Source organism: Artemia franciscana, chromosome 15, assembly GCF_032884065.1.
Source record: "Artemia franciscana chromosome 15, ASM3288406v1, whole genome shotgun sequence".
Classification (NCBI taxonomy): Eukaryota; Metazoa; Arthropoda; class Branchiopoda; order Anostraca; family Artemiidae; genus Artemia; species Artemia franciscana.
Window position 1 is genome coordinate 2,507,941 of NC_088877.1, and position 288,358 is coordinate 2,796,298.

The following is a 288,358-nucleotide window of genomic DNA, read 5'->3' on the forward strand; positions in this document are numbered from 1 at the left end:
GCCTTCCGTATTATATCAGTATTCCGTGCCTTTCTTTGAATTGCTTATTTCATATTTTATGCTATTTTACTTATTTGATTGTTCGTTTTTACTTTGTTGCTCGTTTGGTTTCCTTTTTTCTCTCTTTTTTCCTTCGTCTTATTCAAAACTTTGTATTTTTGTAAATCTTTGTCATGACCTTATATTGTGCGATAAATTTTAGATTTTTACGAATTAATGGTTTATTTTTATTCGTAAACGTCGTTGCTATGACAAGTGTTAGTGCAGAAAGTGGTTTCTTTTTCTTCTTGTGCTTTCATTTAGTTTTTTTTTTTTGTGATTCTTCCTGTACTTCGTCTTATCATGTTATGTGAATGACGAGTGTTCAATAAATAAATAAATAATTATTTTATGATAGAAAATTAAAAGCATACATTTTAAAATTTAGGAAGAAAAAGTACCCTCCCCCCTATCGCTATAGACGACAGGCATACACGCGTGCACCTTGTGCATTAGCGCTATCTAGGAATAAATACAATAGATGGCAATTTGTAACATAATATTTTCTGTTTACTTTTTTTAAATGAGCACGTTTTGCCAATCTTTAACAAAGAACACTGATATTATGAATATCCATTGAAACTGGCTGAGTCATAACATTGTCTATTTATTTCGGAGGTAGTGCAAGTGAGTAAAATATGTAGCCCAGCTTTTACGATGTTTCCAGGATGCCACTTTTAGCTTTATATTTGGGAGTTGTCGATATTTTCTAGACTAGGGTAGTTATGTGTTGAAATCAAGATATAGGCCTAGGCTGGGCTAGAATCTAATTTGTGAGCTTAGTAGTTTTTGGTAATTTTGTACAAAAACTCCCCATGATGGTAAGTATGAGGCAACAGTATAGAGCTAGCTTAGGATCAGTGGCATAATTTTGTCAAATTCCAGGGGGTAGGGGACAAAGCTTGAGGCAAATTTTCTGTAATCAAGTGAAAATGGCAATGAAAACTGAAAAATGGGCTGTATAGTATCATAATGATAAAAATATACTAGAGAAAACTGACCCGTCTTGGCAGATGTTTGAGTTATACAGGGTTATCTTAGTTTTGACAAATTTTTAACAAACTAAATTTCAGCGGGGTATAGGGCAAACTGGGGTCTGGGAGGGACAGTTAGCCCCCTGCCCCATTGCAAACTACCCCATTGCTTAAGGCTTCCTGCAAATTTAGACATATGACAAAAAAGGCCAAAAAGAAAGTGAATGCATTGTTTGGTGTTTTTTCTAGGCTATGCTAGGCTATTTTCAAATTCAATAATCACTTCTTAGACAATTTCAGTTTTGAGCCCTTAATAGGGCCTCAATGAGTATGATGGTTGAAATTTGCCTTGCTTATAGGCTATATAAATGATTAGGCTAGGGCTTTTAAACAAGACTAAAACAATGGTCAATGTTGATATTACCTGAACAATTGTTTTGGGTCATGAAACTTTTGTAATAGCTACATTTTGACTTTTGGAACATCTGTTCTCTCTTGCAAAACTCACCCTTATGGAGTTATTATATATTTATACATTAAAATCCTAGTTAATTGACTACTTGCTATCTCAGAAAGGGTTTAGGTTAGGAAAATGAAACTTTCAGGGATGAATCTACAGAGTAAAGTATTTCCTGGGAAGGTATTTTGAAGCAACTACCTCCACTCCTTCTCCCTCTAGAGGTCCTTGAAATTTGCCTACATGACAGGTCTTATTACCTATTGAAATTTTGACAAAACAACATTTTACCTTAATTTTCAGTTACTAGTTGCTTTTTCTCTGCCTTTAGTACTGAAAAATGCAATTCCTGTTATTTTAGCAGAATTATGAGCCATAATTTTTCAGTAACTTTCTAAACAGTGGAAGCAAATAAATTATTAAGTTTGAATATGTTAAATTTATATGGAAATAGTTTGATTCTTTAACCAAGGTTGTGCTCGATTTGGAATCTGTGATCCCAGGAACAGTAAGGAAGCATAGTTTTCAATTCTTCTCATATAATTTGTGTTGAAGAATAGATTTATTTAACTGGAGTTGCCTTATAATATTGTTACTAATTTATGCTCTTTGCTTGGAAGCAAAACAGCGTCATCTATAATAATTCTTAATAGCGGATTCTAGAGTGCGTTCATATTATTAAATTTTACTAATAAGCGAGCAGAAGAGGGGAGTTTCTTGTCGCAAGGGCCGTTGTACCTGCCGGGAGTGTGACTCCCTTAAACTGCGGGGATCAGGTAGCAAGAAACTACGCTTCCCTCGCTTATTAGCTTAAATAGCTCTGTATTACGTCGTAGTTTATTGAACTGGCTCCTCCCCTCGGACTTTGATTTTGCATTACGGATTGTGACGTGGCTGTTGCGATGGGGAGTAATGAGAAATTGGTTTGGAATGCGTTACTGAATTATGCTTTCCGTGCGATAAAAGCTGGTAATCGCTCGGAGGATATAGCGAAAAAAGCAGTCGAGTTTTTCTCAGAGGAAGCAATTGCAATGGCGAAGGAGTTATTGTGGCCCCTAGCAGGAATTACCACACGTGTTACTGCGCGATCGAAGAACACCGATGATATCCTGGACATATTAAAAGTATTTCGGGTTTGTGAAGATAAAAATATCTCGTTGCCGCGGTTTGTGATTTTCGAACCTGATGAAGTTCCGATAATCCCGGGAGAAGTGACGGCTACCCTAACCCGGAAAGTAAACGAATTGTGTGCTAAGTTCGATAGTTACGTGGATTCTAATCCCTCTCCTTCTGTCTCTGCTATGCCTGCGGCAGAAACCAACACGATCATGTCGAAACTGTCATATGCGGTTGTTTTGAAGAATCCCCCGAAAGATCTTTCGAACCCTAGCGCTCGGAAATCCTATTTGGACAGAGTATGTGGTGATACTAGTTCGAACATTGTGGAGCTGAAACCTAGGAAATCTGAATGGAGAGTAGTCTTGAACAACAAGAATGCTGCCGAGTCCCTGGCTGAGGCAGTGGGTAAAAGTGACTCAACTATAAGTGTTAAAGTAAAAACTCCCGCTTTCTTCGGAATAATCCGCCACGTTCCCACTGAAACTTCAGATGACGAACTGCGCTCAGTTGTACCGAACTGTGTTAAGGCCGTACAAATTGGTAGTACTCGGTCATTCAAATTACAGTTTGAAAGCAAAGCTCATCTCTTTAACGCAATGAACTCTCCGCCCATTTTTGGTTACGAGCGACTACCCATTACAGAATTTAAATTCTTACCGATGCAGTGCTACAACTGTCAGTCCTACGGACATGCAGCAAAATCTTGTGTAGATCCCCCGAAATGTTCAAAGTGCGGTGGAGATCATTCCAGCTCTCGGGACAATCCATGCCAAAATGCCCCCAAATGCGCTCTGTGTGGTTCTTCTCGACACCCGTGCTACAGCTTCCAATGTCCAGTAGCTCAGAAGCTAATTTCTAAACAATGATCGGTGATTCTATACGGGTTGTTTCATGGAACTTAAATGGTGGAGTGGTTGATAAAATGCCACTGTTAGAAGGATTGTTATGTTATAACGATGTACTCTGTGTGCAGGAACACTTCCTCTCGAATCAAGCCGTTAGTCTGCTTGAGCTAAACGATGGCGTCAAAGTATTTGCTACTCCTGCAAAGTCATCGGGCAGGGGAAGGCCGTCCGGTGGAATCGCCATTCTTGTTAGCAGCAGGTTAAATCCCATTCTGTATAAATCTTCAGACTTTTTTGTTGCTGTTAAGGTGCACAAAACTGTTATCCACTCTGTGTACATGCCAACAGACTACAGAGACAGTAAATCAGAAAAAAAATTTAGTGAAGCCTGCAGTAAGCTATCGAGTTCGGTGGGCAGCTGTTCTAGCCAGGGCCTTGAATGTATAGTCGCTGGTGACGTGAACTGTGACTTGACTGATGAGTCTAACGCTCGAGCACAGATCCTCCTATCTTCCTGTGACGGTCTTCGTCTTGCTAACAATGATCTGTGTTTTACTTATATCCATAACTCAGGCTCGACTTCATCTCTCGACTTCATGTTAAGTTCCATCCAATCTCCAGCTTGCGGCAATTCGCACGTAGATCTGAGCGTAAGCGCGTCTGATCACTTTCCAATTATAAACACTTTTCGAGTAATTCCTGCCTCTCCTAACCCCCCAACTAATGAAAAGAAGTGGAAAATCAAAACTAATTGGAGTAAAATTGACCTGGCTACTTATCATTACGTATTGGATGAGATTCTCACAAAGATTAAAGTGCCGTTCCAATTACTACAGCAGAGTGTATGTATTCAAGATGAAGAGAAACAGCTGCTACTAAACATCTACTGTAGTGAAATATCTCACGCACTGTTATCTGCCGAGGCCGCTGCGGTCCCCATTCGTAAAGTCCGAGTGGGAACGGAAATTCCAAAGTGGTCCGAAAACCCTGCTCTAAGTGAAGCATGTGGTCGTGCAAAATTTTGGCTTAGGCTCTGGAACGAGTGTGGTCGTCCGAAATCAGGTGTTGTAAATGAAGTTCGGCTGTTCAGCAAACGCAGATTTGCCAAGATTTTGTCTAAGCATAAATGTGAAGTGATCGATCAACATAGTCAATTGATAAGTAATGACCCAAATGCTGTGTGGAGATTTCTTAAACGTAATGGTGATCAGAATAGTGTTGAACCTGTGATCTCTGAGCAAGATTGGGTGTCCCACTTTACTTCTGAGTTCTCTCCACCCGAACAAGATCTTGAAGATAAATATGAAGTCGAACTTGATAAGTTCATGGAATTGCCTAGTTCTGGTGTTGGCTACATAGTAACTGTTCCTAATCTGATTCGTGCAATTTCAAAATTAAAAAAGAAACAATCGAAAGGTGTCGACAAGTTGTGTGGGTTGCATCTTGTACATGGTACTGCTGGTCTCCTGAGTCATTTAGAGCTTCTATTCCAAATTATCTTTAATTCTGGTCTCGTTCCCGACGTTTTTGGTACTGGAGTAATTACACCTATTTTGAAAAAAGGGAAAAATCCGTCTGAATGCGTATCTTACCGCCCTATAACTGTTTCGCCGGTTTTATGTAAGCTTATGGAATTGCTAGTTATAGATCATATTGCTTTTCAATGTTCTACCCCCGATAATCAGTTCGGATTTAAAAAAGGTGTTGGTCGCGAGCACGTCCATTATATTCTTGCTAATATATTAATAGAAGCTGATGAACTGAATGAATCCCTTATTCTAGCGAGTCACGATGTTAGACGTGCTTTTGATTCTGGGATACATCCCCAGTTATTAGTGTCTGCTCATAAACGTGGTGTGGACCGATCGGTTATTTTGCCTTTTCGGGATATGTATAAGAAGCTTCGAGTCCAAGTTAAAGTCCCGTCTCCTAACGGGCCGATTGTATTACCAAATGCTATTCCGGTTAGAAAGGGCATTAGGCAGGGTGCAATTTCGTCACCCCGGTTGTATAATAATAGTGTTCTCGAGGCCCAAAAGTTAGTGCAAATGAGCTGCATTTTCCGAGGTTTGGATGTAACATTACTTAATTACGCAGATGATATTTTTAATTTAAGTAGATGTTTGTCTCGTATTGAAGAAAATTTTCAGATTCTAGATGATGCTTATAGAGAGATAGGCCTATCTTTTAATGCAAGTAAAAGCGAGATTGTTGCTTTCAATAGGAGAAATGCAGATTGTATAGATCTTGCTGTCAAATTTGGTGCTCAAGAGGTTCCACTGTCTGACTCCATAATGTACTTAGGAATGCCTATAGGTCATAACATGGCATCTACACGTGCTCGCCAAATAAGTAATTTCGCAGAAAAGGCACGTAAGGCTTACGGGGCGCTATCTTCAACTAAAGCGAAATATAATCGACAAATTCGAGCTAGGCTATATAATGCACTGGTGATCCCACACTTTCTGGCTTTATCACCGTTTTGGCATATATTTAGTGTTAGTGATAAAAGAAACCTTCGATCACTTTTTTACAAATATGCAAAGTTTCTTTTAAATACCCCACCGTGGGTTAAAAATTCCAAGATGTCTGCAAGGTTCGGTATCACAGATCCGATTGCTGCTGTGACGAAACGTCGTTCTGAATTTTTGGGGTCGCTTGGGCCTAGTAGTCTGGCAATTGCAATTCGTCCTTAGTGAGTTTTTGTAATAATGTTTTTATTTATTGGCGGTGTATCGTAACGTTTGTTTTTGTTTGTGCAGTTAAGTGTTTGTTTTTTTTTTTGTTTTTTTTTTCTTTTCTTCTTTGTACTCCATTCGTGCCATTTGTGGTTTTGTATCGAGTGGGTGAATAAAATTATCTATCTATCTATCTATATCAATATATTTTTTTCAAAATTTAGGAAATGTATTTGTGTATCTTTAAAACCTTATAAAATGAAATTGAGCAATGTTATGAAGCTGAAAACAATTTTGTTGTATTTCAGTTAAGCAGAAGATCTGCTTCTGCAGATCTTCAAAAAACACATATTTTTAAAGGTCATCAAAGGTCAAGGTCCTCTAGAGGGAGAAGGAGTGGAGGTAGTTGCTTCAAAATACCTTCCCAGGACATACTCTAATCTGTAGACTCATCCCTGAAAGTTTCTTTTTCCTAACCTAAACCCTTTCTGAGATAGCAAGAAGTCAATTAACTAGAATTTTACCAAAATTAAAATAGCCTAGAGTTTAACATTCTGGTTTATGTTGCTGCTTCTATTCATCACTAATATGCCATAGTGACCTTACCTTGTCCAAAATAAAAGTGTGCTGTCTGATGAAAATCTTTTGTGATAATTTATTGTCTCGGGTTGCAGTAAAAAGATCTCAAATAACATATTGTGCTTTGATTAAAGGCTTTAGAGAAACAATTGCTCTGTAAAAGTCATAAAACTATAGTATCTTAATTTAAGATGGTAATTTCTTTAAACTCTAAATGTTTTAGCTCTGTGTCCAAGGTCATTTCCCATTAGGGAATCCCCAGTAAAGCACAATTAAAATAAAATCAAGCTTACAATAAAATATGACCATTGAAACTAAATTCAAAAAATTAAAGCAGTCCCAGAATTATTACTTCAATAGAGTTCATCCAGGACTGAAGATACAACTACAAAAAATAAGGCAATTTGTTCAGTTAAATACAAATTAAGAGCATGCTTTCAATGCTATTCTTGCTTTCTTAGCAGCTGACCTAAGAGAGCTTTTTCTGTTACATGTTCATTAGAATTGGCTATTGGTTTTGTGATGTGGTTTTTTTAATTGCTTTTATTAAACTTGCATATAAAGTGGTGATGAGTACTCCCCCAAATCCCTATTTAAAGTAATATTATGAAATAAGTTAAGTTTATTTTTTATTGCCTCATGAACAACTTGTTTAATACCCAAATCTAATGAGGGTATTATGGTATTAAGTCTGCTAATGAGGTATTACAAGGTAAATTTAATGAGGTATTAAATCAAATCTGCTAATGAGGGAAGTGTTTTCAGAGTATTGTAGGGCAGAGTTTTAATGGTTGCATTTTATTGTAGGTCTAATTTTATTTTAATTGTGCTTTACTGAGGATAGCCTTTGCACATAAGGCTATAATATTCATTTAAGGTTAAAAAAATATTGCTGTCTAAGATTTAATCCCCATGGTTTTACTTGCTATTTTTAATGATGGAAAGGCAGTGTGGCCTTTGTTGTCATTCTGCAAAAGTTTTTTTTTTAAATATGCAACAGGAGTAAAACATTTACATAGTGCTTACTTACCAATTCTGGCCAATTACCAATTACATCTGTCAAGTATTTTATTGATACCCAATACTTTGTTGGCATCAACCATCTCTACTTGGGACTGACACGTTCCCAGAGGTATTTCAGACCAATGATTGCCATAAAGGCATACCATCATGCTAATAGTTTGTGTGAAAAAAGGTCAACCACAAATTTAATATAATTAGAATGCAAGAAATAGCAAAGAAAAATACATGAGATGTATTCTAATGTTTTCAAAGTTTTTTTTTCCTGGAAAAATGTATCAGTCTGTCAAATCACTTGAACTGGTCTGTTGATTGCTTTGATTGTTTGTTTTGAATGCACATCAGATTTATTTTGGTACCTCTTAAAGTGATTAAAAGCTTGTCTGTCAATGATTAGAAAGTGTTGTTGGTTTTTTTCAAACCAATAGAAGAAAAACTGGTACCTGTCTATTATATGAAACACCCCTGAGAAATGAAAGTTGGTGACAATAAAATATGATGAAAATAGAATACTTTATTAGCATTATTGTGGAGGTCATTTGTGAATTATTAGATTGGGAGCTTTGGTGTCAGCTGACCATCTCAAAGACAAAGAAAAGTTCTAAGATTTAATCCTCATGGTTTTACTTGTTGTCTTTAATGATGGAAAGGCAGTGTGGCCTTTGTTGTCGTTCAACAAAAGTTTTTTTAAATATGCTACAGGAGTAGAACAATTTACATAGTACTTATTTGCCAATTACCAATTACTTCTGCCAGGTATTGCATTGATACCCAATACTTGTTGGCCTCAACCATCTCTACTAGGGGCTGACAAGTTCCCAGAGATATTTCAGAGCAATTATTGCCAAAAAGGCATACCAAAATGCTAATGGTTTGCGTGGAAAAAGGTTAACCACATTTATATGCTTGTAATTTAATATAATTGTAATACAAGAAATAGCAAAGAAAAATAGATAAGATGTATCTTAATATTTTCAAAGTTTTTTTTTCCTGGAAAATGTATCAGTGTGCCAAATCACTTGAACTGTTCTGTTGATTGCTTTGATTGTTTGATGAGTGTATGGTTATGTTTTGAATGCACATCAGATTTATTTTGGTACCTCTTAAAGTGATTAAAAGCTTGTCTGTCAATGATAAGAAAGTGTTGTTTGTTTTTTTCAAACCAATAGAAGAAAAACTGGTACCTGTCTATTATATGAAACACCCTCAAGAAATGAAAGTTGGTGACAATAAAATATGATGAAAATAAAATACTTTATTCACATTATTGTGAAAGTCATTTGTGAATTATTAGATTGGGAGCTTTGGTGTCAGCTCACCATCTCAAACACAAAGAAAAGTTCTAAGATTTAATCCCCATAGTTTTAATTGTTGTTTTTAATGATAGAAAGGCAGTGTGGCCTTTGTTGTCATTCAACAAAAGTTTTTTTTAAATATGTCACTGGAGTAAAACAATTAACATAGTACTTATTTACCAGTTCTGGCCAATTACCAATTACTTCTGCCTAGTATTGCATTGATACCCAATACTTTGTTGGCATCAACTTTTTCAGCCCAATTATTGCCATAAAGGCATCCCAACATGCTAATGGTTTGTATGAAAAAAAAAGTCTACCACAGTTAGGTGCTTGTAATTTAATATTGTTTTAATACAAGAAATAGCAAAGAAAAATAGATAAGATGTATTCTAATGTTTTCAAAGTTTTGTTTTCCTAGAAAATCTATCAGTCTGCCAAATCACTTGAGCTGGTCTGTTGATTGATCAGATTTATTTTGATGCCTCTTAAAGTGATTAAAAGCTTGTCCTGTCAAATATTAGAAAGTTTTGTTGTTTTTTAAGCCAATAGAAGAAAACTGGTACTTGTCTATTATATGAAACACCCTCTAGAAGTGAAGTTTGGTGACAATAAAATATGATGAAAATAGAAAACTTTAATAGCAAAACTGTGAAGGTCATTTTGTGAATTATTGAATTGGGAGCTTTGGCATCAGCTGACCATCTCAAAGCCAAAGAAAAGTTCATTATAAATGCGATTCTTAACCTAGTTCTTTATATTAACATGATTCTTGAGGATACTGGTTAGTTTGCTTTAAGTAGTGATAGAATATAGTGCCTCTCCATGGATGTTAAAATCAAGATTTGGGATTGGCCAAGGGCCAAAGAACAGGCAGTTATATTTTTCCAGGATAAGGGGCTGTTGCCAAAAACACTGCATCAATGGACACACTGTACTCTTACAAGAAGCAACATTTTTAGAAGCTTAACACTGTGTTCTGGGAGCATATTTCCAAGTTGTAGTTTTCACAATCTTGCTAATAAAGTATTCTATTTTCATCATGATTTGTTTTTTTCATTAGCATTAACCAAACCTCAATTCTCAAGTGTGTTCTATATAATAGACAAGTACCAGAAAACTTTCCAAAAAAGATGTTTCTCAAAGAAGAGTAAAAAGAGAGTTTTATCAAGCTTAAACTTAACATTATCAGAAATAAATTCCTATAATAGATTACTATTAACAGAATACATGACACTCAAAACAAACAGAAATAATGTATATATATATAATATGTATATAATATTATATATATATATATATATATATATATATATATATATATATATATATATATATATATATATATATATATATATATATATATATATATATATATATATATATATATTTAGTGTATATTAGTATTTGGCATATATATACCTTTTAGTGAGTAAAAATTAAATTGAACATAGAGGCCAAACTCAAAATAAACACAAGTTACTACAAACAGTAGTTTGGCTACTGCCCCTCCCCTAACCATAAAAGGCTATTGTGTTATTTTCGTTTTATTGAAAACTATATGTGTCTGTAACAGTGCTTGGAAGAAAAAATTAATAGAAATAATTTGATATTTAATTATATTAATTGTGAAAGCTCACCAAGTCAAGATTTTATTTTGCTGTAATTTTTGTTTTTATTTTTCAATGTTGCAAATATATTAAAAATATTTGTTGTGATTTTTTTTAGTAAAGTGCAAATGATGCAATAGGCATTTAGTCTTTTACAGTTAGGGGAGAGAGAAGGGGGTATTGCCAAATTCTTGTTTGTAATGATTTTTGTTAGTTTTCAGTTTAACTTGAATACAGTTAGGGATTCAATGTAACTTTTACTTTTAAGATTTATTTATTCATTTACTTTTCTACCTCTTATCTGTATATTTGCTATGATTGTCATTTAATGTTTCTGGTCGTTTGATGTTGAAAAAAATACTTTTTGGTATTTTCTTTGAAAAATGGATTTTTTGTAATTTATATTCAGAAGTTGGAAAACGAAGCAAAAATACTCCACCCTCCCTACATTTAGAAAAATACACTTCCCCCACATTTCCTTGAATTGATGCCGCTGCTGACCAAATAAATCATAACTATTCCTTCATTATGGTTGTTTTTGTCTAAGAATACCTTGTAGCCTATAGTTTCATTATAATTTCATTGAATAAGTGGTATCTGAACTAATTGTACAAATATTTCACTAAATATATTTATTTGAACTTGTCTCTGGACACAAGCTCTTTACCTCTCCTTGGTACTATGATCTGGTTTAGAATAGCTTGCTTGTGTACTGCATAGCCTGGGGATCATACTCTAACTATTGGTAACTAGACGGTTTTCAGTCTGTTCTGACACATACTATACAGGTCACAAAAGACAAATATAGGATAAGCTAAGTTATTAGTTTGGTATAAGGTTCAAACAATTAAACATGGCTAGGTGTTACATTCTAGAATGCATGAATAAACTTAAGAAAGGTGTAAAGTTCAAATTTTTACCATTAAATATGATAATTCTGCTATGATAAAACTTGTGTAGCCAATAATATTAGCTTTTCCAGGTTTTTTCTTATTCCTTCTTCATGTCATATCAAGTGCTATGATATTCAAGAAGATTCTATCCCTGACTGGAATCAGGCAAGCATATATGGAAGGGACACATGTTACAACCACCAGCCCCAAAAAATCATGATTTTGTTAATATTCCCATGTATTACAATAGATTTTCAAAAATACTCCTTATATCTCTTGTATTTTACCTGTATAGTAATGTTTTTATTGTCCCCTTCCCCTTTCAAATTCTGTTTTAACATGTAGCCTATTTCTCTGTCCAAATAATTTCCTTATAAGGAAAAGAAAGATTCTGAGCAAGGTGAACCAAGGCACTTAATTAAGTTTATCTAGGGGAACGAACAGGACTTCAACAGTACTTTTATTGGAAGTCTGGAAAACATATTGAAGTTTTATTCTCCTAAGTTTTAAATGAAGGCTCTATTTTCATACACCCTAAACCTCATTTGCATATTCCAGCCAGCACCTCATTTACATATATTTGGTAGGGCATGATTAACATATATTCAACCTTCACTGAATAAGAGGAATGACAAGTTAAGTAAACTGGTTTATTCGAATTGAAATGGTCTAGTAGAATCAGCTTAATTAGAGGAATGACTGCTTAAGTATAGAATCAAGCGTCTTGAAAACTATTGCTTAGTATTGGGGTAAAAAGTACATCATAAAAGAGCACAAATTCTTGTTACAAAATACAAAATACTTATTACAAAACCAAAATGATTCTTACTGCACAAAAATACATCCTAAGAAATTACAAATTCTTATTACAAAAAAAAAATACTCATTGCAAAACAAAAAATTTTTACAAAACAAAAATACATCCTAAAAAATCACAAACTTGCACCATAATTTCTTAAATGGTGAAGAATTTTTAATAAGTTGGAATGCATTTTAATCGTGTGTTTTCTTATTTCTGAAATCTAAAACCCAAGTTTCTTGAATGCTGAAATATTTTTAATAAAAAAGATGTATTTTAACCAAATGCATTGCTTTTACACGAAAACTAAACCCCAAGTTTTTAAAATGATCAAATGTTAATAAAATTATATTTATTTTAACCATATGCATCCTTATTTGTCAAAGCTAAAAACCAAGTTTTGTAAATGATTAAATATTATTAGTAAATCACACGCATTTTAAATTTCGAGATGTATTCTTCTTTTAATAAAACTAAACCCTAAAGTTTCTCCAATGATCAAATATATTTAATAAAACCAAATGTATTTTAAACGTGTTTGGTCATATTTCCGAACACTAAAGCCCAATTTTTTTAAATGCTCAAATATCTTTAATAAATAAGACTTATTTTAACTATGTGCCTTCTTTTTATGAAAACTAAAAATCCAAGTTTCTTAATTGATCGTATATTATTAATAAAATCAGATTTATTTTAACTGCGTGCGCTCTTTTTTTCTAAACCAAAGTATCTTAAATAATCAAATATTAGTAATAAATCAGGTGCATTTTGAATGTGTTTATTTTCATTTATGAAATTTTAAGCCCAAGTTTCTTTAATGCTCAAAGATTTTTAATAAAATGAGGAAAGTAAAACAGTTCAAAATTGGGATGAAACCTTTTTATTGACAGTGAACAGATATAAAATTTAACTGGATATTTCGAACACATATACAGTGTTCGTCATCATGTTTTACTGCTGATGATGAACACTGTATATGTGTTCGAAATATCCAGTTAAATTTTATATCTGTTCACTGTCAATAAAAAGGTTTCATCCCTATTTTGAACTGTTTTACTTTCGTCATGGAAAGGCAGTGTGGTCTTCGAAGTTACCTAATAAAATGAGATATGTTTTCAGTGTATGCGTTCTGTTTTTAATAAACGTAAACCCCAAGTTTCTCAAATGATAAAATATTATTAATATAACCAGATGTATTTTAACCATATGTATTCTTATTTCTGAAGTCAATACCCAGGCTTCTTAGATGCTCAAATATCTTTAATAAAATAAGATATATTTTAGCAGTGTCTTCTTTTTATGAAAACAAAGAAATCCAAGTTTCTTAAATTATCATATTTCATATTTTATTAGTAAAATCAGAGGTATGTTAACCGTTTGTGTTTTTATTTCATAAAAATAAACCCCTAGTTTCTTAAATGCTCAAATATCTATATATATAAAAATAAGTTGTCTGTCTGTGTGTCTGTCTGTGGATCAGGTGACGTCATGTTTCTGTGTTGACTGACGTCATGAAATTAGTTGTCGTCATTTTTGCTTTGACGGTGACGTCATTCAAGATATTTAAGACATATGTTCACGTAGAAATCTATTAATGTTTAAGTTTACAATGACTGATGAACTTACCATGGCAAAAGCCGATGAAGATGCTCAAAGAGTCTATGCCAAAAAACTTGCTGCTGATAGAGAAAGTCAGAAAAGAAAGCATGCCGAGGAATCAAAAGAACAGCAAGGAAACAGGCTTGAGGCTGATAGAGAAAGAAAGAACAGAAAGCGTGCCGAGGAATCAAAAGAATAGCAAGGAAACAGGCTTGAGGCTGATAGAGAAAGAAAGAACAGAAAGCGTGCCGAGGAATCAAAAGAACAGCAAGGAAACAGGCTTGAGGCTGATAGAGAAAAAAATAACAGAAAGCGTGCCGAGGAACTACCAGAGCAACGCGGAAGCAGACTTGCTGCTAAAAGAGAAAGTGAAAAAAGAAGGTGTACCGAGGAATTACAAGAACAGCAAGAAATCATTCTTGCTGCTGATAGAGAAAGTAAGAAAAGAAAGCGTGCCGAGGAATCACAAGAACAGCAAGAAATCAGGCTTGCTGCTGATAGAGAAAGTCAGAAAAGAAAGCGTGCCGAGGAATCAAGAGAACAGCAAGGAAACAGGCTTGAGGCTGATAGAGAAAGAAAGAACAGAAAGCGTGCCGAGGAATCAAAAGAACAGCAAGGAAACAGGCTTGAGGCTGATAGAGAAAGAAAGAACAGAAAGCGTGCCGAGGAATCAAAAGAACAGCAAGGAAACAGGCTTGAGGCTGATAGAGAAAAAAAGAACAGAAAGCGTGCCGAGGAACTACCAGAGCAACGCGGAAGCAGACTTGCTGCTAAAAGAGAAAGTGAAAAAAGAAGGCGTACCGAGGAATTACAAGAACAGCAAGAAATCATTCTTGCTGCTGATAGAGAAAGTAAGAAAAGAAAGCGTGCCGAGGAATCACAAGAACAGCAAGAAATCAGGCTTGCTGCTGATAGAGAAAGTAAGAAAAGAAAGCGTGCCGAGGAATCAGAGCAACCTGAAAGTTATCGCCTGGCATTCAGGTACAACCCAGTCGATGATTATAGCTTGAGTAGATGTGTTCAAATCGGGACAATGTCTAAAATTTGTCCCTATTGCAAGGCCTTGAAATTCAATGGTGAAACAATGGGAATGTGTTGCGCCTCAGGAAAAGTTAAACTTCCTCTATTGGCTGCACCACCAGAGCCATTGAAGACGAATGAATGCTTGCCTGAAAAATTCTAATTTATGGGCACACGTAAAAATATTAAAATTAACTACAAATATGCGTGTCCGATTGCAAAACGATGACTCTGGTCAAACATTTTCAGATCAATTGCTGACAATTGGAAACGGAAAGCTCCCAGTAGACTCAATTTCAGGACGTATACAACTACCTGCTGATTTCTGTAATTTAGTGACGTCCAAAAATGAATTGATTGAAAAAGTATTTCCGAATATTCTAAAAAATTATAAAAATAATAAATGGCTAAGTGAAAGAGCGATTCTCGCACCCAAAAATATAGACGTCCACGAAATCAACAATATTGTTTTGACCAAGATTCGAGACCAGGCAGTCCAATCTTGACAGGGCCTTTTGAGGGTGAGGCTGTTCTTATTCCTCGCATTCCCATGATTCCAACGGATCTGCCTTTTCAATTTAAAAGATTGCAATTCCCAATTCGATTAGCATTTGCAATCACCATTAACAAAGCTCAAGGTCAATCATTAGAAAAATGTGGTATAGATCTTAATACTGATTGTTTTTCCCATGGACAATTGTACGTTGCATGTTCGAGGGTCGGTAAACCTGACAATCTATTTATATGCAGCGACAATTGGACAGCGAAGAATGTTGTATATTCGCAAGTTTTACGCAGTTAATTTGTATTGTATCTATCTATCTATCTATCTCCTGCAGACGAAATGAATGCTTGCCTTAAAAATTCTAATTTATGGGCACACGTAAAAATATTAAAATTAACTACAAATATGCGTGTCCGATTGCAAAACGATGACTCTGGTCAAACAGTAGACTCAATTTCAGGACGTATACAACTACCTGCTGATTTCTGTAATTTAGTGACGTCCAAAAATGAATTGATTGAAAAAGTATTTCCGAATATTCTAAAAAATTATAAAAATAATAAATGGCTAAGTGAAAGACCGATTCTCGCACCCAAAAATATAGACGTCCACGAAATCAACAATATTGTTTTGACCAAGATTCGAGACCAGGCAGTCCTTTACAAGTCAGTCGACACAGTTTTGGAACCAAATGAAGCGGTTAATTATCCATCTGAATTTTTAAATTCCATAGATCCTTCAGGGTTTCCACCACACGTGCTACAACTAAAAATAGGCATACCAATAATACTTTTAAGAAATATCAACCCACCAAAGCTTTGCAATGGCACGCGACTTGCCGTAAAAAAAACAATGGAAAACCTAATAGAGGCCACAATCTTGACAGGGCCATATGAGGGTGAGGCTGTTCTTATTCCTCGCATTCCCATCATTCCAACGGATCTGCTTTTTCAATTTAAAAGATTGCAATTCCCAATTCGATTAGTATTTGCAATCACCATTAACAAAGCTCAAGGTCAATCATTAGAAAAATGTGGTATAGATCTTAATACTGATTGTTTTTCCCATGGACAATTGTACGTTGCATGTTCGAGGGTCGGTAAACCTGACAATGTATTTATATGCAGCGACAATTGGACAGCAAAGAATGTTGTATATTCGCAAGTTTTACGCAGTTAATTTGTATTGTATCTATCTATCTATCTATCTATATAAAAACGAGTTGTGTGGATGCATGTTTGTTTGTTTGTAAAAAGAGCGTTTGCATATGACGTCATTATTAGTACATACGGCTTTGTATATGCACAGACAATGGGAAAGCCAAGAATGTTGTTTATTCGCAATTTTTACGTAGTTTGAAACACATATATAAATCTATCTATATTCACAGGTGGGACACAGGGACACAACTACAATGGCGCATAACTAATATGGCGCGTAACGACTTACGCGCACGGGGGGGCTTGGGGGGGCGCGAAGCGCCCCACCAACTAGGTGTTATAAAACAACTAGGATATAACAACTAGAAATAAGAAACAGCTAGTTTCTTATAAAACAAGCTGTTTTTTAACCGTTTGCTTTTCTTTTCATGAAAACTAAACCCCATGTTTCTCAAGTGATTTTATAATATTAATTAAAATCAAATGTGTTTTATCCATGTTTATTCTTATTTCTGAAAAGTAAAACGCAAGTTTCTTAAATACTCAAACATTTTTAATAAAATAAGAAGTTTTCTAAAGATGGGCATTCCTTTTTTGTTAAAACTAAAACCATAGTTTCTTAAATGATCAAGTATTATTATTAAAGTCAGATGTATTTTAACCGTGTGTTGTTTTATTTTTGAAATTTAAAACCCAAGTTTCTCGAATGATCAAATATTGTTAATAAAATAAGATGTATTTTAAAACTAAAACGCAAGTTTCTTAAATGCTCAAATATATTTAATAAAATAAGTTGTGTTTTGACCATGTGCATTCTTTTTATAATAACTAAAACTGAAGTTTCTTAAGTGATAAAATATTATTAATACGATCACATATATTTTTTTACGCGTATGTTTATATTTCTGAAAAACTAAGCCCCAAGTTATCCCTTTTCATTAAAATTAAACATCAAGTTTTTTAAGAAATCAAATATCAATAATAAATTTGATTTAGTTTAACCATGAGGGTTTTTATTACTGAAAACTGAACCCTAAGTTTCTTTGGAACTTTGCCAGTTAACATTAAGAACTGAATTATGTAATCCTCTGTTTGGCATAACTGTTATTTACAATACATCTTATTTTATTGAAAATATCTGAGCATTTGAGAAACTTGGGCTTTGGTTTTCAGAAATAAGAACACTCACATTTAAAATAAATCAGATAAATTAATAATACTGATCATTTAAGAAACTTGGGTTTTAGTTTTGATAAATAAGGACGCATATGATTAAAATACATGTGATATTATTAATAATACTTGATCATTAGAGAAATTTGGGGTTTAGTTTCCATGTAAAAGCAATGCACACAGTTAAAATACATCTTTTTCATTAAAAATATCTCAGCATTTAAGAAACTTGGGTTTTAGATTTCAGAAATAAGAAAACACAATAAAAATACATCTGATTTTATTAAAAATATCTGATCATTTACAAAACTTGGTTTTTAATTTGTGATTGTTTAGGATGTATTTTTGCTTTTTAGGAATTAATTTTGTTTTGCAATAGGTATTTTTTGTTTCATAATAAGTATTTGTAATTCCTTTGGATTTATTTTTGTTTTGTAAGAATTATTTTTTGTTTTTTAGGAAGTGTTTTATATTTTGTAAGAAGAATTTGTGATCTTTTAAGTTGTATTTTTTACTCCAATACTAACCGATTCTTTTCAAAAGACTCCATTCTATTATTTCCCCCATATTAGCTGTTGTATCATTGCTTAAATTATATACGCCTTCGTTAATTTCAAGTTTAAGAATACCCTAATTCTAAGCAATCCTTTTAAAAAGGTTTTATTGTATCAGTTCCCTCATAGGGCTATCATCACTTAAAATATATATGACTTTATTAATTCTGGCTTTATGCATTCCCCAATACTTTCCAGAAAGCTTCATTCTATCAATTCAACCGTACTAGCTGTGGTATCATCGCTTAAAATATATACGACTCTATTAATTTCGAGTTTATGTATACCCTAACACTAAGCAATCCTTTTCACAAGGTTTAATTGCATCATTTCCCTATTATGGTTGTTGTATCATTGCTTAAAATGTATACGATTTTATTTAATTTGACCTTTGCATATCCCTGATAATAAGCAATACTTTTCAAAAGGCTTTATTCTGTCATTTCCATCACAGGGCTGTCATACCATCGCTTAAAATATGTACGACTTTATTAATTTTGACTTTTTGCATACCCCAATACCAGACAATACTTATTCAAAGGGCATTATTTTATCATTTCCCACATAGAGCTGCCGTCGCATCACTTAAAATATAAACGACCTTAATAATTTTGACTTTATGCATACCCCAGTACTAAGCAATACTTTTAAATGACTTTATTATATCATTTCCATAGGGCTGTCCTATCATTGCTCAAAATGTATACTACTATTAATTTCGAAGTTATAAATAATCTAATACTGAACAGTTTTACTGTCTAAGAGGATCCTCAGGGAGTAGAGAGCATCTATGAATGAGCGCACATTGAATTTCAAGCTTTTTGTTGCTGACGGGTTGCGTCGAGTTGGTGGGAGTGCTCAAAAGTTTTGTGGTACTGAAGATTTGATAAGCCGTGCTTTGTCAGCCGCACTGACAGCCTCGTCAGCGCGGCAGAGCTATCAAAATTATCTGGAACGGAAGAAAGAGTTGAGAAAAAACGGTGAAAAAGAACAGCACAAGTCGGGAAAAGAAGAACAGCAAAAGCAGCAGCTAATTGTTGAAATGTCTTCGGACAAAGAAATGAAAAAAATTCTTGAGGAGACTTTAAAAGAGAAAAAGGAAGCATTCAGGACCAAGGAAAAAGCAACTGATCAGATGCTTCAAGAAGCAAAGAATCGACTGAAGAAAGGAATTCAGAAGAACAATATGGTAGAAATCCAGCTTGCACAGGCAACGTTAGATGGATCATTAGCACTCCGCAATGAGCAAAAAAATTCTGCAGATCTCGAAAAAACGCAGACGGCAATCCAGAAGAAGCAACTGCTCATAATTATTCTTTTGAAACAGTAAAAAAAGTGAGAAATGTGTTTCAACCAGTTTCAGTTTTTTTTTTACTTCTATATTTTTTACATATATATCTGAAGTAAAAATACAGAATCAAAATTAAAGATGGAAAGAAAGATTGAAAGGTGTTGTGGAAGGACAAATGTGCTCTAAAACCCTTCTGGGATGTGACGAAATTCCAGGTGATCCTTTTTTATGGCACTTGGTATTAACCAAGTGTCATATAGCAATCGCAAATTCTGTTAGTCTGTCGGTTTGTCGGTCCCGGTTTAGCTACTTTAGGCACTTCCAGGTAAGCTAGGACAATGAAATTTGGCAGGCGTATCAGGGACCGGGCCAGATTAAATTAGAAATAGTCGTTTTCCCGACTTGAGCATCTGGGGGGAGTGGGGGCCCGTTTAATTTGGAAAAAATGAAGTATATTTAAGTTACAAATGGTTGATCAGATCTTAATGAAATTTGATGTTTAGAAGGATATCGTGTCTCAGAGCTGTTATTTTAAATCCCGACCAAATCTGGTGACATTGGGGGGAGAGTTGGGAGGGGGAAACCTAACATCCATTTTTTGGCACAAAAATTCCTTCATGAGGTATACCAGTTTGAAAGATTCAAGGGGTTGGCAACTTCAGTAGTGAGGTACACACTGAAACGAAATCTAGGCCGATACAAATTGTGAGACATATAGAGGACCTGTAAGCAACAGTCGGCTGTTAGGTAATAATTACCTTCGGCAATGAGGGGTTAGCAACTTTTGCTAGTTGGTGTATCTATTATTTGTTTTCAGTGTATTTGATGGTAAACCAATTTGGTTCCAGTGGTAAGACATATTGGGGACTTGTCAGTAATAATCTGCTGTTAGGCTACAGTCAACTTCTGCGATGTGGGGTTTGCAACTATGCTAGTTCTTGTACACCTTTATTTGTTTCCAGTGAACTTGATCCCTATCATGGGAGAGGGACTTATAAGTTAGAATCGCTTCACTTCGGGCGAGAAACGGCTGTTAGCTCATAATCATCTTCTGCAATGAGGAGTTTGCCACTTTTGCTAGTTGGTGTACCTATTATTTTTTTCCGGTGTATTTGATGGTTAAACCAATTTGGTTCCAGTGGTAAGACATGTAGGGGACTTGTAAGTAATAATCGGCTGTTGGGCTACAATCATCTTCAGCGATGAGGGGTTTGCAACTTTAGCTAGTTGGTGTACCCATTTATTTATTTCCGGTGAACTTGATGTCTATCACGGGAGAGGGACTTGTAAGTAAGAATCTGTTCACTTTGGGCTAGAAATTTGTGAAAATTGGTGCACATTGTGTTCGATCTCTTTAAATCTGACAGAATTAAGTATTTACGCAACGGGTACAAACGATAACGTGAAACAATGAGGTAGTTTCGTAATAATTAGTGTCACCTATGGTATTTTGATCCTGAAAAGTTACGGATAGCTTTATAATACCAACTAGATTATATAAGATGTTGTTCCAAGTTTTCATCGGTCACGATGTCTGCGATTGAAAAGGATAAAGTTCATCTGGCTGCAAAGTCAATTTAGTCCCTTCTTTGGATATTATTTTGTAGCTGTTGTTTTTTCAACGCTGAGGAATATCCTTTGGTCATGTGATAACTGATTGCATTCTTCTTTGAACATACCGTTTTAAAAACTTCGATCGGCTAACAACTTTATCATTTAACCGATAGTGAAGAAACAAGCACAAACGAGAATGTAAAACAATAAGATAGTTCCGTAGCTTTATAATATCAACTAGATTATATAAGATATTGTTCCGAGTTTTCAACTGTCACGATGTCTACGATTGAAAAGGATAAAGTTCAACTGGCTGCAAAGTCAATTTAGTCCCTTCTTTCGATACTATTTTGTTGTTGTTTTTTTTTCAACGCTGATGAATAGCCTTTGATCATGTGATTACTGATCAATAGCGAAACAAAACCGAAGTGTTGCTCTCGCAACACTTTAGTCGGCGAAGCCGGACAAAGGTTGCCGCAACACTTCATGTTGCCCGGGCAACGTAGGTCTAATTCGTTTTAGGTTTTGGCAGGCTACTAGGTGCGGTAGGAAATCATAAGCTTTGCCAAAGTCGATGGCAGATAGGTCGACAAAACAGCCTTGCTTTTCAAGGCATTTCAGGACCTGATCGTAAATTCCGACTAGGTATATAGACGTCCCAGATTTTGGGAGTCCGCCATATTAGTATTTGTCTGTAGCCTGTCTTACTTGCCCTAGTAGCCGCCGCAAGATGAACGATTCTGTCACTTTTGCTAGGCATGGCGTTAGTCATCGCACGATTTGGGTGGGTTCACTTTAAGAATTGCATGGATGTGGGCCTTTTTCCACGATCTAGGGAAGGTCCCACATGCAAAGCACTCGTTTATTAGAGCCGAGAGTTGTGGGGCTGGGAAGAAAGCAAATTCACGTATGAGCTTTGCAGGGATTTGGTATGGGAAAGGAAAGACTTTTGCCTTTACCTTCCTGATTTCACTATACACCCCAAACCCACTGAGCGCTACTGTGCCTTCGTTGGGGCAATCATCAAGAGGCGAGGCTTTCTCCTGGGGGTAATGGCTGAAAAAGTGGTACAAATTGGACTAGCATCAATTATTAAATTCTTTGATCAGGCTACTGTATGAAAAGACATTAAATTCCGGAAATAGCAAAAGACAGGTAACTATTAAAATATTTGTATTTATTTTAACAAGGGATCACAACAATTCAAAAACATAAAAAAATAAGACCAAAAGTTTGAAGCTTAGTTTAAATCATTGTTAGAAATTGGTTTTCCATTAATAATTAAATATCTTTGAAATGTACTGTATGAAGACATAAAATTGCGTAAAGAGCAAAAAGCTGGTAATTACAAAAATATTTGTATATGTTTCAACAAGGGATTACAACTCAAATACCTTAAATAAGAAAACCGAAAGTTTGAAGCTTAATAGATGGCGTTGTTAGCAATCGGACATGCTTTAATAATCGAATTAGATATTGAAAAATATCAAATATTTAGTACGAAAAGACAGCAAATTGTCTGTGGTTAGAAGACAAGCGACAATGAGAGTCTATATAAAGTTGCCTACCGCGTGCCAAGTGCTGGGGCCCGACGGCTAGTAATTGCAAAAATATTCTTATATATTTTAACAAGGGATTACATCAGTAGGCCTATGTTCCTATACAAGTAACCATGATATTTTAAGCTTTTTGTCATAGAACAGTGGGAGCACTTTTGAAAAGAAATATTTACGACGAAAAATATCAGTTGATATATCCGTTAAATATCATTTGATATATCCGTTAAATATAGACTAAACTGAATAAAAATAGTAAAGTTAAGGCTCTGCATCCTAGTCGTGTTTAAATAACTAAATACAAATTAAAATTAACTAAAATCTTTTGATAAAATCGAGGAGTTTCACATCCTAAGTTTTGTCTCAGTTTTTGTTTTAACAACTCAGGTAGTGGAATGGGGTGTGTCCTATGTGTTACTGTGTTCCAAGATCTAAAAAACAGGATATTCTGATTATAGTAATCAGGATATTTGTAGCTTCCTTATCATTTGCCAGTGATAGCAGGACTAAAACTATAAATACCAATTAAAACTTCATTGAATACCAATTGTAAACTATTAAAGCCAGTATTTTTTTTTACTAATTCCAATAGGAGAATTTGGGGTGTTCCTGTCTGATGCGTAATATTTTAAGTTTTCTAAGATTAGATTCTGAATCTAGTAATTTTGGTATTTTACCTTTTAAGATTACTTATCATTGATAGTGGGAGCATTGTTCACGATGCCAAGGACAACAGTAACAAGAAGGAGACAAGGTGCTGGTATTAACCATTCAACAATTATATTATCTTCTCCAGAGTCGCAGAACGGAACAGTTCGAAACCGATCTGTAACTCGTTCGAGGACTCGACAGGCAAATCCCTCAACCCTTCGACAGACAGCTCTCACAAGGACACGACAGACAAGTCTATCAGATTCCCCTAATGATAACCTGCACCAAGCCGTTTTTCGTCCAAGGACTCGAAATTCTGTCCGAAGGCAACGTGTATCTCGTACTGATTCAAGTTCGAGAAGGCCTCATGCCAGAACGGTCAGGCCCGAATCAGCTGTGCCATTGGTAAACATAGACAAGTGAGTAAATCCTTATTTACACTTGCTATCTTTACTTCCTATTATCTGCTTTCTTTCTTTACTATTATTTATTTATTTAATTACTATTATTATTTACTATTATTTCTTTGCTATTCTTTGCTATCTGTTTTCTTTCTTTACTATCAGGCCCAGGCTGTTGACTTATTATGTAAATATTTCAGATTGTGCTAACTGAAATAACTGCTGGTTGAAATTCGTTGAAGTAAGGATGCTAGGGCTATTTTAAAAAGTTCTTAAAAAACATTTTTAGTTTTTATTCTCACATTTTAATGTAAGTTTATATATATATATATATATATATATATATATATATATATATATATATATATATATATATATATATATATATATATATATATATATATATATATATATATATATTTCTCGTATTGTGCGTATGAAGACGGTCCTTCGACATGGGCCTAAATATCCACAGATTAGATTTCCACTGTCTTGAAAAGATTTTCCCTATTGTTTCTACTTTGTTTGTTTGTTAAATAACTGCTAATTTAACACTGAACCTGCTAATTTAAATAACCAATCAAAACTGGTGCAAACAAAGCCAAATAAATGGCCTATGTTTTATGAAATATGTAAAACACGAAAAATGCGACTGGAATTTGAAAGTTACAGTGCCCTTTTTAAAGTCAAAAGGGATTGGAGGGCAACCAAACCCCCCCCTTAAGTCCATTAGTTCCGCAAATACATCTAACTGAAATTCTGGAGTACCCATCTTGTTGAGTAAATGGTTTTTGATCATGCATATTTAAATGAAAAAAGTTCTTATGGCTCCAAGCCCTGGACTCCATAATGACACTAAAAATTCCGTTTTCGGTGTCGTACGACATTTCATGGCGGTGTTGTTATGCTAAGTGAAGCATGTATCCCCTCTGTGCCATCATAGGACCTATGATATTCCAGTGATCTGTTAGTGCTGTAAAAATACAAAAAGAAATACCTATCATCGTTTCAAGCTTTTTTTTTATTTCCGAAAAATTGTTTTCACCATCAACTTTTAATACTAAGGCTAACATAAATAACAATTGTTACTTCCAGCACAATTTTAAAGGAAGAATATTTTTAGCTGGACAATTTTTCTTCATGTACTGAAAAAACGCGTTTTGTTTCTCTTACTAAGGGCGCTGGGGAGGAACTGTATACCTGGTAGGTTTTCTGATTAAGAAGATCTAATGGTACCCCTTTTAAGGTTCCTCCCAATTCAAAATTGTTATAAAAAAAATATCATTTTCGGTGTCATAGGTATTTTACAAAGGTGCTGAAGTATCTGAAATCTCGTTAATGTCGACATTCACCCTTGAATCTTCGAAATTCCTTTTTCTCTGCTTCTGTTCAATTAGCTTTGCGAATCACCCTTTTCAGTCTTATGCCACCTATGACTGTAATTAATAAAAAAAAACAAGTTTTTTTAACGGAAAGTAAGGAGCGACATTGAAATTTAAAACGAACAGAAATTACTTCGTGTGTGAAAGGGGCTGCTTCCTGATCAACGCCCCGCTCTTTACGTTAAGGCTTGACTCTTCTCTTAACTTTGCTTTTTAAAACAGTAAAAAACTTTAGCGTAAAGAGCGAAATTTGCATATTTTTTTTGGCTAAATGGCTTTCTCATAGTTTTGATCGAATGATTTTGAGAAAAAAAGGAGGGGGGAGGAGGCCTAGTTGCCCTACGGTTTTTCGGTTACTTAGAAAGGCAACTAGAAATTTCAGTTTTTAATTTAATTTATTTTTAATTTGATTTATTTATTTTTAATTTAATTATTAATTCATTTTATTAATTAATTTAATTTTAATTTAATTTTTAATTTTAGGCAACTAGAAGTTTAGATTAGGTTAAATTTGGTTCTAAATATCATAAATGGGTTAAAAACCTAACTTAAGCTAACTAAGCCAACCTACCCTCGTCTAACCAAATCTAATCTAACCTAATGTGTAATCTGACTTAATCCAGGGAGAAAAAAAAAGAGTATTTCGGACATTCACCACTGAATGTCGACATTAACCAATTTGTGGACATTCACCATAACATTATATAATATATATATATATATATATATATATATATATATATATATATATATATATATATATATATATATATATATATATATATATATATATATTATATAACAGCTTTTAAAAGAGTTACAACTCTTTAAAATATTAGTGGGAGAAGAAAAAAAGAGACTCGTAAGCTTATACACAGGCTAAATTAGCATTTTCTCTTGCTAATGGATGTTCGACCATGGTGTTTCCAAGGAAGCAATTTCGATTTTGATCTGATGCCATCCGTGACGGGTTTCCAGCTCTTTTTTTAAACCCCCAGAACTGTATTTTGGCAATAAACCGAAATAATGGTGAACAGAAATAATAGTTACCATTCACTATTAACGGCAAATTTTTCAGTACGAGGCAGTTTTTTTTTAAGATTCGTTTTTAAACTTTTGGGTACTATGAGACTAAATGCTTGCCTAAGCATTAAGGGGAATCTACTCCATTTTCATCTAATGCTATTTTTCTATCTTAAACAATGCTCAATCTTTCTCAGGAATTAGTAATTTTTAGTGAGAAATTCCACCTTTATACCCCTAAACATGTCTAAAAATATGTGCCTTCAAAAATACTATTGGTAATAAAAAAAAGTAAACTGTCACGTATACTCTAATGTCTAAAAACTTCTATTTCAAGATGATAGAAATAAATGAAAACATGATATAGTTTGATAGGTATATAGGTAGATAGGTATATTTGATATAGGTATATAGTTTAAAACAGCTTAGCTATCTAAATTAAAGATGCAAACCGGATTTTATTTATGTCATCCGATTTATTCAAAAACTTGCGTTTTATTTTTTTTTCGAAAACGGCCTCTGTTGAATCACAAACTTCATTTTTGATCTGAATACAGGTTATAAAACCAATAATGATCAGGGGGTTTAATAATTTTTATGTGTATTTTTAAACAAGATATTGACTTTTTCACTACATAAGAAAGTGTTACATGTCTCCTTTGTTTTTTCAATGACTATGTCCAATTGTGTCGATATCCTTTATCTATAATGAAAAGGGAAATCACCATGGCAACAGCAACCCTACTCATCCACACAATCACACAGGTCAAACAGCATAGCCATACACAATCAACCATAAAGAATAATCCATGGACAGGCACTCGTGTCGTCAGTAAGTATAATTCGTCATTTACCAAACATTAAAAACAGTAAAAAAAGACAAATAATTCAGAGGCAACAACCCAACACAAGGGCTCATCAGGAGAATACACACTTGCCTATAGGGTTTCGGCACTTTAAATTCTTTACCCAGGTAAGTGGCGTGCCTACGATAAATTCTGGTATCCCCGTGCTAGGTATCACCCCCAAAATATATGCCTATGAAAAAACAAATGTCGAACAACCAAGTAACACCAAAACAAGCTTATCATACCTTGGTTCTGCCCCTCGTATATTTATGTTACGAATTCACAATCTATATTAATGCTAAACAATTATTAAAATTTTTCACTATATCGAATTATTCTCTATTGATGTAAATGTGACTTAGATAAAAATCAAGGAAATGAATGCAAAATAAGACCATTTGAAAATACAATATATGCAAAATCCTCCGGAAATCCACGGTCAAAAATCAGGGGTACGCCAAACTCAGTAACAAAGAAAATCAAAATCAACCAAAGATTTCGCTAAGTATTTCAAGATAATTCTTATCTTGTGCGTATTTTTCCCACCAAATTTCATCTCGATCCCTCCACTCTAAGTGTTTTCCAAGATTTTAGGTTTTCTAGCTAATCAAAATTAGCTAATCAAGCTAATCATCAGTCAAACATGGTGTTCCACAGGGTGCAATCTAGAGTCTTGCATTTCAATATTATCATTAGTGATGGCTGCGCCACAAAATATATGTTTTGAACTCTGACTGAACTCTGCGCTCCCTTCATGGAAATTTTCTTCCCCCATGACAAATTCCTCGATGGAAAGTTCCCCCTACATAGCTCCCTCTTTTCAACCCCTTCCCCGACCGAAAAATCCTTTTTTTAAAAAAAGGATTAAGACTCTTAAAAAATTAAGAGTACCTTCCCCAGGTCATTCCACAATCTGCTGATGATTCAAGTTGCCATTTACATTGTGTCCTAGATATTGAAAGAGGAAAGAGAGCTCTCTCTCTCTCTCTCTCTCTCTCTCTCTCTCTCTCTCTCTCTCTCTCTCTCTCTCTCTCTCTCTCTCTCTCTCTCGCTAAATCAAAAATGTTGCGCCTCCAGTTCAAATAAAGATGTAAAAGTATATTTAGGAATGGGAGGTTGGTAAGCAGTGTACAATCCATTAAAATCCGAGTTCCTTGTGGCAATTCATAAATTCCCAAGGATTCGACCTGAAAGATAATTCCAGGTTTCCCCCGAAAACTTCAATTTTCTGGTTCTACTTGTTATAATGAAAACTAAATTTTTTAAATTGCCAAGTTAATTTATTTGCAGAAAAACCTCTTGAATCAATTTTTGGCTTAAAATTTTACATCTATTTTTAAAATCAATATAATTACTACAAATCCTTGCATATCTAAGTATATGCAAACAGGCTGGTTCTATTTGATATGCGGAAGTCTAATGGGGTTTGTTTTATTACGGCTTGACTTGGTTGCTTCGTTGAAGGCTTTAGAGAAATATAAAGATGCTAATCATGGTAGAGATTTAATAGAAGGGAGCCGACGTTTAACCCCCTTTCCCACCGCTGCCTGGTCTCCAATCACTTATGACTCTTACAAAAGGACTAGGACTCTCAGTTTTCGATATAAGAAGCACCCTTCAAAGTTTCTACGACCATTAGGTTGAGGAAGAGGTAGTCCTCCTATATGAAATACTCGTTTTGGGGTTAAATGTTACTCGGGGCTGTTTGGGGTTGATGTTTTTTTTTATAAAGACAGCGTAGAATAGAAATATTCCCAGAAATAAAGAGGGATTCAATTTCTATTTTTTGATGTGTTTTTTAAAAGTTTGTTCCCCCCCTCCCCATGGAAAAGCAACTCCCCCGAAAATTCCTGGTTACGGCCCTGAGGATTATACATCAATCTCTACCTCCATAATCTCCTCGTCTCTCCCTTACTACTAATTCGGTATCAAACAGTTCGTGATGTCAATGAGGAGCGACTCAGCTACAATAGTAACCAAAACTCTAAAAAACGGAATTTTGATATCAATAGACACATCAAAAGAATTGTCCTATCATAATTATCATACTGATTCCAAATATATAAAATTTACCAAGAATTTATCATTAATCATAATTCATAACATTTATTTTTAGCGTTACCCATCAAAGTTAAGAGCCTTGGATAATCTACGTGATTTTCGAAAAAGAGGGTAATAATCTCCTAAAGGTAAAGGAATTTAATGAAAATCCAACCATCAGATTTAGCTTACGACAGAATCCTACTGTAGAAGTTTTAAATGCTTATATAGCAAAATGTAAAATTTTGCTTTTTTTGCCTAAAGAAAGATAACGGATGCGTGTTTATTTATTTATTTATTTTTTTCAGAGTTCGTATCGAAATAATGGTCATAGATCGGTAGAGAGTGAATTTGAACGGAAATTAAAAATTTTAGTGCCCTTTTTAAGTAACCTGAAAAATTGGGGGGAGGGGGGGGCAACTAACCCCCCTTGGGGGCTATTTGCTAGGAAAATGGCCATGTGAGCCCTAGCTTATCCATTTTTTCGCCCAAGTTGCCCAATCAAAATTTTTAGATCATCATTATTTTATTCAGCATAGTTGAACAATGTCTTTATTTTTAACATGCCCCCCTCCCTCTCTCACAGCCCATGGGGAGAGGCTTGTAAATTATGAAATTTACCCATTTTTTATGTATAGAATTTGTAATAGGAAAGTATACATACTTTTTTGGGGGGAGGGGGGAATTTTGTGCATGTGGTGGGTTTCTGTGGGGAGGTAAATTTTTGGGGGCTAGCTTTCAAGGTCAAATCTTAAAGTGGACATATTTGACTCTACAAAATTCTCTTTATTTGTCTAACTTTCTCTTTGCCAACTCACTTTTGCATGTGAATATTTTTTCAGGGAATTTGTCCGGGGGCTATTTTCAACACATTTCGGTTTTCAGAAAAAAATTCCATGGATGGGGGGATTTCTGGAGCGATCGGGAAAACGAATAGAAATTAGATTCTCTTTCAAATGAAATTTTCACGCTAAATCGTCAGCAAGAAATTTTAAGAGGAGAAAGAGGGTTTATTTTACATGCTAGTAAATTTTCACGGAGTTTCTGGTGAAGGGAGGTAATCTTTTGTGGAGAATAAGCCAGATTTACCAGCACTCTTTGAGAAACGAATTGAATTTAAAAAACTATTCAGAAATTAAATTAAATAAAAAAAAAAACAAGTTTTTTAAACTGCAAATAAGGAGCGACATTAAAACTTAAAACGAACAGAAATTATTCCTTATATAAAAGGGGTTGACCCCTCCTCAGTGCCTGGCTCTTTACGCTAAGTTTGACTTTCTCTCAACTCTTCTTTTTGAGTAGATTTTTTCTACTCTACTTTTTAGTAAAGTTTGGACTTTACTCGCCGGAAAAATGATTCCGGTGAGTATTTTTTTTTATGAGAAGGCATTTGACACGATTTATCACGAAATATTGTTGTTTAAATTAAGCCATGGCGGGATACGAGGACCAGCGCACGATTTTATCGCATCTTACCTAACAGGTCGATCCCAAGTAACAACTATCAATAAAACAGTTTCGGTTCCATGCTTATTGCCCAATATTGGTGTTCCTCAGGGTTCAATTCTGGGACTACTGCTCTTCCTAATATACATAAATAACCTTCCATCAGCAACAGCCTGAATGTCCTTTTCGCCAATGATACCGGACCAACACTTGCAGGGAAATCGGAAGATGATGTCAAAGAGAAGCTGCAAATCGCGCTTTCCCAGCTGATTGTATGGCTAAAGGCTAATCTTTTGTCATTGAATGCCGCCAAAACGAAATTCATCATTTATAGAAGACTATAAGTATAAGTATAAGCCTCAAGTATAAGTGATCAGGCTACAGATATTCGAATTCAAAGGGTAACTTCACTCCGGCATCTTGGTATAACTATTGATGAAAATATATCTTATAAAGAACATTGTAATAGATCACGCGTTAAAATCGCCCAAGGAGTTGGTATAATGAGGAGGCTTCAGCATTTTTTCTCCTACGAAGTTCTACGACTCATTTATCTTGCCTTGGTGCATTCCCATCTTACGTATTGTCTCCTGATTTATTTGGCAACATTCAAATATCATATAAAGCCGATATAGAATCTTCAAAACCGGGCTCTTCGAATTTTGCAAAGATATTTACCGTCGCCTTCTTCCTATCCAAATAAATCTAAAACTGAAACTATATATTTATTAACTAATATTTTGCCTGTTTCAGAATTATTCACTCTTCATTCTTTTTTATTCAAGGTAAAATATGACCGCTCAGAACTGCCTTCGTACTTTCCTACGAGAATTTTTTTCCCTGAGCAACCTGACCATGTTTATGAAACCCGAAATAAATGGAGAATGCAGCACCTGAAATTAACCACTGAGAGATCACGGTTCTCGCCATATTTCTCGATCATGGGTTCATGGCATCTTTATCTACCATATATTGACTACAGTAAATCTCTCCCAAATATAAAAAAGCAACTTCATTCTAGCCGTATAAATAAATTCAAGAATCAGTGATAAAAAAAAATCTTAAAGTGAATAGTTGTTTGTTTGATGTTGATAAGGTGGGCTCATTTTTTTTCCAAATAAGTTGCCGGTCATCGGTCACCCTCGCTTGCACACTGTTTTTGTTTTGTTTTTCGGATTGATATTTGCCGAGTGTCGGTTGTTTTGTGGGTGGGTTCCCGTCTAGTGGTGAGTCATGGATTTATTTTATGCATTTGTTTTTGTTTCTTTTTTTTGTCAAATAGGTGTGCTATATTGTTATAACGGGTCTTTGTCAATCGACCTTGTGTCTCCGGCTTGACCTTTTTTTATATTGTGTGTGCTGTACAGAAGTTTAAATAAAAATCTTGAATCTTGAAAATCTTTTTATTTGTGTTTTTTTCTCAGTATTATTGGTTTAAAAGCTATGCGATTGTTATAATTGTAGCCGGCTAGTGTTAGTAGACTTTGTGTCTACTGATTGGCTCATTCTTGTCAAGATAGTTATAATTCTTGTTTGTAATAAATTAAGCTAATCCCTTGTAGCAGATGACAATGAAGACATAATTTCTTGGTCCTAGATTTTGTATCAAAGATATTCACTTATCTCGTGTTACAAAATGGAAAATAGGCTCCAAGTTAAATAGAAATGTTTGATTGAAAATAACACCTTGACCAACAACTAAATGTTTTCGTATGCAAAGTAAAAATATCGCGTACAATTTTCAGAGCAATTTCTAAAATACCAAAATCTCCGTTTAAAAGCTGTGTTTGTGCCTGTGGTGTCTTGATGTGCGGGTCTCTGAGTGTTTTAGTTGTCGGTAAAATGTGGCCGAAGATGTGTCTGTTGCAATCGTTGGCTTCTTTTATTCTAGTTTTAATCCCACAATGCTACTACAATTGTGATTGTAGCGCAAAATTGGGAATAGTATTATATGGTTTCTAATTTTTGTTTCGTCTTTATAGTGACAATGATGAAGAAGAATCTTTACTGACTGACATGACCAATCAACATTCTTCTGAAAACGAAGTAATTGACCTGACTTGTGAAAGTGATATTGTTATGTTAGATGAAGATTTTCCAGTTGTAATCCAAGAAAACCCCATTGAAAATGTACATCGTCACAACTGGCGAGCCCAAACATCTCGTGCCAGCAGACGTGCCCCATCCATGCTTGACATTCAAGTCGATGTAGATCTACCACGTGCACGCACTCAAGGCCAGCGTACTGTCAATGTTACCATTGATTTAGACAGAAGTGATTACTTCCCTCATAGTCCATCTGAGCCTCCCCCAAGTCCTGATTCTGATCTAGGCATCAGTAGTGAAGCTCAAGGCTCGTCTGAAGCTACAGTGCAATGTGGGATTTGTTTTGACACACTGGGTCAAATGAAGACTGCAGATAAAAAAGTTATGTCAACATTTTGTGGTCATTTATTTTGTGGCCCTTGTCTATCAAGTGCTATCAAGAATGCGAGAGTCTGTCCTCAGTGTAGAAAGACACTAACATTGAACAAGATTCATCAAATATTCATTTAAGCGTTAAGAGCTGATGTTGTGAAATATTTAGAAAATGACCTCCAAAAACAAGGAAAGCCAAGATTTTGGGCTCAATCTATACATGCTATTGATGAATTTCCATTAAAATTTCCCAGGAACAATTGTCAGCTATTTAAATTCCCTTTTGCCTCATGAATGGGTGTGGACCAAAACTTTGGCTATCCAATAATATAGATTATAAATATTTGCTTGAACGTATTTTTAACAACGTTTAATGTCCACTTCCTACTAAAATTTATCTACAAAATATTAGTTTTAAAACGAGCTATTCACATAATTTGACAATCAAGCCATACTGTTTTGCCCCTAAGGACACATTACTAGAATATATTGGACCGTTCTTATAATATATAAATATCTTTATCAAAGCATTAGTTTTCATCAAATGCCTTTTGGTGCCACGGAGGTACGCAGTGTTACATAGGGCAGAGGAACGGTTACATTTTATGAATTCACCAACCATTGTTTTGATATGCCAGGCAAAAAGTTCGTGTTAGATTTTTAAATAAACTAGACATTTAACAGTAAAAGTGATATAAATGCTTACCTGGCAACTATTTTTTTTATGGAAAGGAGGTTACAAGCATGTGTAGATTAAAACAATACACTAAGGGTAGTTATAAAAATGGATTTAACGGAAATTTATTTCAAGGTTTATTTCAACAAAAATAAACTTTTTGATAAGTTTTTAATTTATTAGACAAATTTATTTAGAATATTAAAGTAAATATCAGAACTTGTATAACGAAGTATTCTGGAAAAGTTTAACTCTTGAGCAGACATAAAGGAAACAATGCTACTGTAATCCTGTCTGTCCCTGCCTCTTGGAACTCTTCCCAAGAACCCTCTATTCCTGAAAAACTAGGACTTAAAATATGTTTAGCGTAGACCCCCCCCCTCTCTCCTTTGGACGATATTGTAATCCCCATCACGAAGGTGTCATTTGTGTGGATCCGTGGCTATAATGATTTTGTTAAACATGAAAATTCAAAAGATGTATATAAAGTTAGACATAGTAATTGTAAATTATTTTAATTAATCTATACAGTTATTTCGTGTTTTTACTTTATAACTGGCAAGACCAGACGAAAGTGTTCATTTTTTAAACATATTGTGTAGCCAATTTTTATTGGCACGATATGTTCAGGTGTATTAGAATCCAAGATCTTTGTTTACTAATTTAAGAAAATATTTTGCTCTTTATTTTATTTGTCCTACTTGGTTCAACCTTTTTTATCTGGTAATAAATAAAATATCATTTCAAAAATATTGAAGATTGTTGTCATTATAGATGAATTTCCAACAGCTGTTTAATGTCTGAAATTGTTGAGAGTTTCTAAAAATGTCTCAGGATTCGCTCAACTAAATCTGAATTTGCTATAACTGCTTGATATCTAAATTGTTATGGGTATTTTCCTTAATAAGTTAAACGCTTAGACGTGTTATTTAATGACTAATACATTTTATTTGGAAGGTGTAATCAATAGCTATATGCAGAATATCTCATTAACGGCAACAACTCTATAGTTAGTGAATGAACTATTCCCTTGTCTGGTCCCTTTTTGTAAATGGACGAGGAATATGTTAAATTGGTGGTTTATTTGAATTAAGTTTCTCTTTTTGTTAATATTGATTAGTCGTTCGGGGTTCGGTGGTTCTTCATTGGGTATCTCGATTAGAAATTTAATTCGTCTTAAGCTTTTCGCCAGTGTTTCATCAGAAGCTACTTCGTAAATTGTCCTGAAAAAACCTTTCAAAAAAAAAAAAATAATGCATAATACCGCTCTCTTAGCATTTAAAATTCGTTTATGCTCTTAACTTCTTTTAAAATGTCGTATTTTTAATAGAAGACGGCAGTGCTACTGTACTTTTGAACTTAGTATCAAAAGTTGCATTAACAACGGTATTCAAGTAAAAAAAATATCAAAGTTTGTTCTTTATCCAAAACTTAAAAATATTGTTACACAATAATTGTGAGCGATAAAAATCTTTATTTAATTTTGAATCTAGTTGAAAACGCTCTATTACAATCACGTATTTCAGATCCTGACTGAAAAATATATTTATTTTTAGTCTCTGTTAGATAACAGTGATAGTGCATAATGCTTTGACAATAACACAAGATAACTCAATGTTACCACTTCTAGTGCATCTTATTGGTCGAAATATGCATTATCGTATTTTCATGCAAAGTTTAAGATAAGTGCTCTGAAGCTTTTGCGTTTTTTTAAACTTTTGGAACATGCATACCTGCAAACACATGAACAAGACAGATACATATTTGTAGACGCAGACAGGATTTCGTGGATATTTTATGTTTGTCGAAATCTAAAGCTCCTTCATTTATGTTGTTTATCTATACTACTGCTTATTTCTGGCTTTAAAAAGTTATTTTAACTATTTTTTCTTTCCTTTTTTTTTTAAATAGAGGAAACAAAGAACGCTTACCATAATAGAAGGTCGAACAATTTTTGTGTTTTGTTTTTAATAGTTCTTTTTGTATTATTTCTTGTTTAGACGAATATAGTTTGATGTGTTGAAGGAAATAAAGTTACTTTTTTTTACCATTTTGTGATTGTAAAGAAAACTTCCAACCTAGTTCTTATTCCAGGGGTTGCGCACATTCCATATACCCCGGGAATAGCAGATACCTGCGCCGTGTATGCTGAGAAGTTTACCGTGCATGGAGAAACAAGATGCGACCCAAGATATAAACTAGGGGTTGAGAGTAGGGGTGGGAGGTAGTTTTGAGTAGGGTGTTAGCTTTTGAAATTGCATATAATCAATTGTAATTCTTCATTGTTTAGAAGCCATTCCATAAAAAAAAACTTTCACTGGTAGTCCCAGTGCCTTAGCTATTTTTTAAGAACTTGGGCTGTGAGGTTGTATTTGTGAAAATTTGAAAGAACGACTCTCGCCTATTTTTGTACCAATCAAGTTTTTGTCACAACTTGTTGGACAGAAAAATTAGGTGAAAATTATATTTTTTTAAAAAAAGGCAAGTTTTGAGGTGGCTCAACACTTTGGGGGCTGAAAAATACAACAGATAAGAAGATTCCTAGAGCTATGTGCCTCTCAAAATTTATCCATTTATTCACCGCTTTATTTAAGAGATCACTTATTATTCGGGATACATCTCAGACTCGCTTTTTACTCCTCTGTGATCTTTCCGTTTTTTTTTTGCTTTTTGTATTATTATTGAAAAAAAGCCGGAGTATTCCAGCTGAGTAATGTGAAGGATATCACAGACATACTCAAAATGGGTCAGGCGGCAATATAAAACACGATAGAGACGTTAAGATGACTGTTCTCCCTCGTCTACCGGCGGGTACATAAAAGATGTTCAATGAAGGTTGAGGATAAAAAAAACGCAATAAAACAGTTGAACTCACTCGACTTCAACTCTCCTCTTTCCCTACCCTCCCCCTCCCCCCAAAAAATCCAATGAGACACGTACAAGTCTTGTGTATCTAAGAGGGTCTGGAGATAGGTCAAGTTCAGGAAACGGAATTGCTGATATTTTCTGTAGAAGCTAAGGAACAGCTAGAATTGGCTGTTTAATGTAACCTGTCAATTTCTGTTTGACTCATATTTTGGCGACAGTGCAGTGTTCGATTAATTTTATCTTCTATTTCCAAAAAATTGTGACATCTTGCCTACATTTTGTTGGCTTTTAAGAAAAAAGGTCCGTTGTTTTTAGTTTCGACATAGAAACTAAATTCTAGTAGCAAATTCAAAATGGAAGGTGAATTGATAGATGTTGTTTAAAAATAGTGATAATTGTTCATGCTTATAAATGGTAAAAAAACACATTAGAAAAATTAATTAACTGAAAAAAGATGACATGTTATTAATTCAGTGTTAAATGAAAAACTTCTTTGATTTGTCAAGTTCAGTCGTCATTAGAATGAACCAAGTCAAAAATTAAAAGTATAAAATGTCGACACGGCAGATGCGTTCTATCCCTGGACTACTATAGTCAACTTTAAACGTTTTCCAATCCGTAATCACAGATAATCTGATTGTTTTACCCTTAAACTCTAGTTAGCTTTTTGTAATTCCTGTCACAGTAGAGTCAGAACATAGTCATAAGGATATTGGGAATCTCTTATGTGGTTTTTAGAATTTTTGACATTTAGTCTAGCTATCGACACCGAAGAAGTTTATATTATTTTCTTTGTTGACAGAAACGATAAGCCGAACACCATATTTGGAAAATCTCAGCAAACATAGCTAACATCGAACGAAGCTTATGTAACTGATGCAACGTGAAACATTTGACAAGTCTTTTGTACACCCACAAATTTTATTAGACTAACGTGACAGAAATTATTATTTAGTGTGTTACCAAAAAAGGATCACAAACAAATTGATAAAACAGACACTGACAGGTTTTAATATTTTTTTATTTTCGAATTAGATTTTAATAGCTAAATAGTACTCACACAAACGGTCCTGGAAAAATATAATTGCCTGTTCTTTGATCCTTGGCTAACCACAAATCTTGATTTGAACATGCATGATGAGCCACTATATTCTATCTCTAGTCAAAGCAACTAACCGGTGTTCTAAAAAATCACGTTAATAATGACCTAGGTCAAGAATCGCGTTAATAATGAACTTTTCTTTGTCTTTGAGACCGTCAGCCGACGCCTAAGCTCCCAATTAAATAATTCACAAATGACCTTCAAAATTTTGTTAATAAAGAATTCTATTTTCATCATGTTTTATTGTCACCAAACTTCACTTCTCGGGTGTGTTTTATATAATAGACAAGTACCGAAGACTTTTTCAAGATTGATTTGATCATTAAAGTAAAGGAAGAAGAAGAATCAAGAAGATTCCCAAAAGATTTCAGACTCTCGAAGTGCATGAACGAACTATTAAAAGAGAACAAATTTAAGTTCAAAGTTTTTGCTGGTCAAAGGAAAATGGTTATTTTTGTGAAAAATAAGATGGTAACTCCGAAAATTCTTAAGCAAAGTCAAATGCATGGTTTGGCAATAGAAGGCAAGAGAAACGGTGAGACAGTAAGAGGGATAATAAAAGGAGCACCCCTTGAAATTTCAGAGGATGATATTTTAGATAGTTTAGGTAGCCCAATAACAATAATTGGGATCAAAAGGCAAAAAAGATTTAAAAGAGAGACTACAAAAATGGAAGACAGTCTAGCAATATTGCTAATATTTGAAAACAATTTCCATCCTTCAGTGGTCTGGATGGGGGGGGGGCGGATTGTACATGAATACAAGAGGTGTGTCATAAGCGCCAAAGATAAAGACTTGTAAAGAAATATTGCCCAGCAAAAGAAGAAATTTGCCTACGATGTGCTGGAAAGCATTCAGCTGGGCTATGTCAAATGAAGAATAACAATCTACAAAATAAAACATCATTATACAAATGCATCAGTTGTCATGGTAACCCTCCATCTACTTCAATGTAATGTAGTGTCAGACAAAGGAATTCCGAGATTCTAAAAATTGCAGAAATACATCAAATGAGTTTTAGAAGAGCTTAAATAGTTTATAGGTCATATGCTGAGGTGACTAACAAACAAAGAACAAGCAAAAATTAACGTGTATCGTGAGTGATACTATAAACAAGATTGTGATTGGTCTAGTGTTGTGATTGGTCTAGTGTGTGTTATATAAACAAGATTGGGATTGGTCTAGTGTTATCACCAGAAATTTTAAGCATAGTAAACTTGCCCATCAGAGAAAAATTAGATAAACTCTGTAATTTTATTGAAAGTTTGGGAATCAGACAAATGAATAGCAGCCTCATTTTGCATAAGTGTGTAAATAAATTACTGTTAAATCAAACAAAAAATTATGTCTTGGAATGCAAGATCATTGGTTAAAGTGAATAACGATCAAGCACTAGACTATTGATTATTAGACTAGACTAGACTAGATTATTGAGACTAATATTGACGTGATTTGCATTCAAGAGATTTATTTGAACCATATATAAATCCATTATTCATTATTATTCATCATTATACATAATGGTGATATTATGGAGTTTGAATGAAGAGAGCGGTGGATTGATTATTGGAATTAATAAGGAAATCATTTATATCCCAATGTATTTGTCAATACAGGAAGGTTAACAAATGGAGGTTGTTGGATGCAAACTACATCTTAAAAATAAACTGAATCTGAATACATTCAGTATTTATATACCAGACGGTAACTTGTTTTTAAGTGATTGCGGTCTAGAAAAAATTATATAAACAATACCTGATGGGGAGAAACTGTTGATTATAGGAGATTTAAATGCACGCAATGGTTTTTGGTGTGGATGCGGAAATGATAAGAGAAATGAGAGAACAATCTTCGAATTTTTAATGAAAATCTCAGATATCTGCCTGCTTACTCCAAAGGATATACTAACTAAAATCAATAGCAGAACAGTACGATCAGTGAGCATAGACTTTGCAATGACGTCAACTTCATTAGAATGAAATGTATAAATAACAAGTGACCAGGAATCCACCCTATATAGTGATATTTTTCCCATTTTGGTAGATATTTCTCAAGATAATAATATATGCAAAAATTATGAAGGACCTAGAAAAGTTAATTTAAAGAAGATTAATTGGGAAACTTTTAAGAATGATTTAAAAGAAACAGATGTTCAGTCACAAGTGAACTGGTGTGAAGACGTCAATGGAAAAATAGAGGCATTTCAAAATTTGCACTCGGAAATAGCACAAGAACTGGCTCCAAAAAGTGAAAGAGTTCCTATTCACCGTAAACTGAGTGTTTGGTGGAACAATGAATGTACAGTTGTAAAAAAAACAGTTATTAGAGGCAAGAAGAAGGTACAAGCAGTTCCCAAACCCTTAGGATTCTCTAATGTGTCAAAGAATATATGCAGCCTTTAGGCGCCAAACATTGGAAGCAAAGAAAATTTCGTATCGAAAATTTCTGGAGAAGTTGGATTTTCGACAACCTGCAAGTAGAGTCTATAAAATAGTGAAAAAATTGGTTACAGGGAAGAAAGAAGATAACGGTAACCCATTCTTGATAGTTAATGAAGAGGAGTTAGAGGAAGAACAAGAGAAGGCGAATAAAGCAGTAGATTTTGTACAGTCAGTGATTGGAAGACCAGACGATTTTAATGATGGCGAACAATTTACATTTGCTAAGGTAATAAGACTCTAAAATAGAAAATGGTATAGATTATAATAGATATTTTACAGAAGAGGAGTACATGAAAGTGATTCTAAAGTTACCATTAACAGCACTAGGCTTAGACATGATTTACCCACAGTATATCAAACACTTAGGTGACAAATGAATAAAACCATTGTAAGAAATTATTAACAAAGCCTGGGAAGACGTAAAATTTCAAAAATATGGAAGGACGGGGTAGTGACTTGGATTCTTAAACAAGGCAAAGATGATTAAAAATTGAAAATTTAAGAATGATTACTCTACTGTGTTAGGAAAAATCCATGAAAAAATGGTTAAGAAGAGGCTTACCCGGAAAGTGGGAAAACAAACACTTTAGAAGATGTTCAATGGGGGTTTAGAAAGAACAGATCAGCTATAGAAGTATTACAAATGTTTGTAAATGACGCGGAATTTTACATAAAATACATGAGAGCAAAATTGGAATATGGAGGAATAAGTTATATGGCAGCATCTAAGTCTTTCTTAGAGGAGCTATTCAATACAGTGTTTTAAGAATAGCTTGTAGAATAAGAAAGACAGCTCCACGGAGCTTTCTCGAATCAGAAAGTGAAATTGAGAAGCTAGGTAGCAAAGAGACATACCAACATTAAAGTCTTTACCCAAGACATGGATGGCTGACCAGTCAAATCTAATTAAATCATGAATGCTAAAAGAGGGAAGGTTGTGGTGTTCGAGGAAAAAAAATTTGGTATTTTGAGGGCAAAGGAGATAATGGAAGAGTCGCAAACGGATTGTCAGTTGACATCAATGTTGAGAGTGCCCAATAGGTTCATAGCCCTTCAGTGGGATTCCATTCAAACAGTTCGTGGTAACAAACTGTAGTAAGGAGCGACCCGGCTCAATAGTAAACGAAACCCTAAAAAACGGAATTTTGATGCTAAAATATACATCAAAAGAATCAAATTTTTATGCTGATTTTAAACATATAAGTTTCATCAAATTTAGTCTTTGTCATCAAAAGTTACGAGCCTGAGAAAATTTGCCTTATTTTGGAGAATAGGGGGAAACACCCCCTAAAAGTCGTAGAAACTTAACGAAAATCACACCATCGCTTTCGGCGTATCAGAGAACCTTATAGCAAAAATTTCAAGCTCCTATCTACAAAAATGTGGAATTTCGTATTTTTGCCAGAAGACAAATCACGGGTGCGTGTTTATTTGTTTTTTTTCCCCCAGGGGTCATCGTATCGACCAAGTGGTCCTAGAATTTCGCAAGAGGGCTCATTATAACGGAAATGAAAAGTTCTAGTGCCCTTTTTAAGAGACCAAAAAATTTGGAGGGCACCTAGACCCCTCCCACGCGCATTTTTCTCCAAAGTCAACGGATCAAAATTCTGAGATAGCCATTTTGTTCCGCATAGTCAAAAACCATAAGAACTATGTCTTTGGGAATGACTTACTCCCCCACAGTCCCTGGGGGAGGGGCTGAAAGTTACAAACTTCGACCAGTGTTTACATATAATAATGGTTATTGGGAAGTGTAGAGACGTTTTCAGGGGATTTTTTTGGGGTTTTGGGGGTGGGGTAGAGGGGAGGGGGTTATGTGGAAGGATCTTTCCTTGGAGAAATATGTCATGGGGGGACAGAAATTCAATAAAAGGGCGCAGAATTTTCTAAAATTACTATAAAAAACAATGAAAAAATAAACATGGAAAAGTTTTTTCAATTGAAAGTAAGGAGTAGCATTGAAACTTAAAACGAACAGAGATTATTACGCATATGAGGGGTGCTAAAAATACTTTAGCATAAAGAGCGAGGTATTTAGGAGGAGATAAAAACCTCGCTCTTTATGCTATAGTATTTTTAGTTTAACTATTTATTTCTTTCGCCTTTCTGATTCAGGGGTCATTCTTAAAGAACTGCGACAAAACTTACAATTTAGTGTAAAGAGTGAGGTATTAACGAGGGTACAAACCCACTCATATACATAACAAAAATCTAAGAATATAAAAGTTTGTTACGTAAGTTAATTATTAAGTTACGTATATTTTTTACTAATAAAAACATTCGTTAAAATTTAAAATTTCTAGTTGCCTTTTTATGTAACCAAAAAATTGCAGGGCAACTAGGCCTCCTTCCCCACCCCTTATTTCTCAAAATTGTCTGATCAAAACTAAAAGAAAGTCATTTAGCCAAAAAAGGAATTAATAGACAAATTTCATTTTAAAAATTTATGTGTGGAGAGCCAAAATTAAACATGCGTTAATTCAAAAACGTTCAGTAATTAAATAAAAAAAACTAGTTTTTTAACCGAAAGTAAGGAGCGACATTCAAACTTAAAACGAACAGAAATTACTCCGTATATGAAATGGGTTGTCCCCTCCACAATCCCTCGCTCTTTAGGCTAAAGTTTGACTCTTTGCCACAATTCTGCTTTTTAAAACAATTAAAAGCTTTAGCGTAAAGAGCGAGGGATTGCGGAGGGGACACCCCATTTCATATACGGAGTAATTTCTGTTCGTTTTAAGTTTGAATGTCGCTCCTTACTTTCGGTTAAAAAACTATTTTTTTTATTTATTCCATACCAGGGCAATACTGAATTTGAAAAGTGGAATAATATAGATTACCATCAATCATTCAAGATGACAAAAAGATAGAATATATTGACACTGTGGATATCTTCACATATGAATCCAAATTGGACAATAAGGTGGGGGTCACTTTTATAATTCCCTCCAAGATTATAGTTAAAATGGTTAAATTAGGTGATATAACTGTAGAGTTTTAAGCAGAAGTAGTTGCTATAACCAAAGCAGTGAGATGCGTATTAGATTCTGCATTTACAAGTGAAAAATATAGAATCTGTTTGGATTGAAAAAGTTGTTTGGAAGCAATCAAGGATATTTATTTAGAAAATAAAGTAGCTCCCAATGCAAATTTTTTTCGATGAAGAATTACATAAATTACTGGAAAAGGGACTAAACATCACATTGGATTGGGTAACGGGACATGCAAACATTAGTGGAAATGAAATGGCAGACACTGCTGCAACACAAGCATCCATAGAAGACGGGCGAACATATGTAAGTATTGATAAAAAAAAGCTGAGAATAAGACATCTGAGGACAATCGTGCGTTCTCCACAAATATGTTAGTTATACAAGAGAAAGAAAGGCGATTTGAAAAGAAAATATATGGAGCGCTAAGTAATCCTGAAGCTAGGGTGATATTCAGACTAAGGTTTTCTCATTATGACATTTAGAGCCTGTTTTTATAATGAAGATCCGAGATGTTCATTCTGTGGAAATGAGGAAACGGTAGAACATCTATTATTTGAATGTGCGGGAATAGGAGGTAGGAGGGAGGATATTAGACAATTTATCAAAGTAAAAAGAATTCGACTGAGTAGTGACATACTAATGCGGCGTTTTATTTAGTCTTGTTTAAGTCCTGTTTCCTTAATAGCGTTTTTTTTACGTATTTAGTAAGCTCAAAGCCGATTTATTTGCGATATCCCGTAAGGGACCTTACTGTTATCCGTAACTAGATCCCGAAAATCGAAACTTGTTCGTCCGGGTAGTTTCACCCCTTGTTTCATAAAAATGGCATAAGAAAATATTTACCTGGTGGATGTATTTTTCCAGATATGTGTACGGCACTGTTTTTCTATGCCTACTGTAAGGTATGCCCTTGGCTCTAGCAAATTACAGTACGTTGTGTCTTTTTGAATTAAAAAAAAAGCCAGTTTTCACTTTTAACATTCCCAGATGGGTAAATGTATGACAGTTCATGTTATTGACTTACCAATAAAGTGAATATACCACTTAATGCCTTTTTTATGCTCTTTACGAATATAACAATCGCTTCTATTGCAAATTCAAATTTAAGCACTTTTTGGCCTAACCTAAAAAAGCTAGTAACCCTCAAGAAGCATTCGCAGACTTTGAAAACTTTTGCCAGTTAGTTGCCTAACTCTTTTCCAGCGTTTTATTTGTCAAAGGAAACGAAACAAAACGAAGGCTCAAATAAAACGGAATTATGCGAAACAAGAATGCGAAACGGTAGCCCAAACTAAACCTATCTTGTCTCAAATAAAACGCGGCTTAAGTGGAGTGGTTGTGCTCAGTGTTTCCACTATGGGGATTTCCCCCCTAAAATGGGGATTTTTTAAGTCTTTTAGGGGCGAGAGTTTTTTTTTTAGGGATTTGGGGATTTTCTAGGGATTTTTCCTCTCCCATGGACTTTTAGGGAAATTTTTGGGGGTTTTCCTTTAATTTGTTCATCATCATCATCTTCTTGTTCAGAGAAGCAGGATAATTCGATTTAGGATCTGTTCCCTTGGGAATTGAACTTGGAATCATAGAGAAGAACTTCTTCAGTTGCTTAAAAAATTTTAACACCACACAGATTTTGAGATGTACAGGAGTCCTAAGTAACAAACTAGCAACAAAGAACTGTTTGAAACAGTTCCATGCTGATGTGGGCTTCAAACAATAATTTCAGCTTGGACTGTTCTCGATTAATGAAGTCATATGGTTTGTCATATTTGGGTTGTTTCTTCATAAGATTATTTGGTAGACAGCATATCATTTTTTACAGGTCAGATAAATAAAATTATAATATATTTTGATAGTTTTATAGGGTACGTAGTTGTTCTTACTGTAGTAAATTTTTTTGACAAGCATTGCATGTACAATTCTTTTTCTCCACAGTACTTGTATGATGTTTACGATTTTTGTGTAAAATAAAAAAAAACTTGAACTCGAACTTGTAGCCAGCTTTATAAGTACTGACGTGAATAATAGAGGTAGGCTATAACTATTCGAACACATCTCTTACCGTTTCATTGCCCTAGTTTTTAACAGACAAACATACTGACAGCCATTTTTTTTAAAACAATGACACATGTAGGAATAAATGGATTGTGTGTTTTTGGCAAGCCTACGTACCCAGGGGAAAATCATGAACCTTCATACTATAATTGGTAAATTTTTTGTTGTTCATTTTTTTGACTTACAAATAAAGTGAACATACCACTCGATGTCTTTTTTTATGTTCTTTACAAATATAACAATCACTTCTGTCGTAAATTCAAATTTAAGCACAATTTGAGCTCTTGAAACCAAAATATTTCTAGTTTTGGTGTATAAACAAAGCTTAAAATATTGGTCTCAGCATTAAACTTCCTGCAGAAGGACTATGTGGAATCAACTAGTGCTTTAGAAATCGATGTGAACAATCGGAAGTTTTAACTTCCCCTTGAAAGCGTTTACTTGGGTCCAAACGGACCAGATTCCCTCTGTACGTCAAGGTCAGATACCGTCGTCCCCCCTGATTCAATCGAAGTAGTTCTCAAAGCTGCACAGGCGTTCCATATCAAATCAGTAGCCCAGATACAGAAAAGGTTCCATTTCGAAGACGACATTTACAAATATGCTGAAATGGTTGACCCAGTGTCAGCTCAATCACTTCAGCCTGCCTCTCAGCTACGTTTTGTTAGGAAGTATGGGTGGATCCCATGGGACAGAACCAAAACCGAGCAGGAGTGGAGGAGGCAGAGCCTCATCGATATTGAAAACGTCGAAACAATGGATGCCGTGACCTGCTGGTGTTTGGTATTGGTGAAAAAAAAAATGCTACCGGAACAGAATGTGTATCCTAACCTGAAACCGGCAGTATTATTTATTTCCACTGTTCCATTTTCAAATGTCAATGTCGAGAGGTTTTTCAGTGCTGTAAAAGTAGTAAAAACTGACCGTCAGAATAAATTGAAAACATAAACTTTGCGGGGGATTCTAAAATCAAAATATGGAATGAAAAGGGCTCAAGAAAGTGTGAAATGTGAAGATGATTTGTTACTTCACCACAAAAGAACGGTGAAAGCTTCAGCCACCATACAAAAAATGTTGAAGACACATCAGGGGAAGATAAGGTCTGATTACGTTTTACAAGTTACGATTGAACAGTATTAAACATCTTGTACTGTAATCTACATTACAGTATTACATTTTCTTTTCTATTTGCTAATTATTATTTGAAGTATATTTGAAGCTATTTGTATTTAGCTAATGATTAAAAAGCACTTTAAACGGCATGACAAGACATTCTATTATGGTAGTGATAGCTAGACTTCAATCTAAGAAGCCAAAATATGTTACCTTTCAATGGTACGGGTAAAATGAGATAGGGAGAAGCGGTTCAGGGAGTAATTAGAAAATGGGAGATTTTTAGGGATTTTTGAACTGAAGATGGGGATTTCTAGGGATTTTTCAGCTCTTTATTAGGGATTTAAAAAATGAGAAAGTGGAAACACTGGTTGTGCTGTGGTTTTAAATAGTGACTGTGCTGATAGACTATGCAAGTTTTTAAAGGATATTAATCGGATAAACCTGTCATAAACCGAGCGGTATAGTGATTATAGCTTAAGAAGCCTCCTGAATCCTTGCAGGAGGACAGGAGAAACCATCTATTTCAATTCGAAAAAAAAAAATAAATACAGGTGAATATTTTATGGCTAGCCTCTTTTAAAGACTTATAGGTAGATAAATAAAATGGTATCTTTAGAATCCATATTTTATTTGAGGAATAGGTATAGGCTGTGTTTAAATGTTTTGGTTGCTTTTTGGGCATGGCTCCCCCCTGGTTGTATCAGGCATAGCCCTGATAATATACTGCATTGATGTGTTGAATCACATGTATGATGAGGTCATTTTTTTTATGTAAGCTTAAAATTGGGGCTGTTGAGAAGGAAATAGCCTATGCTAGGAAAACGATTTTTATTCACAATATGAAGAATAAGCCTAATTGTAGTTAACACACTTGATTTTACCCTCAACACCCCTGCAAATATATAGCCCATACTATGTGTTTCCTCTACACTTTGCCATGAAGCACTCTAGTTTCAACAAGCATAACTATAAATTGAAGCAATTAGGGCAAGACTTTGAGTAGGCTACAGAAAACAGTTTATACATTATAATATACAAAATAAGCCTAGGCCTAATTGTAGTTAATACATTTGACTCTACCCTTGGCACCCACTAATGTGCAAATATATAGCCCAACTTATGTGTTTCCTCTACACCTTGTCATGAACCACTCTTGTTTCAACCAGTGTACCTGTAAATTGAAGTAATTAGGATAAGGTTGTGAGTAGGCTACTTGGTCAGTGCCTATTCTTGGCCAGATGTTTTGATTAAAAATTGTGTTTCCTATATAAGCCTATAGAAAGCAGGCTCCTAATCTTGGACATTAGGTGTATAGGATTAGAAAGTTATAACTGGCTAATGATTAGGACTAGACCAGTTCAGATCAGCTGACTATAATCTTGGAAAACATCTGGCCCTTCAAAATTTCAATTTAGACAAACGTTTGCTCTACACTCTAGTTTATATAAACACAATTATTCTGTTTCACATCATTTGTCTTAGATTAAGTCCATCCAAGGTTGACTGTGTCTGTCATTTAGATATGTTGTTCAAAGTTTCCTAAGATTAGGCATAAGCTTTAAATGTGAAGCCAAGATTATGTTTCACTATAGATCAGTATATTTGAAATTGTATAGTATATTTGAAAGTGTTGTGTATGGTAAAAATATTCAAGCTATACTTATTAAAAAGATTTTGGCATATCCAATGAAGAAACAACCCTATTTCTAGGTGGTATTACATAAAAAAACAAGTTTTTTTAAAATGAAAGTAAAGAGCAACATTAAAAGTTAAAACAAACAGAAATTACTCCATATATGAAAGGGGCATTTCTTCCTCAAAGCCCTGCTCTGTACACTAAAGTTTGACTCTTTCTCTTAGCTCTACTTTTTAAACAAGGAAAAAACTTTTGCGCAAAGAGCAGGGCATTGAGGAAGAAAAGCCCCTTTCATATATGGAGTAATTTCTGTTTGTTTTAAGTTTTAATGTTGGTTCTTACTTTCATTTAAAAAAACTTGTTTTTTTATTTAATTTCTGGACGTTTTTTAATTCATTCATGTTTTGATCTTGGCTCTCCACACATAAATAATTAAAACAAAATTTGCATATTAATTTTCTTTTTGGCTAAATAGCTTTTTCATAGTTTTAATCAGAAGATTTTGAGAAAAAAGGAGAGAGGGAGGAAGCCTAGCTGCCCTCTAATTTTTTGATTACTTAAAAAGGCAACTAGAACTTTTAATTGTTTTACAAACATTTTCATTAGTAAAAAATTTATGTAATTTATGAATTAACTTACATAACAAACTTCTATATTCATATATTTTTATTGCGTATATGAGGGAGTTCACCCATTGTCAATACCTCGCTCTTTACACTAAAGCTTAAATTCTGTCTCAATTCCTTAAGAATGACCCTTGAATCACAAAGGCCATAGAATAAATAGTTGAAATTACTAAAAATACTTTTGTGTAAAGAGCAAGGTATTACAAGGGGGTAAACCCTTTATATGCTCAATAATTTCTCCTCGTTTTAAGTTTTAATGCTGCTCCTCACTTTCAGTAGAAAAAACTTCTCATATTTATTTTTTCCTTGTTTTTTAAATAATGCAAAAATCCTGCACCCCCTTCATTGAAAGTCTCTTCCCCCATGAGAAGTTTTTCCATGGAAAGATCCTCCCATGTAACCTCCCCCCCTCACATCTTCCTCCCAAACCAAAAAAATCCCCCTGAAAACGTCCTTACACTTCCCAGTAACCATTACTATATGTAAACACAGGTCAAAGTTTGTAACTTGCAACCCGCCCAGGGAGACTCCAGGGTAGTAAGTTGTCCCCAAAGACATAGTTATTAGGTGTTTTGACTATGGTGAATAAAATGGCTATCTCAGAATTTTGATCCAGTGACTTTTGGGAAAAAATGAGCTTGGGAGGGGGCCTAGGTGCCCTCCAATTTTTTTGGTCACTTAAAAAGGGCACTAGAACTTTTAATTTCCGTTAGAATGAGCCCTCCCACCACATTTTAGGACGACTGGGTTTATACGATCACCCCTGGAAAAAAAAACAACAAAAAAACAGATAAACAAACATCCATGATTTGTCTTCTGGCAAAAAATTTGAAATTCTACATTTTTGTAGATAGGAGCTTGAAACTTCTACAATAAGGTTCTCTGATACGCTGAATCTGATGGTGTGATTTTCGTTAAGATTGTATGACTTTTAGGGGGTGTTTTTCCCTATTTTCTAAAATGAGGCAAATTTTCTCAGGCTCGTAACTTTTGATAGGTCAGACTAATCTTGATGAAAGTTATATATTTGAAATCAGCATTAAAATGCGATTTTTTTTTATGTAGCTATTGGTATCAAAATTCCATTTTTTAGAGTTTTGGTTACTATTGAGCCAGGTCGCTCCTTACTACAGTTTGTTACCACAAACTGTTTGATAACAATATTTTTCAGTATATTATAAACCCTCCAACTATCATTTATAATTGTTTTGTAGGGATAGATCAAATCTTTTAATACATCAAGAAATGTCTCTTCTAATCACCCAAGCACAGGAACAATAAAATAATTTGGTTTCCTGCTGTATGCCCCTCAAATAAAAAAAATGAGTAATAAAAACAAATAATTAAAAATAAGTATATTCTGGAAAAGGCTGTGTGCCTGGAAATGATACATGAGGTAGATGGGAAGACAAAGAAAAACCAGCAAATTGGTTTTATAATGACTAAAATGTAAAGTAAAAATTAGATAATAGCAATAAGGAAATATACCACCAGGATCCCTCAGCAAGGTTACCAATTGTACAAAAACTACAAACAAGTCTATGACTAAAATTATTAATTGACAGGTTACCAATTGTACAAAAACTACAAACAAGTCTATGACTAAAATTATTAATTGACAGTCCAAAGGTACCCATCAGCATAATAGTTCTGGCAACAAGCCTTTGGTAAATAGTTGAAGAATTTGAACCCAGAGTAGCCAATGGTATGTTTCAATATGTTTGTTTGCCAGCAGAAACGTCCTTTGTTTAAATATTGTCATATTTTATTTAACAGATGGGTTTTGAGCATTAAAGTTGTAGATGCTATGAAAATACTTCATGAGGGACTGCATAGCCTACAGGTGTAGATTGGGCCAGTTATCAAAGCCTTGTGGATTGAACTCTCACACCTATGACTAATTTTTAAGCATTCTCCTTTTATTTAAAATACTCTTTGCATAACATTGAATCAGGTAGTTATGAATCTATCATAACAATGAATTAATAAAAAAAAAAAAAAAAAAATTGTTGTATATCTAAATTGAAAGGGTAGAATTGACAAATAAAACCATTCTGTTGTCATATCTATTTTGTTCATTTTTCTGCAGCTCCATTTTTCGAAGCTATATTCTGTCACTATATCTTCACTCAATGAGTCTCAACTTGTACTTGTCCAAAAGTCAAACTTCAATTTCAGATTGTTTTGCAAATAATGCCAGGAAATCCACCTCTCCTCTATGTGAAAAATTGTTGCCTGAAAATCTCTTCTGCACAAATGATATCCCCTGCTTAACTCCCCCCAGGAGAATCCTCCACGGTGAACCCCTCCTCACTGAAAATTCTTGGACAACTCTTTTTGGAAAATTCTCCTACTTTCACCTGATTTTTACTTAATTTATGACTGGTTTTCGAATCATACTGGGACCCCTCCCCCTATATGCAAGTTTTCCAAGGAACCCCCCCCCCCCCTTAAAAAAGTTTTCATATATTTCTGAAAATTTTTAATTTTTTTAATTTTCAATTTTCTTCCAATTGTGTTGCAGAGCAACACTACTGCTTTCGTATTTTTTTTTTTTTTTTTTTTTTTTCACCGTGATCAGCGACCTGTAGCTCCGAAGTGGTAAGAGTTAAAAATTTGAGATTTTTCAGAGGGAAGGGAAACGTGAAACAGAGTAAAAAAGTTCCAGAGAAGTTCCTAAAATTTCTAACAGTTTTCCATAAAAAAAAAAAACGTTTTTTTCTTAGAAACTCTGCGTTCGATGTTTGGCGTCAAGTTAAGACGACCCTAGCTTCGGAAATAAACTTGTTAGAAATAAAGTTATGCTGAACTCATGTAGAACTTTCATTTGTCTCTTCGAGAACTGGAGCACAAAATTCCGTAGCTCTTACAGATTTCCCGGAAATAATTCCGGAAAAGTCCATCTCGTTCCGATTTTTTTTGGAATTTTCTCAAATTTTCGATTTTGATGTTTCTTATATTTTTATCGAGTAGTGCTATGAAAAGTATGCAAGAAGAAGTGAAGTGTTCTATATACCAAGTTGCTTCGTTCTCTAAGAAATAATTTCCGAAGTTTCGACGTTCTAGAGGTAACTTCTGTTCTGGACCAGCTAGAATTTTTTTTTCCAACGCGGTTCGACAGGTCTCGATCTCCTAACAACTGAAGCTTACAATAGTTTCTCCGAAATAAAATTCGTTCTTTGGGTTTTTCTATTTGGAAGTTTGGTCATGCCCTTGGGGCAATTTAAATTTTTTGGTGAATTTGGTTTGTTTTATATTTTCCTAGCTTAGACCATCAAAAGTTAAGCAGAAAACTATAAGACGTTATTTCCGTATCTCTTTCAGATTTCCCGGAAATAATTCCCGAAATGTGCGTCTCGAAACATAATACTTCGAATTGGCGTCAAGTTAAGACAGCCCTAGTTTCGGAAGTAAACGTTTTAGAGATAAAATAATTATGAACTCATATAGAACTTTTATGGATGTTTTTGAGAACTGAAGCATGAAATTCCGTAGCTCTTACAGATTTCCCGGAAATAATTCCGGAAAAGTCAATCTCGTTCTGATTTTTTGAAATTTTCTTAAATTTTCGATTTTGATGTCTATTTTATTTTTATCTAGTAGTGCTATGAAAGTTATGCAAGAAGAAGTAAAGTGTTCTTTATACCAAGTTGCTTTGTTCTCTTAGAAATAATTTCCAAAGTTTCAACGTTCTAGAGGTAACTTTGGTTCTGGGCCAGCTAGAATTTTTTTTCCAACGCGGTTCGACAGATCTCGATCCCATAAGACTGGAACTTGTTCTCGTTTATTTCTGGACCAGCTAAACATTTTACCAAACTCAGTTTAGTAGGAGCTCGAAATAAAACCATATCAAAGATGCTTCAAGATAACAATCGAAGCCGCATTAGAAAAATGTCCTCTGAAGGACATAATGGAGACTGTTGCTCTGCAACTGTGTCCTGTAGGGCACAGTTGCACGTGTTGCTCCGCAACTGTGCCCTAAGGAACAGGGCACAGTTGCTGCAACACTTCCCGTTGCACAGGCAACGGAGGTCTAGTTTTCATTGGTTTTGTCATAATAAAATTTACTACTACTACTACTACTACTACTACTGAAGCTTAGGTATTATGTTATATAAATACTAGCAAGAGGAACTAATTACAGTGCCAATTCAACTAAGGCCAAGACAGCTGAACATTTGCAGAATATCACACACTCATCCTCCAAATGGCCCATTTCAAAGGGTTACTTTTGAGAGAATCTAATAATACTCCAAAATTTCATTTCAAATTAGAGAGGTTCCATATCCATTTCAAGGTTAGAAGGTTCCACATCCAACAACTAATGGAAAAAAAGTATAAACACATAAAAAATTTGTGTATATTCATTTGTGTTACATTTTTAAGGGTCTGAAAAAGATTTCACAGGGGGAGGTAAACCACCTAAGCCTCACCTCTGGATGCGGACTTACTTGTATTAAATAAAAAAGCAAGTTTTTTTTTAACTGCAAGTAAGGAGCGACATTAAAACTTGAAACGGACGGAAATTACTCCGTATATGAAAGGGGTTGTCCCCCTCTGCAATGCCTCACACTTCACGCTAAATTTTGATTCTTTGTCACAACTCTACTTTTCAAAACAATAAAAAAAAATTTAGCATAAAGTTGGCATGTGTCTGCTCTCAGTCTTCAATATCGCATTTTTCTTCAACTGATAACTAAAGAGAAACTTACTATTTAATAAAGGCACTTAGGTAATTTTCAAAGCATTAGACTTGCGATAAACAATAGACCAGGGGCGGATCCAGGATTTTCTTTAGGGGGAGGGGGCGCATAATAGGTTGCTTGGATAAACTTGAAAAAAAAGAAATGCCTGCAATTTAAAAGGAACCTCGACACCTATGCATCGTAAGTAGGTAGTGGAAATAGTCGTAAATTTAATCCAAAACCTGGAGAGGGTTAAAGTTCTAATAAATGTGTTGAAATTGAAATGATATAAAATATTGATACAAAAAATAGTAAGTTATAAAAACCATCCCGCCATAAAAGAAAAATAAAAAGCTGTTCACCATCTATAAAAAAATTATATTTAATATTTTCTGCATAATTTTTTACCTTTACACTTCTGACCACTATAGCAAATGTGTCAATCTTTTTATTGTCAAAAAATAAAATGATCTTGAACCATCTTTTGGGGTCATGCACTCTTTGTAATCAAACAGTTCGTGGTAACAAACTGTAGTAAGGAGCAACCTGGCTCAGTAGTAACCCAAAGTCTAAAAAACGGAGTTTTGATGCCAGTAGTTACATCAAAAGAATTGCCCTTTAATAATGATTTTAAATTTGTAAATTTCATCAAGTTTAGTCAAACCCATCAAAAGTTACGAGCCTGAGAAAATTTGTCTTATTTTAGAAAATAGGGGAAACATCCCCTGAAGTTCATAGAGTACTAACGAAAATCACACCAACATATTCAGCATATCAGAGAACCCCACTGTATAGGTTTCAAGCTCCTATAAAAAAAATGTGGAATTCTTATTTTTTGCCGGAAGACAAATCATGGATGCGTGTTTATTTTATTTTTTTCAGGGGTGATCGTATCGACCCAGTTGTCCTAGAATGTCGCAAGAAGGCTCATTCTGACAGAAATTGAAAGTTTTAGTGCCCTTTTTAAGTGACCAAAAAAAAATGGGAGGGCACCTAGTCCCCCTCCCACGCACCTTTTTTTCCCCACAGTCACAAGACCGAAACTTTGAGATAGCCATTCTGTTCAGCTTAGTCGAAAACATAATAAATATGTCTTTGTGGATGACTTACCCCCCCAGTCCCAGGGGGGGGGTCTGCAAGTTACAAACTTTGACCATTGTTTACATACAGCAAGTGTTAATTATAAAGTGTAGAGACGTTTTCAGGGGGACTTTTTTGCATTGGGGGGGGGGGCACGGGGAGGAGGTTACGTGGGAGGATCTTTCCATGGAGGAATTTTTCATGATTCATTTTTTCATTGGTTTAGGAGCATTATTGCCTACGTCGTGACCTAGGCAATAATGGGAAAAAATAATGAGGAAAAGAGGGAAGAGAATTTCCATGAAGGGGGCACAGGATTTTCTAGCATTATTCAAAAGAAAAAAACAATGAGAAAATAAACAATTTTTTTCAGCTGGAAGTAATGAGCAGCATTAAAACTTAAAAGGAACATAAAATATTACATATATAAGGGGGTTCGTCTCCTCCACAATGACTTGCTCTTTACGCTAAGGTATTTAGTAATTTCAACTATTTATTCTAAGGCCTTTGTGATTCAGGGGTCATTCTTAAAGATTTGGGACAAAATTCAAGCTTTAGTGTAAAGAACAAAGTATTGACGAGGGGGTGAACCCCCTCATATACGTAATAAAAATACACAAATATAGAAATTCGTTATGTAAGTTAATTCGTAAGATACGTATGTTTATTATTATCAAAAACGTTTGTAAAAAAAAAAAAAAATCTAGCTGCATTTTTAAGCAACCAAAAATTGGAGGGCAACTAGGCCTCCTTGCCCACCCTTTTTTTTATCAAAATCGTCTGTTCAAATCTATGAGAAAGCCATTTAGCCAAAAACAAAATAATATGTAAATTTCGTTTTAATTATGCATGTGCGGTGAGCCAAAATCCAAACATGCATTTATTAAAAAACGTTCAGAAATTAAATATGTAAAAAAACAAGTTTTTTAGACTGCAAGTAAGGAGCGACATTAAAACTTAAAACGAACAGAAATTATTCCGTATATAAAAGGGATTGCCCCTCCTCAACGCCTCGCTCTTTACGCTAAAGTGTTTTATTGTTTTAAAAAGTAGAGCTGAGAGAAAGAGTCAAACTTTAGCGTAAAGAACCAGGCGCTGAGGAAGGGTCAACCACTTTTATATACGGAATAATATCTATTCATTTTAAGTTTTAATGTCGTTTCTTACTTGCAGTTTAAAAACTTTTTTTTTCTTTTTTTTTATTTAATTATTTGTATAGGTCAAATCGTTTAGCATGTTGTCTAACTTTGTAATGTAGCTTAGTAACTATGGTAGTAACGAAGAGTAGGAAATGAGGATAAAGATACAACTTGTATATTCGTAAAAGATGCATTAACCATCAAATACTAGTTCTTTTAGGAATGTAACAAGAAAAACAGAATGTTTTCCTTGTTATAATGTAACAGATAGAAATACATAGAAAACATTTAAAACGAGGATTTTAAGTATGGGCAATAAAGCACTAACTAATCACTGTTTCTTTTTGCTTTTGTGTATATCCATTTGTGTATATGCTTTTGTGTATATCCTAAGGCCATATTCAGGTATTAGGCATTATTAAGGCTATACTCAAACATCTTAATGACAAATTCTTGCTTAACTTCATTCAGAAACTGTGTATTATGCCTAGGTACAACCATAGACTTTTTCAAGATGTTTACTGATTTTTGTGGTTTGTATTTTTTGGTGTACTCATATTTTTTAATGTATAGTTAGTTTATAATATCAATAACGAAAAACAGCATATTTTGGATCTAGCATACCGCAATGGTGTGCAATATGTTTACAGACGACCACATTAGAAACTGCATTATGAATGGAAACTTCATTCTAATTTACATTAAAATCATATTCTTGTCAATATTATTTACATTCAAAGTGCAAATAGTCACTAATGACCTATTAATAGATTCGTTTTAGCCTTTGAAACTGAATCAGCTTCTGCACAAATAGTTGTACTAACAGATATTTGTTATCTGTTACAGATAACACACAGACTACAGACTACTGTACAACACTGTAGGGACTACAGTCTACAGGCTGTAGTCTGTGCACTACTGGTTCAGGGCAACATTTTCACCCTTTTGCACACCCTCATCACTCCCAAAACAAAAAAAAATCCTCAAGCCTTTCCCTCCCAAAGGTTGGACCTGTGTGTGCCTACGCAAATATACCGACCGTTTTCTGGGGGAGGGCTAATTTGTCTTTTTTTGAATTTTAAATTGAAGAAACCCCATCTAAAACCATTTGCTTCGATTTTATTTTAATCACTGTCTTCAGTGGTTCAACATAACTTCTTGTTTCTTGTTTGATAGGTATAACCATACTATGCCTAGGTATAACCATAGACTTTTTCAAGATGTTTACTGATTTTTGTGGTTTGTATTCTTTGTTGTACTCATTTTTTTCATGTATAGTTAGTTTATAATATTAATAATGAAAGAACAGCATATTTTGGATCTAGTATACCATAATGGTGTGCAAAATGTTTACATAAAAATTTCCATGTACATAAAAATTAGTTTTATTTTTATTTATTGAAATGGTTAAACATGAGTTCTTTGTTTTATTAAAGTACAATTTTAGTTTAAAGAAGTTGCCAACACCCCAATCAAACAATGGACTTCCCTGATGACGAAGATATTCTTGCCGAAGAACAATTCATGCAAGAATACAACAACTTTCCTGATGATATTCCTTTTGAGGGTAACTTGGATTTTATTTTTTGTCTTAATATGGTCATTGTACTATTAGATATTACACCTTGCTGCCTTTGATGTACCAAGAAATCTAGGGAGACAAAAAGGTGGTTGTTTAATACTGCTTATTTTCAAAAGCAAAAGGAGGGGAAGGGGAAGATAGAGGAAGAAGGGGAGGGGATAGACAATTCATATAACACTGCTCTGAATGGCTGATAACAAAATGTGGGAAAATACAGATTTACGATTTAATAAAGACTATTCTAATAGGACATCTAGTGGTAAATATTCTGATATTGAAGGATTTTTCTCAAATATAACTGATAGCTTTAGCTGTTTCTTGGGTTTAGAAATGAGGTTCATTGTATTGCTTGCCAGTTTCTCCTGAAAAACTTTGTTATTACAATATTAATAAATAAGGCTGTTACCTTAATTTAAAAAAAACGAATGCTTTTAGGGAAATTAAAGAGTGACATTTTCTATTAAAACAAGTAGACATTACCTTTGTATGAAGGGGGTTGCTGCTCCATCAACTCAGTGATCTTCATGCTAAAGTTTGACTGCTGTTTTACTGCATATAGACATTATTAAGTCTCTCCTGAAGTGTTAAAAAAAGAAGTCAAACTGTAATGTAAAGCACAAGAGGGTTGAGAATTTGAACTGATAAATGCACTTTGGAGGCCTCAGTCACTTCACGTTGTGCTAATAGTGTGATAATTCATTTTTTTGAAGTGAGACGTGTATTAGTGAAGATCAGTAACACGATATTTGAAGAAGAAGTACCTTACGATTTTAGAAAAAAATTTAATAAAACTTTAAAGGGTAACAATGGTAATTATAAAGGCATGTTTTTATTATTTTTCTGGAAGCAAGCTACTTAGTACGATTATACTTATTAAACTTTGAGATGCTGCAAAGAAAAGTTTCAAGAGAAGTGGTTTTGGGAAGAGGAGAGGACCAAATTTTAACTCTTAAATTAATAATAGGGGAGTGCCTAAGTCATCAGACTCCTATAGTCCTCAGTTTTATGTATTATGAGCAAGCATTTCATTCAGCTGATCGATGACCTTTAGCAAAGGTCCTATTTTTGCATGATATACCAGATAAATACATTCAAGTGGCTAGTGCTATGTACGAGAAAAATATTGCTGCGGTTAAGGTAGGAAAAGAAGTTAGTAGCTGGTTTCATATTGAATCAGGAGTTAAAAAGGGTTGCGTTCTATTCTCATTTATATGGATCATTTTGATGGACTTAGCCAGGAGAAACGCGACGAAGGTCGTTCGTTACGCTGACGATTTGAGCATAAGTATTAGCAAAATAAATGTATTGCTTGAGGTTTTAAGAGTTCAGGGTTCAAGAATAGTTTTGAAAATTACTGTTAGAAGAGTAAGTCGCTAAGACTAGGAGTATGTGAGTGTGAAGAGGTGATCTCGGGTAATGAGAAGGTCGATCGAACGGACATCTTCACTGACCTGAGTTGTAATACTTGTAAAGACGGTGGATGCATGTACACATTGAAAGTACAATAGCCCAGACACAGGGTGTTTTTTTCACAGTTGACAAAAACTTGGAAGAATATGAGAACTGATGTTATGATATTGGAAGTTACAGTGATGATAGAGGCCACATATGGTCGGAAACACGGGCGCTCCGAAAGATTGTCTGACAGGACGTATTTCAAACAGTAAGCTGTTCGAAAAAATGGTTCTATCTCGCTTTTTTTGGCTGTAATAGAGAATTGCTGAGGTGGCTAGGAAAAGTTCTGCTGGTCAAGTATGCTAGACTTAATGTCATCCTTTTCGGCCAACCATCTAGGGCCAAACAAAAAGCAGGTTGCCCCTGAATAGGGTAAGAAAGGGGCGTAAAGAAAGATTTAAGGGAAATTGGAACGGATTGGGATGGTGTAAAGAAGAAGGCTTTGAATAAATTTGAATGAAAAAGGACCGTACGTAGCTGTGTTGGCCTTAAACAGCTTGGTGCTGCAGTGAATTGTCCGGCCTTGGACAGCTTGGTGCTGCAGTGAATTGTCCGGCCTTGGACAGCTTGGTGCTGCAGTGAATTGTCCGGCCTTGGACAGCTTGGTGCTGCAGTGAATTGTCCGGCCTTAGACAGCTTGGTTCTGCAGTGAATTGTCAGTAGCAGTAGTAATATTCTTATCGCCTTTCTTATAACAGGGGTTAATTGAAGTTTTCCTAAAATCGCTTGGTACTTCCCCTTCCCCTTTTGCTTGGTACTAATAACTGTAGTACTACTACCCATATTACTTCTTTCGCTTCTACTTTTACTAATACTACTGCTACAACTTAATTAGTCAAATTAATTTATCTCTAATTTGTTTATTCTGTACATTGTTTCAACGTTGGTCGTTTTTTTTTACTTTTTGTCTCTTTATGTATTCCATTTTTTCTTGTTTGTGGGTTCTGATAAATTACAGTCATAAAAATTGCTGTTAATTGGTACCTGATCATTTTTTTTGTATGATCATTATTTTTATAATTATTGTGTAATTGTTGTAATAACTTTTACAGTTATAAGCTATTTGCTGTTATTATTAATTATTGTCAATTAGAATTAGCTGTAATTGTAAAAAAGAATTATTTGTGTTGTTTAGCAGTGCATAATCTAGAATTTTAAATTCGTTTGGGAGTTCCATTGGCCATGTATTTTGTTGCTTACTTTTTTGTAAAAAAAGGAAAAAAAGAAGAAAAATGAATTCAGAAAACCAAACTGTATAAAACAGACTTCTAGCTATAATTGACAACTTGCAATCTACACGAGTCTGTCATATTATGGTTCTGTTGAAATAGTAAACATAATATTAAGCCACTTTATTGTAGATAAGCTTCTAAGCATTGAGGAAACTATAAAATGAGGTTTTGCTGAACTAGTAAACTTTATTGGAATAGTATCTAATATAATATCGAACATGATATCCTACATATTAACTTAATATCGATTTAATGAACTGATAAAACCTAATAATGAGATATTTTTTGCTGTAGATGAGCCTCCAAGCCTGGAGGATTTTACCAAGTAAATAACCTGAGGTTTTGCTGAACTAGTAAACCTTGTCAAAATATAATCAAACATAATGTCGAACATTAATCATGCTTATTAACTGATAGAACTTGATATTGAGATACTTTTTTAATTTAAATGGACCTCCAAGCCTGGAGGATATTGCCAAGCTAATAAAGTGAGATCCTGATGAACTAGTAAACCTTGTGGATATAATATCTAAAATAGTATCAAACATGATATCATTCTTATTAATGTAATATCGATCTAGTGGACTGATAAAACTTAATATCGAGGTATATTTTATTGTAGATGCGCCTCCAAGACTGGAGGACGTTACTAAGCAAAAAAGTGGCGTTTTGCTGAACTAGTAATCTTTATTGGAACAGTATATAATATAATATCGAACATGACATCATACTTATTAACGTAATATCGATGTAGTGAACTGATAAAACTTAATATCGAGGTATATTTTATTGTAGATGCGCCTCCAAGACTGGAGGACGTTACTAAGCAAAAAAGTGGCGTTTTGCTGAACTAGTAATCTTTATTGGAACAGTATATAATATAATATCGAACATGACATCATACTTATTAACGTAATATCGATGTAGTGAACTGATAAAACTTAATATCGAGGTATATTTTATTGTAGATGCGCCTCCAAGACTGGAGGACGTTACTAAGCAAAAAAGTGGCGTTTTGCTGAACTAGTAATCTTTATTGGAACAGTATATAATATAATATCGAACATGACATACTTATTAACGTAACATCGATGTAGTGAACTGATAAAACTTAATATCAAGATATTATTTTTACTTTAGATGAGCTTTCAAGCATGGAGGATATTATGAGGCTTTGCTGAACTAATAAATAAAATAAATAAATAAATTAATAAATAATAAATAAATAAATAAATAAAATGAGGCTTTGCTGAACTAATAAACCTTAGCCAATAGCATTTAATATAGAACCTGATATCACGCCTATTAATTGATAAAACTTAATACTCGAGGTATTTATTTTATCGTATATGGACCCCCAAGCCTAGAGGATATTACCAAGCTACTAAATTTTATTTTGCTGAACTAGCAAACCTAATCTAGTAATATCTAAATAATATATCACAAAAAATTGAACGTAATATTTAACCTATTCATGTAATATCGAATTAGTGAATTGATAAAACTTACCATCAAGGCATTTTTTATTGTAGATTAGCCTCTGTCTCTTGAAAATATTATCAAGCCCATAAAAGGAGGTTTTGCTGAACTAGTAAACCTAATATATTAAAACGTAACGTCGAAATAGTATCTGTCATAATATCGTGGCATAATATATAACCTATTTATGTAATATCGAACTAATGAATTGATAAACTTATTATCGAGGTATTTGTTCTTTTAGATGAGCTTCCAAGCCTGGGGCATATAATGAATCCCACAAAATAAGGTTTTGATTGACTAGTAAAGCTAACCTAGTAAAACGTAATATTGAAACCGTATCTTGCATAAAATGGAACGTAATATTCAATTTATTCACGTAATACCTGATTGGTGAACAGATAAAACTTACTATTGAGGTATTTTTTATTGCAGATGAGCCTCTATGTCTGCAAGATATTATCAAGCCCATAAAATGATGTTTTGCGGAACTAGTAAAACGTGATATCGAAATAGCATCTAACCCATTAAACTAACATCGAACTATTAAACTGAAAAAATTTAAGACCGAGTTTTTTTTTATTTTAGATGAGCCTCCGAGCCTGGAGGATATAATCAAGCCCATAAAAAAGTTGACTGAAAGACAGGTCCAGAATGTCCCTGAAAAAGCCAAAGAAACCGAAAGATTGTCACGGAAACGCCTACAGGATGATCTCTTTGGTGACTTAGATGGCTTGGAGGACAGTATACTTGAGGAAGTAATAGAAAACTATTCAGGTAAATGTGAAACAGTTCCGAAATCAGTTGTTGTTTTACATTAGTTTGTTATTATTTTTTTTAGGATTTTTTTTTGTGTGGAAATTCTGGAATATATAATTTCTGAATAGAATAATTATAAATTGTAGAAAGCGTGCTGCAATCTAGAAAGAAATTTTCTCGAAAAAGAAGATGAAATGATTGTTCTTGCTTATGTGTCTACACTAACAAGATATTTATTCCTATGGCAATTTTTGAAAACACATAATTTAATGCACGACAATCCGAACTCTTTGGGTTCGGATTGTCAGAAATCGCTACAAATAATAACTATCCTATTTTTGGGATGCAGGGTTTTAACCATTACACCCCTTTCACCCCCCTCCCTTCACCTACACACAGTAAAAAAGCATATATGTGTTCAACCTACTCAAATTTACTTGATAACTAGGAAGAAACATCTTTTAAGGGAAGGGATCTAATCTTACTAGGATGGAAACATTTTCTTTTCACCTTGGTTTAAAAGAGCAATTTTCTAACTTTAAATTTCAATCATTCAGTGAGCCTTTCAGAAGCCAATCAGATGTTATCCTCTTTCTTACCAAGCCTACTGTTCCACTTATCCTTCAGAGTGTTCTTTTTCAGGCAAAAATGTTTTGATTCTAACGAATGTTAACTTTTTGCAAACATTTTTTTTTCACATAAAATTTTCGGTCTGGCTAAAATGGGCTAAATTTTCAGTTCCCTTATTCCAGTGGTTTAATTCCCTTTTCCCTATTTGCAGGTATCGTTATTTAAAAAATGAAACAGTTGATCAAAGTGCTTCAAACACCATAAAACTCACTATCAGCCAAGAGTCTATCTGACTATACTGGCACAAAGAGCTCAGAACTCAATGTTTATCTTCTTATATTTCAACTCCTAGAATCAAAAGATTTACTGAACGAAATCTGAGCAGATTCAATATAAATAAGAAGCAACCAATTCAGTAGCTCTGTTCAATCCTACAGAGTGAATCAAAAGGGAAAGGGCTGAATAGTCTCGACTGAAAAGCCCTTGTTTGCTGAAACAGAAGAAGAAGAATATTGGAAAATTTACTGATTGTTTTAGGTACCTGTTCGATTTATTGTATTTAAACAGTAACCTGTACGAAAAATATGGTTCCATCACGATTTCTAAGGCTATAATGATAGAAAGGCTGAGATGGCTAGGGCAAGTTTTGCGGATGAAGGATGACAGACTGCCAAAGATTGTCTTTTTTAACCATCCATCTAGGGCCGAACAAAAAGCTGGTCATCCTCCAGGTGAGAAGAGGTCGTAAGAAAGGATTTCAAGGAAATTGAAGCTTCTTCGGACGATGCAAAGAGGGGAACCTTGAATAGATCTGGATAGAGTAGGCGCATGCGTAGCTGTATTGACCTTAGACGGCTTGGTGCCTCAGTGAGTTGTTATTAGTTGTAGTAACAATGTAAATTAATCGGTTAATAAGCCAGTTATTTATCAATTAATAATTAATTAATGAGTTGTCAAATGGTTGCACGTGCTGGAGTGTGAAGTGCATTTGAGCGTCCATTATCTGACTAATCTGGCTAGCCCAAGCATCCTTGGATAACCTGCAAGAGATAAAAACAGATGTGTAGCTGGCCATGTGCCTGCTGAAACGCTGATGATAGAAACGCTTCTGAAACGCTGAAAATAGACATATAACAACACCGGTCACGTGTACTCCAATGTAAACATACGAGGTGGGATAGAATAGTAATGAGACTGGCAATACTTTAAGCGATCTAGCTACCCTGCCCTGTTGTCCTTGAGACAGCACGTGCATCAGGACCCTTCTATAGCTCAGTTCGAGTTAGGGCTCAGTCCTCTAAATACGCGATTCGTGAGACTGCGATTAGTGAAGTTATGTTTTCATTGTACGTCACGGAATATCTCAATAGTAACTGGAACTCTTAAAAACAAGATTTTATATCATTACATACATCAAAAGAATTGGTTTCATATGATGATTTTAAATTTACTAGATACATTAAGTTTAGTGTAATGCATCAAAAGCTACGAGCCTGAGAAAGTTTTCCTGGTTTTTGAAAAAGGGGGAAATACCTCCAAAAGTCAAGGAATCATAATTAAAACTGCACCATAAGATATGTGGATCAGAGAAAACTACTTTAGAGGTTTCAAGCCATCATCTTCAAAAATATGGAATTTTGTATTTTTTTTGCAAGAGGAAAGATCACGGGATGAGTGTTTGTTTTTTTTGCTTGTTTTTCCCAGGCGTGATTGTATCGAATAGATGATCCTATAATATCGGGAGAGGGCTTATTCAAACGGAAATAAAAATTCTAGTACCCTTTCGAAGTGATCAAAATGATTGTCCGTCATTTTGGGACTTTAAAAACCAACCAAAGGGCTGTAACAGATATTTTGAAGAATAAAACGGCTGAAAACTTCCAGCGCTGCTACGAAGAGTGAGAACAACGTCTCCTTTCGGTATGTAGCTGCCCAAGCGAGGTACTTTGAAGAGGATAACATTGACGTTTGAATTTAATAAAAACTTTGTTTAGAAAAGAATTAGTCTGATTACTTTTCTACTGCACCTCGTAGCCTCTTTACGCATTTCCGAAAGTGTGCCGCTTCACTATTACTGTCCTTTTTTCATCCCTGTATATAATTTTGCATTTTTTTTATATTTTGAAATTAACAAATTGTCTATTTACATGTGACGTCATTTACTCTCACTTGTCCTACATTTTCTGGTGTTAGCAGGTGTAACGTATCTCAAAGTAACTAGAAGTTTTTATTCTTGTAAAATACTTTTATCTCTACAGAGATTGTTGGAATATTTTGCTTTTTATATCACAATAATATCGTGGCATAATATATAACCTATTTATGTAATATCGAACTAATGAATTGATAAACTTATTATCGAGGTATTTGTTCTTTTAGATGAGCTTCCAAGCCTGGGGCATATAATGAATCCCACAAAATGAGGTTTTGATTGACTAGTAAAGCTAACCTAGTAAAACGTAATATTGAAACCGTATCTTGCATAAAATGGAACGTAATATTCAACCTATTCACATAATACCTGATTGGTGAACAGATAAAACTTACTATTGAGGTATTTTTTATTGCAGATGAGCCTCTATGTCTGCAAGATATTATCTATTTGTCGTATCTTGAAGGCAAAACAAAACTCTCTGTGTATAAATCACTGATCATCGAAAACAACCGAAAACCCCCATTTTTATGGAGTTTCTTCATCCCCCTAAAGGCTCTAAATAGGCTTTAGGGGATAAAAAGAGGCAAAAGCCCCACTCTTATTTGCTGTAATCCATCTTTATTTTGAGTTTAACTTGATTCTCATTTTAATTTCTGTTCCTTTTACATTTTATTGACTTATTCCTAGTGATTTCTGTTCGTATCCAAGTTTGACTTGCTATATGTTTTTTTTACCAATCGTTTTATGTTGTGAACAGTTAATGTCAATAGCTCCAGGTTTCAAATACATATTGAAAAAGGGGAATTATTAGTGTCTTGAAAATCAAATGGGAAAACCGACTGAAGTAGTTCTCAGAACCTGCTATTTCTAAATGGGAGCAAACTGCAAAAAAGTCACAAAAACGCCTTTTGAATTAGTGTAGCTGTGTTTTATTTTCTCAAAAAAATTTGAATTCGAGTTTCATATGAAAAGTTCAATGGAAAAATATAAAATTTTTTTTTCTAAAAATGTGCAGCGCGATCCTTGTAATTTGACTCGTGCTCGAAAAAAGCAGGGTATAGGAACTACCATGCCATCTATATTCTCCCTGCTGAAGACAGTAGTTACATCAGATCACTTAACTAGTCGCCATATCAGACTAATGAAACTTGATCGATTATATTGATGGATAAAAACTAATTCATGGAAGCTTTAGGAATTTCGATGTTTTGGTGCAATTATAATGGAAGAAAAACTTTTCAAAATACGTGTCGTTTTCAGGTAAGTGCAAGTGACACTCCAATCTTTTGAGGGTTAAAGGGCGTCTTTAGAGGGTTGAAACGAACACGGTATTATTTCAAATTTGGTGTGAGTGTTCATTTTAGCTTCTTTCCCCTTAGGTTTGATTTAATCAGTCGTAAAGGATATCTTCTTTTTTTTTTTCAATGACAATACCAAAAAAGTCTTTGTATACTATTTTGTAGTGCAATCTTCTTCTTATAGCGTTCGTTTTAACAAATTTAAAACGTTTACCAAGAGAATTCTGCCTTTTCATTGAAAAACTTTTCACTTGTATGCTCTTAAAACACTGGAAGAGATTTATGCATTTAAGCAGCAGAAGATTGTTCGTCCTCAGCAATACAAAAATATGTAAGAAAAAAAAAACTTACAACGGGATAAAATCAATAAGTTTTGTCCTGTTCTAAGTTTTTTCTTCTTATATGTTTTTGTATTGCTGAGGACGGCCCTTGGATATAGGGCCGAAATATTCATTCTAAATTGTTTCCCACTATCATGAGAAATTCCTTATTGTTCTTCATGTTTTTGGTATTTATGATGGAAAGGCAGTGTGGCCTTCGTCGCTATTTATTACTTGTCAGCAGTTTTCAAGTAATCAATTACAAACAAAAATCGTTTTACCGAATGAAAGTAAACAGCGGCTTGAAAATCCAAACAAAAATGAATCACAAAACAATCACAAATCACGATTTGATTTAGGCAGTAGAATCATGCAGCATACGCATATGCTTTGGTAAGCGATAAAACTATTAATGCCAAATAAATTATAGACCACGACAGCCCTTTTATTCTTGAACAACTGGCACGACGCCAAAATCTCTTCGGAGATTAAATCTCTTTAAAGATTAAATCTCTTTGGAGATTACTATGACAGATGTCGTGACACAATCGTCTGAATTTGGCCTTTGGGTTTGACACCAAAATCTCTTTGGAGATTAAATCTCTTTGGAGATTAAATCTCTTTAGAAATTACTATGACAGATGTCGTGACACAACGGTCTGAATTTGGTCTTTGGGTATGACTCCAAAATCTTGGAATCTGGCTTTATATCTTTCTGGAATATGTCTATCTTCTTTTAGACGCAATAGCGATAAAAAGTATTTGAGCCTAAAACAGTTACTATTTTTTTCGTTTATTTTGTTTTACTTTTTAAGCTTTCCATTATCTTTTTCAGATGCAAAGTGACTAAAAGTATCTGAGCCTAAAACAGTTACTATCTTTTAAGGTATTTTTCTTTTATCCATTTTCTCTTTCTTTTTATCTTACGGTTTTATCTTTTTTAGATGCAAAGCGACCAAAAGTATCTCAGCCTTCAACAGTTACTAGCGCAAAGACAGCGGATGCCTTGGAGAACCTTTTTGGAAGATCTTCCCCTGTTAAATCCCCATCACCTATTGATCATGATTCTTATCTAGACAGGCTAGAAGCTATTATATCTACAAAAAATGCTGCCCGAAAAAATGCCAAGTAAGATTTCCCTCTTGGTCATTTCTATGATTCTCTCTTAGTGATTTTATTGATTTTGATTCTATTCATGCTGAAACTAGTGATTCTATGTTTGTATCCATAGTGATTCTTCTTTAGATTAAAAAAAAAAACACTTTTTTTAACTGCAAGTAAGGAGTGACATCAAAACTTAAAGCAAACCGAAGTTATTCCGTATATGAAAGGTGTTTTCCCCTCCTCAATGCCTCAATGCCTCAATACTCTTTACGCTAAAGTTTGACTCTTTCTCACAACTCTACTTTTTAAAACAGTAAAAAAATTTAGCGTAAAGAGCGAGGTGTTGAGGAGGGGACAACCCATTTCAGATACGGAGTAATTTCTGTTCGTTTTAAGTTTTAATGTCCTTCCTTACTTGTAGTTAAAAACTTGTTTTGTTTTTTTTTATTTAATTTCTGAATGTTTTTGAATTAATGCATGTTTTAATTTTGTCTGACCGCAAATGAACAATTAAAACGAACTTTGCATATGAATTTTTTTTTTGCTAAATGTTTTTCTCATAGTTTTGATCGGACGATTTTGAGAAAAATGGGTGGATATTTAGTATATACAAATACAACCTTGTCCCAAATGTTAATAAAAGTGACGATTTGTACCATTTTCTTTGCAAGAGTTAAAAACTCCAGAGTTTAAAAAGATTTATAATTTTTTTTTTCTTTTTTTTTATAGAGGGCATAGACCTGTTACATCTAGATATTTTGGAATATACAAATTCCCATTTAATTAAACAATTCGAGATATTTGTCAACAAAGTGATAATCAGCGGAATAAGAATTAAGTAAGAATTAGTAATTCTTTGAACCATTTACAATCAAAACTAAATAAGAATATTGAAAAATATTATATACAAAAAAAATCTTTTGCACGAACAGTAATAGAAGTCTGAAATAGTCTGCGTCACATCCAGAAGCCTTTATGAATAGGGAAAGACTAACTTAAACAAAAGATGAGAAAAAAGATATGCTCTACCAGAAGACAATTTATGCTTATACGTGTAATAGTATTTAGCAGAAATTCTGTCTTATGGCTATTGTATTGTTACGTGAAATACCATTTTGGACATTGAATAAATGTGAGTATGTCTCGATTTTCTTTTTGTTTTTGGCATAGCATGTTTTTTATATTATATCTTTAAACATATCTGTTAATCTTTTTTGTGGTGATTACAGCTTCCGGAAGTGAAGCCGAGATATTGGGATTTTATTGTTATTTCTACAATTTTTTTTAACTGTCTTATTAAAAGTTTTACCTCTTTTTGAAAACTTTAATTTCGTTTTCATATTTGCATGTTTGTAAGTGTGTTAAGATTCATTGACTTTCAATATATCCATGTACCTATATCAAATTGGAGCCATGTTTGTCAGCTGTTTTCATTTTCAGCTGTTTCAAATTGAATTTTCATTTCAATTGGCAAAGAAAAATCTGAAAAAAATGTGTTTTTGCGATAATTTTTTTCTTATAATTATAATGCTCGTTGGTTTTAGGTTCAGTAACACAGGAATACAATTTATGTTAGAGTGTAAAAAACCATAAAGCCCATCAATCAGCTGTCAAATCTACCCTCAATTCCAAATCTTATTAAGGGTTTTTTTTTGCTTGTTGAATAAGTTCGAAAAAATTTAAATGTCAAAAAATGTTGTACTCCTGTAAAAAGCAGGGAAAATAATATTTTGTTCTCCTGTGAATGATGCCTTTTGGTTTTATACCAAATAACACAGGAACGTAATTCATGTCAGAGCGTAATTGCCATAAACCTTTCAATCAGCTGTCCAACTCAACCTCATAAGCATTAGGCTGTATAATAAGCAAAAAGAAACATATTTATTGGCAGTTAAAAAAGTTAGAAAAAAAATTCAAAAGTTAAAAGGAAATGCTGTTCCTATAAAAAGCTGATTAAAAATCATGATTTTGCTCTCCTATGAATGATGGGTTTAGGTTTTTGGCCCAATAACACAGGAAAATAACTTTCATAAATGTATAGATACTATCAAGCCCTTCAGTCAGCTGTTAAATCCAGCTGATTTTGTTCAAGTTATATAAAAGTTGGGAAAAAGTTACAAGTAAGTTTTGCTCCTACAAAAACTGAGAAAAAATTTACATTTTTGCTCTCTTTCATGTGATGTCTTTTAGTTTTGGCCCAATGACACAGGGATGTAATTCCTTTTAGTCTGTACAAACAAAACATTCTTCAATCAGTTGTCAATCTTACCCTTGCATGCATTATGTTGCGTAATATTCAAAGAAAAAACTTATTTAAGTTAAAATGATCTGAATAATAATATGTTATAACCAAATCTTTATTTTAGATCTGAATTACCTTTACTGCGACGTCGCAAATATGCGTTCCGTACACTACCAGACGTGCCCTTCTTAAGTATGACCAACGAAAAAGGAGAGAGGATGTATATGCTACTGAAAGACCAAGAGCAAAGGGTAATTTGGTTGTTACATATTTTTAACTAGACAATTTTATTGCTCTTACGATTACAATTTGAATGCTATTACTACTAACTCACTGCAGCACCAAGCCGCCTGAGGCGAACACAGCTACGCACGCTCCATCCCAATCTTTTTAAAGCTCCCCATCCCTCCATCCAAATATTTTCAAAGCCCTCCTTTTACACCCCCCCCCCCCAGAAGTTCCCATTTTTCTTAAAATCTCTTCTTACGACATCCTTCCACCCCATCAGAGGATGACCTGCTTTTCGTTTAGCCCTAAACCAGTGGCTCCCAACTGATATTGGGCTGTGCCCCACCTAGCCATTTCTAAAATCCTGATGGCCCCCTCGTAAAATTTAAATTTCTTTATTCAAAATTTTACGTGTATTCATCTGACGGAAGCTTAAAATGCAATTAACTAGCTATCTTTTTTTTGGTCGTCCGCTACAAATACTTTATACTAATGAAAATTTTGTCTGAATACAACACTCTTAATACTATGTATGACGTCATTAAATTACTATCGTGTATCTGTTTTGCTCTAAGTTTATCTGAATGTGACATCATTCACTTCAATTTTTTTTTGTTCAAAATTGAGGCTCTGATGTATAGTCATCTCGAGGATGCGCGTCCTGCCCATAACCCACCAAAATATTGCCATGCCCCACCGGTGGGGCTTGTGCCCCACGTTGGGAATTAGGGCCCTAGACGGTTGGCCGACAATTACAATATTTGCCAATCTGTCCCGCAGAATGTGTTCTAGCCATCTCATCCTTTTTTGCATTATAGCCCTAGAAAGCTAGGTTGAACCACATTTTTCGTATAGCTTACTGTTTGAGATACAGTCAGTCAGTCAGATACCCAAAAACAGTCTATAGGCAAATTACTCATCTATAAAATTTTTAAAGAAAGTTTGTCCGAAAAGCGATTGTTTACCTTACGTTTTTTTTTTGGGGGGGGGAAGGAGGTTGTCGAATCATTACTTTCTTGAGATCAATTTCTGCATACCTTTTTTTGACGAAAAGCACAATGCCTCTCAATCGTATGTCCAAAAATGAAAGGCTCCTGAAATAGGGCGTCAACCTTTGGTAAACAGCTAAGAAGTGATTTTCCTTATTGCTTAAGATGGGGGACTGTAATTCTCCTATATGATATTGTCGGCTTTTAAGATTGCAATGGCGCAGTTTTAATTCTCTCTCTCTCTCTCTTTCTCTCTCTCTCTCTCTCTCTCTCTCTCTCTCTCTCTCTCTATCTATGTCTCTCTATGTCTCTCTCTCGAGGGAAAGAAGTGTCCGGATTTGTCCCATCACAATCCGACAGAGAAATCTATCCGGACTAAGAGCATTAACGAAAAGGTAGATAGCACAACGACCAAATAATTTGAGAAACAAGTAGCAACAAAAAAAATCCTGATGTTATACTTACAGCTTTGCACAATAATGTGCAAGGTGTCAGAAAAAAAATGACCTACCTTAAACAGTTTTTCCAGTATAACTTTTGATAGCATTAATAAACCAAACTAGGTTTTCTTCCTTGAGACATAAAGGTTAGATGGCACTCTTACTAATTATTGTAGAACTTTTCACCAAGTAGTGTCTCAGTAATTAAGGGTGTCCGATTCAACACACTTCCAGTTCAACCTCGACCTCCCCTACTCATTATAATCTTTTTTTGAAACTTATAAAAATATTTATGCTTGTTTAGTATTTTTTTTTGTTCGATGTTTACGCTCATTAGTCAGGACATTACTTTTCTATTAGGTTAAGCATAAGATAATTTTTTATCTTTTTTCTTATCTTCTTCTTATTAAGACCATAAAATATGGCCAAAAAATATGGCAAATAAATATGTATAACCTTTCAATATGTTCTTTTCTTAGTAATGAAAGTTGACCTGTCATGGCATTATTGCCGGATGGATCTGCGTTATCAATCAAGTTATGTCCTAAAGGACAAAGATCCCCCAGTGAAGCAAAATTGCTGATCAGTCTTTTCGTATTTAAATAGGGAAACACTTGGTGAAATTTTTCTTCAATAGTGTAGTTCAAATAGTGTAGTCAAATTTTTGTATTTAAAAAAGAAAACACTAGGTGACATTTTGTTCAATAGTGTAGTTTAAATAGTGTAGTCAAATTTTTGTATTTAAAAAGGAAAACACTTGATTTAAAAAGGAAAACACTTGATTTAAAAAGGAAAACACTTGGTGACATTTTTCTTCAATAGTGTAGTTCAAATAGTGTAGTCAAATTTTTGCATTTAAAAAAGAAAGCACTAGGTGACATTTTGTTCAATAGTGTAGTTTAAATAGTGTAGTCAAATTTTTGTATTTAAAAAGGAAAACACTTGATTTAAAAAGGAAAACACTTGGTGACATTTTTCTTCAATATTTGTTCAAACAGTGTAGTCAAATTTTTCTATTTAAAATTGAAAACACTAGGTGACATTTTTCTTCAATAGTGTAGTTTTAATAGTTTAGTCAAATTCTTGTTTTTAAAAAGGAAAACACTTGGTGACTTCAAATAGTGTAGGTTAAAGTATATTTTATATTTTATGGATTTACATGTTTATTTTCCATCAAAAAAAAAAAAAAAAAAATTATAGAAAAACAAAAACAAAAATACTGTTACCAAAGAACAATTTCGAAGACGGTTTCGTCAGCAAACTGCTTCCGGTACCCTCCATTTCTTTTTTGCACTTTGATCGCAGGAATAGAAAATCTAAATAAAGAGGATAAGTAGTTTTTATCAAACAGTTCGTGGTAATGAACTGTAAATAAGGAGCGAACCGGCTCAATAGTAACCAGAACTCTGAAAAACGGAATTTTTATACCAATAGATACATCAAAAGGATCGGATTTTTATGCTGATTTTAAATATATAAGTTTCATCAAGTTTAGTCCTACTCATCAAAAGCCTAAGAAAATTGCCCTATTTTCTATTCTATTATACTGCTTTTCTTTGTTATATTAGCTTTGTTGTGCTTGATATTGTTGAGTTAAGTGTACTTTTTGATTTGCTTGTTTATTGATTTTAGTTTCTTTTCCATTTGTGTATAACTGCAGGCTCGTAAATCAACATTTATCAAATGGTCAGAACACTTTAAGCCACTTTTAATCATTTCTCAAGGGAAATAGCGTCTCATTTTTCCAATAAATCAGGGCTCAGCCATATTGTGAATAGAATGACGTTCAACAACTATGATTGGAGCGCAATGAAAGAACAGATTTTTAGTATTTGATTATTCCACCCATTTGATCTTAGATATGTTTGAAAAATAAAGATAACAGACAGCAATTGTAAATGAACAATTGAAAAAGGTAAATAAATTAAAAATTAAATAGATAGAAAAATAATAAAACAAAACAGTAGACAAATATAGAAAAACCTAAAATTTCACTGTTGCCAACTTGTGCTGTCCTACTAATGTATCTTCTTTTTGTTTTGCAGCTTTTTAGTCTTTGATTATTCCACCCATTTGATCTTAGATATATTTGAAAAATAAAGATAACAGACAGCAATTGTAAATGAACAATTGAAAAAGGTAAATAAATTAAAAATTAAATAGATAGAAAAATAATAAAACAAAACAGTAAACAAATATAGAAAAACCTAAAATTTCACTGTTGCCAACTTGTGCTGTCCTACTAATGTATCTTCTTTTTGTTTTGCAGCTTTTTAGTCTTTGATTAATCCACCCATTTGATCTTAGATATGTTTGAAAAATAAAGATAACAGACAGCAATTGTAAATGAACAATTGAAAAAGGTAAATAAATTAAAAATTAAACAGATAGAAAAATAATAAAACAAAGTAATAGACGTATATAAAAACCTAAAATTTCACTATTGCCAACTTATGCTGTCTACTAATGTGTTTTCTTTTTGTTTTGCGCGCATCTCCGATGTAAATATTACATCTTCGATATAAAAAACCTAAAATTTCACTGTTGCCAACTTGTGCTGTCTACTAATGTGTTTTCTTTTTGTTTTGCAGCGCATCTCCGATGTAAATATTACATCTTCGATATAAAAAACCTAAAATTTCACTGTTGCTAACTTATGCTGTCTACTAATGTATCTTCTTTTTGTTTTGCAGCACATCTCCGATGTAAAGAGCCATAAGCCTGGGACTCTTTTAGGCGTTTCTATATCTGTCCTAAAATTACAGTTAGAAAAAGAGGTAAGATTAAGAGAATTGTTGCCATGCAAGTGTGGTTCAAATATAAATCTGTTACAAATTTGCTGCTGTTTATTCTCTGTCATATTACATGGATTTAAAAAGTCAAGTTTTTTTTTAACATAAATTCGCTTATTACATAAATCTGAGTGGAGGAGTCGGATGGGAATGCAGTTGGATGGGTGGGTGGTCAGTTCGGCGGGAAAGTAGCCCATTGAAATATTGGTAGAAATTTCCTGAAAAACTCAAAAAAATTACTTTAAATCAATCTAAAAACCTGAAAATCAAGTTAAAAAGGGACACTTTCTTCCTCTTGGATGGAAAAATAGTCCATCAAACTAATCATAAAATAAAAAAAGGAAGAAAAAAGAAGAAAAGCCGAAAATCTAAAAAGAAGAAATAATAAAAAACTGTAAACAGCGGGGTGAAGACTGGTAAAGAGCTCATAGGACTAATCTCAAAATCAAAAAATAAACGTAAAATCAATCTGAAAACCTTTAAATCAACTTAAAAAAACAGGACTTTGTTCGTGTGGTAGGAAGATAGCCTTGGAAAAAAATTGTAAAATAACTGAAGAAAAAAGTAAATCCATTAGAAGAATAATGAAAGGTATAAGCAGTATGGAATATAGCTTATTCATATCTTACCTTCTTACCTTCTTACCTGTCTTACCTTCCACTAATTAGGAACACGAAGTTTTTCTACTGGAAGTAAAGAACGAAGCTGTAGCTTAAAATGAAACAGAGTTAGCGTTTCGCCGCCTATGCACCATATACGTGCGCATAACAAACAAAATATTTTGTTTGCAAAAATATTTTGTTGCAAAAAAAATGCACTAAATCGTATTATAATTCTATTCTACAAGGAGTCCTGTATTTTCTTGTGTTTTCAGTAAAGATCTTCTTTTTCATAGTGCATCCGCCTATGCATTTACACTATGGTGCATCGATGTATATGGTGCATCCGCCTATGCACCATATACGTGTGCATAACAAACAAAAATATTTTGTTTTTATATCTTAAAAATGCACTAAATCGTATTATAATTCTATTCTACAACGAGTCCTGTATTTTCTTGTGTTTTCAGTAAAGATCTTCTTTTTCATTGTCCTGTGAAAACAGAAAGAAATCATCAGTCGATTTATTTGTACTAGTTTTATAGATTTAACTTGCATAGGCCTAAGCAATAATTGTAGAGGCTTTATTCAACTTCATTCTTTGTTTCCGTCAGCAAAAAATTGTCTTTTTCAGTTATTTTTTGCCCATTTAGGCTTTAAAAGGGTGAACTTACAAGGTATATACATATATATATATATATATATATATATATATATATATATATATATATATATATATATATATATATATATATATATATATATATGAAATTAGAATAATAAACTTATACATCACTTTTTGTTGTAGCTTGAAAGAAATAAGAATAATAAAAACACAAAATTGTTTTGATCGTGAAGGTCTGGCTTGTTAGGACCATTTCGTCGTTAATTTTGCTACCAATGTTCTCATAGCTCATGAAAACAAATGTTTTAGCTCCAAAAAATTTCCGACAGAAACGTCTTAATAAGGTGGAAATGAAAAAGAAAAATTCTACTTCGGAAAAAAATTTCAGCGTAGTCAATTTGGCTCGCATGTCCCGGAAGATATTAGTAAGACCAGTAAAAGAGTTTAGCATTTCAGAAGTATTAACAAGTATTAATACTTAGAAAGGGACTGCGACTCCCTCGCCGCTTAGAAAGGGTCCTCACAGTCCATCGCCAGTAAGATATTTTGATAAATAGCCCTCCCCCTGTCTGGAATATGCACCCTTTCAAATAAATAAACTAATGCTCGTGTTTTATTTAATGTCCTATTATGGCTTCAATGTTCAATTTGTTTGAGGAATGTGTTTGTGATTGATTGATGGATGCCTTTGTTTTTTAACAATTCAGAAAATACTACATTAATGAAATAGCCACTATTAGAAGTCAAAAGTATTTGTGCTCAGCGGCTAAAAAAAAAAATGGTAGTGTCTATTTCAATGTTTTTTTTTCCAAAATGTTAACATGTCGTGTAGGCCTTGCACTTAAACCTTAATAATTCAAGCTAGATTTGATTATGATAAATATGAATTAAGGGCCGAGTTGTTAAATTTTGATGTATTTTTAGATTTTTGTTTTAGCAATAGTTTATGGTTATCAGTGTATGCTTAATCCATTGACATTATCGCAATTTACATCTTCATTGTAATGTCCAAAACTGGTTTTTGCCCATCTTCACTTTTTTTTCAAATCCTTTACAGGGCGTAAATTGAATGCGTTAAAAGTTTCACAGGACGTAAAAGGTTTCTGTCTGTAATTTTTGCTGTGCTCGGTAATAATTGTTTGTAGCAAGTGACCTCCAAGTCCTTTTTTTTCTCTTGGTTATGAAAATTAACGTTCCACTTGTTTCACCTTCTGTGGGTATATGGCGTGTTGTCCTATTTTTTCCCCTGTTTTTTAGTCTTTTTTGTTTTATTTGGCTTCCTTTTAATTTTTATGTAAGACTTGCTTGATTGCCGATGTATTCGACGGTAGGCTAAAGCCTATGGTACCACAGTGGATGGATGCTCGTCTTGGCAATGTGGGGTCAGGGGTTTGATTCCAGCTGCCACAAGGCTGGGCAACCAACTCGCCACCAGTCCCTGTAAAAAAAACCCAATTTGTAAATTTGTCAATTTGACAAATGTCAATTTGACATTTAAAATGTCAATTTGACACCCTATGCGCCATCAATGACTCTGGAAGCTCTATTTCCTTTTGGTGATCAGTGCTGACATCAGTGATCAGTATGTGACATCAGTGCTTGCTGCAAAATATTTGATTCATTATATGGTGCCCAAAACATTAATTATTATCATGAAAGGGTTGAAATCATGAAACATTTTTTCAATATTAAAGTATAATTATTATGGGGCTAAGATTATGTTTAGAATGGGGAGCTCACCACCCCAAGATGGTTTGCCAAGTAACTATAGAGCTTTCATTCGCTTTATCAATATGTAGCCAAGTTCTTCTAAGTAGTTCTAAAGTTTGTGGAAAAAAAGAGAAAATTCTTCTTCTGTGTTTTAAGTCACTTTTCTAACAAACCTTAAGAATGGCGTAGTAGCGCTTTGCTGTGTATAATATAGTATGGTGTATGTATAGTATGGTATAGTATATGCTATACTACACATATACTATGTATAGTATAGTATGGTATAGTGGATGATAGCTCATGCTTTTGTTTTTATTTATTGATGCATGCGCCTTGAGTGACAACTTTAGGCTATAAGTTGCATGGCGAATCAAGGGAAAGACTTGTGAAACTTTGGTGAGTCATGAAACCAATACTGAATCTTCACCCTAATTATGTCGAAAATCAAGTATGAAATGGTGACATAACAACGATAAAAATGATGACAACGGGTGAACATAGTTTGACAGTGAACTAAATAGAATAAACAACTAAAAGTAGGATAAACAACTAAAAATAAAAAACATAAAATACGAATAGCTCTATATAAAAAAAGATAGCCCAATAGAACATGTCTTAAAACTTTTACAACTGTTTGCTAGGAATGACTTTACTATTTTATTTAATTCACTGTCTTGATTAAAAGTTATGTTTTCATTTTAATTGTGAATGCAAAGGCAGTATAGGATAAGAAACCTATATATAAAAATTTAGTTGAAGAATCCTTTTCTCTTTCTAGCTTATTTTTGGGAAAAAATGGGAGGGTACGATCATGTTATATATTTTTCTCCTTTTTTTTATTTATCTCTTTTCTGTTTTATTTCCGTAATATTTTTGTGACGTATTCCTGCTTTTTTATTTCGTACGAAATATTATTATTTCGTACGCACTGAATTATTCCTGCAGTTTAGTACGATTATATTGCATAGTTTTCTCCTTTTTTATTTTATTTCTTTTCTGTTTTATCTCCGTAATTTTTTTCTATTCTTACAATTTTATTGCATAAAAGAATGGATAATTTTGAAAGAACATTAGATATTTTTTGAAGAGTTCTCAGAATCTAGATATTTTGTGAAACTGGTCGCGAAGCCTCTGGTTTGTTATAGAGGCGCTCAAAAGTCCCGGGATACCTTCTCTCCGCCAGGGAGCACATGGAATCTTATTTCCTTGGTAAATGGAAATTATTAGAAAGAAAATTTTTTTAGTCGATATTGTCTCCCTGATATCTAGTTAAACTTTACGTGAGTACCTAAGAAAGAGGCACTCGATAAGCATCCAAAAATTTACATAATTTAGTTTCACTCTGGACACCAAAGTTTTTGTTAGCCCGTATAAATACAAGGATTTTGTTTGCGGGCTATATCATTCCTGAAAATTACATGTAATTTTGAAAGTACATAGAGTATTGGGGAACGTTTTTTAAAGAGCTCTAGGCCTAGATATTATGTGGGACCATTCATGAAGCCCGTTGATTTATAATTTATTTATTTTTACATTTTCAGAAAGAAAGAAAAGAAAAAGAGAAGAAAGAGGCACTGGAGAAGCGACTAGAATCCTTTGGAAACTTGGAGTTTAGAAAGAGGAAAAGACACAAAGAAAATAAAGTTGAATCAGGTGATTCTTCATGGCTTGAATCCTATCGCCCCAGGAAGTATTTCGATCTTCTAAGTCATGAGGTTAGTTCTTTTAGTACGATTGGAAACCTAGTTGTCTAGTAAAGGGCCTGCAAATATGGGATGTTGCCAAGATACTCCTAATTCTAAAAAAAAAACATTTTTATATGATAGAATAACAACTAAAAAAACTGTGTTCTTTGAAGTGAAGTAATTGATTTGTTAGAAATTGACTTGATAGATAGATAGATACATGTTTATATACAACAATAATTAAAACATATAAAAAAACAGCGCAAATGCCTAATGGCATACTTTAGCGTGTGGTATATCACCAAAAAAAGAAAAAGAAAAAAAAACCGTCATTACTTCAGCTTAGACTAATGTGCACTTCTTACGGAAATCAAACTTCAACACTCACAACGGAAAATATTATGGGAGGCCAGCAACCAGCACGACCTTAACCAACGACCATCTTAACCAACGACCAGCAACATGATTTCTTAATAACTTCAGAAATTGGTTTCTATCATTACAATTTCTCACAGCTATTGGAATTAAATTCCAAACTTTGGGACCAGTATGACACAAACTAAATCCCACTCACACCGTTGGCCTAATTTCAAATGAGACATCAGAATTTTGGGTAAATTCTGGGTAAATTTTGGGTAAATTGAGATTTTGAGTAATTCTGGAATTGTAAATTTGTCGGGAATAATCGTGGGAAATTTAGTGAAAGTTGGGCCAAAAACATAATTGTGCATATAATTAAAAAAAAAACTGTAAAAAAAAACATGGATAGTAGATGATTAATAATTAACAATAGAGATGATAGTTAATTAGAGATGATGAATTATTAGCTATAATGTTCCCTAGCCATTGCAGATGTCTTTTAGCAGAAACAAATAAGAAGGTACTACATCTGTGTTCGTGTTAGAATCACGGAACAGGTTCAGAGTTCTATTCACCAATAAATACAGAATGGAAATAAAATGCTCTTATTCCCCCTCAAAAGGCTCCATGGTCAGTGATTCTCTATGACTATCAGAATCGCAAAAATCAAATACAATAAATGGAAAGCAAGAATTTTACATATAATAATAATAATAATTTATTTCTTACCACAAAAACACTGTAAAAGTATTAAAATGTAGAGTAAAAACAATGAAATATACAAAAAAAAAAAATACAAAAAAAACGAAAAATAATGACTATAGAAATTTTTTTTTGCATTAAATAAACATAAAAAATTAAATAAACATACACACGCACAAAAAAAAAACAATTATAGAGAAATAAGAAAAACAACATTAAATGCAAACAAGAAATGAAATTAAAAAAAAAGAAAACAAAAATGCATATGGAATCTTGCATATGGTCTAAAATATGCCGCATGTTATGTAAGATACCAAAGAGCCCTCGTCTCTCCTCTTGCTTTAATATAGGGTTTGTTCCGTTTATCTTTATTTAAACTAAGGATACCTAAAGATTATTAAAATAAATCATTAGGAAAATACATATTAAATTTGTCCATGCAGATCGGTCTTGTTTGGTTTACGCCTCGTTAATACAGGTGGGATTTCTATTTTGGATGGGTAAGAGGTTTTGTTTCCCCAAACCCCGTTGGAGTTAAAGAGGTTTCGTTCTCATACCTTGGGTATTCTTTGATAGCATAACTCCACGGATAAACTGAAAAAAAAAATGCTCCTTTCGCAGTATCTTAAATGCATGTTAAAAAATGAAAAAGTGCATGTTAGAAAAAGTGCATTAAAAGTAAGGTTTAAAGGAATTATTGCTTATATTTTTATTTTAGCTAAGCGCCAAGATCTTATTCCTATTCAAGAAAAATGGATTCTAAGCGTATAAAAAAAATTCAACAATTTTGTTTAGAACAACATTTTTAGGCATCAAAGTTCAGTGTCTTTTTAGTAGCATCAGAGTTCTTAGGCGATTTTGCCCGTCATTAAACTTCTTTTAGGTAAAGCTGTTATCAGGTATGTAAAGCATAGCTCTGATCACAGCATAAATATTAAACAGTAGTAAATATTTCTATACCCTCCATTAAAGAATTTTGGGACACATCAGTTGCACACCTCTCTTCATAAATCCACCTTCGCTATGATTTCATTGAATGCCACGTAGCAACTGAAGCTATTGCTTTGACGCTTTGGTAACTTGCCAAAGCTTGAGCTGTGATGTGTCACATCTCTGAGCCGAATTTTCGCTGCTGTTTAATATTTATACTGTCGCTCTGACAGAAGACGGTAAATTTCTTGAGATGAAAACTAGCCAGTGATGTTACGTGGATCCTGGTTGGTTCATCTGATTGAAGTGAATATCTCTTAAGTTCTCCTATAGAATTATTTTATAAGAGATTTTTCGGATGCTGGATTTTTTAGCATGCATGTTGAGTTTTTTTTTGTTTAAGAAAAGCACTAATTGGCTGAGAGAAGGAACCTCCTGTGCCTTCGTTTCGGTACCAAGACCCTGTCTGTTCCCCGATTACGTTCCATCACCCCCGAACCCTACCTGCCCGCCCACAACAGACCGTCTCGCATGACATCTCAAAAATTGCCCAAACTGACTCCCATCTCCGCTAAATATTATCGCGAGAGTTTTGTCGAGCTGTGTAATAGCCAGGAAAAACTAATCATTAATTTTTTTGTTTTTTATTTATTTTTTCTTTTTGACGTTTTAGCTAAATTTTGACTCATCTCATTTATGTATTTTGTACAATGGAATATATTCGACGTGAAGTTCAATTCTTTCGATATGATATGACAACCATACTATGAAAGAAATTTTTTTAATTAAACTCAATCCTATTCTGAATAGGGGATTGATATACATTTAAATTTTTGTCTTGAAGTATCGAATAAATTTTTTGAATAAAGTTTGTGAATAATTTTTTTTTTCAGTAAATTTTCAATTGAGTGTAAAATAAAAGAAATATTAATAAGCGATTTGATTCATTCTGTAAAACCAAGACAGTAAAGTTTTATACAGGAATATGTATTCGAATAAAATAAAAAAGTTGTCGTCTCTTCTCTGTAATAATTTTTGCATGTTTCATTTATTTTTACCTTTTTTCTTTATTTGTATTTTTATGAATATATTTTCTTTAGCCATCACTATGAGTCAGGTGCTCTCTGATAGCTAAATGCCTAATAAATTTTGCTCTGCAGCATTTTTTATGCATAAAGTATTAAAAAACATTTAACATAGACAAACAACGAATACAATAATCTTATAACTTGCAGAATAATCTAATTCGATGTAAAAATACTTAAAGTGCGTTCCAAGGCTCTTTAATCAGTTTGATTATTGGCATTATTTTGGCAAGGTTAGAGCTACTAAATTTCTAGAGATTCTATTCAAGAAATTCGTAATGTTCTCCAAACGAAAAGGCATATCTACTATTATTTTGATGCTGAGCAAGAAAACTGATAATAATCCTCTAGTGGATCCTTATGTACTGGTCATTTTTCCAGGAGTGTATTTACTTCAGAAGACCGACTGCAACGGTCTCCTCCATCTCTAAAGGCTGCTTTTTTTGTAAAAACAAATTTATTTTGACATTGGGGAAATATATATAATTACGATTTTGGCTTTGTTCTGGTAAACAATATACAACTAAATTAGGTAGCTTATGAGGCAGTTGGTACTCATGTGGGAATTGTTCCTTGGAGGAGGGAGGGGGTATTTTGGGGCCCAAAATTCAAAACGTGTACAAACAGGTTAATTGCATGAAAAATATATTAAACTACAGAAAATATTAGTATTTGGTAGGGTCTAGGTGTAAAAACTTACGCCTATTGTTATTACCTTAGTTGGGACAAAGTTTGTGTAGCTGCAGCCTACAAGCTACCTAACACGACTTTATTTAGGCTACAATCGAAATCAGATAGCATACCATACTGCAATTATTACATGGTTTCCATTTTTTTTTATTTGTTTTCTTATGTACTTGAAGGATGATCTTAATCTTCCCCCTCTCAATGACCCTCTTTTACTCTGCTAAAACGCTGAATGCCTCAAAAATTTAAGGTTCGATTTTGACCATCCAAGCTTATTATTCTTAAACTCCTTTGTGGTTTGTTAGTTTTTTCTTTGTTCTTTTTTGAACCTTGTAAAATTGATTGTATTTCGATGAAATCGCTTCAGTTTTAAGAAATCTCCGCTTCAAAAGTTTGTGTTTATTTTCCTGACAAATAAATTTAAATTTAAAAACTCTTCCTATCGTAGTTTTAGCTTGGTAGATTAATTTTAATAATGTTAACTTGGTAATGAGACTATTGTCTACCTACTGATTATGTCTAATAATCCATTATTTTCCTTCAACCATTAAGTTGCCAATCTATTTCTAAATCTAAAAGTTTTATTATGAGAACTTTTTATGTTTCATATCACTCTCTAATTTATTTTCATTGGTTAACGCTTTTTATCCCCCATCATTGCCAGCTAAATTCATAAGTTAAAAATTCATTTATCTAAAATTTAGCCCCCCCACCCCCCGAAGAATGTCATCCTACTTGTCTCCTTGTTTCACCCGTTTGCATAGTAAGTTGACATATTTTTGGTAGGTTCAGCTGCCACATGATTATAGTGGGGACGGAATATCAAATTAAGGCATGAATAAGAGAACATAAAGCCATTTTTGAGTTATTTTCCTTTTCCAATCTATCTAGGCATTGTTATTTGCAATTTTAAGTATTTTGGGGCACTAGATTATGGATGCACAACATGACCAGTATTTGTATATGAAGGGATCTTCGACTCGGAAAATATTTTATGAATCACAAATTTTAAAAGTGTCTCACTTTTCGTTTCGAAAAGTTTGGGCCCTTAAAATTTTGCCATTTTGCACTCGTTCCCCTCACGTGGTGCACTTGGTTTCACGATAAAGTCACGATAAAGATGCGTTGAAGCACATTCAAGTAAAAAATTTAGCTAAGTGACTTCTTTACAAAACAGTTAGCACAGAAGCACAAAGTTGGCACAAGTGATTATGTATATTAAATCTTAAAAAAATAAAAGTGAAGACAATAATAATTTGGTTCATATTTTCTATCTTCGAATCACATCATCAGCGACCAGGTATTCAAGGGTGAGTGCGCCAGGGGAAAGATTTAGGGTATAATTTTTGAAAATATAAAGGGAAACCCGCTCCTGAAGTATTCATTCTCCCAAATAATTGTTTTGGTTGCGAGTGGATCTGTGAAATAATAAAACATCTATTAATAACCATTCATAAACATCTTTTAATCTATTAAGAACATACTTTGGAATAATTAATCATAACTGAAATAACTGTTGGCCTTAAAGAAAAAATGATCAAAAATGGGCTTTTTAAGGCTAAATGAAAATGCTGAAAAAGACACGAAACAAATATTTCGAAAGGACGATCGCCTCTCTTCTTCAGCGCCAACAAAAAATAATTAAAGAAAATGTTGAAAAGGGCCGAATAAAAAACCAAAAACAAACGCAGAGTGTCAATTTAAAAAAAAAACCTAATAAAAATAAATAAGAAAACAAAATTAAAAGACAAATAAAATTCAATAAAAGCCAAAATATGAAGAATTAAAACCAAATATCTAACAACCAAAAAATCGAGTGATTCACCAATATCCACGATGTGCACAAAACCTTAAAACTCTTGAAATGCCATCGAGGAAGTTCAAGTTTTTGGTTGTTAGTTTCGGTTGCTCCGTTAAATAACTGTTGATATTCCAGGCAACCAATCGAGCCCTCCTGAGATGGTTAAAACTTTGGGATAAAGTTGTCTTTAACCGAGAGGTCAAAATCCGTCCTCGATTGCAAGATGGCTCCGCAGTTGCTGAAGATCAGACACAAAGAAATCAGTATCAAGGAGGCAACAAATTCCAAAAGAAGTTTGTAACAACTGATGAAAGTGTAATTCAAGAGTTAGATGATAAGGGAAAACCGATACAGAAGGTGGCGCTTCTTTGTGGGCCACCAGGTTTGGGGAAAACTACTCTGGCACATGTTGTTGCCACCCATGCAGGTAAAACAACTTTTATTAGGAGGTGTTTGTGTATTCAATATATAATTTTCTTAGTGTTACCTCCCATGATAGTAATTTGCTGGTAGTGACACTTCTTTGTGGACTGTAGTATTTCTTTTTCTTGTGTCACCTTTTAGGATACTTTGACCCAAAGTTGGTATTTTTGTTTGTTTGTGGTAGGTGATGGTGGCTCTTGCTTGATGATTTCCGATTTTCTTAAAATTTATATGGGCATAGTTTCTTATTTAATCATGAATGAGGAGATTTTAGCTGCTAGTTGCAATATCAAACGGCTGGTAGATGCTGGGCTATTTCACCAGAAGTAGCCTAAGATGCTTAGAAGCAGATATAATGCACAGTCACCCTTCGGTCTTGGACGTAAAAAAATAGAAACAGTCCCCTCCCACTCCGTCAGGCACATACGTAAAAATTTATTTCTTCGGATATGGGGCTAATAAAAAAAAATGGGTGAATTCTAGACAATGCCGTATCCAGGGATGGGAGTTTGACCCACCCCCCTGAAATGTTTGTCCGATTCGTAAAAACACAACAAAATACGTACGAACAAGTCTTTGACACGTTAAAATTAAAATAGTAAACCCCCCGAACAAACATCCTGTATGCGTCCTAGGGAAAACGGTAGACTCAAAGGCTCTGTTCTGAGTTTTTCTTTATTAAATTGATAGATAAAAAATTTGAAATATTTCTTTGCTGGCGAACGTTAACTTAAACTCCAGTTTTAGTAAATTGGAAATTTTGGGCGAATAAGGCACGTTTTATTCTACTTTGGAACAACGAATATTTGTATCGTTGGCAACCCTAAGTTGTTTGTCAACTGACGTCATCTTTGTCAACTGATGAAATTACAGACCGGGATACAAATGACGACCGGGACACAGGGAATATAAATGACGACCGGGACACTCAAAGAGAAATTACAGACTCGGACACCGGGACACAAATCACGACCGGGACACAGGAAATGTAAATGACGACCGGGACACAGGGACACAACTACAACGGGGACGCCGGGGGCACAGGGGGGATATATAAATGACGACCGGGACACAGGGAATGTTCGAAGAGAAATTACAGACCGGGACACCAGGACACAAATGACGACCGGGACACCGGGACACAGGGAATATAAATGACGACTACAATGGCGCGTAACTAATATGGCGCGTAACGACTTAACCGGGACACAGGGAATTTTCGAAGAGAAATTACAGACCGGGACACCGGGACACAAATGACGACCGAGACACCGGGACACAGGGAATATAAATGACGACTACAATGGCGCGTAACGACTTACGCGCGCGGGGGGGCTTGGGGCGCGCTAAGTGCCCCCAACAGCTAGTTAATGTATAATGGCTTCCTAGATCTTGAGAAATTCTTTTTTTGGTGTTTTCATTGAAGAAATGAGAAATTTACCCCCATTACTTAAATTTTGAAATACCAAAGATTTGGTATTTGGTATTCAATACTAATATAATTAACCATTCAAGAATAAAACTTTCTCGAGAGTCGGTGGAGGGTCATTGATAAAACCCTTTATTTTATAATATGGATAAGAAGTGCTCAGAAATACAAGAAAACGTAAGATTTTAGATTTTGGAAGATTCCACCATCCCTAGGATTTTTTTTATTACTTTCTTTTAAAAAGAAAAAAATTGTAGGAAAATTAAAAACATAAAGTAAACCCCCCACCCCCAATAAATTTTGAAAAATATATTTATAAAGCAGGTTGCATACGTATAAAAGTGAGATATTTCTCATGGATATCTCTTAAACAACAAGTAGATCAATAGGGATTTTTTTTTATATAAGATAGCGGAATGCAAGTTTAGATGAATATTTCGACCCTATATCTTAGGGCCGTCCTCAGCAAAACAACTGAAAAGAATAAAATAAAAGAACTCACATTAAAATACAATCTTTAAAACTAAAATATTAATGTGTAATGGCTTCCTAGATCTTGACAAATTCTTTTTTCTGTATTTTCATTGAAGAAATGAGAAATTTACCCCCATTCCCTAAATTTTGAAATACCAAAGATTTGGTACCTGGTATTCAATACTAATATAATTAACCATTCAAGAATAAAACTTTCTCGAGAGTCGAGGGAGGGTCATTGATAAAACTAACCTTTATTTTATAACTAGCTGTTGGGGTGGCGCTTCGCGCCACCCCAACACCTAGTTGGTGGGGCGCTTCGCCCCCCCCCCAAGCCCCCCCGCGCGCGTAAGTCGTTACGCGCATTATTAGTTACGTGCCATTGTAGTTGTGTCCCTGTGTCCCACCTGTGAATATAGATAGATTTATATATGTGTTTCAAACTACGTAAAACTTGCGAATATACAACATTCTTGGCTTTCCCATTGTCTGTGCATATACAAAGCCTTATGTACTAATAATGACGTCATATGCAAACGCTCTTTTTACAAACAAACAAACATGCATACACACAACTCGTTTTTATATAGATAGATAGATAGATAGATACAATACAAATTAACTGCGTAAAACTTGCGAATATACAGCATTCTTCGCTGTCAAATTGTCGCTACATATAAATAGATTGTCAGGTTTACCGACCCTCGAACATGCAACGTACAATTGTCCATGGGAAAAAAAATCAGTATTAAGATCTATACACATTTTTCTAATGATTGACCTTGAGCTTTGTTAATGGTGATTGCAAATGCTAATCGAATTGGGAATTGCAATCTTTTAAATTAAAAAGGCAGATCCGTTGGAATCATGGGAATGCGAGGAATAAGAACAGCCTCACCCTCAAAAGGCCCTGTCAAGATTGTGGCCTCTATTAGGTTTTCCATTGTTTTTTTTACGGCAAGTCGCGTGCCATTGCAAAGCTTTGGTGGGTTGATATTTCTTAAAAGTATTATTGGTACGCCTATTTTTAGTTGTAGCACGTGTGGTGGAAACCCTGAAAGATCTATGGAATTTAAAAATTCAGATGGATAATTAACCGCTTCATTTGGTTCCAAAACTGTGTCGACTGACTTGTAAAGGACTGCCTGGTCTCGAATTTTGGTCAAAACAATATTGTTGATTTCGTGGACGTCTATATTTTTGGGTGCGAGAATCGCTCTTTCACTTAGCCATTTATTATTTTTATAATTTTTTAGAATATTCGGAAATACTTTTTCAATCAATTCATTTTTGGACGTCACTAAATTACAGAAATCAGCAGGTAGTTGTATACGTCCTGAAATTGAGTCTACTGGGAGCTTTCCGTTTCCAATTGCCAGCAATTGATCTGAAAATGTTTGACCAGAGTCATCGTTTTGCAATCGGACACGCATATTTGTAGTTAATTTTAATATTTTTACGTGTGCCCATAAATTAGAATTTTTCAGGCAAGCATTCATTTCGTCTGCAGGAGTTGATCTAGGTATTATAGGTAATGTTTGCCTGAAATCTCCCGCAAGCAATATTAATGTGCTGCCAAAGGGTTTCGACTTGCCTCTCAAATCTTTCAAGCATTGATCCAGAGGCTCGAGCGATTTTTTGTGTGCCATTGTGCACTCATCCCAAATAATAAGTTTGCATTGCTGCAATACTTTACCCATCCCAGATGATTTGGAAATATTGCACGTGGGAGTTTCTGTAGAATGCAAATTCAGAGGCAATTCCAAAGCGGAATGAGCAGTTCTTTCACCAGGCAGCAATGTTGCGGCTATTCCGGACGACGCAATTGCCAACGCTGTATCATTTTTTGATCGAATTGATGCCAGAATCAGTTTTATCACAAACGTTTTACCAGTACCTCCTGGCGCATCCAAAAAGAGAATTTCTCCAACGTTGTTATCGACACAATGCATTATCGTATCATAAATGTCTTTTTGTTCCGACGTTAACTTGGAAATGTTATTTTGTACATACGACAATAGATCACTCGTACTGTAACTTTGTTCACGATCCAATTCTACACATGTCGAAACAGCAGCGATACGGTTAGGTGAATGCATTCCCAAATCCTGAAGAGGTTTGTTTGCCATACGTACGCACAAATATTCTATAATAACTAAAGTGTAGTTATAAATTTCTGATGTAAAATCAAAAGTCATATCTGACGTCTCTAACTGTTTTCGATGGAGTATATCTTCGGACATTTTTGACTTATATTTTTCCCATAACTCTGTAGGAGCTGATGGAGAGCAAGTTGTTAAAATGATGCCAAACAATGCACGAATTTGACTTGGGGTTGACGTTTCGCACGCGTCATTGATGCAGTTATCCCAGTGTTGGTCATTCTCCAATAAATTCAGAGCTTGGCATGCACTACGGTAAGTGTCATGTATAGTACCGTTTACAGTTCTCAAATACTCAAAGGATGTCGGACCGGGTACATTCACCAAAAGCAGGCGTAGAAAGAAGCATTCATGTTGATTGGGGTGAACGGTATAGAGTCTTCCTATCGTGGTATCTTTGAAGATGGTAGGTTGGCCGTCGACTGACTTACCCTGTTTTCGACGTTCAAATACTTTATTTTTAGTATTCCACGTGTAATACGAAGGCACTTCAGTATACAGCAGTTTTTTTGCAAAAGAATCATTTTTGCAAAGCGAAAAAAAAGCTGTTAATGTTGTATCCGGTGGATTCAGGGCTCTTTGTTGCACGTTGGTTTCCGTGAAATAAACACGTTGACCATTCTGTAAATGTACCGCTAAGTGAACAACAGCTGGACTACGTTCATGTATCGGAAATGAAAGAATTCGCCAAACAGCTTCATTACTGCTTATGTATCTTCCAGCCTGATATTGTACGATTTCGTCGAAATCTTTGATTTCGGGCTGCAAGCCAAAAACTGCTATGTCACTGCCTTTGTTGACGTATTTACATATGTATTTGATTGCCTTTACGGAGTTACAGTATTCAACGTTTATGTGTGCATTAAATGTTTTTGATAATAATGGGGAATATGGAACAACCCACTGGTTATCTACTTCGATGGTGGTACCGTTACGCTTCTTTATTATTGCTGTTTTACCGCCATCTTCAGTTGATCTTCTTCTATATTGTGGGTAACCATCATTGCCAGTAATTGTCTTTGATACTAAAAGTGGAGGATATTGCTTTGTGCACCTTCCTTTGGCCATGCATAGTGAATTTTCGTTCAGTGCACTGCAAGGTCCATGTATCATATTTTTTACAATAATATCATGTAACCCCTTATCGACATTTTTATCAGGTATTTCAGCGGAAATCACATCATCAATTTCGTTCGAAGTAATTTTTTTATGTAGCCAGATTAGTATATGTGCGTGTGGCAAACCTCGTTTTTGCCATTCCACTGAGTACATCCAGCATCACACTGACCCAAACACTTCAAGTTTTACTATGTAGTTTATCAGTGATTTCAACTTTTGCCGGAAGACACGGGCCGTAATGTCATGCCTATGAACCGCCGATTGGCCTTGAAGTAAAAGCTGCAGTATAAAGTGATAGCCGTCGGCTCCATCCCAAAAAATGATAGGATATTGTAGGGCATCGTAGCATCGATGAGTTTCAGCAATTCTTAACAACTGAGCGTTTCGCTTATGAAGAATAATATCTCGAGGTAAAAACTGATCACCGACCATAACGATTGCCACTTCGTCGATAGTTGGAGCATTGTATCTACGCACATGTTGGCCAGGAGGCGTTTTGCCAGCGGAAATAACAATTTTATGCGTATCAGTAGGCATCAAATCGATGGCTGTTTTGAACAGACGCACTAAATTATTATTTTCGTGTTAAAGATGTTGCAATTGGGAAACGACTGTCCTTTCAACCTTGGGAGAAATTTCGCAACGTGCATTCAATTCAGAATTTCTATCACTGATGAAGTACAATTGTAAAAATTTATGATTCTCGCCTGAGAATGGTAGAAGGGACCCTGCTCTATGATAAATTTGCCCTTTTACTTTGAAAGTAGACATAAATTGATCTGGATTTTCGATTTGGGCTCCAAACGACGTCATTTGGAAACATGAGTTGTATTTTCTGATTTTTGACAAAAAACGCTTAGATTCTGACATAGTTCCAGTAAGGAAAGTCTTTAATGGCTCTGGTGGTGCAGCCAATAGAGGAAGTTTAACTTTTCCTGAGGCGCAACACATTCCCATTGTTTCACCATTGAATTTCAAGGCCTTGCAATAGGGACAAATTTTAGACATTGTCCCGATTTGAACACATCTACTCAAGCTATAATCATCGACTGGGCTGTACCTGAATGCCAGGCGATGACTTTCAGGTTGCTCTGATTCGTCGGCACGCTTTCTTTTCTTACTTTCTCTATCAGCAGCAAGCCTGATTTCTTGCTGTTCTTGTGATTCCTCGGCACGCTTTCTTTTCTTACTTTCTCTATCAGCAGCAAGCCTGATTTCTTGCTGTTCTTGTGATTCCTCGGCACGCCTTCTTTTTTCACTTTCTCTTTTAGCAGCAAGTCTGCTTTCGCGTTGCTCTGGTAGTTCCTCGGCACGCTTTCTTTTCTGACTTTCTCTATCAGCAGCAAGTTTTTTGGCATAGACTCTTTGAGCATCTTCATCGGCTTTTGCCATTGTAAGTTGATCAGTCATTGTAAACTTAAACATTAATAGATTTCTACGTGAACATATATGTCTTAAATATCTTTAATGACGTCACCGTCATAGCAAAAATGACGACAACTAACTTCATGACGTCAGTCGACACAGAAACATAACGTCACCTGATCCACAGACAGACTACTTATTTTTATATATATAGAAGATATGGATAAGAAGTGCTCAGAAATACAAGAAAACGTAAGATTTCAGATTTTGGAAGATTCCGCCATCCCTAGGATTTTTTTTATTACTTTCTTTTAAAAAGAAAAAAATTGTAGGAAAAATTAAAAACATAAAGTAACCCCCCCCCACCCCCAATAAATTTTGAAAAATATATTTATAAAGCAGGTTGCATACGTATAAAAGTGAGACATTTCTCATGGATATCTCTTAAACAACAAGTAGATCAATAGGGATTTTTTTTTGTATGTAAGATAGTGGAATGCAAGTTTAGATGAATATCTTGACCCTATATCCAAGGGCCGTCCTCAGCAAAACAACTGAAAAGAATAAAATAAAAGAACTCACATTAAAATACAATCTTTAAAACTAAAATATTTTCAAAATGGTCATAGCATTATTACTTCGGGTTGAATAACTCCCTGTACGTTATAATTAATTACGTCAAAAGTCCCTTTATAGTGATTCAGCCAAGCGTCACTAGAAATACAAACACCACTGTTAGCAGACCATTAGGTAGACCATTAGGTAGGGGCGCGAAGTGCCCCTACCAACTAGTTGTTGGGGTGGCGCTTCGCGCCTCCCCAACAGCTATTTAATGTATAATGGCTTCCTAGATCTTGAGAAATTCTTTTTTTGATATTTTCATTGAAGAAATGAGAAATTTACCCCCATTCCCTAAATTTTGAAATACCAAAGATTTGGTACTTGGTATTCAATACTAATATAATTAACCATTCAAGAATAAAACTTTCTCGAGAGTCGAGGGAGGGTCATTGATAAAACTAACCTTTATTTTATAATATGGATTAGAAGCGCTCAGAAATACAAGAAAACCTAAGATTTCAGATTTTGGAAGATTCCGCCATCCGGAGGATTTTTTTTTATTACTTTCTTTTAAAAAGAAAAAAATTATAGGAAAAATTAAAAACATAAAGTAAACCCAATCTTTAAATCTTTAAAACTAAAATATTTTCAAAATGGTTCTAGCATTATTACTTCGGGTTGAATAACTTCCCTGTACGTTATAATTAATTACGTCAAAAATCCCTTTATAGTGATTCAGCCAAGCGTCACTAGAAATACAAACACCACTGTCAGCAGACCAAATTGGTTGACCATATTGGTTCATATTGGTTGAATTAATGGTTGAATGGTTGAATTGAATGGTTGAATTAATTGGTTGAATTAATAACACGTCTTCACTGAGCTACGTCTTTAGTAAACTTAGAGCCGTTATAGCAAATACTGACGTTTAAAATGCAGCTTAGACCTTTGTTCTAAATAAAAGACTTGTCCTCTCTTTGTTCGGCCGTAGGTGATCCACGTCCTCAGCCACAATTTAGCACGGTTCTTGACGGATCTTAATTCAGGATGTTCCCTCCAGATAGAACTACGGGTATTAGAACGCACTCAGATTAGAAGCACAACAACTTCTTCAGCACGTTTTAAGCATTCAATGATACGGTAATACTAGACATTCAAATCCAAACGAGCTATAAATTGAATCAATTGCCTTGCCTGACCTGACCTCATTACCCTCATTGCAGAATCATTACCCTCATTACCCTCATTGCAGAATCGTTACCCTCATCACCCTCATTGAAGAATCATTACCCTCATTGCAGAATCATTACCCTCATTGCAGAATCATTACCCTCATTGCAGAATCATTACCCTCATTGCAGAATCCTGCCTTAGACCGTAGGTGGGCGTTCCTTGTTCACCTCTCATTTTCAGGCAATCTATTGGTCCTATGTCAACTTTAAATTTTCGGCCGACCTGCCTGAGACTCTAGGCAGGCGTGACTTGCTAAAAGATAACAAACCGTTTATTAATCCAATAAGAAAGGCACACGCATAGGCAAACAAATAAAAAAAACACTATAAATAGTAATATTGCTATGCTCACAAACATCTAGATGGGGTACCGACGTATGTACAAGCATAAAACACAATTAAATCCATTTTTGAGTATAAGTCCAACTTTCCAATATATTTGCCACTCTCCCGACGTACTATTCAATATATTTCCCAGCTATCTTCCATTATAAGGGAAGAACCGAGCGTGCTGAACCTGAAAGAAACTCGACACAACTATTCCATTTTATTTCAAATATATTTGCTAATTCCAAAATATATTTGCTCAACCCAGCGTGATGAACAGTGAATCCTCAGAAAGAACCTCAACACAACTGTTCCATTTTAATTCAAATATATTTGCTAATTCCAAAATATATTTGCTCAACCCAGCGTGATGAACAGTGAATCCTCAGAAAGAACCTCAACACAACTGTTCCATTTTAATTCAAATATATTTGCTAATTCCAAAATATATTTGCTCAACCCAGCGTGATGAACAGTGAATCCTCAGAAAGAACCTCAACACAACTGTTCCATTTTAATTCAAATATATTTGCTAATTCCAAAATATATTTGCTCAACCCAGCGTGATGAACAGTGAATCCTCAGAAAGAACCTCAACACAACTGTTCCATTTTAATTCAAATATATTTGCTAATTCCAAAATATATTTGCTCAACCCAGCGTGATGAACAGTGAATCCTCAGAAAGAACCTCAACACAACTGTTCCATTTTAATTCAAATATATTTGCTAATTCCAAAATATATTTGCTCAACCCAGCGTGATGAACAGTGAATCCTCAGAAAGAACCTCAACACAACTGTTCCATTTTAATTCAAATATATTTGCTAATTCCAAAATATATTTGCTCAACCCAGCGTGATGAACAGTGAATCCTCAGAAAGAACCTCAACACAACTGTTCCATTTTAATTCAAAAATCAACGGCTATGATCAGTTATGAGAAAGCACCAGTACATAGCAGGTAGAATGGGACTCGGACATTAGCGAGGAGTCCAGCTAGAGTAGCAATATATAAAACATTATTAGCATTCGACCAATCTCTTTTGTAATTCTTCTCACTTCCGTTCCACTTCTTTGCACTTGTGCCTATCAAATTACGGCTAGTCTGATTCATAGAGAGGGCAATGGCTAGGGGTATGGGGTCATAATCACGTTCATCTTCATCCACGAGCACTGTCGAACAGGATATAGCAGTAAAGCGAATGCAGTGATCAATATTAGATGAAGCCCCATTATTATGAATGTAACTGTAATCGAGGTCTTTTTCCACGGTTCGATAATTATTTGTGAGGGAATCTAAAATAAGACTAGGTCAGTATGCGTGGACTGGTTAAGCACACCACAGTTGAAATCACCGATAAAAAGTCAATTTTAGCCACGCTTTTCTATGTCTGTGACAAGGTTCCCCACAGAGGACCACGCGCTGGTAAATCGGGTGAGGGAAGCAATGTTTTTTTGGTCACGTGGCCGGTAAACATTGATGAGCACACAATCACTGGTTTTTATTGCAATGAAATTATCATTAGATTTATAGAGCAAAGGCGAAAGATCCGACAAACTTCGCTTAACGATGCAAGCTAGACCAACAGAGAGTCTCCCTTTGGTGCGCTGGGCATTTATAGTGAACACGTAATGCGCACTGCTCCTTCGCAACGAATTGACACTGACAAAAGGGAGAAAATGCTCTTGAAGAAATAAAATGTCGCAGTCTGACATTTTCTGTTTAATTGTGCGGTCCTTATCTTTAGTCACATTAATATCAAAGGAGCATAAACTTAAGCCTCTCGATTCAATCATTTAGGGATATTATTCTTCTTTGACAGGCATTTGAGGCTAAAGGACACACGGGGGCTACCGCAGTTGGTGAATTTTGGATTCGCTGCTTGGCAGGGGGAAGAACTGGAGGATTCGTGCTGCTCAGCGCAACGAGAACAGTGCGCAGACCTGTCACAATTGGATATTGTGTGATTAGGAGACTGACATTTGTCGCATCAACGTGGTGATCTCAAACATATGAACTCGGAACACTTCCTACCCCTAATAGGGACTCTACTTCTTTTTTTTATAGTTATGTTGATTAAGTGTTTCACCCATGACCTAGCTTTGCTCCGTGGTTGGGTTGTTTATTGTGTTGTATGTTTGATTTAAATAAAGAATCTTACAACAAAACAAAAACTTGTTAGATTTGTCACAAAAATAAGCACTTCATGGCTAGATAGTAAAATGCCTTTTTGTTTCCTTCACTTTACTTACCTGCCTCAGATACGGTTTATTACACAGAGAACGGTTTATTACAGACAACTTTCGTAACTCGTGGCTAATTTATAGTTACAAACATTACATATTAAACATAGAAGTTAAAAATACTGTCACAAAATTACATATTAAACTTAGATAAACATAAACATTACAGCATTACATGTTAAACATAGACATAAAATACGGCACAAATGAGTTACAATATCGGTTTGTTCGTGCACGCATAGGTGTCAGTTCGAGTTTTTTTTTTGGTCTTTCTATTTGGTGGGGCATCAGCGGAGAGAATATCACGGTGGGTTGGGTTTGACAGCAATGCTTTTCCAAATCTCATGATGAGATTGCTCAATCTTCTCAAGGCACTGGATTCCAAGAATCCAGAGGAATTCAAGGTGCCAAATTTGTCTACGAAGCAAACACCCCCTCCCCTCTGGAGAACCAAATAAATATAGAAGCAAACCGTTGTTCAGTTCCCATTACCAAGATTATTCCCTTACATTATATATTATATTCTTTTATATTTTATTTTCAAAAAAGATGTTTATCCCATGTAGTGCTTGTTGAAAGAATTCAAACTACTATGTAGTTTAAACCTAGACCACTCATTTTGACAGCTGAGAGTTTACAAATAGTAAATTTAATAGGGGCGACTATAATAATCTGCTTTCTGGGGTTATTGATACTGATCGATCGTAAAAATAATCATTTTTACTGGACGTTGAAGTGCTTTATTTTAGCCTTCACTTTCCAGGTTTTATCTGCCACAGGCAGGTTCGGGTTGAAAGCTTTGACGGCTTTAGGCCCAAGTGATTTTGCCGCTCCTTTTTTGCAAGATTTTCGGGGAAGTCCCCGAAAATTCGAGGATACTAGAAGCACTGAGCAAAATGCAGCTGACGAAGCAAAAGTAATGAAAGAGAGAGGGGATGCCGATTCCTCAGCTGCCATTCTTGGGAGAAATCTGATATTTTTTAAGTGCCCACAGAATTCGTATGTTGTTTTAAAATGACTTTTCTGTGAATAAGCCCCGTGGTACCAGAGTACACTTAACATTTTGACGATAAATCACATCAGTTCAGTTTTCGTAAAGAAAAAAAATCACTCAGTGATAATTTGTTGCACCCCCCTCGCAATGTGTGCCCCTTGGTTCGGGCCTAGGGGACCTATTGATAAATCCAGGCCTAGCCACAAGTATAAAAGATATTCATCAAGTATTAAATGGTTGGGTCTCTCTGTTTCCACGTCACTTTCGTCTACTTGCTCTCCGCTATTATGTCCAGCGTGCTGAAAAGTATGTGGGTTGGTTACGGAAAAATTTCACCAAATTGTGGTCAGTATAACCGAAAACGACTATGCCGTCTTTATTCTAGTTTTTGTGCCCCTGCTGTTTTTTATCTTTCTGGTTTTGCTCTCCTCCTTCGCAAGAAGGATACAAAGAAAATACGCTCCGGATATTTTAACTATTGCAAGTATGTGCTGCGTCTGCCTCGGTGGTATCGAAATCATACAGTCGTTTCTAAATTTGACATCGTTGATGCGCCTTCGCGACTGAAACAATTATCTACAGATATATCTCCTGAAACTTAGCAAATGATTGGTGTTTTTGACCCTCTTTGGCCATTTTTTGAATTGAGGTAATTTATTTATGTTGTATGCTTTTATGTTGTTATGTTATTTATGTTGTTATGTTTTTTTTCTTGTTTTTGTTTTTGTGTTTACTCCACAGTTTTATGTATTTTATGGGTTATAAATAAATTATTATTGCTATTATTTGAATTATTTTCCTTCTGTGGCATCTGGACGATTACAGAACCTTTGGAAATTGTCTTCTTGAATTTTTTTTGCAGTTTGAAAAGTTTTTTTAAGTGATTACTCAGTACTTAAATTGATAATTGGATAAAATCCAAATAATTTTTAATTTACTACTACTACTAATAACTCACTGCAGCACCAAGCCGCCTGAGGCCAACACAGCTACGCACGCTCCTTCTCCAACCTAATCTATTTAAAGCCTCCCTCTTTACACCCTCCCAGGAAGTTCCCATTTCCTTTATATCCTTATTTATGACATCCTACCAACCCAGACAAGGACGACCTGCTTTCCGTGTAGCCCCAGACGGTTGGCCAAAAATGATAAATAGTTTTAATGATAAAAAGAGCATATAATAAAAGTTGTCAATTTTCACTTCAAAAATATAAATCAAAATTAAAATATCTGAGATAACTGACTCAGACCGTTCTCAATTTGCTGTACAAATAATATTTGTCTTGAACGTGTTCTATTTTTATTCAGTCGTTGACATAATCCTTTCCTTTTCCAGGGTACAATGTTGTTGAGATGAATGCAAGTGATGACAGAACCGTTGAAGCTTTTAAGTTACAACTTGAAACTGCCACACAAATGAAATCAGTTGTCAGCTCTGACCCCCGCCCTAACTGCCTAATTATTGATGAAATTGATGGGGCACCTTCAGCAGCTGTTAATTTCCTCATTAGCCATCTTCAAGCACAAGATGGTGATAAACAAAAAGGAAAGAAGAAAAAAGGGAGCCCGAAGGTTCTTCAGAGGCCAATCATTTGTATTTGTAACGACCTTTATGCCCCGTCGTTAAGACAACTTAGGGCAGTGGCCTTGATATTGAGTTTCCCACCAACTGAAAGCTCGAGGTTTGTCCTTTTTATATCATATACTGTCTATTAATGTCATCAAACACTGGGTGGTGATTTACAAAAAGACAAAGAGGGCCCAAATTTCTTCATAATCGTAATGACCTCTTTACCCCATCATTAAGACACGTTTGAGCAATGGCCTAGATATTGCGCTTTTCATCTACACAAAGCTTGTGGTGTTATTTTTGAACAAACTCCACTGTAGTAGAGAAAAGAAAAAAACCTTCGCCATCTGATTTTAGCTAAGAATCTGTACTCTTTTTGATTTTAACCAATCAGAGCAAAGCTGAGGTTTAAAGATGGCACTCAAGTTCCAGCCTACTCCAATGGATTCCAACTTAAGAAAATACTCGTTATATGGATTTTTATACTCACGACTTTAGATTTATCACTTTTCCTCATTTACTATACATTAATTTACTAAAAGCTGCTCATGTATGTTTCTAGCTAAGATCTAATTTTATGGGCTTAAAATCTTTTACGAATTCTAATCAATTGCAGTATTAGCTTGGCTGAAACGAAGAGTACTTAAAATCCTCATCTTTACTATGATTGTTTCAAGTTTGTAAAAGGTCCAAGTTCAAGTTCAAGTTCTATTTATTTTCATAAAATAACAATAACAAAAACAATATCCCAAAGGGCTCAATGGCCCGTTATTTGGGAAACGGCATACAATAAATAAGGCATCATAAAACTTGTCATAAACATACTAACCTATAAACATCTATAATATAAACATCTAAATATAAATATGTAAGGAAAAGAAATCAACTCACCGGCAGTCCCCACGAAACAACCACCCTCACATCACCCGACAATAAAATACAAATTAAAATTCTCGCGTCATCGAGGATACAACACCAACAAAACAACACCCCCCCCCCCCCAAAAAAAAAAAATAAATAAATAAACCATAAGAAACATTTAATAAGAAGCCTTTAATAAGAAACTTTTCATCTGTCTCTTAAAGGAGCCAAGTGTTCGTGACTGCCGGATCTCAGCGGGAACCAAGTTCCAAGCACGCCCCACAGTCACAGCCAGGCCGAAGTCTGAACGAACCGAGGGACTAGCTGGAATCATCACATCCTCCCGGTTACGAACCATATACAAATTTACTTCCCCTACTAGTTAAAGCAGTCCCGAAAAACAACATGGGAGATCTCCCTGGAAGTATTGATATGCCAACGAAGATAGAGATAAAACATAAATATCTTTAATTTTGAGGAGGTCAAGAGGAGTGTGTGTAGCCGACTGGAGAATTCTTGCCGCTTTTTCATAAAGATTTTGAATAGGAGCAAGTACCGAGGGAAATGTGGACATCCACACAGACGAACAGTAACATATATAAGGGTAAATCAGAGAAAAGTATAAAAGACGGAGGATAGGGAAAGGAAATAAACGCTTTAATTTTCGGATGATCCCAAGTCCACGGGAAATTTTCACTCTTATTATTTGAACATGCCACTTAAATGATAAATTTTCATCCAAAAGAACTCCCAGGAATCGCACATATCGATCCGGGGGACGACTTATGGAGCCTCTTGGTGTATGAAGCTCAGTAATTGTGGGGCAGCTCACACCTTTACGAGAAAAAATAAGAAGGTAGGACTTTTTTACATTTAAAGTTAGTTGACTTATGTCAAACCAAAAGAGTATTTTCTCAGTCATTGCTTGAAGCTTTAGAATAAGGGATGATTCATCTGGAGCTGCAGCACCTAGAGTAGTGTCATCTGCAAATGCTATCAATTCTTCTTGACTATCAGGTGTGAACACCAACGTACTCTGAGAGTAAGATTTGTGACACAATCCACAGCAAACATTGTTAATTGGGGTGTTAAAAAGTCGGTAGAGATCGTTCACATCTATGAGGAAGAGGGTTGGCCCAAGATTAGAACCTTGGGGTACTCCGTATTCAATTGGAACTTTTTCGTCTGTAACATCTGTGGTGATAGATCTGTCTGTTAGGTATGACGAGAACCAAGACAATGCTTCCCCACGGACACCAAAATGACAGAGTTTACCAATGAGAATCTTATGTGTTAGGCTGTCAAAAGCTTTCTTTACATCAAGAAAAATGGCTGCAGGAATAAGATTAGAATCTAAAGATCTTCGTATAAACTGAAGAAGTCTATTACAAGCATGTTCTGTAGAATACTTTGCGCGAAACCCAAACTGATGCTGATGGAAAAAAATTTAGCTTCAAGAAATCTCACCAGACGTTTGAGCATTGCTCTTTCAAATATCTTAGAGAACACTGACAGAAGAGAGATCGGCCTGTAGTTCCCAGGATCCTTTCGGTCACCTCCTTTAAAGGGAGCTATAATACGTGCAAGTTTAAGACGTTGGGGGAATACTCCTAGTTCAAATGACCTATTAATCAAATGGTAAATTGTGGTGATAATCGACGGAAGAATATGTTTAATTACTTTAGCAGAAATTTGGTCGAAACTTGCTGAAGAATTCTTTAAAGACAGAATAATATTTCTAATTTCCTGCACCGTAACCTCCCCAAGAACCATTGATTTCAAGCACGAGGGACCTAAGAACTGCTTCCAAGACTGTGACACAGAGGAATAAGAAACGCTACTAGCAGTTTTTTTCCCTATCTCCGCGAAGAATTTATTCATATGATGTCGAATTTGGCCTTTTTCTGTTACAAGTTGATCATCTACAATGAGAGACTTAGGGAGACCTTATGGTTTCATGGATGGCCGACTAACTTCCTTAATCACGTCCCACGTCTTTTTTATATTTTTACCGCAATCAACAAATCTTTTTGTAAAATATACTGTTTTAGCTCTGCGAATAATTGATTTCAGAAAATTACGGTACAACTTAAATGCTTCTAACTTGGCCTTATTTGGTCTTTTTTTGTACTCCTTCCAAAGGTTCTGCTTCCTTTTTATTGATTTTAGGACTGAGGCCTACTACTCAGATTCTTAATTAGATTTACATGGAAACGATGCTTAAACTATGGAATTGCCGAAAATGCGCAGAAGACAAAAAAATTGCCAATCCGAAATAAAATTCCAAATTCCGAAATATTCCGAAGCAATAGTAAAAAAAATTCAAAAATTATTTAATTATCAAAATTCCAAAAAATCAAAAAAAATATAAGAAAGTAAAAAAAATATTTGAATTTCAAACAATTCATAAAAAACTAAAAACTAAAAGTGAAAATTCCGAATTAAAAGATCACGAACCTATATCGTCTAGATACATCGAAAATGTATTTTTTATTGCCCAGTGATTACAGATTTTGTTTTATTGGATTTAAAAATTTTATTAAGTCTTCAATTCTGAATTGTTTTATAAGTTTGTTTGGAATTTCTAATCAATTATGCAGGTTGTTAGATTCTTAATGTTTCTTCTTTTCTTTCGTAAGTTTACCGTCAAATTTTTTTTAGGTTTTTTTACTTATTAAACGAGTAATTTGATAATATTTCTTTCAATTTCTGAAATAAGAAGAAGGCCGTCAGAAGTTCGACAGGTTGAATTCTGGCTTTATGTCAAGAAAACAAAGTTAGTACCTAAAGGACTAAACAAGACCTCATAGTCAAGAGCTAAAAGAAAGACGAAATTGCCTAAAATAGAAAGATAAAAATAGCAAAACCAAAAAGCAGTGATCAGTACTATAAACATAAGACTTGAAAAATGGAAAACAAACTTAAAACGGTAAAGAGCTAGGATGAAAAAAAGAAGAAGGAAAAAGAGGTGACGAGTCAAAGGAAAGAATCATCAACCTGAATTAATTTATTGATTGCAGAATTTTGTAATTCACTCATTGCATTCATTTTAATTTATTTATTCATTAATTACTGCTTCAATCAAGTGTCAACATTTGTTTGTTGGAGGCTCATTTCTAAGAGAAATCGCTAAAAAAGGAAGAACAAAACAGTAAAAGTAGAAAGTAGGTAAAGTTAAATAATAAAACAGAAGTAAAAAAATAAAAGATTTTTCACTCAGTAGACAAAAATAGGCCTACGCTTGAACAAAAATTTATAAATGTGTTTGAGAGAGAGCAAAAATAGCTGAAGTAAAGGGAAGGTGGGGGTTAAGATGGGGCTTGTGACCTACTACCAGGAGAAGGGGCCACCAAAAGAATATGAAATTTCATATTTTTCGCATTTATAATTGCACGTCACAATCAAATATTTGGCGTGGTCTCATTGGTGTTCACGTAGAAATAGTCACGTGATTTTACCTCTGGGCATAACTTAGATTTTACAGCGTAATACTACATATAGTAAAAAACTACGCTACTTATATCCAACTGAACAATTTTTTTGATAACGAATAAATTCTTCTGTAAGAGATAATGGGCTTTTCAGCCAAAAATATTTAGTTCAGTTTTAGCCTCTAGCCCTCATTGAGAAACGTTTGGTAGATTTGATCGCGATTTTAGAAAAATAAGAATGCCTCAAAGATTTGTAAGCACACTTGAAATGCTTAAGAAATTGTTTATTAGTCTTTGAAAATATTTGAATTTTGGCTTCTTGTTTTTAAAAGCTAGTTTTTTTTCATTAGATATATGGAAAATATGAGAAGTGGAATCATTTTATTGATACAGCTCTCGTAACTAAGAATGAATTCCAACTAAGGGTGCTCATGTTTATAAGATAAAAATATACACTGAACTAGCGCTAATTAAAAACTAACGTATAATAAGGCACAAATGAATTTGAGAAGCGTTTATGAGCACGGTAAGTGGTATTAATATATCTTTGGTTTCTGATCTTGCATTTACTTGTCTCATCATAGTTGGTAATAAAGCGTTTCTTTGTTTATGATTTTTCAGAAAAAATAACAAAACTTGCAGCCCAAACTAAAGCAACGGTCGTAAAGGGGTTGTTGTTATAAGGTATATAGACCGATTTACAATCTGCATAGCCTCGCAAAGAACTCCGTAAGTAAGTAGCCATGACGACACTAGACCCTTGAGGTCTAAATCGTTGGAGCTACTTTTCATCCAGGAAGTGGAACGGGGGCCTGGGGGTCAGCCATCCAGTGCTTTCTCAAACCCTTCCTGCTTAGCTTCCCCAGACTTATTCAAGTACTCATTTAGAGCTGGGTCAACTCTGGCTGATCTTACAGCCCCCCCCCCTTCACTGACCCCCGTTCCAAACCAAGTAATAGGGCTCTTCAAATATCTAACCCGCGTCCATCGGACAAAGCATTCCCAACCCATCGCGCCAACCACTTAGCCAGGACGGCTCAGGATTCCGTGGACAAGTTTTTTCTATAATGACTCAAGTTGGTCACTTAAGCAACCTGTGGTATTGGTACTCAGCATTAGCAGTCGAGGATATTTTGATCTGAAGAGCTGCAATTTGAAACTGTTTCTAAAAGTGACAAAATGAAAAATAATGCATTTTAAATAAATTTAACTTTCAAAAAGGTAATACGTTTTAGACTACTTTTAGAAAAATTTTTGGCTACTAGAAACCAGAAGCATCTGGAAAACGAAAACATTCTGAATATTTGGAGTACTAAAATATAATTCTGGGGGAAGTACATTGGGCCAGCTGATGGACCTAATGTCTCTTTCCAATTGGCTTAAGTTTTTGAAAACGCAATTCCTTTAATCTCAACCGGATCTTAAACATGTCAAGGCTTTTTTTTTTTTAAGTTTAAGAAATAATTTGACAAATCTTTAAATCTTTCTTAATCAGTACTCAGCAAAAAAAACTATGTTCAGTGTTCCTTGGAGGGAGGGAATATAGGGGCACTCTAAAATACCTTTCATGGACATCAATGAGGCTCTCTCTCTCTCTCTCTCTCTCTCTCTCTCTCTCTCTCTCTCTCTCTCTCTCTCTCTCTCTCTCTCTCTCTCTCTCTCTCTCTCCTCTCTCTCTCTCTCTCTCTCTTTCTCTCTTCCGTTTTTTCTTTCTCTCTCTCTCTACCCCTATCTATTCATCCAAGTTTCATTCACCTAACGCAACTACTTTTGAAAATTGCCCAAAGAGCCTTATCCAGAATTTTACATATAATAATATTTATTCTACTATATGGGTATAATTACGCTATAATGCATTTATTATACTTATTATGCTTTTTCTGTTTATTATTATTATTTTTTTTTTGCTGTATTTATCACATTGAAGCTTGAAATTTCTTATAAATTTTCAGATTGGCAAACAGACTGCTAGAAATATCCCAGGAGCATGATATCCAAACAGATTTAGCAACGCTGCTTGCATTATGTGAAAAGGCAGAAAATGATATACGGTCATGTTTGGCAACATTGTACTTCTTCCGCTTGCAAGGAAAAAGTTTTCGTCTTCAAAATGTCTTGAACTCAAATGTTGGTGCTAAGGATTCAAGTAAATCGTTCTTTTCTGTTTGGCAAGAATTGTTCCAAAGGCAAAATGAAGGGTAAGTTAAAAATTGCGCTTCAATTTCATTGGTTTAATTTTGTGACGTTTTTTTCGCAAGCCAGTAATACTATTCCTTATTTATGGAGAGATGAATAGCCCCTCCCTTGTAAACCGGGTTAACAAGCACTGAATAAAAAATATTGACAGAAAGGAAAGTGTATTTTCTTTGGGGACCGTTTCAGGAAGCTGATTGGTTCTTTTGTAAGAGGTATCAAGCCAGTAAAAAAATCTAAAGGTTTTTGAGCCATAAGATTTGGTATATGTAAAATCTCTTTTTCTTTCTGAATAAACTATAGTAAATAAACAGAATTTTCAATGCAGTCGGTCTCTCCCACGTTCTACTTAGCGTCTTTTTGAAAAATTTTAACAAAATGTGACCTGTTAAAAATAGTTTGCTCTTTTTCCGTTTCACAACATATTCACTACTTTTACCATCCTGGCACCTTGCAGACCCCAAACTACCTATCTAACACGCTATTGAAAAATATAATCAAGAAGTAATTGGCCACAAATTAGACCCACTTCTATTGTTACTTTGTTCTGTTGGTCGAGTTGTTTCTTTTGTTTCTGCTGTCATTTTTTTATTGGTTCGATCTTTTCATATAGCAGGTTCTTCAATATAGAAACAAATAGGTTAATGCCATTCTAAAAAAATATCAGCAGATAAACTAATGAAACGGTGCATGATCAATGAAATTTATGAGGTAAATATTTGTACATTTTTAATCAGTAAATTCTGCCGGCTTTTATTTTCTTTTTATTATTGCTTTTTTGAAACTTCATCGTAGCTGTTCCGTTCGGCTTAGGATATTTTATTTCAAGGAGAATGGAGAAACGAAAGGGAGAGAGGAAGAATTTCATTTAAGTTGTTAGCAAATAATTTCAATAGTTTATAGCAAATATAATATTTATTTAAATAATTTCAATAAATGAATAAAATAGTGTCGTAAACTAAGAATAATAGCGTAAAAAGCCGGCTGTCTGATAATTCTTTTATTTCCAAGTTTATGTTTAACTTTTCTTGAACGTCCAATTTTGAAATATGTTGTTTTCTATTTTGTTGTTCTATGACAGGAAAAAAATGTAGTTCATAATCAAGTGCAATGCTGGAAAAGGAAAATCCTAAGGATGTCTAGAAACGATTTTAAAGTGCTGGCGTGCCGCATAATAATTTCCGAAAGAGATGGGTCTGATGTAGATGGAGCTGTTCATTTGGCTTATCAGTGATGGGTCTGATGTCTGAAAGAGATGGGCCTGAAAGGTGAAGGGTCCGAAAGAGATGGGTCTGATGTGGATGGACCTGTCCACTAGGCTTCTAAGTGAAGGGTCTGATGTCCGAAAGAGATGGGTCCGAAAGATACGAAAGCTGATGGGTCCGAAAGAGATGGGTCTGATGTGGATAGAGCTGTTCATTAGGCTTATAATCGATGGGCCAGTTGTCCAAAGAGATGGGTCTGAAAGGTGATGGGTCCGAAAGAGATGGGTCTGCGAATGGAGTTGTTCATTAGGCTTATAAGTGATGAGTCTGATGTCCGAAAAAGATGGGTTCGAAAGGGGGTGGGTCCGAAAGAGATGGGTCTGATGTGGATGGAGCTATTCATTAGGCCTATCATTAATAGGTCTGATGTCCGAAAGGTGATGGGTCCGAAATAGATGAGTCTGATGTGGATGGAGCTGTTCATTAGGCTTATAAGTGACGGGTCTGATGTCCGAAAGAGATGTGTCTGAAAGGTGATGGGTCCGAAAGAGATGGGTCTCATGTGGAAGGAGCTGTTCATTAGGCTAATAAGTAGTATTCAAGAAGACGATAGTCATTGTAATGATGAAGATTTTCTTCCACTTCAAACTTGTCTCTTACGGAAGTTGATCACGCTGGCGGATTTTCTAGATCATTTTTATGCTCTATCTTCCGGATATTAGTAATGGTATTTTTTTTTCCCAGTATTAATCTGTATTCTGTAATAAGAAATACAGTTTCAAAGAAAACAATCTAACATCGAATTCGATGTTTCAATTTTCATAATTTGTGCTTGTGGGCCGTAGTGAAAAATTGTAGTGAAAATCTATTATAAATCGTCTTGCAGCTTATGTCAAACAGGGGGAGGGGGGTAGGTTTCAGTAAAGTTGTAGCGTTTAGTGCCACGGTTTTGCCGTGTCCTTAACCATATTAAGGGGGCGTTATCCTTGACCTATTTTCTGATCTTGATAATGCAAAGTCTTTCTCACCTTGATAATACTAAGCTGGCCAACAAAGCTCATTTTTCTGAAGTTCTTTGACTTTGACAATGCTATATTTTTCCAACTTTATATCACCTATCATTTAACCATCACTGGTTGCTCACCAGTTAACTACGCAGACAAATCCCCCAGAAAAGACAGCTTGACTGAAAAAAAAATATTCGACACACTGTATTCCTCCTTCCTAATGCTCAAATTTAGAGAAATGTGAGACAGCTAATAAGCTAAAAGTTTATTTGAGCATAAATGTCATTTAGTGTGTTAATAATAATATAGTTTTCTTTAAATAATTTATTTTTAAACTATGAAGTATTAAATCCTGTCCTTACTCTTACTAAAAACATGACATTTTAAAGGATACACACTTAGATGCACCTATTCATTTCAAAGTATTGTGATAGAGTGTATGCGTGTAATATTATTGGAAGGAGGTGTCGTATGCTCACTTGTACCTCAATAGATAATTAGGTATCAAGTGGTGGATCAAGCAACTTTTTATTGGTTCTTTGCTATGTTGTCTGAATTTGAATTCAAAATATTTAATTTGAAATTCAAGTTTTGATAGAAAACTGAAGTTCAAACAAGCCTGATGATGCAGCAAAGAACTGGGCATATTTATCCAGGGCCATATCCAGGATTTTTTTGTGTGGGGGGGGGGTGTTACAATAGGATTTTTTTTTGGGAGGGCTACAAAAAACTATAGGAAACAGATCAAGACATTGTTTTACATTCGTTTTTGTTACGTTTTTGAGTTGAACAAACATTACTCGGGGGAGGGGGTCCAGCCACCTAACATCCCTGGATACGATCTTGTATTTATCTATTGATTAATCAAAGGATGCCTGACTTTCGATATCTGCAGGCGAGCTTAGCATCCTCTTCTGAAGTAAATTACGAATGAACAAGTATGTTTAGAGCTCTGTTAGTTGCTTCAGTTATATTTATCTGTCGTCTTTCAAAAGATAAAGAGTAGAAAGTTCGGGGAGGGGGCGTCCTCCCCTTTATATCTTCTTGTGCATCTAAGATCTGGTTTAAAGTGCCAAGCATAGTGAAAGTTGGATTTGATTGCTTGAATTGGTTAATTCGAAACTTACACAACCATATATATCATAAAAAATTAGGAAGCACTGGGAATATGGTTCTTAAATTAGAAAGACTTCGATACACAAGTTATGTTATTTTTGGTAGTACTGAGCGAAAATTTAAACTAAGAAACGTGGGCAAAGAATCAGCAAAAGTAGGCTAAAAATATATCGCACCTAACTGCTTAAGAAAGCTCATCTTTCTTTTCAGGTTTTATTTGTATTAGGAATCAATGTATCTTCAATGTTTGAATTTTTATGGAAGAAAAGTGTAATTAAATGTTAACCGATTAGTTTTGCTTATTTTTTGTCATGACTAAACGTGGCAACAATAACAAAAATGGTGCGTTATATGTATCTGATTATCTATTATGCTTATTTGTATCAGTTTTGTATAATTGCTTTACCAGCTTTGAAATACACACATATATTCTAAAAACTTTATATTTTTGAAAGAACCAAAAACAAAATTTTAGGAAATCGTTGTTTTCAGATATGAATGGAACCAATATAGGCCCAGGAGCAAAAAAAACTTGTATTTCTATGTCATTGGTACTTTAAAACTTGTAAAATCTTTAAAACGCACAACGCGAGTCAAGAAAAGTAATTTTCTAGAACTCTCAGTAGGTTTAGAATATAATTTATCGAATGCATAAAAAATGTTTTTTTTTGTGTTTGAATTTATCTTTGTAATTTTCTTACAGCAAAAGATCTGCGAGAAATATGCCTCTTCAAGCTGATCCTTCAACTAAGAAAAGATCAGAAGAGAGCGAAAGGTTTGATATTCTCTTTAATTCTTATAAAAATCTGAAAGCCTTCACAGAATATATATATATATATATATATATATATATATATATATATATATATATATATATATATATATATATATATATATATATATATATATATATATATATATATATAAAAATACATACATTTCCTGGGAGGGTGTAAAGAGGGAGGCTTTAAATTGATTAGGTTGGAGGAGGAGCGTGCATGGCTGTGTTGGCCTCAGGCGGCTTGGTGCTGCAGTGAGTTATTATTATTATTAGTAGTAGTAGTGTATAATGTTTTAGAGGTAATTACTTGGCTAAAAAGAAAGAGAGAGAGAAGAAAAAACTGCCATCCTAATCCAGCAATTGAGATAAATGAGCACTTGAATGAAGTCTTGACTTTATTCATCTATCCAATTACCCCGGATAAAACAGTATAACAAACCATCAACCAAATGGAAATGTCTAAATCCATGCAAAGTCGTCATTAATAAATGTAAGCCGTAGTAAATTTACAATCAAAGCACCTTAAATCTAATGAAATATTTCCAAGTAAATACCTTCCATTAGGGCTAATCAGAGAGATACCATCTGCCTATGTGTGTTTCGATTCTTTACTTTCCTTACCTGGCAAGGTGGAACGTCTACAGTAAAACTCTTTTATGGTATCCCTATGTTAGATAAAATTTGTGAAATACATGCATGCAAGTAAAATTATTCAAAAAATACCTACAAAATAAGATTAGTTCTTCCATGTTGGAATCCCGTAGGTCAGTGAAACTTAAATACAAATCTGGAATAATTACAGTCTCTATGGACCGGAGGTGGGTTGTAAAACAGATTGCTTTGTTGGTTTCTGGAACCAATTATAATGGCCGGTCTGGAACCCTTGTATAAACACAAATATCCCAAACTAAAAATGAAAGCGAAATTACATTAAAATACCCTACAGTATTTCTTGATATATTTTTTTGTTTTTATCTAAAAGTTCATTATACAGAAAATTAAAATTTTTAAATTGCCAACTAATTTTATTTGCAGAAAAATCTCTTAAGATGAATTTTTGGCTAAGCGTTTGACATCTTTTTTTAAAATCTGTCTGATTACTGCCAATTCTTGCATACCTAAATAGTTGGGAATAAAAAGCTGAATAAGCGATATTTGAATGTATATTACCTTAGAGGAATGGGGAATTAATTTCTTCAAAATTAGAATCGTCAGTTTTATTATATATTTTAAAAACTAATTTAGTGTTATATATATATATATATATATATATATATATATATATATATATATATATATATATATATCAAGGAGGCACACTCGTGCCTCTATAAAGAGGCGACACACGACAATGTTAAGCGATCTTCGGTTCCAGTGGTCGCAGACGGATGGGGAGGGATGCATTTCGTAGCCCGAGCTCCAACTAAGAAACCTGCAAAATTTCATCCCCCTCCAACTTTTTCTTCATGGGGAAAATCTGGCCGAAAGTTTCGACCTGTCAACCCAAGCCCTCCTTTAACGTTGTCCGATCGGGCTGAAATTCACAAGTTAAGGTCCCCTAGGGCCCAGGAGCTTATCCGCGAAATTTCAGCTTGATCCGATAACTCTTTCCCTGTTTTCCAGAAACCACGCATAGCCACTTAAAATTCATTTACTTTTTTTTTCGCCACGCCTACAGGTCACATCCGACATCGGATCTGGGTGTACGAAGACTCATTCGATGCGGAATTCTCCGAGTAAGTGCCCATGAAAGTTTCGTAGGAAAATCTTAACCCCCCGAAAGTTTCGACCCTCCAACCCCCCCCACCCCTTTTAACGTTGTCCGATCGGGCTGAAATTCACAAGTTAAGGTCCCCTACGGCCCAGGAGCTTATCCGCGAAATTTCAGCTTGATCCGATAACTCCTTCCCTGTTTTCCAGAAACCACCCATTAGCTATTTAAATTAACGGATTTCTCTCCATAAGAGCCCATGTTAATTTGAAATTTTTAAAAGCTATTGAGAAGTTATATTTACACACATGTAAGTTATTAGCTCAGTTGGTAGAGCATGAGACTTTTAATCCTCTGGTCAAGGGTTCAAGTCCCTTACGGGCGATTTTTTTTCACAACTTCTTATGAGCAAAAGAAACATTTCGGTCATTCTATCTATTTTTTTTCTATTTTATATAATGATTTAAAAGCGGGGGGGGGGGGGTTCCTCTCCTAATTCCTGTACGAGGAGTACAGGAATTATTAAATTACATCCACCATGGATTGTAGAAAAACGTACAGAATTAATATGAAAAAAAATTAAACCTGTACAAAAGAGTCTTTAAAAGCGGGGGGTTTGCCTCTCCTAATAGTCTTCTTATAGTCCTAATAGTCTAATTATTAAATTACATCCACCATGGATTGTAGAAAAACGTACAGAAATAATATGAAAAAAACTTCGTTTTCTTAAAGAGTTAAAGAGGCTGCGTCCCAAAGTCGAACCTTAAAACGTACAGGAATTAGAAGAGGCAGTTGGGGGGCTGCCGCCCCCCAAACCCCCAGCTTTTAAAGACTCTTTTGTACAGGTTTTTTTTTTTGGGGGGGGGGGGACTTCATTGTTACTAACTACTAGTTTCGGCGCAATGGTTCTCCTGTCCTCTTGTGTTTAACATTTTTCGAAGTTATTCCATTATTCATTCATTTCAATTTTTTGTTAATTAAAAGAGGGCCTTTCCGAAGCCAAGAGCTGGGGGTTAGCAAAAAAACAAAAAACCTGTACAAAAGAGTCTTTAAAAGCTGGGGGTTTGGGGGGCGGCAGCCCCCCAACTGCCTCTTCTAATTCCTGTACGTTTTAAGGTTCGACTTTGGGACGCAGCCTCTTTAACTCTTTAAGAAAACGAAGTTTTTTTCATATTATATATATATATATTACTACTACTACATACTACTACTACTAATACTACTACTAATACTACTACTACTACTAATACTACTACTAATACTACTACTAATACTACTACTACTACTACTACTACTACTACTACTACTACTACTACTACTACTAATACTAACTCACTGCAGCACCAAGCCGCAAGCCTGCAGCAACCTAATCTATTCTGTGCCTCCCTCTTTACACCCTCCCAGGAGGTTCCCATTTCCTTTAAATCTTTATTTATGACATCCTCACACCCCATACGAGGACGACCTGTTTTCCGTGTAGCCCCAGACGGTTGGCCAAGAAGGGCAATCTCTTGCAATCTGTCATCCTTCATTCGCAGAACGTGGCCTAGCCATCTCAACCTTTCTTTCATTATAGCCCTAGAAAGCGGGATTGAATCACATTTTTTGTGCAACCTACTGTTTAAAATGACCGTATTTTCAGCCGGGGTATCCAGAACAATCCGTAGACAATTTCTCTGGAATATATCTAGTAAATTTTCATTCGCTTTTCGGAGCGCCCATGCTTCAGAGCCATATTTGACCATAGTCATAACTTCCAATATTCTAATCTTGGTTTGCAAACTTATCTTCCCATTCTTCCAAACTTTTTTTAACTGTGAAAAAAACACCCTGAGCCTTAGCTATTCTACTTTTAACATCTTCACTGCTCCCACCGTCTTTACTAGTAATACTACCAAGGTAAGTGAAGCTGCCCAACTGATCAATCTTTTCGTTACCCGACGTCACGTTTCATCTTTCTTATTCATAGCCTTAGTGACTTAGTCTTCATAAAATTAATCTTCAAACCTATTCTAGCACCCTGAACTCGCAAAATCTCTAAAAATTAATTCATTTTGCTCACACTTTCATCTAATATGCTTAAATCATCAGCATAATCGAAGTCCAGGAGAGTTTTTCCTCCCCATTTAATTCCATGGTATCCTATTACCTTTCATGCGCTTCTTAAGACAAAGTCCATCAACATGATCCATATAAAGGGGGATATAACACAACCTTGCTTAACTCCTGATTTAATACAAAACCAGTTTCTAACCCCATTCCCTACCTTAACCGCAGCAGTATTATTGTCGTACATAGCGCAAATCACTTTAATGTATTTTTCTGGTATACCATATAACGATAAGACCTTTGTTAACGCTGTTCTATCAACAGAATCGAAAGCTTGCTCATAATTGATAAAACTAAGGACCAAAGGTGTTTGACAACGAAGGGACTTCTCAATTATTAACCTAAGAGTGAAAACTTGGTCGACACATCCCCTACCTTTTCTAAAACCGCAGTGTTCTTCTCTTAAAACTTTATCTACACAATCTTTCAGTCTAAAAAGTATCATATACTAAGTTATTTACTACCTACAGAGACCAGACTAATGCCTCGATAATTACGACACTCACTCTTGTCACCTTTCTTATTCAGTGGTTTAATTAAGGTTTTCCTAAAATCATTAGGTACTTGCCCTTTTTCAAAAATCATATTCATAATCTTTAGTAGCTTATTCCTAACATCAGAGCCGCCATATTTAAGAAACTCATTTATCGCACTATCAGCACCTGGAGCCTTATTATTTTTTAATCCTTTTCGTATTGTTGCTAATTCTTCCTCACAAAACAAATCTTCCTTCACATCCAAGGTATCACAAACTTTTTCATTTTCATCTATATCTTTTCCTGCAACTGTATCTCGGTTTAGCATATTCTCAAAATGTTCCGCCCATCTCTCTTTAACTCAGTCCTTATGACTAATTGTGGCCACATTTAAAACTATAGGAATTTTATAACTATATTGTTCAGTTCAGAAGAGGGGATACGCTGCATTGTTAACGAAGTAAGCACAAAAAAGAATGCACAAAACAGCAAACCCAGTGTTAGGTGTTGGCTTAAATTCAATCATTCGGGGTGAGGGAGTAGTGGGGTGAGGGGGGACTAAACTGAAAGCAAATACAAAGAATTGTAGTCTTGGCGCAACATTTTCCTTCTAAATTAGATACTGCAACATTTCAGTTAATCCCCTCTTCTCAACTGGAAAATATAATAACAATTCTTACTTCAGTAGATTGAAAAAAATTTTATGTATTGGATTTTTAGAGGTGCTTCCAGTTTAACTGCATATCAGCCCCTCCCCCTCCTTATGCTTGGATATAGCCTTAGGCTATTCACATAAATTTTCTGATTCTGTTGGATTTAATTATTTAGTGTTTTTATTGTAAGTTAGTCTATTATGCCAAATAACACTAATTAAAAAAAGAAACCAGCAAACTTTTGTCTGTAGCTCAGAACTATATCCGTCTATCAGGGGAAAGGAGAGGAGGTTAGGTTGAGGTGAATTGGAAGTGATTCTTAAAATCCAATGAACCAAAATATCTCCGCTAACCTCCACATTTGCCGAGTATTCTCTAAATTGAAGCAAAAAGAAATTTACAAAAATAAATTGAAGCAAAAACATGGTGTAAATTTTGCCCCCCCCCCAGAGTGGGCTGAATATTAAATCACTGGGTCATGCATCGAGTTGTGGGAAGAAAAGAACATCAGTGAACCATTTGGACTATTAGCTATCTATTCTAAGCATCTTTTTAAGGATTGGTTCTGGCGGTGGAGGGGGGGGGATTTGAAAGAAATGTGAATTATGTAAAAAGTGTGAAAATTTTGGGATTAGAGCCCCCTGGATGTGGAATGTCTATTGTACTTATGAAAAAGAGGCATAACCTAGTTTAAAATGCTTTACAATGCTTGTGCACAATTTTCTACGCTTCTTTGCCGAGACAGCTGTACTGTTTCCCTTTACATGTTCTTCTGCTTTATGCATGTCTTTCCGTTCTTCTCATTCTTCTTTTTAATCAGTATTTACAAATTTACTTCCTTTTCTTTATTTTTCTATTTCTCCTTTTCCTGTATTAAATAAAAAAAACAAGTTTTTTTTTAACTGAAAGTAAGGAGCGACATTAAAACTTAAAACGAACAGAAATTACCCCGTATATGAAAGGGGCTACTCCTTCTTCAACGCCTTGCTCTTTGCGACTCTTTCTCTCAACTCTACTTTTTAAAACAGTAAAAACTTTAGCGTAAAGAGCAGGGCGTTGAAGAAGGAGCAGCCCCTTTCATATACGGGGTAATTTATGTTCGTTTTAAGTTTTAATGTCGCTCCTTACTTTCAGGTAAAAAAAACTTTTTTTTTTTTTAATTTCTGAACGTTTTTTAGTTAATCCATGTTTTGATTTCGGCTCTCCGCAGATGAATAATTAAAGCGAAATTTGCATATTTATTTATTTGGCTAAATGGCTTTCCCATAGTTTTGATTGAATGATTTTGCGAAAAAAGGAGGGGAAGGAGGCCCAGTTGCTCTCCAATTTTTTGGGTACTTAAAAAGGCAACTAGAACTTTTAGTTTTTACGAACGTTTTCATTAGTAAAAGATATACGTAACTTACGAATTAGCTTACGTAACAAACTTCTATGTTCGTATGTTTTTATTACGTATATGAGAAGGTTCGCCGACTCGTCAATACCTCGTCAATAACTCTTTGCGTTAAAGCTTAAATTTTGTCCCCTGAATCACAAAGGCCGTAGAATAAATAGTTGAAATTACTAAAAATCCTTTAGCGTAAAGAGTGAGGTATCAGGAGGAGGTGAACCCCTTATATGCGTAATATTTTCTGTTCGTTTTAAGTTTTAATGCTACTCCGTACTTCCAGTTGAAAAAAAATTTCATATTTATTTTCTCATTGTTTTTTTAAATAATGCTAGAAAATGCTGCGCCCCCTTTATGGAAATCTTCTTCCCCCATGACAAATTCCTCCATGGAAAATTTCCCCCACATAGCCCCCTCTTCTCAACCCCCCCCTCCCAACCAAAAAATCCCCCTGAAAACGTCTCTACATTTCCCAATAACCATTAATATACGCAAACAGTGGTCAAAATTTGCAACTTGCAGCCCCACCCACGGGTACTGTGGGGGAGTAAGTCGTCCCCAAAGACATAGTTATAAGGTTTTTCGACTATGCTGAATAAAATGGCTATCTCAGAATTTTGATCCGACTACTTTGGGAAAAAAATGAGCGTGGGAGGGGGCCTAGGTGCCCTCCGATTTTTTGGTCACTTAAAATGGGCACTAGAACTTTTAATGTCCGTTCGAATGAGCCCTCTCGCAAAATTCTAGGACCACTGGGTTGATACGATCACCCCTGGGAAAAAGAAAAAAAAACAAAAACAAATAAACACGCATCCGTGATTTGTCTTCTGGCAAAAAATACAAAATTCCACATTTTTGTAGATAGGATCTTGGAACTTGTACAATAGGGTTCTCTGATACGCTGAATCTGATGGTGTGATTTTCATTAAGATTCTATGACTTTTAGGGGGTGTTTCACCCTATTTTATAAAATAGGACAGATTTTCTCAGGCTCGTAACTTTTGATGGGTAAGACTAAACTTGATGAAACTTATAAATCACTTGTAAATCATTTTATGCTGATTTAAAATCAGCATAAAAATGTGATTCTTTTGATGTAACTATTGGTATCAAAATTCTGTTTTTTAGATTCCGTTGTTTTGGTTACTATTGAGCCGGGTCGCTCCTTACTACAGTTCGTTACCACGAACTGTTTGATTTATTTCTTTATCCCTCCTAAAATCAAGGAGTAACAAAGATAAGGCAATAAAATTATAAAACATTTCAACAACTTTAACTAAGCAAAGGCTTACGAAGAAAACTACAAATAAATTTCAATAGGTCTCGAAAAATAAATATATAGAATACATAATAAAACCTGAAGCGTTTATTAATTCTGGAAATAAGGATAATGGTTATGGATAGAGAGAATATTTTTCATATTTGTGGTATAATTTATCCATGTTAGTATTAACGATTTTCAACGAAATATTGTTTTTAAATCTCAAGACTAGTTGAGCGGTACTAAAAAAATTTGATAAACCAAGTAAACCTTTATAACATTTGAAATAATAAGAACAGAATTGATAAAAAATTTGAATTTCAAAATGTCTAAAAAAAGGGTGTGATAAAGACCGATAAGGGAGTTTTTGTTAAATAGAGAACCTAGAGTATCATGACGATTGATATTACTGCTGCTACTACTGTTGAAAACTAACCATATCACGTCATCTGAGGCAAAAATAACTCCGCACGCTCCTCCTCAAACTCAGTCCATTCAAAGCTTTAGTCTTTTTCTCTCCCATGAAGTTTCTATGTCCTTTAAGGCCTTTCTTTTGACCTATTCTTACTCCATGCGGGGACGACTGTCTTTTTGTTTGGTCCCGGATGGATCGCCAAAAAGCGTAATTTTTGGTAATTATTTTTTTTATGTAGTTTGGTTATTGTATTTTTTTTTGGTAATTTTTGGGTATTTTTTTTTCCAAAAAGCACAATTTTTTTATCCTTCACCCATAAGGCGTCATAATTTCTTTAGTTATAGCACTAGAAGGTGGGATTAAACCAAATTTCCCGTATAGCTTATTGTTTGATATTCAGTCAGTCAGCCGAGTGCCTCTAATTACCCTTAGACAATTCCTCTAAAAAATATTTAACAAATCTTCCTCACTCGGTCGATATGCCCGTCCTTCACTCCTACTTTACCGCTATCATTACTGTAATTTTCAATATTCTAATCTTAGTCTGAAGACCTATCTTCCTATTCTTCCAAACATTTTTTTTCAGTTTTCAAGATACTACATAGCCGTACTATCCATCCAAATGCTTTTATAATTTATTTAAATACGTGTAGGTATCATTCAGTATTGGATTCAGTGCAATCATGTGGTGACTATGAACGCCTGATGAGCGGTGTCTTCGAGAACTACTTAAACATTAAATTCAGGGACAACAAGATGGACAATGTGAGTTCTGGCTTAGACTGGATGTGCTTTTATGATATTATCAATCAACAGATCTCGCATAGCCAGAATTATTCCATGCTCGCTTTTTTGCCGCACATATTTGTGAAGCTACATTTTCTTTTTTCTGGTACTGAACGGCCGAAGATAATATTTCCGAAAGTCCAGACTGAGGTAATGTTTGTTTTTTTACTGATTATATTTCGAATTAATCGAGATTGAAGAAAAGTCTTGATCTTACAGCATACGCTGTAAGTTCTAGTATGCAATCTAAGTTTTTGGTAAAACTCGATAACAATTTGGTAACCTTGGTAACGCTGAATGTGCTTCTAATACATTCCCAATAAAGGGATTTTTCAAAACAAGAACTATTCGATGCTTGCTTTTTTGCCGCACATATTTGTGAAGCTACATTTTCTTTTTTCTGGTACTGAAAGCCCGAAGATAATATTTCCGAAAGTCCAGACTGAGGTAATGTTTCTTTTTTTACTGATTATATTTAGATTTACTCGAGATTGAAGAAAAGTCTTGATCTTACAGCATACGCTGTAAGTTCTAGTATGCAATCTAAGTTTTTGGTAACACTCGATAACAATTTGATAACCTTGGTAACGCTGAATGTGCTTCTAATATATTCCCAATAAAGGGATTTTTCAAAACAAGAACTATTCGATGCTTGCTTTTTTGCCGCACATATTTGTGAAGCTACATTTTCTTTTTTCTGGTACTGAACGGCCGAAGATAATATTTCGGAAAGTCCAGACTGAGGTAATGTTTCTTTTTTTTTACTGATTATATTTCGAATTACTCGAGATTGAAGAAAAGTCTTGGTCTTACAGCATACGCTGTAAGTTCTAGTATGCAATCTAAGTTTTTGGTAACACTCGATAACAATTTGGTAACCTTGGTAACGCTGAATGTGCTTCTAATATATTCCCAATAAAGGTATTTTTCAAAACAAGAACTATTCGATGCTCGCTTTTTTGCCGTACATATTTGTGAAGCTACATTTTCTTTTTTCTGGTACTGAACGGCCGAAGATAATATTTCCGAAAGTCCAGACCGAGGTAGTGTTTTTTTTTACTGATTATATTTCAGATTTACTCGAGATTGAAGAAAAGTCTTGATCTTACAGTATACGTTGTAAGTTCTAGTATGCAATCTAAGTTTTTGGTAACACTCGGTAACAATTTGGTAACCTTGGTAACGCTGAATGTGCTTCTAATATATTACCAATAATAAAGGGATTTTTCAAAGCAAGAATTATTCAGTGCTCGCTTTAGTGCCGCATATATAAGTTACCTTTTCTTTTTTATGATAACACAAGGGAAAAGATACTATTTCCAAAATTCCAATCTGGGATTATTTGTGTATTTCTTCTTTTTACTGGTTGTATCTCAATTTTATTAAAAACTGCTCAAAAGGCACGGTATGCCCTGCAAAATAACATACGATGGGGATTAGTATTCGATGCAAGTCCAATTATGCAGTCCAAGCTTTTTTTTGGTAGAGCTTGGTAATGCTCGGTAATATCAGTCATTGGATGTGCTTCTACAGTATTACTAATTAAAGGTTTTCGTCTAGTCAAGTTCTTTTTACTGGCAGACAATTGACATATCAACAACGGGTAAAAAACACCAGCGGGAAAAAGAGAGGTGTTATTTGGTTTCCCCTTTTAACATATCGTTAAGAAATAATGTGACGGGTTGACGAAAATACTTCAAAAAAATAAACCAACGAAATCAGAGCACAATTTGTAACACGGAAGTATAAGACAATAATCTCTCTTTTTCTCTTTGTTAGTACTGTAACAACAAAGTTGGATAAATTTATGCATCCCTTTAGTAAATGCATTATTTTTAAGGTCAGTTAAATGTTTTTCTCCATGAGTATGCCAACAGTGGTAGCATCTATATAACTTTCCGGTCACTTTCTATTAGATATTGCTAACTTTAACTGGCTGACTAATTTCCTAGATTAATGTGTTTTTTCACTTGAAGTCTGCTGACTTTAAATAGTATAATTAATTTCCTAGATTAATGTGTTTTTTCACTTGAAGTCTGCTGACTTTAAATAGTATAATTAATTTCCTAGATTAATGTGTTTTTTCACTTGAAGTCTGCTGACTTTAAATAGTATAATTAATTTGCTAGATTAATGTGTTTTTTCACTTGAAGTCTGCTGACTTTCTTATGTGTTTTGTAGTTTATTTTAGATGTTTAGTTTTGTTTCTTTGTTAGTCGTGAAATGCCGTAAGGCTAATTTTTTTTCTTTTTCTTTTTGTCCATAGTGTTTAGCTTTAGAATAGAAAGTGAAATACTTTTTGTAAGTTGAATCACTAAATAAATTCATCATCTGCTGACTTTAAATAGTATAATTAATTTCCTAGATTAATGTGTTTTTTCACTTGAAGTCTGCTGACTTTAAATAGTATAATTAATTTCCTAGATTAGTGTGTTTTTTCACTTGAAGTCTGCTGACTTTAAATAGTATAATTAATTTCCTAGATTAATGTGTTTTTTCACTTGAAGTCTGCTGACTTTAAATAGTATAATTAATTTCCTAGATTAATGTGTTTTTTCACTTGAAGTCTGCTGACTTTAAATAGTATAATTAATTTCCTAGATTAATGTGTTTTTTCACTTGAAGTCTGCTGACTTTAAATAGTATAATTAATTTCCTAGATTAATGTGTTTTTTCACTTGAAGTCTGCTGACTTTAAATAGTATAATTTTTCGGCATTTTCAAGTAGCACGGCATTTCTGAAATTTTACTGAATTAATAACTTTCTAAGGAATACTGTACGATTTATCTGGTAGTGTAAAAGAGGGTATACGTGTGATGATCAGGTAGGGACGTGGGGTGGGGGTAATACTCTGATTTTTTTCGAAACTTTTACCTTTTCCATTCCCTTCCCTCTGAATAGTTATGTATACACCTGGTAGAAGACACAATAACATAAATAACAATGCTCAAGTTGGTAGAATCATATTAAAGTAAAAGATTTCTTCAATTTAAAAGCTTGTATCGCCTCCGGTTTAGTGTAAATAACAGCTGCAAGTTACTTGTTTTTTATGGCACTTGGTATCTACCAAGTGACATATAGCGATCGCAAATTCTGACGGTCTGTCGGTCTGTCTATCTGTCCCAATTTTGCTACTTTAGGCACTTCCAGGCAAGCTAGGACGATGAAATTTGGCAGGCGTATCAGGAATCAGACCAGATTAAATTAGAAATTGTTGTTTCTCCAATTCGACCATCTGGAGGGGGGCGGGGTGGGGGGACGGTTAAATCGGAAAAATTAGAAAAAATGAGGTTTTTTAACTTGCGAACGAGTGATCAGATCTTAATAAAATTTGATGTTTGGAAGGATATCGCGTCTTAAAGCTCTTATTTAAATCCCGACGGAATCTGGCGACGTTGGGGGGGGGGGCAACCTAAAATCTTGGAAAACGCTTAGAGTGGAGGGATCGGGATGAAACTTGGTGGGAAATATAAGCACAAGTTCTAGGTACGTGATTGAAATAAACGGAACGGATCTGCTCTCTTTGGGGTAGTTGGGGGAGGGGGAGGGTTAATTCTGAAAAATTAGAAAAATGAGGTATTTTTAACTTACGAACTGGTGACTGGATCTCAATGAAATTTGATATTTAGAAGGATATCGTGTTTCAGAGCTCTTATTTTAAATCCTGACTGGATCCGGTGACATTGGGGGGAGTTGGGGGGGATCCTAAAATCTTGGAAAACGTTTAGAGTGGAGGGATCGGGATAAAAATAAGATTTGGTGGGAAAAATAAGAAAAAGTCCTAGATATGTGATTGACATAATCAGAACGGATCCGCTCTATTTGAGGAAGTTGGGGAGGGGGAGGGTTAATTGTGAAAAATTTGAAAAAATTATGTATTTTTAACTTATGAAGGAGTGATCGGATCTTAATGAAACTTCATATTTAGATCAGATCTCTTATTTTAAATACCAACTGGATCCAGCGTCATTGGGGGGGGGGCAGTTGGGGGAAGGTGGAAATCTTGGAAAATACTTAAAGCGGAGAGATCAGGATTAAACTGGGTGGGAAGAATAATAACAAGTCCAAGATACGTGACTGACATAAACAGACCGGATCTACTCTCTTTGGTGAAGTTTGGGGGGGGAGGATAATTCGGAAAAATTAGAAAAAATGAGGTATTTGTAACTTACGAACAGGTGATCAAATCTTAATGAAATTTGACATTTACAAGGATCTTGTTCTTTAGAGCTCTTATTTTAAAATTCGACCAGATCCTGTGACATTGGAGGGAGTTGGAGGGGGAAACCGGAATTCTTGGAAAACATGAAAATGGGGTATCTTTATCTTACGAATAGGGGATCGGATCTTAATGAAACTTGATATATAGATGGATCTTATGTCTCAGATGCTCCATTTTTGACTCGAATCAGATCCGGGGACATAGGGGGTTGGAGGGAGGAAACAGAAATCTTGGCAAACGCTTAGAGTGGGGAGATCGGGATGAAACTTGATAGGAAGAATAAGCACGAGTTCTAGATACGTGATTGACATAATTAGAAAGGATCCGTTTTCTCTGGAGGAGCTTGGAGGTGTTTTTTTGGAAAAATTAAAAAATTGAGATATTTTTAACTGAAGAACGGGTAACCGTATCTTTTGATATCTAGAAGGAACTCAGGTCTCAGAGCTCTTATTTCAAATTCTGACCAGATATGTTGAGATTGAAGGGAGCTGGAGGGGGAAATCGGAAGTCATGGAAAACGCTTAGAGTGAAGGAATCGGAATGAAGCTTGGTGGGTAGAATAATTTTTTTTTTGGAGGAGGAGGGAAATGATGTTTAGAAAATGAGCTTTATTAGTCTAGGAGTCACCATTAACCTTCTATTGCTTGTGAATGTATTCTATTTCAACGAGGGTGTTCAACCCCTTGGGGAATATTTATATATGCATATATACACACACACACACACACACACACATATATATTATATATATATATGTATATATATATATATATATATATATATATATATATATATATATATATATATTATATATATTTATATATATATATATATATTTATATGTATATATATATCTATATATATATATATATATATATATATATATATATATATATATATATATATATATATGTGTGTGTGTTTTTAACTACGTAAAATTTGCGAATATACAACATTCTTCGCTGTCCCATTGTCTGTGCATATAAATAGATTGTCAGGTTTACCGACTCTTGAACATGCAACACATAGTTGTCCATGGGAAAAACAATCCTTATTCAGATCTTTACCTCATTATTCTAATGATTGCCCTTGAGCTTTGTTAATGGTGATTGCTAATCGAACATTCCCTGTGTCCCCGTCGTCATTTATATATCCCCCCTGTACCCCCCGGTGTCCCCGTTGTAGTTTTGTCCCTGTGTCCCGGTCGTCATTTATATTCCCTGTGTCCCAGTCGTTATTTGTATCCCAGTGTCCCAGTCTGTAATTTCTCTTTGAGTGAACCGGTCGTCATTTATATTCTCTGTGTCCCGGTCGTCATTTGTGTCCCGTTCTGTAATTTCGTCAGTCGACAAACATGACGTCAGTCGACAAACAACTTCATAACGGCATAATGCTCAATCCTTATAATGACGTCAGTCGACAAACATGACGTCAGTCGACTCGAGAAACATGACGTCAGTCGACAGTCGACAAACGTGGCGTCAGTACACAAACAACTTATTTGTATATATATATATATATAGATACTAGCTGTTGGGGTGGCGCTTCGCGCCACCCCAACGCCTAGTTGCTGGGGCGCTTCTTGCCCCCCAAGCCCCCCCGTGTGCGTAAGTCGTTACGCGCCATTGTAGTTGTGTCCCTGTGTCCCACCTGTGAATATAGATAGATTTATATATGTGTTTCAAACTACGTAAAAATTGCGAATATACAACATTCTTGGCTTTCCCACTACTGGGAGCTTTCCGTTTCCAATTGCCAGCAATTGATCTGAAAATGTTTGACCAGAGTCATCGTTTTGCAATCGGACACGCATATTTGTAGTTAATTTTAATATTTTTACGTGTGCCCATAATTAGACTTTTTCAGGCAAGCATTCATTTCGTCTGCAGGAGTTAAACTACGTAAAAATTGCGAATATACAACATTCTTGACTTTCCCATTGTCTGTGCATATACAAAGCCGTATGTACTAATAATGACGTCATATGCAAACGCTCTTTTACAAACAAACATGCATACACACAACTCGTTTTTATGTAGATAGATAGATAGATAGATACAATACAAATTAACTGCGTAAAACTTGCGAATATACAACATTCTTCGCTGTCCAATTGTCGCTGCATATAAATAGATTGTCAGGTTTACCGACCCTCGAATATGCAACGTACAATTGTCCATGGGAAAAACAATCAGTATTAAGATCTATACCACATTTTTCTAATGATTGACCTTGAGCTTTGTTAATGGTGATTGCAAATGCTAATCGAATTGGGAATTGCAATCTTTTAAATTGAAAGGCAGATCCGTTGGAATCATGGGAATGCGAGGAATAAGAACAGCCTCACCCTCAAAAGGCCCTGTCAAGATTGTGGCCTCTATTAGGTTTTCCATTGTTTTTTTCACGGCAAGTCGCGTGCCATTGCAAAGCTTTGGTGGGTTGATATTTCTTAAAAGTATTATTGGTACGCCTATTTTTAGTTGTAGCACGTGTGGTGAAAACCCTGAAAGATCTATGGAATTTAAAAATTCAGATGGATAATTAACCGCTTCATTTGGTTCCAAAACTGTGTCGACTGACTTGTCAAGGACTGCCTGGTCTCGAATCTTGGTCAAAACAATATTGTTGATTTCGTGGACGTCTATATTTTTGGGTGCGAGAATCGCTCTTTCACTTAGCCATTTATTATTTTTATAATTTTTTAGAATATTCGGAAATACTTTTTCAATCAATTCATTTTTGGACGTCACTAAATTACAGAAATCAGCAGGTAGTTGTATACGTCGTGAAATTGAGTCTACTGGGAGCTTTCCGTTTCCAATTGCCAACAATTGATCTGAAAATGTTTGACCAGAGTCATCGTTTTGCAATCGGACACGCATATTTGTAGTTAATTTTAATATTTTTACGTGTGACCATAAATTAGAATTTTTCAGGTAAGCATTCATTTCGTCTGCAGGAGTTGATCTAGGTATTATAGGTAATGTTTGCCTGAAATCTCCCGCAAGCAATATTAATGTGCTGCCAAAGGGTTTCGACTTCCCTCTCAAATCTTTCAAGCATTGATCCAGAGCCTCGAGCGATTTTTTGTGTGCCATTGTGCACTCATCCCAAATAATAAGTTTGCATTGCTGCAATACTTTACCCATCCCAGATGATTTGGAAATATTGCACGTGGGAGTTTCTGTAGAATGCAAATTCAGAGGCAATTTCAAAGCGGAATGAGCAGTTCTTCCACCAGGCAGCAATGTTGCGGCTATTCCGGACGACGCAATTGCCAACGCTATATCATTTTTTTGATCGAATTGATGCCAGAATCAGTTTTATCACAAACGTTTTACCAGTACCTCCTGGCGCATCCAAAAAGAAAATTTCTCCAACGTTGTTATCGACACAATGCATTATCGTATCATAAATGTCTTTTTATTCCGACGTTAACTTGGAAATGTTATTTTGTACATACGACAATAGATCACTCGTACTGTAACTTTGTTCACGATCCAATTCTACACATGTCGAAACAGCAGCGATACGGTTAGGTGAAGGCATTCCCAAATCCTGAAGAGGTTTGTTTGCCATACGTACGCACAAATCTTCTATAATAACTAAAGTGTAGTTATAAATTTCTGATGTAAAATCAAAAGTCATATCTGACGTCTCTAACTGTTTTCGATGGAGTATATCTTCGGACATTTTTGACTTATATTTTTCCCATAACTCTGTAGGAGCTGATGGAGAGCAAGTTGTTAAAATGATGCCAAACAATGCACGAATTTGACTTGGGGTTGACGTTTCGCACGCGTCATTGATGCAGTTATCCCAGTGTTGGTCATTCTCCAATAAATTCAGAGCTTGGCATGCACTACGGTAAGTGTCATGTATAGTACCGTTTACAGTTCTCAAATACTCAAAGGATGTCGGACCGGGTACATTCACCAAAAGTAGGCGTAGAAAAGAAGCATTCATGTTGATTGGGGTGAACGGTGTAGAGTCTTCCTATCGTGGTATCTTTGAAGATGGTAGGTTGGCCGTCGACTGACTGGCTTCACTATGATAATTTCTTAGACCACACTGCTTTTCCATTTACGAAACAAATAATTGAAGAAAAAACGGGTTTAATTTTTTTAAATAAAACAGTGACAACAAAATAAAATAAAAACTACACTTTAACTAACAAAAAATAAAAATACTCCGAATATTTCGGCCCCACCTCCGGGAGCCTTTCTCAACGGGAAAAAAAAAACAAAAAGGGAGAAAATTACAACAATTTAAGACTATTTTTAAGACATTTTAAAAATGCCACGACAACTAAACCAAACTAAAAATATAAAACAATCAAATATAAAAGAAACAAGAACTCACATTTTTAAAACAAACACTCCCGCACTTGAATTATTGCAGTTTTTTCTAAAGTTACAGTCAAGTGCGGGAGTGTTTGTTTTAAAAAATATCCCCATTTATACAGCGATTGTGGCAGAGGAAAGTGCCAATAAAAACAATTATTGCAGTTTTTTCTAAAGTTACAGTCAAGTGCGGGAGTGTTTGTTTTAAAAATGTGAGTTCTTGTTTCTTTTATATTTGATTGTTTATATTTTTAGTTTGGTTTAGTTGTCGTGGCATTTTTAAAATGTCTTAAAAATAGTCTTAAATTGTTGTAATTTTCTCCCTTTTTGTTTTTTTTTTCCCGTTGAGAAAGGCTCCCGGAGGTGGGGCCGAAATATTCGGAGTATTTTTATTTTTTGTTAGTTAAAGTGTAGTTTTTATTTTATTTTGTTGTCACTGCTTTATTTAAAAAAATTAAACCCGTTTTTTTCTTCAATTATTTGTTTCGCTTCACTATGAAATACATATCGCCGAACCTTTGTTTTTTTTAACTAAAATCTGGTAGGCATTGATGACCTTATCCAAGTCAAAATCCCAAACCCAATCATCATCGCTATCATTTCCAGTTTTGATATGTTTTGACTCTCGCTTGTCCAGGTGGATCTTCATCTAACTGCGCGGTTTTGCGTTCTTTAGCCTCAAGCCTGTTTCCTTGCTATTCTTTTGATTCCTCAGCACGCTTTCTTTTCTGACTTTCTCTATCAGCAGCAAGTTTTTTGGCATAGACTCTTTGAGCATCTTCATCAGCTTTTGCCATTGTAAGTTCATCAGTCATTTTAAACTTAAACATTAATAGATTTCTACGTGAACATATATGTCTTAAATATCTTTAATGACGCCACCGTCATAGCAAATATGACGACAACTAACTTCATGACGTCAGTCGACACAGAAACATGACGTCACCTGACAGACAGACACACAGACAGACAACTTATTTTTATATATATAGATATAGATATAGATATACATATATATGACAATAATAGCAATTATACCAATTGTAAGTCAGTTTGATGGTTTACCAGTAAGGTTTTAGACTAGAAATACTTTGAAATCAGTTAAAAATCGTTTGGAAAAGGGCACTTTTCCTATATCTTTTAGCAAGTCCAGATCTTTCTTTAAGAAAGATGTAAGGATAGGTCTGAAATTGCTATTGACGTTATATAAGTACCTTATCCGTTTAGTTCAAGTTACGCTGATGGCTTGTCTTCAAATTGCTCTTTTTACAGAGATTATATACCATTATGGGTCTAAAACTCTTCAGATACTCAATTTTCGGTCAGAGTAATTATATCTGTTTTTTTTTTTTTTTTTTTTTTTTTTTTTTTCTACGTACAGAGTAGGGCCGGGGAACCTACTTCCTGAAATCTCAAGTTTCCTGGATTTCTGGGCATTTCTCATATCTGCTATTTTTTTTAGATGAACACTGTTAAAAGCAAGAATGAAAATATTGTAAATACAATAACTACAGAAATGGCGCCATCTATGCTAATCTATCTCACACCCCGAGTTCTCATTTTAGATGTCCTTCCGTACACTATGGAATGTCTGACGCCAAACTTCCGGCCTGTGAGTCTTCTTTATATTATTCTTATTGTCCTTAATAGTTCTTGAAAATGATCGCTGTGAAGTGTTAATACATTGTCTCAAGAACATACGTAGGATGGCTTTGGGGCCTGTTCCCCTGAAATAAAAATAATCTTATATTTCTGGATACTTATTTGTTATGATGGGTTTTGTTGTTGTTTGGCCCATAATAAAAAAAATTCTGTGTTGGTTTTCCAAGTAAATTGACTATAGTCATACATAGAGCTAGTAAGTGAATAAAAGAAAACGTGAAAGCGCTTTACCTGACGTAAAGCAATAATTCGGTGCTACGCGCTGTGAAAGTCATTTGTAAAATAAAAGTCTCTCTCTCTCTCTCTCTCTCTCTCTCTCTCTCTCTCTCTCTCTCTCTCTCTCTCTCTCTCTCTCTCTCTCTCTCTCTCATCTCTCTCCTCTCTCTCTCTCTCTCTCTCTCTCTCTCTCTCTCTCTCTCTCTCTCTCTCTCTCTCTCTCTCTCTCTCTCTCTCTCTCTCTCTCCTCTCTCCTCTCTCTCTCTCTCTCTCTCTCTCTCTCTCTCTCTCTCTCTTTCTCTTTCTCTTTCTCTTTCTCTTTCCCTTTCTCTTTCTCTTTCTCTGTGACAAAAGTAAAAAATTAGTAACAGAACAGAAAATTGTTCATACAAGTAAAAAAGACTTTCTAAAACATAGATTCTTGTAAAAAAGAGTTTTAAAGAAAAAAGGAGTAAAAAGTAAGATCATTAAGGAATAAGAAAAAGGTAACAAAAATTAAAAAAAAAGTCTTAAACTATATTCTTGTTAGATTCTTGTAAAATAAAGAATATAAATGCAATGAAAACAGTCAAAAGTAAAAAATGAGAAAAAGATAAGCAACTAAAGCTATCAGAATAGTAAAAAATACAGTCTAAAAGCAGATTCTTACCAGATTCTTGCCCAAAGAAGAGAATAAAAGTGGAAAATCAAAATCAAAAGTAACTAGGGTAAGAAATGAGAAAAAGACAAGTAATAAAAGTGCCAGTAAAAGAAAGGAAAGGTTCTAAAGCATAGTTGCACTCTCAAGATCAGTGTTCAGTTACTGAAAAAACTTATAATCTGCCATAAAAGGTTATTAAGTATGCTGTTTTTGTTATTATAAATCACAGCATTATAACTTTTGACAAATCACAACGGGAGGTAACTACCTCCAAGAACACCTTTTTACAAGGAAAGACCACTTATCATATTTTGTTGTATTTGTTATTCGCTTCAGAAACAAATAAGAAGCAGATTTTTACTAGATTCTTGCCCTAAGGATAGAATGAAAGTAAAAAAAAAAAGAAAAAATCAAAAGTAACAAGGGTAAAAATGAGAAAAAGTCAAGTAGCGAAAGCCCCAGTAAAAGAAAGAAAAAGTTTTAAAGCATAGTTGCACTCCCAAGACCAGTATTCAGTTATTGAGAAAACTTATAATCTGCTATATAAGTATGCTGTTTTTGTTATTATAAATAACAATATTATAACTAATGTTTTTGGCTATATTCCAAGGAGAAAGGATCATAGACTGACAAAATTTGTATTTCTTGGCAATGTAACCGGAGTAAAAAAAAAGGAGAATGTGTTTGAGTATTGATAGTAAGAGCATATAAAAAAATAAATATTAATAATCAGGAGTTAGGTAGAAATATATAGTTAATCGCCTTCCGCTTCATTGATTTCAAATATTTATGTTTTATTAAGACTGGAATTACCTGCATGAAGCTTTTCGTACTGTTTTAAAAAGAAGAGTTGAGAGAAAGAGTCAAACTTTAGCGTAAAGAGCGGGGCGTTGATGAGGAAGCAGCCCCTTTCATATACGAAGTAATTTCTGTTCGTTTTAAGTTTTAATGTGGCTCCTTATTTTCAGTTGAAAAAACTTGTTTTTTTTATTTAATGTGCAATTAGACTCAAACTCTTTTAGGTTTTGTTAATATTGTGTAATGGTAAACTAAGGCTTCGGTAATAGTAATAATACGGTAATATAGCAATGCGGTAATATTAGTAATAATAGTAATAGTAATAATCGGTATTATTACTAATAAGGCTTTCGGTAATGGTAATAAGGCTAATGGTAAACTTCGGTAAAAAATATTGTTCAATGGTAAACTAACGCTTCGTTAAATGATTGTTTGCACGTTTCTGCAATATCTTTTAATTTTTACGAAATAAAAGGGGCATCGAATTTACTGAATTACTTTCAATTCATTTTTTTTTCACGGTTCGGCTTGGAAACACTGGTGAAACTTCGTGCTTGAATTTCGACGTTGAACAATATGTAACAACCAAGTGAAAAATCATAGAATATCCTTGTTCTCAGGCACGAATAGACCTAATATAAACCCTGGTTGCACAAGTGTTTTCATTTTGATGTCCTTGCTAGTTCAATAATAAAAAAAGATGAAAAACATCAACAACTTCTCAATTGTCCATCTTAGTTATGTTAGTGAATTGAGTGCCTTGAAAAACCCTGTCTGAAAGGCCCCCTCTCTCTTTGTGTCGCTCTCTATTTGAAGAGAAATTTCTGTATTTTGGGCCCTTTGCTCTTTCTGTGCCACAAAAGGAATTGGTCCACATTAAAATGCTGCTTTTTTTTATAAAAGATTTCTAGATTACATTTTGTCGGTCGATCTATGGAATTAGGTCATATCTATGCATTAGCCAGATTATACGTATCTCTGCTGTTAGATTATATCCTATTTGGATTATGTCTTTAAAATTAGCCAAACTAATTTGCACAAGTTGCACAAGTGTTTTCATTTTGATGTCCTTGCTAGTTCAATAATAAAAAAAAGATGAAAAACATCAACAACTTCTCAATTGTCCATCTTAGTTATGTTAGTGAATTGAGTGCCTTGAAAAACCCTGTCTGAAAGGCCCCCTCTCTCTTTGTGTCGCTCTCTCTTTGAAGAGAAATTTCTATATTTTGTGCCCTTTGCTCTTTCTGTGCCACAAAACGAATTGGTCCACATTAAAATGCTGCTCTTTTTTATGAAAGATTTCTAGATTACATTTTGTCGGTCGATCTATGGAATTAGGTCATATCTATGCATTAGCCAGATTATACGTATCTCTGCTGTTAGATTATATCCTATTTGGATTATGTCTTTAAAATTGGCCAAACTGACATCAAGCGAACATTTTGAAATTAATAATTAGTTTAGAAGTATCGAAAACTCGTACATGATATTTCAGAATTGTAGTAACATTCCTTCACTTTGTAGTGCATGTCCGTAGATCTTTGAATAAATTGCATCAAAATGAAGTTGAATGTGGCTATTATTTGGATACCTTACTTGATATACCTGTGATTAGCGCAAAATACAGTGTATCCCTAATTATAAACATACTAAAAAAAACTGTTAGAAGGATCTCTCTCTCTAGGTTAATCTGAAAGATTTCTGAAAATGACTTTTAAGTCACTGGATCACCCCTCATTTGAAACTCTATGTAAGACCATCCCTCCCAATCCTCAACCAATATCAAATGATATATTTAGCTTAATTATTGATAGTAGACATACTAAGGTGGATAAATTATAAGCTTTGAGGTTGTACATAGACAGGAATGTTTATCAAAGGGTGGGGGGGAGTTGAGTAGTACCAAGCACTCTGAATGGCTGAAAAGAGGTGAATATTTGAACGAAAAGCATATAGAATTATGGGGAGATCATAAAAATATTAATGTTTGGAGAGAAATAGTTGAAGCCCCACCCCCCTGTATGCCTTTTTTTAATAGCACATAGACCTGTATCTAGCTAAGCTAGATACATTCTAGATACATTCTAGATATGTTATGGATATAGATTATGGATATTAAACTCATTCTATATCCATAATCATGTTAAAATGAGGGATTCGGAAGAGCACAAAAAATTTAATTCATACAGGTTTTGTGTATACACGTTAAGAGCGAACCTACTAAAGTGAACGGAAGTTATCACGTTGCAGAGGGAGCTTCCACCCCTTTCTTTCTCTTCCCTATGCTTACATGCTTTGCTTGGAGCAAATAGATCTGTATGTAGCTTAACTGGACATTTTAAATTGGGTTTACATCAATATTTGTGTTTAAGATGTGCAACTTTTGGGCACAGCAAAGAAAAAGGCGAAAAACAATAAAAGATAGTGCGCACGTTTGGTAAGCATGTAAAGAGTGATAGCAACTTAAAAGAGCAAAAAACTGTTGCGTTGCAAAGGAGAGCCCTCTCTCCGGCACTCTCCATTGTTCTTAGATGTGCTAGAATATGACTTTGTTTGCTTTCCAATTCCATTGCGTTTAAAATAAAGGTGAATTATATTATATTCTAATAAGCTTAGCAATAGGGAGAAGAATGACTGCTGTACTTTTCCACTATGTGGTAATTTTTGCGCGTTTATTACCGAAAATTACCATATAGAAAAGAAATAGAAATTACCAAATAGAAAAGCGTCTTAGAATATATTATGTTCTAAGACGCTTAGCAACATGGTAAAGAGCGACTGCTGTGCTTTCCCGCTATTTGGTAATTATTAAACGTTCTCTACCGAAAATTACCGTATAGAAACGAAAAAGAAATTACCACATAAAAAAGGGTCGTAGAATATAATTATACTATGTTCTAGGACGCTCAGCAACAAGGTGAAGAGTGACTGGAGTGCTTTTCCACTATGTGGTAATTTTTGGACATTAAGTTATTTTCTGTTTGTATCTTTATTTTTAATAATATAAACATAAAGTAATATTTTATAACAATGGGCACGTGGGGCAAAATTGCGAGAGAAGGTATAAACAATTTTATTTCCTGAGGAGCGATCTAAAATCCCAACAAAGCCATATTTATATACTCCAGTTTTCCAGGGGTTCCTTGATTATAAACTCCCACCCTGTGCGTAAATTTAGTATAGTGAAACCAATTGTAAGCTCTGATTCTCAATAAAGAATTTTAGAGAAAGTTATTGGCGGATTCGAGTTTTACAGAGGGTATAGTCTAGTAACCAACCGGTTAACAAACAGATTAACCAGGTATTAGACGAATTTTAATATTATTTTTTCAAGTATCTTAAGCTTTTTTCTTATCTTATGTAAATTTCATTTTTTTTTCTAACTTTTGTTTTTTAAATATCGTTTAGAATAATCTAAGGCACACCAAAACTTAAACTATAGATAGAGCGAAGAAAGATCAAAAGAGGACTGACGAAGAACGAGTAAATAAAAAACTTAAGAACTTGACGAACCATAATCCAGAATGACCCGAGATACAAAAGACAAAACAACAACGAGGGGTAGTTTCAAATACGAAACAAAGCAGATGTTTTGGCAAGAACCTCCACCAAGCCGTTCTCAGTACCAAAAATATCTCTAAAGGAACTAGAAAGAGATTGCTTTTCTAAAAGAAAAGCAATCTCTCAAAAAACTAAAAAAGAAATATTTTCGTTGTTGCTTCGCCCTTTTCCTTCTTCAATTTTCTTCTTCTCAGTCCTTTGTGTTGGAAGAGAAGGGTGGCTAGGGGAAATGAAGATGCCTTGGGGCTAGTTAAGTGGATTTTGCTCGATGGCAAACCCTCGTAGGTTTTTCTCGTGCGTGAAATAGTTTTTTATTTATTTGTGGTTGTCAAAAATAAAATTTTAATTTGCATCCTATAATCCATTTCTTTGAATGCACATTTCCCTTTTCCGAAATGATTCTTTCTTTCTTATTTTTGTTCTTCGTTCTAATGAAAATATTTTTTAGGTGAGCACACAACTATATAGTCTAGAGGAGAGGCAAGAAGCTCTTAGAGTTGTTACTACAATGATCTCCCTGAATTTGACATATCGACAGGAACGTACCCTTGATGGTCAATACGCTTATGTTTTAGACCCGTATGTAATTCTATTTTATAAGCATTTGGTCAAAGTGGTTATTTCCTCTTACGTAAGTCACCAGAAACCTTACATAAGTCACCAGAAATCTTACATAAATCATCAGAAACTTTACATAAGTCACCAGAAACCTTACACAAGTCACCAGGAACTTGAAAAAATAAATGAAAAAAGAAAGAAACAGTAGTAATCACGGAATAAACGTTATAATCACCCAAGTTACCACCTAATAAAGAGTGATGTTCCCTCCTATAATTGTTGTATATTCTTGTGCAGAACCACTTTGAACTGCATGCTTTAGAAGAACCTATTCATTCTTAATATTCTTTGTTTGATTCTCAGTTGGTTAGCTGGTGGGAGCAGGGCAAGGGAGGACGGCTATCCCCGGGTGCAGCCTGTGAGGGGCACTAAACTGAGTTTTTTTTTCCTAGCCAAAAAACAAACTATATTCAGTTTATCTATATTGTAGTATGGATGGTGAGGGAGGAGAAAAATTGAAATTTCCCCGGGTGCTGAAAACTCTAGATACGTCTCTGTTGATGTTATACAACGTGGTGTTTTTTTTTTTTTTTTTTTTTTTTTTTTTTTTTTTTTTTTTTTTTTTTTTTTTTTTTTTTTTTTTGCTAAATTATGAATAACATAGATTTCCTTTGGAATGTAAGCGGTGAATTTGTAATTTAATGCGAGCAGAAATTAATTTATATAACATACCGAACCTAAAACCAACTGAAAATATTAAAAAAAAACAACAACAACAAAAAAACAAAGTTAACACTAACAGCTATTGAAACGAACTATGGAGTCAAACTTAAACGGAATAGGTATTGGCACAAATATGGGCGGTGTCGCTGCCTCTTAGACCCACCAAATTTCACAGTATCATCTGTGCTTGATTGAAAATGGAATAGATTGCTTAAATGAATGAATGAACTTTATTTCCCACTAAAAAGACTTATTGTCACTAGCAACATTAATTATTATTAATATTTATTACACAATGTCACTAGTGGAGTAATAAATGGAAACTAAGATAGACACTACCACTGACTAATATAGACATTACCACCGACTAATATAGGCATTACCCCCAACTAATATAGACCCCCCCCCATAAAAAACAACGTCGAATTAAAAATGTACAAATATATACGTGTAAAACAATAAGCGGACACTAATATTGCAAAAAATTATACAATTCATTTCACATTAAACTCATATATAACTTCCCTAGCCTTGTCTGAACAGCCTGGTTTGGGTTTGATATCTCATATTGGTTGCTAATCGCTGCGTTACCCTTCCAAGGTGGCAAACGCTAGAGGAATTTACAAAAACGGCCGTAACAAAAACGCACCGTATGTTTCTTCTTATCAGATAAAAGAACTCAAAAAGGAAAGAATGCCAACACATGTGGCGCAACCATAACTGAAGTAACTGGTCCCCAATCTGTCGACTATATGAAGCTTTCGTAGGTACAATCACACCGTAAGCGTTTCGGACATTACTAACGAAATCACCTATTAAAAAAAGACATGTCAGCTTAGCATTATAATCTACAGGTAGACAGAGATGTACTATAGTTGATGAAGGTTTTACTCTCTTGCCACCAATTTTTACTTTGGGTACAGAATCACTTTCTTTGCGAATATAAACTTTGTTTAAGCCTCGTCGAAACAGACCGATTTTCTCAAACGCAAAACTCTCTTCTAAACTGGAAAAAGAATGACAACATAAAATACCGTCAGTATAGATCACCGAAGTGATCTATACTGACTATACTATACTATACTATACTATACAGTATAGATCTTGACCAAGATATAGAAAGCTCGGTTCAACCACATATTGAGCTTCAACTACACTGTTATTGCAAAGAGGCGGCGAAAAAATAGCTCCTTGATGGATCCCTATTTGGACTGGGATAATGGTAGAAGAAATTTTTATCCCATTCGGTAGACTAATCTTAATCTTCACTACAAGCTTTGGATACAAAATATGGAAAGTCAGGACTACCCAGTTGTGAAAGCCATCGTTATATACGTTCAACGACAGCTGGCTATGAAGACTGAAGTCGGACGCTCGACTTCTAAACCCGCAATAACATTGGATTCATCAATCCGCTCACACTCCATAAGGATATTAAACATGATACGATGCACATGTTCTTTACTGCTACCCGTTTTGAACCCTAACTGGGGCTGGGCTTGTAACAAACTTGGTTTATCTCATCAGTAACCAGTATTTCAAAAAATTTACATAGAACTGGGGCAACAGCAATTGTACAATGTCAACTGAACTGAGATGGGTCTTAATTACTATTAATTTGAGAACATGCCCCTCGAAATGGGTATAACATGTCTATATATATAAGAGGGGGATGGAGGAGAAGTGAAGGGATAGAACATGCACATGTTCTTTACTGCTACCCGTTTTGAACCCTTACTGGTGGCTGAGCTTGTAACAAACTTGGTTTATCTCATCAGTAACCAGTATTTCCAAAAATTGACATAGAACCGGGGCCACTGTCTAATGTCAACTGAACTGAGATGGGTCTTTTCTGTTTTTGATAACTGGAGTGGTGACACCGATACAAAAATAATCAAACACTATGCCACTCGAGAATATCATTTGGTGCATTAAAGTTAAGCACTCAAACAGCATCGAAATCCCATTTACCAGATGCAAGTCCCAAATATAATCTACTTTCTTTGAATACTTTTTGTTACTTTTCTAATTGCATCACATACACAAGAGAAAGTTCCTATAAACCCCGGACTTTCAGTAGAATCAGAAAACTTTTAATCCAGTTTCTTTTCAAAAGTGTTTTCAAGCTCTCCTCCGCAGGGTTTGCATGAGGAAGGTTGGAATGCTTAACACGACTGTTATTTTTCACAAATTTCAAAATCAGGGTGGGGTTGATTTTGATTCGAGCGCTATTTTCTTTTGATTTTACTGCGCTCACTTAGGCCTACTGCTGTCAAAACAGAGCTGAAACAAAAGCTGCGATCGACAACAGGCCTCACTAAGCTCAGTCTTTTCGTTCCACTTTGGCATTTCCGTTCCATTCTGTGTGGTATAGCCACCGTTTCTGCCATTGTCAATGCATGTATGGTTCCACAGCAATAGATATTCGGTAATATCTGCTTGTCAGTCTTACCTCAGCCCGAGTTAGTCAGCAATAGGTGGTAGGGCACTTTGATTTTTGACAGTATGCTATCAGACGCTAAATGGTAAGCAGGGCCTACGATGATTTGAACAACACGGAACGTATTCAATACCGGTGAAGGATCAGAAACACTGATTGCATTGTTAACACATGAAAAGGGGTGAAGTACATTCGGTTACGTCGAGAGAAAAAATTCAAGGTTAAGTGTAGACCCACTATTATGCACATATGCATTTGGAACATTCATACTGTGATCTTATTGATTTCAATCAATAAAGGCCTTACACTCAAGGCTGTATAAGGGGGGGGGGGTTAACCAACCCTTTCCGAAATGTTTTTCCAACCGTAAAAACGTAATAAAAATGAACATTAACAAATTTTTGATTCTTTTTTGAAAATTTTGATTTTTTTTGTACCCCCCCTCCCCTCGAAATGGGTATAACATGTCTATATGTATAAGAGGGGGATGTAGGAGAAGTGAAGGGATATTGACCAGTGGACCTTACGTAAAGCCACCGATTCTGATTTCAACAAGGAGTGACATGCCTGCCATATGTTGAAGATATACTCGACACATTTTGATTTTGGATCTCTATATTAAATTGTTAGCCTCTGTTTTGTTATCGCGAAGCTCTGATATCGTTCTAAACAGATTTTAGTGACTGCGAAATGCTACTTCTAAAAAATGTAGCCCACTTAAAATGTTTGGATTTTGGTCTCCTCTCCTGCACAATTAGCCTTAGATTAGCTACACACAAGCTACACACAAGGAGCTCTTGATTACAGTTTTAATGAAAATTAAAACTGGAGGGGGATGAGCTCCAGGGGTGTTACTTCTTCCCTTCAGTCGTATAGATTTAAAACCATTTAATATAACTCTGATTTCAACTAAGGGTAATCTGTTTAAAAAGAAAAAATAAATATTGGCTTTACTCTGGGTCCTCACTCATATGTTCATATTAACCAAAGATTCTTGCTACAAATTGAGGCTGTGGGGAGGGGACGGCTTAAGGGGTATGGGGACAAGAGCTGGAATCTTGAATGATGTATGCAACAAATCTTGTATGACTCTGATTTCAACAAGGTGTAACATATCCACTTTTTTGTTTTGTTTTTTATTTGACTATATTATTGAAGACTCTGTTTCATATTAGCTATTTGGTTAATTTGAGACCCTTCTCTCTGAGTAAAAATTATATTGCATGCCTCCCTCCTCCCAAGGGTCATTTATAGACCTGTCGACAGTTGTGACTAATATGGGCTATGTTGAAGTTTTGATCCAATGCCGTATTGAGCTAGAGGGGACAGAATACACTGGGTGTTGAAGAGTTGTCATGCAGCCCATCAATCAATTCAGCCCTTAATATTTTTAACTGAAATAGGTTTTCCATATTTAAACATTCGACAAGACACAGTGTGACGCAGAGACTCGTGTCTTCTTCGCTTTCCTTGACGGCTTCCACCTTCTCAGCTTCCTGATGACCCATCTTTCCGGAAGAATACTCTGCATATTTGAATTTTCTTTCATTTTATTTTTCTTCCGATTCAAATTTGCTAATTAATGTTAGCATTTGAACACTATAAAAATTTGCTGAGAGAAAGCTCAAGAAAAATAAAAAATCTGATGGCCATAGCAATGTTAATATGCTTCATCTGTTTGTTTTTTATAATCGCAGTGACCTGGTTTAATTCTCATGCTATGTCAGTATTCGAGTCCCCTTCAAACAGTTCAAGAATTATATATGCGCATGCTTGTGCACAGGTTGGCAGACTTGACAGGTAGCGGTTCCTCTTACCTTCACTGATTCTTTTAATTGGGGTTTCCAAAGAACTTGGAGTACTAAAGAAACTAGGTAACATTACATTGAGCGATTCCTGCACATGTTTTCCTTGCGGGCAGAAAACATCTTATACCACTATACAAGGACGGGTACGCTGTGAAACATAAAGCTCAAATTAATATCACGTCAATATTTATATTAGTCAATATATTGGTTAGATTTATATTAATAAATGTTACTCAAGCTTGTGTTTATTCTGTCGACACGAATTCGAAATCCTTTCGGTTTTGTTAATGTGATTTGCTGGTTGCTACAGCCACCTTTAGAACCTCGTTAAGGGGTTTAAATATATATCGCCCCTCCACTTGAAGGATGGAGGGTTATGTTGTGTCGCTTGAAAATTTGTCAGGAATATATTTTTCTTTTTATCTATGAAAGTTCTTAAGCCGAACTGACCAGACATGACAGTAAATCACAAAGAGAGATAAAACTCAACAAAAAAAAAACCTCAAACGAGACTGCGGCCAGTAGAGAGGAAAGACTAAAATAACGCAGATATTTCGCCTGTATCCAAACTAGGCGTCCTCAGCATAAGATAAAAAGAAACAACACTAAACTAAAAACAAATAAAACCACCACCAATACTAATAAATACAATTGTCGCTACTGATCCACGTAGGGAAAAGAAGCTATTAGAGTTAGTTAAATGAGAACATCAAAGCAACTGAGGAGAAATTATGAAATTTGAAACTTAGTTAACTATTCTGTTGCGAAGTAATCCTCTTGTAAGCTAATATTGAAGCAACTCTTTTTGATCTAGTAGGTAATCTTGTCCCCTGTTGATTGTGTAAAATTTTAATTCCCTTATTGACTATTGGTTCATTTTACAAAAGCAATCATAAATTGGGTCAATATTTAAATTCCCTGTGTCTCTATTTATTGAAAGATTAGCAAATATATGTTTTTTAATTTCTGTAGCCTCCCTCGCCCATCGAGAAAAACCTCTATCGTTAGAAATAGCTGTAGCCTCATCAAATTATATAAAATGTTCGGGATGAAAGAATGTATGTTCAGCCAGAGCCGAAACAAAAGTTTCAGGAGGCTTTCTTAATTGTAGGGTTTTTTTTTACTATTGAGTTGCGATACTCAATAAATCTTTCTGTAAATTGTTGGTGAGTTCTACCAATATAAAACTTTCCCCAAGAACAAGGAATTTTATACATCCCACTAATTAAATCCCCGGGTTAAATCCTTCCCAGAATTAAGAAAACTACCTAATAGTCTCACTGATTAGGAACAAGTATCAATGTTATGTTTGCCTAAAATTCGTTCAAGCATCTCCCCCAACGTAGGTACATAAGGCAGAGAAATGAACCTTTTCGGCATGTTTAATTCTGTACACTGTGAAACCCCAATAACCCTATTGTTGTGTTTAATGCGTCTATCTTTTATTTTTTATCAATGAATTTAATCGGGCAACTGTTACAAAATAAAATATCCCTCAAATACAACAATTCAGAAAACTCCTAAAAACTAAAAACTCCTGAGAACAAATTCTGAAAGCTCTATCTACCAGTGCAATCACAACCCCTCGTTTCACTGAAATAGGGTGGCATGAGTGAAAGTTCAAATACCTATCACTGTGTGTAGGCTTTCTATATACTGAAAAAAGTAAATGGAAATCATTTTTAATCAATAGGATATCAAGAAAAGGTAGTTTGTCATTTTCTTCAAACTCCACTGTAAGTTTTACATTTTTGTCATTTTTAAAATGTTTTAATTGTAAACATTTTTAAAAATACATTTTTTAAAATGTTTACATGTTTAGCTTACAAGAGGATTATTTCTAATTAATTAATTAAGGATTATTATTTTGAATAGGACAAAAAGAAACATTGACAAAGTAAGAAGTAATTGAGAAAAGATTGAGAAATCAAAATTTATGATTTCACTTATTCGTTAATTAAAGATATGTATGGTACGAAAAGTCTCTTTTGGATTTTACTACATCTTTTTAACTATATTATTATTGATTTATTATTATTATATTTTGTTATTATATACTTTTTTATTTATATATACTATATCTTTATTTTATTTTATTATTATATTATTTTGTTATATTATTATTTCATTTATTTATATTTATTATTATGATTTTATATAATTATTATTTATTTTATCATATCTAAGCGTTTCTTTCTTTATTGCGTCTGTATTTATAAATGTGCTGGTTAAATACGTTTTGAAGAGGTTTCATTAGAATAACATGTGCATTAGGTTCATATTTGTATCTTCAACTATGTTCTTCAAATTTGTATCTTCAAATATGTTCATATTTGTATCTTCAACAGGAACATTGAAGAGCTCATATATTCTTCATATTTCTATGTTCATTTCATTTGAACATTTCTATGTTCTTCATATTTGTATCTTCAAATATGTTCATATTTGTATCTTCAACAGGAACATTGAAGAGCTCATATATTCTTCATATTTCTATGTTCATTTCATTTGAACATTTCTATGTTCTTCATATTTGTATCTTCAAATATGTTCATATTTGTATCTTCAACAGGAACATTGAAGAGCTCATATATTTTGACAACACAAAGCAAAGGAGGCAACTATCTTATGCATCCAAGCAGTTTATAGCCCGTGAAATTGAGCTTGAGAAGATGAGAAGGTTGGCAGGATCTGAAGCTCCTTCCAAGGCGGTGCCGGATATTGAGAAGGCAATGGAAGAGCTCACGGAACAGCCGAAAGCAGTCCCAAATCATTTGCAGACCCTGAAGGCTAAAACTGTTAGTGCTATAGTATCTAAAGTAAGTGAACATTTGTATTATAATCATATAAATCCACTGGAGAGAGTAAGGTCTCGAGAGAGAAGAGAGAGCTTTGGACAGAATGAGAGGGTAAGGGTGTGTGTGCAGAATAAGGGATTAAGGGTGTGTCTTTAGTTTTTTTTTTATGTGAAATAGCTTCCTATCTTGATAGGTTGTAGGTAGTAGCAATAACAGTAAAAAAAAACAAGTTATCAAAGAAATCTTCTCGAAAGAGAAGAGAGAGCTTTTGACAGAATGAGGGGGTAAGGGTGTGCGTGCAGAATGAGGGGATAAGGGTGAGTGTTCAGTTTTTTTTTATGTGAAATATCTTCCTATATTGATGGGTTGTTGGAAGTAGTAAAACAGAAAAAAAACTTCAGTTATCTAAGATACCTTCTCGAGAGAGAAGAGAGAGTTTTTGAAAAAATGAGGGGGTAAGGGTGTGCGTGCAGAATGAGGGGATAAGTGTGTGTGTTCAGCTTTTTTTATGTGAAATAGCTTCTTATGTTGATGGATTGTTGATAGTAGTAATGACAGGAAAAAAACTTCAGTTATCTAAGATATCTTCTCGAGAGAGAAGAGAGAGTTTTTGACAAAATGAGGGGGTAAGGGTGTGCGTGCAGAATGAGGGGATAAGGGTGTGTGTTCATCTTTTTTTATGTGAAAAAGCTTCCTATGTTGATGGGTTGTTGATAGTAGTAATGACAGGAAAAAAAACTTCAGTTATCTAAGATATCTTCTCGAGAGAGAAGAGAGAGTTTTTGACAAAATGAGGGGGTAAGGGTGTGCGTGCAGAATGAGGGGATAAGGGTGTGTGTTCAGCTTTTTTTTTATGTGAAATAGCTTCCTATGTTGATGGGTTGTTGATAGTAGTAATGACAGGAAAAAAACTTCAGTTATCTAAGATATCTTCTCGAGAGAGAAGAGAGAGTTTTTGACAAAATGAGGGGGTAAGGGTGTGCGTGCAGAATGAGGGGATAAGGGTGTGTGTTCAGCTTTTTTTTATGTGAAATAGCTTCCTATGTTGATGGGTTGTTGATAGTAGTAATGACAGGAAAAAAACTTCAGTTATCTAAGATATCTTCTCGAGAGAGAAGAGAGAGTCTTTGAAAAAATGAGGGGGTAAGGGTGTGCGTGCAGAATGAGGGGATAATGGTATGTGTTCAGCTTTTTTTATGTGAAATAGCTTCCTATCTTGATGGGTTCCTGGTCGTAGTAATAACAGTAAAAAAAACCTCAGTTATTTTTTAATTAAGCATAGGAAGTGGTATTACAAATACTTGTTAATGTTAGTTGTTTTGTTTGTGCTTTTTTTTGGAAGGGGGAGGAGTTTTAGTCCAAAACATCCCAATGTTTGTTTTCATGTCTAAAATACCCTGACTGAACAAAGTACCCTTTAAAAACTGCAGTCTGAAAATAGAATTGTAACCAGCATTAAATCTTTTGTTCGTTAGGAGTTCCATATCCGAACAATTTTTGTGAGTGATGAGAGAGGGTAGGGGGGGGGGGCTGGAAAGGAGGAAAGAAGATAATATATGTTAGAGGAAACTGAAACTTGTACACATTTTGAACACTGAATATCTAAGACAGGAGGAAACAGTGTGATCGAGGTCTTATACAAATATTATATAGGACCATCCAAGGCTGTATCCAGGGGGGCTAGGGGGCTTGAACCCTCTCCGAAATGTTTGTCCGACTTAAAAACGTAACAGAAATTAATATGAAATTTTTGATGTGTTTTTTAAAGTTTTTATATACCCCCCCCCCCAAAAAAAAGGAAAGAAATTCTTTTGTAACCCTCTCAACCCCCCGAAAAAATCCTGGATATGACCCTTGTACCATCTAAATTTTAGCAGCCGAGCTGCTTAAAACATATCGCCTAAGAGCGTGCAACTATTAAAGACACGTCCCAGTCACACTTGTTAGCATTGGAAATTCAAACTGTTAATAAAGTTTCTTATAATCATACCCATTAATTTATGTTTGATACGTACTGTTGTCATAAGTTATGGACTTTTGAATGTTAGAAATCATTTAGAACCTCATCAAATTAGAAACTTTATTCAGATACCAAATTGACTTATGTTCTTAAAACATACAACTGACACGATGAAGGTAAAAGTAAATTGCTGAGCTCGATGTTACTCGGTGAAATTACCAAACATATGACGGAAAAAAGTTGTTTGAACTTCGTATTACAGTAGTACTGCAGTGACTTCGGATAGACTCCATGGCTGAGTGTGGTAAATGATGTCAGTCTCCTAGTTAAGTGCTCCTTATACGACTATGTGCCTCGCTTATTTATTCATTGGTATGGAGAATCCCTCTCATATTCCTGTTATTGGTTGGTCCAATCTGCATCCAATTTTTTATGCGAATGACTTTTTGTGTGTGTGTGTAAGTTTTTGTGTATTTGAGCCTTGAAAAGGTGCTTGGTGCAGTTTAGTTTGGACTTTGCCAAATTCGCTTCTAAAATCACAATTAGTATTCAATGATTTGCATTTTTCGTGTTATTTTGAGCATATTAATGATAGATAAATGTTGCTCCAGTCTTCATTCAAATTTTACCTGAATGATTTGCGTTTATTTTATGTAAATTAAATAAAAAATCAAGTTTTTTTAACTGAATGTAAGGAGCGACATTGAAACTTAAAACTAACAGAAATTACTCCGTATATGAAAAAGGCTGTTCCCTCTTCAACGCCCTGCTCTTTACGCTTAAGTTTAACTGTTTCTCACAACTCTACCTTTTAAAACAGTAAAAAAACTTTCAATTTCAAAAATTTCAAAAATTTTTTTTTTAATTATTCATGCGCGGAAAGCCAAAATCAAAATATGCATTAATTCAAAATTAATCAGAAATTAAATAAGGCAAAAAAAAAAACAAGCTCCTTACTACAGTTCGTTACCACGAACTGTTTGATACTTGATGCAATATAGCCTGGACTTAGGGGAATTCTCTTCCAGAATAGTACTCAACATTTAAATATCCTACATTTTGTTTTAATTTGTCATGTTTTACTAATTGTTTTAGAGAATCAATCTTAAAAGCCAATTGATTACTTTAACATTTAAGTTTAACAAATCATAAAATGTTGGCTTATTCGATTTGGTGTCTGAGTACGCCAAATAGTTATTGTTGCCTTAGTATTAAATAAGTTGGTCACTTCCAATTTTGATTATGTCATTGTGATTGTGATAGTTGTCACAATATTTAAGTTATAGATACATAATCAATCACGGATTGTGGAATCCGAAATTAGCAATCAAAGATTTTGCTTCCAGAAATTGCTGTGCCATCTATATTTATAAACAATATTTTAAGGTAGCATCAAGGATTCTGTTTCCATAAATTGCTGTGCCATCTGTATTTATAAACAATATTTTAAGGTATAGATACATAATTAGTCACGGATTTTGGAATCCGAAATTAGGAACCAAGGATTCTGTTTCCAGAAATTGCTGTGCCATCTATATTTATAAACAATGTTTTAAGGTATAGATACATAATATTTCACGAATTTTTGGAATTTGAAATCAAGGATTCTGTTTCCAGAAATTGCTGTGCCATCTATATTTATAAACAATATTTTAAGGTATAGATACATAATTAGTCACGGATTTTGGAATCCGAAATTAGGAATCAAGGATTCTGTTTCCAGAAATTGCTGTGCCATCTATATTTATTAACAATATTTTAAGGCATAGATACATAATTATTCACGAATTTTGGAATTTGAAATTTGGAATTAAGGATTCTGTTTCCAGAAATTGCTTTGCCATCTAGCATCACGTTAAAAAAATAGTATCCTAATACAATGTTGAAGCATAAGGTCGCCATAGTAAACTTTATGATGTTGCACTGTTCAAGTTTTGTAATATTAAATAATTTTTTTTTCACAAGACTATCAATCGCTCACAGCAACGTCTTATTCACTATAAGTATCTGCAGTAGGCTGTGATCCCAAGAAAACAGAGAGTGTACTTGTAAAATGTCTTGTAACTCAAAACTTTCTGTTCTTGTTACTGGCATACAAATTCACACAGCTGGACCAATCAAGTGGAATTTTACATATTGTTCTTTTTACTGGTCACAATGTCACACAAAAGTTTTTAAAGCTACTTAGCTTTATAGGGGGGGGGGGGGGGCTAAAAGACTGTTGTTTGTAATGTCTGCAGGAATAAAGGACTATATGGAAAACTTAAAATTAAAATGTATTTGCTTCAACAGTTTGTATGAAAATAATCTCTCTTTTTATCTTTGCTATAACCTTCAAATTAAAATTGGCCATTTTATTTTTTCCGTGTTTATTAATAGCAGTATATTGAACACTGCTTGACCCACCAAATTCTCCTCTGGATACATTATTGGTAATATAGTCGTGCGAAAACGAGATAACATTTTGCTTAGGCCTAGGCCTATTTACAATAGAGATTTTACTAACCCTGAAATTCACTAGTGCTAATTTGAGCCAATCAGAATTTTCTTTATAGCTAATCAGCAAATTTCATGAAAACTCTTATTTGTGCAGATTAGCACAAAACTAAATCTCGGTATTAGTAATCAAACAGTTCGTGGTAACGAACTGTCGTAAGCAGCGACCCGGCTCCATAGTAACCGAAACTCTAAAAATGTAATTTTGATACCAACACGTGCATCAAAAGAATCGGATTTTATGCTGATTTTAAATATATAAGTTTCATCAAGTTTAGTTTTACCATTTAAAAGTTACGAGCCTGAGGAAATCTGCCTAATTTTTAAAAAGGGACAAACACACCTTAAAAGTCACAATCACACCTTCCGGTTCCTACATGCAAGAATGTGGAATTTTGTATTTTTTGCGAGAAGAGATATCACCGAGGTTGAATCTTAACGAAAATCATCACACCATCAGATTCAGCATATCCGAAAACCCTTTTGTAGAAGTTTCAAGCTCCTGTCTGCAAAAATGTGGAATTTTGTATTTTTTTTTTCCCAAAAGACAGATCACGGATGCGTGTTTATTTTATTTTTATTTATTTATTTTTTTTCAAGGGTTGATCTTATCGACACAGTGGTCCTAGAATGTCGTGAGAGGACTCATTTTAACATAAATTAAAAGTTCGAGTGCCCATTTTAAGTGACCAAAAAACTGGAGGGTAACTAGGCCCCCTCCCACGCTCATTTTTTTCCAAAGTAACTGGATCAAAATTTTGAAATAACCATTCTGTTCAGTACAGTCGAAAAATCTAATAAGTATGTCTTTGAGGACGATTTAATCCCCCAAAGTCCGTTGGGGAAGGGCTGCAAGTTATGAATTTCACCCAATGTTTACATACTGTATTGGTTATTGGGAAGTATACGGACTTAGGGGATTTTTTCTGGTGGTAGCGGATCAGGGGGAGGGGTTACGCGAGAGGATCTTTCCATGGAGGAATTTATCATGGCGTAAGTTAAAAAAATAGCAACATTTTCCTTTTTTTGTATGTTATTCATGCCTTTCCAATTTATTTTGTAATCTAAAGAATTATAATTACATCTACAAAACGTAATCAACCAGTTCGTGGTAATGAACTGTAAGAAGGAGCGACTGGAATTTTAGTACCAATAGTTACATCAAAAGAATCGTATTTTAAAGCTGATTTCAAATATATACGTTTCATCAAGTTTAATCTTACCCATCAACAGTCACAAGCCTGAGAAAATAGGGGGAAATACCCCCTAAAAGTAATAAAATCTTAACGAAAGTCACACCGTCAGATTCAGCTTATCAGAAAACCTTGATGTGAAAATTTCAAGCTCCTATCTACAAAATAGTGGAATTTTGTATTTTTTGACAGAAACCAGATCAGGGATGCATGTTTATTTGTTTTTGCTTTCTTATTATTTTTTTTTTCCATGGGTGAACATATGGACCCAGTGGCCCTAGAATGTCGCTAGAGGACGCATTCTAACGGAAATTAAAAGTTCTAGTGCCCTTTTAAGTGACCAAAAAATTGGAGGGCACCTAGGTCCCCTCCCATGCTCGTTTTTTTCCGAAGTCACCAGATCAAAATTTGAGATAGCCATTTTATTCAGGAAAGTCCAAAAACCTAATAACTATGTCTTTGGTAACGACTTAATCTCCCACAGTCCCAAGGGGGGGGGGCTGCAAGTTACAAACTTTGACCATTGTTTACATATAGTAATGGTTATTGGAAAATGTGAAAACGTTTTCAGGGGGACTTTTTCGCGATGGAGGGTTGGAGGGAGGGGATTACGCGGGAGGATCTTTCCATGGAGGAATTTATCGTTAGGGAAGAGAATTTCCATGATGGGGGCGCAGGATTTTCTAGCATAATTTAAACAAAAAAACAGAAAATAAATTAAAAAAAGTTTTTTCAATTGGAAGTATTTAGCAGCATTAAAACTTAAAACTGACTGAAAATATTTTATATTTAAGGGGGTTCGTCTCTCCCTCAATGCCCCACTCTCTGCGCTAAGGTAATTTTAGTGATTTCAACTATTTATTCTGCGGCCTTTGTGATTCAGGGGTCATTCTAAAAGAATTGGGACAAACTTCAAGCTTTAATGTAAAGAACAAGGTATTGACGAAGGGGCTAACCCCCTTATATACGAAATAAAAATATGCAAATATAGAAGTTCGCTACGTAAGCTAATTTGTAAGTTACGCATATTTATTACTAATAAAAATGTTCTTAAAGAATAAAAAGTTATACTTGCCTTTTTAAGCAACCAAAAATTGAAAGGCAACTAGGCTTCCTTCCCCAACCCCTTTTTTTATCAAAATCTTCCGATCAAAACTATGAGAAAACCATTTAGCCAAAAAAGAAAATAATAAATAAACAAATAAAAAAATGCAAATTTCGTTTACGGTGAGCCAAAATCAAAACATGCATTAATTCAAGAACGTTTAGAAATCAAATAGAAAAAAACAAAATAAGTTTCTTCAACTGAAAGTAAGGAGTGACATTAAAAGTTAAACCGAATAGATATTATTCAGTATATGAAAGGGGTTTTTGTCCCCTCCTCGACGCCTCGCTCTTTACGCTAAGGGTTTTTATTTTTTTAGAAAGTAGAGTTGTGAGAAAGAGTCAAACTTTAGCTCAAAGAGCGGGGCGACAAGGAGGGGACAACCCCTTTCATATACGGAATAATTTCTGTTCGTTTTATGTTTTAACGTCGCTCCTTATTTTCACTTGAAAAAACTTGTTCTTTTATTTAATTCGCTTGATTGATCAAGCTGATTCTACGGTATTGAAAGATGGCAGAATTCTCGATTTCTATTGAATATAATACATGTTTTATATATCTACATTAAATTATTAAAACTGCTTTGAATTTTCGTCAAAACATTAAAACTGCGGCTTTGCACAAAAAATAACCCACAAAAAACTTACAAAGGAGTCTAGGCTGTATGCAGAGAGGGTGCGGGGGGGGGGGGTGAGCCCCCCTGAAATGTTTTTCTGATTTTAAAAACGTAATAAAAATGAATTAAAAACATTTCTATGAGTTTTGAAGTTTTTTTGTCCCCTCCCGAAAAAATCCTGGATATGACCCTTTTAAGGGGCCGTAAATTTAATAAAGCAAAAGAAGACTTCATTGAGAGTAGTTTCCATATTTTTGACTAGCATTAAGCTACAATAGAGGTTTTCCACGGAATCCCTCCCCCTTCTTTCATCCAACTTCCGCCATCACTTCCCTTTTCCTGTATTTTCAGCTAAACATTGAATAAATGGATTTCGCTCCATTACTGTCCATTCTCATTTATACCCGCCTCGCTAAAAGATTCCCCACATCCTGGAAAAGCACGCTTCACTTTCTCAATTGAGACGGCTCCTTTTCTAATGGAGATATGAAATGAGCCTTATGTAAGTTCCACCACTCTATTACCATCTGAATATCTCAACTATAGCTCTTCACCGGTTTTGTGGGCAATAGCATTTTTCTGCAGTTTATCAAGTCAATACGGACAGCAAGGTAATGTTGAGCAGCGAAGCGTTGATCGTAAATCGCCGTAAATTTATAAAAGAAAAAATGATAATGAGAGACAAGTGAAAGGCCCTGAGCGGGTTATGGTGATGGAAATCTAATGATCTGGATAAGAGATCCTAATAATTTTTCAGTGATTTCCCAACAGACAGTTGCCATTGGAGGAATATTGAGGAATGAGAGAGGCGAGCTAAAAGGATCTTTTTAATGAATCTTGGTAAATGGTTATAGCATTTATGGGTCAGTTTTTCTTGTCAGTGACACAATTAGTAATTTGATTGATTCTTTAAAACAAACGATGGAGAAATTTCGTAAACAAGTATAATTTGCCAATAACCTCGTGTTGATTTTTTTCATTCTTGCTAATGTGTTTTGGTAACGAGGCCCTGAAAAACAGATTTTAAATTTGACTTTGTCAAATTAGCTTCAAAAGACTATCATGTTTTAAAAAAGTTTTTTATTTAGTTTTTTTTTAGTGTTTGAGCTGTTAATTTGTTTTAGGTAATCCCTTTATGCATACGGTAAGTTATGGAATTAAACTGGCGTAAACATAGGGGGCAGACTTTTTAAAATCTAAAAAAAATTGTGTGGACTTTTTCTCATTATTTGCTTGATTTCTCATATTTTTAGTATTTTCTTCCGCCCATTCCCACCTTAAAATGAAATATTGCCTGAATGTTTAAGACAATGCTTTGGTGCTAAAATTTTAAATAAGAAGTGAAATTCGACTTCTGAATGTCCAAACAGATTTGGACTTAAAGAAATGAATACGTCATCAAACAGTTCGTGGTAACGAACTGTAGTAAGGAGCGACCCGGCTCAATAGTAAACGAAACTCTAAATAACGGAATTTTGATGCTAAAATATACATCAAAAGAATCGGATTTTCATGTTGATTTTAAATATATAAGTTTCATCAAAATTGGTCTTTGTCATCAAAAGTTACGAGCCTGAGAAAATTTGTCTTATTTTAGAAAATAGGGGAAAACACCCCCTAAAAGTCACAGAATCTGAACGAAAATCACACCATCGCATTCAGCGTATCAGAGAACCCTATAGCAAAATTTTCAAGCTCCTATCTACAAAGATGTGGAATTTCGTATTTTTTGCCAGAAGACAAATCACGGGTGCGTGTTTATTTGTTTGTTTTTTTTTTGTTTTTTTTCCCCAGGGGTCATCGTATCGACCAAGTGGTCCTAGAATGTTGCAAGAGGGCTCATTCTAATGGAAATGAAAAGTTCTAGTGCCCTTTTTAAGTGACCAAAAAATTGGAGGGCACCTAGGCCCCCTCCCACACTCATTTTTCCTCCAAAGTCAACAGATCAAAATTTTGAGATAGCCATTTTGTTCCGCATAGTCAAAAACCATAATAACTATATCTTTGGGAATGACTTACTCCCCCACAGTCCCTGGGGGAGGGGCTGCAAGTTACAAACTTCGACCAGTGTTTACATATAATAATGGTTATTGGGAAATGTACAGTCGTTTTCAGGGGATTTTTTTTTTGGTTTTCGGGTTGAGGGGAGGGGGCTATGTGGGAGGATCTTTCCTTGGAGAAATATGTCATGGGGGAACAGAAATTCAATGAAAAGGGCGCAGGATTTTCTAAAATTACTATAAAAAAAATGAAAAAATAAACATGGAAAAATTCTTTCAATTGAAAGTAAGGAGTACCATTGAAACTTAAAACGAACAGAGATTATTACGCATATGAGGGGTTCTAAAAATACTTTAGCATAAAGAGCGAGGTATTTAGGAGGAGATAAATACCTCGCTCTTTATGCTAAAGTATTTTTAGTAATTTCAACTATTTATTCTACGGCCTTTCTGATCCAGGGCTCATTCTTAAAGAATCGGCACAAAACTTACGATTTAGTGTAAAGAGCGAGGTATTAACGAGGGTACAAACCCCCTCATATACATAATAAAAATTTAAGAATATAAAAGTTTGTTACGTAAGTTAATTCTTAAGTTACGTATATTTTTTACTAATAAAAAAATTCGTTAAAAATTAAAAGTTAAAGTTGCCTTTTTGTGTAACCGAAAAATTGCATGGCAACTAGGCCTCCTTCCCCATCCCATATTTCTCAAAATCGTCTGATCAGAACTAAGAGAAAGCCATTTAGCCAAAAAAGGAATTAAAATGTAAATTTCATTTTAATAATTTATGTGTGGAGAGCCAAAATCAAACATGCATTAATTCAAAAACGTTCAGAAATTACATAAAAAAAACTAGTTTTTCTAACTGAAAGTAAGGAGCGACATTAAAACTTAAAACGAACAGAAATTACTCCGTATATGAAATGGGTTGTCCCCTCCGCAATCCTTCGCTCTTTACGCTAAAGTTTGACTCTTTACCACAATTCTGCTTTTTAAGACAATTAAAAGCTTTAGCATAAAGAGCGAGGGATTGCGGAGGGGACAACCCATTTCATATACGGAGTAATTTCTGTTCGTTTTAAGTTTTAATGTCGCTCCTTACTTTCAGTTAGAAAAACTAGTTTTTTTTTTATGTAATTTGTTAAAGAAACGGGAAAGAAGGATATTCTGAATAAATGTTATATAACACACCATCAATAAATAAATCTATCTCAAAACGAACAGACTTTAGAATAAATAACCAAGTCAAACTCCAAACGGGCAGATATTAAATGAGCCTAAAAAAGCGCATTTTAATGGCCAAACTGCTAATTCTTCATTAGTGTTCAGGTAAAGGCAGAAAGAAACAGGGGGGGGAGGAGGTAGGAATCAATTGAAATATTTTTCTGTCTAGCCTAAAATTATCTCCCTTTATTATTACGAATTTAAAAAAACTTTTCACAAAATAAATTTTTTAGAGAAAGGTAAAGAGCTATACTAAACCAAAAATGAGTAGAAATTGTAGTCTAATAATTTTTGAAGGATAAAACTACAACAAATCACGATCAATAAATAAAACAAAACCAAAAAGAACAAACATTACAATAAATAATCGAGTCAAACTCCAAACAAGCAGACACTTAAATGAGTAGGACTGATCCGCTCATCCCCTGCCTTTGGAAGACCAGATCAAAATTTGCACTTTACTGGAAAACAAAATGCATTCTAAATGTTTTAAATTTAAGGAATCCAAGATTATTAAGACTTAAAAGAACAAATGTCAATATGTGTGGATATTAAACTGTCAATCCACATTCATTTGTTGTTGTTTTTATGGCACTTGATATTTACCAAGTGACATATAGCGGTCGCAATTTCTGTCAGTCTGTCTGTCTGTCGGTCTGTCAGTCCCGGTTTTGCTAATTTGGGTACTTCCAGATAAGCTAGGACGATGAAATTTGGCAGGCGTATCAGGGACCAGGGCAGAATAAATTAAAAATAGTCTTTTCCCCGATTCGACCATCTGGGGGGAAGTGGAGGGACGGTTTATTGGGAAAAATTAGAAAAAAGAGGTATTTTCAACTTGCGAACGGGTTCTAGGATTTAAATAAAATTTGATGTTTAGGGGGATATCGTTTCTCAGAGCTCTTATTTTAAATCCCCCGACCGGATCCGGTGACATTGGGAGGAGTTGAAGGGGGAAACCTGAAATCTTGGAAAACGCTTAGAGTGGAGGGATCGGGATTAAACTTGGTGGTAAAAATAAGCGCAAGTCCTACTCTCTTTGGGGGAGTTTGGGGGTTAATTCTGGAAAATTAGAAAAAATGAGGCGTTTTTAACTTACGAAAGAGTTATTGCATCTTAATGCAATTTGATATTTAGAAGGACATCGTAACCCAAATCTTTTATTTTAAATCCCAACCGGATCCAGTGTCATTGGGAGGAGTTGAGGGGGGTAACCGGAAATCTTGAAAAACGCTTAGACTGGAGAGATCGGGATGGAACTTGGTGGGAAGAATAAGCACAATTCCTAGATACGTAATTGACATAACTGGATCGGAACGCTCTCTTTGGGGAAGAGGACCTAATTCGGTAATTCGGAAAAATTAGAAAAAATGAGGTGTTTTTAACTTAGGAACGGGTGATTTGATCCTAATGAAATTTGATTTTTGGAAGGATGTCGTGTCTCAGAGCTCTTTTGTAAATCCAGACCGGATCCGTTGATATTCGGGGGAGTTGGAGGAAGAAACAAGAAATTTTGGAAATCGCTTAGAGTGGAGAGATTTTGATGACACTTGCTGGAAAGAATAAGCATAAGTTCTAGATACGTGATTAAAATAACCAGACCGGATTAGCTCTCTTTGTTGTAGTTGGTGGAGGGTGGGGGGGACAATTCGGAAAAATTTGAAAAAATGAGGTTTTTTTTAACTTACGAAAGGGTGATCAGATCTTAATGAAATTTGATGTCTAGAAGGATTTTGTGTTATTTTAAATCCCGATCAGATCAGGTGATATTGGGGGGAGTTGGATGGGGAAACCGGAAATATCGGAAAACGTGAAAATTTAGGTATCTTTATCTTAAGAACGGGTGATTGGATCTCAATGAAACTTGACATATAGAAAGATTTTATGTCTCAGGTGCTCCATTTTCAATTCGAATCGGATCCGGGGACATACGGGGTTGGAGGGGGAAACAAATTTCTTGAAAACTGGAAATTTGGAAAACGCTTAGAGTGGAGAAATCAGTCTGAAACTTGATGGGAAGAATAAGTACAAGTTCTAGATACGTTATTGGCATAACTGGGCTGGATCCGCTCTCTTTGGGGGAGTTGGGGGGATTTCCTGTGCTTTGGCGAGTTCGGTGCTCCTGGACATGCTAGGACGATGAAAATTTGTAGGCGCGTCAGGGACCTGCACAAATTGACATGATAATAGTCGTTCACCTGATTCGACCATCTAGGGGGGGGGGCTTGAGGGAGAGGAAAAATTGAAGAAATGTGGTATTTTTAACTTACTAATGGGTGATCGGATCCTAATGAAATTTGATATTTAGAAGGACGTCGTGTCTCAGAGCTCTTATTTTACATCCCGGCTGTATCTGGTGATATTGGGGGGATTTGGTGGAGGAAACGGGAAATCTTGGAAAACTCTGAAAGTGGAGCGATCGGGATGAAAATTGGTGGGAAGAAAGGCAGAAGTCCTGCTCTCTTTGGGGGAGTGGGGGGGGGGTGTTAATTCGGAAAAATTAGAAAAATTGAGGTATTCTTAACTATAAGGGAGTCCGGATCTTATTGAAATTTGATATTTAGAAGGAATTCTTATCTCAGAGCTCTTATTTTAAATTCCGACCAGATCTTTTGACATTGGGGGGAGTTGGAGGGGGAAACTGAAAATATTGGAAAATGCTTAGAGTGTAGAGATTGAAATGGAGCTTGGTGGGCAGAATACGCAAATGTCATAGATACTTCATTGGCGTGAGTGGACTGGATTCGCTCTCTTTGGGGGAGTTACGGAGGGGGGGGGTCCAGTGCTTTAGCGAGTTCGGGGCTTCTGGACTGCTAGGACGATAAAAATCAGTAGGCGTGTCAGGGACCTGCATAAATTGACTCGATAAAGTCGTTTTACCCGATTCGACCATCTGGGGGGGGCTGAAGGGAGAGGAAAAATTAGAAAAAATGAGGCATTTTTAAGGTAGGAATGGGTTATCGGATCTGAATGAATTTTGATATTTAGAAGGACCTCGTGTCTCACAGCTCTTATTTTAAATCTTGACCGATATTAATCCTCTGATTTTTTCTTTAAAATCAATCTATTGATTCTTAGAATGTTGCTAGAGGTCATGCCATATGAGCTCTTGGCTCTTTGCTCTTCCGACCTCGTCACAAGCTATATGAACTCTTAGCTCTTGTTTTTTTTTTTCAATTCTTATTATGATGTTGTTTTTGTTTTCGATTTTTTTATGAGAAATAGAAACATTAAGCTCGAAATAAGGATTGCTTTTAGTAACTTTCAAATTATGTTCTGGACTTCAGAAGGTAATGAGGGGGGAGGGTGTCAGTCCTACTCATCATAGTTTCTGCTTATTTTGAGTTTGACTAGATTATTTGTTGTAATTTCTGTTCGTTTTGATTTTTTTATTGATGTTGATTTTCGGTTGTTTTTCGCTTGGAAAATTATTTAACTTTATTTCTGCTCATTTTTGGTTTGATATAGCTCTACTTTTCTTTAAAAAGTTTGTTTTTGAAAAGAAGTTGTTTAAATTTATGATAGTAAAAGGAGATAATTTTAACCACACTAAATTTTTACTGACAAAGAGGAAAGGTACAAATGAGAACTAGTCTATTAGGCTTAAAGGTGTCTGAAAACTAGCCTATTGTTTGTTAGGGGATACAAATCTAGATTGGTGTTTCATAGTTTGATGAAAGTATAAGTGCATAAGGGTGAAAGTGTAAAGTCTATGTTAGTTGCAAAGGATAAGTATAAAAAGTTTTTGAAAGTATGATCTGTTTATACAGAAGCGATAACTGAGATGAGCAATGAGCTAAGAATAAACTGCTTCTGATAATCTGAAGATACTTCTGATAGTCAAATATTGATAGTCAAAATAATATTGATAGTCAAATATTGATAGTCAAAATATTGATAGTCAAAATATTGATAGTCAAATATTGATAGTCAAAATAATATTGATAGTCAAATATTGATAGTCAAAATATTGATAGTCAAAATATTGATATGCTTCTGATAGTCAAATATTGGGATATAGAAGAAGAACACTTCCCTTATTAAAGTGTCAATTAATAGTAGTCCTTTTAAAAATGTAAAATTAATTTGGTCGATTACAATCAACGTGCTTCATTTAAACCAACAAAACTAGACTCCCCATTGATCCCCAACAAAGCTAAAAGCATTTCCCCCTCTTCAAACGTCTTTATCATTGAATAACAAACTATTGATGACAATAAAAATGGTGTCGATTGCGAGCGTGTCTAATAGACTAGTGAATAGATCAACTCTCCATTGTGGCTAATAGAGGGGTGGATGAAGGGATGAATGTGGTTCTTGGTAATGTACAAATAAAGTCAAATTGAATAATGGCCTTTCTCTTTGAAGCTGAGATTAAATAGGGGCACGTTTTGGAAAATTAGTTAAACAAAAAGCTTCATTATTCGCCGTTCAAAGGTAGATGTATAATGTTTGGATGCAGTAATTCCCCAAATTACAAAATATATTGCCCAAATTACATATTTTCCATCTATTTTGTCACTTCTCTTTGTCTTGTCTCACGCTAACCTGAAAGAGACTAACGAATAAAAAACCGATTCTATATTACGTCAATGAATGAACAACTTGAGCCGTAGGGGGTTTATCATAGAAGTACCATAAATTATATTTCAATACCGTTATACCGTTATATCCCAAACACCGTTGTTGCACCTGTTAAATTTTTTTTTTATTCAAGCACCTACTCTTTTAACTGGAGCGGAAAATCTGAAAAATCAATTTTCTAGAAATTGGGAAACAATAGGGAAATAGAGAAACAATTTTTCCCATTTCTACTCTTCTGCCAAATTTAAGTTATGTAACATAACGTCTTTTGATCTCCCGCTACAAATTTGTTGCCACTTTTAGAATTATTGCAACACAATTCTTACCAGAATTAGAATAAATAGCTAAGAGCCAAAGTCTTGGTTAGACTTATTCCTCATCGGTAAGCTGAATATTTGACAATCTGAATGTCTACATCAAAATCTGAATGGTTAAGAACGAAAGATGTTCGGTTCTTGGTTAGATTTCTTCCACATGGGTATGCCGAATGTTATGATTCACCCTGTATTTTGAGCCATGGGGGTGACAGATGTGATCAAACAGTTCGTGGTAACGAACTGTAGTAAGGAGCGATCCGGCTCAATAGTAACAAAAACTCTAAAAAATTTAATTTTGATATCAATAGCTACATCAAAAGAATCGCATTTTAAAGCTGATTTTAAATATATAAGTTTCATCAAGTTTAGTCTTAGCCATCAAAAGTTACGAGCCTGAGAAAATTTGCCTTATTTAGGAAAATAGGGGGAAACACCCCCTAAAAGTCGTAGGATCTTAACGAAAATGACACCATCAGATTCAGCGTATCAGAGAACCCTACTGTAGAAGTTTCAAGCTCCTATCTACAAAAATGTGGAATTTTGCATTTTTTGCCAGAAGACAAATCACGGGTGCGTGTTTATTTGTTTGTTTTTTTTTTTTTTTTTTTTTTTTTCCCAGGGGTCATCGTATCGACCAAGTGGTCCTAGAATATCGCAAGAGGGCTCATTCTAACGGAAATGAAAAGTTCTTGTGCCCTTTTTAAGTGACCAAATAAATTGGAGGGCATCTAGGCCCCCTCCCACGCTCATTTTTTTCCCAAAGTCAACGGATCAAAATTTTGAGATAGCCATTTTGTTTAGCATAGTCGAAAATCATAATAACTATGTTTTTGGGGATGACTTACTCCCCCACAGTCCCTGGGGGAGGGGTTGCAAGTTACAAACTTCAACCAGTGTTTACATATAATAATGGTTATTGGAAAGTGTACACACGTTTTCAGGGGGATTTTTTTTTGGTTTTGGGGGTAGGGTTGAGGGTGGGGGCTATGTGGGAGGATCTTTCCCTGGAGAAATATACCATGGGGGAAAAAATTCAATGAAAAGGGCGCAGGACGAATCTGGTCACGTTAGAAAAAAACGTCAAATTAAGAGCTTAATATGCAATGCTGGGTGTTCGGAGCCTCTCTATTATGGAGTATAATTTGAAAATGAAACAACTATACGAGCGATAAAGCATATATACCACAACCATAACTCAACTAACGAAAGAACTACTAAGAGATAACACAACTATAAAGCGAAAACAGGTGAAAACTAACGGGAAAATAAACGAACTAAGAGGTGGAAGGGGCCCAGAGAAAAAATATAATCCTTTTTCAATTTTGAGCCTAACTTCCGCAAAGGAGTAATAATGTCAGAAGCCCCGAAATACCGAATTATTTTCTTTTCAAACAGTTCGTGGTAAGGAACTGTAGTAAGGGGCGACCCGGCTCAATAGTAAACGAAACTCTAAAAAACGGAATTTTGATGCTAAAAGATACATCAAAAGAATCGAATTTTTACGCTGATTCTAAATATATAAGTTTCAATTAATTTAATCTTTGTCATCAAAAGTTACGAGCCTGAGAACATTTGCCCTATTTTGGAAAAAAGGGGGAAACATCCCCTAAAAGTCATAGAATCTTAACGAAAATCACACTATCGCATTCGGTATATCAGAGAACTCTATAGCAAAAATTTCAAGCTCCTATCTAAAAAATGTGGAATTTTGTATTTTTTGCCAGAAGACAAATCACGGGTGCGTGTTTATTTGTTTGTTTGTTTTTTTTTGTTTTTTTTTCCCAGGAGTCATCTTATCGACCAAGTGGTCCTAGAATGTCGCGAGAGGGCTCATTCTAACGGAAATGAAAAGTTCTAGTGCCCTTTTTCAGTGAAAAAAAATTGGAGGGCAAATAGGCCCCCTCCCATGCTCATTTTTTTCCAAAAGTCAACAGATTAAAATTTTAAGATAGCCATTTTGTTCAGCATAGTCGAAAACCATAATAACTATGTCTTTGGGAATGACTTACTCCCCCACAATCCCTGAGGGAGGGGCTGCAAGTTACAAACTTTGACCAGTGTTTACATATAGTAATGGTTATTGGGAAGTGTACAGACGTTTTCATGGGGATTTTTTGGTTTGGGGGTGGGGTTGATGGGAGAGGGCTTTGTGGGAGGATCTTTCCTTTGAGGAATATGTCATGGGGGAAGAAAAATTCAATGAAAAGGGCGCAGGATTTTCTAGCATTACTATAAAAAAAACAATGAAAAAATAAACATGAAAACGTTTTTTCAAATGAAAGTAAGGAATAGCATTGAAATTTAAAACGAACAGAGATTATTACGCATATGAGGGGTTCTAAAAATACTTTATATTTTTTTTAAAATATAAAAATACTATAGGGGTTCTAAAAATACTTTATAATACCTCGCTCTTTATGCTAAAATATTTTTTAGTGATTTCAACTATTTATTCTACGGCCTTTTCGATTCAGGGGTCATTCTTAAAGAATTGGGACAAAACTTACGATTTAGTGTAAAGAGCGAGGTATTAACGAGGGTACAAACCCCCTCGTACACATAATAAAAATATAAGAATATAAAAGTTTGTTACGTAAGTTAATTCTTAAGTTACGTATATTTTTTACTAATAAAAACGTTCGTTGAAAATTAAAAGTTCTAGTAGCCTTTTTAAGTAACCGAAAAATTGGAGGGCAGCTAGGTCTCCTTCCCCACCCCTTATTTCTCAAAATCGTCTGATTAAAACTAAGAGAAAGCCATTTAGCCAAAAAAAAATAATATACTAATTTCATTTCAATAATTTATGTGCGGAGAGCCAAAATCAAACATGCATTAATTCAAAAACGTTCAGAAATTAAATAAAAAAAACTAGTTTTTTTAACTGAAAGTAAGGAGCGACATTAAAACTTAAAACGAACAGAAATTACTCCGTATATGAAATGGGTTGTCCCCTCCGCAGTCCCTCGCTCTTTACGCTAAAGCTTTTAATTGTTTTAAAAAGTAGAATTGTGGCAAAGAGTCAAACTTTAGCGTAAAGAGCAAGGGACTGCGGAGGGGACAACCCATTTCATATACGGAGTAATTTCTGTTCGTTTTAAGTTTTAATGTCGCTCCTTACTTTCAGTTAAAAAAACTAGTTTTTTTTATTTAATCTCTAGGAAGGGATATAAAGCTCTTCCGGGTTAGTCAAAGGGGAATTCTGATGCTTAAAATTTGGTTGAAATTTAAGGGATTTAATTAATTTAAACTTAACCTAGCTAAAACTAACGGTGTTTCAAGGTTCTTTATTACAATAGCACAATAAAATAGAGAATTTTACACACTTTTTACGTTGGCGGATAGCAGAGCTCGTACATTAACGAGAAAAAACAAAAACAGTACATCATTATTTTTTCCAGAACTATGGTAAAATTAATTCTCAAGAGAATACAAAATTATTTTGAATAAAATCTTCTTTGGCATCCAACTCAAAATGGTTTCCGTGAAAAAAGGTTCATGTAATGCACAGCTTTTGGAAGTAGTTACTGACTTCCATATAATGGCTAATGAAGGTCTTATGTTCGATTGCATTTATTTTCTAAGGTGTTTGATAAAATTTCTATTCCGTTTTTACTTCAAAAGTGTGAGGTATATCACCCCGGTGCCCGAACGTTGGATTGAACTGGTGATTATTTAACAGGCAGGATGCAGTAAGTGATTGTTGGTGATGCTTTGTCCTCTGCTCATGTGGTTTTAAGTGGGTTTCCACAAGATAGTTGTCTTGGTCCGGTACTTTTCTGTCTTTTCATCAACGACTTGCCTCTTGTTGTCCGCCATTCCACGGTTAAAATGTTTGCAGATGAAGTAAAATTTTGCCGCTCCTAGACAAGCTCAGATGAAGCTTCATTGCTTCAAGAGGACTTGAACGCAGCGCACAATTGGTGTACTGTTAACTCCATGTTTGTCAACGAAAATATGTGTAGTGTCGTCCATTACTTTTGCAAAGTGGCTCAAAGTTACCATTGTCATTTTGCTGGCCATTCAATTGTGTTGAAAGTGTCCGTGACCCTGGTGTTTATTTTGATTCTAGTCTTTGGTTTGACAGGCATGTCTCTGAAGTAACTCGTAAGGCGAACTATCAGCTATTATGTCTCAAAAACGCACTTTTCGTAAGTTTAATCTTCATTCATTCATTGCCGTTTATAAATCAACAGTTCTACTTATACTCGAATATTTTTGTCGGTATGGTATCCGTTGAATAAAAAAGACAGAGCAAGTGTTGAAAAAATAAAGCGAAGATCAACTAAGCTTGTACCATATTTGAAACATTCGCCATACGAAAATAGGCTACACAGGATAGGAATACCAATTCTTCAGTTCCGAAGGTAGAGAAAAAAGGTAAAGGATACGGCATTAGACTTTACAGTCCGTACCGGCGGTGCTGATCTCCGTTTCTTGGCCCTTCAGCCAGGAAGTGCATGGGGGGTTGGGGGCCAGCCATCCTGTGCTTTCGCACACCCTTCCTGTTTACCTTCCCCAGATTTCTCCAGGTACCCATTTAGAGCTGGGTTGACTCTGGCTAAGCTTACAGAGTCACGCCACTGACCCCCGTCCCAAACTGAAGAATTGGGTACACTGAGATTTGAACCCGCGTCCTCTCAGACAAGGGATCCCGAATCCAGCGCACCAACCCACTCGGCCAGGAGTTCTGAAGGGATAGGGCAGACGTTATTAACACATTCTGTGTAATCAAAGGCGTTGATAACATATGTACATCCCAGTTTTTCACATTCAATCACACCAATAGAACCCGTTATCACCCACATAAATTATACCCTTCACTTTCAAAAAGGAAAACAGGCCAACATTCATTTTACAGCTGGGTCTAGAAGCTATGGAATGACTTTCCACTTGAAACATTTCTAACAGATAATATAAATACATTCAAAACAAAACTAGGAGAAACATATTTCACTGTAAATCATTTTTAAATCCTTTATAGTATTATTTGTCAGTGTTTGTTTTAGTAGTTGATATATTTTTTGCGACAAGATTGTAACTTAACGTATTTTTGGATTAAAATAAAAGTAGTTTGGCCTCTACAGATTTTCATACTAGGTCTTATAACAGTCCGTTTTGAGAATATTTTTTTGTTCTTTACATTAGTTGTTTTGTGACCTGTATGTTTTCATAGTGTGGTATTTTCATATATTTGTATGTGTTTATTATGTTGTCAGCATTGTCATAACTTATTTTTTTATTAGGTTTAGTACGTTAGGTTAACAAGCTTGATAAAGCTTACCTTGTTTTGGTATTAATAAATAAATAAATCATACTGAAAAAAAAAACACAACTATTCTTGCCTGAATTTCTAAACAAAGAAATAACATTGACATGCCACTCCAACCTACGGACAAAACACGTTCATATAATACCAATTATCAGGCTTACAATGGGCATGGAGTGCAGAAAGATCATATTTAAACAATCACAAAATATATAAAAAATAATAAATACTAAAAATGATAAATAACAATATAATAATAGTAAATAATAATTATACAAAATAATAAATACTGAAGACACCTGCACCAAAATAGGTTTTCAATTTTTCATTTTTAAAACATTGAAAGAGCAACATTCGGAACCGAGATGTAATGGCAGTAAGTGACAACGTTCCATCGATAAATGCAGCCAACTTAGACCAAATCAAAGGAACAATTTACTGCACTGTAAATCTTGACCTCTCACATTTTGGTAAAGGGATTAATAGACGAGGCCCAGATCGAGTAGAAATGGCATTTTGGGACATAAAGAACACAGGTTCATTTGATAAAAGTATTTAGGAAGATCTCCATGGTCGAATTTAGCTTTAAACAAAAATATAGAAGACTGGACACTAAGGATCACCTGGAGAATATCCACAATATTAAATAAGGATTCTGTGATTAATTTATTTGGCCAAAGAGAAGGAGACGGTAGAAAAAACTTAAGGACTTAAGGAGCAGCCTTATTCTGTATCTTTCGAAACTTAATAAGATTAGACTGAAACATATTTAGGTAAACCAATCCCGCATAATCAAAATGAGATTGTACTAAAGTAAAATAAAATGACTTAGGTGCTGAGTAAGGAATTAAGTGTTTTAACCAGTTCAGTTCAGTTCATTCGGTTTTATTAAAAAAATTATAAATCATAACATACATAATCTCTCATCTCTATGGAAAAAATACATGCTGAGTCCGTTATCACCTCAAAAATAAATACGCACTATTGCTCTCCCTCCACTTCTGGATATAACCATGGCCCCTACCAACAAAAACATCCTTAAAAGTCCCCACCTTTTCATCCAGGAGCAAACCACTCCAATCCAAACACACACACACAACAAAAACTCAATAATGGCTAAAATCACTTTTCTATTTAGATCCTTTATTCAATTTAAACTAATTCAATTCAAGATAATTTTTTATTCTCTTTTTGAAAGAATCAAGGAAGCTCCTACCTCTCAGTTCAAGCGGTAGGGTATTGTAAGCCTTAGCGCAGACGATGTCAGGCGAAAAATCCGACCTCACTGTTGGCGTATGTCCAATATGGATCTGTGCACATAGTCTTGTAATTGGAAGATGCTCTTCAGCTACCAAACAGAATAGATTCCTAAAAGGCGGTTAATACCAACGCCCCGCGATGCTTACGTGCAAACAACATTGTTGTGATCCTTCCATGAAAGATTCTCGTCGGTAACTACACCTAGATAAAGAATACTTCTCACTCTTTCAATAGAAGATAAACCGTCTTCAAGCACATCGCAAATGTTAGTTAATTTTGGAAACCTGCTCGCAACTCTACAATGAATAATAAGTTTGGTTTTTTTCTTATTGAGCACAAGTTTATTGTCATCAATCCGTTTCGAAAAACGACTGTTTGCATGGGAAATATTTGTTTAAAGCTCATTTAAGGATTTACTATAATTGATTAAAACATTTAAGCATTTAAACCTAATTGATTAAATGTTAGGATACATTCTTGATTTAGTGGTACACGTGTAAACGGCTACAACTTATAGGGCGAAATAGGATATTTCCAGGTGGTAGGGTTTGATGCTCAAAAAAATCTGTACGAATTTCTACCAAAATATCATTTAAAATAACCTTTGACGGAATCCACCAATAGACAATGGCTCTAGTCGGGAGTGGGGGCTTGACCCCGCTAGATGTCAACTCATACTTTGTAAAAAAGATATTTATCCCTAGTGTTTACGTAGATTTGCTCAATATTGTTCTGTTCTCTTTATATCTTCTTTTAAAAATCTTAAATATCCTTGCCTTCCCCCAATTGGCGCATTTTTTATTGGGGAAGGGGTCGTATTTTTTTTTTAATTTGAAATATATATCCAATGATTAAGTTCGCCGCTTAATCGGCCAATCGTTAGATAAGACATTTTGAAGCGTAGGAAATGAACACACCCTGATCACACCCATTGGATTCTAGAATAAAGGCTCACAAACACGTTTTGTGAGTGGTATCCCAAGGAGAGGTATAAAAGAGATCTACCAAAATATATCCTATGACGGAGTACGACTGGGACCTAAGGAGAGCAGAGCTGTCTCAACAACCTCAGTAGAACTTCACGACTGCAGCTGAGCTCTTAGGCGTCTGGCGAAGATTTGTAAACGCTTTATGCGCCGTTCCTGGTTGTAAAGGGTTTGAGGAATAAGATGTGCCCAGAAATTTGGGGAAATTGAGAACTATAGGGGAACTGGGTCCCATGTTCCCCGAAGTACGTCTCTTCCCCCCTCCCCCAAACACACAGACATTTTTTTGCATTGACGCAACTAAAGCATAATTAAAAATGTGTTGATGTTTTCTCCAGTTTTTGAACATTTGAACAGGAGGGACGACCTCCTTTTTTCGACTTAATTTTCATAATATGCCATCTTTCAACCATGAAAAATGTCATGCATTTATACTATTTCCTTTCTGCCATGTGCCATCAAAAATAAAAACACTTTCCCCTATTCACAAAGAACTCTCCCTAAATGAGTTTATTATATCTTTTTCCCCAAAGTATGTTTCCCTAGTTCCGGAATTCCGGGACTATATAAATTGTAAGTGTTCATCTAAGTAATACTCGGCTAAATTGAGTATTAATAATGATTCCCTGTCGTTTTTGACGTAATCTAGATAGCAGATAGCGGAGAGTTGTATATTTCATTGTTTATAGCAGACGATTAAATGTCGCTTTTTTTCTGGTTGAATTAGCTATGAATATTTCACATAGTGAATTTTTTAATGAAGGAAATGTGTGAAGTCGAAAGACAGAGGGACGAATCCTAACTTTGTTTTTAGAATTTCTTATGAGGCTTATAAGAATATCTTTTAAGGTTTTTATGTATATACTTGTTATATGAATAGCCACGTTAGACTTTTTTTTTTTTAACGACGAAAAACGCGTTGCCTTTACATTATACTGATTTTTTTTTCTTTTATATCGGTTATTTCAAAATAAAACTAATTGAATATGTTCGCTATGCAATTATTGTTATTGACATCTCATAGCGACCACACTCAAGTTCTTGATCTCAGTAAAACCGGTTTCTGTGTGTGCAATACGTTCTGGGCCACCTGCTTTCCATAACTCTCTGTTGTAGTTTCCATAATCTTGTTGCTAAAGTATTATATTTTCATCATATTTTGGTATATTTTATTAGGACTGACCTAACTTCAGTTCTTTGGTGTAGTCGGTATAACACGTAAAAACCCAATTAATAAGCTGTCTCCAACAAAACAAGATGAAATTTAACTTACGATAAAAAATGAGGAAATTAAAAATAAAACCGATAATCACAGAAATAATAAAATAGTCCTAGATTCATTAATCTGTACAAATTCAGCCAACACTGACAATAGAGGTAATTTATTTAGATCTTACTATATCAGAATCAAGCGTTTAGTGCTATTCTAAATTTTTTCAGTATTAACTGAACTTGTTCAAGATAATGAAGCTAGGACTCTTTTCTCTTGTTATATTTTTGGCTTTATTTTTAGTTTCCTTGTTTTTTATGGACAGTTTTCACTTTTTTGTTTCAAAGAAGATGGCTGTTAGTTATGCAGTTGAGTTAGTATTTTTTTTTCCAATTCACTATATATAAAATTTTTTCATTGCATTACTTCAAACAAATATAACTTAGAAACATTAGGGAAATTTTCAAGACAGTGGAATTCAATTCAGTGAATATTTTGATTTCATTACTTTCAGTTTAGGACTTTTTCAGACGAGTTTGATCAGGTTTGACGAAAGGCAAACGTTTTTGCTGAACCTAACTGTCCGTTGGCTCGGTTTAGTTATTCCCATATATTTAACTTGTAATCAAAAAAATCAAATAAAAATGATTGTAAATTTTTATTCAAAATAAGAATTAAGTTTTCGTTCTTAAGAAGATAGGCTTTTGCTTTCACAGTTATTTAAAATAAAATGTTCAAAGTTACTCCAGAACAAAAGTGGGCTTAAAACTTTTAATGATACGTATGTGATTCGAAGGTTTGACCAGACTTCAGATTTCAAGCCTTGTGAAGAACAGCGTGATAGAGTTATGACAGCAGAAGGAGACTAAGAACAATATCAATCAAATACGGTTCTTATGTCCCCTTGGTATAAACATCCAATCTGAAAACCCGTATTATTGCTATCATTACTAATTTATTACCCATCAAAATAAAAAAAGACGGAGTACATAGAAAAAGAAGAAAAAAAGAAAGACGATTTTGCCCTTCAACAAAACATTGTAAAATCATACTAGTCCACGAGTGGTTAACATTGACCATGTCAGTTTTAAATTTTGCATGTCTCTTTTCTACAACTGGGAGGGGGCCCGTAATACGAATTTATATTGCGCTATTTCCGTGCCACTTGGGTAGACGCTAAAGGAACTTGACATATATTAGAATGAGCTTCGTATGGCCTTTTTTTCAGCGTCGTAAAAATTTCCTAAAGGGAGCCAGAGCGAACAGATGAGGAATTGTAGTAGGATTATATAGCCGAAAAATCAAAAAGTGTCAAAGTATATCTTGTTAGGTGATGAGCACTGAGAACGTTAGATACAAGTAAAAGCCCGGATATTGACGGTATTACAAACATTAAGTTAAAAAAATGGGCATTTGTTTTATGTAAGCCGCTTGACACACTGTTCAATCGATCGTTTTCGGCTGGATCTTTTCCAAGCAGATGGATAGAAGTTATTGTGAAGCCACTATACAAGTCTTTGACGAATATTTAGATTCAAAGTTTTATCCTGTGATGGCGCTTTTTTGCCACTTAAAATACTAAGCAAAATAATCCATAAAAGAGTTTTACTCTTCTAAAAAGTACTTAAAAAGAGTAAATGCCCTTTGTGTTTTGTTTCACAGGTAGTCTGTGATAAATAATGTGGTATATAGGCATTATTTTCTATATATGTATATATATATATATATATATATATATATATATATATATATATATATATATATATATATATATATATATATATATATATATATATATATATATATATATATATATATATATATATATATATGCCTTTTCTAAGCACGTGGATTGATCTTCTGCTTGGAAATATGGGGTTCAGGGTTGGATTTCCGTTGCTACAAGAATGGGCTACAGGCTTCCTACCTATCTTGGTAAAAAAATCAAAACCATCAGTCATAATCTACACTATCAGTTCAGAAGATGCGCCTAAAGAGAGACAAATCAGATTCACATAATTTGTTTTGTTTGATTTAAATTTTGCATGTCTCTTTTCTACAACTTGAAGGGGGCCCATAATACGAATTTATATTACGCTATTTCCCTGCCACTTGGGTAGACGCTAAAGAAACTTGACGTATATTAGAATGAGCTTCGTATGGCCTTTTTTCCAGCGTCGTAAAAATTTTCTAAAGGGAGCCAGAGCGAGCAGATGAGGAATTGTTGTAGCATTATATAGCCGAAAAATCAAAAAGCGGTAAAGTAAATCTTGTTAGCAACGAGTGTTCACAATGCGGTCACTTGGTAACTTATATTATGAGTCGTTGATGGAAATGATTTCAGTCTTAAATTCATTAAATGCAAGTCCGATCACATTCTAGGCCTCTATGAGCATACAAGCTTCTGTTGAAATATAGAGAACGAGCGGAATTTATAGGGGTGTTGTCAGCAAATCAATCAGCAATAATAATTTTAAGCATGGGGGCTTTTGAGCTCAATAGCGATGGTGAGGTATTTTCCGCTTTAGATAGATAATTAGATTTATTTGAAAGCCTGAATGGGTCGTATACAAAACATAAAGAAATGCAGTGTATAATTTAAAACGAAACCAGTAGAAAGAAAAAGCTAAAAGTTAGTTTATAAAAATGTCAAGCCTTCCCATTTTGCTTAGTTAATCAAACAGATTGAGTATCCTTGTGGGACTCCGGCTCGAACAGAGCGCATAATGCCTTCTTTTATGCTAAAATGCCGGTAGGAGGTATGGTATGAGGGCTCACGTTGATATTCCAATAGTTAGGATTGCAAAAAGACATAAAAAAAATAAATTAGACAAAAACACAAAAAGAACCATATAAATGGTGGTTGTAGCAATAGCTGTAGCCTAATAAAGAGAAAACTATTTAAATATTTTTGGTTTTCAGTAAATGCAAATTATGTTTATTAGGTAATAGCGCTGCCTATGATCAGATAATAAAAAAGAAGTAAAAATGCGTATGATTACAAAAAAAGTGTTTCAAGCTGTAGAATGACATTCCATGAAATTTGCTGATACAAAATGTCAGGGAACAACTGTAAGACTATCTTAAATTGGAATGGTATCTGATTAATTACTGTGGGAAAAATTTGCGAATTAAAAACTGAAGTTTTCCGATTACTTATGCTTTACGAAGAGGATTTTGTTAATTGTCTTTCTTCATTTTGGGACTAGGTCATTTCCAAATGTCAATATTAAAGCAAAAAAAAAAAAAAAAAAAAAATTAATAATAATAAAAGGTTGCCTTAGATTTTCTGAACGAAAATTTTCTCTTACATTTCGAATGATTCATTGTTTCTTTTTGATTTTTTAACAAGACCACTTTAGCTATTTAAATTTCCTTTCAATTAACTTAGTGTATGTAAATAAATTCTATCACAAAAAGGAGCTGTCTCTATTATTCTTTCTGTTCAATAAAACGAAGAAAATAACCTAAATGATCACTAGTAAAAACACACAAAAAGTATTTTTTATTTTATATGAAGTGTTTTCTTTTCTATATTTGATTTTTTTTTTTTTAGCCCGCTCGTGATTTCTTTGGTCGTATTATCAATAAAACTGACAAAGACCAACCATCTGATGGAAAAAGTTCAGGTAAATGGAGATATTTATATCAACTTATCCATCACTTGTACTTTTTTATTTTTTCCAAAATATAGTCAAAATAAAATAAATTTATTTTTAGAAACTTTTTAAAACCTAGTTGAAACTATGGTATCAAATCATGAACGTTAATTTGATTGTTGTCGTATTTTTTCTTTATTGATGTGTGTTTCAGAAAAGAATCGAGTTTTTGAAGGTTAATTTTTTGTTGTTGTTTAGTTTGATTAACCCCCTCCATATTATGCCGAGGAATTTGAAGGGGATGAGGTTGTGTTAATTTTTGTTAATTACTAATATTAAAAAAAACATGAATATAAAATATCTTTTCTCAATTCTCTCTATCTCTCTCTCTCTCTCTCTCTCTCTCTCTCTCTCTCTCTCTCTCTCTCTCTCTCTCTCTCTCTCTCTCTCTCTCTCTCTCTTTCTCTCTCTCACACTCACAACATGGTATATATCTTAGGTTTTGTCTGATTTTCTTGATTAAGGTGGACCTTCGCATTTGTAAACTGTTGTTGTTTTACGGACGGTTCATAATTGCGGGATAATCTCTTGGGACCGTACTTCTGGTAGCAACTTTCTGGACGTAGATATCTTAAAATCAGTTTTAAGTGTGCCTGCTTTTTTTTCTCACTTGATGTATATTAGAATTATCTCTGGCGTGATTTAGTTGCATGGCGGATGCCAAACATGGGATAGAACGTGCGAGTTATTCAGATGAAATTATATTACGCCGAGCTGCTCCGCAGGTGTGAACCATGTGCCGGAATTCTGCTATTCTTTACGAGGCATCGACCATATACGTATTGTTTTAGGTCTAGAACTTGTGCCCCATTGCTAAGAAATCACTGGAGCATCTAGAGAAAGAAAAAAGTGAAGCAATGTCATTAATTTTTCTCCTCTTTAAAAAAAAGAAAATGTGGTTGTTTGGAGATATGTCCAGGACTTGTCCCCATCCCTAAGAAATCACTGGAGCATCTAAAGAAAGAAAAAGTTAAGCAATGTTGTTACTGTTCTTCCTCTTTTTTTGAAAAATAAAAATAATAGAAAATGTGGTTGTTAGGAGGTCAGATATTTTCGGCCTAAGAAAGGGGAAGGAAAGCTAAAGAAAACACTCGAAACCCTACCTGGGTCAGACCTTAATAAGGGAAATATTAAATTGTTATCTGCTTCCTTCAAAAGAGCTTATCACATCTCAAGAAAATAAGTTTGGAGTTAAGGCTGAATTTTCGCCCGTAGACGTGTTCAAATCCGTTTTTATACGAAACTATATATTTTTGTTTTACGGCATGGTAAGAAAATTGCTTTTTCCGACCGCTTCCGTGTAAAACAAAAAATGCGTTTTCTGTACGGTTTAAGGCGCACAGTTGGAAAAGACGCTGATTTTGTCTCCAATTGTTCCTTCCATTGAAGAGATTGGCATATACTGAATTTGCATAACGGTGAGAATTCTTCTTCTTTCAGTTTTTTTTGGTGAATCTTTGAACCAACTTTGAGTAAAAGGCTTTCCATCATCCCATGTGTGTGCAATAATGAGCTGGAAATGTTCGTTTGACGAATCAAAGGACATCGCCTTAAATTTGAGATGTATTTTTAGAGTCAGGCGTCTAAACCTATCACAACCCTTACTTAACTACTTGATAGCTTTACTGTTTTAACGTTGTGAAACTTAACGTTGTGAACAAACGATCAAAAATGGGGTTTTTAAAGGCCAAATGAAAATACAAAGTGAATCTTTCGGGAGGACACCTGAAATGTTTCTTCAAAGAAATGTTGGAAATCAAAACGACGTGGAGAGTAGACGTGAAAAAACAAACCAATAAAATTCATTGAAAGTCAAATTTGAAGATGAAACAAACGATCAAAAAGGGGGTTTTTAAAGGCCAAAAGAAAATACTGAAAATACAAAGTGAATCTTTCGGGAGAACACCTGAAATGTTTCTTCAAAGAAATGTTGGAAATCAAAACGACGTGGAGAGTAGACGTGAAAAAACAAACCAATAAAATTCATTGAAAGTCAAATTTGAAGATGAAACAAACGATCAAAAAGGGGTTTTTAAAGGCCAAATGAAAATAATGAAAATACAAAGTGAATCTTTCGGGAGGACACCTGAAACGTTTCTTCAAAGAAATGTTGGAAATCAAAACGACGTGGAGAGTAGACATGAAAAAAAAAACAAACCAATAAAATTCATTGGAAGTCAAATTTGAAGATGAAACTAACGATCAAAAAGGGGGTTTTTAAAGGCCAAATGAAAATACTGAAAATACAAAGTGAATCTTTCGGGAGGACACCTGAAATGTTTCTTCAAAGAAATGTTGGAAATCAAAACGACGTGGAGAGTAGACGGGGAAAAACGAACCAATAAAATTCATTGAAAGTCAAATTTGAAGATGAAACAAACGATCAAAAAGGGGGTTTTTAAAGGCCAAATGAAAATACTGAAAATACAAAGTGAATCTTTCGGGAGGACACCTGAAATGTTTCTTCAAAGAAATGTTGGAAATCAAAACGACGTGGAGAGTAGACGTGAAAAAACAAACCAATAAAATTCATTGAAAGTCAAATTTGAAGATGAAACAAACGATCAAAAAGGGGGTTTTTAAAGGCCAAATGAAAATACTGAAAACACAAAGTGAATCTTTCGGGAGGACACCTGAAATGTTTCTTCAAAGAAATGTTGGAATCAAAACGACGTGGAGAGTCAACGTGAAAAAAAATCCAATAAAATTCATTGAAAGTCAAATTTGAAGATGAACAAAATCCAATAAAACCAAAATTAGAAGAATAAAAGCCGAATGACTTAACAATAATGCGAGTTACTCACCTATAACCACAATTAGCAAAAAATGCAAGAAATTTTGACTACTGTTGTTTAATATTAAGGAATGACTGACTGGTAAAGCAACTCATTCGTCAAGCACCATTTTCAGTCGTTTGTTACTAGCACCGTTTTTATATCATGGCAGTTCAATATGGCTTAAGAAATTATTTTTGTAAAAATAAAAGCACATTATTTAATGTTCCTTTTTGCAAATTTACACGCGTGTTTGCTTTTCAGGCCCGAAAGATCTGCTGAGAGGTGACATTTGGTATCATTTCAAAGAAGGCTATAGTAACGCTGTCAGAAGGAAAGTTCGTGTGAAGGATTTTATGTAGTCGATAGTTTCTTTTCTAAAATTCTATTTAAAATAAAGATATTGTTTATTTGAATTTTGGAGAAGCTTATATGCCAGAAAATAGCTTTTTCGTTAGGTTTCAGAAACTGAAGCTGTAAAGCCACAGATTTTATATTCTGGTGAAATTCTTGACAGTAAATTTTTGTTTTGGTACCAATTGTGGTTCGTTTTTTTTTCTGACCAACTCATATTTTTTTTTCTCATTTTTTTATTTTTTTTTTATTTTTGAACTCAGGGTCTCTTAAATAAACAACTTATCAAAGAAGAACTCAAATAGTTGACGTACCAAGAACAGTGACTATGAAATCTGATTGAATTAGTTAAGAGGGAACTTGTGTAATCATAATATCTTAAAAATATCAGATATAGGAGTCCATATACAGTTGTGCAGCTTTTCGGTAAAAGCAAGTGCCAAACAAGAAGAAAAAGCCATTAGATGCTGGTGATTTTTTTTCGGTTGATTTAGTTGTTTTCCTCAACAATCTAGTTATTTATATGCTGGTTTAGTGATTTAGTTGTTTAGGCAGTATGAAAGATGACTAGAATTATATGCTGATAAATCAGTAGGGACGGTAACCCCTGGTACCACATTAAAGAAAGAAGTGCATGTGAAAAATTAGCAAAGATTAGCTAAACCATATGGCACTAAACGGCTAAAGAAGGTGTATTTTTCCTAGGAAGGTGCAGCTGTCTTTGGGAATCAACCAGGGACGTCGTTTTTTTTTGGGGGGGAGAGTTGCACCCCCAATAATCTGGATAAAAACATTATTATATATTCCATGCCCCTTGACTATCCAGATATGGACACCTCTTGGCCCCGTAATAAAAAATGCTGGGGCTACTCCCCTAGAATCAACAGATTGTTAAGTTTAAATTTTGATGGGGGAAAAATTGTAACATTTAACTAATTAAATTTGACTATTTATTGTAATGGCTCACATGGAAGCACTGACGAAAACGTGGTACTACCCTATGTACCACATTTTACAACAACCAAGTAAGGCCCACTCACAATGATACTTTTAATATCAAGGTTTAGCTAGCATTGGCTGAGCCTTGGCTCCACGCTAGCTAAATCTCGGTTTTAGTCAAATCTCACTAGCCGATATATTCAGATTTGTGTTTGCCTTTTTTTTGTATTACATAAAAAAAAACTAGTTTTTTTAACTGAAAGTAAGGAGCGACATTAAAGCTTAAAACGAACAGAAATTACTCCGTATATGAAATGGGTTGTCCCCTCCGCAATCCCTCGCTCTTTACGCTAAAGCTTTTAATTGTTTTAAAAAGCAGAATTGTGGCAAAGAGTCAAACTTTAACGTAAAGAGCGAGGGATTGCGGAGGGGACAATCCATTTCATATACGGAGTAATTTCTGTTCGTTTTAAGTTTTAATGTCGCTCCTTACTTTCAGTTAAAAAAAACTAGTTTTTTTTATGTCATTTCTGAACGTTTTTGAATTAATGCATGTTTGATTTTGGCTCTCCACACATAAATTATTAAAATGAAATTTGCACATTAATTCCTTTTTTGGCTAAATGGCTTTCTCTTAGTTTTGATCAGACGATTTTGAGAAATAAGGGATGGGGAAGGAGGCCTAGTTGCCATGCAATTTTTCGGTTACATAAAATGGCAACTATAAATTTTAATTTTTAACGAATTTTTTTATTAGTAAAAAATATACGTAACTTAAGAATTAACTTATGTAACAAACTCTTATATTCTTTAATTTTTATTATGTATATGAGGGTGTTTGTACCCTCGTTAATACCTCGTTCTTTACACTAAATCGTAAGAATTGTCCCAATTCTTTAAGAATGACTCCTGAATCAGAAAGGCCATAGAATAAATAGTTGAAATTACTAAAAATACTATAGCATAAAGAGCGACGTATTTATCTCCTCCTAAATACCTCGCTCTTTATGCTAAAGTATTTTTAGAACCCCTCATATGCGTAATAGTCTCTGTTCGTTTTAAGTTTCAATGCTACTCTTTAATTTCAATTGAAAAAACTTCCATGTTTAATTTTTCATTGTTATTTTATAGTAATTTTAGAAAATCCTGCGCCCTTTTCATTGAATTTCTGTTCCCCCATGACATGTTTCTCCAAGGAAAGATCCTCCCACATAGCCCCCTCCCCTCAACCCCATCCCCAAAACCAAAAAAAAATCCCCTGAAAACGACTGTACACTTCCCAATAACCGTTATTATATGTAAACATTGGTCAAAGTTTGTAACTTGCAGCCCCTCCCCCAGGGACTGTGGGTGGTAAGTCATCCCCAAAGACATAGTTATTATGGTTTTCGACTATGCGGAACAAAATGGCTATCTCAAAATTTTGATCTGTTGACTTTGGAGAAAAAATGAGCGTGGGAGGGGGCCTAGGTGCCCTCCAATTTTTTTTATCACTTAAAAAGGGCACTAGAACTTTCCATTTCTGTAAGAATGAGCCCTCTTGCGACATTCTAGGACCACTTGGTCGATACGATGACCCCCTGGGGAAAAGAAAAAAAAAACAACAAATAAACCCGCACCCGTGATTTGTCTTCTGGCAAAAAATACGAAATTCCACATTTTTGTAGATAGGAGCTTGAAAATTTTGCTATAGAGTTCCCTGATACGCCGAATTCGATGGTGTGATTTTCGTTAAGATTCTGTGACTTTAAGGGGGTGTTTTCCCCTTTTTTCTAAAATAAGGCAAATTTTTTAAACTTATATATTTAAAATCAGCATGAAAAACTGATTCTTTTGATGTATATTTTAGCATCAAAATTCCGTTTTTTAGAGTTTCGTTTACTATTGAGCCGGGTCGCTCCTTACTACAGTTCGTTACCATGAACTGTTTGATTACACTTTCAATAGAAAGCAACAAAATACGATATTTAATATCCTGCTTTTTTATAGTGGAAAGGTTTTGCTTTTATTCTGTATTTTGACTGTGGGTAGCAATATGGCCTAATAGTCTGAAAATATAGATTACTCCAATAGTAGAACTCGATTTAAAAGAAAAAAAAATCTAGGTCTTCGTCTCAGAAAAAGTATTTTCCGAGAAAGTATTTTCCGAGAAAGTATTTTTTTTTCAGTTTTCCATGTTTTAGGGCACGCTCTGAATTGCAATAGTTAATATAGATTAAAATTAATTTATAAAAAATCAGGATATTCTTATTTTGGTGGGATTTTAATATTTCTATATTACATATTTTATTGAAAAGCTTAGAAAAATACGTTCATTGAAAAATGTCTCTTTTGGTATTTTCGTTGAAAAATTTAAAAAACAGCATAATTGCCCTTCTCCAGGTTTTGAAAAATACATTTCCTTCTCCATAATTTTCGTAAATTGTCACCGTTGTTTTGGTCCGTGATCGTTCTGGTCTCTGTAAGGGGGGGGAACAGGGAGATCCCTAAATTTCGGTCAACAGAAAGCACACAAAATTAGGGAATCAGATTTCAAGTAAGCTTGATGGAAAGCAAGAGTAGCTTATTTTCCTAGCTTTGTCTTTCTGGGGCTGGTGTTCTATCAGTTTTATATAACAGGAAAGGGGATCTCTTTATTCTTAACATCATCTGAAAAAGTTGCCAGCTATAAATAAAACTGAAAAGCAAGAAAAACAAGTGTCTTCCATGTCATTTTTAGGAATACAATCCTACATCCTTGGATTGTAGCAGGGGGAGGGGGCTAACCTTGTAATCTTGGCATCTACTAGGGCAGGGTGTCGGATTAAAAAGAAAATATGGAAAAAAAAGATCTGATTCTACTGTTTCGACTTTTTGAGAGATCTTAAAAGCGATTTGTCCTTGTTAGAAGGTCCTAGACAAAGCGAGACAAAACTTTGTCCTAGGACAAAGCGATTTGTCCTAGGAGCGCTTATTAAATTATTGTCTCTAGGTCCAAGGGAGTGGGGCTATGAGAGATGTCAAAATTGCGGTCATCAGGGTATCTGCCATGAATTGTTTTGCATCTCAACCAAGCTTAGTTATAAAGAACAGTTAGCATCCTAATAAGGCTTTTACGGGTCCTGGATCGATTATACCTTTCTGGACAAGGAGGAATAAGGCCCATAAACTATTGTCATAGAAAAGTGACGTCCTAGCTATTTTCATACCACATTTAGCAGAAAGTGATGATATCAGATCCTAAACTGAACTTAGTGGGTAATGGGAGCTAGGCTCATACTTGTGCTATTTACGGTCTGCTAGTGGTCCAGTCTCTTTCGAAGGAAGGGAGAAAGGCATAAAAATCTATTTTATATCAGCCACTCTTTTTATGTTAGTGGATTGATTCATTCATAAAAACGTGGCCAACAATGATATATGTCAGTGTCATGGTATCAGGTGTCTCTGCTCCATCAGACTTTTTTTTTAGAGAAGCGCTTCGTTCTTGTCACCTGCACCGCATCTAAAGACAATTTTTATGGAATCTCGTTTAGATTTGGCAGGGAAGATAAGCTAGGCATTTAGTTTCGTCTCGTCAATAGATATTGTTACTTGTATTGCTCCACAGTTGTGTCCAACACGTTACAGTTGCTGTACAAGCCGGTTTGCAGAGGGTCCTCTGGTTTATGTGGTTACTTCAAATCAAGTTTTTTAGATTGAGACTCGCCAATACTCGTGTTAAAAGTTAAGCGACTCGAGCTTAAATTCATTATGGAAATGACTTTTGACCTGTTTCTTTTCCTTTGTGATCAAGCTCAGGGTACTAAGGGACTCCAACTCCAGTTTCTTGAATAAACTCTGCTTTTCATTCGAAAGTAGAAATATGTTTTGAAGAAGCGAAAGTTTGGTGGAGTAATCTCTAGCAGTGACTATATAACTCCATTTGAGCTCACACACAGCAGGCTCTGGCTTAAGGACAAGTAAAAAAGCCTCTTTTTATCCCATTCAAGAATTAGACACAGCTTTCCAAAATGCAATGCATTATTTATCATTTAAGTACGGGCTCCACATTTTTGGTAAATAACGCAAAAATTGGGCCCATACCACTTGCCCGTAATAAAACAAGCAAAATGAAAAAACTTAAGTCCAAAACCAATGTGATATATTTGTAATTCAATGAATCACCGAAATTAATGAATAATTTAGCTTGGCTATATGTATCAAACACTAACACCTACTTTTTCTCCGACCAAAGTCCGTGCCAGATGTTAAAAATTGGAGGGAAATTAATTTGAAGGATTATGTTTCAGTTACATTATCATTAGCTCCCTCACCAGACACTCTCGTGGTAATCCACTTTTCTTTTGGCTAATATTGTTTGTGTGCTTAATTCTCCGCTTCATCTGATTTGTCATGATCGATTAGTCTCAAAAGTGCCCACAGCTAGTTATAAAAGCGTTTCAAGATTATGAAAAGTCAGGTGATTAGATGATGGGTTACGTGAGTTAAGCTCAATTATTACCGTAATATTATTATTTACCATGTTTTATTAACATTTACACTGAGTTTTTTGGTTAGGCTAAAACTTACAGCCCGAAGTTCCTAGGCTAGAAAAACCTACTGTAAAAAGGAGCCCGAAAAAAACCCATTTTTTTCCAATCGTAATTTCGAAAACTAAAAGTTTTTCTCTACTGATATTGGCTTCAAATGTAGACAGGGACAAAAGAATCGTTAAAAAAAAATATATATATATATATATATATATATATCAGGCTGTCTAAATAGCTGAACAGAAACCCAAAAACACACACAAGGAAAAAAGAATCACACTGATCAGTGAACTAAAAAAAAAAAAAAAAAAAAAAAAAAAAATGGAAACCCAAAGATTTTTCGGATGTCATTTGGTTCAATAGCAGGTTCTCTATTATATGACTATACTGGCCTCAAACCTGTGATAATTAAAGCTGTTTGATCCATTGGACAGATAAGGTTTACTCGTAACCATTTCATGATACATCCACCAGAAAATGCCTTCTTACACACTGAAGACTAAAGAGGATCGTATAGAACACTCAAGAAAATGGGGATAAATATACTCTTTATAAATCAAACAGTTCATGGCGGCTACTGCGGCAGCCAAATGCCGAGCCCGAGCACAGGGCATGAAAAAATAGTATAATATTGAAGAATTTATAAAAGAGCAATGATTCTGCCTTGTGCTAAACATGTAAAAAGCTTTTTAAGAACACTGCTGAGTTGTAGACCAAGAGAAATGGACCCCCTGCCACCATCTATTGAATTTTCTCCAGGCTGAGATCATGCCTGTACCGCACAGTCAAGTGTTTTTGCGAGATTTTGGGGGTTGTTCCTTAAAATTCAGGGTTAGTGGTGAGACTGATGAGTCAAAAGTGATGAAAGAGAGAGGGTGTACTGGATTCTCATCTGCCACTCTTGAGAGACCTTATAAGTGGCCACGGATCTCCCGTGTTGTTTCAAAACTACTTTTCCGTGTATAAGCAGCGCCGAAGAGCACACATGGCACTGTGACGACAAATCACATTAGTCCAGTTTTGTCAAGAATAATATAACTTAGTGAGAATTTATTCCCCCCTGGCATTGTGTACCCCTGGGCCAGGGTCTAGTTGGCCTATTGGTAAATCTAAGCCTGAATATCCTTGTTTTTTACACTAAATACCAAACATGACCTTTACCTGCATTACAAATTCTATGTGCAAACGATTTTTGAATTAAATAACTTACAGCCCTTGGCCTAAGGGCTGTGGAGGGGACGGTTGGCATTCCCAGAGATATCGTTTCTGGACCTTTCAACTATGCTGAACGAAATGGCTATCCCAAAATTTTCATTAGATTTGTTTGAGGAGTTAATTGGCGCGGAAGGGGGGCTGATTCCCCTCCAATCAATTTTGATTCTTAAAAAAGGAACTAGAACTTTTAATTTCCAATCAAATGACCCCCTTCTGAAGTTTCCACAACAACTTCAATACGAATCACCTTGGTGAAAAAAACAAACAAACAATACATTGTGCCCACATCGTTCTTTACTTAGGCAGCGCTATTAAGCTGTCTATCATTTCTGATTTTCTTTCAAATAATGTAAGAAAATCCGCCTCCTACTCCTTAAAAAATACCCCCCCCCCCCTATGCAAAAAATGCCTCTGATTTTTGTTTGTCCTAGATTTGATGTATTTATTAATAGTTACTCATGTTCATATTAGGCTTGAATTATTATTTGACTTTATTTATCTTCGGTTTAATGTGACTCTTTGCTTTCCTTTTAAAAGCTTGTTTAGGATATTTAAAAGTATTTAGGAAAACAATGTTCCACAATAAAGCACATGTTTCTTTGTCAAAGTCTTAGAAAGTATCCCCATAATTTCTATTTAATCAAATATTTTTGAATTTTGATCGTTCCTCTGCTTGACTAAACCCTATCATAATAGAATGTAATTTTTTTTATTGCACCCACTTTTTGCCATATTTGTGATTTCGTTTCTTCAAGGTTCAGTGATACATTGAAAACCTGCATTTCAGTCTTCACTCAAGCACTAAGTTTGAGAGACGTAAATTTTTTCCGATTATTATTATTATTTATTTAATAAATATTAAATAAATAAGTATTTATTTAATCGTTTTTCTTCAGCTCAGCTAATTTGTGGTTTTTGTATAGTACCGCTTTGTTTCAACGTTCCACCAACGGTCAAAATATAATTATCATGCATTCATTTAACGCTTTATATAATTTTAAGTTATGTAATACCCAAAACAATTATTATTTTCAGCTGATGCCCGAGTTCAGATTTAACTTTTTGAAGGTGATGCATCTTTTCCAAAACTGTATTTAGTTATAAATTAAGATCAATCACAGCTTAGATACCAACTCAGTTATGAACACTCGATTTACTTTTGGGACACAGTGCGCTGTAGCGATGCTAACGGCTGAAGACAGGAAACTGGCAGTCTGAATCTAAGAGTCGGAGCAATTCACAGCTTAGATACTAATACAAAACAAAATTGCGTTCTCGCCTATGGTGTTGTAGTACGATCTACGTGTCTGAGCGCGTGCGCCAAGTTCAGAGCTCTATACCAATAGCTTCTTAAGGGCAAGATTTCATAACTATTTTACATAACAGCTTTCATAACTGTACTGGTATCTAAGCTGTGGGATCAATACAGTATGAATATTGGGATAATTCGAATAATAGATTTATAATAACGATCAGCAAAACTAATTTTCGTTCTTGCATTCTTCTTTTGAAAATTTTGATGTTAATTAATATTGGAACAATAACTTCTAAGTATTTCTGTTAATCAAAAAATGTTTTTAAAGTAACAAAGCTACAAGATTTGCACGATATATGGACTTAAAATGTGTGAAATACACATACTTGAGGTATTCATGCCAAAATCAAAAGTTAAATTATACGTGAAGATGCTGCTTTCGAAACTACTTATGTAATATAGTTCACCACGCTTTTCAGTAGCACCACTCTATGACAGGTTTGGTGGGGAGAGGGGATATATTTCTCAAGATCTAGGTGGGGGATAAACACCAAAAAAGGGTAATTTTCAAAGGAAATACCAAAAAATGGTATATTTTCCAAATCTAGGAGGGCTGGAAAAACAACCCTTAGCCTTTCCAAGTCTAATTGATGTCACTGGTGCAATTACGTTATTATCTCAAAAAATATCTTAACATTTCAGCTTTTGGCCCGGGGCGAATAGGTCCTAAATCTGTCTTGACACTAATGCCTGGCTAAGTAAAGCAATTACAAAATCTAAATACAGTAGAAAATAGCTTAGGGTGAGCTTACGCGATAAGTATTACCGCGCTGCTCTCCCTGTTCACGGTAATATAATTCCAATAATTCTTAACTTTAAAAGCAACAATATATATACCACATCTTGTTAAAAAAATATTTATTTATTGGATTTACGGAGTAGCGCCCAGTTTAAAAGTTTATAAGCTTCTTCGTCTAATAAATCAATCTAGCACTAAAAGTATTTCAAAGGTGATAGCCTACTTTGTACGATACCTTTTTTTAGTGTTAAAACACACCAAAAGACGCTTTATAGCTCAGAAAATGACACTTTGGGCCAAACTTCTGGCTATATACTACAAAATTTGGGGGGGGGGATGACCTACATAATAGAAATTTAAAAAAATTTAGGGAAGAAAAATAAAAAAGAGTTCTTTCGAAATAGTCAGTAAAAAGTTAGAAATGTAAACCCCAACGCCGCGTCTGTTTATTGAAGGAGCACTGGACGTGCTGGAGGGCAGGACAAAGTTTTCTCTCACATGTAATTGTTGCCTGAGTTCTTGCAACACAGTCTGATAGTTTATTTGAAGTTGCTCGCAACAATATTTTCTCCTTTACATATCTTATTTTTAAAAAATTTACAATGGCCGTTTCGTTCAGCATAGTTGAAAGGTCCAGAAACGATGTCTCTGGGAATGCGAACCGTCCCCTCCACAGCCCTTAGGCCAAGGGCTGTAAGTTATTTAATTCACAAACCGTTTGCATATAGAATCTGTAATACAGGTAAAGGTCATGTTTGGTCTTTAGTGTAAAAAAAAAAAAAAAATTAAAAATTTTCTCCTTTGCATATCTTATTTTTTTATACATCTTTTAAAATTATTAATTTTTAAGATGTCACTACATCAGTCATTTTATCACTGTGATCTATTATCAGTGTATTCCATAGAAAAATTAAATCTTTTTCGAAAATTTCAATCATGGGATTAAGAGTTATTAATGACTCAATCTTGGGCTTAAGAGTCTTTCAAATGACTCAATGTGCCGCGAAGTGGGAAGATACTTAAAATTTTGATGATTGCAAAATGTCCTTTTCATCTTATATATCTACTAAAATTATTCACTTTTAAGATCTAACTCACACTACGAGCCACAATTTGTCATTACCTCAGTCATTTTATCACTGTGATCTATTTTCTGGCGTATTTCATTGAGAAATTCATCTCTTTTTAAAAAAAATTCCAATCTTGGGATATCTTTCTGAATGTTAAGTGTTTTTTTTCAATGGCCTTTTTTCAATTATTAAGAACTAGTATAAGGTTAACGCAGTGTTTCATTTAAGTGTTTTATGATGATCGCTGATTAAAGTTTATGGTATTGTGTCTTTCGTTTATGTTATTGTACTGTGTTCATGGCTGTATATTTGGCTTTAAGATACACTTATCTATCTATCTTGGAATTAAGAATTATTAATTTCTGTCTTTCAAATGACTCAATATGCCGCGAAGCGGAAAAATACTTATAGTTTTCATGATTACAAAGTGTCATTTTCCGTGAAATTCTTCTCCCTTTAGAAGTTGACAACAGAATATCATGTATTAGCAAAAGATTTGAACTGCTTGAATTCATGACACTACTTAAAAAGCTTCCAACTAGGGAAAGTGTGGGGCTAACACCTTAAATTGTTATTTTTGTTTCAAAGGTCAGATAAAAAGTTTAGTTCAGATCGATGATTATAAGTTAAGGATCTTTCTAAGAAGCTGTTAGCTTAAGGTATATTTTTTTTAACTCTTGTGACCAAGACCATATTTTGCTTATTTTATTGCTTACTGTTCAACCTCGGCGGATTAAAAATTAAAATAAAGTAGGTCAAACCGATGCAAAGGCAGTAAATTCCGGAAGTGAATTACCTACATTAGGTTAGAAACAGACTTTAATTTCTTAGTTTAAATTGGGTCGATTTGGTAAAACTACGAAAATGCAAAGTTGGTGAATTTCCTAATATATCATATCTGTTCTAGAAAACTACCTTTGGATTTCCGAAAGAAGAGAAGAATACTATTAAAATCTTGTGTGAAATTTAACAAAATCCTCAACTTTTGTTCAAATTAGCAGAACGATTTTAGTTTTGATTCGACTTTAATTATCTTTATAAACCAGACATATCACTACGAGACTTCCTTTGCGGTATTTACCAATTTTACTACTGGTTTTGGACCTTTTCTACCGGACCTTGGAATTGGTATCAAGATCCAATTGGAATTTTGGACTATCTGAGAATCTACTGTCCTCCGTTTTTTTCATGGATTCATTATAGACTTTTACTTTTGGTTCAAATTTTACCAAATTCCAAAAAGATTATGATGCTATCGCCCCTTCATTGCCAAGCCTTTGCCTGCTAGAGTGGAGATAAAAAGCAAAATTCACTTTTTCTTACATTGCGACTTTCATTGTTTAAATTTGTTCTCGCTGAGGTATCCAAACAAGGCTTAATCTAAATGCTATTAAATAAAAAATCAAGTTTTTTTTAAATGAAAGTAAGGAGCAACATTAAAACTTAAAACGAACAGAAATTACTCCGTATATGAAAGGGGCTTTTCCTCCTCAACGCCTCGCTCTTTACGCTAAAGTTTGACTCTTTCTCTTAACTCTATTTTTAAAACAGTAAGAAACTTTAGCGTAAAGAGCGGGGCGTTGAGGAGGAAAAGCCCCTTTCATATACGGAGTAATTTCTGTTCGTTTTAAGTTTTAATGTTGCTCCTTACTTTCATTTAAAAAAACTTGTTTTTTGTATTTAATTTCTGGGCGTTTTTGATTTAATGCATGTTTTGATCTTGGCTCTCCGCACATAAATAATTAAAACGAAATTTGCAGATTCATTGATTGCAATTAATTGGAAGATTTTGAGAAAAAAGGAGCGAGGGATGAGGCCTAGTTGCACTCCAAGTTTTTGATTACTTAAAAAGGCAACTAGAACTTTTAATTTTTTACAAACGTTTCCATTGGTAAAAAATATACGTAACTTACGAATTAACTTGCGTAACGACCTTCTATATTCGTATGTTTTTATTGCGTTTATGAGGGGTTTCAACCCTCGTCGATACCTCGCTCTTTACACTACAGCTTAGATTTTGTCCCAATTCCTTAAGAACGACCTCTGAATTACAAAGGCCGTAGAATAAATAGTTGAAATTACTAAAAATACGTTAGCGTAAAGAGTGAGGTATAACGAGGCGGTAAACCCCTCATATGCGTAATAATTTTTGTTCGTAAGTTTTATTGCTGCTCCTTACTTTCAGTAGAAAAAATTTTCATATTTATGTTTTCATTTCTTTTTCAAATAATGCTAGAAAATCCTGCGCCCCCTTCATTGAAATTTTCTTCCCCCATGAGAAGTTTCTCCATGAAAATAACCTCCCACGTAACCTCCCCTCCCCCCTCAACTCTTCCCCCTAAACCAAAAACATCCCCCTGAAAACGCCTGTACACCTCCCAGTAACCATTACTATATGTAAACACACGTCAAAGTTTGTAACTTACAGCCCCTTCCTCTGGGACTGCGGGGGAGTAAGTCGTTCCTAAAGACATAGTTATTAGGTTTTTCAACTATGGTGAATTAAATGGCAATCTCAGAATTTTGATCCGGTGACTTTTGGGAAAAAACGACCACGGGAGGGGGCCTAGGTGCCCCTCAATTTTTTTGGTCACTTTGAACGAGCACTAGAATTTTTAATTTCTGTTAGAATGAGCCCTCTCGCGACATTCTAGGACCACTCAGTCGATACGATCACCCCTGGAAGAAAAACACAAAACAAAAAAACAAACAAATAAACACGCATCCGTGATCTTTCTTCTGGCAAAAAATAGGAAATTCCACATTTTTGTAGATAGGAGCTTGAAACTTCTACAATAGGGTTCTCTGATACGCTGAATCTGATGGTGTGATTTCCATTAAGATTGTGTGACTTTTAGGCGGTTTTCCCTCCTATTTTCTAAAATGAGGCAAATTTTCTCAGGCTCGTAACTTTTAATGGGTATAACTGATCTTGATGAAACTTATACGTTTAAAATCAGCATTAAAATGCGATTCTTTTGATGCAACTATTGGTATCAAACTTCCATTTTTTTGAGTTTCGGTTACTATTGAGCCGGGTCGCTCCTTACTACAGTTCGTTACCACAAACTGTTTGATAAGGTATTTACAAGACGCTGTAGTTTAGTGTTTTTCTTCCCTTCTCTTAAACCAACTCAGCCAGTAGCCTCTTTTGTGTTCTGCTGCACACGAAGAACGAGTTACTTCACCATTATGAGACACATTTTGTTGAAAGGTATGACACTGTGAACACTGTGTCTCGTTGAGTACAGAGAGAAGTATCTTGAAAACATAGAAACGGAGGGAAGCAGACACTACAGTCTATTGAATAGCAAGATATTAAAATATCTGAAAACAGACTCTTAACCCTACAGATTTTTGAGCCCTATAGCTTGTGTCACGTTTCCCTCGAATTTACGCGAGTCATTGTTTAGTAGTTTCTCTCGCAGTTCAAAAGGGCCTTAAGAGACTCGTCTGTTCATTCGGCTTTGAAAAAAAGTCACTTGGGGGGCTGTGAAAAGATTTGAAACTCCTTCCTAATAAGAAAAATTAATGTCAGCCAAAATGTAATCCCAAATCCTCTCAACATTCCTTGAAAATTTTACCTTAACACCTTCAGCTGTATTAGTGGTAGTAGTAGTAGTAGTAAATAGTAGTTGAAGTAGTAGTAGTGTTAGAATGCAGATATTCCTTTTTGGTTAGTAAAGCACCCCCTGTAATAAGCCCTGCAAGTAAAAGTAATTGTAGTAGGTCTAGTAGCACTTATATTATGCATATATTGCCTTTTGATTTGTTGAACATCCCCCTCATCACAATCTGGAGGTTTCAACCTGATAATCGGAGTCGTTCCTAAGATACTACTAATATGCCCTTTAGACAACCTGTATGCACATACTGTGTTTTGATTTAGTTGAAATTACTTGCCAACAATTTCTGATATTCTCAGCTTAATACCCTTACTCTAGGTTCACACACAAGAAGTTGCTCCGGTAGGCGATTTTCGTCAATCGTGGCAATTGGCAATTTTCGTTGCCTTGATGTTCACACAGGATTTTTGCATCGGTCAATTTTTATCCGCCAAAATTTGAAATTAAAGCACGTGAGAAGAATGAATCAAGAAGTATGTTCTGCTTCTATCCCATGCTTTTAGCAACAACACTGAGTTTTTGTGACTTTTTGCTTTCTTTTCATATATTATAGAATCAAACTGAACAGCCATCATCAGCTTCCCAATAATATTATCAGTTTCTTCCATTATGTTACTGTTGCACGTAGAAAATTACTATAAAAATTACTTCGTCACCCGATTAAAGTTGAATTTTTTCAACACTGCGAAGTTGCTCAACGGAGCAACTAAAATTACAAACTGGTAACGAAATTTCGGTGATAGGCAATTTTCGCTCCTGTGTGAATTAAATAAAAAAAAGTTTTTTTTTTAAATGAAAGTAAGGAGCGACATTAAAACTTAAAACGAACAGAAATTACTTCGTATATGAAAGGGGCTGCTTCCTCCTCAACGCCTCGCTCTTTACGCTAAAGTTTGACTCTTTCTCTCAACTCTTCTTTTTCAAACAGTAAAAAACTTTAGCGTAAAGAGCGGGGCGTTAAGGATGAAGTAGCCCCTTTCATATACGAAGTAATTTCTGTTCGTTTTAAGTTTTAATGTCGCTCCTTGCTTTCATTTAAATTTTTTTTTTTTTTATTTAATTTCTGAACGTTTTTGAATTAATGCATGTTTGATTTTGGCTCTCCGTACATAAATTATTAAAATGAAATTTGCATGTTAATTCTTTTTTTGGCTAAATGGCTTTCTCTTAGTTTTGATCAGACGATTTTGAGAAATAAGGGGTGGGGAAGGAGGCCTTGTTGCCCTCCAATTTTTCGGTTACTTAAAAAGGCAACTAGAACTTTTAATTTTTAATGAACGTTTTTAATAGTAAAAAATATACGTAACTTAAGAATTAACTTACGTAATAAACTTTTATATTCTTATATTTTTGATTTTATATATGAGGGGTTTGTCCCCTCGTTAATACCTTGCTCTTCACACTAAATCTTAAGTTTTGTCCCAATTCTTTAAGAATGACCCCTGAATCAGAAAGGCCATAGAATAAATAGTTGAAATTACTAAAAATACTTTAGCATAAAGAGCGAAGTATCTATCTCCTCCTAAATACCTCGTTCTTTATGCTAAAGTATTTTTAGAACCCCTCATATGCGTAATAATCTCTGTTCGTTTTAGGTTTTAATGCTTCTCCTTACTTTCAATTGAAAAAAAAACTTTTTCATGTTTATATTTTCATTTTTTTTAATAGTAATAATAGAAAATCCTGCGCCCTTTTCATTGAATTTCTCTTCCCCCATGAAATACGATGACCCCTGGGAAAAAACAAAACAAAACAGACAAACAAACAAATAAACACGCACCCGTGATTTGTCTTCTGGCAAAAAATACGAAATCCCACATTTTTGTAGATTGGACCTTGAAATTTTTCTATGGGGTTTCTGATACTCTGAATGCGATGGTGTGATTTTCGTTAAGATCCCATGACTTTTAGGGGGTGTTTTTCCCTATATTCCAAAATAAGGCAAATTTTCTCAGGCTCGTACCTTGAGAATGACAAAGACTAAATTTGATGAAACTTATATATTTAAAATCAGCATAAAAATACGATTCTTTTGATATATCTTTTAGCATCGAAATTCCGTTTTTTAGAGTTCCGTTTACTATTGAGCTGGGTCGCTCCTTACTACAGTTCGTTAACACGAACTGTTTGACATGCGTGTGACCCCATGACTTTTAGGGGGTGTTTCCCCCTACGTCATGGTAACCTATTTGATAAGTTCCATCAAATACTAAATTTGATGAAACTTATATATTTAAAATCAGCATAAAAGTACGATTCTTTTGATATATCTTTTAGCATCGAAATTCCGTTTTTAGAGTTTCGTTTACTATTGAGCCGGGTCGCTCCTTACTACAGTTCGTTGCCACGAACTGTTTGACATGCGTGTGACCCCAGAGTTAGCCTTGTTGAGAGTCATGGCATTTCCGACAACAACGTAACGTAAATGAAAACGTTCGTAAAAAATTAAAAGTTGTAGTTGCCTTTTTAAGTAATAAAAAAATTGGAGGGCAACTAGGCCTCCTTCCTCGCTCCTTTTTTCTCAAAATCTTCGGATTAAAACTATGAAAAAGCCATTTAGCAAAAACAAATTAATATGCAAATTTCGATTTAATTATTTATGTGCGGAGAGCCAGGATCAAAACATGTATTAATTCAAAAGCGTCCAGAAATTAAACCAAAAAACAAGTTTTTTTAAATGAAAGTAAGGAGTGACATTAAAACTTAAGACGAACAGAAATTACTCCGTATATGGAAGGGGCTTTTCCTCCTCAACGCCCCGCTCTTCACGCTAAAGTTTGACTCTTTCTCTTAACTCTACATTTTAAAACAGTAAAAAACTTTAGCGTAAAGAGCGGGGCGTTGAGAAGGAAAAGCCCCTTTCATATACGGAGTAATTTCTGTTCGTTTTAAGTTTTAATGTCGCTCCTTTCTTTCATTAAAAAAAACTTGTTTTTTTGTTTAATTATATGAAAAGATGAAGATTTTTTGTCAAAACTGCAATACAATTTATGGTTGCTTGGCTTTGATACTTTTCTAGATTTTCCTTTCGTTTAGCGCACTCTCTCGACCCACTATGTGCAGCAGAATACAGAAGAAGCTAAGGACTGATTTGTTTTGGGGGAAAAGGAAGAAAAACACCAAACAACAGCGTCTTGCAAATAACATATAGAATTTACATCAAGCCTTGTTTGGATGTGGAGCCAATTTGAATGGGAGCCAAATTTGGAGAACAAATTTGAATAATGAAAGTCGCAATGCATGCAAGAGCAGGTCAATTTTGCTTTCTATCTCCTTTCTGGTAGGCAGAACAGGCAAGGGCGTGACAATAAAGGGGGGATAGCACCACAACATTTTTTGAGATTTGGTAAATTCTGGACTAAAAGTCCAAGACTAAACGATATCCATGAAAAAACGGAGGACAGTAGATGCAGACAGTTACAGACGTGCATAGTATATGTGTGTATGGATGAGTAAACGGAATGATTATATAATTCTTATTCTTCCTGGCCATTTTCTAAGTAATCACTACTACTACTAACAATTCACTGCAGCAAGCCGCCTGAGACCAACTGCTTTATGAAGTGTCCTCCTCCGTCGTAATATATTCAAAGCTTCTCACTTTACACCCTGATAAGAAGTTTCATTTTCATTAGACCTTTCCTTACGACATTCTCCATATCTTTCATTTACGATCAGCTTTTTGAGATTGGTACAAGGACAATCTTTGGCAATATTTCATCCAAAAGACATGTCCCAGCCATCTCAGCCTTTCTCTTGTCATAATCTTAGAAAGGGGTATCCAACCAAAATTTTTCGTACAGCTTCCTGCTTGAAATACGCTCAGATAGTTGGGTACCCAAAACAATCCGTTGGCGATTTCTCTGGAAAACATCACCGCAAATCCTTTGTCTTTCGCAACGCCCACACCTCAAAGCCATAATTAACCACTGTCATCACTGTCGCTTCTAGTATTCTAATCTTGGCTCGTGGACTTCTATTTCATTTTTCTAAAAAAAAAATTCAGCTTTTAAAAAGCGTCGTTGGCCTTGTGTATTCTACCATTCTATTCTATACTGATAGTAATACCAAGTTGTCCATCTGATCGACATTCTTGATACCCATCATCACCTTCACTTATCCCTCCTTTTTGCGACTTAGTCTTCCTACCATTCATTTTTAAATCTGTTTTTTCGCCCTGAACTATCGAAACATCCAAAGAATTATTCATTTTGGTAACTTTTTATTAGTATGCTCAAATCTTCACAACAATCTAAGCCTGAAAGAGTTTTACTTTCCCAATTGATTCCATGTTTTTCCATTGCCTTTGCTGTACTCATTAGGAGAAAGTCCATCACAATGATCCTTATGAATATGGATAGCGTGCAACCCTGCTTAACTTCTGATTCAATATGAAAATAGCTACTAACCTCATATCCTATGAGTAATTAGGGTCTGAAACTGCAGAAAGTTCAGTTTTTGCTATTTAAACTTTTAAATCATCTTTGGTTTCTTATACATCACACCCGGCTTCCAAGATTTTCTAAATTATCTGCTTTATTATATTTGACTTAATGTCAGAGTTAGAGAGACATTTTTCTTTCTTCCGAGAAAAGGTTCGTGGCAGAACTGAAACTGATTGCAGGGCACCATTTTCTTTTTGTTCGCTTCCAATGGGCGTGATCTTTGTTGGTCAACCTGCTTACATAGCCGTTAAAAATGGCATCAACAAATGCAAAATATTTCTATACAAATGTTGCGTAAAAAGAAGCCACTTCTCTGTAACGAATAGAGCACCGCATTCTCAACCGCAGCAATGTTAGCTTCCTTTATAGCACTAAGCAGTGTAATGTATTTAACTGGTACACTATACAAGGATATGACTTTCGCTAAAGCTTTTTCATTGGCGGAATCTCCCATAATCTATACGTTATCTACATCATCTCTAAGTCTAAAACGTATCATCATACTAGGTAGTTTGCTTCGTACAGAAACCGAGTTAATGTCTCTATAATTACCCTAATCACTCTTATCCCCTTTTTTACAGTGGGGTTTAATTACGATTTTCCTTAAATGGCTAAATTTTCCCTCTTCTTCAAAACCATATTCACGATCTTCAGTAATTTATCTCTATAATCACAAGCACCATATTTAAAAACCTCATTTACAGCACTATCAGCACTTTTTAATTATTTTAGTAATCATCTTTTTATCTTTTTAATCATTTTAGCAATTTCTAATCATTTTAGTAGCCTACTGTCACTAATTCTGTCTCAAAAAATAAATCTTCCTTCACTTACAAAGTGCCAAAAAATTTTCATTCTTTTCCAGGTCTTTTTCTGTAGCTTTGTAACGGTTTAGCACGTTCTCAAAATGTTCCGTCTATCTCTCCTCAATACTTTCCTTACCACTAATTGCAGAACGTTCCTATCTTTAACTGGGACAAGTCCAGATTGACAGTTATTCTCAATTTTTGACATGTCAGTACAAGATTTTACTACTTTTCCGTTTGATTGCATTTTCAACATCTCCAGCAATTTTGTCCGAAGCCTTCATTTCAGACCTCGCTAGGCTAATTTACATTATAAGGCTTTCTTCACTTTCTTTACGTTCATTTTATTTACATATATTTCTTAACATTACATAATTTTTATGAGAAACATCCTCCTTTAACATTTTTATGAGAAACATATATTTCTTAACATTACATAATTTTTATGAGAAACATCCTCCTTTCCAATAAACATTAACCATTCTTACTAAGCCTAAGAATCATCAGCAAATTCACAAACTATTTTTATGAAATTATTCCATCCATCTTCTGCATTGAAAAATTTTAGACGCCCCATTTTCGTATTCAACAGTTTCTAGAAGGCTTCTCTCAAATTCTCATCCTGGATTCTATCAAGATCATTGCTTTTCGGAAGGTAGTTACCCTTTCTAGTTTTTAGCTTTGAGTTAACTACTAGACACTACTAGATGGTAAAAGAGGTTTCATATGATTAAAATCATTTATATATACCCAAGTATCTTGTATCAATCCTACCAGTCTTCAATCTACGACAACATACAATTAATAAAGGTAAATTGTCTCACTATCATATAAATTCCATCTTAACTTATAAGCCCTCTTAAGGCCCATGCATACATACAATTTTGTATGCTGGATCTTTTCTGCTGGATGTTCACGAATAGATGGTAGAAAAAGATGAAACCGTCGTTACTTTCCAAATATTGTTTTTGATATCGATATTTAACGTTTGATGTTTGACAGCAATATTTGGCTCAAAATATCGATATCGAAAATAAAACAGTTCAAAATAGACATGAAACCTTTTAATCGACAGTAAAACAAAACATTTTGTTTCACTGTCGATTAAAAGGTTTCATCCCTATTTTGAACTGTTATATCTTCGTCATGGAAAAGCAGTGTGGTCTTCGAAGTTATCTATATCGATATGGAATACCGCAGAACATTATCTGTTACCCATTCTCAAAAACTTAAATTGTTAGATTTTAAAATTCCCGATCAGTGCAGTGTTGCCACCAACACAGGTTTCCTGTGAAATGTCATAGTTTTTTTTGCTGGTCAAAGATTCACAGGTTTTTGCTGCCAAATGGTAGTAAGTCACAGGTTTTTTTTCAGTTAGTGAAACTGACAGTTTCAGCTTAATACTCAAAGCTGTTCCCGGAATAGAGCATTTTAGTTTTGGTTCGTTTTGAGTCTGGATCAATTATTTTTTGTAATTTCTATTCGTTTTGGGTTTCATTTACATATTGATAGTGATTTGTGGTAGTTTTACGCTTGGAAAATAATTTCACGTTATATCTGCTAATTTTTGGTTTAAAATTGTTCCTTACTTTTCTTAAAAAACTTATTTTGTGAAAACATTTTTAAATTAATCTCTGATTATTCAATTGATTTTATAGTTTTATGGCCAACCTGCTATGCAGCGGAAAAAAATTTGATTGATTGAGATTGAGGTATATTATATAAAAAAAGACAATTGAGAGAAAAATTAAAATTTTGCAATTCTTACGAACGAGGATAGGACTCAAGGTAGGTAAACATACAGGGGAGGGATCTCAGGATCCGTCCCCCGAAATCAAATACATTTTGGAATTTCTCGGTATTTTCATCAAAATGATCAAATATTTCTTTTTTTTATTCTCCCCCCCCCCCATAAAAAAATAATATTGCACACGTGTCTGGCTTACGGAAACACGCTAACAGACGCGTCTAAAAGTGTTCATCAGGAGGGGACGACCCAAAAAAGAGATCATTTTTTAGAATCCTTTCCATTTTTAGACAAGCAGTATATTACTTAGTAAAAGGAGGTTGTGGCGCTAGTCATCCCTCTACGTAGTGTTCAATAAATTAATGTGTTTTTTGATGCTCTGGTTTGGAAAAAAAGTTTTAAAACTTGCAACCAATGAGTTTACTTTCGCCAAGATAGAAGAACCCCGAATTTGCCGATCAACCGTGGTGGCAACCCTAGGTGTAACATGTTGACCTTTTCACTATTAATGAAGTATAAATTTTTAAAGGTGTAACTAGGTGCAACCAGTGGTGGCAACCCTAGGTGTAACATGTTGACCTTTTCACTATGAATGAAGTATAAATTTTTAAAGGTGTAACTAGGTGCAACCAGTGGTGGCAACCCTAGGTGTAACATGTTGACCTTTTCACTATTAATGAAGTATAAATTTTTAAAGGTGTAACTAGGTGCAACCAGTGGTGGCAACCCTAGGTGTAACATGTTGACCTTTTCACTATGAATGAAGTATAAATTTTTAAAGGTGTAACTAGGTGCAACCAGTGGTGGCAACCCTAGGTGTAACATGTTGACCTTTTCACTATGAATGAAGTATAAATTTTTAAAGGTGTAACTAGGTGCAACCAGTGGTGGCAACCCTAGGTGTAACATGTTGACCTTTTCACTATGAATGAAGTATACATTTTTAAAGGTGTAACTAGGTGCAACCAGTGGTGGCAACCCTAGGTGTAACATGTTGACCTTTTCACTATGAATGAAGTATACATTTTTAAAGGTGTAACTAGGTGCAACCAGTGGTGGCAACCCTAGGTGTAACATGTTGACCTTTTCACTATGAATGAAGTATACATTTTTAAAGGTGTAACTAGGTGCAACCAGTGGTGGCAACCCTAGGTGTAACATGTTGACCTTTTCACTATTAATGAAGTATACATTTTTAAATAGGCCTTTTTGTACAAATCGTGTTGAAATAGTCAGTTTACTTTGTACAGATCGCTTTGCCCTGAAAGACAAAATTTATTTGGCAGGCATAGTCTGTTTAAAATGGATGCTTTAAAATGAAAATATGACTCCATATCTTTTCAGGGGGCTGGAGAACACAAACGTCAGTTAAGAGGCCTCAAATCAGTTTAGTCACTAAATATCTTGCTAAAACTCTATTTGTGGTCAGTTCAGCCCTCTCTCAACTCATTAAGATTATTTGTTATACGTGCCTGCCTGCTAACGGAAAAAGTGAAGATTCCTGGGAAACCAAGGTCATGAAGGTTTTTTAAGGTCTTTTAAATATGGATTTTTACACTTTATTTTGTTTGGTTATAGGCTAGAGGATATATAGGTCCTTTCATAATGGTGCACTTGCTTCGTCCTCCTTCACCTGAGGTAAAACACGAAAGTGACTTTTTCTACAGTCCTTTGTAGACAAAAATTCCTTGTTAGAAAAAAGGTGAGTATATTGTCATATATTTCCAGATCATTCAAAATAAAGCACAAGAAAAAATTTTGAAATACTAGATTGAGATCATTCTTTTCTTCGATCACCTTCATCAATTGCACACAATCTTAAATTTTCTGATCCATATTGAGTCCACCTTCCAGATTCACTTCATCTCCACTAGCATTTGCTAGTACTTGATGGAGCGAAGCCACTCTGCTAAGGCTAGCTGCTGCCGAAAAATAATTAGATGAGAATGTTGCCTGTTGTTGAAGGTTCTGAAGAAGTTGTGTTGAGTGCTCTTGAGCCTTCCGCCTTAGTTCCTCGACGCTGTGGAATGCTGGAGCCAATTGTTCTGATGATACCTTATCACTGATGTTAATGGAATGCGTTAGAGGGGAAAATGGATTGCACAAATTGGCGTAGCCAGGATTGTGGAAATTATGAATCTTGCCTGGACAGCAGGGACACATTGGTGGTAGTCCTGAAAAGAAACGATAATACTGTAGGTCTTAACTATCTTACTTTGATTGAAATAATTTTTTGCTCCATGCAGGGCCAAGTCCAGGATTATTTTCGCGGGGTGTTTTACACAATAATTTTTTCGGGGGGGGGGGGTAAATACCTCATAAAACGCATAAAAAATTGTTTATATCTATTTTTATTACACTTTTCGAGTCAGACAAACAGTTTGGGGAGGGGGGTCAAACCCTCTACCCCCTTGGATACGGCCCTGGCACCATGTAGCGATCGAACAGTTATTGGTAACGAACAGTAAGTAAGGAGCAACTTGGCCAAATAGTAACTGACACACTCTAGTTCGGCATTGTGAAGGGTACACGTTTGCACGGAGCATAAATGGGAGACAGTAACAACGGCCATCAAAGGGGTAAAATTAAGCTTGACTGGGCTGCCCACTTAATTGGACAATCTGTCTTGGCTTTTTTCTACAATTGGCCATGACCTTGACTTTTCCCACAACTATTCCCTTTTTTTTTAAATTCAAAAATAAACGGATCTCGTTTAGTTTTGACAGCAATAAATATGTTGAAAGAATTGACTTTCTATGCAGTTTCCAAACATACAAGATTCATTAAGTTTAACCATCAAAAGCTACGAGCGTGAAAATTTTTCTTATTTTAGAAGAAGGGGGTAAACATCCCCCAAAAATCAAGGCATCTGATTGAAAATCACACCATCAAGTTTACCCTATCTAAAAACCCTACTGTATAATTTTAGCAATAGTTATAGTAGGGTTTGGTATATGAAGACCATTGATGAGCTTTGAACTGCGTGACTAAATTTGATATCTCATTAGGTATTTTCTTTGGATCTGCTATTTTCGTTAAAATATCAAAGAAAATTATTTCCAGAAAATTATCGTTTGCCCTGGTTGGGCTTTATTTCTTCAAGTCACAGCTTATAATTACATAACAAATATTTATTTTTGCCGTGTAATTTTGTTATGGTTTATATATTTAAATTAGATATTGAAGACAAACCGTAAAGGTCACCCAAAAAATATCTTATATTTTTTTTTTTGTTTTCGATGTTGGTCCAACCTCATTAGTTTTTATTTATCCTTTTTTCATCGTCATTTCTGACCAGTTTGGTCTTAAAATTGTCTTTGCAATTAGCAGGTCTACAACTGCAGGATTTTTCCTATTTTGTTTTGTTCTATTTCTTTTCGTTTTTTTTTCTTTTCTATTTCCGAGGTTAAGTTGTTTTTGATGTACAACTAGCAATAAGTTCATCGACTAATCAGCATCTTTGGTATGTGTTAACTTTTAAACACTCAAAGCTTAGAAGAAAAAAACGTTTAAAAAGCATAACATTTAGAAACGCTGTCTTTTTTTCGTTTTATAACGTTACGTTTAGTTTCTCCAAATATTATATTTACAAAACGACTATCAATTTGTATTGTGACTTGGGTGGCCAGACCCATCTCTATACCTATGCATAAAAAAAGTGGCTTGAACATGTCTCAAAACTAGAAAAAAGTGTACGCCTAAAAGACACATGAGAGATTGACCTGGATGGAAGACGACTAGAACGCATAGAACCTTTTCGTTTTCTGTAGAAAGTGGCCGAAGCATTGTGGGGTGGATGAAAAGTGTTTCTCAGTCACCCTGACCATTAAAGAATAATCATGCTAATAATTAATTATCCAAATTAAATTTTGAATTGAATGAAAAAAAAAATCACAAACGAGTTGGCAAAGAGGAGAGATATAAAGGGAAATTTGGATTTTTCCTATCGGGACAAACCCGGGACACGTTTCAAAGGGTGAAAATATATACTTTTATTATAAATACATTCTAAGACCACACTGGCTATACATGAGATATGAAACCAAGAAAGGAACGATATAATAAATGAAAAATATAACAAAATAGGTGAGAAAACGAGGATTTTGTCAGCCAGTTGCAAAATATGAAGACGAAAAACAAGCGAATATTTTGACAAGGACCTCAGCCAAGTCGTCCTCAGTGTTCAAAAAAGAAATAAAGAAAAAAGACAAACCTTCCGAAGTGAATTTGACAAGAGGAGAATAGATACTCCTGTTGTCAAATTCACTTCGAAAGGTTGGACTTTGTTTTTCTTCTTTCTTTCTTTTTTATGAGCACTGAGGACGGCTTGGCGGAGGTCCTTGTCAAAATATTTGTTTTTTTTTCATTTTTATTTTTTCATAGGCTTTTAAGTACGCATAACGAGTCTCAGTCTTGACTTATTTTTTGTGGCATTGTCTAAAAGCGAAGCTAAAAATCAAATTATATGAAAAATAAAAATAACGGGAAAACAAAAACGAAGCTTCATATTAAATCACGAATTGCATGAATACTGATAAAGAACAAACGATAGTCTATTATTGCCAATCAAAGTCGTATCCAGAGGGAAGTTTCAGGGTTTGCACTATTATCATAAAGTTAACCATGGTGTTTAGAATCTATCTCAGTTGTCTACTGCAGGTGCATGAGCTTGATACTACCTAGGGGGTGGATAGGGGGTTAAATGTGTCCCAAAAGCAAAAAAGAATGAATTATAGGAAAAGTAATACATTAAAAGAGATACAGGAGAAATATATATGTGAAATATAGGAGAAGTGCATAAACTAGAGGAAGAGCGTGCGGATGGTAGGCATAAAAGGAGAAAATAAAAAAACAAAGAAGTACATACTATTTTTCAAAGATGAGAGAAGATTGTTTTGTCTTCTACATCTTTCTTCTAAAAATACAATTTGGCGTACCACTACCGCGCAAATTCGAAATCCCTGTAGCATATGGTATCAAACAGGTCGTGGTAATGAACTGTAGTAAGGAGCGACCTGGCTCAATAGTAACCGAAACTCTAAAAAACGGAATTTTGATACCAATAGTTACACCAAAAAATCACATTTTAATGCTGATTTTAAATATATAAGTTTCATCAAGTTTAGTTTTACACATCAAAAGTTACGAGCCTGAGAAAATTTGCCTTATTTTAGAAAATAGGGGGAAACACCCTTTAAAAGTAGTAGAATCATACAATCGAAAGTCAACACCCCACTCTTTACGCTATGGTTTTCTACTGTTTTAAAATGTAGAGTTCAGAGAAGAAGTCAAACTTTAGCGTAAAGAGCGGAGCGTTGAGGAGGGAATAGCTCCTTTCATATACAGGGTAATTTCTGTTCGTTTTAAGTTTTAATGTCACTTCTTACTTTCAGTTAAAAACACTTGTTTTTTTATTTATTTTTTTGAAGGACCAAAGAAAAAAGGTTTTGATTCCTTTCTTTGGAGACAAAATTTAGCTTTTATTTGCACTTTTGTTTCTCCCACACCTTTTATAAATTGTAAAAAAAAAAAAAAAAAAAAAAAAAAAAAAAAAAAAAAAAAAATTGCGCACCTCTTAATGCAGATAGAAGTGGGCTGCCCAAGCCGTGGAAGCCCAATGGAAGCATAAATCCAGGAATAGCCTCGGGTCGGGGTGTCAGCTCTGAAGCATTGGATGAGCTGCAAAGCAAAAATAAATAAAAATAAACAAAACTAATATATTTTCACGTAGAAATAGCTTAAACGCTTCAAGTTGGTGTTATTAAAATGATGCAACATACTTTTTCTTAACCGGATACAAATTATTTGTCTTTGGTAGGTAAATTTACTTGTAAGACCCTAATAGTAGTTTACCACTTAATACGTATCTACAAGCTTTGAAAGAATACGGACTAGCTTTATTTGACGGCTGTGAGATTTAAACATCAATATCAAATATTGAAATGAAATATCGAAAGCAGTTTCAGTTTCTTAATTCCCCTGGTTTTGTTCACAATTCTTATGGACCTTGTTTTTGTGAGAATTTGGTTTACCTGCGGCTTCTCTGAAACTGCAAGTAGTATCTATGAAACAAAAACTCCTTTACTCAATTATTTGAAAAAGTTACACAAATCTTTCAACGAGGCAAAGAAAGGCTATGAGGGGACTGAAAACACTTGAGTATTGCTATAGGGCAGGAATGCTAGAAAAGAGGAAATTTACCCTTTTCATCAGAGTTTGGCCTTACATTTCATCACAGGGCTGGAAACTCGGTGCTCACACACGGGCGATGTGTGTGACGGGTATACGGCAGGTAATGTGACGGGTAAACGGGTATACGGCAGGAATATGATTGCAACCTTGGAATATCCTCAAAAGCAAATGTAAGGCCAAATTCTTATACAAAATGGCACAACTTCCTCCAATTTAGCTGGTTGGTTGCTCCAGCCTCTCCGTATAAATCTTGAAATTTGTTCTAAGACAAACAAAGGGTGTAAGCATGGAAAACAGTTCTTACTCTGTATCAAAAATAGCGACGAAGACCACACTGCCTTTCCATAACAAACAAATACAAAGTTGAAACAATAGGGAAAATCTTTTCAGGACAGTGGAAATCAATTTTGTGAATATTTCGGCCCTATGTCCAAGGGCCGTCTTGAGCACAATACGAGAAAAAGAGAGAACAAAAATATATATAAATAAACTTACATTAAAATGCGAAAATTAAAACTAATAATGTTAAAAACTTTTTTAAAACAGCCCTAGCCTCCTTACTTCAATGAAGTTCAACCAGGATTGGCAAAAAGATTGAAGTGAGACGATAAATTCGTCTGTCGATAATTCGGCTCTGAGAAATTGCATTTAATCACTTTGTTATGTTTTGTTTGAATGAATTTGTCGTCTCACTTCAATCTTTTCGCCAGTCCTGGTTGAACTTCATTGAAGTAAGGATGCTAGGGCTGTTTTAAAAAGTTTTTAACGTTATTAGTTTTAATTTTCACATTTTAATGTAAGTTTATTTATATATACATATTTTTTTCTCTCTTTTTTGTATTGTACTGAAGACGGCCCTTGGACATAGGGCCGAAATATACACAAAATTGATTTCCACTGTCTTGAAAAGATTTTCCTATTGTTTCAACTTTGTATTTGTTTGTTATTTTGCAACGTTCAAAATAGGAAACTGAATTTTTTTTATTCCCCCCCCCAAAAAAAATTTCTTACCCACCTGGCAAAGAAGGCTGTGCTTTACCAAATTATTTTCGTCAGGTCGTAGTGATTTTAATTTTGAGCAGAGATGATTAAACTTAATTTTAGAGCTGATTTAACGTCAAACATGCTCATGCTCATTAGACCCATTTGAAGTCTCTTGGGCATTTTTTGAATCCTCATAATCCTGATTCTGGGGATTCTAAAACTGTCTAGATGACTTTAAACTGGATTTTTAGTTCATTCAAAATAAAGAATTTTCTCTAATTTTTTTTTATAGAAGTTGGGTGTTTTTGTTTGTTGTTATTTTGGTGGAGGAAATTACGCATCAATTATTTTGATTCAGCTTTATGTAAGTTTTTGCTGTTTCAGTTTAAGGCAGGATGGGCTCTCAAGGAATCCTCCTATACCTCCCATGTTAAACATTTGGAGTTTGCCTGATGTTCCTGAATTAGTGATTAGTGTTTAGGTCCTTCCTAAACAAGTTCCACGCTTGTCTGGTCCTTGACCTTAAAAAAGCTGGAACGGTATATTCTTTCATTCAATAATCCAACCAGGGAAATAAGCATAAGATTAATACATATTTCAATCTGTAAGATGTCACATTAGCTCGTATCGCTAGACTGATTAGGTCAATTAAGACGCATAAACTGTCGATATTTATCTGATGCGTGTCTTAATCAAAGATTAATCCCAGGAAAACGGTAGGGGGTTCCCGTTTCCGCTTAGTGGCGCAACTGTGCTCTTCCCATAAGGCTGGTTCATTGTTATCTGTAAATGCGGTCGTGCTTGAAAAATTCTAGAGAAATCAATGTAGAAAACTTTATTAAGAATAAAGAGCAGGTTGAATTACTAATGAGTCTCAACAATTTCCACAGTAATTTTTTTTCGGGTGAGGAAAGCGTAATGGTAAAATGAAAAGTTTAGAAATAAATCTGGTTTGATTTTTGCATCAAGAATTTGTATTTTTTCAAGACACCACGAACTGTAGCTTTTCGTGGAGGAAATTACGCATCATTTATTTTGATTCAGCTTTATGTAAGATTTTGCTGTTTCAGTTTAAGGCAGGACGGGCTCTCAAGGAATCCTCCTATACTTCCCATGTTAACATTTGGAGTTTGCCTGATGTTCCTGTGATTTCGGTGGTTTTTATTCTAACAGATATAAAAAAATCTGGTGAATATTTTGATCTAATCACAGACATTTTGATCTAAAATGGACCTTTGGTCCGATTTTCCGAAAGACCAATAATATACCAGAGGTGTTAACAATTTCGGGTTTCGTAGAGCTATACCATGTTTTTGCTAGTCATTTTTAAACACCATTGAAAATGTTTTAAAAAGACCACCACCTAAGAAATTTTTATACAGGTGAGCTTACTCATAATTCATAAATGGTAAATTTCTTCTTTTTTTCAGCATTAATTTCACCCTTGATTATCATTATTAAATTGGAAGAAAAATGCAATTACATTATCAGTTGATTTAGCTTTTTAATTTATATAGACCATGTTGCAAAGGTTTCAAGCTTCTTTTTTTAAACTTGGAACCCCTGTACCACCAACAGATGGGTAACTGCATGTGAAGGTCTTTTTCACTTAAATTAAATTCCCCTTTTTTTTGTAAAATCTATATGGATGTATATTTTCCTACTTAACCAGTTAAAAAATTAGTTTTCATTGTCACTATCCTTTGTACCGTTAGAACACTTTGCAAATAATTCACCGGTAACTTCATAGTGTATCGTGCAATAATTCCAGGTGATTGCGCATGATCTTTAAAAATACTTCCTTCAGAATATTTTAAAAGCAGCCCGGAGTGATCGAACCCGTGTCCGTAATTTAGCTCCCTCCAAATATGATTATTTATTTCCAATCAAATCGTAAAGTGCAATAGTATACCTTCCAGGTAGCGCATCAAAAGAAGATACTCTAGTCATTTGTCTGGGTGGAGTTCTTGCTTCTGGTCGAAATAGTTGTGAAACCGTTTTAGAATCTCTATAATCTTTTCTTCTTGACGACTCTTCGTGTTCTTCTCCTTCGTGGCTTTCGTTTCCTTCGCTGCCATAGAAAAGCTGGTTTAAAATGTTGCAAGAGGGATGTAAACAAGTGGTCAAAATCAAGAATAAAAATATATTTTTATTTTTCCTGAAGAGTATTTAATGCGTTGAATGGCTTTATATCTTTTGATCTATATTTGCAAAACAACATTTAAACTTAAGAATGCAAGCCTTTACATTACTGAATACTAATAAGTTTAATTCCACAAACATTTTTTAATTCCACAAAAACACAAACATTTTTCGTGACCTCTTTTTTTCGTGGCATATTTTTTGACATTCGCTAAGTTACGCAGTTACTAGTTACGACAGAATTTTCTTTACTATACATTTTCCTTAGAATACTTGCACCCTACAATTTATCTGTACATTGACAAATCTTTCATGAGTAACTTCCAATATTTAATGACTAGATTTTTTGTAAAATTTGCCATTATTTATCAAATTTTCCAAAGAATTTTTAATTGGCCTAGGCGGAATATTTTTTAATTTGCATAGTGCTGTCTGATGCTCCCACAGACAACATCTGCTAGGTTTGCTAGGTTTAAGAGAATTTTTGGAAGGTTTTTTGCAGTAGCTTTTAAGAATGAAATTAATTCTAGAAAAAACAAATTAATCTATTAAAATACATTTTAAAGAGGGAGATGCAGCTTGAAAACGGAAGGCTGTTGAGTTATATCATCTTCTTTCAAAACTTCTCTTTATATGACCCTTTGAAACTTCTAGGCGGGTGTTATCCTTTGGGTAAGAATAATTACTCTCGTCCCTCTGGCAAAAAAAAAGAATACTCCACAGTGTGAAGAAAATACTTCTTATTTTCTGTTCTTGTGCATTTGGCAAGACCGGAGGGGTTTAACTGTAGGAGGGGGGGGCTGCAGACTATAGAAGAACGTTTTTTGTGTCGTGATCAGCTGAACCCACTTGGCTTAGAGTATAATCTCTAGAGCCTCAGGTCCCTCTGGCAGCAAAAAAAAATAAAATAAAGAATATTCCACAGTGTGAAGAAAATCCTTCTTATTTTCTGTTCTTGTGCATTTGGCAAGACCGGAGGGGCTTTCCTGTAGGAGGGGGGCTGCAGACTATAGAAGAACCTTTTTTGTGTTCAGCTGAACCCACTTGGCTTAGAGTATAATCTCTAGAGCCTCAGGTGTGCAATCAGTAATTGCAGCTATATAACTAATGTTTAACGTGGAACTCGAATCGCATCGAGTTTCACGATGTAATTATTCCCATAGGAGCATAGTTATATGAGGTCTTTGGTTAAACCTTTAATTCTGGAATCCAAGGGTTCTAAACCGTCAAAAATTTGTTTGGTCCGAGCCAACCAATTTTTGAGGGGCATTTTTGAGTTATATACAGGGTCAGGAAAACGATAAGAGGTCATGCATAGTGGTAGTAAATAAATGCTATATACTATATTATTTTCAAGTAAGGTTGAGTCATTAAGGATTTTTGATTTCATTGTTTTATATTGGCTGACTGTTTTTGTTGATTTTCGATTTCTTTGTTTTAAATTGGCTGATTGCTTTATTTTTACATTTTCTTTGTTTCATTTTATCTTCTCGTTATTTCTCTGTTGGACATTATTTCATTTCACGGCATTCCATAATGCTTCCATTGCAAGTCGAAACACTGAGAGTCGCTCACGCCGAAATTATGTATATGGTAATAATGTGTTTTTTTTAATCGACCTTATAATTTATAATACTAACTGACCCTAGAACACATGGCCAAAGGTAAAAACAATAGCATTTGGGGTTTATCGTATTGTAAATACTGCCATCTAGTCAATGTATCACCAAGCTGCCTGAAGCCAACACTGCTATGCATGTTCCTCCTCCATATCAATCAATTCCAAGTTTCAGTCTTTATCCCCTCCCACCAAGGGCGAGTGTCTTTGAAATATTTCCTTGTGGCTTATTCCCCCCCCCCCATTCAGGGCCTTGATGCTTTTTGTTTAGCCAAATTGAAGGACGTAGTCCTTGTTTTTCATAGCCCTGTTAAAACGAATTTGATGACTCGTTGATTAAGTGAAAAAAAACTACCTGAAATAGAAAATCCGGAATTAAAAGAAAAATTAATTTTGAAATGGTCTTTACATTCACATTTGTGCCGAATTATTTGTTGATGGCATCACAGACTAACCCACAGGCTTTGATAATTTATGTTCTTTTTTTCCCAAGTTCTATCACCAAATATGAAACTCTAATAAACTTCGCATTATCTCTGGCTTCAGCTATACTTCTGCAAAGGAATATATAGCATGTGACCATTTCAGGATGGGTGTTGAGACTCTCAAGTAAAACAAAAAGAATTAAATTAAAGTAGCACACCTTTTTGTAGGGCAAGGACTGTGAAGCACATCTACAAATGAGTTTTTAGAGTCATTCCTTTCATCGTTGCACTCATTTTTGGATGAAAGTAAACACTCTTGGCTCTTGACATCAGATTTTTTGTCATCAATTCTTGTGACATTTTGACCATTCCGACGGTTTTGCTCTTCCTTCATTCGTTCAGATTTCCGCCATTTGGCTCGACGATTCTGAAACCATACCTGAAATAAAATAAAGGCCTTAACTTACCAAAGACAGTAACACTGAAATCTAAATATAGTAAAAATGAAATCTTAAGACAGTACAAAAAAAGACATTAAAATAAAAATGAACGATAGTAAAATTCGTTCAGATTCCTGCCATTTGGCTCGACGATTCTGAAACCATACCTGAAATAAAAAATAAAGGCCTTAGCCTACCAACGACAGTGAAAATGAAATCTAGGGACAAAAAAAATGAAATCTAAAGACAGTAAAAATAAAGACGGTAAAAATAAAAAATGAAAGACAATAGAAATTCGTTCACATATCCGCCATTTGGCTCGACGATTCTGAAACCATAGCTGAAATAAAACATAAAGGTGTTAATCTACCAAAGACAGTAAAAATGAAACCTTGTTGGGATTTTATTAAGTAGAAAATTACTAGATCTAATATATCCTAGGAAAAACCGGGATTCAATTTATGACAGAAATGGCCTCCATATGCAGTTATATAGGTTATGGTAGCATCAGGTTCCGACTTTAAAAAAGAAACATGGTGACAAAATCAGCATGGTGACAAAAACATGGGTGAAGAATCAGCACCTCAAGAATGACATTGAGCACCTCAAGAAGGTACAGCTTTTGTTTGAAGATTTACTTGTCTTCGGGAACAAAGAGATTGGCAATGTTTGACTAATTAGTTCTGCTTGTTTCTTTTCACGGTCCGTGTGGTAACATTTCGTCCGTGTGGACGAAAATGCGAAACACCTCAACTAACTTCATGGTTTTGAAACATCAAAAATTGAAGCACAGAAGATGGTGATTAGCAGGGAGGAATAGTCCTAAAATTAGTCCTAGGGGTGCAAAACCGCCCTTTTGGTACTTATGTGTTTTAGGGCCTATCTTAAGTTCTTCATCCATCGATGCACAGTAGAACAGGTTTCTTCGTTAGTTTATTGCAGCTTAGCGTGAGACAAATAAAGACAAGTGGCAAAATAGATAGCAAATACATTAATTGGGCTATATATTTGAATATTAAGGGGGGGGGGGGTATTTGGACAGTTAAGTTATAAAATAATTCTTACTTCATAATGTGCATAAAATAAACGTAACACATTTTGCATACAGACCCACTATCTTTTACCCCCACCCATTATGTAATAGCCCAAATTTGTTTCTAAAGTATTATATTTTCATCTCATTTTGTGATATTTCATTAGGATTAATCTGAGAAACAGGTTCTGCTCCAATGAAGAGCTTAACGTCGACGCTATCATATAAGTGCCGTTTTTTTTTCAATATCCTTCGGATTAACGCTATTTGTGAAGCGCATTCCTGAAAATGAAATTTTTTCAAATAATGATGAAATTCTGGATCCTTTTCCTTTAACGTCACGAAAAATAAATACAAAAAAACAACCATTAGCAAGTCCTTTTTAAATAACCATAGCTTAGTCCACCAGTTTGTATGCGAGCAACCCTTCAATGAATAATAAAAGGACAGGCTATCAGATATAACAACACATTAATTTTTTCGTGGTTTGAACTGCAAGTAAGACTCAATAGTAACCAAAACTCTAAAAAAAAGAATTGCATATCTGGAGATATATAAAAGAATTCACATATTATGCCAATTCCAAATATATATGATTCATTAGGTTTAGTTTTACCCATCAACGCTACGAACCTGAGAAAATTTGTCTGATTATCGCAAAATGGTGAAACACCCTTAAAAAGTCAAAAATTCTTCGTCATGTCAGAGAATTTCAACATGTCATTCAACATGTCAGAGAGCTGTACTGCAGAGATTCCAAGCTTCAATCTTCCTGTTTACCAAAAGAAAGATAACTGACATGTGTTTATTTGTTTGTTTTTTGTTATTCCCATGGGTGACCTTAGTGAACCAATGGTCCTAGAACATTGGAAAAGAACTCACGAACGTAAATTAAGATTTATAGTGCCCTGTTTAAGCGAACAAGACGATTGGAGGGCAGCTACGCCCCTTGTTTCACCAAGTTGGTTCAATTAAAAACTTTAAGATAGCCCTATTGTTAAGCATAGGTGAAAGATGCAATAACTATGCCTTTGGAGATAACAAGACCCCCACAGAGCGCCTGGGGAAAGGTCTTTAAGCTATTAAATTTTTCTATTGTTTCTTTACATTATTTGTTATTGGGAAGTATAATACATTTTTAGGGTGAAGAAGGGTATTTTATACTGGGGGTATTTTTCACGGTGAGAATTTTCCATGCGCAGGGACGTTTTTGGGGACTGAACTTTTCATGGGAAACTTTACACTGGAGTTTGCCGGAGTTTCTATATGAAAGTCTTTTTATTTGTTTTGATTTCTCTTTGCTGACTCATTTTACATGTGGAGACGTTAAGGGTTATTGTCTGGGGTAAATTTTCACTAGTTTTAAATTGTCTAGAAGATCTTTCTGAGGAGGAAGAGCCATATTTCCAAACATTATTTAAAAAACGACCAGAAACTAAATGAAAACCAACTAAGTTTTTCAATTGAAAGTAAGGAGCAAAATTTAAACTTTAAACGAGCTGAAATTATTAAGCATATGAAGAGGGTTGTTCCGTCTTAAATACCTTGCTCTTTACGATAAACTTAGGTTTATTGTCCGAATTCTTCAAAAATGATTCCTAAGATGCAAGGGTCGATTAATATGGACAATAAAGAGGGAAAGTCCCCCTCTTATACATGATAATTTCTGTTTGTTTTAAGTTTTATTGTTGCTCCTTATTTTCGTTCAAATTTTTTTTTTCGAATTTTAATTACACTAATTTCAGTTGTATATTTATTTTATTATTTTTACATTACATTTAATAGATTTACATATAAACACTTCTTTCCCTTTCAAATTAATCAAATGCCTCCTTAATTTTCGCTGTGTGCCGCCTGTCGACAAATTTCACTTACTTTTTGTCTGATTTTGTTTTTTAACTATTGCATTTAACCCTTTTTTCCTAGATTTGACTTTGACCCATTTGTTTATTTTTTATCTTTCTATTAGGTTCAGTGAAAAATAGCCAAGTATGACTTCGCTGTCAGGCGGGTTAAGAAGTATTTTTCTCCCCCGAGTCCTTACGCAGATAAGAAGTTCGTATAAAGTCGAAGAAGGACTTGCATTATTGAAATTTAAAATATAAACACACTATATATGCTTCGGAAACTGTGTTATATTAAACTGTGTTATTATTTGACATTTTTACTGAACTAATATTTAGGATACCTAAACTTCTGCAGTTTGCTCAGAATGCAGTTTTAGCTAACGGAATGTTCACGAATTGCAGAGGAAAAAATATAGTAATGTAGATAAAGGTCTAAGAGCTGTCCTAGCCGAGCGGATTGTTGCGCTGGACTTAGGATCCTTTGTCGAGAGGGCGAGGGTCCGAATCCTAGTTACCCAATTATTTGGTTTGAGACGAGTGTCAGTGGTGTGACTTTGTACTCTCAGCCAGAGTCGATCCAGCTTTAAATGGGTACCTGGAGAAATCTGGGGAAGATAAACAGGAAGGGTGTGCAAAACCACAGGATGGCTGGCCCTCATCCCCTATTGCACTTCCTGCCTTAAGAGCCTTGAGACGGAGATTAGCACCACCTGTTTGGACATTAAGGGTCTAGTGCCGCATCCTTTACCCTTTTTTTTTTACTGCTATATTATTCATTATATGGAAGCTATATAACTTGATTACTATTCTTTATTTCTTATTATTTTTTCTCACACCTAATTTCAGTTTAAACTCTTATAAGTGTCAAAATGGGGAGGGGATCAACCCTAATCTAAAAAATTCCCAAAAATTTCCAAAATCTAAATTCCCAAGCTGTAAATTTGACAGGGTCTTTGAAGAAAAAGAAAATCTATGAATAGAGATGTTAAAATTAAAAATTAGTTCTCATTATAATCTTTTATATAGACAAATATATTAGGAAGCAATATATTTGGAACAATATATTTAGATGTCAAATCAATTTATAATGTCAAACGTCTATGAAGCGAAGGGGGCTTTCAACTTTGAACTATTCACATGATTTGTTTTGTATTTTCTATATCCTTTACTTATTTTTATCCTTTTTTTCGGTTTTCTGCAACTTGCATCCCCATGAAATACCATCCCTACTTTAGAATAAAGTAATGTGAACGTGCCTGATCCTTGCAGTAGTTCTTCGACAAAATCATTCAAATACAAAGGAAAGAATTGTACGATGTAATCACCCTATTTAGCTCATAATGAAGGGCTAAATGAGGGCCTAACCCAATTCTTTGCTCCAAGTCTTAAAATCTATTAGGGATCAAGCACATTTATAGGATTGTCTGATGGCGTCCTCAAACAAGATTAGTGGAGCAGAGAATTTTCTTATACATTGTGAGACTAAGAAAATCTCTTTATGAAACGAAATGCAATTTAGACGCATTTGCTAAAGGGAGGAAAAAGTATTCTTTTTTAATCCTTTCTAATCCTGTTAAACCAAAAGTTTGGTAAAAGGTGTCTAAAAAATTGCATTAAAACAGTGGAATAAAGGAATCCTAAATCATTCAAACCAATCAAGTCACTAATCTATGTTACCAGTTAATTAAAAATTGGGATGACATGTATTAATTCTTTGTAGAATAACAATCTGAAATATTTCAAATTTTACATTATTTTTGTAAGATTTATTTTTTATTCATATTATTTTAGAATAATGTTAAAATGTGTGGTTTCTATCTTCTCTTTATTCTCACTACACCTTGGGCCTTCCTACCTCTTGAATCAAGACTTTGTACTTCAGTTGTCTATTTTTCTTTTTTTTTATTATAGCCTATGTATATTCTCATTCTTGCAAAAACATTCTGAGCCAATTTTGACTTTTCTAATTTGGTAATTGTTTGCTTGTGTTTCAGAGTAAAAACAAATTATGCATAAACACATGCTTTTGCATATGTAAATATAAATACACAGATGTCAACATGTATATGTTTGTGTTTGTTTTTGCACGTTCGCACTCGTTTGTGCACGAGTGTGTGTACATGTGTCAAGGGCCGTATCCAGTTTTTTGTTGGGGGGTGGAGAAGTACTAAAAATGGTTTTTTGGGAGGGTGGAGGTTAAAAACCTTCAAAAATCGCATAAAATTTGTTTTTATTCATTAATGTTACGTTTTCATGAATCAGACAGCCATTTCGGGTTTGGGTCACATCCCCTAACCCCCTTTCCTGGATACGGCCTTGTGTATGTCCATAAGAGATTTGTAGTATTTTTGGCTTCTTTTTTAAGGATGAAATACAAAAAAATCAACTGAAGTAAGGAGCACCATTAAAAATTAAAACGAACAGAAATTATTACTTATTTGAGAGGGTTTCCCCGTCCTCAATATATGCTAGAGTTTGACTTTTTGTTCCAATTATTTATGAATGACTCTTGAAACACAAGGGCCGTTTAATTAGAATAATACGCAACAAAGTAACAATATCTGTGCTTTTTGTTTTTGTTGTTGCTCCAGACTTTCAGTTGAAAAAACTTGTTTTTTAAATTTAATCTCTGATCGCTTTTTAAATAATACCGGGACATCCAGCTCCCCCTCCAAGTAAATTTCCTTCCCCAATAAAAATTCCTCCATGGAAAGATCCTCCCACGTAACACCCCGCCACCTTCTCCAAAAGCCCCCCAAATATCTGTATACTTCCCAATAGCCAATACTTCGCGTAAACAATGGGTAGAGTTCATAGCTTGGAGCCAATCCCCCAGAACCAAAGACGTAGTTACTAGGTCTTTCAATTACGGTAAACAAAATGGCTATCTCAAAATTTTGATCGGAAGACTTCAGGAAAAGGGGGCGTGGGAGGGGGCTTGCTGCCCTCCAATAATTTTGGTCACTTAAAAAAGGAACTAGAACTGTTGATTTCCGATCAAATGGGCCCTCTACCAATCTTCTACTATCACTGGCTTGATAAGATCACCCCTGGGAAAAACAAACCAACAAATAAACACGTATCCGTGATCTTCCTTCTGGCAAAAAATACAAAATTTCAAAATTTTTACATAAGACTATAGGAGCGTGAAATCTCTACAGTTGGGTTCTCTGATATATTGAATCAGAGGGTTGATTGTCATTAATTGTCAGTTCGATGTTTTGAAGGTGTTTACCTCTTTTTTTTTAAATAGGGCAAATTTTCTCAGGCTTGTAAATATTGGTGGGTATCATTAAAATTTATGAATTTTATACACTTTGAATAAAAGTCAATTTTTTTCTGTATCCATTATCATCAAGACTCTGTTTCTTAGAGTCTTGGTTCATTGAGCCGCGTCACTTCTTACTGACTGTTTGTTACCCCTGAACTGCAAAATACTCTGAGAGAAAACGTTTAGACAATCATTTCGTTTATGAGGGACTACTGTGTACAATAAATGTAAAATAAATAAATTAAGTAAAGTAAATAAAGAACGATCGACGACCATTGACTTCTAGAGCTATCTGGAACTCAATGGTTCTTATTTGCATATTGCATGTTCTGGTAAGGAAGACTGTTTTCCTACTTTAGTAATTAATATAGATCAGTACTTGAATGAGGCCTTAACCCTACTCATCCATCCAATTACATAAGTCAAACAGCATAGCCATACACAATCAACCGCGAAGACCAATCCATGGACAGGCAGTCGTGTCGTAAGTAGCTATAAGCCGTCATTTACCAAATAAAAAAACAATAAAAAAGACAAATAATTCAGAGGCGACAACCCAACACAAGGGCTCATCAGGAGAATACACACTTGCCTATAGGGTTTTGGCACTTTAAATTCTCTACCCAGGCAAGTGGTGTGCCTACCGTAGATTCCCCACGGGTTCACCTTCGACGTAATTAGGACTGTAGATTTCTTCCTGAAAGTTTCAGGTAGGTAGCTACACAACTTTTCCAATACAGTGAAAAGACAATTCGCTTAAAAGTTAGCCCCAACCTAATCCTAAAGCTTTTTTTGTATTCGCCCCCATGAATAATTATTGAGGGACCCACAACCCCATGAAAAATGTTCACTGCTAATTATGATACAAAGACCCTTACTTTGGCTTAAACACACGCAAAACAGAATTTCAAAATAAAACATTTTATTTCTTTAACCAGAAAGTTTTTTGTTTGTGAAGACCTGTTTAGATATCTCCATCAAAAAATATGTACACAATGTATACGAATTTACTTATGCATTAAATTTACATTCATATGTTTTAAAAATAAAAATTAGAATATTATTTAAATCAAACGAGTCTCTTCTATTGCAGTCTTAGCTTATTTTAGATATTTTTTATCTTGTTGTTTATCAAATTAAACATCTGACCAAACGCTGCTTCATTTAAGAGACAAAGAGAACCCTTATTCAGTCAAGAATCTGAAAAAAACTTGAGTTTATTTCAACTACTTTCAAAATCTACCACTTTTCAACTCCCTCAAGGGGTTTGCTTTCCAGAAAATCCAATTTCTTCTAGAAGACGCTTCCACATTTTATCTCTCACTAGAGTCGAATTAAGAGCTTTCATAACGAAGTTGATAAACCAATTAACTAAACAGTTAATTGGACTAATTATGGGTTTCTAGATTTCTGCCTAAGTGGTGTATCTCAATTTCAGTTATGCGATTAATATAAAAAGAAAGCTTCCAAGGAAAAACTTTTGGAGAGGATATAACTTCGCGAAGTGATAGCTAATTGCTTTGGCCAATTTGTGGGTTGTTTATTGTGGTAATTCAGTATCCATAAACTTTCTTAAGGAAGACGATATATAGCTGAAAGAGTTAAGTAAAAGCAACAATTTACTTCTCTATGATTCCTAAAGGAAGTATTAATCAAGGAACTTTCTTCTGTGAAATTCTTAGGGCTCTATTGCAAATATTGCGCAGAATATTCAGTATAGCAGCATTGAAGTCAATAACCAATACTATGCTAAATACTATAATGAATACTTTTAGGGATTGGAATGTAAAATATTAGAAATAGGCAGATACAAAATTCGTATTATATTCTTTAATCCAAGTTTGGCTTTGGGGGTGAGAGCAATAGAAAAGGTAATTCCCTATTGGGCCCTTTATAAGCAGAATGGCGAGTATAAAGAAATTTCATTAGTAAAATATTCTAGAAAAGCAAAGGTACTTTAATTTAAATGATGTTTATTTGTAAGAAATTTTCGTAAGTCAATCGCATTGGACCTCATCTCTGAAGAAACAATTTTTCAAAAAAACAATTTAAAAAAAAAAACAATTTTTCAAATCAAACAGTTCGTGGTAACGAACTGGAGCGACCCGGCTCAATAGTAAACGAAACTAAAAAAAAGGGAATTTTGATCCTAAAGGATACATCAAAAGAATTGGATTTTCATGCTGATTTTAAATATATAAGTTCCATCAAATTTAGTCTTTGTGATCAAAAGTTACGAGCCTGAGAAAATTTGTCTTATTTTGGAAAATAGGGGAAAACACCCCCTAATAGTCATAAAATCTTAACGAACACACCATCACATTCAAAGTATCAGAGAACCCTGTAACAAAAATTTCAAGCCCCTATCTACAAAAATGTGGAATTTCATATTTTTTGTCAGAAAACAGATCACGGATGCGTGTTTATTTGTTTGTTTGTTTTTTGTTTTTTTTTCCAGGGGTCATCGTATCAACCAAGTGGTCCTAGAATGTCACAAGAGGGCTCATTGTAACGGAAAGGAAAATTTCTAGTGCCTTTTTTAAGTGACCAAAAAATTGGAGCGCACCTAGGCCCCCTCCCACGCTCATTTTTTCCCAAAGTCAACGAATCAAAATTTCGAGATAGCCATTTTGTTCCGCATAGTCGAAAACCATAATAACTATGTTTTTGGGGATGACTTACCCCCTCACAGTCCCTGGGGGAGGGGCTGCAAGTTACAAACTTTGACCAGTGTTTACATACAGTAATGGTTATTGGGAACTGTACATACGTTTTCAGGGAGATTTTTTTGGCTTGGGGTTGGGGTTGAGGGGAGGGGGCTATGTGGGAGGATTGTTTCTTGGAGGAATATGTCATGGGGGAAAAGAAATTCAATGAAAAGGGCACGGGATTTTCTAGCATTACTATAAAAAACAATGAAAAAATAAACATGAAAACGTTTTTTCAATTAAAAGTAAGGAGTAGCATTAAAACTTAAAACGAAGAGAAATTATTACGCATATGAGGGGTTCTAAAAATACTTTAGCATAAAGAGCAAGGTATTTAGAAGGTGATAAATACCCCGCTCTTTTTGCTAAAGTATTTTTAGTAATTTCAACTATTTATTCTGCGGTCTTTCTGATACAGGGGTCATTCTTAAAGAACTGGGACAAAACTTAAGATTTAGCGTAAAGAGCGTGGTATTAACGAGGGGACAAACCCCTTCATACACATATTAGAAATATAAGAATATAAAAGTTTGTTACGTAAGTTAATTCTTAAGTTACGTATGTTTTTTACTAATAAAAACGTTCGTCAAAAATTAAAACTTCTAGTTGCCTTTTTAAGTTACCGAAAAATTGGAGGGCAACTAGGACTCCTCCCCCACCCCTTATTTCTAAAAATCGTCTGATCAAAGCTAAGAGAAAGCCATTTAGCAAAAAAAGAATTAATATGCAAATTTCATTTTAATAATTTATGTGCGGAGAGCCAAAATCAAACATGAAATAATTCAAAAACGTTCAGAAATTAAATAAAAAAATTAGTTTTTTTAACTGAAAGTAAGGAGCAACATTAAAACTTAAAACGAACAGAAATTACTCCGTATATAAAATGGGTTTTCCCCTCTGCAATCCTTCGCTCTTTACGCTAAAGTTTGACCTTTTGCCACAGTTCTACTTTTTAAAACAATTAAAAACTTTAGCTTAAAGAGCGAGGCGTTGAGGAGGAGAAAACCCATTTCATATACGGAGTAATTTCTGCTCCTTTTAAGTTTTAATGTCGCTCCTTACTTTCAGTTAAAAAAACTAGTTTTTTTATTATTTAATCAAAATAGGGACCAATGTTAAAACTTAAAACGAAGAGAAAGTATTACGTATAAAAGAGGGGTTACCGCCTCCTCAACACTTAGCACTTAACCCTAAAGTGTTTCGGCATTAAATTAAGTTATTTATTGTTCTATTTAAATAACCCTTGTGTTTCAGGAGTCGTTTTTAAAGAATTGAGACAAATTTAATATTTATCATAAAGAGCGAGGTTTTAAAAAAGGATCAAACCCCTCATATATGCAACAGTTTCTGTTCGTTTTAAGTTTTATTTTTGCTCATTAAGTTTTTTACTGTTTTTAAAAGTGGGGTTAAGAAGAAGAGTCGAACTTTAGCGTAAAGAGCGGGGCGTTGAGGAAAACCCCCTTTCCTATACGAAGTAATTCTGTTCGTTTTAAGTTTTAATGTCGCTCCTAACTTTTAGTTAAAAAAAACCTTTTTTTTAATTTAATTTATGAAATGACGGTCTTGAATTTGGAAAGTCAAATTCTACAACACTGAATCAGAGGCAGCGCAATAGCGTTGCCTATAGTAAATACCTTAAGGATTCGACGATTTATTATTTACTATTGGTGTTTCCCCAGAGGTACTTGATATGGAAGGGATGATCGTATAAACTTCAGAGGGGGCTCATTATATTGGAAATCGGAAGTTCTAGTGCTTTTTAAGAGTCAAAAGTGGTCGGAGGGCAATTAGCCCCCCGCGTCCTTTTCACCCCCAAATGCTTCAAATTAAAATTTTGTAATTATTATAACATGGTTAAATCTAGTTTTGGAACGGACGTTCAATCTAAATCTTATGTACCTGACAATGTTTCATGTGTATGGATACATCTAAGAGCAAATTGCCTTACAATTTAGACCAGACAAAAGATATCTGATACAAAAGAGTGTGATTGCAGAAGGGAGGAAGGCATATCTCATCAGTAAGGAGGAAGAAGATTATTCAGACTACATTCTTTGGGAGCGGCTGTTGCTTTTTGGTTTTAGGAGTACATATTGCGCTACATACACATATTGCTTGTTTTTAACATTCTTCAAAGCAGAAATCTAACAACAAAAGTTCAAGTTGGTGAACGAGTAGATAGTTACGAACCGAAATTCTTAAATTGGTTTCAAAATTTGTTTTTAGAGTTTTTGTTTCAATTGACAGTGGTTACCCTTTGCTTAGACTACCATTACTACGAGCTGTTTCGCCCAGGGTATTGTTTAATGTCAAGTGGGTCTGCAAAGCCTCCCTAAACTGCTTTTTTCATTCAAGTTTAATATTCATGTAACAGTGCGTCGATAAATATTTTCAACCCGGAAAAATGCTCCCCCTCGAGTGTTTATTAGGAGGGTGGGAGTTAGAAATAAAAATTACCTTTAAAAATGAATTTTTCGAATGAATCTTTTTTATAGGGATATTTTCCAAAGACACCATTAGCAGAACATCCCTATTAGACAACCTCACCAACCCTTCTGGACCAATTTCACCAGAGGATTTCTTCATACTTCAAAAATTCCTCCTATAGCATTAACAAATCGGCAATTTCACAGACACCGTCATAAATTCTCTGATCTAGTTGTTTTTAAGGTTTGAATTATTTTCTAAGTCAGTAATACTTGCCATAGGAGGGTCTCTTCAAATGTTACCACGTCAAATATCCTCTTTTCGGTAATTGTGTATTATATGGTAAACACTCGAGAAGTGAAGTTAGGTAAATCCTAATGAAACATACAAGAATGTGATGAAAATAAAATACTTAAGTAGCAAAATTATGAAAACTACAACAAAGAATTATGGTAGAAGGGCCACATAGAATGCATTACATTAAATGAATAACCCAACCAAAATCTCATCTCTTTATATAAATATTTAATATAAATATAACTACAACGTAGATTACAACTGTGTCTAAGCTAACTAACATTCTTCAAATACTGACAAGTATAAGCCAGTTATTGTCTTGTCTGTAGGCCCAAATTTTTGAATGTGTACCATATAATATACAAGTACCCTCTTTTCATTATTTTTATTAGTTGATCAATAACATTAATTCAATTATTATCAGTCATATGATACATCAAGAGCATGTTGGATTCTGCATTCCCCAGTGAATTCTTCTTGGCTCAATAATTTCTCTTACAGCTTTTGAAAACCGTTGATCTCATAGACACCATCACAAATTGTGAAAATTTCATTTACGAACAAAGGCTCAGAGAAATAAAATTACCTCAACAGCAAAATAAGGTAATTTGATAGTTCTTGACATTGGAGAATTCCGTGTTAATTAGTTCAGCTACTGAACTGCCGTATCAAAGCGGAGAATTAAGTAGATTAAGCCCAAGCCTGGTCTACATTTGCCATCCTCGTCAATAGTGTGTTTGATTGTAGAATCACAAATGAGAAATTGATTGAATTTGTTTCCCTTGAATAAGTGGCTAATAGCACAAAGAACAGTTGTCTGTGAAGTTAAAGTTAGTAAAGGCATTCGAGGTGATGAAGTTACCAACTCTTAATATTATTCGAATCACTGAGGAAAAATATTTGCTGCAGCCAAATATTACGTGGTGATCAAGATTTTAGCATCGTGCGCTAATGTCAGCAGCTTGACTCAAAGGAAAACCACGTCAATATAAAATTTTATTAATTTTCCAGCCAGGTAAGGACAAGTAGTTTAAGTTTCTTTGTTCTAACCACTAGACTGATTTCATTGGTCCAAGCCAAGTGGTTACCGGTGGTTACCGGCCCCGTTGCTGCTGGCTATTAGGTTTGAACGGTGGTCAAACGGAGGCAGGGTTGACCCAGCTCTAAAAAGGTACCTGAAGAAACCCGTGGAAAGCAAACAGGAAGGGAATGCAAACCTATGATGGCTGGCCCCCAAACCCCCATTGTACTTCCTGGCTCAAGGGCCCGGAAACAAAAATCAGCATCACTGGGATTGTCGAAGATAATGCCGTATTGGGTATATTTTGAGCTTTGTCAGACTGATGTAAAATTATCGATAACATTAAAATAAGTATAGCCCCCCTCGACCCATAATAGGCCTATTTACACCTCAAAATCTATGATTTTCTATGGTTTTTCTTATAGTTGCCTCATAATTATGAAGTTCTTAGGACTGTAGCATATTTTTGCCAGCGTTGTTAGGTTAAAAAGTCACAACAAATAGGAGAAGCAAACATTTTCAGCTTGATAGCGCTTTTCATCTTTAAGATTCCGAAATCAGCAATTTGTTGATTATCAATGACATTATCAATGACGCACCTGCAAAAAAGCTGTACTTTATTTTATCTGTTTAGTGTCATATATTTCTAGATTATTTTTTCCCCACTGTTATTTTCTAATTTTGACATCTGCACAGCTGAGTCAGGGGAATATATAAACATACCATTTATAAAATTTGAGCCATTCCTAAAATTGCAAACGCTCTTTGTATTGTATACATCCAGAAAAATCACTCATTTTTATTTTTTAGATCAAAATAGCCTTAAATTTCTTATATTATATTGGAAGGAATCGAATTTAGGACATAAGTGTGACCCCTTAGGAAATTAGGCTACAACTTTTTTTAAAGCAGCATGGGAAAAATAATACCATTTTATTTTGGACGATTTATAAAAAGATAGTCCAGAGAGAATGATAAGTTACTTGTCAAATAACGCAAAGTTAAAAAGTGGCTGGTTTTTTCACAACTATTGCAAGTGAAAAACGTCCTACTTAAGTGGGTATTAAGAGCTATACTACCATGGTATATATAGTTTGAATAAATATTAAATAAAAGATTGTCCAAGAATAAAAAGATATCACCCATTATTAGTTTATCTAAACAAATAGATTGAGACAGGAAGTCCTTTGAATTTCTCTCTTACCCACATATTCGGCAGAAATAAAGCTGTACCTTTTTAATGGCTTTGCCTGTGCCCTAACGGTATACATATCCCGTGTTAAATTAACTATATAAGCTGTTAATAGACTGTAAGAACCAATTTGAAAACTTGGGGGATTATGTAATAATCTCCATAATCCATAATTACATAATCCTCGCAGATTATGAAATAATCTCCATAATCCATAATTACATAATCCTCGCAGATTGTGTAAGCACGAAATGTCCATGCCAATACTTGAGATGTCTATCTGCTTGATTCAACTCACAAATACTCACAAAACTCACAAATACTCACAACTCACAAAACTCACTTCTTTCTCTTAATTAAATAAAAAACAGGTTTTTTTTTACTCAAAGTGAGGATTAACATTGAAACTTACAACGAACATAAATTATTTACTATGTGAAAGGGGCTGTCCCCTCCTCAACACCCCGCTCTTTACGCAAAAGTTTCTCCTTGTTTTAAAAAGTAGAGTTGTGAGAAAGAGTCGAACTTTAGCGTAAAGAGCGAGGTGTTGAGGAGGGGACAGTCCCTTTCATATATGGAATAATTTTTGTTTGTTTTAAGTTTTAATGTCGCTCCTTTTCAGTTAAAATAAACCTGTTTTTTAGTTTAATTTTTGAACATTTTTGAATTAATGCAAATTTTGAATTTGGCTAGCTAAACAGGAAAAATTAAAGCGAAATTTGCGCATCAATTTTACTTTTTTCGTGGCTAAATGGCTATTTCAAAATTTGGATCGGATGATTTTGAGAGAAAGGGGTGGGGGAGGGGGCTAATTGCCCTCCAATTTTTTGGTAACTTAAAAAGGGCACTAGGACTTTTAGTTTTATTTATGAACGTTTTTATTAGTAATAAATGTAAGTAACTTACTATATGAACTCCTATATTCGTATATTTCTATTGCGTATATGAGAGGGTTCGCCCTTCGTCAATACCTCGCTCTAAAAGCTAAACTGTGACTTTTTCTGTCAATTCTCTAAGAATAACCCCTAAATTACAAAGGATTTATTAGAATAAATAGCTCTTCTGAAAATATTAATAAAGCTTTAGCGTAAAGAGCGAGGCATTGACGAAGGGGCAAACTCCCTCGTATATGTAATAATTTCTGTTCGTTTTAAGTTTTATGTCGGTCCTTACTTTCAGCTGAAAAAAACTTGTTTTTTTTTTAATTTCTGATCGTTTTTAAATAATTATGGTATATCCAGCGCCTCCTTCACGAAAAATTCCCCATGAAAAATTCCTCCTTGGAAAGATCCTCCCACGAAACGAAAACATCTGTGTACTTCCCAATAACCAATGCTGTAAGCAATGGGCAAAGTTCACAACTTGAAGCCCTTTCCGCGGGACTTTGGGGGGTTAATTCATCCTAAAAGACATAGTTCTATGATTTTTTGACTACGTTGAACAAAATGGTTATCACAAAATTTTGATTGGATGACTTTGGGAAATAAATAAGCGTAGGAGGGGGCCTAGTTGCGCTCCAAATTTTTGATCATTTAAAAAGGCACTAGAACTTATAATTTCTATTCAAGTGAGCCCTCCCACGATATTCCAGAAACACTGGGTCGATACGATCGCCCCTGGGAAGAAGAAAACAAACTAAAAAAAACATGCATCCATGATCTTTCTTCTGGCAAAAAATACAAGTTTGAAACCTCTACAGTAGGGTTCTCTGGTACGCTGATCTGATGGTGCGATTTTCATTAAGATTATATAACTTTTAGGGGATGTTTCCCCCTTTTTTGAAAATAATGCGAATAATCTCAGACTCGTAACGTTTGATGAGTAAGACTAAAATTGATGAAATTCATACATTTCAAATCAACATAAAAGTCTGATTCTTTTGATGTGTCTATTGATTTCAAAATTCTATTTTTTAGAGTTTCGGTTACTATTGAGCCGGGTCACTCCTTACTTACAGTTCGTTACCACGAACTATTTAATATTGATTAAAACTTATTCAATAATTAGCGTCTCCTCAATTAAAATAAGGACCATCAGTTCAGTGGAATCTACCTTTTAGGGCAAATAGTTAACAGCTAAAAACATTGTTCTGTAATATTATAACTATGAGACTTTTTGGATACCTTATTAGCAGCATAGTACGCATATATTGAAATAAAACTGATATGTAAAGGAAAAAATACGGGCTTATTGGTAAATTTGACCAATTACTAGACCAATTACTGACTGACCAATTACTTACCAATTACCAATTACTAGGTTCGGCAAGAAGAGCTGCTCTGAATGATGAGGACGATGATGCATACCTGATGCTTGTTTACGAACACTTCATAAATGAGGGTTGTTCTAACGTTATCGGTCAAGTGCTTTTTCACTAGTCATGTCTTAACTTTCCAATAATTGTGACAAATTTCTAGCATTATAATGTTTGTCTAGATTTGTTTTGATTTTTACGATTTGTGCTAAAAGTTTTCAGATTTACATTAATCTTAATCTTCAAATTAATTTACCAATTAATTAATTATTATTAATTAGCAATCGGTTAATTAAATTATTATCAAGATTAACTTACATTAATCTTGCGATGGAGGCATGGGCTCAGAAGTCGTTGCAGGGAATGAAAAGCATAAACAGCTTTCTAAACACGAGTATTTTTGTTATTGTTTTTTTTTTATGTCAGGTGATTCTGTCGACCAATTTTCAGGAAAACTTCTCATCCAAGTCTCTTTTTTATGAAGGTTAATAGATTGCTTATTTCTTAATTATCAGAAGTGTAGGCAGAAACATAGATGGTTAGTCCTTTTCTTGGGTGGGGGACTCAAAATAGTGTTCCTAGGTGGGAGGAAGGGGACAAGGTACCTTTAATATACTGGAAAAATTTCTCGTCTTTTTATGCTTATTTTATGAATATCCGAGTCTTATTTGAACCTTACTGACTCTTTCTAAATGATATCCCTGAGCAGTTACGCGGGAGGATCTTTCCATGGAGGAATTTATCATGAGGGAAGGGAATTTCCATAAGGGGGACGGGGGATCCTCTAGCATTATTAAGAAAAAACAATCAGAAAATGAATTTTTTTTTCGACTGGAAGTAATGAGCAGCATTAAAACTTAAAACGAACATAAAATATTACGTATATAAGGGGTTTCGTCTCCTCCACAATATCTTGGTTTTTACGCTAAAGATTTTTTAGTAATTTCAACTATTTATTCTCCGGCCTTTGTGATTCAAGGGCCATTCTTAAGGATTTGGGACAAGATTTAAGCTTTAGTGTAAAGATCGAGGTATCGACTAGGGGTGGACCCCCTCACATACGCAATAAAAACGTACGAATATAGAAGTTCGTTACGTAAGTTAATTCGTTTAATTGCGTATGTTTTTTACTAATGAAAATGTTCGTAAAAAATTATTTCTGGCAGCTTCTTGCTTAAATTTTCAAATATTTTTCGGAAATGGTCATCGAACTGTGTCATTTTTTTGCCAGAAGACAGATTACGGATGGGTGTTTCTTGTTTTTGCCCAGGGGCGATCGTAGATAACTTCTGCTGATAACTTTTACTGCTGATGATGAACACTGTATATGTGTTCGAAATATCCAGTAAAATAATTTTATATCTATTCACTGTCAATAAAAAGGTATCATCCCTATTTTGAACTGTTTTACTTTCGTCATGGAAAGGCAGTGTGGTCGTCGAAGTTATCTACGTCTAGTATATGGGGATAATGTGACCAAGGAGGTGTCTAAATATATTAACACCCATAAGAGACACGCAAATGTTATAAATCAACAAGATTTTCTTCAGCAATGTAATATTAGGTAAAAATTTTGTTTATTTTTATTTGTGTCTTTTAGTTTTACTGCTGATGATGAACACTGTATATGCGTTCGAAATATCCAGTTAAATAATTATATATCTATTCACTGTCAATAAAAAGGTATCATCCCTATTTTGAACCGTTTTACTTTGGTGATCGTTTTGGCCCAGTGGTCCTACAATGTCGCGAGAGGGCTTATTTTTTAACTATCAGATATGTAGGCAGAAAGATAGCTGGTCATTCCTTTTCTTGGGCGGGGGACTCAAAATAGTGTTCCTAGGTGGGAGGAAGAAGACGGTAAATACCTTTAATATACTGGAAAGTTTTCCCATCTTTTTTATGCTTATTTTATCAATTTCCAAGTCTTATTTGAATCTTACTGGCTCTTTTTTTCTAAGTGATATCCCTGAGGAGAAGCCAGCTGCAAAATGATGAGAGGGAAAGGACAATTGAATAACAAATAAAGAAAAAAGGGTTAAAGCGATATAGGTCTCTCGCAAGAGAATTGTAGTCGTTCAGAATTCAATTTCTGGGACCACAAAGCATTTTCTTTGTCGAATTATCGCTTAAAATTTGCATGATAAAAAGTGAACAGGCTTGCTGCCTTTTAAGTTTTTTTCCAAATCAAGGTAATGGTTAGGCCGAATAAACTGAATTTGTTATACTTTACATTCCTAAAATGAAGTAAAGATCACTAGGGAGTAAAGAGAAAATCTGTAGAGATTCAAATTTCAGGTTCAAAGGAAATTCAAACGTAAAGGAATTTGTATTCATCACGTAGATAAAATTGAATAAGTGATATCAAGAAGCTTAATCCTTTCAGAAGAACTTTAAATTTTTGAAGTTTCAGTTGAATTTTCTGTATTTTACATTTTTCAGTTAAAAAAGGACTAGAAATTCGCTGAGTTGTTTAAGTTTCAGTTAAATTTTCTGTACTTTAAATTTGTCAGTTAAAAAGGGACTAGAAATTTGCTGAGTTGTTAAAGTTTCAGTTAAATTTTCCGTATTTAAAATTTTTCATTTAAAAAGGGACCAGAAATTCACTGAGTTGTTAAAATTTCCGCTAAATTTTCTGTACGTTAAATTTTTCAGTTAAAAAGGGACCAGATATTCGCTGAGAAATATTCATTTCTTATGCTAACTGTATTTTTTAAAAATCGATTTTAAAATTGCAATTTGTCGTTCAAAGTTTGATTACATTTATTTTTTCAAAGTCAAAAGATGGGAATGAGCTTTACAGTGGCAAGTCAATTATGATAATGTAAACGAGCTAACAATACCACGGTATACCTGATGTCATGTCGAAGTGTGAGACTAAAATAGTCTCGGCTAAATTTTTCTTTTTTCAAACAGTTCGTGGTAACGAACTGTAGTAAGGAGCGACCCGACTCAATAGTAACCGAAACTCTAAAAAATGGAATTTTAATACCAATAGTTACATAAAAAGAATTAAATTTTAATTCTGATTTTAAATATATAGGTTTCATCAAGATCAGTTATACCCATCAAAAGTAAAGAGCCTGAGAAAATTTGCCTCATTTTAGAAAATAGGAGGAAACACCCCCTAAAAGCCATACAATCTTAACAAAAATCACACCTTCAGATTCAGTGTATCAGAGCGCCTTATTGAAGAAGTTTCAAGCTCCTATCTACAAAAATGCGGAATTTCGGATTTTTTGTTAGAAGACAGATCACGGATGCGTGTTTATTTGTTTGTTTTTTTGTTTTGTTTTTCCAGGGGTGATCGTATCGACTGAGTGGTCCTAGAATGTCGTGAGAGGGCCCATTCTAACGGAAATTAAAAGTTCTAGTGCTCCTTTTAAGTTACCAAAAAAATTGAAGGGCACCAAGGCTTCCTCCCATGCTCATTTTTTCCCAAAAGTCACCAGGCCAAAATTCTGAGACAAACATTTTATTCACCATAGTCGAAAAACCTAATAACTATGTCTTTAGGGACGACTTACTCCCCAGCAGTCCCCGTGGGAGGGGCTGTAAGTTACAAACTTTGACCTGTGTTTCAAACAATTCGTGGTAACGAACTGTTGTAAGGAGCGACCCGGCTCAATAGTAACCAAAACTCTAAAAGACGGACTTTTGACACCAATAGTTACATCAAAAGAATCGTATTTTAATGTTGATATCAAATATATAAGTTTAATCAAGTTTAGTTCTACCCATCAGAAGTTAAGAGCCTGAGAAAATTTGCCCTATTTTAGAAAATAGGTGGAAACACCCCCTAAAAGTCATAGATTCTGAACAAAAATCACACCGTCAAATTCAATGTATCAGAGAACCCTACTGTACAAGTTCCAAGCTCCTTTCTACAAAAATGTACAATTTTGTATTTTTTGCCAGAAAACAAATTACGGATGCGTTTTTATTTGTTTGTTTGTTTTTTTGTTTTTTTCTTTTTCCCAGGGGTGATCGTATCAACCCAGTGGTCCTAAAATTTTGCAAGAGGGCTCATTTGAACGGAAATGAAAAGTTCTAGTGCCCTTTTTAAGTGACCAAAAAATTGGAGGGCACCTAGGCCCCCTCCCGCGCTAATTGTTTCCCAAAGTCGTCGGATCAAAATTCTGAGATAGCCATTTTATTCAGCATAGTCGAAAAACCTTATAACTATGTCTTTGGGGACGACTTACTCCCCCATACTCCCCGTGGGATGGGCTGCAAGTTACAAATTTTGACCAGTGTTTGCATATAGTAATGGCTTTTGGGGAGTGTACAGACGTTTTCAGGAGAATTTTTTGGTTGCGAGGGGGGTTGAGAAGAGGAGGTTATGTGGGGGATACTTTCCATGGAGAAATTTGTCATGGGGGAAGAAGATTTCCATAAAGGGGGTGCAGCATTTTCTACCATTATTTAAAAAAAAATGAAAAAATAAATATACAAAAGTTTTTTCAACTGAAATTAAGGAGTAGCATTAAAAATTAAAACGAACAGAAAATATTACGTATGTAAGGGGTTCACCTCCTCCTAATACCTCAGTCCTTACGTTAGAGCATTTTTAGTAATTTCAACCATTTATTCTACGGCCTTTGTGATTCAGGGGACAAAATTTAAGCTTTAGTGTAAAGAGCGATGTAGTGACAAGCGGGTGAACCCTCTCATATACATAATAAAAACGTACGAATATAGAAGTTTGTTACCAAACCTAATTCGTAAGTTACATATATCTTTTACTAACGAAAACGTTCGTAAGAAACTAAAAGTTCTAGTTGCCTTTTTAAGCACCCAAGAACTTGGAGGGCAACTGGGCCTCTTCCCCCTTCTTTTTTCTCAAAATCATTCGATCAAAACTATGGGAAAGCCATTTAGCCAAAAAAAACAATATGCCAATTCTGCTTTAATTATTCATCTGCGGAGAGCCGAAATCAAAACATGGATTAGCTAAAAAAGTTCAGAAATTAAATAAAAAAAACAAGTTTTTTTAACTGAAAGTAAGGAGCAACATTGAAATTTAAAATAAACAGAAATTACCCCGTATATGAAAGGGGCTGTTCCCTCTTCAACGCCCTGCTCTTTACGCGAAATTTTTTGCTGTTTTAAAAATTAGAGTTGAGAAAAAGAGTCAAACTATAGCGCAAAGATTAGGGCGTTGAAGAGGGAACAGCCCTTTTTTGCCAAAGCAAAAAACGTGCTTTTTGCCGTATCAAAAAACAGCAAATTTGCTGTCTCCGGTATTCGTCGTCATTACCTCTAGGATTCGAATTGGCCAGAGGGGATAGCCCGCAAATTTGGCTAGGAATAAATCACCGATTCTAATGTTCGTAGGATTCATGCCTAGTAAATGAAAAATTATAAAGTGAAAGAAATTCATCTTTCCGTGAGGGCTAAGCCTCACTAATGTGTCCAAGTGAACAATCTGTCCAAATTGTGGGAGGTCGGCCAAACTGCTAATCCTTCTCTACACTAAAAAGTATAATTAACGCGCAGGCAAATTATATCCAATTTTCTCTACACACCACACTTGGCTATCGTATCTAATTTTCTCAATTCAAAACGCCAAAAATCTGATTGTGTAATAAATTCAAGTATTAGATTGCACAATTTCTGTAGTCATTGAATTAATTCATGGCTAAGGAATCAAGTTCAAAACAATTCAAAAGTTGAAATCTCTCTCTCTCTCTTTCTCTCTCGCTCTCTCCCCTTTGAGGGCTAGTTCAATACTGCAGCATATCAGTATACTGTAGGCATCTTCTTTGAATTAAATTCATTTTTTTCGGTAATCTCGGCTATAACATTTTTTTCTGATATTATGAGAAATAGAAACATTCAGATCGAAATAAAGATTGTTAATTTTATGAATGGCTTAAGAATATTAAGTGAAAACTTTCAAGGCATGATGAGGGGGATGTACAACTGACGAAAAGGCAATATGCGCATACCTCCTTATATGAAATTAAAAAAAGAAAACAAGTTTTTTTTTTAACTGAAAGTAAGGAGCGACAATGAAACTTAAAACGAACAGAAATTACTTTGTACATGAAAGGGGCTGCTTCCTCATCAACGCCCCGCTCTTTACGCTAAAGTTTGACTTTTTATCTCATCTCCTCTTTTTAAAACAGTAAAATTTTAGCGTAAAGAGTGGGGCGTTGATGAGGAAGTAGCTCCTTTCATATACAAAGTAATTTCTGTTCGTTTCAAGTTTCATTGTCGCTCTTTACTTTCAGTTAAACACTTGTTTTTTCTATTTAATTTCTGAACGTTTTTGAATCAATGCATGTTTTAATTTTGGCTCTCCGCAGAGGAATAATTAAACGAAACATGCATATTAATTTTTTTTTTGGCTAAATGGCTTTCTCATAATTTTGATCGACTGATTTTGATAATAAAAATAGCAGGGGAGGAATCCTAGTTGCCCTCTGATTTTTTGGTTAACTAAAAAGGCAACGAGAACTCTTAATTTTTTACGAATCTTTTTATTAGTAAAAGATATATGTAAATTATAAATTAGCTTATGTGAAGAACTTTTGTATTCTCATGTTTTTATCATATATATGAGGGGTTTCGCCCCCTCGTCACTACCTCGCTCTTTACACTAAAGCTTAAATTTTTTCCCTATTGATTAAGAATGACCCCTGAATCACAAAACCGTAGAATAAGTAGTTGAAATTACTAAAAATACTTTAGCGTAAAGAGCGAGGTATCAGGAGGAGGTGAGCCCCTCATATGGGTAATAGTTTCTGTTCGTTTTAAGTTTTGATGCTGCTCCTTACTTTCAGCTGAAAAAACTTTTTCATATTTATTTTTTCATTGTTTTTTTTTTAATAATGCTAGTAAATCCTGCGCTCCCTTTATGGAAATTTTCTTCGCCCATGACAAATTCCTCGATGGAAAGTTCCCCCAACATATCCCCCTCTTCTCAACCCCTCCCCCAACCCTTTTTATCATTTTGATCTGGTGACTTTGGGAAGCAAATGAGCGCGGGAGGGTGCCTAGTTGCCCATCAATTTTTTGGTTACTTAAAAAGAGTTCTAGAACGTTTAAGTTCTGTTAAAATGAGCCCTCTTGCGACTTTCTACGACCACTGGATCGATATGATGACCCCTGAAAAAAATTTATACTTATCAGTGATCTTTCCTCTGGCCAAAAATACAAAATTCCCCGTTTTTGCAGATAGGAGTTTGAAACCTCTACAGTCAGTGGGGGATCCAGGGGGGACTCCCCCCTAAAGTAGTGGTAGATTTTGGTTGGGCCCACTTGCTCTGGCTAGAGTTGGGAAGACAATATTTTTTTTTTTGCAATTGGTTTTTATTATGGCACTTGCTAATAACCAAGTGACATATAGCAATCGCAATTTCTGTCGGTCCGTCTGTCGGTCCCAATTTTGCTACTTTAGGCACTTCCAGGTAAGCTAGGAAGATGAAATTTACCCTCCCACGAGCCAAAAAATCCTCCTGAAAACGCCTGTACACTTCCCAATAACAGTTACTATATGTAAGCACTGGTTAAAGTTCGTGACTTGTAGCCCCTCCCACGGGGACTGTAGGGGAGTAAGTCGTCCCCAAAGACATAGTTATAAGGTTTTTAGACTACGTTGAATAAAATGGCTATCTCAGAATTTTGATCCGTCGACTTTGGGAAATAATTAGCTTGAGAGAGGGCCTAGGTGCCCTTCAATGTTTTTGGTCACTTAAAAAGGGCTCTAGGACTTTTCATTTCCGTTAGAATGAGGCCTCTCGCAACAATCTAAGACAACTGGGTCGATACGATCACCCCTGTGAAAATAAAAAAAATAATACAAACAAACAAACAAATAAACACGCATCCGTAATCTGTCTTCTGGCAAAAAATACAAAATTCCACATTTTTGTAGATAGGAGCTTGAAACTTCTACAACAGGGTTCTCTGATACGTTGAATCTGATGGTGTAATTTTCGTTAAGATTGTATGATTTTTAGGCCTCATATGGCCTTATATGTTTAAAATCAACATAAAATGCGATTTTTTGATGTAGCTATTGGTAACGAAATTCCATTTTTTAGAGTTTTGGTTACTATTGAGCCGGGTCGCTCCTTACTACAGTTCGTTACCACGAACTGTTTGATTACTCCGTATATGAAAGGGGCTTTTCCTCTTCAACGCCTCGCTCTTTACGCTAAAGTTTGACTCTTTCTCTTAACTCTACATTTTAAAACAGTAAAAAACTTTAGCGTAAAGAGCAGGGCGTTGAGGAGGAAAAGCCCCTTTCATATACGGAGTAATTTGATATAAGGAAGTACGCACATATTGCCTTTTTGTCAGTTGTACATTCCCCTCATCATGCCCTTAAAGTTTCCACTTAATATTCTTAAGCCATTCATGAAATTAAAAATCTTTATTTCGATCTGAATGTTTCTATTTCTCACAATATCAGAAAAAAAATTTATAACCGAGATTACCGAAAAAAATGAATTTAATTCAAAGAAGATGCCTGCAGTATAGTGATATGCTGCAGTATTTAACTAGTTCTCAAAGGGATTACACCTGTTTGAACTTTTGAATTGTTTGAACTTGATTCCTTAACCATGAAATAATTCAGTGACTGCATAAATTGTGCAATCTGATACTTGAATTTATCGCACAATCAGATTTTTGGCGTTTTGAATTGAGAAAATTAGATACGATAGCCAAGTGTGGTGTGTAGAGAAAATTGGATATAATATGCCTGCGCGTTAATTACAATTTTTAGTGTAGAGAAGGATTAGCAGTTTGGCCGACTTCGCACAGTTTGGACAGATTGTTCACTTGGATACATTAGTGAGGCTCGGCCCTCACGGAAAGATAAGTTTCTTTCACTTTATAATATTTCATTTACTAGGCATGACTCCTGCAAACATTAAAATCGGTGATTTATTCCTAGCTAAATTTGTGGGCTATCCCCTCTGACCAATTCGAATCCTAGAGGTAATGACGACGAATACTGGAGACTGCAAATTTGCTGTTTTTTGCTATTGCAAAAACCATGTTTTTTGCTTTGGCAAAAAAGGGGCTGTTCCCTCTTCAACGCCATGATCTTTGCGCTAACGTTTGACTCTTTCTCTCAACTCTAATCTTTAAAACAGTAAAAAATTTAGCGTAAAGAGCAGTGCGTTGAAGAGGGAATAGCCCCTTTCATATACGGGGTAATTTCTGTTCGTTTTAAGTTTTAGTGTTGCTCCTTACTTTCAGTTAAAAACACTTGTTTTTTTTTATTTAATACATATAGTAATGGTTACTGGGAAGTGTACAGACGTTTTCAGCACATTTTTTTTTTGGTTTCGGGGGAAGGGTTGAGGGGGGGTTACGTGAGAGGATTTTTCCATGGAGAAACTTCTCATAAGGGAAAGAGAATTTCAATGAAGGGGGTGCAGGATTTTATAGCATTATTTGAAAAAAACAATGAAAAAATAAACATGAAAAGTTTTTTCTACTGAAAGTAAGGAGCAGCATTAAAACTTAAAACGAACAAAAATTATTACGCATATGAGGGATTTACCTCCTCGTTATACCTCACTCTTTACGCTAAAGTATTTTTAGTAATTTCAACTATTTATTCTACGGCCTTTGTGATTCAAAGGTCATTCTTAAGGAAATTGGACAAAATCTAAGCTTTAGTGTAAAGAGCGTGGTATCGACGAGGGTTGAACCCCCTCATATACGCAATAAAAACATACGAATATAGAAGTTCGTTACGAAAGTTAATTCAAAACTTACGTATATTTTTTACCAATGAAAATGTTTGTATAAATTTAAAAGTTCTAGTTGCTTTTTTAAGTAATCAAAAACTTGGAGGTCAACTAGGCCTCCTCCCTCGCTCCGTTTTTCTCAAAATCTCCCGATTAATCTCAATTAATACGCAAATTTCGTTTTAATTATTTATGTGTTGAGAACCAAGATCAAAACATGCATTAATTCAAAAACACCTAGAAATTAAATAAAAAAAAGTTTTTTTAAATGAAAGTAAGGAGCAGCATTAAAACTTAAAACGGACAGATATTACTCTGTATATGAAAGTGACTTTTCATCCTCAACGCCCCGCTCTTTACGCTAAAGTTTCATACTGTTTTAAAAATAGAGTTAAGAGAAAGAATCAAACTTTAGCGTAAAGAGCGGGGCGTTGAGGATGAAAAGCCACTTTCATATACAGAGTAATTTCTGTCCGTTTTAAGTTTTAATGTTGCTCCTTACTTTTATTTAAAAAAACTTTTTTTTTTAATTAATCTTAGACAGGAGTCATTTCTCCAAACATCCTTTGAAAATAAGGTTTCTATTGAATAAAAAGTATTCCACAGTCTCTACGATTTCTTTTGGTTGCGGAGCAACAATACTGCTTTCACATCTCCTTTTCTTTTCCCATTATCAGTGGTCTAGAGCTCCAAAACTGTAAGAGAAGCAAACTCGAATTTTTCCCGATGGGAAAACATAAAAAAATATTTATTTTTTAAATTAACGCTCTGGAGTATATTCAGCCGAAGGGCGAATGTCCTACACACTACCCACCAAAATATTTCCATGTTTTCTGGTATGGGAATCGTGAAACGGGACAGAAAAGTTCCAGTTAATATAGAGTGTTAAAATAGAATTATTTCAGCTTGGAAAGTAATCTCTAAGGAAAAAAAATATTCCTTATTTCTTCAGAACACCACATTAAATAGTGACGAATACCACGCTGCCCTTCCATCATATCACCGTGTTAAAAAAAACAACAACAATTTTGTTTACCTATTGTTTGTATTTAACGCCAAATTATGTATGTGAAAACTGGAAATTGAAATTCTGAATCTTTTCTAGATTCCGAGAAAACAGTTCTAGCAAAGTTGATTTTGAATGCCAAATTCTGATTTTTGGGATGTTTCCTGATATGTTTGGCTTGATATCTCTTTTATTTTAATTGAATGTATAAATAAAATGAGTTTTGATTCTGCGGATTTCCAACAACCTGTCTCAATGTAATGTCCCAGCCTCTAAGACAATGTGCTTTCTAGAAGTCAAGTAACTTCGATTACCGACAAAACTTCATATAACCTGTTAGAAAATCTCAGCAAAATTTCCGTATCTTTCATAGATTTTAAGGAAATAGTCTCCGTAAATCCTGACTTCAGAAGACAGAAGTTACAATTTTGTATATTTTTCTAAAAATTTTAGCTTTCGGAATATAGTCAGGTGTTTAATACCACGAAAAGTAGGCAAGGAGACATGGATTCCACTATATCCATAATTTAACATACGGGATAAAATAATTTCCAAGGTTGTCATCACGCGCCAATTTTTTGACATACTAGAGGTAGATTTTCCCTAGGTAAGGTAACATTTAATTCCAACACGAATAAATAGACCTTAATCTTCTAAGAGGTGGAGCTAACATTAGTTTTTTAGAATTAAAACTCTTTCTTTAATTTCTTTTCATATTTCAAATATGGTTAAATAGAGCAAGCCTATTACAGTCTAATTACATATTTGACATGGAACCAAATATGGTTCTCAAGCATGGGCGCTCCGAAAAGTAGATAAAGACTTGCTAGATTTTCTAGCTAGCTTGCTAGCTTTCTAGGGAAATTACTCACAGATTGTTCTGGGTACTTGGTGCTGGGTACTGGGTATTTCAAACAGTAGGCTGTACGAAAAGTGTGGTTCAATCCCGCTGCATAGTGCTACAATGAGAGAACGGTTGAGATGGCTAGGGCACGTTCTGTGGATGAAGGATGACAGATTGTCAATTTCAACCAGCCGTCTAGGGCTAAACGGAAAGCAGGTTGTTTTCGGTTGGGATGGGAGGATGCAATAAAGAAAGATTTAAGAGAATTGGAAACTTTCTGGGAAGGTGTAAAGAGAGATGCTTTAAATAGATTGAGACGGACAAGGAGCGTGCGTAGCTATGTATGCCTCAGGTGGCTTGGTGCTGCAGTGAGTTGTTAGTAGTAGCAGTAGTTGTATTCTGTGACGATCCTAAATTTGGTTTAAATAAAATGGCCTAGCTTTGAAGCTTAACTTCTTATAAATTAAATAATTTTTAGATGAATAAAATCTCAGATTATCTCTTGGGCTTCATAAGCAAAATGTCCATATCTCATATATTTTTTGAGGAAATAATGCCGAAAATCGTGATATGTCATTTTTCCGCTCTTTTTTTTGCTGATGAAAATGAAACTAAATGTTTAAAAGCAAAATAATTGTTGGGGCTTAAATCTTTGAGAGAGAGGGGGATTGAGGGAAAAGGTGAGGTATAGGCAGGATAGCTTACCTGAACTCTTGCCTCCGTCAAACTTATTTTCATGGCTAAATCCTCCCTGGTAAAAACATCAGGATAATGAGTCTGCGAAAAAGCATTTTCTAGCTCTTCAAGCTAAAATGGAAAAAATAATAATTTTTGAGAAGAGGGTTGTTAAAAAAAAATAACGGAGATCAAAATATTAAAAAATGAAAAAATAAAATTGTCACTGTTGTTGTTGACTAAAACTGGTTTCAGTCTGGATTCTGAATTCCAATTATTCCATTTCGACTCATTGACTTACATTTTCATTGACCGGTACTAGGAAAAGCATTTCGTAACACCGTGGAAGGGGTGCCTTATGGAAAAATGTCACCATACAAAGCGGCTAGACTGATGATGTATTTCGGTGATTGGTTTTTGAATGTCCTAAAAACCTATTATTAGACATTAATAACGTAAAGATAAAGTTTGACTTAGATATTCGAAGACATTTTCAGAAATATGTACTTTATGTATTATTAGGTGTTACTTGCTAGAACTAGTGGCAATTCATTACTTGGAATGGAACGGTAATACAATTAACAAATGGCACAGTCTTCTATACTACATTTATGTAAATGAAGATGGTGCGTAAACACAGCTGTAATTTTTTTAGATTGAAAAAATTGGTGCCATAGTGAGGAAGTGGAATTTGATAAAAAAAAAGAAAGAAAGAAGAAAACGTGCTTGGAAACTTGTTGAAACCGCGAAAAATCCCCACTTTGGATAATTTCGATTTCGAATATACAATCCATTAATGCGCTTCAATGTAGCTCTTGGTGGACCGCGTTTATCCCCCCCCCCCTCCTGTGTTTTCTCCCAGAAAAAATCACCCCCGGAAAAAAACTAAAACAAAAAACACGCATCCGTGATCTTTCTTCTGGCATAAAAAAACCCATAAAATTTAACATTTTTGCTGATATGAGCTTGAAACCACTACAGTAGGGTTTTCTGATACGCTTAATCTGATGGTGTGATTTTTATCAAGATTTTAAAATCAGGCAAAAATCTATTTTCGAAAAATCAGGCAAATTTTTTCAGGCTCATAGCCTTTAATCGGTAAGACTAAACTAAATGAAACTTAAATATTTAAAATCAGCAAAACAAGCCAATTCCTTTGATATATCTATTGGTATCAAAATTTGTATTCCATGAAGTATACTTCATGGAAATTTTCTTCCCTCATGATAAATTCACATTTTTCCACATTTTTGTAGATAAGAGCCTGAAATTTTTCTACTAGGGTTCTCTCATGCGCCAAATCTGATGGTGTGATTTTTATTAAGATTCTATGACTTTTAGGGGGCGTTTCTTCCTATTTTGTAAAATAAGGCAATTTTTTTCAGGCTCATAACTTTTGATGGGTAAGACTAAACTGGATGAAACTTATATTTGAAATCAAACAGTTCGTGGTAACGAACTGTAGTAAGGAGCGACCCGGCTCAATAGTACCCAGAACTCTAAAAAATGGAATTTTGATGCCAATAGTTAAATCAAAAGAATTGCATTTTAATGCTGATTTTAAATATATAAATTTCATCAAGATTAGTCTTACCCGTAAAAAGTTAAGAGCCTAAGAAAATTTGCCTCATTTTAAAAAATAGGGGAAAATACCCCCTAAAAGTCATGCGATCTTAACGAAAATCACACCATCAGATTCAGCGTATCAGAGAACCATATTGTAGAAGTTTCAAGTCCTTATCGACAAAAATGTGGAATTTCGCTTTTTTTGCCAGAAGACAAACCACGGATGCGTGTTTATTTGTTTATTTGTTTTTTTGTTGTTTTTTTCCCCAGGGGTGATCGTATCGACTCAGAGGTCCTAGAATGTCGCGAAAGGGCTCATTCTAACGAAAATTAAAAGTTCTAGTGCCCTTTTTAAGTGACTGAAAAAATTGGAGGGCACCTAGGCCCCCTCCAACGCTCATTTTTTCCCCAAAGTCACCGGATCAAAATTCCGAGATAGCCATTTTATTAATCATAGTCGAAAAACCTAATAACTATGTCTTTGGGGACGACTCACTCCCCCGCAGTCTCCGTGGGAGGGGCTGCAAGTTACAAAGTTTGACCTGTGTTAACATATAGTAATGGTTACTGGGAAGTGTACAGACGTTTTTAGGGGGATCTTTTTGGTTTGGGGGAGAGTTGACGTGGGGAGGGGTACGTGGGAGGATCTTTCCATGGAGGAACTTTTCATGGGGGAAGAGACTTTCAATGGAGGGGGGCAGGATTTTCTAGCATTATTTAAAAAAACAATGAAAAAATAAATATGAAAAGTTTTTTCTACTGAAAGTGAGGAGCAGCATTAATACTTAAAACGAACAGAAATTATTACGCATATGAGGGGTTTACCTCCTCGTAATACCTCGCTCTTTACGCTAAATTATTTTTAGTAATTTCAACTATTTATTCTACTGCCTTTGTGATTCAGGGGTCATTCTTAAGGAATTGGGACAAAATTTAAGCTTTAGCGTAAAGAGTGAGGTATCGACGAGGGAAGAGCCCCCTCATATACGCAATAAAACATACGAATATAGAAATTCGCTACGTAATTTAATTCGTAAGTTACGTATATTTTTTACTTATGAAAACGTTAGTAAAAAATTAAAAGTTATAGTTGCCTTTTTATGTAATCCAAAAATTGGAGGGCAACTAGGCCTCCTCTCTCGCTCCTTTTTTCTCAAAATCTTCCAATTATAACTATGAAAATCCCATTTAGCGCAAAAAAATTAATATGCAAATTTCGTTTTAATTATTTATGCACGGAGAGCCAAGATAAAAAAAAATGCATTAAATTAAAAACGTCCATAAATTAAACAAAAAAACAAGTTTTTTTAAATGAAAGTAAGGAGCGTCATTAAAACTTAAAACGAACAGAAATTACTCCGTATATGAAAGGGGCTTTTCGTCCTCAACGCCTCGCTCTTTACGCTAAAGTTTTTTAAATTTTTAAGAAGTCGAGTTAAGAGAAAGAGTCAAACTTTAGCGTAAAGAGCGAGGCGTTGAGGACGAAAAGCCCCTTTCATATACGGAGTAATTTCTGTTCGTTTTAAGTTTTAATGTTGCTCCTTACTTTCATTTTAAAAAAAAACTTGTTTTTTTAGTTTAATCAGCATTAAAGACCGATTCTTTGATATATTCAATAAAAAAAAGTTTTTCTTAACTGAAAGTAAGGAGCGGCATTAAAACATAAAACGAACTGAAATTAATCTGTATATGAAAGGGGCTGTCCCCTCCTCAACGCCCAGCTCTTTACGCTAAAGTTTAACTCTTTCTCTCAAATATACTTTTTAAAACAGTAAAGAACTTTAGCGTAAAGAGCAGGGTGACTTTTAGGGGGTGTTGCTCCCTATTTTCCAAAATAGGGCAAATTTTCTCAGGCTCGTAACTTTAGATAAGTAAGACTAAAATTTAATGGAACTTATATATTTAAAATCAGCATGAAAAATCCAATTCTTTTGATGGAACTATTAGCATCAAAATTTCATTTTTTAGAGTGTCGTGTACTATTGAGCCGGGTCGCTCCTTACTACAGTTCATTACCACAAACAGTTTGAATATCTATTGGTATCAAAATTCAGTGTTTTAGAGTTTCGGTCACTATTGAGTCGGGTCGCTCCTTACTTAGAGTTTATTACCACGAACTGTTTGATTCATAAATGTTTCATTTTGTTAACCTTGACCGGTTTGGCATTGCTTTAAATTTGCTACACTGTTCTTCTATAGTTTAAATATATTGCAGTAGTATTAAAACATAGCTAGTAAACCATCTTTGTATGTGAACAGGTAACAAACAGGGCGATGTCAAGCAGCAAATCAAACAGATCGTGGTAACAAACTATATGTAAGGAGCGAAGCTGTTCAATAGTAACCGAAACTCTAAAAACTCGAATTTTGATATTTTGATTGAATTTTGGTTTTGATATTTCGATTGAATTTTTATATTGAATTTTGATACCAATAGGCATATCAAAAGAATCGGTCTTTAATACTGATTCCAAATATATGTTCTATTAAGTTTAATGTTACCTATCAAACGCTACGAGCCAGAGAAATTTACCTGATTTCATAAAAATTGGGGACACACCCCTTAAAAGTCAAGAAATCTTAATGAAAATCACACCGGATGATTCATTATATCAGGGAATCTTACTTTAGAGGCTTAAAGATCCTATCTGTAAAAATGTAGAGTTCAGTATTTTTTTTTCTAGAAGAAATAGCACGGATGCGTGTTTATCTTTTTTTCCCAGGGGTGATCGTAATGACCCAGTGGTCCTAAAACATCGGGCGAGGGCTCATTAGAAGGGAAACCAAATGTTCTAGAACTCTTTTTAAGACACCAAAAAGATCGGAGGGCAACTAGGATATTTTCCGCAGAGGGTATTTTTCGGGGGAGTATTTTGAGGGGGGTATTTTGCGGTGGGGAGGGGGGTGAGGTATTTTCCAGGGGCAATTGCCGGGGGGGGAACGCCTCTAACCATTTTATTTTTGAACGACAAGGAACGAGTTTTTCTAAACGGTTTAAGATATCATCACAAGTCACGAGTCCCACTATCCTTTTCCGTGAGGAAAGCTATGTTGTAGGTTTTTTTTCTAATAAGTATATAAGTATATGTATATATATCTCTATCTTTCTGTTCAAAGCCTTGAACTATGTGGATCTTGATGGAAAAAAAATGTAAAATCTAATTTGGTTCTCCCGGAAAAAAGAGCCAGAAAATGGGGCAAATGTTTCGTTTTAGTTTAGACATGGGTCCTGAAATATGGGTACTGAAAATCGTTCAAAAGCCTTGTTTTTGGTGGATTGAAACTTTAAGGAATCGTTGTCTGGGCTGGGGGGACTAACCCAATCAATGTAATCCAAACAAGCTCCCGTATTTTCAATACCACCTTTTTGTCCGATTAACTTCCATATTTTACTAATTTCTAGAAATAAAGAGGAATGTCCCCCGCCATTTTTCAAAGAAGTTCATTTCTTTTACAATTTAATAGCAATGATACAGGCTAGGCTAGAAGACTTCATGAAACTAACCTGTTGTAAAGTAAATGTTGTCCTGTTCCTTCTTTGTTTTCTCCTCAGGAAAGCGTCATCATGTATCTCAGGCGAATAGGGAGTGTAGGCCGAGTCTGAAATAAATTTTAAAAAGAGGTTAACTCCCCAATGGACTCATGTTATAACCAGTGAAATGCCATTAACGTCAACTCAGATTAGTGTCTAGGTTTTTCCTATCAAAGGTGGTTTTCGAGATTGAATCCCTAAGGAATACTACCAGTTAGGGAGTGCCCCCTGGGGCTCCTAATTCTTCTTGTTTGTGTGATGGAACATTAGGGGAAATTAATCTTTTGAATGTAGATAATACCAGCTCTAAAGTCGATTTTCTTGTCAGTATAAAAGAATTGGAAAAATAAAGCAGTCTAAGTAAGATAGGAATTTCAGAAAGTCTGAGCGTTTTAACCTTTTTCTAAAAGGAATTTTATATTCTAAGTGGAAATTTTTACCGCTGCATAATAATGATAAATTTTCGCGTTCTAATGTCGTGTCTTCAATATTGTGTAATTTTACCAATATTTGGGTTAGAAAGTCAATTTCTTTGCCAGTATAAAAGAATGGTAAAATAGAATAATCTAGATAAAAAAAAATCAGAAATTCTAAGAGCCTTAACCTTTTCCAGAAAAATTTGATTTTCTGTATCCTAATTTTTACTTTTTACTTCGTAAAATACTGAGATAGCCTTCTAATATTAATAGTGTTCTAATATTGTATTTTTGATATTGTGTAATTCTGACGAACGTTTGGCTTAGAAGTTGATTTTTCTGCACTATAAAATAACTGGAAAATGAAAAAAAGAAAACTTCAGAAAGTCTAAGCGTTTTCACCGGTTCCAGAAGGAATTTGATTTCTTATGTGAAAAGATTTAGCCTCATAAAAGCCTGAGACTTTTTCACATCCTAATGTTGTACATGGGTAATGTTTACTTTTGATGAATATTTGGTTAAAAAAAAAACAAAAAAAAACGGGTAAACAGGTGTATACTCAATACGCAGAAGAAGAAGAAAACAATAAAAAGGAATTATTCTTCCTGTATCGCAACAAGGAGTCCCCAGCATATTAAAAACATCTCATTTCAAAGAAGGTTTAAAAAATATAACACATTTTTGAAATACCTACCCCATTTAAAAACCAAGAAATAAATTATACAACCAATATCTCCTATCTACAATAGTGATTTGGGTGGATACTTTTTTTCAAATTTTGTTTGTAAAACAAAAAAAAAAATAAAAAAAAAAATAATGGAATACTTTACGCGGTAGCCCTAAGGGCTGATTAGTAAACACTAGGCCTATGCGAGAAAATTAGTCCATGGATTTGCAGAAACTTCATGCGTGTAAACTTGACATGCACTTTTAAACAATAGCTAAAATACCTGTTTTTATATTCTTCCTAGTGTTATGCTTTTATTATTGGGTTATTTTGACGAATATTTGGCAAAAAAAAGGGGGAGGGCGATATATTACATGGTAACCTTAAGGAGTTTTGAGCAGATGTTATGACACAAATCACAGTAAATGGATTAAACTCCCCCTCCTCCCTAAATCAGCAAAACTATGCATGTATAACATGTCCATTATGTTAAACAATAGCTGAAAAAGCTGTTTAGGGATAAACTTAATATGCAAATTATACTGGAAATAATACCCGAAATTACATTATTTTGATAATTCCCTTTCCTATTCACTGCATATGTGTTACACTTCGACTTTTGATTTAACAGTGGCTATTAGAGCCGTTTTGTTTAACTGTGCTCACCCACCCGTAAAGAGTAGGGCCCATCGAAGAACATAGTCCTGGTCAGACTTCAAAAAAAAAATTCAGTTTCACTATTTGTGCATTTTTCTCCTTGATTTGTACGTAATTAGTTTGTCTGTTTATTTTTTACCATTCAATGATTTTCATCCCCTTCCTTATCTCAGCGTGCCCCATTCACAGTCTAATCTCGATCCTTTGAGCTTTTTCGTCTTGGTGTACAAATAAAAATTGACTGGCTCTCATTGTAACGACAGATATCAAGGATAACATGATGAACTTAAAACCTGATTAAAATAAAACTCATTGAGCCCCTTCCCCAAAAAAAAATTTCTAATAGTAAACCACACATCATCAGTTAAAAGAATATTAAAAAAATTAAGTTAAAAGTTTAAGAATTAATTGAACAAATATTTACAGGAAAAACTATTTAAATAATTAATTAGGATTAAAACTAATTCACATAAGCAAGGTAGAACGTCCGGAGCATGATTGCTCTATAGACATTTCAATAAATTAACACTGAATTCTGCTTCTCCATATTAAAAGACAAGCAAGTTTAATAAAAATCGCACTATTAGGTTCAGCATATGAAAGGACCCTTCTATAGAGGTTTTAATACGGTTTTAATTGATATGGAAATTGGTATCTAATCCCTCTTGACTTCCGGGAATATTTTTGGTCTATGCCTTTATTATTGGTCTTGGTGGAGGTGTTAATGGTTTTCCTCCTATAGCCACAAGCTCTTTCTATGCAGCAAAAAATAATGCATGCACATATCTATTGCCAAAGTTTGCAAAGCAGCTCTTTCTGTATCGAAGTTCAATTATTACGTCTTGCTCGGAAGAAGTTCGGTTGTGGCCAAAAAAGTTGTGGTCCAGTTTTGTAAAAGATATGCCAATTCAAATACCGTCTCGTATATCACTTTCTTCATGGACTGAGCATAATAAAAAGGATTGTCTGATTCAGATCCACGTCGGCAAAATAGTTATAAAGTGAAACTCTGATATTTTTTTGGGCATGCTTTAAGTCCGGGAATGATTACTACAAAGAGCCTGATTATTTCTCCAATTGGTAAAGTGAAAAAAAAATCTAGATGATTTGATGGAATTTTTGCACAGCATTTGTCGTTGCGTGGTGAACTGTTTATGGAACACTTAGTCCTCTGTTACCAAATGATATTTAATCTGCAATTTGTCCCTGAATATTTTTCAATTGCAAGTTTTACCGTTCTCCCTAAGAAAAATAAACCTCCTACTGAGTGTTCGTCTTTTCGCCCAATAACAATTGCAACTTTATTTTGTATAATTTTTGAAAATTAGATAATTGATGAGCTGCGCACTAAATGTACAGTTCAGGCCAACCAGTTCGGTTTTTAGTCTCGCTTTAGGTGTGATCATGCCTTTTTGGCTTTGGTATGTGATTAAATAAAAAAAACAAGTTTTTTCAACTGAAAGTAAGGAGTGACATCAAAACTTAAAACGCACAGAAATTACTTCGTATATGAAAGAGGCTGCTTCCTCATCAACGCCCCGCTCTTTACGCTAAAGTTTGACTCTTTCTCTCAATTCTTCTTTCTAAAACAGTAAAAAACTTTAGCGTAAAGAGCGGGGCGTTGATGAGGAAGCAGCCTCTTTCATATACGAAGTAATTTCTGTGCGTTTTAAGTTTTGATGTCACTCCTTACTTTCAGTTGAAAAAACTTGTTTTTTTTTATTTAATTTCTGAACGTTTTTGAATCAATGCATGTTTTGATTTTGGCTCTCCGCAGAGGAATAATCAAAACGAAATTTGCATATTTTTTTTTTTTTTGCTCAATGGCTTTCTCATAATTTTGATCGAATGATTTTGAGAAAAAAAGAGCGGGGGACGAAGCCTAGTTGCCCCCCGATTTTTTGGTTAATTAAAAGGCAACTAGAACTTTTAATTTTTTACAAATCTTTTTATTGGTAAAAGATTTACGTAACTTATAAATTAGCTTACGTAAAGAACTTTTGTATTCTCATGTTTTTATTACATATATGAGGGGATTCGCCCCATCGTCAGTACCTCGCTCTTTACACTAAAGCTTAAATTTTATCCCAATTCATTAAGAATGACCCCCTGAATCACAAAAGCCGTAGAATAAGTAGTTGAAATTACCGAAAATACTTTAGCGTAAAGAGCGAGGTATTAGAAGGAGGTGAGCCCCTCATATGGGTAATAATTTCTGTTTGTTTTAAGTTTTATTGCTGTTCCTTACTTCCAGCTGAAAAAGCTTTTTCCCTTTTATTTTTTAATTGTTTTTTTTTTTTAAATAATGCTAGTAAATCCTGCTCTCCCTTCATGGAAATTTTCTTCTCCCATTACAAATTCTCGAAGGAAAGTTCCCCCCAGCATATCCCCCTCTTCTCAACCCCTCCCCCAAACCAAACAAATCCTCCTGAAAACGCCTGTATACTTCCCAATAACCATTACTATATGTAAGCACAGGTCAAAGTTTGTAACTTGTTGCCCCTCCCACGGGGACTGTGGGGGAGTAAGTCGTCCCCAAAGACATAGTTGTAAGGTTTTTCGACTACGCTGAATAAAATGGCTATCTCAGAATTTTGATCCGTTGACTTTGGGAAAATAATTAGCGTGGGAGGGGGCCTAGGTGCCCTCCAATTTTTTTGGTGACTTAAAAAGGGCAATAGAACTTTTCATTCCCGTTAGAATGAGCCCTCTTGCAACATTCTAGGACAACTGGGTCGATACGATCACCCCTGGGAAAAAAAAAAAACAAACAAATAAACACGCATCCGTGATCTGCCTTCTGGCAAAAAATGCAAAATTCCACATTTTTGTAGATAGGAGCTCGAAACTTCTACAGTAGGGTTCTCTAATACGCTGAATCTGATGGTGTGATTTTCGTTAAGATTCTATGAATTTTAGGGGGCGTTTCCCCCTATTTTCTAAAATAACGCAAATTTTCTCAGGCTCTTAACTTTTGATGGGTAAGACTAAACTTGATAAAACTTATATATTTAAAACCAGCATTAAAATGCGATTCTTTTGATGTAGCTATTGGTATCAAAATTCCATTTTTTAGAGTTTTGGTTACTATTGAGCCGGGTCGCTCCTTACTACAGTTCGTTACCACGAACTGTTTGATTTATTTGATGCCGAAAAACACGGTGAAAGTATTGCTTTAGCTGCCCGTGATGGAAAACACGCATTTGATTTACTTCTTCACGAGGAGATTGTGTTTAATTTGGGTTTGTCCGTTGTTGACCGCTGCATCCTAGCGCCACTGGCTGACATGTATGAAAATCTGAAAACGGAACTTATGCTCCCTCTACTAGCTGATGAGTTAGCTAGTTTCTTATATCATTTTGCTGTTTCTCCGCGTGGAAATACCATTCTCCCGGTAAAGAAGGGGGAATATTTTGTCGCCGACAACATGTCATAACAGCATTGTAAGATCACAATCAAATTCACTTATGACTTATATTATGCGTGGTATTGATTTTTCTTTGATTGGTTATGCAGATGATGTACTGAACCTGAGTCGGTGTCTGCGTGGACTAGAAGCTAATTTTATCTAGTTACAACAGGACTATGCATATATTGGACTTCAATTTAACGCTGAAAAGGCTGAACTACTGCTTTTCAACCCGAATTCTGATGCTGGTCGGAGCGTCACACTTAGCGATTTTATTGTTGAGTTCGCGGATGATATTTTATATCTGGGTCTCCCTGTTCGACGGTCAACACTAGAGACGCGGCGATTACTGCTTTCTCATTTTCAGATGCGGTCTTCTTTTACGTATAGCTGTATAGTGGCAAATAAGCAGAAGTTTGATTGTTGCCTGTTGCCCCGGTTGTACAATGCTATGATTTTACTTCACTATCTATACCTTAGCCCATTTTGGCACATTTTTTACTATAAGTATGCAAAGTTTTTGATGCGTTTACCAGTATGGACAAGCAATAAATATGTTACGTGCCAGTACAGTATTATCAAACAGTTCGTGGTAACGGACTGTAGTAAGGAGTGACCCGGCTCAATAGAAACCGAAGCTCTAGAAAATAAAATTTTGATATCAATAGTTACATCAAAAGAATCGCATTTTTACCCATCAAAAGTTACGAGCCTGAGAAAATTTGGCTCATTTTAGAAAACAGGGGGGAAAATCCCCTAAAAGTCATACAATCTTAACGAAAATCACCCCATCAGATTCGGCGTATCCGAGAGCCATATTGTAGAAATTTCAAGCTCCTATCTTCAAAAATGTGGAATTTCGCATTTTTTGCCAGAAGACAAATCACGGATGCGTGTTTATTTGTTTTTGTTTTTTCCCCAGCGGTGATCGTATCGACCCAGTGGTCCTAGAATGTCGCAAGAGGGTTCATTCTAACGGAAATTAAAAGTTCTAGTGCCCTTTTTAAGTGACCAAAAATCGGAGGGCACCTAGGCTCCCTCCCACGCTCATTTTTTCCCCAAAATCACTGGGTAAAAATTCTGAGATAACTATTTTATTCACCATAGTCGAAAAACCTAATAACTATGTCTTTGGGGACGACTTGCTCCCCCGAAGTCCCCGTGGGAGGGGTTGCATGTTACAAACTTTGACCTGTTTTTACATATAGTAATGGTTACTGGGAAGTGTACGGACCTTTTCAGGTTTTTTTTTTAGTTTGGGAGGGAGAGTTGAGATGGGGAGGGGTTACGTGGGAGGATTTTTCCATGGAAAAACTTCTAATGGGGGATCAGGCTTTCAATGAAGGGGGCACAGGATTTTTTAGCTTTATTTAAAAAAAACAATGAAAAAATAAATATGAAAAGTTTTTTTCTACTGAAAGTGAGGAGCAACATTAAAACTTAAAACGATCAGAAATTATTGCGCATATGAGGGGTTTACCTCCTCGTAATACCTCGCTCTTTACGCTAAGGTATTTATAGTAATTTCAACTATTTATTCTACGGCCTTTGTGATTCAAGGGTCATTCTTAAGGAATTGGGACAGAATTGAAAGCTTTAGAGTAAAGAGCGAGGTATCGACGAGGGGTGAACTCCCTCATATACGCAATAAAAACATACTAATATAGTAGTTCGTTACGTAAGTTAATTCGTGAATAACGTTTATTTTTTAATAATGAAAATGTTCGTATAAAAATTAAAAGTTCTAGTTGCCTTTTTAAGTAATAAAAAATTGGAGGGCAACTAGACTTCCTCCCTCTCTCCTTTTTTCTCAAAATCTTCCGATTAAAACTATGAGAAAGCCATTTAGCCAAAAAAAATCATTATGCAAATCTCGTTTTAGTTATTTATGTACGGAGAGCCAAGATCAAAACATGCATTAATTAAAAAATGTCCAGAACTTAAATAAAAAAAACAAGTTTTTGTAAATGAAAGTAAAGAGCGACATTAAAACTTAAAATGAACGGAAATTACTCCGTATATGAAAGGGGATTTTCCTCCTCAACGCCCCGCTCTTTACGCTAAAAGTTTTTTACTGTTTTAAGAAGTAGAGTTAAGAGAAAGAGTCAAACTTTAGCGTAAAGAGCGGGGCGTTGAGGAGGAAAAGCCCCTTTCGTATACGGAGTAATTTCTGTTCGCTTTAAGTTTTAATGTCGCTCCTTACTTTCATTTAAAAAAACCTGTTTTTTTTTTTTAATTTAATATGTATCAAGAATGGACGCTGACGGGTTGTCAAAGATTGTGCTTAATACGATACATATGGGGTCAAACCAAAGCAGGTTTTCCCCGAATGGGATGGGAGAAAATCATAAGGAAGGATTTAAAGGAGTTTGAACTTCATAAGAGCGAGTAAAGAGTGAGTCTCTGAATAAATTGGGGTGAAGGAGAAGAGTGCAAAGCTGGGTTGGCCTAACACGGCTTGGTTCTGTGTTGAATTTTTCATAGTAGTAGCCCATATTGTGTTATTTTAAGCCTTAGTACATTCGTAGCTATTTTGGCCTATATTTTATTTCACATTCCCGACAAATAACTATGCTTGAGCATGAATTCTTTTGGGTAGTCAACATACGAATAGTTTATTGTTTTAAAAATAATCTTTGTAATAGCAGGAACTTCAAAATTTAAGATTCTTTTTAAATTCTATTTTTCTCGGAACCCATATGGATCACTGGCAACCCTGGTATGTTTTCGGGAGAATACTCTAGAGTCCCTGGAATTGCATACCCTGGGGGATACAAAAATGTTAAATAGAGGAACCTAGACCGCTAATCACAGTTATTCACTTTAAAGTATCTTTTCTGTATCTTAGAATCCAAGGATAATCTATCAAAATAAAGCATTTTTGTTTATGAAGTAATTTATATAAAATGATTTATTAACTTATTAATCTAATTAACAGCATTTGGCCCAAGCGAAAGCCCTTCCTGGCCCAGGAGAAGGGTATTAAGTGCAAACTGTCGTATTTCATATTTACAATTATGTGTATTAATGGACACAGGCTCGTTGCTTGAAAACAGAGCTATCCCAGGGGGAGTCAAATGACTATAACATTGCAAATACGTTCTGAGACCATACTGGCTATGCATGACGTATGAAAACAAAGAAAGGAAATAATAAATGAAAAGAGGAATAACAAATAGGTGAAAAACGAGGATTTTATCAGCCAGTAGCAAAATATGAAAAACAAGCAAATATTTCGACAAGGACCTCCGCCAAGTCATCCTTAGTGTTCAAAAAATAAGAAAGAGGAAAAAGAAAAAAAAAGAAACAAAGAAGAAACAACAGCAAAACCTAACCTTCTTAAGTGAACTGTACGAGAGGAAAAAAGACACTGAATCAAACAACAAAAACCAACTTGAAAAATCAATGAAAGAGACGTTACCAATTAGATTGAGTAAGTATCCTTTGCCTTGCAATAGATTTCGCCTGTCTACAATTTCGGTTTTCATTAGATATGCGGACAGGATGTCTGAAATTAGAATGGGCGAAAATATTCATAGAGTCTTTTAATATTAAATTGTTATAAATTGAGCTTAAGGAAATATCTCCCTTGTCTCTATTTATAGCCAAATTTCTATTTATAGGTTGTTTTTTTTTTTTATCTCAATTGCCTCTTTAAAAGATTGTGGTAGGCCATTTACGGTAGATACTAAAGTTGTCTCTTCAAAAAGAACTAAATGGTCAGAATTTTCCTTACCATTGAATACCTCCAAGGTTTTCACACCCAAGGAGCTAAGTATTCTATCAAAAGGGCCTAAATTTGCAATGGCTCAGACACAAGTAAATATATAAGAAATTATTACGAGTGTGGAGTCCGGTATTTTTAGCTCTCATGGTGAAGTAGAAAATCCAGACCTACTAAGAGGAGAAATAGTAAAGAGTATTCTTGATTAAATGCCGTCATGGTCGCTTACAACTCAATCAAAGGAAGAAATTAAAATCCTCCAAAATTTGAAAGAAGACAAATTTCAAAATTTGTGATTATGGATTCTACAGATTATCAAAATAAAATAAATACCCTTTTATTGGATAAAAATACTTACAAAGAAATGAAAACTGATCCCACAGATAAATACACCAAGCAGTTGAGAAAATAATTAGAAATTTTAAAAGACAATAGACTAATCACACCTCAAATGTACAGAGAATTTTGCCCAAAAGGTTGTTCAGCCTCAAAATTTTATGGTCTACACAAAATTCAGTTCTCCAGCTACAGGCGTAGGAAGATTTTTAGCTACAATTTTCAAGTCTCTTGTAACAACACAGAAATCTTATATAAAAAATTCCAAAGATCTTGTTGAGAAGCTGAAAAATCATAGTATAACAGAAAAAACTATCTTATCTAGTTTTGATGCAGTTTCCATGTACACTTCATGCGATGTCAATAAATGTGAACAGGCCTTACAAAGAAAATTAGAGAAAAATTCTGTTTGGTCAGATTATAAAACTTTGGAAATTGACACAATAATGACGCTTGTACGTCTTTGCAACAAGTTCTCTTTATATTTTATGTTTCGAGAAAATTTTTTCTTCAGGTCAAGGGCCTACCCATGGGCACTGTTTTGTCTCTTTTTTTGGCAAATTTTTACATGTATTTCATAGAACAGCCTGCTTTGAATAATTTCCCCTTAAAACACTCTCTCCGGTTTTGTTTCGTTGATGATGCTTGCTGTTTGGGATCATGGTCAGGACTCTCTAAAAGATTTTTTGGCACATTTGAATTGTTTTGATTCGAATCTTCATTTTACAATAGAACTGGAAGATTCAGGAAAGCTCCCTTTCTTGGATTTTTTAATTGTAAAAAATATTCATAGCCTTGAATTTTCTACATATAGAAAGCCGACCCATAATGATCGGTATCTACATTTCTTGTCAAATCATCCTCCTTGTTTAAAAAGAGGGGTAGTAATTTCTTTAGTCGACAGGGTTCTAAAAATATGTTCACGCAATCATGTAAAATCCAAGTTAGATTATATTAAAGATATTCTATTCTGCAATGGCTACCCAATCAATCTCATTGAAAATATAATAGATAGACGATTAAAAAAAGTAAAACAGGAAAACAGGAAGCCCGTCCTCCTTGATTCAGGTACACTGGCAATTGAGAAAAAAACTTTTACTACATTACCATACGTCTCGAAACTCAGCGACAAACTTGGAAAAATTAAAAAAAAAAACATAATCTTGCTGTTTCTTTCAAAACTGAACAAAAAGTTGAACATTTTTTCAACTCAGGAAAGGATAAAACGAACCCTATACTAGGTAGTGGTGTCTATAGAGTCCCGTGTTCATGTGGAAAATTTTAAATTGGCTAGACCCATCAACAACTAGGGGAACGATTGCATGAACACAAAATTTCAATAGATAAGTCCCTGAGATTGGAAAATAAAAATGACAACTTTGATTCAGCTCTGGCCCAGCATATATACGTTAATCCTGACCATTTAGTTTTTTTTGAAGAGGCAACTTTAATATCTACCGTAAATGGCCTACCACAATCTTTTAAAGAGGTAATTGAGATAAAAAAAAAACAACATATAAATAGAAATTTGGCTATAAATAGAGACACGGGAGATATTTCCTTAAGCCAAGCACCGCCGGTAAGGACTGTTAAGTCTAATGCCGTATCCTTTACCTTTACCAATTTATAACAATTTAATATTAAAAGACTCAATGAATATTTTTGCCCAGTCTAATTTAAGACAACCTGTCCGGCTATGTAATGAAAACCGAAATTGCAGACAGGCGAAATCTGTTGCAAGGCAAAGGATAATTATTATATCTAATTGGTAACTTCTGTTTCATTGATTTTTCAAGTTGGTTTTTGTTGTTTGATTCGGTGTCTTTTCTCCTCTCGTACAGTTCACTTAAGAAGGTTAGATTTTGTTGTTGTTTCTTCTTTGTTTCTTTTTTCTTTTTCCTCTTTCTTATTTTTTGAGTACTGAGAACGACTTGGTGGAGGTCCTTTTCGAAATATTTGCTTGTTTTTCATATTTTGCTACTGGCTGATAAATCCTCGTTTTTCACCTATTTGTTTTTTCTCTTTTCATTTATTATTTCCTTTCTTTGTTTTCATACGTACATAACATTGCATTTTAAGCTTTTTCTTCTTTTTTATTTTAAACAGGATATCTTTCAGCTAATTCTTATTAGAGGCGGGCGGTCACCTATTTCCCTATATTCTTAGGTAAATTTTGAATTACGACGATGACAGGGATGATTCAAGCAAATTTTTCGTCAAGGGCTGAAATGGAAACCACTGGTGCTGAATATAACTTGTTTATCAAAAAATATTAACATCTTAACAAAATACATCGAAATCGTAAAGTAAAATACAAGTAACAACTATCTATTCAAGAAAATAAAGACTCAATTTAGTATTAAAACTAGCAAAAGACGAAAGCCATACAAAATAAAAAAAATGTGTCGCATGTACTCTTTTTTAGAATCGTAGATAAACTACTTTTCACCTCCACCTTAATAAAGATTTAAAGTCTCCTAACCTCGTACCACTTCCAATAGAAAATTCCCGAAAGTTTCAGCCCGATCCCCAGCTGTGATCAAACAGTTCGTGGTAACGAACTGTAGTAAGGAGTGACCCGGCTCAATAGTAACCAAAACCCTAAAAAACGGAAACGAACAGAAATTACTCCGTTTATGAAAGGAGCTATTCCCTCCTAAACGCCCCGCTCTTTACGCTAAAGTTTGTTTTTATTGTTTTAAAAAGTAGAGTTGTGAGAAATGGTCAAACTTTAGCGTAAATAGCGGGGCGTTTAGGAGGGAACAGCCCCTTTCATATACGGAGTAGTTTCTGTTCGTATTAAGATTTAATGTTGCTCCTTACTTTCAGTTGAAAAAACTTGTTTTTTTATTTAATTCGTAAGAGGTCACACTTACCAAGACATCGAATTAAGTCCACGGTAAAACCAACGGACTATTGAGAAGAAATCGTTTGATTTTGGACTTTATCCAGCTATTGCATCGTTAAGCGATTGATTTTAGAGCTGAAGATTAGTGATTGGCTGAGAGTTGACGATATTAGAAGATCATATGTGTAAAAAAATACTAGACAACAAATCACAGAAATTACAAGTACTGTAGTTAAATTGCAAAGAGATAATACAGACGAATAGTTGCGAAGTACATAAGCCACCTAATCTGTCATTTTGATAGTCTTGACCTTGTCACGTTTTTTTCTGCCCATTAATAGGGTTTAGATCCAAAATAGAGCAGTACTTTTAAATTTAAACTATCAGATTTACTTGAAGGGTCATTTAAATCAACTTAGAGGGGAGGGGAGCTATAGCTCCCCTTCATTTGGAGGAATACATTTGGACTGATTAAGTAATCAGTCCAAATGTGGCTTATGGTAGATGGGGAGGAAGTGTTCCACTAAGTTATTGCGAACCTTTCTCTTTTTCGATAGTAGTTTTATTAATATTTAAACCACAAAGCTATGGACTCCTAACCATCGCCTAAGTGTCATTTTTCGGACTTTCTCCGTGTTAGTAGGGCAGCAGATTAAGGGCTAATATGTAACAAGGGCTAAAATGTAAGGGTTAATATGGGTTGATAAATACTTACATGGTAGTTGATTTGAGAACGGGAAGTCAAGAGGAGGCAAGCGTGTCGCCGGCGATGGGCCAAGGCCAGAAGGCATTGTATAATAGAACATGTCGTCCTAAAACACAGAGTCTAAGAGTAAATTGTCCGTAAGAAAGCAAATACACTATTTATAGGTCACGGCGCTATAAATATCTTAATAGTTAGTTGTCAAAGCCTTAGTCATGTTTGACCCCATAACTGGGGATTTAGAATATATTGGTTGATGAGCACATCAGAGGTAGTGAGCATTCTGTTGGATAGCAAAGGCTCTCTGACTCTGCAGATTGTCCGTTCCACTTGTTGACCCAGAACATGTCGAAATACTTCAACAATGGTTTTTTTTTGGTATACAATATGATATTACAGGCTATTTTTTTTTCACTTTTAAACTAGTCGAAGCGCATATAGGACGACAAAAACCATCAAAAAAATAATGCCACAGCTTTAATTCTTTTCCTTACGACTGAAAAAATATATGTAACCCTTTCCACTAAAAAAAAGAGTCGCAGGTCTCTTTACTCCTTTTCCCAAAAATAGCTTTACTTAATAGTTTCTGCTCATTCATGAAACAAAACAGGATGGACTTAGCAACTTACCTTTAAATGAAACCTACTGACTGCATGCACAATCTGTAATAAGACATTGTCAGAAGGGAATCTCAAGCATTTTTATTGGAGTGGGGGAGGGCAAGAGGGGTCCATATCCAGACAGTCAAGGGTCATGGGATGCATAATAATTTTTTCTCTCCATATTATTGAGGTGAGTAACTGCCCCCCCTCCAAAAAAAAACGCCCTCGCCATAGTTGCTTGCCTTCAGGCATATAAAAAAGAGACATATACCCTCGTTTGATGATGCGAAACTAGCTGAACCTGGTCTTCAAAGTCGATAAGAACCTGGTCTTACCGATTTGACAAAGTACAAGGAATTAAACAAAACACAAGCTTTTTCAACAGAAAGTAAACAGAAAGTTCAACAGAAAGGGTAATATTAAAGTCGCCGAACTAGCGGCGATGCTCTAGTCGGGTAATAATGGAAATTAACAGCACTTGTTAACATTTCCCATAAACACTAAGGTAATCACGCACCTGTATATTTATCCATAAGAATAACATTATAATAACGGAATAAACATGCAATATTTTTGTCAAGACAGGAAGCTCAGGTCTTTTTATTCAGGGTTTAAACCATGAAAAATTAATTGGACATGTTAGAATTCCCATTATCAAGCATTTTTACTCTCTTTGAGAAAAATTAATGCTTTGTGGGACGAATTGACAGAGAACGCCTCTTTGCATTGTTTAATTAAAGAGATTATTTTCAGGGTTATAATTGGATTATTTTCATATATAATTGGCTGTGTCATAAATCTATTCTCTGCTATTTTGCCCCTTTTTGGGCAAAAAATTGACGATCGGTGGTACCAAATGGCACAAAATGCCATCATGATGTGACCTAATATCTTTTGTTAGTTAAAAAGAGCGTTAGTTCCCACAATTTCCTTTCAAATAAGCCCTCTCCCAACGTTCTAAGGCCATAGGTTTGATATGACGACCCATGGGGAAAAAACTGAAAAAAACAGAAGCATCAGCGCTTCCCATGCAAAAAAAGGAATTTACTTCGTTGTTCAATGTGGCGGGCTGTAATACTTTCGAATAAGGTTTTCTGCAAGGCTATCTCAAATGGTGCAGTATGATTTCAACCCGACACCTTTTTTGAGGTTTCTGGGCTCTTTTTTTAATTCCCTTTTATTTTATTCTCGTAAAAAATGTTTACTGTTAAAGTTAATCAACATTTTATTTGCAATTAATGAATCAAAATGACAATTTTTTCATATTAAGTTTTTATTTTTCCCTCCAAAAAATATTTTTAAACTTTTTGCTACTATAGGGTGCAATTTACTTTTTACTACAACCATGAGAGAAAATTTTTAAAGGGTTTGTTGGATGTATACGTGACACCTGGAATTGGGCCAACATTTTTTTTTGCTTAGAATCTCTCAGACTTACAGGGTATATAAACAGTTAGAAGGGATCTCAATGAAAACAAAAGTTATGGTAACGGCCCATTGTATTGTTTTGTATACCCAACATAGGCAAAAATTTGCTTTGTCTCCGATCGGCTGATCGGAGACAAATCGGAGGCATATCGGGCCAATCGTTGATCAGAATAATCCTATTGGATTACTGGACATGTATGGTGGGCTAAACAATCTTAAGAGAAAAAAATATTCAGGAAAAAAGTGGATTGCATTAACTCTCGAACCTGAAATTAGGCCAAACGTTGACCTCCTCCAGTCGGCATGAAACTTTTAAAGTAAGCAGAACGGAACAAGGGGGCCTCCGCAAGAGCAATGAATTTTGGAAGAAAATGTCTTTATACTAATACTAAGCAAGATGAATTTGATTTTTTTTTCCTACCCCAATCTTCTGCCAATTAGAGGGGCTGTAGACACTTCAGTCAAAATTTACGACCAAGGGGACCTCAACTAAGGCATAAAACTGGGAAACAAATAATGATCCTTTGTTTCACTGCAAATTCCTCTTTGAGTATTCATGTTACACAAATTTGAAATAATTCCCAAGAAAAATTCCGTTTTCTTCAAAACAGCATGCTTATTGCTCGTAAGTAAACTCTTTCCCATGGGATTCCTAATTTCGATAAAAACTGAGTTCCTCTTTTTCGCTAGTTTTTCAAGACCTGTACGGGTGTATAAGTTTCCATTTAGCCAGTCTAACTGGTCAAGCTTTATTTATTTTGGTCCTTTAAATACTCGACGTAGATAATTAGTTTATTGAGTATATATTTTGTTCGTTTTTATTAATGCCTTTTAGTTTTACTACTGATGATGGACACTGTATATGTGTCCGAAATATCCACTTAAAAATTTATATTTGTTTCACTGTCAATTAAAAGGTTTCATCCCTGTTTTGAACTGTTATATTTTTGTCCTTAAGATAAAGTATCCTAAGGTGTTAAATTTTTTTTAGATCATCTCTATGTCAAGTATGACTTTTCCATTGAAAAGAGGCCAAATAGCCCCTCAGTAATGTTAAGACTATGTTTAGAAGTTTAAAAAACAACTATCTGGGAAACATCGTTTAAGCCTAGAACAACGTTAATTATATCTATGAAAAATAATTTGTACATTGAAATATTTATATTCCTGGAAATTGGTATTTTAAAGCACTGACTAATGAAGAATGAGTGAGTTTTAATAACCAGCTTTCTTTATATCAACAGGGAAAATAAAAAAGGAAAAAAACAGACTGAAGTAAAAACAAGACAATGAGATGCAATACATACGAAAACCAATACAATAACTATCAACACTTAAAACTACAAACAAAAATATACCTAAAAAAGGTAGGACCACACGAGAACTCGCTTTCAGATAGGTCAGAATGGCCTACCCAACTCACCCTACGTAGATGCCTTACATACTTAAAAAATACTTCCCTAATATGTTTTTTATTAGATTTCACATATTAGTAATAACATTACTCACAAAATTTCAGATTTCTATCCCTCTTTATCTGGTTCCGTGATCACTGAGAGTCAACTGACTTTCTGATTGATGTCAATTTTAATAAAAAGGGAGCTTCATCTCCTATAGAACTGCTTTTTACATTCATGCGCTAAGATCCCACCAATCACAAGGAAGACTGCATAATCCTCGCCGTTTATTACCTATCCCTTAGATCCCTCTTACAGCTGGTATGGGAATAACATTTCATAGTTATTGTTTGATAGTGCTATTTTGGCCAATTTTGGAGCTATTATCGTTAAATGTACTATTTCACTGGAGAAGATGGATTGAGGATTTACAAGGATATGCAGAGCAGAAGCTGGGGGACGCTGCAAAGTTTACTTTGGATCTGAGATTGCAGAGACTAAATTAAGAGACATGGTTCCATTTGAAGTTAATACATTGAAAATAATGGCCATGACTTATTTCGATGGAAATTAAAGCTGCTTATTGTGGATTTTGAAATCTTTATCTATAAACAAACAAAATGGACCAAATATAAAGCGTATAAAATGATCTTTCTTATGAATTTAAACTCAAGGCTGGGAGACAGAGAAGCAGAGACACTATTTTCCAAAAATGGGTCTAAGACCTATTTTAATTCAAAGATCAAAAATGTAAAAGATCGAAAGATCTATTTTGCTCTTTCTATGCCTATTCACTAAAAATGTCCCAAAGGAGATTTTAGATATCGTCCGATTAAAAAAAAACTGGCTTTAAAAAAACCTACAAAATTAAAACGCAATTTCCAACTAACAGTCCACTACGAAGCCCGGTGGAAAGCCCTCTTTCCACTTTCTTAATTTCTCCAGGAATAAAGAATAGTATGATTTTTTTACAAAACACACTACTTTGTAAACCTAAGATATTAAAGTCCATTTTCAAAATGAGTCCATAGACTCATAGGGAAATAATCAATTTTTTTTCTTTGTTTGACAAAAAAGCAATAATTTGTATTCTGTTCTCGGATTAGCGCCAGCCTGGTGTCGGAAGGCAAAGTTTTTTTTTCGCCGAAAGAAACATAACAATTTATTGAAAGTAAATTTCAAGGTTTTAAATTTACCAAATTTCTGGTATCGAATTTTTGGTACGTTTTATTCAGATTATCAAATGTTTTACTTTTACTGTGGAATTATTAAGCGCCATTAATGGTTTTAAAAGCAATTACCTCACTGATAAGTTAAGCTGTAAACCAAAATAATTTTTTATTACCTTGATTAGATAATATTCCTGTTAAGGATCTTCAATTTAATGTCGAAGCAGGTTTTCTGTGCAGCAATTCCAACTTTAGGTTTGAACACTAAGTGACAGACACGTCATTTATAAAGAAAACAAATGTGAATAAGAAACGCTTTGATCTTTCAACTTGCTTAAAATGTCCCATTAGAGGTTATAAATGCAATCAGTTTAATACGGGATATTATTTGTCTTTCCAGGAATAAGGAATACTGTGATTGGCTTAGATAATACACCATTGATGTAAACTTGTGAAATTAAAGCCCACTTTGTAACAAGAACCCCACTACGAATCCCAATTGAAAGCCCAATTTCCACTTTCTTATTCTTTTCAGTAATAAGTTATTGAGTGATGGATTTGCGAAATAAATTCCCGTGTAAACCAATGAGATTAAAGTCCATTTTGAAACATAGACTCAAAGGGATTTAATCACTCTTTTTTGCTTTGTTTGACAAAACAAGTAAACATTGATATATCATTCTGGTGCTGGCGCTATTCTGATGTCAGAAGCCAAAGTTACGTTCACCGAAAAAAGCATCACGGGTTGCTTAAATTAATTTTCATGGTTCGTTTCCGAAAATGCTAACTAAGATCTACTTTTAAAATACATTGTCACTCATAAATTCTCTTTATTTTTACTAATTTAAAAGTTCAATTTTCAATCTGATGGAACTTAGTTTTTGTCTGGGTTAAAATTTTTTTTGTATAAAAGTTTTGTCACCCATAGGAACTGATCGGTTTTTCAAAAGGCAGGGTTAATAGCTCAACTTCGTGGCACAATCTTCAGGAAAATCTAACTGGTTCATTAATGTACATCACCGACTTAAACCAATTAAATTTAAGCACACTTTTTAACATGGATTTGTAGGACAAAAATTTCCTTTTTTTTCTTTTCATCATAGTTATAAAACTCTTTTCCACGAAATTTTGGCTATAACGACACTTTCTTTGTCTTCTATCGACCCTTTAGAACGGCGATAGACGAGACCTTTAGAACGGTCTACCGTTAGATTTGGCAACATAGAGATTTGTTAAAGGAAATTCTTGTTTGCTATAGTTTTTATTTGCAAAAAATAATATCGGTGTTACGATGAAACCAAAATTTAATAGAAACTTCTGGGTATTTTCTTCTCATTGGGAATTCTTAGTGCAAAACATTCCTACCAGTTGGGATCATTTCTGTCAATTTGAAGTTTGATGGGAGAATTTTTTTTCTTGTTAATCTTGAAGGATTATAGCTAAAAATTACATAGAATTAAACACAAAATATTGATATTGCCAAAAGTGCATAAACATTTTAAGACCATGAACCTAAAGCCTGGTTTGTGCGCCAAAATAACGAATCATGGGGCAATAGTTATGAGCAGGAACGCAAGCTAAATAATTTTGTTTTTCAGACAATAAAAAGGTATCTTACGTCAAGAAAAAGTAAATATAGCAATCTATAGAACCCAATCAATTAAAAACCTTTTTTGTGGTTTAGGTCTATTATTATTTTCTGGTCTTAAAGTAAGAGAAAACAACCAAATAAATGTTGATTCAGATTTAATGTCCTTTATCCACTTTGATTCGTAAACGAAAAAGGGTTGGCCATATTCAAAGGCCATTAAATTTTTTATTTTTATTCTGGGAAAGTCTTATTTAGATTGAATTATTTTAGTCCTAAAAAGTGCTATTCCGGAAAGGAAACATTACTTAGGGCAATAGAGTCGTAATGGAATAAGGACACGAGAAATGGAAAAATAAATATTGGGTTAGATTTCTTGCATCGAATAAAAAATCTTCATTTTGTAAATGAAGATATTTCTTTGTCAGGAGATAAGAGATGGTAAGGAGGTCTGGTTGGTTGGGGGTGGTAAGGAAGAGTTGGTGGATGGGTGGTAGTGAGGGAGTAGGGTTGTTGGGAGGCTTATGAATTTTCTTTTTTTAGGGGATATTGTGAAGGGGATTGATCTTTTTTTAATCTTTTTTTAACTTTTTTTTATGGTATATTTTTTTTGTTGGTTATTTATTAAGTCATTTTTTTGTGTGTTTAGAAAATGGTTAATTTTTACTTCTGCATGGCAACAAAAACATATGTTTTTCCATCAGTGCAGTAAATGTATAAAGTAAAGAGTTATCGTATCGTATCATATTTTAAAAATTATAATTTCAATTTGGAGACATTTGTCTAAAAAGGACTGTCTTGACATAAATGGCTTGCAAAAAAGGCTAAAAATACCTAAAGAAATAAAAACAAGAAACAGAGAAATATTTAGCTCAGTTTCTAGAGTAGAAAAATCGTTTTTTTTTTCTTTCCTCATGTAAAACACAAGAAATCAGCGTTAAATTTATATTTATATCCCTCTAGGACTCGTTTATGAAATAATTGGTGGATAACTTATAATGTGTTTGAGATGCTTAACCTCCGCATTCATAAGAGCTTTTTGCTTTTCACGACAATGAATCATTGAGTACTGAACACGGTTTGAACAACAATATTTAATACCTGAAAAAAACTACCATATTTCAGAACCCTTCAAATTAACAAAAAAAAGATTAGTTTATCTTGACACATGAGAATACTAAGAAATTTCTATCTGTAAAAGAAATAAATATAAGAAAAACATGCTGTTTTTTTTTTTAACTGAAAGTAAGGAGCATCATTGAAACTTAAAACGAACAGAAGTTATCCCCTATTTGAGGGGGACTGCCCGTTCCTCAGCCCTTGCTCTTTATGCATTGCATGCAGGTTCTTTTAAAGTACTCCTCATTGAAACTCAACTGCTCTCGTATTTGAAAGCCTGTCAAAAAAAAAAAAAAAAAAAAAACTAACTCATTTTTGTGTATAGGATCTTGAAACTTCTAATGAAGGGTTTTCTGATATGCTAAATCTGATTGTGTGTGCTTTTTATTAAGATCACTTGACGTTTTATGAATGCTCCCTTCATTTTCAAAAATTGTCGCAGGCCCTTAGTTTTTTATGGGTAACACTAGACTTAATGAACTTCATATAGTTGGAATCTGCATAAAAACCCATTCTTTTAGTGTATTAATCACGCTCAATAGTGAAAAATAGACACCATCTCACGCCAGGAATGGGTTCGGTGGAAACATACATTATCCTTTGACTTGACTTTTGTTTACATAATAAACACAAATATAAAATATTACAGATATAAATCACTCTGCTAGGGAAAAATTTAAATTTTGCTAACGCGTAGCGATGAACTCCATAAACATTCCTAAAGACATCATAAATTAAAATAATAATCAAAAAAACCTACATAAATGTTCCTAGAAGCATCCTACACCAATTAAAATAATAATGAAAGGAAAAAAAGACAATCACCTTCTCTCAAAAGCCCCCAGGGTAACAACAATTCCCTCCACCCCAACCTTTTCAAACCGCTCCTCTCTCAAGCCCTATAGCCCACTCCAACCTCCCCCAAATAAAAAAAAATAAAAAAAAAAATTCCGCCAAAAACACTCTTTTTATTTCAAATCTGACCAAAAAACTTTGAACCCTGAAGAAAATCCTGGAGCACATAATCCATCACCCAAAACTAAAAAAAAAAAAATCCTTATTTTTTCAGATTTTAGAAAGAACTCCTTGCTTCAGCTTATTTTCTCACATGAAATAAGGGCGACATTTACAGACAAAACGTCAAATAAATCGTCCAATTGAAGCCGCCGTCTGCGTTGTATTCTCTTTAAATCTTTTTACCTCTTTTAATCTACAATAGGCCTCCTCCTAATACCCCGCTCTTTACGCTAAAGTATTTTTAGTAATTTCAACTATTTATTCTACGGCTTTTGTGATTCAGGGGTCATTTTTGGTTACTATTTGGTTATTAATGTTGTTTGTTATATCAATATGTAATTAAATGAATTGAATTGAATATAAAAATAGCCCATTTTTTTAGCTTAGTTTTAGCTATTGGGGAGCATGCATCTGTTTTTGAGTGGGGGAACAAATTTTCTGCTCGGGTTTTTTTTTCACGGGAGAATTTTCCTTGGGGAGGGAAGTTTTCCAGGGGGTGAACTTGTCAGAGAAAATTATACACTGGGGAATTTGCAAGAATTCATGTACAAAATTGTTTTTATGTGTCTTCCTTTCTCTTTTCCGTCTCAATTTTACGCGTGGAGTTGTAAAGGGTGATTATTCTGGGTAAATTTTCACGATAATCAGATTATCTAGAGGATATATCTATAGAGTGGGTATTTCTCCGTGGAGATGGGTTCTTCTATTGCGACCTGTGATCAATATCACTAGTAAGAGTAACTAATCCCTAATCAAACAGTTCGTGGTAACGAACTGTAGTAAGGAGCGACCCGGCTCAATAGTAATCAAAACTCTAAAAAATTGAATTTTGATATCAATGGCTACACCAAAAGAATTGCATCAAGTTCATCAAGAGTTTCATCAAGTTTAACCTTATCCATCAAAAATTACGAGCCTGAGAAAATTTGCCTTATTTAGGGAAATAGGGGGAAACCCCCCTAAAAGTCGTAGGATCTTAACGAAAATGACACCATCAGATTCAGCGTATCAGAGAGCCCTATTGTAGAAGTTTCAAGCTCCTATCTACAAAAATGTGGAATTTTGTATGTTTTGCCAGAAGACAAATCACGGGTGCGTGTTTATTTGTTTTTGTTTTTTTTTTCCCCAGGGGTCATCGTATCGACCAAGTGGTCTTAGAATGTTGCAAGAGGGCTCATTCTAACGGAAATGAAAAGTTCTAGTGCCATTTTTAAGTGACCAAAAAAATTGGAGGGATCTAGGCCCCCTCCCACGCTCATTTTTTTCCCAAAGTCAACGGATCAAAATTTTGAGATAGCCATTTTGTTCAGCATAGTCGAAAACCTTAATTACTATGTCTTTGGGGATGACTTACTCCCCCACAATCCCTGGGGGAGGGGCTGCAAGTTAAAAACTTTGACCAGTGTTTACATATAGTAATGGTTATTGGGAAGTGTACAGTTTTTAGGGGGATTTTATTTTGTTTGGGGGTGGGGCTGAGGAGAGGGGGCTATGTTGGAGGATCTTTCCTTGGAGGAATCTGTCATGGGGGAAGAAAAATTCAATGAAAAGGGCGCAGGACTCTCTAGCATTACTATAAGAAAACAATGAAAAATAAACATGAAAACGTTTTTTCAAATGAAAGGAAGAGGTAGCATTGAAACTTAAAACGAACAGAGATTATTACGCATATGAGGGGTTCTAAAAATACTTTAGCATAAATAGCAAGGTATTTAGGAGGAGATAAATACCTTGCTCTTTATGCTAAAGTATTTTTAGTAATTTCAACTATTTATTCGACGGCCTTTCAGATTCAGGGGTCATTCTTGAAGAATTTGGACAAAACTTACGATTTAGCGTAAAGAGCGAGGTATTACCGAGGGTACAAACCCCCTCGTATATATAATAAAAATATAAGGTTATGAAAGTTTGTCACGTAAGTTAATTCTTAAGTTACGTATATTTTTTACTAATAAAAACGTTCGTTAAAAATTAAAAGTTCTAGTTGCCTTTTTAAGTAACCGAAAAATTGGAGGGCAACTAGGCCTCCTTCTCCACCCCTTATTTCTCAAAATCGTCTGATCAAAACTAAGAGAAAGCCATTTAGCCAAAAAAAGAATTAATATACAAATTTCATTTTAATAATTTATGTGCGGAGAGCCAAAACCAAACATGCATTAATTCAAAAACGTTCAGAAATTAAATAAAAAAAACTTATTTTTTTAGCTGAAAGTAAGGAGCGACATTAAAACTTAAAACGAACAGAAATTACTCCGTATATGAAATGGGTTGTCCCCTCCGCAATCCCTCGCTCTTTACGCTAAAGCTTTTAATTGTTTTAAAAAGTAGAATTGTGGCAAATAGTCAAACTTTAGCGTAAAGAGCGAGGGATTGCGGAGGGGACAACCCATTTCATATACGGAGTAATTTCTGTTCGTATATATAGGAGGAGGCAACCTTCATATCCATAATGATTTCTGTTCGTTTTGAGATTTAATGGAGCTCCTTACATTCAGTTAAAAAAAAAAAACTTGTTTTTTTCATTTCTTCTATTGCGATCTGTGATCAATATCACTAGTAAGAATAACTAATCCCTAATCTATACCAAGCAGGAGAAACCATAACAAGGCTATCAAAAGGGCTAAATCTGCCACTGGGCATTAATTTCTTACATCAAGCGTCTCTGTTTCTTTACTTATCCACGAATCATTTCTTTACGCAAATGAGTAGAGAAGGATTTGAAGATAACATCAAACATACTCACAAAGTCTTTCATCTAACAACATAAAGACGCTTAAGAGCTATTAGGAAAATGTGGCAATTTTACTCATAATTAACGCCTTTGGTTGTGTTTTAATAGTTGTTTTCGTGTGCTGTTGTATAGTACTTCAAAAACCACGACTTTGAAGAAGGTAGTCATGTATTTCCCACGTATTATTTTTTTTGACGACCACTTTCAAACAGTTCGTGGTAACAAACTGTAGTAAGGAGCGACCCGGCTCAATAGTAAACGAAACTCTAAAAAACAGAATTTCGATGCTAAAAGATATATCAAAAGAATCGGATTTTTATGCTGATTTTAAATATATAGGTTTCATCAAATTTAGTCTTTGTCATCAAAAGTTACGAGCCTGAGAAAATTTGCCTTATTTTGGAAAATAGGGGGTAACACCCCTTAAAAGTCATAGGATCGTAACGAAAATCACACCATCGCATTCAGCGTATCAGAGAATCCTATAGAATAAATTTCAAGGTCCAATCTACAAAAATGTGGAATTTCGTATTTTTTGCAAGAAGACAAATCACGGATGCGTGTTTATTTGTTTTTTTTCCCCAGGGGTCATCGCATTGACCAAGTGGTCCAAGAGTGTTGCAAGAGGGCTCATTCTAACGGAAATGAAAAGTTCTAGTGCCCTTTTAAAGTGACCAAAAAAATTGGAGGGCACCTAGGCTCCCTCCCACGCTCATATTTTCCACAAAGTCAACGGATCAAACTTTTGAGATAGCCATTTTGTTCCGCATAGTCGAAAACCATAAGAACTATGTCTTTTGGGATGACTTACCCCCCACAGTCCCTGGGGGAGGGGCTGCAAGTTACAAACTTTGACCAATGTTTACATACAGTAATGGTTACTGGGAAGTGTACCGGCGTTATCAGGGGAATTTTTTGGGTTTGGGTGTTGGGTTCAGGGGAGGGGGCTATATGGGAGGATATTTCCTTGAAGGAATATTTCACGGGGAAGAGAAATTCAATGAAAAGGGCGCAGGATTGTCTAGCATTACTATTAAAAAAAAACAATGAAAATATAAACATGTAAAAGTTTTTTCAATTGAAAGTAAGGAGAAGCATTAAAACTTAAAACGAACAGAGATTATTACGCATATGAGGGGTTCTAAAAATATTTTAGCATAAAGAGCGAGGTATTTAGGAGGAGATAAATACTTCGCTCTTTATGCTAAAATTTTTTTAAGTAATTTCAACTATTTATTCTACGGCCTTTCTGATTCAGGGGTCATTCTTAAAGAATTGGGACAAAACAAGATTTACTGTGAAGAGCGAGGTATTAACGAGGGGACCAACCCACTCATATATATAATCAAAAATATTAGAATATAAAAGTTTGTTACGTAAGTTAATTCTTAAGTTACGTATATTTTTTACTAATAAAAACGTTCGTTAAAAATAAAAAGATCTAGTTGCCTTTTTGAGTAACTGAAAAATTAAAGGGCAACTAGGCCTCCTTCCCACCCCTTATTTCTCAAAATCGTCTGATCAAAACTAAGAAAAAGCCATTTAGCCAAAAACAGAATTAATATGCAAATTTCATTTTAATAATTAATGTACGGAGAGCCAAAATCAGACATGCATTAATTCAAATACTTTCAGAAATTAAATAAAACAAACAAGTTTTTTGAGATGAAAGTAAGGAGCGACATTAAAACAAAACGAACAGAAATTACTCCGTATATGAAAGGGGCTTTTCCTCCTCGACACCCCGCTCCTTAGGCTAAAGTTTGATTCTTTCTCGCAACTCTACTTTTTAAAACAATAAAAAACTTTAGCGTAAAGAGCGGGGTGTCGAGGAGGAAAAGCTCCTTTCATATACGGAGTAATTTCTGTTCGTTTTAAGTTTTAATGTCGCTCCTTACTTTCATTTCAAAAAACTTGTTTTTTTGTTTAATTTACATGGAAGAAGTGGTTGGAGAATCTGTGGGTTTTGCGATGGGAAATTTGAAAACCTAAAGCCCTTTGTAAGTGTTGAAAGTGATTAAAAAGTAACGAGCTAGTTGGCTGACAAAGGCCCAATGTACAAAACAAACTGGGGGTCAGAGGCCTCCAAATGGTCCAATATACGGCAACAAATTTCGTCCCATTGGCTCGAAAATTATATCTACAAGTCCTCAGGCTAAAGCTACTTGACCATTGATGGAAAAAATATTAGTTCTCTGGGAAATAAGGTCGGTTAAAGTGCCTAAAAGGGCTAATGATGTTTTTTTTGAACAGGCTGAAATTTAGAACTGTTTTTCCTGATCCATGGTAATCTTGATATAAAAAATAGTTTTAGTTTGTTGGCATTGATCCTCAAAAATATGGCCCAAGAAGGAACCCTATTTTCTGGTAGGTTTTGCACTATATTTTTAAATCCATGGGTCATTAGTACCCCAATGCGTTAGAAAAAAAAGAGAAAACTGTTTCCCCAAAAATGGAACCGTAAATCGAGGTAAAATGGTTTCTAGGTTAGGGTTGATACTGCAGTCTTACTATTGGGCCCGAAAATGGACTGGAAAGTCATTTGTAACAAATGGCTTAAAACTTTAAAGAATCACCGTTTAAGCTTAAGGGCCAAATACATTCTAGAAAAGACAAAGGTCCTATAGGGCCAGGTAAGGAGGTAAATACTGTTTTGTCCTCGATGATTTTGAAACTTACAGTCGTAAGTCCCTAGGCCATGTAGAAATATTACAAAAAAGTTTTGTGACTCAGCCCTCAAGAAATGGGCCCAAAAGTGCTTAAAAACTAATATCTAATCTCCTCAAAACTTTTACCCTTGAGTCCTTGGATGAAGAGGACCCAAATACACGCCAAAAGGACATAAGGAATATTCGTTCCCACCAAAACAAGCCAATCAACCTTTTTCTCTCAAGGGCTTGTAACTGCCCCCGTGATCTCCTGGAAGTTTAGAATCCTCATGCACAAAAACAATTAGGCTGGGGAGGAAGGCCCTCAACAATGGCGTCAGAAAAGATTTTTGCGATTGGCACAACGTGTACATCTGTACAATAAAATCGTAGGGTAAAGAGCATCACCATTCGCAAATAAAAATAGGATAAAATATAGGTTCGCCTAAATCTGGGGAAATAAAAAGTTGTTTTTCCTCAGAATAGCTCAAAATTTAAACTATACAAGGAAGCAAACACCAAAAACAAGAAGAACAATAGGGAATTTTTTAAGACAGTGGGAAACAAATTAGAATGAATATTTCGGCCCTATGTCCAAGGACCGTCCTCAGCAATACAAATAAGAAAAAACAACTTACGAGAGGATAAAATCAATAAAACTAAAATGAACAGTTTATCAAAACATTCCCAGCATCCTTACCTGAGCGAAGTTCAACCAGGACTGAAAAATAAATTGTTATGAAACGAGGCAATCCAATGAAATGAAAGAAAATGGTTTAAAAACAGGTTTTTAATGCCAGCCTAGTTTTTTCACTGCTGATTTTATAGGTCTATTAGTGACAGGTTTTGTGTTAATATCTATTGGTTTTTTAAATATTTTGTAAGGTCATTTTTAATTAAATTTGTGTATAATGCATTCAGTGAATATTCTCCTAAATCACTATTTAAGGAAATATTATTATTAATCTTAAGTCTGATTTCAATTGCTTCTCGAACTACTTGCTTTATGCCTAGATCATTGCTAATAATGGCGGATTCTTTCAAAAGTATTTTGTGGCTAGGATTTTCGAAAACATGGCTACTTAAAGCAGAATCAAAAGAAACAGAATTAATATTATTAGAATTCAGAGATTTGGCGATATCATCTTTATGTTGTTGTAGGCGTTTCTCGAAATTCTGGTGGGTTCTCCCTACATAGAATTTGCCAAAGTCGCATGGTATTTGATAGACACCTCTTTGGCGAGTAACTGGAGTCTTATCTTTACCAGAATTTAGGAAATTTATGATTTTCAAATTATTGGTAAATACAACATACAGATTATTTTGTGTGGATACTTTTTTAAGATTTCTAGTGATTTTTGGGATATATGGGAGGTAAATTATGTTTTGGGGCTTATCGGGATTTTCACATGGTAAATTATCGTTGATTTTACGGGAGTCTTTTTTCACTCTACGGTTAATTGTATTATTAATAAATAAAAGACGATACCCATTTCCAAAAAGTATGTCCCTGATAAAGTCTAGTTCAGCTGTGATGTAGGAATCAGAACAAATATTCAGGGAACAATCTACGAGAGATATTACGACACCTCTTTTAACTTGTGGGGGGGGTGGTTTGATTTAAAATGTAAATATCTATTGTTTTGTGTTGTTTTTTTTTGTATATAGTAAAATTGAGTTCATCTAAGTTACGAATAATTAGAACATCTAGGAATGAGATTTTATTTGCAATTTCAATTTCTAAGGTAAACTGTAAATTCCTATCATGTGTGTTAAGGCGATCTAAAAAAAACCCCAAGTTCATTCTCCCCATAGTTCCAAAGTGACATTACGTCATCCATGTTACGTCCCCAAAAGATATGATTTAAAAAAAAATATGAATTTAATGCCCAATTTTCAATACGCTTTACATAAATATTCGCCAGTAGCCCGGAAAGAGGCGCACCCATGGGTACGCCATTTATTTGTTGGTAGAAAGAATTACGGAATTGGAAATACATTGAATACTTGTTACAAAGTTTAACCAAGGTCATTAGAATGTCGCAATCTAATCCTGTTGCTGAAACTTCTATTAAGTCATAATTTCCGTTTATTTTATTTTCTAATAATTTCTCGGATTCTGCTACATTAATATTTGTATGCATAGACACAGCGTCAAAGCTACTGATAATTGTATTTTCTGAAATATTTATGTTTTTGAGTTTTTCAACTAAATCGACCGAAATACAAATATAAGATTTTTGAGAAAAAAGCAAAGGTTTGAAGGCTGTACATAACCATTTTCCAATGTTGGAGGCGGGGGCTTTCGTACAAGCTACAATTGGCCTTAAAGGAATGCCTTGCTTATGTAATTTTGGTAGACCATAAAATTTTGGACAAAAACTGCCTCGGAAGAAAAATTTATTATATAATTGTGGAGTAATTTTACTATTTTGTTTTAGATCTTTTAATTCTTTTATAATATTGTTAGCAAACTGATCAGTATGGTCGTAGGTTATAGTTTTATATGTAGTTTTATTGATTAAAACTACATATAAAACTATGACTAAAACTGTGACTAAATGACTAAAACTATAGTCATTTTATTTTTATTGATTTTATCCTCTCGTAAGTTGTTTTTCTTATTTGTATTGCTGAGGACGGCCCTTGGACATAGTGCCGAAATATTCATTTTAATTTGTTTCCCACTGTCTTAAAAAATTCCCTATTGTTCTTCTTGTTTTTGGTGTTTGTGATGGAAAGGCAGTGTGGTCTTCGTCGTTATTTACGTCTCGCTTATGGGGAGCAGTTGACCAATGATATATTTTACTTCATTAGTTTAGGCAAAAAACATGCTAATATTATTAACCAAAAATAGCGACGAAGACCACACTGCCTTTCCATAACAAACAAATACAACGTAGAAACAATAGGGAAAGTTTTTTCAAGACAATGGAAATTATTTATGTAGATATTTCGGCCCTATGTCCAAGGGCCGTCTTCAGCACAATACAATACTATATATATATATAAAAGAACTTACATATTAATTATTATTAACCAGCAAAAGTTCTTGGAATCTTGCAAGTTTGAAAATTTTATTCCCAAGTCTTTAAGATTCAGATTACACTTAAATACCCGAAAAGAAGAGCGATTTGCTCGTACATTATAATTAAAAACATTAATACACATTATTAAAGATATAAAACAAAAAGGGTGCATTATTTCCTCTGAAAAGAAATCTCTAGAAAAGTTTTTATTCGAAAATTTGTCTTCTGCTGATTTTAACCAAGCTGCTGGATTGGAAAGAAATTTATTTAGTCATGATTTCCGCTTATCAAGGGAACGACTTATTAAAAAATTGGAAAACCTACGAAAGGAATCATCGATAAATAACCCTATTTATTCTCCAAGATTCACTCCTGGACCGGCTGTGGTTAACTTGTCGTCTAGAACGCTTGAACCATTGGAAATTCAAACTCTCGAAAAAGGTCCAAAATTCTCTTTTCTTCCAAAACAAGTTCCTGTGGCGGATTTGATTTCCTCTCTAGAGTCGTCTTTGCACAGATTTTATTCATCTATTTCCAACCCAAGCGAAGTTAGGGCTTGTCTTATTGATACACTTTACAATAATAAAAAAAGGCTAATCCTCCCGCCAATATAAAACCAGATAATTTGTGTGATCGAAGAATTCTATCCAATCTCCGCAAAGATCCGTCCATTATTATAACTAAAGCAGTTAAAAGCAATTCTTTGGTTGTGATGGATATAAAGGATTACGACAGAAAAATTTATGCACATCTAAATGACAAAACTACATATAAAACTATAACCCACGACCATACTGATCAGTTTGCTAACAAAATTATAAAAGAATTAAAAGATCTAAAACAAAATAGTAAAATTACTCCACAATTATATAATAAATTTTTTTTCCGAGGCAGCTTTTGTCCAAAATTTTATGGTCTACCAAAATTAAATAAGCAAGGCATTCCTTTAAGGCCAATTGTAGCTTGTACGAAAGCCCCCGCCTCCAACATTGGAAAATGGTTATGTACAGCCTTCAAACCTTTGCTTTTTTCTCAAAAATCTTATATATGTAATTCGGTCGATTTAGTTGAAAAACTCAAAAACGTAAATATTTCAGAAAATACAATTATCAGTAGCTTTGACGCTGTTTCTATGCATAAAAAATATTAATGTAGCAGAATCTGAGAAATTATTAGAAAATAAAATAAATGAAAATTGTGACTTAATAGAAGTTTCAGCAACAGGATTAGATTGCGACGTTTTAATGACCTTGGTTAAACTTTGTAACAAGTATTCTATGTATTCCCAATTCCGTAATTCTTTCTACCAACAAATAAATGGCTTACCCATGGGTGCGCCTTTTTCCGGGTTACTGGCGAATATTTATGTAGAGCATATTGAAAATTGGGCATTAAATTCATATTTTTTTTAATCATATCTTTTGGGGACGTTACATGGATGATGTAATTTCACTTTGGAACTATGGGGAAAATGAACTTAGGGTTTTTTTTAGAACACCTCAACACATATGATAGGAATTTACAATTTAACTTAGAAATTGAAATTGCAAATAAAATCTCATTCCTAGATGTTCTAATTATTCGTAACTTAGATGAGCTCAATTTTACTATTTCCAGAAAACCAAAACAAAACAATAGATATTTACATTTTGAATCAAACCACCCCCCCACAAGTTAAAAGAGGTGTCGTAATATCTCTCGTAGATTGTTCCCTGAATATTTTTTCTGATTCCTACATCACAGCTGAACTAGACTTTATCAGGGACATACATTTTGGAAATGGGTATCCTCTTTTATTTATTAATGATACAATTAACCGTAGAATGAAAAGACACTCCCATAAAATCAACGATAATTTACCATGTGAAAATCCCGATAAGCCCCAAAACATAACTTACCTCCCATATATCCCAAAAATCACTAGAAATCTTAAAAAAGAATCCGCACAAAATAATCTGTATGTTGTATTGACCGATAATTTGAAAATCATAAATCTCCTAAATTCTGGTAAAGATAAGACTCCAGTTACTCGCAAAAGAGGTGTCTATCAAATACCATGCGACTGTGGCAAATTCTATGTAGGGAGAACCCACCAGAATTTCGAGAAACGCCTACAACAACATAAAGATGATATCGCCAAATCTCTGAATTCTAATAATATTACTTCTGTTTCTTTTGATTCTGCTTTAAGTAGCCATGTTTTCGAAAATCCTAGCCACAAAATACTTTTTGAAGAATCCGCCATTATTAGCGATGATCTCGGCATAAAGAAAGTAGTTCGAGAAGCAATTGAAATCAGACTTAAGATTAATAATAATATTTCCTTAAATAGAGATTTAGGAGAATATTCACTAAATGCTTTATACACAAATTTAATTAAAAATGACCTTACAAAATATTTAAAAAACAATAGATATTAACACAGAACCTGTCACTAATAGACCTATGAGATCAGCAGCGAAAAAAGCTAGGCTGGCATTAAAACCTGTTTTTAAATCATTTTCTTTCATTTTATTGAATTGCCTCGTTTCATAACAATTTATTTTTCAGTCCTGGTTGAACTTCACTGAGGTAAGGATGCTGGGACTGTTTTGAAAAACTGTTCATTTTAGTTTTATTGATTTTATCCTCTCGTAAGTTGTTTTTTCTTATTTGTATTGCTGAGGACGGCCCTTGGACATAGTGCCGAAATATTCATTCTAATTTGTTTCCCACTGTCTTAAAAATTCCCTATTGTTCTTCTTCTTTTTGGTGTTTGTGATGGAAAGGCAGTGTGATCTTCTTCGTTATTTATGCAAGGGAGTTTCAGTCAGAAAACAACTTTTTTGATTGACTTGAAGCTTTCAAGGGTTGCTGCCCGGTTCAAGGGGGGAACATATTTTTTTGCAATTTACGGTATTAGAAGATAAGAAAAATGGCCTGTAAATGTTTTTTCTTTGGTCAATTTCAAACTTAGAGCTATAAATTAGTGGGCCAAAAGAAACTTAATACACAAAAGGTACTGGGAAAAATGGGGCTCAAGAGAAGGTCATTTTTTTTCTAATACAAGCCTCTGATAAATTTACAAAAATTTTCAGCAAACCAGCTCCCCCTCCCACGCTCCTTTTTCTCAAAGACGTCCAATCGAAATTATGAAATAGTCATTTAGGTCAGCATTGTTCAGCGATCTAAAAAGTTCGCATCTGGGGATGATATGACCCCCCCAAAGCCCCTGGAGATACTTTATAGTATCTCCTTTATAGTATAGTGGCTTTGGGGGGTAAAATAACCCCAGAGGCATAGTTATTAGATGGTTAAACAATGCTGAACTAAATGACTATTTAAGAATTTTGATTGAATGTATTTGAGGAAAAAGGGGCGCTCCTTACATACAGTTCATCATCACGAACTCTCTGGTGAATCAAATTTCAAGCCCATTTTGTGTGTCACAAATCAATAAAGCCATAATTACTTGAAAATTTTGCCATTGTAAATTGTCTGCTATCTTTAAATGAAATTATATCTTCAATACCTGTTGCATTACTTTTTTAGAATACTTAAGACTTAAGACATTAAGTCTTAAGTAATTTTATAATTATAAGTTTGGTTTTGCATTGTTGGTTCAAATGTTTGGAGCTTGAAATAGTTTTATTTTTCTATTGACAGAGAATTTGATAGCTTTCAAGTTATTCAATAGAATAAAGACTATTTGAATTAACCTTATTCCATGACTCTCTACCTTGGTTCTGCCCTAGGACTTTCCACCAACAAGTAAAATCAAACCTCTCATTTCTGCTAATATGTACAGTCAAATAAAAACATGATGATAAAGAGTAAATTCAAACTGTTCTCTCTCTGAATTCTACTTAATCCAGCCTTATATTAGATCTGGTTGCTATCCAAATGCAATTCAATTTATTTGCAAAACAGGCAGTAGACAAGCCGAATATTCGTTTAGTTGTCAATATATATATATATATATATATATATATATATATATATATATATATATATATATATATATATATATATATATATATATATATACATATATATATATATATATATATATATATATATATATACATATATATATATATATATATATATATATATATATATATATATATATATATATATATATATATATATATATATACAATCTATAGTCAACACTTATGAAATAATTTAAGATAATTCTGATCATTCACTTAAAATCAGTGTACAATAACTGACAAGTCAAATATAATAAAGTTTAGCTAACAAACTAAAGTAGCGGACAAGCCAAATATTCCTTTTAGTCGTCGAAACAAAGATCCATGTACAATCAATAATCAACACTTATGAGATGATTAAATAAAAAAACAAGTTTTTTTAAATGAAAGTAAGGAGCATCATTAAAACTTAAAACGAACAGAAATTACTCCGTATATGAAAGGGGCTTTTCCTCCTCAACGCCTTGCTCTTTACGCTAAAGTTTGACTCTTTCTCTTAACTCTGTTTTTTAAACAGTAAGAATCTTTAGTGTAAAGAGCGGGGCGTTGAGGAGGAAAAGCCCCTTTCATATACGGAGTAATTTCTGTTCGTTTTAAGTTTTAATGATGCTCCTTACTTTCATTAAAAAAACTTGTTTTTTTTAATTTCTGGACGTTTTTGAATTAATGCATGTTTTGAGGCTCTCCGCACATAAATAATTAAAACGAAATTTGCATATTAATTAATTGCAATTAATCGGAAGATTTTGAGAAAAAAGGAGCGAGGGAGGAGGCCTAGTTGCCCCCCAGATTTTTGATTACTTGAAAAAGCAAACTTTTAATTTTTTACAAACGTTTTCATTGGTAAAAAATATACGCAACTTACGAATTAACTTACGTAACGAACTTCTATATTCGTATGTTTTTATTGGGTATATGAGGGGGTTCAACCCTCGTCGATACCTTGCTCTTTACACTAAAGCTTAGATTTTGTCCCAATTCCTTAAGAATGACCTCTGAATCACAAAGGCCGTAGAATAAATAGTTGAAATTACTAAAAATACTTTGGCATAAAGAGTGAGGTATAACGAGGAGGTAAACCCCTCATATGCCTAATATTTTTTGTTCGTTTTAAGTTTTAATGCTGTTCCTTACTTTCATTAGAAAAAACTTCTCATATATATTTTTTCATTGCTTTTTGAAATAATGCTAGAAAATCCTGCGCCCTCTTAAATGAAATTCTCTTCCTCCATGAGAATTTTCTCCATGGAAATATCCTTCCACGTACCCCCCGCCATCAACTCTCCCCCCTAAGCTAAAAAGTCCCCCCTGAAAACGTCTGTACACTTCCCAGTAACCATTACTATATGTAAACACAGGTCAAAGATTGTAACTTGCAGCCCCTCCCACGGGGACTGAGAGGGAGTCAGTCGTCCGTAAAGACATAGTTATTAGGTGTTTCGACTATGGTGAATAAAATGGCTATCTCAGAATTTTGATCCGGTGACTTTTGGGGAAAAATGATCGTGGGAAGGGGCCTAGGTGCCCTCCAATTTTTTTGGTCACTTATAAAGAGGACTAGAACTTTCAATTTCCGTTAGAATGAGCCCTCTCACGACATTCTAGGACCACTCAGTCGATACGATCACACCTGGGGAAAAACAACAACAAAACAAACAAATAAACACGCATCCGTGATCTGTCTTCCGGCAAAAAATGCGAAATTCCACATTTTTGTAGATAGGAGCTTGAAACTTCTACAACAAGGTTCTCTGAAACGTCGAATCTGATGGTGTGATTTTCGTTCAGATTGTATGACTTTTACGTGGTGTTTCCCCCTATCTTCTAAAATGAGGCAAATTTACTCAGGCTCGTAACTTTTGATGGGTAAAACTGATCTTGATGAATATTTTATATATTTAAAATCAGCATTAAAATGCGATTCTTTTGATTTAACTAATGGTATCAAAATTCCATTTTTCAGAGTTTCGGTTACTATTGAGCTGGGTCGCTCCTTACTACAGATCGTTACCACGAACTGTTTGATTTGAAATAAATCCATTCGTACACTTAAAATCAATACATAGTAACTGACTAGCTAAAATATAATATAACTAACGAACTGAAGCTGTAGCAATTATTGCTTAATAGCAGTAACATTAAAAAACTTTACAAATGAGCAAACAAAGCTTTTCAAATATCTGTTTCGAGACACATTTATTGGCTGTATACAAAGCACAGCTTCTGCCATTGCTCTTCTGGGTCTTTCTCGATGTGGTTTGAAATAAGGGAGTAGTATGGATCGATAGAATGTGCTGTTCAACACCCTTACCAAAAGCAAGCGACAGTTTTCGTCAACTCCTAGCAAGGGAATCTAGGTCAAACTTTTCAAAGAGGGTGCAGTATGGGACTTTGGGCGCTCTTGAAATTATCAACAATGCCCGAAATTGAAGTCTCTCAATCGCGTCCGACTACTCCTGCGATAGGCCGCAATGCCAAACAGGGAAACATTATTCAAGGCAAGACCGTATAAAAGAGGTATAAACTCGTAAGAGATGATCTGGAGGAATACCGTGTCAAGACAGCAGCTTAAGGGAGTTAATACCTGCATTAGCTCTCTGGAGCATTATTTCCGTCTGTTTCTCCCAGTTTAAAACAGCAGTAAGATGCATCCCAAGCAGTTTAAGTTCACTTACACGGCTGAAAGGACAAAGGGGAGTTTCAAATTATGGGCTGATTTTAAGGAAAGAGAAAGTCAGGAAAACAGACTTCTAGACATTAACAGCCATCCTGTCTGCAGCAGCATCATCCGATATATCACCCACGATGGTAGCTGCACTGCTTTGAATATTTTTGTAGCACAGTTCTGCAGTACATAAATCATCAACATATTTCCAGCGATCTGGCATACTTATTGTCAGCTCGTTTATCATGATTAGAAAAAGAAGTGGACCCAGTATTGTGCCCTGAGGCACTACACAAAATATAGGCATTTCATCAGCAAAAGTTGATTTGTACTTGGTACGCTGTGTTCTATTTGCAAGGAAATTAGCTATAATTCGCACTAAAAAAGGGTGGACATTCAACTTAGAGAGGAGCTTCTTTATCAGTGTACTATGACAAATTAGGTCAAAAGCTTTCTTTAGGTCAATTGCTATCAGATTAATCCAGTGTTCCGGCTCATCTAGATGTTTGAGAATTGTATCCAACGTACTTAACAGATAATGGGCAGTGGACGTTTTGGGCATTTTTCCAAAGTCTCTAGGATCAATAAGCTCAATTACCTGCTTCTTTAACCAAGCAGCCAAAAAAATCTCATAAACCTTGCTAAACACAGGGGTCATTGTAATTGGTCTAATTCCAGAAAAATAATTGTGTGCTTCTTTTTTTGAGATTGGTGTAACATATCCATTTTTCAAATGTATGGGTAATCAGCAGATTCTGTGATTAGGCTAAAAATATGGGCCAAGGGGAAACATAATCTGTCAGGGAACGCTTTAATTAAACCTACAAGGATATCAACCAGCGTTACACTAGTTTTTTTTTTCAAAACGCTTAACTTCCGTTTTACTTCATTTGGTCATATATTAGGGAAATCACTAAAATCCAGTGGAGGACTCGGTATTTCATCTTTTGGTAGAGGAGGGATTTACTGGACAATTTTAACCAGGTGGGTATTCAGCTTATTTGCAGTTTCAAAGTCTTTTTCATCTACTTTAAAATCCACTTCCTTCTCCTTTTTTCCGACTATATTTTTAATTTCTCTGTACCACTGGCTTTGTTTTGAATTGAAAAAGTCATTCACTTTTCTTTCGGTTTGTTCATGGGCCGAATTTCTTGTCATTTTCCGAATTTTGTTTTTTAGTTTATTTGCTTGTTCACGTTTACCTTGGTGGAAAAGCCGCCTTTTTTGTTTAGAATGAGCGTCTTTATATTCTTGGTGATGTAGAGACGATCCACAGAAAGATGTTTTGAATTTTTTCGGAAAATCAAGACTTATATGCGCACTATAGCTTTTCTTGTATCAGACTTGCTTCTGAATGTGCACCTTCTGCCTTATAAATCTCATCCCACCTCACATGACTAATCCAATTACCAAATTTTAAAAGGCCTTCGTCACTTATTGGTCTGCTGGTCATCGTTGTAGTTTTATACTCAACCCGAATTTTATGGAGAGGATTAAACTCTAGATTAAAGTGGTAACTTCCACCCAACAGTGTACCAGGTACTGATTCCCTGTAGAACTCATGTAAATTAGAAGAGATAAGGTCTAACATTGCATCCCCTTTAGTGATTGACTTTTTGATCAGTTGTATAATACCAAGTTCTCTGTTGATTTGCTCAAGTTTCAGTTCATTGGCATCACCGAGCATAAATATTCCATAATTAGGGTTTTGACTAGTTACAAAATCAGCACTTAATTACATTTTTTCAAGAAAGTACTTTCGGTCATTCGCATTCCGGCCCGGTGAATAATAATATGAACAAACAGCAATTCGGGTGAATTTGCGTGGAAGCCGTTTAGGCTGCGGAAAAGCCCAAATCCACTCATCATACTTATTTAAACATGGGACTTCATTACTTTAATTTTATTATGTGAGTAAATCATAGCCCCGCCTCCCTTTTTTCCCAGAGGATGGTCATCTGGGCGAAGTTTAACAAAACTATTATAATCTACAATTTTTAGTAATTCAGGATTCTGTCGGTGCAGTTCAGTAACAACTACGACTACGACGAAGCCTTAACTATATTAATTAAACTCTCTACCTCATTCACTTTATCAATGCTCGAACTTTCTGCGTTGCTGTTAAGGAAAGTTTGGAAAATAAAATCATCTGAACAATAATCTTTCAGCTTTGTCCTACAGTTTACCTTAACAGTAGCAGTGAGAGGTTCTGTTTTCAAAACTTACTCTAGGCCCCTATCCATGTATTCATCCAGGGTAAATGTAGCGAAGGGGTTCCAAACGGGGCACGAGACTGAAAAGGCTGCTGTGAGCTAAGGCTGGCTGCTAAGACCTCATGGTTAAATGTAAATGATATTTTCATGGAAGTATGCAAACGACGTTATCCTCAATAGTATAGACAATCTGGTTGCTAGGGAAGGTCCATGACCATCTGGTAGTTAGGTAAATTGGTTATGCACATTTTGTGCTAATTCGATTATGCTGATGAGCTTAGTTCAGTAGTATTATATAATAAAACACTCCTGTTGCAATTGTCCTCCTATAGACAATCCTTCCACGATGATGTTCTCCATCACCATGCAATTTATCCTACTACTAGTAGAAGGTTTTTAACTCATGGGACGTATGCACACGCCGGTGGGACCCGTTGAGCGTACATACGAGGGGTCTTCTTCTCCTTTCACCTGTATTTCTGGCCCTGGGACGAGGGTACCCCAGTTTCTATTATGGATCCATCAGGAACAAGGTCCCCCATGGTCTGTGCCTCCTATGGAGGTACCCTACATATCTGTAAGGCGTTCCCTATCGCCATCTTCCATTTCTGTGTATAGAGGTAAATAAATTAAATTCCCGTATATGTATTATCTATTGTTACCCCGCTTCTTCAGTTAGATTATAATCAGTTAGATTATAAATATACCATTTAAACTGAGCTTAAGCTGCATTAAATTTTCATTAAAAAAATTTTGTATAGAATTAAGTTCATTTTGTAGTCATGAAACAAGATCAAAATTTATGAGCAATTGTATTTCCTAAGCGACAGATGGCGGACGTTTCCCAAGAGAGTAAGAAAAGTCGCTTTCCAAAAACCTCAATTTGAATTTCCAAGAATAAGGTACATATTCTCTGTCACATGATTCCCTTTGTTAATGCAGTTCATAATCGAGAAAGCTCACGGAAATGTCGAATTGATCCTAGAAATCCGGGGAATAGCCTGGAAATTTCGACATAATTTCTGGAGTAGAAAAGCTTAACCTGTGACTTGCTTCTTTATAGATGATTATATAAATTTGGTTTGGGAAAACAAATGCACTTGAGTGTATGTCGCTTATGTGTCAAATAAAACGTCAAATAAAATTAGAATTAGGGCTATGGGATCAATATCTACGCATAAATTGAAAACAATAAATTGATATTTACAGAACCATACTCAGAGACTAGCTTCAGGGCCTTAAGAACATTTTTTGGGTTTTTTAATAAACTCAAAACTGGGTATTTTAATTTGATTTGAACATCCGAGGGTGAGGATGTTGACTAAATCTGAGTGTTCCATTAAGGAATCCCAGTCCTGGGATTCCATTTTTGTTACAAACTCTTTAAACAAAAAAAAAATAAGGAAAATTTTTTTTACCCTATTACTTGGTTGTCATTATAATTTTGGTGGAAATAGGGTGGAGGACTAAACTATTAATATAAAATTGTTTTATATTTTTTTATCCTTTTTTTAAGGTACTATTTTCTTATCGTCAATATTAAGGAATTTTTGGTTAATTCTCTATAATTGTTAAGGAGAAGGAGATGCAATTTCCTCGGTTTTGTCTAATTTCGTTTTTACTGGTTTATATTTTAGTTTTTCCTCTAAACATTTTCCTTATCTATCATTTTTTTTAGCATATGAATTTGAGTAAAATGGTTTCTATGTTTTTTTTATAAGCAGAAAAAAAAAATAGGAAAATAATGTTGATTTGTCCATCGTTAACTTTAGATCCATTAGGTCTCTTAAAAGACTGAAGTGAAATCTCTAAATTGATTTTCATCTTGAAGGAATTTAGGTATGTTAAGGTAAATTACACTACCAGACACGTTCGTACTCGCAACTGATCTACTCAGAGTATACATTGCGTTGCTTTTCTTTCCTGATTACCTGGCCTTATTTTCTGTCTGGTAGGCTGTAATCAATGGCAAAAAATACTATCTTTACTTGTTTTTACATTTTTTTTATATCTAAAACAAAACAAGATAAGTTATGCCAGTTTGTTTAATTAAAGAATACATGGCAGAGGAGAATCCTTTTTTACCCAACTATACGTGGAGCGTTACCACCTACTCAACACCTCACACTTTCCGCTAATATTTGAATTTTGTCCAAAATCCTTAAAAACGTTTCCTGAAAAACAAGGGTCTACAAATTAGAATGATAAGAAGTTTTTTGAAAAGTAGGCTACTAAAAAACTCAGGATAAAGATTGAGGTGTCAAGGAGGGGCAATACCCCTCATGTACGTAATAATTTCTGTTCGTTTTAAGTTTTAAGGGTGCTCCTTACTTTCAGTTGAAAAACCTATTTTTTATCTAGTGGGATATTAAAAAAATCGCAACAAAAAGATTATAAACGGGGAGTCGCTAATAGACGTACCTTTAGTTGTGATATGTTTTTGCCCCTCCTTAACGGCTACCTAACGAGTTTTACACCTGTCATTGCGTGAGTAAACATGGGTTACCATTTTCGGTAAGCCAGATCAAAATTTTTGTTCTTTTCTCAAATATCCTATAATGACACAAGAGAGTGCTTTAGAACAAATTCTAGAACGGCTAGATAATTTTAGCGAAGATTAGATATAATAAAGACTCCGCTAATCAATAAAGATTTTAACGAAGTCAAGATATAACAAAGACTCCGCTAATCAATAACGATTTTAGCGAAGTCTAGTTACAATTAAGTCTAGATATAATAAAGACTCCACTAGTCAATAACGATAGGATTGATTAGAAAGGTAAATTATTTAAAAAATATACTCTTGAACTCAAACCACTGCCTATAAAGACTAGAAACAGAACAATAACGAGGAAATGTAATTATTTAGAACTTGAAGTACCCTTTTAGACCACATAAATCTCTTAAAGATGAGATGTCTCAAACCTGGCTTTCTAATTCTTCACTATATCGTCAAGATGTTGAAGATGCTTTTAAGATTGAAAGCTATCATAAAGATGAAACAGTCCTAGTTAAGCTTCATTTAAAACAAACAGAGGACGCCCTGTTATGAAATTGCCATATATGCTCATGACCTGATCTTTCCTTGGCCCCTGACAGCACAGTAACACAAAGAAATTCTCAAAACGAATCAAAACCTGTAAAAGCCAAACTAACCAATGAAGGAAGAAAAGTAAAACTATGAGGCACCCAATCAGAGGCAACACTGTAGCATTGCCTAAAGTATAGGCCATACGGCTCCAATGTTTTATCGTTATACTTTTTTTTCTCAAAGGCACTTCATATGGAAGGAGTTGTCGCATAAACTTTAGAGTCTACTCATTCAATTGGAAATCAGAAGCTCTAGCGCCCTTTTCAGGAGTCAAAAGTCATCGGAGGATAACTAGCCCCCCAGCCCTTTTTCCCAAAATACATCCGATAGAAGTTTGAGATAGTAATTTTGTTAAAAATAGTTCGAAGATCATATAATAAAAATTTGGGGTCGACGTAGCCCCCCCCCAGGGCCTGGGGCAGCCGTTATAAGTTATGCCTCGGGGGCATACATGGCTCTTATAGAATGGATGCTCGTATAGTCTTCAGAAAGAGCTCGATTGATTGGAAATTGAAAGTTCTAGTTCACTTTTTAAGAGCCAAAAGAGATCGAAGGGCAACTAGCGCGAACGCACCCCTTTTCCCCAAACCCATGCCATAAGAATTTGAGATAGCCATTTTGCTAAAAGTAGCTGAAACATCTGCTTATAAGACTCTGGGGTCATCAAAAACCTCCAAAGCCCGGAGATAAGTGTTTTAAGTTATGCCTCAGGGGCATATAAGGTTTTCAGTAGGGGGAGATCGTAAAGACTTCAAAAGTGGCTCATTTGATTAAAAATTGAAAGTTTTATTTACCTTTTATGAGTCAAAAGAAATCAAACAGCCTCTTTCCCCTCTTTCCCAAACACAGACACTCTTTTCCCCAAATGCATCCACTCGAATTTTCAAGATTGCCAGTTTGATTGAAATTGTCCAACGATCAGATAGCAAAAACATCGGGGTCACAATAATAAACCTCGGAAGGGACTCAAATGATTAGAAATCGAAAGTTCTAATTCGCTTTTTAACAGTCAAAAGTGATCCGATGGTAACTAGCTCCCCTCCCCTCTTCAATCCTTTCTTCCCAAACAGTGTCGGATCAAATATTTTTGCATAGCCATTTTGTTCAAAATAAACCAAAACAAAGACTCCAGGGATAACACAGTCCGAAAAGACCCCTTTCCCCCCAAGTGAATCTGGTCAAAAAAATCGTTTAAACGATCAAGTAACAAAAACTCAAAACCTGAGGGATGTGTTGAAAGCTATGCCCCGGTACAGGTAAGGTTTTATGTAAGGGGTAGTCGTATAAACATCGGAGGTGGCTCATTTGATTAGAAATTGAAATTCCTAATTCGCACTTAAGAATCATCAAAAGTGAAAGGCGGTTATACACCCCACCTTCTTTTCCAAAATGCATCCGATAAAATCTCTGAGATGGTCATTTTGTTTGAAATAGTCAAACCATCAGATAAAAAAACTACGGGGTCAATATCTCCCCCCCCCCTAAAAAAAATCCGAGAGAAGGGTTGTAACTTATGCCCCGGGGGTATATAAGGTTTTTACGGAAAAGGTTGTCACATAAATTTCGGAGGGGACTCAAACGATTAGAATTTTAAATTTCTAGTTCCGTTTTTAAAAGTAAATAGTGATCAGAGGATAACTAGCCCCCCCACCCTTTTCCACCAAATACATCCGATAAAATTCTGAGATAACTATTTTGCTTAAAAAATAGAAAAAAATATACAACAATTCCAAGGTTAACACAACCTCCAGAGTCTGGGGGCAGGTGTTAAAAGCTATGCCCTTGGGCCATATATGGTTCTTATAAAAAGGATGCTCGTATAAACTTCAGTGAGGGCTCATTTGATTGGAAGTTAAAAGTTCTAGTACACTTTTCAAGAGTCAAAGAAATCGAAGGACAATTATAAACCCCTACCCCACGCCCTTTTTTCCCAAACCTACGTAATAAAAACTTTGAGATAGCCATTTTGATAAAAATATTTAAAATATCAGATAATAAAAACCCCGAGGTCAACAAAACCCCCAGAACCCTGGAACAAGTGTTTTAAGTTATAGGTTGGGGGTATATCCTGTTCCTCCACACCCTGTTCTCCATAGTCTGGCAAACTGAGATAATCCCCAAAGGTTGGTGGAAGGGTGTTATTATGCTCTTATGGAAGAGGAAAGGCTCTAAAAGTGACAGCTCAAATTACCGTGGAATAGCTGTGCTTTTAGTCCCTAGAAAACCTTTTTCAATGGTACTGCTGGATCAATATCAGAATTTTATTTGGAAAATTCGGAGGTCGGAGCTTTTGTGTCGGACCGTTCAACCATGAAACATATTTTTACGATTCGAAAAACAATTAAAAAGCCACGAAGTTCGGATTTTTCGCCCTCGTCAATTTCCATGCTGCGTTTAACACAGTGGACCGAGAAGCTCTTTAGTGAATTCTAGAATTGATGGCCTTCAAAGCTCAACATCATGGTACGGAGAGCTATGTTCAAATGAAAGGCCAGTTCAGTCGACTCTTGTCGTGTTCAAATCACGACAAGAGTGCGTAAAGGATTACGACAATTGCGACAAGAGTGCGTAAATTACAACAATAAGGCCTAAAATTATGACTAGAGTCTGAAGTGCGAAAATTTTCGTTTCAAGCCATATTTGCATATTCAATTTTTAATTGCCGTTGTTACAAAGATAACTTTACCGCTCAGTTTTGGGCTCTAGTTTGGAGGTCATAACATCTTTTACTAACGACTTGGCCATGCTAGCAAGCCCAATTTGTAAAAACTTAATATTAAAATACTCTATCAGTATCGTCACCCAGTCTAGTTGAAGACAGCCTGTCCGCATATCTAAGGAAAACCGAAATTGTAGACAGGTGAAACCTGTTGTAAGGCAAAGGACACTTATTGAACCTAATTGGTAAATTCTCTTTCATTGATATCTGACTTTTTTTTTTTTTTTAAGTATCTTTTCTCCTCTTGCACAATTCACTTCCTACGGTTAGATTTTGTTGTTGTTTTTTTTTCTTCTTTTTTTGAGCACTGAGGACAACTTGGCGGAGGCTCTTGTCAAAATTTTTGCTTGAATTTCGTCTTCATATTTTGCTACTGGCTGAAAAAATCCTCCTTTTTTCACCTATTTGATTTTTTTTTCATTTATCATATCCTTTCCTTTCTTGGTTTCATATCTTTTCACACAGTGTCTTCTGGCTAGTTCAAGATCTGTCAAAACTTACCCTTAAAGGTTAAACCTAACAACATAAATTCTTGAAATATTACTCTGTCACCTTTTTAAAAATCTACATACTCAAAGTAGATTTCACATTACATATTAATAATAGGCAACCAGTATAGGTTATAAGACCTAGCCTCAGAGCTCGGGGGGGGGGCTGTCATCCTCAAAAACTGGACTTTTTAACTATGTCGAACGAAATTGTATCTCAAAATTTTTTATTGGATGGGTTTGTGAAAATTATTTGCGTTTGGGGGGGGGGTGCCCTCCGATCCCTTCCGACTCTTAGGAAAGGCACTAAAACTTTCAATTTCCAACCAAATGAGCCCCTTTTGAGGCTTCTATGACAAATTATTCGATATGAAGTCCCGTGCTTAGACCCCCCCCAAAAAAAAAAAAACATTGTGTTCACATCTCTCTTTAGTTGGGCAGCGCTATTGCGCAGCCTATGATACTGATGGTTTTACAATATTTTATTTTTACGTCATAGACTAAGTGAAATTTGGAAGTGTCGGATAGAGCGTTGAACTTAAGCAGAAAGAACATAGGTCTGATGAAGGTGATAACCGTCTTAGAGCTTATGAAAAAAATACTTTCTGTGTTGTCATAGGTAGCGCAATAGCGCTGCCTAAGTAAAGAGCGACGAGGAAACAGTTTATTATTGAACTTTATTTTATTACAATTTTTTTGTTTTTAGATCAGGGTACTTTGAATATAAAAAGTTGTCACATAAATTTCGAAAGGGGTTCATTGGATTGGAAATTCAAAGTTCTCGTGTCCTTTTGAATAATCGAAAGTTACTGGAATACACCCACCCACCACCACGCCCATCATTGCGTAAATCAGATTCAATAAAGATTCTGAGATAGCCATTTTGCTCTTATGTCATCGAGGATGGAAACTCTTCACAGCCCTCAGGGCAAGGATCGTAAGTTTTTTCCTGGGGTCATATAAGGCTTTTATGGAAAGAGTGGTCATATAAACTTCGGAGAGGGCTTTTAGGATTGGAAGTTAGACCTCCCCCTCGCGTCTTATTCTCCCCAAATACATGTAATATAAACTTTAAGCTTGCCATTTGTTCAAAAAAATAATCCAAAGATCACATAGCAAGGCCTTCAGGTTTGAATACCCACGTGGGGTATATAAAGTTTTTACAGAAGGAGTGGTCCGGTAAACTCTAGAACAGCCTCATTTGATTGGAAATGTGAAGTTCTAGTTTTCTTTTAAGAGTCAAAAGGGATGAAGGGCAACTAGCCTCCCCTCCCCGACACCCTCTTTTCCCAAAAGAGATCCAATCGAAATTGTGAGATAACAATTGTGCTAGAAAAATTCTAAAGAGCATATAACAATGCTTCCAGGGTTTAAACAAAGCCAAACAGCCAAGGGGCAATGGTTGTAAATTTGCCCCGGGCCGTATAGGGATTTTAGGGAACGGGTGGTTGTATATACTTCAGATGGGACTTATTTGATTGAGAGTCAGGAGTTCTAGTGCCCTTTTTAAGAGTCAAGAGTCAATGGAGGGCAACCAGCCCCCTAAGTCCATTTTTCCCCAAAATATATCCGATCATAATTTAAAGAGAGCTGTTTTGTTCAGCATTTTTGAAAGGCCTAGGAATTATACCTATGGGGATGTCAACCTCCCATAGTATATTTATATGTTATTGTATATAAAGTATATATATTGAGGAAGATATGTTTGTGACTAATGAACGAATTTCTTAGCAAAGTGCAAATTATGTTCTGGCCTTGAGAAGATTTGGAGGTTTTCAGCCCTACTCGTGTTACTTCTTGCTTGTTTTGAGTTTGACTCGGTTAATTATTGCAATTTATGTTTCATTTATTTATTAATGGTGATTTGTGGTAGTTGTACGCTTGGGAGATTATTTGACTTTATTTCTGCTCATTTTTGGTAGAATGGAACCCTATACTTTTGAAAAACTTGTTTTCCGGATTTTTTTTTTTCAATTAATACGCCGAAAAGAGCCCTTATATTCGAGCCTTTGTTGTGTACAGTTAAATTTTATAAGTGGACTGTGATGATGGTTGCAGGCACAATCTCTACCACATTACACTGTAGATTGATTTTTTATTTTTATGGCACTTGGTATCTACCAAGTGACATATAGCGATCGCAAATTCTGTCGGCCTGTCTGTCCCGGTTTTGCTACTTTAGGTACTTCCAAGTAAGCTAGGACAACAAAATTTGACAGGCGTATCAGGAACCAGACCAGATTAAATTAGACATGCCGTTTTTCCGATTCGATCATCTGTGGGGGGAATTGGGGGACGGTTAAATCGGAAAAACAGAAAAAATTAGGTATTTTTAACTTACGAACGGGTGATCGGATCTTAATGAAATTTGATATTTACAAGAATATTGTGTCTCAGAGCTGTTATTTTAAATCTCGACCGGATCAGTGATATTTGGGGGAGTTGGAAGGGGGACCTAAAATCTTGGGAAACGCTTAGAGTGGAGGTGTCAGGATGAAACTTGGTGAAAAAATAAGCAGAAGTCATAGATACTTGATTGACATAACCGGAACGGATCTGATCTATTTGGGGGTGTTGGCGGGGGGGGGGGGTGAAAATTCTGAAAAATTAGAAAAAATAAGGTATTTTTAACTTACGAAGGAGTGATCAGATCCTAATGAAACTTCATATATAGAAGGACCTCGCAAATCAGACCTCTTACTTCAAATCCCGGCCGGACCCAGAGTCATTGAGGGGGGGAGTTTGGGAGGAACCTAAATTCTTGGAAAACGCTTAGAGTAGGGGGATCGGGATGAAACTTGGTGGGAAATACAAGAAGAAGTCCTAGATACGTGATTGACATAACCGGAGTGGATCCACTCCATTTGGGGGAGTTGGAGGGGGGGTTAATTCTAAAAAAATAGAAAAAAATGTGGTATTTTTAACTTACGAAGGAGTGATCGGATCTTAATGAAATTTTTTTTTAGAGCCTCGTAACTCAGATCTCTTATTTTGAATCCCTACCGGATCCAACGTCATTGGGGGAGGGGGGAGCTGAGGGAAAAACTGGAAACCTTGGAAAACACTTAAAGCAGAGAGATTAGGATAAAACTTGGTGGGACAAATAAAAACTTGTCCAAGATACGTGACTGACTGGATCCGCTCTATTTGGTGGAGTGGGGGGAGGGAGTAATTCGGAAAAATTAGAAAAATGAGGTATTTATAACTTAGGAACGGGTGATCAGATCCCAACTAGATCTGGTAACATAGGGGGGAGTTGGAGGGGGAAACCGGAATTCTCGGAAAACTTGAAAATTGAGGTATCTTTATCTTACGAATGGGTTATTGGATCTTAATGAAACTAGATATATAGAAGGATCTTATGTCTTAGATGCTCCATTTTCAATTTGAATTGGATCCGGGGACATAGGGTGTTGAAGGGGGAAACAGAAATGTTGGAAAACGCTTAGAGTGGAGAGATCGCGATGAAACTTGATGGAAGAATAAGCTCAAGTTATAGGTACGTGATTTACATAATTGGGGGTGTTGATTTGGAAAAATAGAAAAATTGAAGTATCAAACCGTTCGTGGTAACGAACTGTAGTAAGGAGCGACCCGGTTCAATAGTAAGCGAAATTCTAAAAAACAGAGTTTTGATGCTAAAATATACATCAGAAGAATCAGATTTTCATGCTGATTTTAAATATATAAGTTTCATCAAATTTAGTCTTTGTGGAATGGGTTGTCCCCTCCGCAATCCCTCGCTCTTTACGCTAAAGTTTGACTCTTTGCCACAATTCTGCCTTTTGAAACAATTAAAAGCTTTAGCGTAAAGAGCGAGGGATTGCGGAGGGGACAACCCATTTCATATACGGAGTAATTTCTGTTCGTTTTAAGTTTTAATGTCGCTCCTTACTTTCAGTTAAAAAAACTTGTTTTTTTATGTAATTTTAACTTAAGAACGGGTGACTGGATATTAATGAGATTTGATATTTAGAAGGAATTCATGTCTCAGAGCTCTTATTTCAAATCCCGACCAGATCTGTTGACATTGGGGGGAGCTGGAGAGGGAAACTGGAAATCTTGGAAAACGCTTAGAGTAGAGATATCGGGATGAAACTTGGTAAGTAGAATAAGCAAATGTATTAGATACGTGATTGACGTAACCTTACTGGATCCTCGCTCTTTGGGGGAGTTAGGGGATGGCGTTCAGTGCTTTGGCGAGTTTGGTGCTTCTGGACGTGCTGGGACGATGAAAACTGGTAGGCTTGACCGAGAGCTGCACAAATTGACTTGATAAAGTCGTTTTCCCCGATTAGACCATCTAGGGGGCTGAAGGGAGAGGAAAAAATAGAAAAAGTGAGGTATTTATAACTTACGAGTGGGTGATTGGATTTTAATGAATTTTGATATTTAGAAGGACCTCGTGACTCAGAGCTCTTATTTTAAATCCCGACCGGCATTAACCCTCCGATTTTCTTTTTAAATCAGTCTATTTGTTCTTAGAATTTTGCTAGAGCTCAAACCATATGAGCTCTTGCCTCGTCCGGCCTCGTCAGAAGTGCCATATGAGCTCTTAGTTCTTGTTTTGTTATCAGTACTTCGAAAATGAGTGCTCTTTCTGCAAGGGAAGAGTAATGTGATCAAAACTAAATATTAGTTTATTATTCAATACTTTAGTACTGAAAGGGCGTGTTTATGCGCATTTCCTTGAAGCGTACAAGTTTTCAGTTCCAGAGTTTTTAAGGTAAACTGCATATAAACACCTGCAGTCAGGGTTGACAACTGCCAACGACAAAACAGAGAGCAAATCAGAGCCAAAAAAGAGTGCAAGTAAAAAGAGTGCCGTAGCCCCGCCCGTGCAGCCCCTATCCCGGCTCTGACCACTTATATGGCATTTACAAATTATTATCAGTGTTCAAAAAGAAAAAGACACTTTCTTAAAAAAAAAGACAGATTTATGAGTCAAAATTTCAAAAATATAAAAGGAATTTGAACCAGTGATCTGAGGATCAATTAAATAAAAAAAAAAAAAACAAGTTTTTTCAACTGAAAGTAAGGAGTGACATCAAAACTGAAAACGCACAGAAATTACTTCGTATATGAAAGAGGCTGCTTCCTCATCAACGCCCGGTTCTTTACGCTAAAGTTTGACTCTTTCTCTCAATTCTTCTTTCTAAAACAGTAAAAAACTTTAGCGTAAAGAGCGGGGCGTTGATGAGGAAGCAGCCTCTTTCATATACGAAGTAATTTCTGTGCGTTTTAAGTTTTGATGTCACTCCTTACTTTCAGTTGAAAAAACTTGTTTTTTTTATTTAATTTCTGAACGTTTTTGAATCAATGCATGTTTTGATTTTGGCTCTCCGCAGAGGAATAATCAAAACGAAATTTGCATATTTTTTTTTTTGGCTCAATGGCTTTCTCATAATTTTGATCGAATGATTTTGAGAAAAAAAGAGCGGGGGACGAAGCCTAGTTGCCCCCCGATTTTTTGGTTAATTAAAAAGGCAACTAGAACTTTTAATTTTTTACGTATCTTTTTATTGGTAAAAGATTTACGTAACTTATAAATTAGCTTACGTAAAGAACTTTTGTATTCACATGTTTTTATTACATATATGAGGGGATTCGCCCCATTGTCAGTACCTCGCTCTTTACACTAAAGCTTAAATTTTATCCCAATTCATTAAGAATGACCCCCTGAATCACAAAAGCCGTAGAATAAGTAGTTGAAATTACCGAAAATACTTTAGCGTAAAGAGCGAGGTATTAGAAGGAGGTGAGCCCCTCATATGGGTAATAATTTCTGTTTGTTTTAAGTTTTATTGCTGTTCCTTACTTCCAGCTGAAAAAGCCTTTTCACTTTTATTTTTTAATTGTTTTTTTTAAACAATGCTAGTAA

General features: G+C 34.8%; 3 protein-coding genes and 1 long non-coding RNA gene across 7 annotated transcripts; 3 read left to right on the plus strand and 1 right to left on the minus strand.

Moving 5' to 3' along the window:
• Positions 1–547: 547 nt before the first annotated feature.
• On the plus strand, positions 548–35,655 carry LOC136036702 (E3 ubiquitin-protein ligase RNF4-like). 2 transcript variants are annotated; one of them, XM_065719022.1, is made up of 3 exons: positions 548–666; positions 23,406–23,790; positions 32,494–35,655. In XM_065719022.1, the coding sequence occupies exons 2-3, from the start codon at positions 23,441–23,443 to the stop codon at positions 33,065–33,067; spliced, it is 924 nt and encodes a 307-aa protein (XP_065575094.1). In that variant the 5' UTR covers positions 548–666; positions 23,406–23,440; the 3' UTR covers positions 33,068–35,655. The 2 variants fall into 2 exon arrangements, with proteins under 2 accessions (XP_065575094.1, XP_065575093.1); XM_065719021.1 differs by having other exon boundaries at positions 556–666; positions 23,424–23,790.
• Positions 35,656–43,892: 8,237 nt separating this feature from the next.
• Positions 43,893–172,304, plus strand: LOC136036703 (chromosome transmission fidelity protein 18 homolog). Its single transcript, XM_065719023.1, has 17 exons — positions 43,893–43,911; positions 56,791–56,910; positions 61,680–61,868; positions 67,138–67,321; positions 69,664–69,790; positions 73,890–73,973; positions 78,464–78,637; positions 84,308–84,599; positions 97,840–98,185; positions 104,318–104,563; positions 108,590–108,661; positions 117,333–117,615; positions 127,494–127,643; positions 133,357–133,487; positions 141,010–141,256; positions 169,012–169,084; positions 172,153–172,304. The coding sequence occupies exons 2-17, from the start codon at positions 56,823–56,825 to the stop codon at positions 172,248–172,250; spliced, it is 2,784 nt and encodes a 927-aa protein (XP_065575095.1). The 5' UTR covers positions 43,893–43,911; positions 56,791–56,822; the 3' UTR covers positions 172,251–172,304.
• Positions 172,305–194,340: 22,036 nt separating this feature from the next.
• On the minus strand, positions 194,341–265,021 carry LOC136036600 (homeobox protein OTX1 B-like). 3 transcript variants are annotated; one of them, XM_065718907.1, is made up of 9 exons: positions 264,937–265,013; positions 255,372–255,459; positions 250,612–250,708; positions 237,813–237,907; positions 232,772–232,873; positions 204,232–204,452; positions 201,741–201,899; positions 198,225–198,331; positions 194,341–194,826 (listed from the first exon to the last, which is right to left on the minus strand). In XM_065718907.1, the coding sequence occupies exons 3-9, from the start codon at positions 250,700–250,702 to the stop codon at positions 194,471–194,473; spliced, it is 1,131 nt and encodes a 376-aa protein (XP_065574979.1). In that variant the 5' UTR covers positions 250,703–250,708; positions 255,372–255,459; positions 264,937–265,013; the 3' UTR covers positions 194,341–194,470. The 3 variants fall into 3 exon arrangements, with proteins under 3 accessions (XP_065574979.1, XP_065574977.1, XP_065574978.1); XM_065718905.1 differs by lacking the exon at positions 255,372–255,459 and having other exon boundaries at positions 264,937–265,021; XM_065718906.1 differs by lacking the exons at positions 255,372–255,459; positions 264,937–265,013 and adding an exon at positions 254,139–254,203.
• Positions 199,560–207,645, plus strand: LOC136036601 (uncharacterized). The gene is made up of 2 exons (XR_010619750.1): positions 199,560–199,640; positions 207,456–207,645. It is a non-coding gene; the product is annotated as an uncharacterized LOC136036601 (long non-coding RNA).
• Positions 265,022–288,358: the final 23,337 nt, after the last annotated feature.

Excerpts from the sequence above, each read along its gene's own strand:
- LOC136036702 (XM_065719021.1), top strand. Across the intron at positions 23,791-32,493 it reads CCATTGGTAAACATAGACAA|TGACAATGATGAAGAAGAAT; the intron begins GTGAGTAAATCC and ends TCGTCTTTATAG.
- LOC136036703 (XM_065719023.1), top strand. The coding sequence starts at position 56,823 with ATGGACTTCCCTGATGACGAAGATATTCTTGCCGAAGAACAATTCATG. Across the intron at positions 117,616-127,493 it reads TTCCGAAAGTCCAGACTGAG|ATGAACACTGTTAAAAGCAA; the intron begins GTAATGTTTGTT and ends TATTTTTTTTAG. Across the intron at positions 169,085-172,152 it reads ATCTGATGGAAAAAGTTCAG|GCCCGAAAGATCTGCTGAGA; the intron begins GTAAATGGAGAT and ends TTTGCTTTTCAG.
- LOC136036600 (XM_065718905.1), bottom strand. The coding sequence starts at position 250,702 with ATGTTCTATTATACAATGCCTTCTGGCCTTGGCCCATCGCCGGCGACA. Across the intron at positions 232,874-237,812 it reads CAACATTTACTTTACAACAG|CTTGAAGAGCTAGAAAATGC; the intron begins GTTAGTTTCATG and ends TTTCCATTTTAG. Across the intron at positions 194,827-198,224 it reads ACTTCTATCTGCATTAAGAG|GACTACCACCAATGTGTCCC; the intron begins GTGCGCAATTTT and ends GTTTCTTTTCAG.